The following is a 288,358-nucleotide window of genomic DNA, read 5'->3' as shown; positions in this document are numbered from 1 at the left end:
ACCTGTGTGAAATCATATTCTCATTTCAGATAAAATTGTAAAACCTTCCTTTTAAGGTGCGGTAATGGAGAACCAATTTGATCTCCTGCACAAAGGTAAACATACTCTCACAGACACGTGGGGCGTTATCAAAGGCTGGAAAAAGCTCATTTAGCATCACTTTAATTAGAATAAACGGTGCCAAATTTGAATTCTCAGACTGAATGTTTTTCCAGTGACTTTTTCGACAAAGATAAGAATTGCATCTAAATGAAAAACACCTGTGTTCCAGGCAAATTATCACTAAAGCGAGCAAAAATAAGCTAGAGAACAATTTGCTGGGATAAAACATTGAAAAGCTTTCATGTGTTGGCTTTAATGTGTTGCTGGGTCCGTGTGCGGTGGCTCTCATCATGCACGCCACAGATCATGACATGGGCAGTCTGTCTGACTGGTGTGCTCAAGGAGACCCAGCGGTGACTGTGGACTATCGGGTGAGAGATGGAGTAACCCCCCAGCCCAGTCTAGCACCCCCACAACCACCTCCTCATCCTCCCCCCAACTCCCCTGGGCTAGGCTCTGGGAGCAAGTCAACCCCAGACCAGCACTGCCAGCCGGGGGGCAATGAAAGGGCTGTTTCATCTTCCCTGTTCATTGCTATTGGAGATCTATGGGCTTGTTTTGCCTCTCTGTTTCTTTATGTTATGATTAAATATTGTCTATCTGCACAATTGATACCTAAGGCCAAAGGGAAGTCACTTTGCCCACACGTAATTTGTAAGCTGTCTCTTTCCCTGAGGACAGATTTGTTCACAGGCAGAGAATCTGTTCTGTATTATCCAGCTGTAACACTGCCTTGCCTTTCGTCTCTCTTTAACGTCATGCCTTCACATTCTTGCTGCTCTGTCTGAGGTTTAAATATTTCCGTCCTCAAGGGGGAGAAAAGGGGGATAAAAACATATTTGAGTGGTAATCATAACCTTCTCAGAGAGAAAAGCCTTTATTCACATGTTACAGGAAAGACTTGGGACGAAAAAAAAAGCAAAAGCTTTGAAGTCATCAAATTTAACACTGATCACTCTTTAACCCCAAATATTTTTAAAGAAGACTTTGATAGGAGGTGTAAAGCTACACTGCTTGATCTAACTGCATGATATCACATTCAAGTGACAGCAAGACCATAACAAGACTTTCAAATAAGCCACTTTAAATTAAAGCTGACAGCTTAAAACAAACATGGGTGACTGCTTAATTAGTAAATGAAAGGAGATATTTCATTTCCTCTGAGTTTCACACTCAGGGCTTAGGGAAGCTCATGGAAAACCTTTCAAAAAGCTTTAAAGAGGCAAAGGCTGAGTTCAGAAACATGTGCAATGCACTGAGAAAATCTCAGTCGTTTCTAAAGACACTGCCATTTCTTATACTAGAAAAAGTAAACATTCCTCTATTATATATTGAGGTTTCAAGGTAAAGACAAATGTAATAATAATTCTATGATATTAAATTCAGTGCATCAACATAATCCTGCCTGATTCAATATTCATAAATATTTATAAAAAACTGAATTTTCTGTATCACCGCTGTTTGTTTAAGCACCAATTTGCCTGTTTTCCTCGCAATGATAGCAAGTGCGGCTTGTGTGTGCAGACATATCATGCGAGTTTCATCTGTGAATTAGCCCATCCTTTCAGACAGGATTTGGTGGATGTGCCTGTGTTTTTAAAAGAATCTGGCTTTTTTCACAGCCTCAGGTCATCACAACAGAATATATTGAGCGCATTATGGATATGAATCCTGGGCCTAGACACGCAGCACAAGGGTCATCGCTTGGAGGCTTTGCGTTAGCTCCACACTTCATTGCCATAAAGCAATAATACACATCCCTGTTAACTCTTCCTTCTTTACAGAAAACAGTGGGATGAGCGTAATTGAATATTATGTGCTGTGGGGAAGTATAATTTTCAGGCTGCTTAAAGATTTCCTGTTGTTTTGTTTTCCAAGAGACACTAGAGAGATGTATTAATAAACATCATCATTTATGATTTCTCACAAACGAACAAGTGAAAATGACTGATAACCTTTGGGGCAGAGTCTAAGTTTACTGCTGTGTTATTGTACTTTGTTCATTTGTTCTGGTAGTAAAAGGTCATTCTCATCCTAACTATTACATTTAGACAATGATGATACACACAAAAAAATAATGCTATCCCCAGCAGCTGTGCAAAATCTAATTGACAATGCTGTTTAAATTTGATTTATAGATTTTCAAAGGGCTGCAGTATCTCAGTGGAGTACATTTGTAGAATGACACTGAATACCCAGAGGAACAGAATAAAGAGCTACATGCTACAACTGTTTCATAGATGTTGCCCTCATTTGGGATGCATGAAAATATTTCTATTCTTAGTTAGAAAGGAGCCTCTGAGAAGTATCTGTCATTGTGACTATGCTAAAATACCGACTAGAGCATGTGTGGCTCTTTGGTAAAATGTTTCTATTTTCTAAGAAGCAAGTGTTCATCTGTAGAATAATTACAGCTATTTGCTGAACCAGGAATTTGTACTGACCATAAGCAAGGCAGACACTGTTATGTGTTTGATTTAACCTTGGTTATTCAAAAAGAGATATTAGCGGGGCTCACACATCTGATATGTCCAAAAAGGATTTTTACACAAGCCGTTGAGTGAGGTCGTTGTGAAATGTTAAAAAAGTCAGTGTTCACGGCAACCCTTAAAAGATATCTTTATGTTTATAGTGAAAATTGAGAAGTGATAGCTTGCCTCCAAAACATATTATCCCTTAAAACGTTAGAAAGAGACAAGATAAAATACCTTCTCGTCTTCCTCTTCGTCGTCACCCATGCTCATGTTCACCTAAGAGAAAATAAAGGGTAGTGGGTGATTTCAAACGAACGCGACATGTGGGCACTGGAGCATTTTTAACAAACACCTAGTAATGAAATTTTCTTTGAGTACATTCACCCCTATTGGGAGAGGCTTGTTTCCATAGAGACTGCATCACAGGGGTGACCTCACACAAAAGGAGAGGTGAAAGAGGGCCTTCCTCACAAGAGCACTGTCACACCAAAGCAATCTCATTTCTCCACAACATAAGCACACAGAAAAACAGAAAGAGGGGAAAAAAACACATTTAATTTGGATGCTGTTGCCTAGATCACTTTATATCAAGTCATCCCTGACCCCAATGTGGTGCACACTGTGACATTGCCGGGGAACAGAGCTGTGTCATTGCCAGCCAGAGGGTCACAGAGGGGTGGCAGAGTCTCCACACTGGATATGAGGGTGAGCCTGGGCTTTAACATTGTCCAGGGACGGCATCTTTGCCAGCAGCCATAAACACAATCACCGGGCTGGGTATGCTGCTTCGGGGAGGGTGTGTAAGCAGGCCAGGCCACTGGCTGGCCGGTGAGAAGGCTTACAACACGGTGAAATTGGGGGGCAGTCAGAAGTGTGAAAGGCATTAACCTTCACAGACATGTGTAGGGCAAACATAATTTCCATAACAGCAGATAGAGATAGTGGTATGTTGTGGGGAGAACTATAGTCCTGCATTTACAGAAGTGGTGAGACTATATCAACAGACTGTAAGCTATACATACATTTACAGTGATTGAATTTTAGTGGCTTCTTACTGCTTCATGTTTTATTGGGCCTCTGGAGACAATGTAGAAACTAATTCAAATAGCTATAAAACATGTGGAATGTTGCTACAACTGACTGTACTGTGAGGTGCGTTTCATAGAACAGCTCCAGTATTATACAGTATAGTGTAAGAGTTGTTAATTGACATCACTGTAAAACAGCAATTTGTCCAATGTGTGCAAAAAGGATTTCATTCCATCAGGGTGTGGGTTAACATATAGATTGAATTTGCACTGCAAGAGCATGCATCTACAGATGTGCATGGATGAATACTGAAGAGTGCAGAGTACTCGTCACTCACCAGGTCCTGGTTGGAACTGGCCTTCTCTGCAGTGAGCTGGAAGTAGTGCCATCCGATGAGCAGAAGCAAGAAGAGGGGCAGCATGAAGAGCTCCCAGTGCCACACCGTCACAAGGAAAATCTGAGAAGACAGGACATGACAGCATAACGCAAAGCCCATCACACTATAGCAGGGACACAGCTTTCAAATCTCAGCAAGCCTGCTCCCAAAACAAAATATATAATGGGTTTAACCACATCCTAAATCTTATGAAAAGCACTACAGACTGTAAAGCCTTTGAGATTTACAGCCGATGGCAACAGATTTTACTCTTAGTGGTTTGAAAGTAACAGACATTCAGGGACAACTTTTAATATCTTGAAATCCTATTTATATACACCAAAAACACTGTGCTGGCAGAGTGCCTTACTGCAGAACAGAAAGTATGACATGGATAGGCATGGTATGCTGTCTTTTAACTAGCACATCAAATCCTCTTAGATTCGGAGACAGCGAGGCTCTCTGACGAGGCGCATATGGCAACTGGAGAAGCATTTGAAACATTTACCCCCTCCGTGGTGATGATACTGAGAAAAGCCAAGACCCCTGGTAGAAATAAGATGGATCACACTGAATGAGTAATCCCTTATAATTCTGTAAAGGAGTGGTGCTAAGCACGTTGCACAACACCCACTGCATTTCACAGTAGAGCGCTAATTGGACGGCTGCATTTAAACCCATTTAGTGACAGCCGAATGAGTCTGTCTCCAACCGAAATTATCAGGAATGTGTGAGGAGGATCACACCAGCAGGTTGACAGGGATGAAATAAAAATGCCCCCCACAGCAAGCTGAATCTTAAAATCTATTATAGTGTGATTATGCACCAATACACTCAACATATGGTCCACTTTTACTTACCACAGACATCTTTCACAATGTAAATTTCAAATCTTTCTCATACTTTATATGCAACAGTTTCGCTAATGAATGTGTCCTTTCCAACAGTTAGATTAATCCTACTTTCTTAAGAAGTTTTTCTTTTTTTTCTTTTTTTACAAGGTTCATTTGAAAACGTTGAGTGTTACTGCTAAACTGAACCCTGGTGATGGTAGCACTGTGCAGTCTAGGCTCAGAGAGCTGGAGGCTGCTTAGAGTATGAACAATATGTTCGAGTTAAGCCTGAGACAGGATGTGAAGCACTGGGGCCTTCAGGCCTCAATAGCAGGCCTGTAAACAGCAGACTGCTCCTGTCATAGCAACCATACAGAGTCCGTGCATGTTGCTCTGGGGGCCGGTCTACCTACTGCCACACCAGGCCTAGGTTCAAATGGCCACCAGGGAAACGTGAACCATGAGTAATGCAGACAACACTGTGATCCAACCGCCCTAGGCTTCACCACTGTACTGCTTATTATCCCTCAATATAACCTGGGAGAGAAGGGCTGAGCCAGAGCAGCAAGCAGAAGCACAGCGGGATGACCAAGAAATAAAGAAATGGACAATATGTTCTTTTTTTGTAAGAGCTCATTTGAATTACGTATACGGTAACAAACTAGAGCTGGTGGGGGATAAAAAAGGTAAACAATGAATATGCATGATGTGCAGAGGTAGCTGCAGTACATCTCTCCTCTGTTATGAATAACCTACGTCATGTGTTGTCACCTCAGTTCCCATGAGGCGATTCTAAAGCGACGCTCCCCTCACCCCAGAGGAATTCTGCTGGCTGGTGGACAGGTAGCTTGTCATATTCCCAGTATTCTCATAAAAAAGGAAAAAGAAAAGAGGGGAAAATGTGCCTGGAAACTGACATGAGCCCAGCAGGAATGTTGAACCTCCTTGCCCTCCCTGCAAAAGCTGCTACATTAACCACTAAAGTCTAATTGCTTGGTCTCTGTCTTCCTGTGCAAGTCAACAGAGGGAGCCAATTCATTTCCACCCGGGGAGCCAGCAGAGAGAATCTGTCACAGGTATTCATAATCGCCCACTAATGCAAATTTCTGCTCACCGCGTTCTGGCTCAGTGGACAAGATAAAAGCCTACAGAAATACAATGCCTTGTGTCTAAACTGAGTGCTTAAATGAGGGTATAAACCAAAACTGTCAGAAATATCTCCTCAATTCCTCCCTCATGGTATGTCAGCCCATGTGTTTGGGATTTACATGCTTTTTTAACACTAATAAAAAACGATGGAGAGAAACATCTGGGAAAACCTCTCAGATTCCTTCACTCAGGTGCACGGACTGAGACTTTGCCGTCAGATATCCCACGGTAATGAGCAGAGGCAGGACTATACCTTCCCCTTGTCTCCTCGCATTCTCCAGAGTTTCAGTGAAATGGAGACAGAACTAATTCCCCACTAAGTGGTTTATGTTTTATTAGCGAGCTGCTGAGTGATTAAAGGACATGTCGGACAAAGTGCAACCTTTCAGGCGTAAGTGTAAATTTGTATAGAAAATAATCCACATTTTAATTGCCCTCAAAGATGGGCTCCATTTCAGTCTTAAGGGCCTGACTGTGTATTTTTTCATCCGTCAACAAATTACACACGACAAGCAAAACTTTTTAAACACGGCAATGTTGCAAGAGCAGCAAAACAGGCACTGATTTAAAGAAAAGGGACATAGAGCAACAAACAAAAGCAAGGCAGGTGATAATTAATGACATACCTGAGCATTTAGGTGTACACAAGCAGAACTGGATAACGAACGACTTGTAATTGAACAAGTGTTAGTATGTATGTCTGGGAGGAGTGTCTCTAATGTAGGAAACCTCCCTTGACAAACACCATTTAGCTGAAAAATGCCTGTATGATTATGCACAGGGTGCCTCGGGAGGAAAAAAAGAATGAATTAATAAAACTATTAGCACACGGTGGAGTAGATGATGGAGATGCACTCTCCTTAGCCACCTGTAAGCGCTTGGAGAAGGGGGCAACCCTGGGCAGAGCATTTCTGCCAGCAGGGTTAAGAACAGCCTGACAGATTTGTTTTATAGTGCCATTAATATGATTCCACTAAATGCATTCTGCGCCTTCTCATGCAGATCCCCTGGCCAGCAGAATCCAGCACCTAATAATAAAGCACTCAGCGATTAAAAGTGTGAATAAAATAACTTAAAGCTGAGCAAGCATGGCAGCTCCCACCACCCACACTCTCCCAGGAGAGGGAGAAGGGATCGTAGCAGGAACAAAGGGACAAAGACACCCTCTATAAGAGTTTCTACCATCCTGTAAATTGATTAGCAGAGTAGGGGGTGGCCCAGTCCACCAACCCAAACTACTGACTGGCAGACGTACCACCAGACTGCAAGGCTGCCAAATGCTCTCTTTATACACTAAAGCAGACAACGGGCTATAAATACAGGCTTCACATCAGCCTAACACACATAATACAGTTGATGAGGCAAATTAATGTCATGTCACAGCTCATGGGGCCATACAATATCATTGTTGTTGCTGTAAAAAACAGCTAACTAAAAAAACCCTTTCCACTATTTTTTTAACGTGGTCGATTTCATAAATACCCTTATTTTTAAGACTATGTACCATCCAAAAACACGTAAGATTTAATCTTGGCCATATCTTCACTACTCTCTTCAGTTGCACTCCACTTGGAAAGCTAAACAAAGCGAGAAGAGCGCCAGCCAGCATTATGAGGGTCAGTCATGGGGGCTGTGGACGGATGCCAGATTACGTGAACATATACTGAAAGAGTTTAACAAGGCTGACTACAGGCTGCAGGGTTTGTGTATGTATGTGTGTGGCTGTCCGTGTGCATGCATGTTTTTTTGTGTGTGTGCGCGAGAGACAGAAAAAGGGCAGAAACCGTGCGTGTGACTGTGTGCAAGTATGGGATATACAAAACATTAAGAAAATAAATTTAAATTATTATCATTTTAAAAACACAAATGGGAACTGTCGACAAAACCTTGAATAGGCTTTATTCTGATGGAGATGTTCTTTTTCTGGGTGAAATCAAGGGCAGTAAAATTAATCTGCATTACTTCTTCAATTAAAATACAAAAAAAGAGATTAATAATGAATCACAGGCACAAGTAACAGCTCAGCTCACGCAGGTCTTTTTTTTTTTCCTTTTTTTCAGCCAGGCTGAAACAGAGTCTGGCTGAGGGCTTATGTTGGGGACAGGAGCGGCAGGCTTTAAAGTAGCTGTAAACGCAGAGCAATGAGACATGTAATTTGTGTTGAGCTTGGGCCAGTGTGGGGACAGGCTTTCAGGGGGTGTCGGAGGCAGAGGAAGCACAGATAAGATTTCTCTTCAGGGCAGGTAGAGTGTGTGGGCAGCTATGGTGCTCTGAGCTAACGCTGAATAAATATTTCACATATGCTCAGCTCAAGTCTTATTGACTGGGGAGAGAGAGAGAGAGAGAGACAGAGGAAGAGGGGGAGAAAGAGTGAGAGAGAGAGGCGATATTCGAGTGAGAGCGATAAAATGGGGAATCTCATGTCCCTCTTCAGTGAGGAGAAATCAGTTGCAACAGTTCTGGAGTGTGATGCAATTTACAATTCAATTTTAAAATCAAATACAGTTATAGCAACATTGATATTTGCTGTACTTGAGTTACTCAAGTTAAGTGGTTAGGTTTCCACTTTGTTTTCAGGTATTAATATTATTTTTGCTCTGTGATAGCTAAAACAAAAAACAACAAAAGTCCATTTTAGTAATAAATCCATATCCAAACATCAGCATTAAAACATGTGTATTTGTTGGTGAAATTTTTGTGCTTTATTAAGAAATAATAAAGCATTAAAATGCTGTCTTATTTTTACTTAATTCAACGTTCACCAATTTGTCTAATTTGTAAACAAAAAGGTTAGCCACAGCACAGTACAGTGCAACGCTGATAGCAGCTCTTTATCAAAGCACTGAGGAAGAGCAGCCGTGCAAGGCAAAGGCATTAGCATTTGCTCACGGGGCCAGCTCTGGCCGTTGTCTCCCCGACTGTCTGACACATGCCAGGGCCAGAGTAGCACCAGTATGAGGCTGGAGCGGGGCAGTCAGCGGGGGCCCCGTGGTGCCTGTCAGTGGTGGCTACACTGACCCCACACTCCGGCACTGGCCACTAGTGTTTAATCCGTGTCGGGAGCGTTAACACTGAGCGACCTCCTGGGTGACAGATCTGCCATGCGAGCCTTTTCCCCTGAGGAGGTGGGGAGGGAGTGGCGTGCACTTTCTCTCCCTGTCAGCTCCGCTCACACGCACGTTAACGCGCCGGGGCCAAAACTGGCCCCGGAACAGCCACGCACAAGGGCGGACAGGTCGCCACCTCAGCTGCCTGGGGAGAGGCGTCCTCTGTGACTAGGAAGGTGGCAAGTATGTTAAAGGCAGTCATTGTGATATTGCACACACAATGGGGTTAAATGCAGAGCATACTTCCTCTAGGCTGAAAACATGCATAATATAAAACATAAGTACAAGTACAATAAATGCAAAGATAAAACCTTGCCTTCTCAGGAGTCAACATGTCTGCTCAGTCATCTACACTTCACTTACTTTGTGTTGTTTAATAACACTAAATAATAATGATAATAATGGTTAGTTTAAATTGAATCAAATGTGGTCTCAAAACTGAAACCTATGTCCTACATCATATAAAAATAGAAACAATTTCATAGCTCTAATGAAGTGAATATTAGCAGAGAAAGCTTATTAATCCGACTAAGTAAGGGGACATGTCTCAAGGTTAGAGATCGCATTCAGCCAACCTCAAGAGCTGTCAAGTGACACATAGGCATTCAGGGCCGCTTAATAATAACACTGCGTTAAATCAGGAGCCACTGCTGAGCAGCTTGCAAGTAGTCATAGCCCATCATTTAATAATTAATAGATCTCAGACTCAGAACCATGAATACACACATCACCATCACTGCCATCATTTTTTTCCTCAGTAGACACATTCCCACTGCGCACTCTGTCAGGACTCCCGCAACCACGGAGATGGAGAGTGTAGCCCCCATGAGAATCCCACTCCTTTAAGGCCTCCAACTTTTTTTCCAACAGAGACAAAACAGATGCAAAGCAGAAACAAGGAGACAATTCACAGGCGTGCACAGTCCTCTCGCTGTTCACACAAAAGCTCGGCCACACTGCAATGCAGTAAACCACAAATCGGCAGATCCAAGACTCACAAAGCATCTCATTTTCAGGGACAGTGTTAACAAGAACAATTATGACAACTCTGATTATGGCTTTGATCTCGGCCGGGCTGGTGTTCTGGTTAATGGCCCCGACTGGTGTGGCTCTACACAGGTGGTCTCCCGGGACCTCTGGAGCCAGATCTGACCCTGTCCTGCCCTCATCTGGGGAGACGATGATTCTATCAGCCCCAAAGAAGTGCCCGTTGCAGCTGCCAAGTGTGTTTACAGCTGCACCGCATCAAACATTCATCAAATGCCATCTTTACAGTGTGTGATGTGAGGCAATCAGCATTTCACAGGCTGTCAAATGATGTCTAAAGCGGTTGCTACCTGGCAGTGTCAAAAAGAAAACGGTTCAAATACTCACATAAGGTATACAGGTTTCTTTCTAGTCTAACTCCTGACAGATGAGGTACCTCATATGTTAAAATATTAATTCTACTTAAATACTTAAAGCGGTCTAATGACAGCAAAGCTCAAAATCAGCTTTCAAGTGTAAATGATCCTTTTTCTTTTTTTTTTTTAACTTTCATCCATTTCATCTAAATCAAAATTGTTCTCAACTTTAAACTTCTGAAGCAGATTAATTTGGCTGGCTAATACATGCTCATTTAGCTTTCTTTTTTTTTCTTCACTTTTTTTTGTGGAGGAAACTTGTGTCTCTTGGTCTAATGCACAGAATGGAGGATTTCACTCCAAGTTGTTCCCACAAATGGCTCCTGTTGGGAAAAGTAACTGATCTCCTCAGCGCCTCCACTCACGCTTCCAGCAGTGCTGTAGCTCCATCTACAGGTCCAATTCTTGTGTGCAGCAAAGAACTCTGGGTGACCCCTACGCAGTCACTGCTGATGTATAGCACATTCATCTCGCTCAGTCTTAGTGAAAAGCACATCTAAAGGCCGTTATTTTATGAAGATTTTAGCTGTCACATTTTCTCTCTCTCAGAGAAAGGAACATGCTGTTGTCAAACTCTTGAAAAGCGCAGATCCTAGGCTCATTACTGTAGCATAAACAAGAAGAGGGGGGAAAAAAATTCCAAATTTCTTGTTTGTATTTCCATTCACTGATGAAAATGTTTATGAGGATTTGCCAGAACTTTGTTTAAATGCGTGAGAAAGATTTTTCTTGGTCTTGTTTTTTTTTTGTTACATTACCTAATTAGAGAGACTATTTTAAAACTGCTACACATTGGTGGAAAATCGAAGGCGACTTCAAACGGTATGGACTCTGCTGATGAGATTGCACAAATCAAGTGAACTCCTGCACTCGCAAGCAGTGACAATACTGCAAGTGTTTCCATTCCTTACAGAGTTTCCTCTCACACAACAACACTCAGCAGCAGGATAAAACCAAATAAACCATCAAATGTGTAAACGCAAAATTTATATGTTCCTGGATGCACAGCTTTCTGACTGCCACTCACGAGGGAAAAGTTATTTTGACGGGAACAATGAAAACTTCTCCAAAAACAAACAAACAAAAAAACAGAAGAAAAAACTCATCCTTTTTTTCATATTCATATTCACTTCCTTAACGTGAACCAAAGCAGTGATCCCTCATGCAAAATTTGAATACCTTGCACACCACACACCAACAACCACTTCATAATGCATACATGAATCTACATAAACAGGATACAAATGTAGACTGCATGCTGTGTGGAGGTCAGAAAATTGGCCTGTGGGACTGAGTGATATAATGGCTAAGTATTCCTGGTAAAGCACTACGCGAGCGTCCCGCAGTCCCAGTAGAAACCACAGCAGCGGTAATGCATTACAGGATGTATATGGTGTAAAAGGGTAGGACTGGTCTGCCTGCTTGATAAATAATGTATTGTAATGTATATTAAAGCTAGACCCACCACTGCAGAGTTTCCTACCGGCATACCCTGAGAAGCCCTGCGCTGCCTGCCACTGTGGAAAAGTGCAGACACTAGTGGTATAATTATGCACATCTGAGAGGCAAGCAGAGGCCATCTGTCAATGTCTGAATCAGTTACCTTATTACCACTGCCTAAAGATATAAAGATAGGAGTGGGAGCTGCTTTCATTAAGGCACATGGTGGCATGCTGCTTTAGACAGCTCCAAACACTAACTTAATTGCAAATGATGACTTGGAGGAGGAGGAGTGGCTGTACAGTGACTAGCCTTGGAGTGGGCAGGGGCACTAGTGTGGATAGTGGCATGGCACTAGGTTTGTAATGACAGTCAGTGAAGACCTCGTTGCTGCCCTCAGTGACCGCCAACAGTAGCGTGAGTTCAGAGTTTTTCCCTGTTACTATCAATTATATGCCATATTTACATGTGATTTGCATGTTTCACCTTGATTGTTACTTGTTGAGAATATAATGAATCATTGAAAAAAAGAACTTTTCACTTGTTGAACCCTCAGTCTGCTGATGAGTGGGTGATGAATGCACAGTGGCCGATTCACTCAGGTTGGGCAGTTCTCACCGTGCACCTTCGACACTTAGACTATTTGAAGCGCACCTCATCGCAGACAAAAGGCGTACTCTGACTACTCTGTTACTGTCTGCTTTTAAAAATATCGACCTGTGAGCTGGTGTTCGTGTCTGACAACAGAGCGCTTGCTTCAAATGAAAGGACAAAGCAGCTACAGTCAATGTTACAAGAATTACCATCTTCCCTGATCGGAAGCAGATGACACACCGCTGACAAAAATAAGATTGGGAAGCACTACACTAGTAACAATGATGTTCATGATGAAAACAGTGAGTGTGTGTCTTTTTCCTTCACTCTAAGATCTCTATTTGTGTGCCTGACTCCTAAACAGCAGGTGGAGTAGAAGTGGAAATGAAAGATTAGAGTGTGCCACCACACACTCCCATCGCCTGCGGTGGATCTAATTATAGGTGGAAGAAGATGGCCCCATCCCGCTGACCTGTCACCTGTCAGCCTGCCTATCCTCCTGCTCTCCTGCCCATATCCCTGCCTCCAAGTCTCGCTATCAGCCTTCTCAGACTGCGCTCTTACAGAACTGTCTTCCTCTTTCTGCGCTCCAACTTTCTTTCCCAGATAGTAGCCTGCCTCCCACTCTAATACAATCGCCTGCATTGTTCTCTGTCTTCCTGTCTGCGTGTCTGCCCGCCTGTCTGTGTGCCTTGCAGTTCTAAAGGCTGTGATACATTGAGCCTGGCCATTGCCTGGGGGGATTTGCACCTCAGGATCAGTGAGAAGGGCTTATAGAATACACCAGGTATGAATTGCATGTCATTCTGAGACAGAGCAGACAGAAGAAAGGCGGTGAAAGGAGAGTTCTTCACACACCCTGTCTGTGACCGCTTCCTCACCCTGACACGGCACTGGCAGGGCTTTCATGGCAAGTGTACACTCTTAATCATGACATTACATGTGCTGTACTGAGGGGGATTCACAGGGTGATTTAAGATTATTTAAGCTTAGGACCTTAGATCACATACCCTCATTAAAAACAGCTAAACAGAGACATTTAAACAAGGTTCAAATCTCGGAGGCAGACTGTCACTCCTCCACCCAAGGAAGCTGAGACTGTGATCCTCCTTACACCGTCCCCCGGGTTAGGAGGCTTTGCAAAGAAGTCAGATGTACAAACGCCCAAACCCCACCCCCTTCAAATACACTCTAATGTCATCAGAACTGAAGGAAAGCCAAGTGGGGTTTGATTTAAAGGATAAAGCACATCCATCATATACGCATGGGATAAGAACAGAAGGCAGCCATTGTTTTTCATGGGAAAAAGACTAGCGGAGAGAGAAAATGGCTAAACCAAAGATTCTCCTCAACATCTAATTCACATAAAATGAAAGAGTTAAAACCGGGCTGCAGTGAAATGGGACAAAACTTGTTCGCCCCAAGGCTTAAAGGGAGTTCATTAACGTGAGGCAATGACTTACCAGAAAGGCTATTAGACTCCGTTGCGTGCTCTCCCATTGAAAACAGCTTTTAATGTACTGTAACGTGTACAGAACTGCTGTGCTGATTTTTCGAACTCGATATATATTCCGGGCAAGAATCTAATGGGAAATAATTGGAACAAAACACTGGTTAGTATTATTTGATACTGGACGTAATGGTTATGACTTTGCAATGAGGTTGAATCAGCTTTAAAATCAGTACTTTCTACTTGTGAAGTTAGATGTTTAAGCCAATTAAACAAATTACTTTGACGATGTCCAGACTATGACTGTGTGTAGCTTTGCTGTGGCTACTTTATTTGTGGGATGTGAGGGGAACATACTGGGAAGCTTTTTTGTTCCATCTGCTAAATTCTGCTAAAAATGTCAATAGAGATGACCTTTTTGGAGAACTTCACGTTTTCCTCCGTTAATTTCGTCTCCTTTGGTTTAAAGGTTTTGACACCAGCTCTGACCTGGGACAAAAAAAAAAGATTAAAGATAGATTAAAGATATAAAAAAAAACATGACAGTTCAACTACTGTTTGACTTGTCAGTATACGATGCAGAACATTATCACCTTTCTAACGAACTTGAACATATTTAGCGAGATTCTTACTTTGTTATAGATAACCTCCGGCACCAGTGTGATGGTTCCTTTTGATACACTTCCCAAGTCTTCTTTCTTCAAGAACAGACATATCTGCTGCCCATTCTGAACCTTTTAGAATTTAAAAAAACAATAACATTTTTTATATATCAGATAATAATATTTAAGACCTTTACAAACTAAATCCTGTCACAATAGAAATGCAGTGGCTGATCATAAACAAACTTACAGTCAGTAATGGAATGGCCACTTTCCCCAAAAAGTTTGGGGCTTTGTCTCCATTTTCATCCAGGACAGTTAACTCTATCACATCATGAATGTCCTTAATCGGGCTGTAACACAAGAGTTAAGAAACATGTTATTCACATTCAAAAATACAACACAGTCTAAGACAGATGTTCTGTTTTTTCCCTTGAAGCTTAACTTACAGTGTAAAGGCTTTGCCCCACTCCGGATTGATGGTCTTGTAGACGGTGTGACTTTGAAGTTTGCTGTTACCGAGCTCAACAACACAGAAGGGGTTGCTTTTTCCTGGAAATGATGGAAGTGTTGATATTTAATGTAAAGAAAGGGCCATGACCATGAGAACAGAAAACAGAGGAGTGAATTGTTATTAAGGATTACCATTGAGGTCTGTTGCTGGAAGATCGTTTGCCTTTATAACCTTGACCTGAAGGAAGCCAACCTCCCCCATACACTTGTGTGAGTTCTTTAAGCTCTGACAAACAATGAAAATGATTTAAAACATGTTATTCCAAACACCTTTTTTTTGCACAATTAATAAATGTGCCAAATAAAATTAAATTATAAAGAGCTGGTGTATAACAGAATTACATTAATGTTATTGCAAATGTGTCATATGTGACATGTTTGTATTTCTTACTGAATCAGCTGTTATTAGAATCATGACTAAACTGCAAATACAAATATTTGCGGATTGTATTTTTGTGTAAAAATAAACAAAACTAAACCAAAAAAGAACTCACAAATTTCTCCACTACTGTGTCTCTCTCATCAGGCTTCTCCAAGGTAGCTGTTTCAATGTCAGAGATGGAGACTCCCCAGCAGGGTCTCAGGGTGACCAGAAACACCAGCCTGCCCTTTCCTGGGTCCAACACATGATTGTAGAGCTGCCTCTCATTAAGTGGAAGTCTCAATAGGTCAATCTCAAACCTGAGACACAAAAGGAAAATAGTTCCATTGAAACACACATAAGGCCAACTAGTTCTGTGGCGGAGCCGATGTGAGCAAAATTAACACTACCCACCAGGAAATACTCACATCCCCCATGATTCCTCACCCTTCCTCCCTCTCTTTGAGCACACCTCCACCTGCAGAGGTTCCTGGTTATCTTCAAACTGATTGAAGTCAAACTGCTCTCTCCACTGGGGATTGGCCTGAATGCAAAGGTTCTGAGGGGAATAAAGACACAGATTCAGCACATACAGTAACGTGGAAACATACACACACACACACACTTTGACGCAATGTCAGGTTTAATGCATTATCAGACTGAGCAGCTCCTGCATGACAGGTGGATTAAGTCTTCATTCCGTTCAACCAGAACGAGGCAGGAGAAGAGAAAGAGAGGTGTGTTGTGTGTATGTGCCTCTATTTGTGTGTGCTTGTATGTGTACACCTCAGTAGCCACTCTGGGATTGTAAACACTGACAGCTTCCAATTAGAATCAGCTTTGTCCAACAAACAAACAAGCAGAGAGGAAAGCAGAGAGGTTTACAAAGAAATAACACGACAGCACAAGACAAGTGCACCATAGAATCATCAGGGGGGAGGCCAACAAGTACAGGTAGATGAACAGGGCATGCTGGGTATGCAAATGAAGGCAATGAAGCCCACCACCCGAAGCACAGGGAGAAGTGAGTGGCAGCCTTGCCCAGTCTAATGAGCTACCTCTGCTATGGCCCAGTGAGCCAAGGTGGAGGTGAGTCACTGACAGGCACCTGCTGAGAGAGAGAAGCAGGGAAGTAAGAGATAGGGGCTGGGAAGAAAGATTTAAAGTATAAAGAGCAGACATTAAAAAGACAGAGGGGCATGAGAAAAAGAAGTGTTGGAGAAGTAGGAAAAGAGAAAGACTTTTAAAAAACAATTCCAACCTTGCTCTTGTACTTCTGATCACAGAGGCGAAAGCGGACATAGATGTCTCCAAGGCCATACTGCGGCAGGTCCTGTCCCTCCACCAAGGTGATACCAAGCACCCCAGTCCACTTCCGGTTCTTCAGCTGATTCTTCGACATTTCAGGAGGCCGCTGGGATGGTGCGGCCTGGTTCTGCTGCAGGGCAAAGATACACACAGATAGTACTTTTTTTTTTTAAGCACAATGTGTGGAAGCTCTGTGCGCTCCCTTCTGTTTACCTGCTCCTGCCTCTGCCTGGCACCTCATCATGTTCACAGAGTGCATGAAAGTAGGACAAAGGTTTACACTATACAGCACATCTCTGTTGAAGCACATTAGCACATCTCTACTGACAGGCAAGCCACACCATGGAGGCTCCTGGAGAGAGAGGAGGAGAGGGACGTCAGTGAGCAGCCAGATGTCCCTGGCTGTGACAGTCCCACTCATCACTGGCTCCCAGACTGAGTGTGGGGAGGCAGGACACTTGGCATACTGCACCAGAGACAGCAGGCAGCAGTGAGTAATGATGCAAACCACACAGCTCTCTCATCAGCAAATTACGCATACATGCAGTATGTATGGCCAGCATCAGAGTTTACTGCATGTTGGCACAGGCGTCCAATTTTAATTTAACCAGCAAAATAACAAATCTTTTCTACTAGAGTGAATCTACAAAACTAACAAAGATGTTGTACATTCAAGAGCTCTTTGGAATTCAAGCAAATAATCCACTTCTCCTGCCGTGTGTCACAGAGGGAGTGAGAGAGAGAGAGGCCTTGATATGTTTCCATGTTAGAGTTCCCGTGAGGCCAAGCGGTGATAGGCCAGGGCTGTAAAAACAAACAGCAGAGAGGTTGTGTAGGGCTGACTGTAATTAAAGAGCAGGACCGTAATCTGCTCTAGCCTCTTTGATTGCCCAGCTCCTTCGACTGCCCCGGCGACGCTGCTTCAAACAGCCCCACTACAACTCCCCTGCCACTCCGGCCCCTCCTCTTCACTACAGGGTCACAACCCACATTGCCACCCAATCCGGAGGGGATCAAAGCACATCTCAGGGACCTGAATTAACATGGAATACCACAGGCACAGCCCTATAAATATCAGCCCCTTCAAAAGAAGAGGAACAGAGGGAGTGGAGGAGCGATATAAAACAGGCCTCAGCCAAGTCATCCCAAGTGTTTATCTTGGACACATTTCTATCTCAGCGGCCAATAAAACAATTCCACTTAACTGTAAGTGGCCCCTAAAGAGAATCTATTCCTGGTCCTAAAAGGGCTGTGCGATTGCTTCCATATGGTGGGACAGCATGGGGACAAGCACGATGAGCTCAGACCCAGGTCCATTTGGCTGGTACCTCAGCACTGTCCATCCACAGCTGTGATATTACATCCTAACATCTGGGTTATTGCCCACTATGCCTGGGAATTATCAGCGTTGCCGATCTTAGGCATCGCACACTGGCAACATGCCTCGAACAGCAGAGCCCCCCTCCCGCTTCTCCCATACCCCCCACCCCCCCTTTCCTGTTTGAAACACTATCACACAGCAGAGTTTTACTTAGGCACTTGCCATTCCCTGTCTCTGTGGTGGTAACACGGAGGGAGAAAACGATGTTCTGAAAGAGGGGGAGTAGAGCTGTAAGAGCTGGGTATTCAGCACTTCCAGGATAGGTGTTAAATGCAATAAGATATTGTACGTTTGTCAAAAATGAAATGGGAAAAAAATGGCACTGTTACATTGTTAAATTAGCACTGTGATTTAGGCAGCAGAACATTGTGAAGAGTCCCATCACACATTTCTGTCTCCCTTTGAGTATCTTTAACCATCTGTAGTGGATAACCTACAATGTGTATGAAAATGGCTTCATTCCTTTGTCATCTAATTTCAAATTGAGATTGTCTACTGGACCATCAAGAGACTGAACAGTGGCAGATGCAGTGACTACATAGGTGCGAATATAAACCCACTCGCTGCAGTGCGAGTCCCAAACAGCAACCCTCCTATTTCACTCTGAATCTAATTACAGCTGCAATATATTGAAAGCCACTTGAGAAGAGATGGAACTTTGTTTACTACAAAACCAAATACTGCTCTATAATACTCATCTAGGGGCTCTTTCATGACAACATATTCGGACAACATCATTATTTTGGATTTGATCAGAATGTAATATTGTACCGTACTTTTTCCACAGCAAATGACACCAGTGAAAATAGCATGCATTGCAAAAAAGGGTTCAGAATAAAACCATAAAAGAATTAGGCTTTGCTGAATCCAAGGTTACACACAAAAGCTTGAGCCTGATCATACACCACATTCTTTGTTGCATCATAGTGCAGTGAGCTACTGCCCCCTAGTGTTTCAGATCAGGATAACTGTGAGGGCTACCATGGAAATGACAAAGTTGAATTTAGGAATAGTAAAGGCATTCTGGATACAATTCACGTTCAAAAGTAAGTATAATGATATAAAAATCCATACCTTGTTCTTCCTCTGTGGCCATCTCTTTGAAAAAAGGAAATTAACATGAATCAGTACAAAAAGGGAAGAGTAGGGACAGAGCACGGCATCAACAAACGCTTCTCATATTAGAAATACTCTTACAGGGCTTCTTTTGATGGTGGCATCTCTAAACATTAAGCAGACGTCAACCATTACAACTCCCATGTCATCTTCTTTACTTTTTGGATCATCAAGACGCAACTCTAATTCATAGGTTCTGTGAAGAGACAGAAAGGGCATACAGATTAAAAGTAATGGCCACATATTGATATCCTTATGATAATCCATTGCCTAAAACATGATAAAAAATCTCTATAAAGTATTCCTTACTTGTACAATTCCAGATTTTTCAGGGAAATGGTGCCAGAACCCATGAACTCATCAGCGGTACGGTTTTTATCATAAACCTACAACAATATTACAGATATCATTAAGATTAGAAACAGAAATTGTGCGCTCTGTTACGAGACCACTCTTATATACTAAGATAATGTGCTTCTATTCAAACAAACGATGCCTACCCGAACTTCCACGATATGCTCTCTGTCTCGAAGAGGATAGGAGAAGGATTCATTCCAACGTGGATTCAGGCTTTTATATACCACTTTGCTTTTATAGAGCTGTTTTCCTTCAAGTTTGAACTTCACATAAGGATCACTGGTACCTAAAATTGAATACAAAAAAAGAGAAAATCAGCAAGGTTATGTGTTGTGACACAAGTGGTAATTACATTAAACAATTTCATAGCAATCTATGGTGAAAGTGTATTATTTGGTGCAAACTATGTTGATTTCATGTGGAACATATTGCCACTATAAAAATGTACACTGTGTATGAAAACACACTCATACACTCCCTTCCCCCATGCTGGTTGTGTGAGAGACTGAAATATGTGAGGAGGAGGTGCACCCCACACATGGCAAAAACAGAGGGATGTAGCTGTTTTAATTGTGAAAGAGTAGAAACACTCGCCAGCATGAGGCAACCAGAAACCAAAATCTAGAAGCAACCAGTGTTAATCTCCCAAGCCTGTTAAGAAAGTCTGTCTGCAAGTGGGGTGGGGGTATGGGACTTCTTTGTTTCTGCAATTGCATGCAGATTGGCCAAAAAATGAAAGCCAGTCCCATGCCTTCATTTGTATAGGGGAATAAAGGGGTGCTTGAGAGAGCCTGCAGGGAGGCTTGAATCACATGACAAAGGCCCTGTGGGGATGGGCTGTCAGGCCTGTCAGCTCCCCACTCCAAATGAACATCTCGCAAAGGCAGGCAGGACCCACAGCAGCTCCACCCTGCCAGCCTGTGACAGGGAAACCTCTAGGCAACTTGACAGGAGGAGAATGTGGCAGCTAGCAAGGAGAAAAGCTCTGGCATGACTGAGAACGGTGACGATGGAAATTAATGGGAAAAAAGGGGAGAACAAAAACTAAGGAGTGGGGGCTGGTGGCGTGGGTCCTTTCAGAATATGTAATGACAATGTATGCCATTGGTGAGCCTTTGGCACGGTGTTTATTGTTGGGCAAACATAGGAGAGACAGGGGGCGTGTGGGGATTGCATCATCATGGTGCCATCTTGTCAGGGAAAGTAAGGTCTCAACTAGCAGGGAGTAGGGCACTGGGCTTGGAGGGTCCTCTGCCACTAGGCAGGAAAAAAATAGTTAAGCATCATTCCAAGAAAAAAGTCCTCTCGCCATTTCAGTGTAAGGTGATTTCCCAAAGCTGCTGGAGCTCCAGCAGCATGTAATACTGGTTAAAACCAAGGCATAGCCTAAAGGTATAAATTAAAAAAAAAATAAAAATAAGACTGACATAGTGTCGAAAACCCTTGAATTTTTTACTATGAAATGCATCTATCACTCTAAAATGGCCAGTTTATGATTTTCACTTTAAGCAAAACAAGTTATGTAAGTCAAATGAATTGCCAATAAAAGGCCACACGTTCTGAGACCCCACATGAATTTTCTCATATGTTGTAGTTCCATTTATGGCCACCTGATGTCACTGCTTTCCCAAAGCAGACTCTACTGAGCCTGGGCCTCAGGGAAGGGTCACAATGAGTGGAAATTTGTATTTCACACTTGTGTCTCTCACTCTCTTTCTCACAGATCAATACCACTGTCAAAACATCACTTAGTTATGAGAATCAGCTCATTTATATGTGTTGAAATCTAAACCATTTTTCAAGTCCATGCTTGATTGTATACCTGGACATGAGAATTTATGATTGCAAACACATTACAGACCCAAATGCACTGCTTGAGGATGATTACATTAATAAAATATCTCACAACTTCAACGCTCCTATACAGAAGACTTATTTTACACAACAAACCTAAAGGCATTAGCTGAAAATTTTAAGAGAAAATCTGATGGCTTTATCATAGTCTGTCTTCAGTCATACTGGTCTGACTGCATACTTGTCTGTGTTTTTTTCTTCTTTGTACATATGCCTCTTGACAAGAGACGTCATTCTCACAAGTAAACAGAAGCATTAAACGAACACAGCCCATCTTGCCTTTATACACAATGACACATTTCCCATTCCCAACGTTCCACCGTCTGATTGGCTCAAAAATACAGCAAGATTAACAAGATGTATATGAATTGTATGTATGTGCAGTGTTTCATCAAGGGCTCACCCTTTAGCTGTAGCCAAAAGCCAACACAGAGCGAACTGAACAAGAATTGCATTCTTTTCAGATGTACAAGATGTCTGAGATGGCATCTCTTGATCTGCTCTGATCCATGCAAGGGTGTTTCAAAAAAATGCCACAGTAAAGAGAACACTTTGGTGTTAGCATATAAAGAGTCAGTAATTATCCTCTCAAGATGTAAGCGAGACAGTGTCTTAGTCGTACAGGCAGTGAAAGGCCAGGATTTATGGATCACCTGCAGGTTATCGACCTACCTGAGCGCTTGTCTCTGATGACCAGGTTCTTTCCCTGCTTCAGGTTGATGTTCAGGAGGTACCTCTGGACCACTGCAGGTATTTGGACATCAGGCCCTGCTGTAATAACCTGCTGTGGAGAACCATTCACATTTATAGGCTGTCTCATACCAGATGTTTGGTTTACTTCAGTTGGCACAGCAGTCCCATGAGTACTCACAGAGTTTTCCAAAGGACCTATCATATTTTCTTCAAAGAATTCACACGGTTCACTGGACATCTACACAGAGAAAGGTTGCAATGACATTTTATGAAACATCAGAATGCAAACACTGAGTACAGTACAGTCAAGCTGAGATGTAGGTTTGTGTACTGCCCTGTGGTCCACATGATATTTATTCATTTTAAAAACGGGTTTTTATCCATTTCAACATAGTCAAAGTACAGGCTTGGCCCGCCATAAGGTTTGATTTGGCCTGTCAGATGGTTCTTGCGAAAAGAAATTAAAACTTACTTTTGACAAATTTCAATCAAAATTGCTGCTTAAGCAGTTTTATTTCTGTGAGATAAAAAAAAAATGCTGTTTAAATATGTAAGATATGTAAGATTTCTCTAATCTCAGCATGGTGGGCAGAGACATTTGTCAAATGAGGGAACTCAGAATCATCTTATCATTTTGCATCTTAACACAAAAAAATACAATACTTTTGGCCCCTGACCCACCATTATTTTTCAGGTTTGGCCCTCCAAGGGATAAAGTTTGGGCTCCCCTACTCAAAGTAGTCTGCATGACGATAGACAGTGTCTTTTAGGGACACAGCCAATTTGTCTACAATATGTTAATACTGCTGACAGTAAAGAGTGTCAAGAGCAAGGCAAAGTGAGATGTTATCAGTCTGTTTTTTATAGAGCTCTCCATGGTACATTGTGTATCTTACTAGTAACACAGGTTTTCGACTGGTTTCCCTGTCTAAGAGGCCTCTAGACAAAAGAGGATACAATAGTCTTAGTTTCAGCTATACCAAAGGGCTGTATAAAGCCAAATCCCAGGTTGTCACTTTACATTTAACACCAACCATGTGAGAGTGCTTTTGATATGTTGCACCAGCAGACCAAATAGTTACTGCCACAATGAGGATATATAAAATACACACTATGTCTATATGTAAGTGAGAAAATGTAGTAAAACCACAAGCCTAATCTCAGGCTTAGAAAAAGAACATTGATTTCACGCTATTCACCATATCAGAGGCTGCGGACAACTCTTAACATAACAGCTGAAGTGTGTGAAAAACCAAACCACACCATTTGAAAGTGAAATGAAAGCATGCAAATAAGGCCGATGAGAATATATTAGAACGTACTTCAGTTATTGTGGTGCTGCTTCATATCTCATCAGGAACAGGTAGCATGTTTTTATTTATAATACCTTTGTTTCTTTATCACACAGCCTGTTCTTGACCACTATATAGAGCTTGAATACTTTCATTTAATTCCTCAGACATTAATACTTTCATTTCAGTTTCTAGAACACCAGGGGGCTCTAAAAGGTACTGTATAAGCACAGAGGTGCATGCGTTTGGATTTCCATCTGTTTGATTTATCCCCATGAAAGGAAATCACTACTTTGATATCTGAACAAAAATTTCAAATAGCTTATTTGTAGTCCACAGTCCATGCAGACTCCAATTTAGAAAAGGATCTTCTGACAATTCATGTACTAGGTAAATACACAATACAATAATACCCTGCAATAAAACTGACCTCTGCTATGTCTTCCAGGGCCTCCACAGACTGGACTTCTTCTAGCAGACCCTCTTCCAAGGAGAAGTCTCTCATCAAAAGTTGAGAGCAGGGTTCTCGGTCCAGTTCCTCTGAGTCTGTCACCCAGGACATGTTGATCCGCTCCTCATTCGGAGTGCCACAGGCAGAGTCCAGAGAGGTACCATCTGCACTCTCCACAGGAGTACCTGCAGTATCCACTATCAGAGCCATTCTATCTGCAGGACCTTTTTTGATTGCTGGTGGAGTCCCTTTTTCAGACGATGGCTTTCTCTGCTCATATGATGTGGTCCTCTTTTCTGTGTAAAGGTTCACTTGGTCTCCAAGTGAGCTTGCTCTGGCCAGTGCTGAAGAAAGAGCACCTGAAAGCACTGCTGGGGGGTCTTCACCATTCAGACTCTCTCTCTCTACAAGGTCTGGCCTTGGTGAAAGAACATTGGTAAAAACAGATCTTGGTGCAGGAATAGGGTCAAAAGTAAACTTAGGTACATTGCGCTGGGCTTTTTTATCCACTTGTGCATACAAGCCTTCTTCAGTCAAGTTCACCTTGTTCTCAGAAGCTGGATATGTCGTGTCTTCACTATCCACATAAAACATCAGTGTCTCCACTGGTGCACTCATTCTATTCGAAGCAGCAGCTGTGTGATCTGTGAGAACTTTGAGTCTAGTTTCAGGGACGGAATCGCTCAGTTTGTCTGTGAAAAGTGGTCCATCAGTGATGGAGCTGCTTGCAATAGAATCAGTATCACTCTCGCCAGGGGAGATGCCAAAGAAGACGGCCTCAGAGGCAGTGGATACCAAAGCGCTCTCCGTAGAAAAAGGTTCACCTTGCACCAACCTGAGATCTGGTACAGAAATACTGCGCCGATGGGCCAGCTTCCTCCCCTGCTTGTCAAGCGCCTTCTTACGTGGCTTCTTCAGGTTGACCAACTTAGTTTTCAGACGCAGGTTCTCCAAAAAGTTCTTTTTCTTGACATCCATCTTGAGTGAAACCTTTCAGATAGAAAAAATGTGATAACAAAATGCTTTGTGTTATATAATGTTTATACAACAGTCAAATTCAAAATATACAAGAGGTGGCCACTGATTAAGGTCACAAAAACCTCTACAAAAAAAAGAAGTTGGTTATACTCACACTTAGGTTTGAGCAAAAAACATAAAGCTTCTGAACATATTTTCCTATTGTGATCGACATTTTCTGTCCGACACTTTCGTTTGAATAATTTTTGATTAAGGTACAATTTATACCACTGAGACTCTATTAATGATGTGGTGTCTTTACAGACGGTGATAATGTACAGTAGGACTGCAACTAATGATTATTTTCATTAGCGATTAATCTGCAATAAATCTGTCCACGATGAATCAATTGCTCATTTAGTTTATATGTCAAAAATTGTGAAGTGACATCTTCAAATTGCTTCTTTTGTGTCCAACCAACAGTCCAAAACCCAAAAACTTTTCATTTACGGTCAAAAATGACAAAGAAAAGCTGTAAATCCTTAGATTTAAGAAGCTGGAATGAGCATGTTTGACATTTCGGCTTGAAAAATGATTGAAACTATGAATTGATTATAAAAAATAGTTGGAAATGAATTTTCCTCTGATGATCTAATCAATTAACCAGCTAATTGTTGCAGTTCACATGTACAGTCGGTCATGATGAAGAAACACAGCGGCAGATTAAGGACTTCAAAAATTTCTAAACCATAATAAAATCTTACCATCAGTGCAAAGGCCCAATGACTGATTTCACAAACATTTCTGAATAAATCACTTACCTGAAGTTATTTTACATGGTATTGTAGTATAATTTAGACAAAGAAAAGATCATATTATACCTGCCCAGTCGACCTTTGTTGAAGTTTGCCAAACCCACACACTGAATCAGTCTCCACCGAGAGCAGCTATAAATCTCCAGATAGGCATCTCTACCATCCTAACTATGATGAAAAAGAGGAAGTGTTTGAAGCAACACAGGCAACAGAACATGTTGTTAGTGCACTTTCCTGCTTGAAGACAACTGTGAAGACAGGTGATTGGTGGAGAGGCCAAACTGGGCGAAACTAGCCATACCAGTCTCACAAGGTGAGTTTCAACGACTTTGAGAATGCCACAGTTAGGTGTAGAGTCCTACCCAAGTCTTCCACCTTGGGTGAAGTTACAGTATGACTTCAGGTATGTGGGATCAGAAAAAAAAAATCTATGAAACATTGAGGACATTAAGCCACTGTTGCAAAAGATTAAATACAAATTGAAGCATTGAGACTATGATGAAACAGTTGCTCACAGTACAGCAGGTTGAACAGCCTGTTTATTGCCTGCCTGTCAGTCTGTTCATTGTTGACTATATTTGCATTTGTGAGGCTATTTGTCTCTTTTAAGACCTGTATGCGTTACACTTGCTCTAATATGCGTTCTCTTATAGGTCCAAGTGTTTGAAAAGAAAAATACTTAATGCCATAATCTATCCTAATTCTACAATACAACTGTCCTTCTTATCTGTCCAAAACAGTCCCAAAATACTGCTGATGGATTCCACAACATGACTGAGGCATATGAAATGTTGGCTATCTGTTCATCTTATCTCATCCCTGATCTTCAGCACAGATCTGGCACTCGGTGTCTGCCTTGTCATACCAAACTCCATTTCCTTCACACAGCCCCATATTTGTTTACAGTGGAACATGGTTTAGCCTAAGCTCGTCAAAAGTGAGCATTTGTGTTTGCAAAGTATAAACTATAGCTTTCGATCCACACATACAAGCCAGTGCAACAGACCCGCTGGTGTTCGCTCTCGCTCCCCTTGCCTGTGCCGAACAGTGGAGACTATATGACAACAGATGTGTTTGAGTCTGGACTGAGTCTTGTTCAATATTTGCTGATGTCTTAAGGAGATCAGGCCCACATGAAAGAACCCAAACTTGGCTCCCAGTTGAAAGGCAGGGCTGGGGATCTGAACAGGGCAAGCCCCTATGGCAGGTGGCCTGTCGCCCTTCTTCTCACACAACTCAAACAGCCCAAAACCCTGCTTGGTTACTCTACACATGCACACTGGACATGTTCCAGCCTGCAGCACAGCTGGTCTGATGGACAGGACGCCAAGAACATGCACTTGGGGACAAATATACTGAGTGATGCGAATGCAAGCCTTCACACTAAAAACAGCCATGAAACATGGGAGGTTGTCAACTACACAGCAGACCTAAACCCCTGTTTGTCTCACAGTGTATTATGTGTTTCTATTCAATTTAATTTAGTTACATGCTTTTTATTTCATACATGAGAGTATCGACATGGAGAAAATGTAAATTAAGGCCAGCATTCGAAATGAAACTTAGGCAAAGAACTGTAAGTAGTAAAAATGTACTTTTAAGAACAAAACAACAAGACCTAACTTTAACTTACCATTGTTGCTGTTGGGGGAGTTCCTACTATGTCAATTCATCATATTTTAAGAGTATTTAATGTTTTAGACGTGAAACTTCACTGTGTAAAAAGAACTAAAGTCAGATAAATGGAGAGAAAAGTAAAATGATTTCCCATTAAAATGCAGCGAAGTCAGACTTTTCACAAACGGAAATACTTAAGTGGACGTAACCGCAACGTTACCTCACAAACGTGACTGTTAATTAAGCTAACTTATCGGTTTATGGAGTTAGCTTTCACATTACACACGCTCACGCTTAACATTAACGCTATTTCATTTCACTGTAGTATATTTATGTTATATTACCAATTGTGATTTTTTCAATGATTAAACTTACCCTATTTAAATTAAAAACGCACTTCTTTCATAATCACAACCAACGGTTAGCTAGGTACTAGCTGGGCTAGCTACATGTTGTTTTAGCTCATGCTATAGCGTTTCCAGTTGTTTTGACCTGTTAGCTTTAGTGTTTTACCAACTTACCTTCACCTCAGCTAACAAGCTGCATTATCAGACATGCTGCCTATAGCACTGTGTAATGTATTGTATCACAGTGCCTCCTGCTGGTGATACTGTGGAAATACATGAGGTCGAAAAATACGACAGGATCACCTGTAAAACACATGGGTCCATATCATCCATAGTATACCTAAGCAGTCCAAGCTCAAGCTCAAGAAATAGCTTCAGACAAGTGCTGCAAGTAAAATAAATTAATTTACTCAAACACTGTAGTTAAGTACAAATTTGATGTCCTTTACTAAAGTATTTTTAGTACACTACATTTTAGGGGGAAATATTGTTCTTTTACCTGAGTCTGAACATCTGATCACTTCATAAAATATGATTGTTATAATTTAAACTACCCAACCATACACTGTATAAAGCAGCCAAAATTATCTCCACCTCAGCCAATTACAACACTAAAAATGCTGCTTCCATGTTAATGTACCACTATAATAATTTAAAAATATATCCCGTATAATATCAGTCTCATAAAAATAACCGTTTTTGTTTTTGTTTGTTTGTTTGTTTTACATTTTGACAATACTTATTACTTTTAGACAGACTTTAAATGCAGGACTTTTTCTGGTAATTGCTTTTTTTACACTAAAAAGCTGCTTACATGTTAATGCTCTACTAGAATAGTTAAAAAAATACATCCTGTATAATAATAATCTACTCATAATAAAAAATAATTTGATAATACTTGCTACTTTTGCTTAAATAAGACTTAAGGACTTTTTCTTGTATTTTATTATTATTTTTTTTATAACTTTACGATTATTGCTTTTATTTAAGGAAAGGATCTGAGAACGTCTTTCACCACTGGACCCATTAATCCAGTATGTATCTTCAGAGTAAACTTTGTAGAGTAAAGTTTGTATCAGTGTGATCAGTGTGTGATCACAGCACTGCTCGAGCTGACGCATGCAAAAAACAACATTTCTAGGCAAAATTCAAAGATGAATAGACATGGAGTTCAGATTGAGCATACACTGAGGTGTTTAATAAAGTTGACAGTTTCTACTGTTTGGGACTTCACAGGAGAACAAATTCTATGTAAGAGTTGTTTACTTCATTTTATACAGAATAAGAGAGATAACCTAAATTACACATTAAAAGCCAATATTTGTACTTTTGTGAAGAATACAAATTTTGTACAACAATATCTAGCATAGTATCTTAATTGTTTAATAAAAAGTTCACTTGAATATTTATTGTATGATGAAAATAAAATAACACATTCAAGGGAAAAAAAGATTAACTTAAAATCTCTTTCGATTTTGAAACAAATAATTTCATTATTGGCAACAAAGTCCAGCTTGTGCCGCCAAACGGTCTGAGCGTTCAAACCGAAAACAGCTTCTTTAGTTAAGTGAACTATCAACTACAAACACTTACCAAACACAGTTCTGTTTATAAAAGCCATGAAGCAAAGCAGTGTACTCTTACACAGCAAAGTGAAGAAAGTCCTCTACAAAGGTTCATTGATTACTCTTTCCTTTCACATTCATCAGTTGTGCACAATTTGGACATAGACCAACAGAGCAAAGTGTATCACAGTGCATTCACCGTGCATTTTGTTGTGCGAGTCTTTTCTGAGAAGAGGCAGGTGTGGTCAAGTTTGAGTGATATTGTCTTTTTTTGTTTAACCAAGAGAAAACAGAAGAAAGATGGTATAATTTTTCTTTGGGATAAGGCATTTCCTAACTGTGCATATACTGTAGATAGAGAAACTACAAAATTCCCTGATATGTTATCAAGTGCTAAAGTATGTGCTCAACTACGAGGTGATGCTGCCGAGACTGGCAGACAGTTTTTTGTTGTAGTCATTTATTATTGCTATTTTCACCAGCTGTGATAAGACTGGATTACATCATAGATTACTATACAATATGTTAAGTATGTCTACCAATGTATATGAACATGAAGAGATTGCCCCGGGGGTGTCCAAATCAATCATTTATTAAAATGTATTCAATGGAACTTGACTTGTAGTCCAGCAACCTCCAGCTGTGGCACTTCAGGATAAGAGGCTAACAGTCTACGCTCTTCTTCCTAATGTTTTGCGGCCAAACCATGACCAGTGCTGACATCATATTCTGTGTATGTCGTGTGAACTGGGGCTGAGACTGCATAGATCATTGCGGGCGTATACTGAGAACCACCATGGGGCTGACGATGGGGCGGCGAGAACAGGAACCTCAGAAACACACACAAAGACGCGTCACGGCGAATGCAGAGTGATACCTTTCTCGTACAGCAAACTTCTCATACAAATGTGTGCAATCCAGCAGTGAGATTGAAGTCGATGACATTTCGTCGTTGGCGTTGTTATGAATTAGCTGCTGAATTATTTGCTTCTGTGATGATGGAGAAGAAAACAAGTCACAGCCCCCCTTTTTCCCCCTTCTGTCGTGATAACACGGGCGTCCGCCAACACCTTCCGCGTACATGACTTCAATGCCTTCAGATTTTCAGGTTCCTAAGGATTCTGGGCCTACAGTGCTCTGATTAATAATAGGGCATTGATGTAAGATACGATTTCTGGGGCCAATTAAGGAAACAAGAGTATTTTTGTACATAATTATGACTGACATTTCAAGTAGACTGCGATATTTACAACCACATTCGGGCACAGGCATGATCAGTTTTGTGTGAAGGTCAGCAGCCACTTTTACCACGTGTTTGTCTTCGGTCCTGAATTCTGTGAACTAATAACAGGATCGTGGAAAGGGCTTGAGAGATGGCATGTCTTTCAGTTGCGCTACATGCAATAACAATGGATTATTCTTCAGTGTGGGGCTGGGACCTTGGGTTTGAATGTTGGCAGTGTATTCAGCAGCTGCTGGCATACAATTAACACAAGCTGACAATAGGAGGGAAGAGACCCCATTTCCCCTAGCCTTGTGATCATCCTTCACAAATATGAAAATAGTGGAACTTCAACCTCACAGCATTGTTATTACAATGTATTCAGGACAAACAGTCACCACTAATAAAGAGAGAAAAAATAAATTGACCACTCTGAACTAAAAGACATGGGAGGTTATGTTGGTAATTCAATTTAGAAGAGATTACAGTAAAATGAACAAAATAGCAAATATTGACCAGTGAATGATCTACTTTTTCAGGGTCTACTCCTGTAAACTTGGCTGTAATCCACAAAAATATACTTTTCTTGAAAACGGTGATCGTACAGTGCTTTCAGCACGTACTCACACCCCGGTGATATATATTAAAGTCGTTATTTACACAACACAAGAAAATGTTTGGCTCAAATCTTCAATTATACAAACAGAACAGCAAATGTTCATGGCTTTAGATATCGATTCAAGATCTGGTTTACATGACTTTACACTGTTTGCAATAAAGCACGATAAAAAATAAAACTATGATGAAAGAAATGGTGCAGTTGAGTGAACTGTTAGGAAACCGTAGCAACTGTACAAAACAACACAAAAGAACAGCTTTGGCTTATATTACTGATGAACTGTTACACAAATGTGAACATGTTGATTTTCTCACCAGTTCAACTGGACAGGTTCGCATTCTATTGATTGCACATTTATATATCCTACTCTTTTAAATTATAAAATGAATAGTATGTCATTATTGCAATAAATTCTGTTGCTATTTTGTTTTTACCTCCAACAGTATTGTTTCATGTATTCACTAAAGTAGTCTCAACTGTTGCAATTATTTATTGTGTGATCAGAATTCTTGCGTAGTATTAATTAACTCCATGTTCTCGGTGTCTCCTGACGGACTGAATCAATAAATTAGAAGAGGCCACTTGAGATAAAGGTCTTGTATGGTTACAGCATGATTTTAAAAGGTCGTTCTTGCAGTGAACATCATATTTAAGGGTCCTCAGCCCGAAAGCAACACAACTTTCTCTGATTGTTTGCAACTTGCGAGCACAACAGCAATACAGCAACTACATGTGTCTGACTAGACCAGTGACTACAATAATCTACCACCTATTGTTTAACAATTTTCTCTGAAAATCTTTCTTCGGCAAACGTCATCTGAATTGCACCGAGTACCTGATACCACCTGCTTGTGCATATTAATTCAGTCCAGCTAACTGAGATTTTTTTTTTAATCTTACTGAATGAGTTTGAGAATTTGCTTTAGATATGTCCTGACATGTCTTATAACATTTGCCACTCAGTCTAACAAATTGAAATGGAGTTGAATAATAGTATCGTAATGATAGCTCTAAGGACCCTTGCTCTTTCTTTCATCTCCATGTCTAACCCCTCCCTCTCTCTGACTGGCTGGTGACTGGAGGCCTGATCGGGGCTCTTTATGTCACCCACGTGTCCATGCGCAAGCGCTTGACGGAGGGGCTCTCCCTGTCCTCAGAGCCAGCAGGGGGCCTACCCAGCCCCAGCGGGGAGTGGAAGTCTGGCCGGTGGTCCTCACGGTCGCTGCCGTCATAAGAGCTACAGGAGGAGCTGAGGCTGTCGGCAGGTGAACGTCCCAGAACTTCCTGTCGGCTGGACCCTTGCTGCGGCTGCTGAGGGGGGAAGCCGGAGGGGGTGACTCGCTCCCGTGGCGGCGAAATGGGCTCGGACTTGATGTTTATGCTCTGGCTGGTGTTGATTGAGAGGTTGGAGCCCTGAGGTAGGTGACCTCCACCACTGCAGAAAAGATAAGCATGACATTTTGTGTGCAGTCTAAAAATGAGACAACAAATGTGAGGTGGAGAAACAGCCAGGAATATGTAGATGTGTGATTCAGCATGATATCACAGAGCACAGTGGGTGTTGCTTTTATGTGAGGGCGTCTGGAGAGTGTGCCTTTGTTTGGAAGTGTGTTACTCACACCAAAGAATTAAGAGCTGCCTGGCCCAGTTGATGCTGTTGCCATGCCGACATGGAGCCCAGTGAGAGCCCAGGAGAGCTGAAGCCCTGTAGGGAAGAGATCTCTGCACTGCTCAGGGAGAACTCTGTAAAAACAAAAGCAGCCACACACAGTGAGAACTCACTCGCATTTCAGCTACAACACCGTGTGCCACTGAGAAAAGAGCAGGAACCAACGGCGTGTAGTACAAACAGCCACGGCTGAGGCGGTTGTTTTCAGTCTGAGGGGAGAGCAAGGCCAGACTCACCAGCAGGGTTGTAGGAGGTGGGCATGCCTGAGTAGACCAGGCCCTGTGGGGGTAAGCTGGGGGTGGTGACAGACACTACTGGAGTGGCCAGCGGCTGGGTGGACTGGGAGCTGCTTATCCTCTGGGTGTTCTGCAAAACACAAAAAGGGACATAGAAAATGCATAAGACACTCCAAAAACACCTCACTCTAATACTCAAATAGGTACACACACTCTTATTACTTAGAATCTTTAATTTAGAGACTACATTTTTGTGTTATTTTGACGTTGGTACTTGCTATAAATATTTTGGTTATCAGGTGTTTGAGTGTAATAATAAAGGCTGCCACCAGGTGGAGGTGTAGCTTCATGGTAGTCTGATCTTTCTGCTTCATTAGTGACTGTATGGTTTGACTTATATGTCAAAAAAAGGGGATAAAAATACAGGAAACAGTATTCATAAATGTGTTTTTACTGGGTCTTACTGATATTTATCCAGATATGCTTCACTAAATTTATGTGTATGTGTACACAACAAACTGCAAATATAATTGTGAATTTATCCCACATTAAAAATGGTTACATGGACTTAAAAACAGTTGGGTGGGTTTCAGTCATCACAATAAATAATGAATTTCTTCCATCATTTTTAAGTGGACTACTGACAGATCTGGTCAGTGCAGAAATCACAAGAACTGACATGCAGCTACAGGCACAACAAATTATTAATCAGATTTACTACAATCTGCTTTGATGAGTTTTACTTTGTTAGAGACGAAAAAGGAAGGCGTTATGAGGAGTGAGGGGTGAGGAACGCCTGTGATGGGCAAGCCCCCATTCAGCTGCATCTGTTGCCTACACATTCAGAGTGCGACAACTCAAAGCGAGGGTAGTGATTAGTTTTTATAATCAAATAAACAACCCTTGAGAGGGTGCATGAGGATAATATAAATGACAGAGTGACATACAGTAAAGCTCCAGTGGTTTTTATTGCAGTGACTGGCATGCAGTCCACACAAACACACCTACACAGCACGGTGTGGTCATGCAGCAAACTACGCTGTGAGCTACGAACGCACACACTCCGACTACACTAATCAAATGCAGACACATTTCAGAACAATACTATAACAAATCATCACAATATAATGTAAGAAACAGCTGCCAGCGTTTGAAGCAGCATTGCATCATGATCTAGTTGATGGCTTCCTTGTATTGTTCCAACACTCTCCAGCCAGATGACTTCACCAAACCCGAGTATCTCACAGAATGATGTCATTTAAAATGATGTAATGTCCTCTTCCTTAGAAAAAAATATCAATTATTTATAATTTTACCCACTAAACCCTTTTGTCATTCTAAAACTTTTCAGACTGTGACTAGAGAATAGGAGTTGAAAAAAAATTAACATTAATTTGGCTTTGTTTCTCTCTTTTTCTCTCTCTTGTACTCCTGGTGGTGTATGACTAACATTGACGTGTTGGAAATGGAGGAGCCAATTTAACAGGCTGAGGCAATTTTCACAGGCCAAACCCAAAAACATGCAGTGACAAAACTTTTTTTTTTTTAATGTATTATTGCTGGCAGTTCTGAGAGCCAATCTCCGGTTTGAGCACTGCCTTTAGTCTAGCATGTGTGATTACCGGAAGCATGTTCACATTTCAGCCATTTGCCCAGGCATTTGTCACAACTCACCAAATCCATTTCCTCCTCCTCCGTCTGCCCTCAACAGAAAAAAAGAAGAGAGGCAGAGTTACAGAGTTAAGAAGCAGAGCGTCTGTAAATCGCTCTGGAAAGTAGTGCCAGCTATCTAGAATTTACAGTAAAAGATAGATACTTTATTAATCTCCAAAGGGACAATAAGGGCTGTAGAGTCTTAGTACAATTGCACTATTTTTTATGTCTATAGCCTCTTCTAATACTCATGAAGCATTTTGTCCAAAGCACAGGCACCTGATTAATTTGTTATTATTTTATATTCGAGTATGTGGCCATAATCTTCCAGCAACGTGTGAATGTGAATTTGTGCAGCTATGAAGTTGTTTTCTCATAAACGATGAAGTTAAGTTAAGAGCAGAGAGTACAGCAGGGCTGCAGAATCGTTCTGGATGTTGACCAACACTTAAATGATTCTGAGTGTGACTGCAATCATCTCACAATCATCACATGAAGTTCCTTCGCCAGTACCGACAATGACCTCATAGTACTGTGTCCTCCCTGTGCTGAAAGAGGAACCAGAAGCCCATCTTCCATCTTTTCTGTGCTGTGGGACATACTGTGACCAGGCCAGGGCTGTCTTAATACCCACACTCAATCAATAGCGGCAGGAAGACACGACAAGGGCGACAAGATATTATCTGGCTCACACCCTGGGCCCCTGATTAAGTCTTCATCTACACTCTGTCACACTGAGATGTGATTAATTTAATACCATTATGGCCTAATGACAGGCTGTCTGCAGACCTGCCACAGCCGGCACCCTCCGCAGCCTCCATCTAAAATGCTCCGCTGGCTCAGACAGAACAGAACCTTCCTCCGGCCACTGCCTAACCTGTTTCAGACCTCTTACCACACAACCCGTCCGGCTCTACTGATTCCACATGCCGACATGGTAACACACGGCTGTTTAAACACTGCGCTCCAGGCTAGTTGTGGCTCGGCACAAGAAGGAGCACCCACAGTAACCCGAGGTATATTTACCAAACACAATCATTTTCCTGGAGTGGCTCCTGTTGATGACAACACCAGCGACACGCAAAGTTGGAAATAGCATATTGGCTGGCCGGCGTCTGAAAATCTCCCACTTATAGTTCTTTTTTGAATGTTGATTTATGACCAGGAGAGCGTAGTTTAGCCTCAGGTGTTCATTGTGGTCAGAGCGCTCTGCACCTTCATTATTATAATTAGAGAACGCCTCTCATTTAAACAGAAATAATTGCGGAAGAGTTATGACACCTGGGCTGCAGATTCTTGGCTCGGCCCGTATTTTAATGGAGGTGGTGTAAGAAGAACGCAACACAAGAGGAACGCTACTCAGATACACACTGCCAGTGAGTCCCAAATGGCAGACAGTCCTTGGTGAGGTGACAACCTCACTAGCACGGCATGCTACACTGATGTGATCACATCAAGAAACATTTGTGGGAGACAGCACATTCTGCTATGACTGTCTAGATTAAGACAGTGAACAAAGCTCGGGTCTGCCCTGCAGCAGATACTTAAAGGTCCTTTAGCTGGTGACACTTGTGTTCAGTGGAGTGCTCTGTACTCACCAGTGGGGGCATCATCCCCTTGGTAGATGGGGGGATAACAACCCTTAGGTCTGGCTTGCGGCTTCCCATTCCCATGTTCCCTCCAGGGGGTGGTGGAGACTTGGTGGGCATGACTTTACCCAGGCCATTGCCGCTGGGTGTGCTGAGGACGCCTGGAGAGCCCCTGGGGTTAACATAACCGTTCCCTGCAGAGGTACACAGCAACAGAAACACATCATCAAACCACGGACTGTGACTGACAACACTCCCAGTCATCAAGCAAATCTCTCGCACAGCGTTGTTTTCCTGCTGCGGCACGCAGCGTTAAGTGTTTCCAACCCTCTGGGAAGTTTTAATAGACTTGGATAATTATCCTGCACATTTACAAAAATAAAATGTCCATTTCAAAATTGATGAGCCTTTTATTTTTATTGTGAATGATTGGATCAAAGTCAGTTCTTTGCATCTTGGGATGAGGAGCAGTTCACTGACAAATGTACTGTGACTGCTTAAAAGAAATAGCTGAAGCCATTACAGTTGAATAAAAAACAATAAAAGATCTCTGGATGTTGTTTTTGCACTGTGCACACAAACAATAGCAAAGTGCTAGACTCTCCCTCCCTTCGACATTCACACCTTGATGTGCATGGTCATTAGTCATTTCCTTTTTCAAAAAGTGAGTCCCCACCAACTTATTACAGGAACTCCCATCCTCCTAACTCCCACTCTATTGCTGGACAACTAGCCCAGGCTGAATATTATCAGTGAGTGTGGACAAATTACTTAAATTGAATAAAATAAATACTTTGCACAGTCTGTAACACAAAGTCTGTGTGGATTCATTGTACATTTTTCAAGTACTGTACCTTATTGTATAATATACTGTGTTGTGTACCCTTGAAAAATACACAATTTATCTCAGAAACACCAGCACCAAGGAAAGTGCTTTGTGACTTACCTCACAACTATATGAATTAAATCAATGAAATCTTCATTTAGAAGCAAGATTATAGTGTCAGAAATGACCCCTCACGCATTGTCAGAGCACTGTAAGCTGACTTTACTATTGTGATAACTGCTGCATTTTAAAAACACGGGTTTCAGAAAGAGATTAATTCTTCCTGCTTTTGTCGACCCACAGTACCCTTTTTTCAGTTGCAAGATAGTGTGTGACTCATCTGTACAAGGTCTGCAGTGGGATTCTGCAGATTCCACACAAATCCACTCTAATAAAAACAGAGCAGTGAATTGCTACGAAAACAATAGCCAAACGAAAGCAATATTTCAAGTGTACTTGAATCTTAAATTGAACTTTCTTTATGTGAGTCTAAGTAAAAAAAAAATATGTATATATACCTTTACAATATATACATGCTGAAATCCTGAAAACAACGGGAAGAAAGAATGAATTGTATCTCACACTGCATCAACAGATCAGTAACACTTCAACAAGTTGCTGACTTCTCCATTGTGTTCAGTATATCCCACTGAAACACAAAGTGTGTGCACAATGAGTAGGCTCTTGCGTAGGAACATAATGGAACAATAGTCCCTCTGACTACAGATAAGGACAGCAACAATTCACGGTCAAATAAACAGTTATGATGCCGACAATAGTATCACACAGCTGAATCAACAGTATATACAAGCAGCTATTGCCATCAGCCCTGGCTTTGATCATACACGACTTGGCTGCTGCAAGAAAACAATGTTTACAGAATTAGCAGAGTAAATGTCCAAGGCCCTAAAAATAGCAAACCCTGATTAAAAGCAGTGAAGATGTCACTGAGTGGGAATGAGATGTTAGTGCAAACAGAAATTTATGTGAAGGAATGGGTTGCAGAGTTGCTAAATGGCATGTCAGGCGCTTTCTGATTGCAATCAGTGAGCTGTGAAAGCTGTTGTCAGGGAGGGAAAAAAAACAAGACAAAGGAGATGACAACATGACGGCCTTTTTCACGACAGACATTTTGACTTGTCTAACAGGGAAAACACAGGTGTAACTCATAGCATTAAAGATGGCTGTACTGCAACATGTATCTCACACTGCACCAGCCGCAGCAGTAAGCGCGCACATTAGCTTAGAACTGGTAAACCTCAGTGTTTGCTGCTGGGACATATCAAAACATCTGCTGTGAAGTTAGTTCATTGCTAGCTAGTTTGCATCAAATATGTATCAAGACACCTTCTGGTAGCGCATACAAAACTCAAAGAAAACATACGTTTTAATGCACTTCACAAATGGGCCGAAAACAAAGAAGCCTGAAGTTTATCCTGAAAAAGGGCTTTTCATCATCTTTTTAATCAAATATAACATAGCCAAGAATAAATAACACTTTTTAAATCATTCTTCAAACACTCCCAATTCTCCTGTGCCCCTCGACAGAACGTCTGATGTTTACGCAGCATTAATCCACCAAATTTCATTGTTCATAAAGCTGTCGCTGTTGTAATGTTAGAAAACAAATGTCGCTCATTTTGCATTATACAACATGACTGAAACAGGAATGTAGCCACACTGTATTCTCCTTGTTACCATTTCAGTATTTTTTTGTTCACTTCACTACTAACATATGCTGGCCTGATAACCGTATGACACAGTGGACACACTGCCAGGGCAAAGACAGACAGACAGACACACACTCAATGCTGTATTTAGCTAATTTATACTTGGATAAACCCATCTGACTTGCATATCTTTGGAATGCACCTCTGATTGCGACTTCAGATGTCTGAGGATGAGAAAATCCTTTCCTTCCATTCTTTCAAATAATTGCCAAGAAGGGAACACATGTCGGAACAAATACTCTGACCGCAAAGTTCATTTTGAGCCAAGGTAACAGCCACAAGTTAAGACCCAGCCTTTCTTTCAACGGGCTTTTCTGATGTCTGCCCTCATTCCGCATTCACATTTCTCAAACGGATTGGTCGTGCCAATAAAATCCTCTCTGGCTGAGACCTTTGCATGTTGAAAGCTGTTTGGTTTCAGTTCGTTGTCCTGAATTATTAACGCGGTGTGGGAAGGGGCATTACATAAGGCCTTGTGTTTACAACTGCAACATTCAGTTTTCATATTAAGTTCAGGGGAAGAAAACACTGTGACTTATTGTGCCCAACATCCCACGTGCGTCAGGTTCAGGCAAAATGTCTTGATGAATGAGAAGAGAGAGAAGATGAGAATCAAGGCATCCAAAAAAAAGTTTTCTAATAATAGATGCCATGCCCAGTCCTATTGTTGTGTCTCAACTGAGACCAGGCAGGATGTGCAGAGTGTGATTTGTTAAGACTAAAGGCAGGTGGCAACCAGGTAATTAAGTGTTCCTGCTCCCCACTCATTTCACATTGTTTTTTTTTTCTATACAACATGGTTATGATTTATCTTTATCCTCCACCTTTAAAGACATATTCCACATTCAGTTAACCCCACTATGAAAAAAAACACTACAATAAAAGAAAATAACTTTTGAAGATTAAAAACACACTCGGTGCAACTACAGTAAAACTTATTCCATTCCAAGTGCTTGTAATGCTTCAATATTAATTTAAGGATGTGTAGCTTGCAGACATATTGCCTAAGAGAGAGCATGCTCTTAAATCCTCCATGTTCACCACAGCTTTCATTCTTAACGCTCACCAGTCAAGGACCAGAGCTTGTAATTAGGTGTAATTGCATGAGTTGTTGAGAGAAAAGCTCTAATATAGAACAGCACACTGGAGTAACAGTATAAAGTGAGACTTAAGGAGATGGGGTTTTGAATGTGTAGTAGCTGTAGAGCCATTATCTGAACCAAAGGCTAAACAAGAACAACAACAGATGGCTTATTCTAGAAAAAAAACAACTGATCTTTATTTTTTTGCTTGCCAATCATGTTCGCTGTGACATCAACATATGTGTGCTTGCAAGTCAGGAAATTTTCATAATCAGCTAATAAGTAAATCCTCCAGATGCCACAAAAAACCTGCGCATCACCAACAGGGATCCAGAGATTGTGTGGCAAATAATTTCCTTCTTCTATTCGCCTGTAAAAAAAAAAGGTTGTAATCCTCTCTCTGTGGTGACACCATCGAACAGGAGAGAAGATATCACACGGTACATCTTCCATCTGGCCACTCTGAAAGGCCTCTGCTGTGGTCATAGCTGCTACTTGTGAAAAATCAGAGCTATGTCAGGAATGGTCATCTGACAGCAGGGCTGGAGAGGTTTCTCCTCTCTGTAGCCTCCGCTGTTCTACACACTTGGTACAAACAACAGCTGCAGCATGCTCACACTGTGCCAAAACGCTGACGCCCCCTGGCAGAGGATCCCAACTCTAACCCGACCCCGGTACCACACCCCAAACTTAAATCTCACCCAGCACTCCCTTCAAACTGCTGACTGCAAACTTATCCGAGCTGGTCTCCATACGTTTTAATCAATATCTAAACAAATATCCTTACAGTCTGCCACAAGCAACGAACATTAACTTTCAGAACTTTTGTCAGAAATACTATACAGAGTGACAAAGAAAGAGTTAAACTCCACCTGCCTCCGCCTCTCACACAGCACATTGCAGCCATGACAGGCTGTCCGGTCATTGTGTACTAAGGACTTAGTGGGATGTCATGGCCCGAATACCTACAGGGTTATGCTGGTCTAGGCATCTTACAGGCCCTCTCCAGCCTTATAAGGGCTGCCAGAGTGGCAGGGGAAAACAGATGCACCTGTCAATAGAGCGAAGGAAACAGGAGGAGGGAGGGCTACATAGAGGTGACAAGTTTAAAGGAAACGCTGCGTTTATTTACCTGCCAAAGTCAGTTGGACAGCTAATTGCGTCGCCTGGTTACCCAGGCTGGTTTCAAGCACAAACACCACACTGTGAGAACGCTGCTGAGCCATTTCCCATCTCTCAAACATGCATTTAACAAGCATATCATACATTCCCTCTGTTAAGAGGAGCAACACATGTATACCCTTTGCATGCAGTGAAAATATATAGGGGAAAGGCACTATCAGTCAATTATAGTGACAACTGTCTTGAACCAATCACAGATGGATACGCAACTATCCAGCTCGCGTGCTAAGCAGGAGGCCTATTGGGCAGAGCTACAGAGAGCTAATGAATCTCTCCGGGAGGACTTACCCGCTGGGCTGGAGCCCACACCACTTGGCACTGAAAGGTCTGTGGTATCCAGCATGCCACCTAATGAGATGCACAGAGTGATATGATTAACCATCTGCATCCTTCTGCAAGCTAGCAGACCATGTGATGGAGATGCCAGACCAGACATGAAAATGTCATGTAGATCTATCTTCACAGCACAGGAATGGGAGGCATGTGCTCCCACTGGTGTCCTCATGATGGGGAAATTTTCAGTATCTGATTAAAGACACCAACATCAAGCTGTGTTCAGCATGGTGTCTGTTATGTTTAGAAAGCTAGAGATTGTGAATGCACCATTCCACTATAAGGATGCACCTCCAACACGCAAATATTTATTTTCTCGGAAATCAGGTATCTATTGGAGCCTCTCTTAATAGTCGCATGAGCACTCTGCCAAGCAGACGCTTTCAGGAGATGCACTTAAATCAAAGCACACAATGCTAGTACACCACATGGGCCTGGACATTTTTTTCAGCTTTTGAAATATGTTGATCCGACATGAATCAGAAAAAGGAAAAAGAGACCTTGCAGTGAATAATCACGAAAAAGAGATATGCATTGTGATAAACAACCACTAAGCAAACCCCCTGCAAATGGGTAGGTGTCAACCAATTCTGATATGTGGTTAAATTTGAATGCGGCATTTCACACCTTGTTGCATGTACCTCTATTGCATGCAGTGAAGCTGAATCTTGCAAAAGCCATCTGGACTGACTGAGTCACACCGGTTGTACAAGTACTAGCGTAGACTCACTTTGTTTTTCCACAATGCTGATACAGTAAAAGGTGTGATAATGAGCATTTCAGAGGGTGTGAAAAAAATATATCCTGCAAACACAAGTTAAAGGGTGTTGAAAAAAAGGGGAAAAATCTTTCCGCATCAGAGACGACCAAAAACAAAAAAGTTGAAGTGACTTTAAAGCACTTTTAGCCTAGCTTAGCATTAAGAGTGGGAGCCAGGGGAAAGAGCTAGCCTGGCTCCTTTCAAAATATGCCTAGCAACACCTCTAAAGCATTGTTGTTTTACCAAAAAGTTAGTTAAAAGTAGCACTGTATGCAACTCTCTCAAAATCTAAGGATTCATTATATTATCAGTTTTCACCAGAATAGTCACATTTTTCTACAAAATAAAACCTGCTCTGAGTGGTTTGGATCATCCTCACCAAACTACTTTGACCAACTGACTAGGAGTGTTGTCCACTAACCTGCACTGCCTGCACTGGTGGGCCTCTGGGGGCCTCCATTTGAGCCCACATTCCTGTGAAGAGAGGTCTGTGGAGGGGACAGCATCCCGCTGTCACTCAGGGAGGCTGTGGCTGCTGCCAGGGTCTGGCTACCCAGAGTCCCTCCTGGCTGGTACATGGCATTAGGATTGGATACAGGCACTGCCACATGCATGGAGAAGTTCTGCTGAGGCAATGCTGTCGGCTACAAGAGGGAGACAAACACATGCAGATATTTACACACAAACACACTCCAAATCCAAGGTCTGATGGCTCAGTGGTTGTCATGGCATCATTAACAGAGACCGACCCGTGAGGGTTTTGCTTTCATAAACTAATAAATTCACAAAATATTCAGGCAGAGCACACTGAAGAACAGCAAAAAAGTACGACATACTGTGCATTTTAAACTCAGCAGTTGCTTTATAACAGAATATTTTAAGAAACACTTTTGGCCCGACGCCTGGGGGCTATTGAGTGACACCATATAACCATCAAAAACGTTTATTCTCATTAACATCATACGTACAGAATACAAACAAGTCTTCAGTGCTACCGCAACACACAGAAAACACAGAAAACACAAAATCCAAAAACATGCATTCAGGTGATCACTTTGGCATTGCGGCAGTCAGCACTCGAGAAGTACTTTTTTGCCTTTTGAAACGCCACTGTGCAGTTCGTTTCTCAGCACAGCAGAGAGGGGTTGGAGGGGATTCACAACTACAGGAGTCGTGACTCACTTGCATTTTACCTACAAAGTGCTGACTGTGCAAAGCGTAAGTGAGAATGACAGGTGGCAGTGAGAACGTTTCATCATAGCATTATCCAGTGAGCCAGTCGGGTGTTATCATTAGTTTGTTAATGGCAAAGTGATGCTCTTCATGTCAGGAACATAGAGAAAACGACTTGCTTAGTAAGCACTATGTTCTTGCATAATTCTAATATTGTCACGCATGATAAGATCACAAAAGATTTGTGGTGTTTTAGAGGGCGAGCCAGTGTGGTACTTGATGAAGGGGAGGGAAGATGCTAAATGATAGTGTAGCGTTAGTGTGCTCTGGGAACACTTTACTGCTGGAACTGTTCTGAACTGAGTATTGGATATTTTATACTAGACTGCACTGAGAGAGAGGAAAGATCTTTACATTATCAAGGAACCGTGAAAATAAGTCTGTTTATTGTTACATTATGAGATGAAAATCGTTCAATCTCAGAACGTACAGATCTTTATGATAAACGCTCGATAAATAAGTATTTACTGTACATACATTCCTGATGCGTCTAAATACTAACAGCATTTGATTTATGATAACACGACAATGATATTAGGGTGTAATCTTTCCAGCAGAAGCATGCAACATTTCACCTGTTCACATGAAATGTGATCTTATCAGGGTGTGCCAAAATATCAGTTGCCGAACAAATCAACATAAGAAACAAATGCACTCCCAGTGAGGGGGGGGCATCAATCTTAAGCTAGAGTAGTTCTGAAAGAAGTTGACAGAGGTTCTGGGGGAGGGGTAACAAAAAGAGGAAAAAGTTAAATGAAAAAAAGAGTGAAAATCCTTTGTGCCACAAAGCCAAGCAAAGACGTTGCATTTACAGTACTTACGATTTTATGATTTCTCATCATATTATCAAACTCCTCATTAATTTTTTTATACTTTTCTTCTGTATGAGGAGTGAGGACATATGAGGCATCGGGGTCCGGGCTATCACAACCTCTGTGTTCTTTCTTGTTTAGCGCCTGTAGTGAACATCAACATAAAGACAGGAATCAACACAAAACAGCAGGGGACAAAGGAAGTACTTACACCACAGCGCTTGTACATTAAATCACTCTCTTCGCTTAGTTTGCCGAAATGGTCGTCCATGAGGGGGCTGTGCCCAAAACAGTCATCGGGATCAGGACTAGCACAGTCATTATGGCCTTTGTTTCTCAATTTCTGAAATGAAATTGCAAAGTTGAAAAGAAACAGTATACAAGATGTGGCTCTGTGTTTTTGCTGCTTGTTAGCTCATATACATTTCTAGAAAACATGTAGAAAAATCAACATCTGCTTAATGTTTCTTCTTCAATTGTTTCTTTCGTTGCAGTGCAACATGAACAGCTGCTGCACCAATGCTAGGCTAAACTGTAGTTCAATATAAGGCTCTGTACCAAGGGGGGAAAGTGAAACGTCACTCTAAATCCTTTCACCCTTCACAACTGTTCAGAGAAACAAAATATTTTCCTCCTCCCTTTTCCTCTCCTTCTCGACCTCCCACCACCTCCCTCTCTGTTCTTCCCTCACTTGCTGCAAGTGTGTGTTTGCATTTTTCATTATATTTCAGTTATCATAAGCCACCCAGCTGGAAGAAACCCCTGCATAAGAAGATCCTACAGCAGAGCACTTTAAGACTGTCCCAGTCTGTAATTCAGTATGGTTGTCACTCTTGGGATCTTATCAAAGTTAATGCATGCAGGGAATGAAATGGATTATCAAATGTGGTCAAAAATGCTTATTTGAGCATGAAATTGAACAATTATTGTAAAAGCAAAGAGCTCTAAAGCACATAGGATGGCGTGTTGCGGTGTTGTAAAGAGCCTATTCTTACTTCAGGGGAAAAGAAACTAAACAAATAAATGCTACGCTGTGCTCCCATGCTCGCCTTCATACAGGCTGTTCTCTGCTCCTCATTACGGCTCTGAATAGCAGTGTTAACAAGACTTGCTGACAGCATGTGACAGCTTGTGATATCAAGGAAGTGTACATCAAAACATGATTTATGTGTGGCTCTCAAGGTTCCTCTATCAGGCTACTGCAGGTCCTCAGCAGCGCTCTACCCTGTCTGTGGGCTGCCTCAGAGGCCTCATGTCTACAGGAAGGTCGCTGACTCCTGTGGATGCAGGGGTCAGAGTGTGAGGGAGAGGAGAGGAACTTACACACGCTAATGAGACCTTGCTCTCTCTTCCTGGTCTTCATCATCCAACAATGTGGAAAATGTGTGTGTGTGTGTGTGTGTGTGTGTGTGTGTGTGCGAGAGAGAGAGAGAGAGAGAGAGAGAGAAACAGACTCATTGAGCAGGAGTGTATGTTGTGCATATGTGCAATGCTTGTGTGAGAGTGTGTGACTTTTGCGTGTGTGTGTGTGTGTGTGTGTGTGTGTGTGTGTGTGTGGCGAGGGGGGGCTGGGGTATTTCTACAGCTGCTACATCCTTTGACAGCAATGTGACAGTACGTTTAGGTCTGCGCAGACAATGCGGCTAACCCAGCGCTGCTCACCACAACCTCAGTGTAAGATACATTTCCTAAAACCTGTGCCATGGTTTTATGAAACTCCTGCGTACTACTACTGCTCATTAAAACCAGATGACGCCAAATCCCACGCCGCTCACTTCATCTCCATGCATTCACATTTATGCAAATTCTGAGAGATGCACATTTTTGGGACACGGCAACAAAGTTAATCTGCATTGTAGAGGCAGAAATGTGACACTGTGCACAGCTGAGACAGAAATGAGGAAGTTCAGAAAAGCACCCACATCTTTTCAAACATAAGTGTCCACAATGCCCAGAGGAGAGTGTGTGAGAGAGAGAGAAAGAAGTCTTCTGGATAATGAATGGCTAGCACTGTACCACAGATGCATTACTGTTTGGTGTGGTACAGAGCAGTGGCATTCTTCTCATTCTAAGAAAACGCCTTGCTGGTTCATTTCCTGTTTACTGAACGAACCCTCTTTAGTTAGGGTCCTGAAAGGCCTGTGTTTACTGGGGTTAAACTATGCACTTTCTCCACCAGTGAGCCAAAGATCTGATCTCAACCTGCAAATTTAAGCTCCAACCTGCTCATTATGGGAATATCTTGGTCGGACGGGTCGGGCACGGCTGTGCAAGATGGGCAGGGCTGCTCTACTTTCACAACAAGCCTGGCCAGCCTTTAGTACGCCGCACCCACTGGTCCAAGCCATTTAGGGAGGGGTTGCTGCAGCACAGTGGGTGAGTGGGAACCAGATAGCAGCAGACAAGGACAGGCAGCACTGAGATTTGTTCCATGATACATGACATGAATCGCTGCAGTACAAATTATCTTCAACCAGGTGCGCTGACGGTGCTGTGTACGCAAGAGTTAATCATCTCTGTGGCCTTTTTATGCACATAACACTGAAGGCCTGGGAGAGAATGGCCGTAATTCTTTGTTAAATGACTTGGCATGTTTTGGGTGTCCCACAGACGCTGCCCACAGCTCCCAGTAAATGGATCACTAAATCAGCACATGGCCAAACAGGTGTCCCTCTTCCAAACACCTGTCAAGACCTGGCTCCCCATGCTGGCCAATCAGACGCAGCAGCGCAGAGACAAGGCCGTAGAAGGGACCACATGGAGCCCTGAAGGCCACCCGACCCCAGATCAACTTTGCTCTTACATGTCAATGCTGCAGTCTGCTCCAGACACTACAGTGTTCTGACCTAGAAAAGGGAAAACTTGCCAGACAATCAGGGTGCAAAAAAGAAAAGAGAACTTCTTTTTGCATTATGAATACTTTGATAAAAGCAGTTTCAGGATGCCTCTCAAGCTGCATGCTGAATCAAGCTGTGGGGTTTGTAAAGTTGGCTGGACGTGAATACAGCTGAGGTTGGGATTTTCAGTAGCATTTCTGATGAAAGATAGGGGCTGTTTGTTGCGGGAGGGGGGGCTGCGCAGAGTATAGACAAGGGAACTTGTGTAATCTATTCACAAGGCCCTGAGAGGCTCACAAAGATGAGCGGGAACAAGGCCAGCAGCTATTTTCTCACAGGAGTCCAAACCTGTATTGATAGAAATTTGGCTCCTCAAATAAAAATGAGACTCCGAGTGGCGTGGCTGACGTCAAATCCTCAGCGCGCTATTGTCTCTGCCTGCATGTTTGTGTGTCCGTCAGTTTGTTTGTGTCATACTGTAACTTCTCTTAAAAAAAAAATGTTTTCCATTGCAGGAGTCCTTGAGGCTTCCTTATGCCGAAGAAAACATCCAGAATGTCTCCACCTGAGCCCTGACTACTAACCTAGCTGTAACCATGGGGAACACTGAGCACAGTAATTGCCTCTCCAGATTTGCAGTATATTTTCAGTACACAAGGCTGTGGTGCAGTGAAAGGCAACCTTGCATTCCACTTTGATTTGAAATCGATGTAAATTATCGTTTTTTTAATGGAATTCTGCCCAGTGAGTACCATTAAGAAGTCCAATTAAAATATGTAAACATTTTTTAGACAGGTCATCATTTTATATCATGCTGAGATTATGTTCAACTCTGGACCTTACATTTACTTTTAAGCATTATATTCACATTTTTTATTGCAAAATTGAAGCTAACACTATTGCACGGATTAAAAATAAAACTCAAACCATTGCATAAGCCACCTACATCACCTGTTTCTTGAGAAGTACTTTCAGTGAAATGGGCCCAAGCAATTTACTCTGCCGCTGTGAGTCTTGGAAAACAATTTCACTCTGATGTTCTCCCTCTCTTGTGTCAAGAGAGCTTTCTGCATTTAACTTATTCATGTACTGCACAGTACTGTACATGAATAGAAGGCAGGGTGAAAGGAGAAAGATAGTGGTTCGGTATAAAAGCTGAACTTCAAAATTGTGGGGGAGATGGCTGAAAGGAAGGCATGAAGAGGCTGTTTCTATAGTCTCTTCCATTGTGCTGAATCACACTAGCTTTCACTTAACAGTTGCTTTCACGATTGGCAGAGCACCACCTGACCTATGACTGATGTGCCACAGCTCTGATTACAGGGCCCTCAACAGAAAGACAGTTTGTAGCCTAATGGCAATACGGCTGGAAATTACACAAAACGTTCCAAAACTGGAGTACAACATGAATGTTCAATGCATGTGTTTATTCCAGCCTTCCCTAAAGTAAACAGGAGCTATGTTTTAAGCGGTTGTTGTGCAGCGGCCTCCCTTTCCCTCGTTCCAGCCGGGTCTCCCAGCCTCTCGCCCTGCAGTGCTGTGAATTAGCCCTTGTGCCCGCCACTACACTAAGCAAGGTAGCGTGCTAATCCTCATGACATCACCATTGTGTCCAGGCCGTTCCATCTAATGTGCTTATCAAAGGGCTTCTTTGAGTGTGAACGCACTAGGAAATCAGCATGGGGAGGCGGCTGATAGGAAGGCTTTTATCTGCTGAGGAATATTTCTGCTCTTATATAACATCTTAAGAGACTTTCACTACCATCATGTTCCCTTTCCCCCTGTGGTGCTGTAGTCTTCACTTGAGGGGAATAAAAGCCTCTTTTGGTTGGTCTTTAGGCACTGTATGCCATGGCCCAGCACTAGGTTACTGTTATGTAGGCAGCCTTCTTCTCTCTCCACTTCCCACCACATAATGTGAGATGGGAGTGAGGGGCTGTTAGATAAGGAGACCTCTGTAATTCCCAGACATATCTTGTTTAATCTCGTGACCATTTGCACATTACTGAGCGGACTGATATCAGGATATGAGGCTGGATTCATGTCCTTCCTTTGGCTCACTCCATTGTCTAGTTACACTGTGGACAGGAAGAGAAGCAGGAGGGGGCGAGCTCGCTCGTCTGCATTTTATTTTGATATTGTTGTCTTCTAGCTGTTAGAAAAACAATATATAGTGAGATTCAATCCCACCTGACACCACAACGACAATGGACAGACTACAATGAACTGTGAGCTCAAAGCCAGACTAGTAGTGACCTATTAATCCAAAGTGAGTCATACTCACTAAATCTAAAGCAGCTGTAGATACAGTGAGAACAAGCTCATCATATTCTATATTGTATACTGCAAATGATTACCTGTATTGGACTGGCTAGATTGCCAATTAAATATAGCCCCTCCATGTTACAAAATGAGAAGCAATTGCTGTGCAGTGAGCAGTCCCTTCAGAGCTTTCTGCTCTGAGACTGTGGTGAATGACTGATGTGACAAAGCTATTAGCCGCCACAGTCAGAGAGAACAGTCTCAATCAGCGGACTGCATATTTTCAGTATAGACAGGAGGGAATTAAACTACAAATTGAGGATAAAGGCAAACCAATGTCATCATTATCTACAGATTAAAAAGAATGAGAACACACACTCTGTTCCTACTCCACATAAAGAAAAGGTGGCGCACATTAAAAACTGACCAGAAGGATGCACAATGCAGAGAAAAACATTAACATACAGATTATTGAAAATCTTTCTCACCATTTTTACTCCCTCTCTCGCTCTCTCTCTCTCTCTGGTCATTGAGTGGATCATTAGCTGTCAGGGCCCTTGAAACCATACCCCCAACCCTGAACTCCCATTCCTGCTCGCCTCTAAAATATTCATAAGGACAATTAGGAGTTCCGATAAGGCGAGTACGGAGGGCTGGGGGGGCGTGCGGCAGAGAGGGCAGGATGTGCCAGCAGGACGTCTGTTCTGCAACACTCTATACCCAGACCACAGACCTGTCCTCATCAATCTGAGACACAGCAGCCTCCCTCTTTGCCCCCAGTCAGGCCATGCAGCCAGGGGAAGGTGGCATGGTGCCAGCTAACCCCCGGTCCCCCGCCTCCCCCTCCCATCCCAGCAGGCTTTGCTCTGTCCTCGCCCCTGGGCAGGAGGGGTTGGCCGCACAGCACGCACAGTGGGAGGAGGGGGGCACAAGGGCAAGCTGATTGTTGCACGAGCTAACTCGCAGAAGCTGCTGTGCACAAAAACCGAGGTCTCATTTCAGCCGCTCAGCCCGCAAGGTCATTGAAGAGCACAGAGGGTGGACGCATGGCTTGTGGTTTTAATGATCTTTAACATAACTAGTATCACTGCTGCTGTGTAACTAGATCAAACCAAATTAGGTCAGCTCAATGTCTGACCTAATTCATGTTTCACACCAGAGTTATGACAGGTATGTGGTTTGAGTTCAGAAAGAGCAGCTATACATACTGCATTGTTACTGCAGCGAAAACAAGTTATCATTAGTTTTCTAAATACAATGAGTTACTTCTGCGTTACACCCTGTGATTCTGCCAAGTTACTGGTTCATCAGTCCATAATATGAACACAGTCAACCGTAGCACACAGTACTTATAATTGAATAATGTAAAAAATGATAACTGAAAACTGAAAATTTTGAACTTTTATTCACCATTGTTGCCACATTTGTTTGCACTCTACAGGTAGTTGTGTATTACGGACAAGAGAGAACTTTTTATTAGTATTATAAGTGAAGAAGAATGTAATGTTACAACCCATGTTATACAGTGTGCTAGATACCAACGCTGATCAGCAACGATAACAACATGAAAAGCACACAAGAAGAAAACTATTGAAGCATTTTGATTAAGTGACAAAAAAAATAATCATATTGTGCAAAAGTCAATATAAAAAGCTATCAACAAAATGTTGAGCTACAATACCACAGAGCTTTAATTTCTGTTGGGGGGGTGTCAGTACAACCAACAGCAGACAGGCGGTGTGTCAGATGTTATGCATAAGTAAGAAAAAGTCCATTTACAATCAGCTCAAAAAGCAGAGTCTTTCTTAAACTGTCTGTTGGTTGTTTGTCAAACTTACAAACCGTCAACTAGGCAGTGGTTCAAAGAAACTCTGCAGAAGTTTGATATTTCACAATCAGCTTCAAATAAGAAATAAGAAATTTTAATAGGAATTGGGGAGGCAGTAACAGAAAAAGTTTTTACAATGATTCATAAAGCTTTTTTCTGTTTTGGTGAATAAACTGTTAAGTTCAGTATTTTGAGGAAGAGCATATCTAATTTTAGACCTTGGAGTATTAACTCATTAACGTCAGTGAAAACCAATGTTTAGAAGAAGGCTCCACGGCTTGTGGTCTTTTGTTGTCGTGTCTCCTTTCATTATATGCTCTCTAAGAGACCCTCGATTTGGAATGAGACATATGCAACACAGTTGAGAGGGTGGAAAAAAGCACTGACGTCAATGAGGTACGACATGCGCTAAAAGCAAAAATCTCTCAGCAGTAACCTGGTAACAAGCATCACACACCGGAGAGCAGAGACATAATAAAACAATGAGATGTAATACATGATGGTTTTAAAACCACTTCATAATGGAGTTAAGCCATTCAGAAATTCAAAGGAAAACTGTTGTACAGCCCTACAGGACAAAATCCCATATAAAGAGCAGGGATAGAGTTTATTATGGAAAGATTGATTCCAATAATCAAACCTATGCCATCAGGTAACAATTACAGTGTCTCTGCTCCTTCACAGAGAACACACATTACAGAATATTATGTGATATACTCACATGAACATTACCACAACCATTTCATTATACTGAGAAAACTACAAAAGAGGACTGGTGACCCTTTTTCACTAAAAGCCCAGAGGAAAAGGAGTCCTTGTCCTATAAAAAGGGGCACTTTGAAACCCAGCGTGTTGCTCGCAACAGAACCATTAATACTGCTTCACTCACAGTGGCAAGAGGAGACTTTTCAGACAATTCTCACCAGGTTGCTCCATAAGAGATGTTAATGTTAAGATGCAAAGCCGTCTATGCCGGGAGGAGAGTAATAACAAATGACATGATTTACACTGCCACGCTCCTAACTTCAGAGATTTATACATATAAAGATATAAATGCATTGTTGAAAACATTCATTAAACTCAGTGTGCTGTTGAAGGTTTTATCTGGTTATCTAGTATCTCTCTACTCACAGGGGCTTAATATACATCTAAACCCACTCTAATATAATTGTCAGTACCATCATCCAAATTCCTGCAGCTAACAAAGCCCGTCTCTCTGTTTTCACTACAACACTTGAGTTATTTATTTTTAACTTGTCCTACTGCACTAGTCTGAAAATAGACGCCGGTGCTGTACGAACAGCCGGCGTGTTTGTTTTGACCCAAAGGCCCAAAGGTTAAATGCCTCCTCTCAGGTATACAAAACACTCATGTGCACACAGGAAATAGGAAGTAGCTCATTTTCGCAACTCTGTGTGTTTATATGAGCCCCAAATGAAGAGGCGGTAATAGGATTTCATCAACACAAATTAATGGCTGCCTATGCTGCTACTTTACCGTCCTCTCCAGAGACAACGGATTGACTGACAGGCTTAGTATTTACGTGGCAACAAGCAGAGGATACTTAAAAAGAAACCACAAAGCAATATCATAGAGAATGTTAATGTCCATTATTTTTTTTTGAAGTTCCACAAAAGTAATCATACTTAAGCTAATGTCATCCAATTTACTATAATCTACTGTACTGCGTGTGACCTACAGTCCGAATGAAAATAAAGAAATTCATTTCAATATCACTCCAATAAATCACAGGAGACCAAAAGTGCACATACTTTATTTTCTGTAATATTAAAAATGGGCTGGCAGAAAATTTCACATATATTGAAAAGCCCTGAAAAATCAACATCAACCCAATAAGTCTGTGTCAATAGCAATGACATTTGATTTAGCTTAAAAGGGATTTCTCATCATTGCTGCTGCGAGGTCTATGGTGAAATACCAAAAAGGGGAAGAGTAATATGATGATCGTGGAGTGCGGGGAAAGACTGAGGGAGGAAGATAATGGCGAAGAATTGGAGGTGGATATTAAGCATGATTGAGACTCACTGAATCTATATATCTAATTAATGAAAGCTGAATTGATTCAAAGTCATTTAAAGTCCAAATTAAGTAAAAATCAAAGATTTTCAATCTGATATTTGATTGAAAAAAAATCTTTTTAAAAATTGCTCTGAATTCAGACTTTGCAGTTACATTTAACCTGCTGATCTCCCTCTCTGAGCCACTGTAAATAGACCAGAAAATGATAGATAATGGTGTAGATAATTACACATTAAGAATGAGCAATTTGACCAGTCAGACAATAAGAAATCATGGATATTTCCAACTAGAATAATGACTTGTCACAAGTGTAATCTGCCCCAGACACAAAATGTTTAACTAATTTGCAATTCTACGTTTCCAGAAATGGCAGCTCACTGGGCTGTAGAGCAAAAAAGGAAATAAAGAAATAAAGAGAAAGAGTCAGCTGGTTAACTCGGAAAAAAAGGTGATGTAATTGTCTAAACGTAGTAACACTTTAATATAACTGGCGTATTTGACTTTTTGTGAAATGCATGACTGCTGAATGGATATGAGCATCTTCTTCTGTGTTCACTGGACAATGGAGAGTGCAGACCAGGGCAGCGTATCAGATTTATAGCCATAGTTCAGAAGTTAAGGGAAGACGGAGGGGAAAACTTCAAGTCAAATATCGAACGTCTCTAAAATTTACAAATTACATCTTTAAATAACATATAGACAGTTAGAGTGGGCAGAAGCCTTGTTTAGGCAACAACAACAGGTACTGAGGTTGAAAAAACTCCATTGCAAGGGAACTGATGTCATTTATGTTTCTGCTAACAGCGACGTCAGTTTCTGTAGAATAAACAGACAAAGACATCTGAGAATATAATTAGAAGCACACAAGAGCCACAGAGACAAAAACTCTGAGTGTCTGCACACAAAAACCTTCAGAAATACATGAAACCACATTAAGACTACCAACTTTCCCTGCCCTCAAGTGTAATTATGCAAACTGCAGCTCAAACCCTACAATGATATTATGAGTGAATTCCCATATTTATCCAGCCAATATCATGGACTTCCACTCATTTGATACAAGAAATCTAGTGCACAGCTCAGCACAAACACTGGATCTGTGAAAATACAATAATGTATCAGCTCTCCACAACCATGAAAATGAAAGTTTATCCAGCTATTTACAGTAAAACTACACATAAATGGTCTCATACTGCACAGCTAATGTACTGTAACTGGTGTTATTAGCTGACTTGGGATAACCTTTCAAGTAATTTTTCACCAAAAAACTTTAAAGCTGCTTCACTTTGCTACATGAGTTTGAGCCCATTAACTACAAATTATGTACTGTTGACCTTACATTACAGCTTAGTTTAATGAACTTCCATTCATTTCTTACATTAATTACTTACATGGAGTGATAACACACAGAGAATTTAATATTGTTTAATGTATATAACATGACTGCACTCACTTCGATTGTTGCGTTGTTTTGTCGTAATGTGGTTGCAAGACCAGAAGAACAGAACAAACTAACAAATTACTTAACCCTATTTTCCTTTTTTTAGAACATACATTTAATTTTACTTCTTTTTTTTTTACTGATTTAAAACACTTATTTCTGTATTCCATAAGGCAGAGAATATAATTTTAGATTATTTAAATTTAATAATTTAAATGTAATAACATGCAGTGGGCTGTACATGTGTACCCCTCTGTTCTGGTGGTATTGTGGCGTTACCACAGTGTTGTCTGTTTGGTGCCCCTTGAAGGGGTCCTCTGAACTTTGTTTTAAATCTTAACTAAAACACTGAGTGAACTTATTTTGAAATAAATGAGTCAGTCACAGTATAAACATCCCTGATTTCAAAAAAGTTGGGATTTTTGTAAAACATAAATAAAAACAGAATGCAGTCATTTGCAAACAAACTTTGTTTACTGACAACAGTTCTACAAAGTGTTCCTGAGTCCATGTAGTGACATCCTTTATACAGTCATGTGTTCACAAAGTGGTGAACCTCACTCCTTCCTCGCTTGTGAACAACTGAGCCTTTCCAGGATGTTCCTTTCAAACCCAATCATGATACTATCACCTGTTACCAATCAACCTGTTTACCTGTGGAATGTTCCAAACAGGTGTTTTTGGAGCGTTCCACAACTTTCCCAGTCTTTTGTTGCTCCTGTCCCAACTGGTTTGAAACATGTTGCTGCATCAAATTCAGAATAAGCAGATATTTACAAAAATCAATGACATTGATGAGGTCAAACATTTAACACATTGTCTTGTACTGTTTTCAGTTTAGTATATGTCAAATAGGATTAGCAAATTATCACACTCTGTGTATTTATGTTTTACACAGTGTCCCGGCTTTACTGGAATCAGGGTTATAAGTTGCAGAATACATCAGACGTAGAACTGTGTCCTGTTTTGAATTAGAACTGGCAGGTCTTTTTTTTTTTTCAGTGATGGTTGGTTCCACTGAGCTACAGTCTACAAACTACTGAAAAATGGAAAGAAAACAGAAATCTGTTGCCCAGATGTGTTAAGGCAGAGAGACTTTTTTCTGTGAATCTTACCGTGTGTTTTCATTGGCAGAATGAAACTAGACACTAACTTCTAGTTTGCTGTTTGGAATTAACTGAATAATTTATTTTCTTTTGGGATTTAACCAGACATCTACTCTCTGTGTTTGGGTTAGTGACAGTAACAGAGAGATTAGTCTAGTGTGGTGATTTATATCATCATCTAAGAAAAATATGTAAACTCACAGTAGAGCAGCTACAAGTGAACAGATGTTATTATACAATATGGCATATTAGTACTCAGAAGTTGGGTATGCCACAAGGTTTAACCAAGCAAAACCACCAGTTACTGTATGAATATTTTAAGGTGATTCTGCAGTCCTGTATTTCCAGCTCATTTTAACTTATTAAACTGTACGACATACATATGTTCTAAGTCCGGTCAGATCTTATTTTTTATGATTCAGTAGGCAGAATTTGGCAACTTAGAATTCTAATTAAGCAATCAAGTCACGAAGTTAACATATTCTCACTAAAATGTTATGTTTATGATTTGCATTTCCATGATGTCATCCTCTTTTAACTTTTCTTACTTTGGATAATATATCTGACAGCAGTGGAGTGTTGCATAATACCACCAGCTATAACGTAAGATGTATTAGCATGTATTATTGGATTGTATCAGTTTGTGTTTTCCTCATTATTATATGATCAATGTGTTGGAAAGTTTTATACTAAATATCCAAATACTCTACTGCCTCCACAGCTATACTAGCTAATCATATTGCATTAGAGAAGATGGTAGTAGTGACAGTTTTCCTGTGTGCCAGCCAGAGCCTCATTTGACCATCCTGTTATGTTTTTGTGTCACAATTATAAATACACACCGAGGACAATCTGCCTCTGCTACTCTGAGCAGTCTCACCAGTGTGCTTTGATATTGGAGGATTTGTGCTTACTGTTAAAACAAACACAAACAAGCCGCACACCACAATATCCTCGACAGACTTCAGAGTTGAAAGTGTTCGGATCTACTAAATATTTGCATGGCTGAAGCTCATCTCACACGGGAATATTTGATCAGAAAATCTGCTGATGGAGAATCAGACGCAGATTTAAAATGCAAATTGTGTTTCTGTTCATGTGAAGCCGCTGTATCACAGTGGGAACGCCAAAAAAGCAAAAGAGGTGAAAAAAAGTCATGATTACACATTCAGAACCACACAACGTGTTCAAAACGTAATTTTCTCAACTAGTAAGTTGTAGTTTATAGGTTTTTGTAGTTCTAATCTGAGGAATATCACCTTCAGATTCTAATGTGCCCTTTTAGGTGCCAACTTGGAAGCACTTAGCTGTGTCAGAGAAAGGGAAAATTAAAAAAAAAACTGTTAAAAGATAAAATGACAACTTTTTCAATGATAATTCTGACTGTCTAAAGTGAGATCCTTCTTTGATTAAAATAAAATTCCATTATTCTTTTCCTCTAATCAAATAAAGAATCAGATTTGTTGAGTGAGGGTTTTGGACACTTTTCTGTTCCTTTTTTTTCCTCCCTCATGCTCTTTCATCTCTCTTCCTACCCCGACACCCTCTCCGCCGCCTCCCCCATCCGCTCCCCATTTCCAGTGAGCCACCAGCAGGAGGATAATTGATCAATCATGCTAATTGAAGAGTCTGGACAGCTAGCCCACCATAGCAGATGTGCCAATTTGCATTCATTAAGATAGAAATGAGTCTTAATCACTGCTCAGCCTTTGATTGACAACATAAACATCCCCTGTTTGAAGCTCCCAGTGCCCGTTCAGCCCAAAGCACTATATGGGATTCATTCCATATTATACTGGTAATAAAATTCATTTTTCTTTGAGCTGTAAGTCAATGGAAATGCACTCTTGGAGCACAGCAGCTTAATGCAGTGATTGCCTCATGGGTAAAAAAAAAGATATATGGGACATGATGACAAATTGAACTCTTAGTTGTGATTGAATAATTTGCTTTTGTTACCGTAAAATCTGCAAAGGCCAGTCGTGAAATTCACAAACAAAATAGTAAATCGGTGTGATTCTGATGAAAACACAGGGCCTGACATTCAGTAATGGTCAAAATTTACATATCTTATAATACGATTAATACAGCTCCATTTATAACAACAGCTGATAGAGATCATGAAATAAAACCTAATGGAAATGACTTGATAAATTTATGCTCATTTCCTCCCACTGTAGCGGTCTTGTGAGGGGGGGGCGTTCCTTCATAAATAGAGGGGAATTGTCTGTTTTTCCCAAGTCACATTAACAATGGCCATCCCTCTTTATTAGGAGCAAGATAAGCAGAATTTACTTATGAATGATCTCAGGTTGTTTACTCTCTCAAATCATCGGGGTAAAAGACCTTTGTAAAGAAAGAGCTGTGAAAAGTCAACACTTTGCATATGGTGCAGCCCAGTTATTCAAACAACTACAAAGCGCTGGTATTTGACTAAAATTACATTCTCCAATTGGGTTAAACCATATTCACAGCCCTGATTTTACAGGATTACCATTAAGCGTTGACTTAATGTTGCTTCCGTGCGAGTGCAAACCAGATTAATCCTAACGTATACTATATACCTAAATTGTAAAGAATTGATCAAAGAGAGGACAGATAAACGCTAAATGAAGCCTGTGAAGTTACAATCTGATTTCAAGGTTTCTTCTGGAGACACAGTGATCGTTGTGTGTGCTGGAGAACGGTGTGAGGTTATAGTGGAGCATGAGCAAAATCTCATTAGCTCCACCAGCGGAGAGGGGAGGAAGAGTAAATATTATTAGATTAATCTAATGACTAACTGCAGCATTTTCATTTGTGGCATAAAGAGAATTCAATACGAAGCACAATGGGGACAACACTATAAAACCTTCAGTCATGAATACTCTGCTTGGTTCACAATAACACAACCATATTAAATAGCACATTTATTATGCACGTTACTCTTCTGGATTAGAAAAGGATAAAGATGCAGCAAATTAAATCCTCAAGACATTTTTTACTGTAATCATGCTGTTTTTTTTCACACACCGGGGAAACAAGAGTGTTGTGGTTCTTTATTGCATATACGATTTTAAGAAAACAAATTGTTTTTTTCACTTTAAGTAAATAAGAACACCTTAAAAAGTCTAACAGTGCAAATCCACCTTCACACTGTTCAGAAATGTTTAAAAATGAGGGAGGCTTTGTGCGACACACACAGGTGAATGCATAAAAAGAGAGATTTCATACAACAGTTCACCTGTCGCCTGGAGCGTTGGTAAGGTTAAGACCATCAACACATGCGCACACACACACCAACACACACATAGAAGGAAAATCTGAGCCTACTGCTCTGCTTTGGATTACGAGCCAAGTTTGAGACAAAGTCCACAGCCCTCCACTGGGTTATCAAACTGTGGCCCAGGCATGCATCCATCTGTGGAAAACATGGAGACTGTTCTCCCACACTGCACAGCTCAGCCTTTATCTACAGATGGTACTACTGAGCAGGAATGTGACCTTTGATTTAGTTTCCCTCACGGAACGAGCATCTCAATGAACACTGGGAGTGGGTTTTTCTGCCCTCCCAAACCGGACAGATGAGCACATGATTGTTTGCATGGCAAAGATTGGTTTAACACAATTTAAAAACTTAGATAAGTGTCCAGTGTAAGTGTCCTCATGTGAGGCCCATTTCACTGGATACATGGAGGGAGGGGTGGATTCTTCCCATCAGTAAAAATGCATCAGCTTCTCCATGTAGAGTACAAAGATCTGTACGGCTGTAGAGAAGCAGGCAGTCGGGAAAACTGTTCAGATCCTAAATTCTAATCAAATCATATCTTCATCAAGATTATGAACCACCTCCGACACCAGCTCTCAGGCCAAGTGAATAGAGGGGTTGTGTGGTGATGCTCTGAAGTGGACTGGGTTGGTTACTTCTGCTCTGCTTCTTCATTTCTGAACCTTGACCACATAGCCAGCAGGCAGAGGGGGATTTGTGCATATCTGCAAAGATGCTGGCCCGAGTGAGCGGGGACAACAGTGGCTTGTTCTTGCCTTTTGTGCAGTGGGGCAGCTTCCTTGAGAGTAGCCAGAAGGGCTGAGTGGGAAAACTGCATGGCACCACTGCTGCTACATTATGCACAATGTACACTCCAATTACACCATGCTGTCAACATAAACACACATCGGCAGACCACAGATATATGTGATATAACAGCCTGAGGTGAATAACCTCATAATGATTCTGAGAACGGGGTGCTGTTGTGTTTGCTAGTTTAAAATAAGACGGCTTCCAGAGTCACGGCAAAAACAAATTTGTGGTGACCGTTACGTAAGTAAGGAATGTGTCCATGTATTTTTTATGCAGGTGAGCCCCTGCTCTGCTCTGAGGGCCCCTGATGGAGGAGTGACTGCACGAGTCTACTGGATGCAAGAGCACTCTTCTGCAGCTCTGCCAAGCAGGTAATTCACAAGCAGCAGCAGCATGAATAAAAGATAATGGGCCACAGCTGACTCCTTTATGCTGCATGTAATTTCGCTAATTCCTCCAAGTGAAAGTCTTTTCCAAAGCTGGGATTCTTGAAATTTTTCAATCTCGCCCATCTTAATGTTCCTTAATTGGGCTGCAGTAATAAAAAATGGTGTTTTAGTGGGCAGGTGGCAGTAAAAGTATTGCGATGCAGCAGTCTACGTTATCTAATAAACAAGTATCTCGGAGCAGAAGAAGCTAGTCTCAGTGCATTTCAGATAACAGCTATAAAAACAAGCCGGCAACTTTTCTACTAGCAGTGCCATGATTTTATCAATAGGCATTAGCATACATTGTATATGCTTTCATTTACTCACAACAAAGATACCAGCCTCTTAAAGCAGATCTTGAATAAGCTGAGAAACCACACGTGTGCCAGTGAAAGATGTTTGGAACAGGACGTGTTCCTAATCATTCTCATTTACTTTGGCTTTTCCACTTTTGGCTGACAGTTTTGTATACTGGCATAACAAGTGGCTTACTCTTCCGCTGGTCGCCGGGCACGCAGGAGCTGCCAGGAAACCAAGTGCTTGTTGAGTTTTATAGAGCAGTATGGAATGTACTAAACACTTTATTTTCACTGCAGCAATAGCCGAGCTGATGGCCTGTGATGAGGAGCAGCCAGAGAAATGAGCCCTACAGGTACAATATCTACGGGAAACAGAGTCAGCCTTGGTGGTCAGCAGCTACTGTGTGCAGAGATAGGTTTTCATGTCAGTTGATGGGCACAAGAGAACTGGACTTATCAGGGAGTGCAGACCTCCTGTGTCATATCTGAATGGTGACTACAAGGAAACTGTTACTTGTTCCTCACTCTGGTGTGTTAGCCTTAGAACATAAAGATGTCAAACAATAAATGTATTTTATAGCTTGAATCCACTAAATCTGATTAATCTGAACACGAGTTTTGCGCAACAAATCATAAAAAAGAGAAAATGTTTGATCGCAGTGAACCACAAAGAAGTTTTCCCTCACAAAGTAAGGAGGCGGCACTCACTCACCTCTACAATGTCCGAGTTGGTTCTGCTCTCATGGGGTTCGTTGTACTCTGTGTATTTCAGCAACACTTTGTCCATGTCTGTGCTGGCATACTGGAACAGTTTGTTAGAGCTGTTGAAAATGATGAGGGCTATCTCACAGTCGCATAGTACGCTCAGCTCGTAGGCCTTTTTCATCAGGCCAAACTTCCTCTTTGTGAAGGTAACCTGAGGAACACACAGAAAAATAAAAAAAAAACGTCCATTACCGAGGAGAAGTGTTTCGGCAAATTAAAAACAAATACTCATTAATTGGTATTCTTAGTTTTATGATTGGATTCATTCTGCTGCTGTAATAACATATGGGCAACATACAAATACTATAGTTGATGGAGTTGGATGTAATTTTAACTATGTTATATACTGTCAGCTAGAGCAAAACGTCATATTCTACAAAACAGTACAGGTACCCAAAAACTTATCTTAAGAACAGTAATGGAGTAAATGTTCTTCCACCACTGACAATTATGGTGGCAACCTGCAACCTGCTCTGGGTAACACTGCAGAGCTGCTTTATGCTGAAAATGTGCTTTTTAGCATGTGTATAAAATGCTTTACCCTAAACTAAAGAGTTCTGTTAAGTTCGAAAAGCCATGCAACTGAAAAAGAAACACTCTCATCTGGAGAGTGCAATGCAGGCTAAGCCAGGAAAATAACAGTATTAACAGTCTCATTACATCACAACAATGTTACCATAACCAAGGTGACAGATAACAAGATCAGTCCTCCTTTAGGAATGATTGCAATGACATAGTGCATGTCTGAAATGTCTAGTTATCAGGACAGAGGTCAGGGTTAGAGGCACAAGTCAGCGAGCTGAGTCAGAGCTTTGGCAACAACAGGGGTCCATACATTACTGTAGCCCCTGACTCCATATACGGAAAGCTATCTCTGTAGTGCAGCATAAGCCTTGTAACATGAGCCCTCAGATGGGACTTCGGGTCATACATCACTCCAATGGTAACGCAACCCTCTCTGCAAAGTGACTTTATGTCCTGTATCTCTGCAGCTCTGTCTCTGTGGTTGCCTCTGACCCACACACACATGTCATTATGTTACACCACCTCTTAACGGTATGCTACAGTCATTTCTCAAGCTGAAAACATCACTCACAAGGAGGGAGGACAGACATGCAGCTGTTTTCTGCTTCGGTTTTGTAATGGCTGTTTGCAGAAAATAGCTTAAAAAATTGTATATTTGAAATCACGGCATCAGAGTTGTGCTTTTCTTCACCGCTCGTGTCTTGTTAAATGTGCCTTGTACAACGTGGCTCGCGAATGTGCTAGTAAAAGCTGCGCTGAGAGCCACAGAGGAGTGCATGTGTCTGTATTCTCCATCAGTTTCACTGACCTACTAAGAGAGGAGTTGAGCAGATGAGCTGGCTTTGTTCAACTTTAATTGGTCACAGCTTGCGGCTATACCCTCATTTTAACTGGTATAATGCAGTATAATCCTATGTGTTGCATGGTGTCGATGTAACCGCTGAGGCAGTGGGGTCACTCCAACTGTGATAAATGAATTTCAAATCTCCCACACTACAGGTAATTACACGGGACCATTATTCCTGCTCCAGACATGGAGGAGCCTGTCCTCGTGTCATTTTCTATTCAGTGCGTCTATGTTAGTCGAGCTCATGTGACAAACCAAATTCTGAAATGACATTTCTTGAAATGACAAGGTTTAACCCTCCTGTTGTCTTCGGGTCAATTTTGACCCGTTTTCAAGTGTTTGCATATCATAACTATGGTTTTCTTTTATATAATTGCTTGAAAATGACATGGATGGTTCCATACTATGCTCTTTGCAAGTAAAATTAATTATGACTATATTCTTTGAATTATGTGTGTTTTATTAAAATTTATAGCATCTGTGGTCTTCCCGGGTCAAATTTGACCCGGCCACAATAAGTGGTATAATGGATCATACTATTGTGCTTTCCAGTACAATAACCACACACACATGCGCACACACACAGACACACACACACACACACACACACAACACACACACACACACAACACAACACACACACACACACACACACAAAGTTACTAATTTGTAAACTTGATTCCATGACAACTTTTGATGCACCACACACTTTGATGTGCCACACGCTTCAAAGCAACAGGTGTTACTACTTTGCATTATGCCTCCAAATAATGCAATCATCACACCTTTGATATGCCTCAGCTCCCTCAGAGCATTTCACATTTCATTTTGAGACAGCACCATGAAGAGGAGCTACAACTTAGCACAGGCTCTTGAGCTCATTTGGAGCCCTGTCGAGGAGGAGATAGATGAGGAAGAACCTGCAGAAGAAGAGGAAGAAGTGTCAGAGGAAGAGAACATCACTGAAAATGATGAAGATTATGCTCCAACTGACGAGGAGGAATCATCTGATGAAGAGGAACCTGCTGACACTGAAAATCATTTCCAATCCAAAAATGGAAATGTAGTCTGGTCCTCCATTCCTCCAACTGACCGAAGGCGTATGTTGGGTGCAGAGAGGGAGAGAAGTCCCAGAGGGCCAACAAGGTATGCTATTTCTCGTGCTGATAGCATAAAGTCTACATTTCACTTGTTTATGTCAGAAGAAATTGAAGAGGTGGTACTACAAATGACGAATAAGGAGGGGCGTCGTGTGTATGGTGACAAGTGGGACGAGATGGACAAAACTCAGCTAGAAGGATATTTGGGTCTTCTTATTCTTGCTGGCGTCTACAAGTCCAGTAAAGAGAGTACGTTTAGCCTATGGCATGCTCAATCTGGGAGGGCAATTTTTCGTGCCACCATGCCACTGAAGACATTTCACATCCTCTCAAGGGTAATTCGTTTTGATGATCGTGACACCAGACCAACACGCCGTGCAAGAGACAAACTTGCTGCCATCCGAGAGGTGTGGGATAAGTGGTTGTGTCGCCTGCCGCTCATGTACAATCCTGGTACTGATGTAACAGTGGATGAGCGCCTGGTCCCATTCAGAGGTCGCTGTGCTTTCAAGCAATACATGCCAAGTAAACCAGGAAAATACGGCATCAAAATCTGGGTAGCCTGCGATGCCCAGACCAGCTACGCCTGGAACATGCAAATGTACACAGGCAAACCTGTGGATGGCCAGCCGGAGAAAAATCAGGGCCAGCGGGTAGTTCTCGAGGTGACGGAGGGTCTTCGGGGACACACCATCACCTGCGATAACTTTTTCACCTCCTATGCCCTTGGCCAGGAGCTGCTGAAGAGGAAGATGGCCATGGTGGGAACAGTGAGGAAGAACAGACCAGAGCTTCCCCCTGTACTGCTGGCGACAAGAGAGAGGGAAAAGTTCTCTTCCCAGTTTGTGTTTACTGACACGCATGCTCTGGTCTCCTACTGCCCCAAAAAGAGAAGGAATGTGCTTCTCATGAGCACTCTGCATCGGGACACTGCAGTTAGCTCCATGGAGGACAAAAAGCCCCAGATCGTCCTTGACTACAACAAGAACAAGGGGGGAGTCGACAACCTCGACAAGGTATTGAACTTTTTTCATGTAATATTTATTGATATTCATACAAAGCTTGTGTAAATAAGCAAATAATAAATTTTGAATGATTTGTTGTTTATTACTTTTGCTGCAGGTCACCAGTGTATACAGCTGCAAACGGATGACAGCCCGTTGGCCCCTGGTGGTTTTCTATAATATGCTTGACGTGTCTGCATACAACTCCTTCATCCTGTGGAGAGAGATCAACCCAACCTGGAATCAGGGGAAGTGCCACAAGAGGAGGCTGTTCCTCGAGGAGCTTGGGAGAGAACTTGTGACACCACTCATTAATCGACGCCAGGTACTTCCCCGCACACCAGCCTCTGCCAGCTTGGTAATGGAAGTCCAGCAGGGTGCAATGACCACTGCAGCAGCTCCCCCTCACAAAGCTGCTCCTCCTCTTCCATCACCCGCAAGGAAGAGGTGCCGATTCTGCGTGGGTGACAAGAAAACGAGCACCACGTGCCACAAGTGCGGTGTATATATTTGCAAAAGACATTGCATCATGACCATACACTGCCATTCGTGCAAATAGGAACACACACACACACACACACACACACACACACACACACACAGACACACAGTTTTTCTCTGTTTATATGAAGTTCATAATAGTTTTAGAAATAAATGTTGTACTTGATTTCATGATTTTGATGTGCCCCTACCTACATGTTGACACACACACACTGACACACACATGCACACGCACGCACACACACACACACAGTTTCTGTGATTATATGAATTTCAAAATAATTTTGGAAATAAATGTTATACTTTTGAAATCACATTTGTTTGTTATTTGTATCAGTCAGTTTTGACCTGGGAATGTCCTGGCTAATGTTTGACATATACCAGTGAGTGATTATCCAAAATAACCTTTTTTTTTTTTACTTGAAAACATAATACAATAATATAATATAATTTCATGTACATGTGGTATATTGTCCATAATTAAAAGTATAGTGAAGTATAATAAAAGGAATAAGAAGTGTAAAAAAAAAGTTAAAAATTTGTGGTTATGAGTTAGACTGAAATTGGCTAAAAATATGGAACACAGAATTGTGTGATTATTTTATAATTTATGCTTCATAAACAGTCAAACCACACCGGGTCAATTTTGACCCGGGAGGACAACAGGTGTGACTATTTGCTGCAATTAAAAAAAATTACATTGTTTCAAAACACTATCCTGACTAAACTTTGACATATACCAGTCTGTGATAATACATCAACTTATGTGCCTCAGAACATAACTATATTCAAAATAGTTCAGTATTTCTGCTTTTTTTTAACTCAAAAATGACGTATAATTTTATGTAAATGAGGACTATTATACCATATAATACAAAAATGAATGTAAAATTTGTGGTAATTGGTTGGAAATAAGTTGACTAAAAAGGTGCAACACAGAAATGTGTGATCATTTTATGCTTCATGCTTTATAAACAGTCAAACCACACCGGGTCAATTTTGACCCGGGAGGACAACAGGTGTGACTATTTGCTGCCATTAAAATATTTTACATTATTTCAAAACAGTGTCCTGACTAAACTTTGACATATGCCAGTCTGTGATAATACATCAATTTATGTGCCTCAAATCATAACCATAGTCAAAATAATCAGAATTTCTGCTGTTTTTTTTTATCAAAAATGAAGCGTAATTTTTTATAAATTACATCTATTATATCAAACATTACAAAAATAAGTGTAAAATATATGTTGATGTGTTGGAAACAAGTTGACTAAAAAGGTTCAACACAGAATTTGATGATTATTTTATACTTCATGCTTTACAAGCAGTCAAACCAGACCGGGTCAATTTTGACCCGGGAAGACAAAAGGTGCATAGTAAATGGGAAGACAATACGAGGGTTAAATACAGGAGAAGCTGAATCAAATGACATGTTTCCTTTCAATTCACAGAAACATAAAGCCTTTGAGTGAGTTTGGTGGCGCAGAAAAAGCATTGTGTGGTTTTGTGCGTGTCATTCTGATGATTTTCTCAAGGTGGATCGCTGCATGGATGCATTCAAGGGGCCATGATTTGACCAGTCTCAGGTCCCCTTTCTACCCACTTGGGGCACCTGCAGTTCTAAGCAGACGACACTAGTCTCTGACTCAGCGCCAGGGCTGCCCACTCGCTACTTTGCCTGTGCGAATATTTGTTTGTTTGCCTAACCAACTGGAAAGCAGGGGCTGGGATGTGGGAAAATGATTAACAAATTGTATGCTCTTTAGCAGATGAATGTGGCTGTTAAGCCATGGAGATGTCACCTTTCAGCAGGAAGCCCAGGATGAGACGCTGAGCGAGGACTTTGTTCCACCTGGATGCATGGCAGAGTGCTGAGTGCAGGGCTGCTGACCCAGGCACCGCTTCATTTCAACCTCGGCAGCAGCACTGAGACTTGGTCCTTGCCCCAGCCCCAGACACAGTACCTCTACAAAAGCCAGCTGCTGCTCACACAGCCATTAAAGGTGACGGCCACATTACTCTTCTGTACTTACACAGTTACCTTTAATAGGGAGAGAAGGAGGCTGTTTTGTACAATTTTGCCCTATTTTCCTCCTTTTGCTAGAATATGTAAGACGTCTGGCTTAATTTGATAAGTCATGACAAAGAGCTGCTCCAAACAGCTACAAACATAACTTCCCTCCACCCCCATCTTCTCTGGGGTGACTGGTGAGACAGTGGAAAACCACAGACATCCTTGAGGTCAAGTGGGAGGTTCACTGGCAGAGCTTTCCTATGGTTCACCAAGTCAAAGACACCCACAGCGACACTCAATGTGGTTTTAAAAATGTGAGTCGCTCCTATAGTAAGATGTGGTACACATGTAGTCTACCTCCCTGACTAATTCATGTATTTCACAATGACAGGATTAGCCTCAGTATTGTAAAGCTGTGTTCTACAGCCGTACCGGTGCATCTTACAGCTGTCCTGAGAAATGAAATGCCAGGGCAAAAGAGACTGGAGGCCACATTTAAACTTCCAATAAACTGGAGTGATTCCAACTTTCTCTGCTTCTGATAAGGTCATTATAACAGCTCACACAATACCAGGCAGATCAGTGACTATACTAGCATTTCATTTAGACGGCGCCTGGCTGAAAACCCTGACCTTTTAAGAAGCTCTCACAATGTCGAGATGAGGTGGTAATTCGGATCTCAGTTCACACTTTCCAACTCCTTCCCAAGTGTCCCACCACCATTACCTGTTTTTGCTGAGCTTCAATTGAGCTTGGTAATTCAGATCTTTTTTATACTTTGGGTATGAGTTTTACATGCAACCTAACAAAAGGCTCTAAAAAGTGTATTGCAAGCTGCACATTGCAAGATGTTTGCAAGACGCGTGAGACAGTGTAGATTCACTGTATTTTCCAATTAAATTCTGAAGTGGTTACTGAAACTGAAACTAAAGGGAACATTACAAAAGTTTCAAATAAACAGCAAGAAGTAAATTGGCCTTCTGGTAAAACAGGACTTACTAGTTTCAGTAGCTAAAACATGCTGAGCAATGTGAACAGACGTCTTTTAAAATGATAACCTGTGCCAAGCCATTTCTGTAAAACTGTAAAATGGCATGAGACAAACGCATCTAAAATCAATATAATGAGCATATGTGCTTGTCAACTGTGCTTTTAATGCAAGTTGCAGTGCAGTGAAGTTAATACAGTTTTTGCTTTATTCTTTTCATTTGCCACAAGAGAGACCCTGCCACAGAAAATTGTATTGTATAGAACAACATATGCTCCAACAAACCCCAACACACACATCCACACAGAGTTGACGTGTCAATCATAGGGTCTATCAATGTCTGTCCTCAGGCAGAGGTGACAAGATGACAAACAAGACATCTGGGACTCAGAGTGCAGCTGTGACTGGGGCATGGCAGGAGATGCTTGAGTCACTAACACCTTCAGAGGGGTGAGGAGCTGGCGGACTTATTAGAACCTCATGTCACCTCTGACGGCGCCCGTGGCAGACATGAGAGTGGTTTTGAGAGTCACAGAGGTCTGGCACCAGCTGGCAGAGTGACCCAGGCCCTGTGGCTGCTGCCCTGGCTATGCAGCGCTAGAGTGTGCGGGCCTGGGAGACAGGCCAGGGCCACCGCGACTGTCTGCCTGTATCAGCTCTCGCTGGGAGAAAGGACAGCCCCAGGATCCCCATGTGGACAACTGAGGGCGCAAAGGCCTCGTCCACTGGGTGGGATTGACCTTGAAACCTACAGTAGCTGTGACTGATCCTGTTTAGTGAAGAGAGTGACATGCTAGTTAACGAAATGTAGGTAGGTTTCCTAGAAATATTTCTAATCAATAAGGAGAATGATCCAGTTTAGGGACAGTTGGCTTGCTCAATTTGTTGCAATTGTCAAAAGTGACAGTGCTGTAAATAATTCTTCATCATGTAGGAGTGTGAGCATTTTAGTGATGCATAACAAGGCACCCTGTCTGTGACACTTGACAGCAAAAATATGATCACCATCACCCATCTGCATGTTTTGCTGCTTCAGCGCAGTTTTATGGAAACTACATATCATCGCGAACAATGATAATATATGCACTGGCTGTCACATTTACCAGGGTTCCTCTGTTCTGTCCATGGTCTATCAACAAACTCTTTACCTGTCAAAAAAATAATGACGACCACTCAGAACTTCAGGAATGGGTGAAGGCTGAAAAGTGGGAAGTAGGCACTGTGTTGCTCCCTGGAGAGAACGTGTGTGAGAGAGAGAGAGCTGCACTGTGCCTACAGGCATCTGAAGTGCAAGAGCAAAATCCAAAATGAGCCACAGCAAGGGCAGGCAACCCTCCACCCAGCAGCAAAATCATCAAACTTTTAATGACTTGGGCAATTACCCCCAGTGAGCCCGCTTAATGGCATCCAGAGGACGTCACTGCTCACTAGGCTACACCAACCTCTTCCCTACACTAACTTGCAAGACTAATGTGTATCGTTGTTTCTACACCAACCCCCCCATCCGTAGATCCACACGCACCAAGAAAGACACCTGCTCTGAGAAGCAGGTGAAAGACCCTGAAAATGCTAATTGAGTGCCACTGGCTCTGCCGTTGTCATTCTGCACAGTTCACGAGTTCCGAACCTGTCGAGTCTAAACAGATACTCAAGGCCAAAGTTTGCTGGTCCATACGATTTCACTGTTAGGTGCTGCATGTTTGGGGATGCTAGACAGAGATGATGAAAATGTGAGCAATAGATAATACTGTATGTTAAACGTGTGTGACTATCTGCGACTCAAAGGCTAATAATTGCTGTGAATACTGTAAATGAGGAGACTCAAGCACGGAGGTGCGGTTGTCTGGCTGTTACATAGCATTCACTTGCAATCAGTGTGTCAGTCTGGCTGATGACTGTGTCCCTGTGCTATTGGACCATCACTTATGCGGGGCATGGCTCAGGAACGGGCTCTTTACCATCCTACAGGATGCATGACGGGACCTCTGATAACCTCATGTCTCAGTCTGTACACCTCCATAACACCACACAGCAGAAACAACACACTTTCGTGTGAACATAAAGCTGCACAAAAAGGTCTGACTTACACATGACGCATGAAACAACTGTACAATATTTTCATTTTTAGCTTATCTTGCTCATCACTTTTACACAATACACTTCATTACTCTGAATTAATATGAATTATTGTCATTATAGACTGTAGGTAATGACTTGAAGCAAAATGTAAAAAAAAATATCAGCAAAGTTCACTGCCTGTCTCAACTCTGCACTCACAATTCCTGATAGATTGTGCAATTACAGACCCTTTCAGCCTTTGCCACACTCTATATTATAAATCCTGAAAGGTTAACAGCCCTCCTAAAGCATTTGCAGTGATAATGCAAGGGAGCTCCCGTTGTCCCCACACAACATCCCGTACAGCAATACTATCTAATTAGCCCACTTAAGAACTTCTTTCATTTTAATGCTATGAGTATGGATAGCTAGCAGCAGAGCGGCGTAGATAAAGATTCAAATTGTCTCCCGACAATGGGGACCGTATGTTAATGGCTATTCCCCTGGTTAGGAGCACGCCCCAGGGAAATGGCACTGTGCGCTTCATGGCCCAGGAAAAAAAAAAAGGAGAGAAAGATACACGCGCATACATCACTTTATACCAAAGCTTTATTTCAGCATGGCGGTCTATTGTCATAGCAGATTCTCTGCTGAGCCAGCTAAAACCAACTAAATGCGAGCTGAAGTGTCTGCATTCTGCTGATAAACTTTCCCACAAATTACACAGTGAGACATTTAAAATCTGATGCAAACAGTCAACTCGGGGAGACACATTAATAATGAGCAACGTCTCTCTCCGCAGCTCCGCTTTTTTGTCGTCTGAAGGGTCAACTTGCTCACCTAGCGAACAGTTGACAACCTGTTTTCATGTAATTTTCTCTCTTTTTTCCCTGATGTCACAGGTCACTGCATACAGTGTAGATACCAGCAATGAGCAAGGGGTGATTTCTCTCCTGCCCTCCTGTTTGGATCCCACCCAGAGCCAGGTGTTATACCGATAATTGGCCCGCAGTGTGGATTTTAGTTTTGCACTTGGCTGAACTGCTAGCCTCACAGTAACACACAGACACAGTCAGAGTACCGATTGGCTAGTACCATATCATGTTAACACCCTCAGGAGTGGAGGCACTACTGCGCTTCCATTTTATTTCTGTGTGCACAGCAAAACGTTGCTCCACCTGTGAAGGCATGCAAATGATATTTTGAGGAGGTGTTAACGAGATGCGTTCTATTTTGCTATGGGAAACCTAGGCATCTTCTTTAATTGGTATAATTTGTCAAAAACTGTGCTCATGCTTGCTCGACTTAAAGCAAAGGAAGCATAGCTAAAAAAGAAATGGACCCAGCCTTCCTGCTATAGATATCCAAGGCTGTTATTCTTGTTTCAAACAGACCCAGGCTGTTTTGTACAGTGTTTTGCTGTTTAGGAGTTTATATTTAACATGAGCAGACAGACTGAATTCCAGCTCTCTCCCTCTCTGCGGCTAGCTGGGACCAGTGTAGCCAAGGCAGAGAAGGGTGCTGTGTGTCCTGCTGACCCACCCTGCAAATGAGAGGGTGCTGTGGTGCAGTGGCTGCTCCTAATTACTACCAAACAGCTGCAAACACATCGGGCTACAGCGAAAGGGGCCCAGCCGTACTGCCAGGCCAGGGGACAAGCCCTACAGTGTGGGGAGGCCACAGGCGGCCCGCTGTGTTCCTCGTTACCCTCAGCTCACTCCCACGCCATGAGGCCCCTGCTACAGCCCAGCGCTCCTGCTGCCTCATCAACTTCTCTGGCTGAAATTGCAGGGTGGCAGGGGAATCATGTCTGTAAATACGACCGCACTGACAAAGAAATGTCATGGTCCCTGTTCAGCTGGCTGGGACTTTGGGGAGGGAGGTATGTCTGTTTAGATCCATGCACACCATGACAGCTGCTGAACTCTGGTCCAAGGCAGGAAGGAAAAAAGAAGAAGACTGTAACCTTCAGACAGGTACAGAGCGGACTGTTTTCTCAGACACAAAAGAAGGATACAGTAGCATCTTACAAAATAAGATAAGAAATGACCTAATATGACAAGAATAAACTGTAAAATAAACAGTCCATAGATAGATAGATAGATAGATAGATAGATAGATAGATAGATAGATAGATAGATAGATAGATAGATAGATAGATAGATAGATAGATAGATAGATAGATAGATAGATAGATAGATAGATAGATAGATAGAAAATTCTGACACTCACCTGCCTGTTCCTCTCATCCATGATCCTGGTTATCTGTATCTTCTTCCGCCCCATGGCTGCGTCCTTTCCGGTCTCTCTGACACCTCAACAATATCAGAAAAACAACACAATTTCTTCCTGCACTCTCTTAGCACATCGTGCAACAGTCGCTCTTCTTGTAGATGCTCTTTCTTCTTTTTCTTCGCAGTACGCTCTTCGACAGACCACACCACAACCTGCAAGAGGACAAACAGAGAAAGACAGAAAAACAGAGAAGGGGAGGGGGACATAAAGTTAACTTGGCACTCAACAGTGTCTCCTCAGGCACTTCAAAGCACCGGAGGGCTCTGTTTTCTGTTCTCAAGCACATTCAGAAAGCCTGAGGCCCACATGGCGTAAACGTTATCTCCTCTGCTGCCGCACTTGAGCCACAGCTGAAGTCAGTGAGAGACAGCTTCACACTTCCGGGACAGCAGCTATACAAGAATCAGTGACTAGTTGAATTGAACTGTCCATGATTAGACATGGCAGACATGGCAATAAGAGCTGGCGGCACACATTCTGAAAACTAATCACAATGACCAAAATACAATGGAACTGGTTGGATCCATTAATAATGAGTTATTTAATCATTCTAAAGGCTGATGCTTAATTGAAATTAATTGTAGTTTTGGGGGAAATATGTTTATTTGCTTTCTCGAGCATTACACGACAAGACTCATACTACTCTCATATCTGTCAGTTAAGTACAAGGCTACAGGCTTCAGACAAGAAGTATTCTTTATTAACCCTATAAAAACGAAAATGGTTGCTTTTACAGTTTTTGTATGAATTTGATATATTTCTGTCTGGAAAAAGAAATGCAGAATCTGTAGGCAGGGGTCAAGATTTTTGTATTGAAAACCTTTGTAGTACTAATGCAATCACTTTTGAACATGCTTTGGTTGTATGAAGGTTGCAGCTTTTTTTGGTTTATCTGCATTGATATGCAGATATTTGTGTATAGAGATTACCAAAATGCCATCAGAAAGCATCTCAAGATGCTAATCAAGTTGCTTTGTGCTAAGTTTTAAAATTTTTACCATACAGACTGGTATAAAGATTTTTTTTCAAAGCAAATTAGTGTATTTCCCAAAATGTCAAAATGTTGCTGTAATTGCTGTCTCTGTTATGTTATGTGTTTTACAAAGCTGTGTTCACCTTAATAGAAGAAGTCTGTCTACCTCCCCCCTCCTGCAGAGACAGAACATTTACTTACTCTTCCTGAGCTGACCCACCCTGATGCCAGATTTGCTCTTAAGATGATTAAGTGAGCACCCAGTTTGGGGTTGACAAGAGTTGAAATCTCCTGGGCTGGAGGAGAAGCCATGGGGGCTAAGGAGGGTGTGGGTATATTCCCACATGAGACTGTAACCTGGCCAGTGGTTCAGACTGCACTGCTCCCCAGGGAACATCTAACTCTGTCCTGTCTCTGCTTCTCTACAAGAAGAGCTATAGCCCCCTCCCTGGAGGCGCATCCATCACTTACATCCAGCAAATAGAAAATGTCTAAACAACTCTATTTCCCCTATGAGTACAAATGTAGAAAGGTTAACAACTCAGGCCATTAGATGCAGTCAGCAGTTGTGAGGCGAGGAAGCCAGGGGCCGAATTGGCAGCGAAAACGAAAATGACCAGTTCCAGTGGCACACAGTCATTATGGGTTACAGATGGACTGGCATTATGGTGTCTGGCTGTCTGAATCGGGGCTCCACTGTAGGCAAACTTGACTGAGATCACCTCGCTAACTACCCACGCATGGCCGTCTGAGCCAGGAAAGTAACCGCCTGAACCCCCACAAAGAATTTCCCCAAACCACATCACAACAGGCCAGGAGAGATGATGCTCTTGTTCATTCACCATTTCACACACACACACATACACACACACACACACACTGAGTAGTGTTGAAATTAGAAGTCGTGGTGGTGAGCTCTCCCAAAAACAAACCTGAGCCATCAAAAAAGCAATCATAGTGCAATTTTTTAAAAATAAGTGAATTTCATAACCATTTACTGTGTTTTTATAATACTTGAATTGTGAGGTATGCTGGTAGTTCACAGTGTGTTTAAAATGTTAATATTATGACAGAAATTTTGATTTTTCCAGTGGTTTAGATTTTTCTTTCATTTGGGGTAGTGGGTCAGATTTCAGGATCTACATGTGAATGTGATGTTGGTTAGAGGAGTTTATCTCAGATGGATTTAGACCCAGATGATAGCGTTACACACCGGCGATAGACACTTCATCAACATCAATAAGAACAATATCCAACAGAATGCATTTCAATTAAATGCATTGAATGCAAACCACCACATAAGCACATAACAAATATGACCTGGCTCATAAACAGCCTATCATACCCCTTGCTACAATGGAGCATGTGACAAGCAATTAGCCAATCATTTAACAGGTGTGTGGTTTGGTTGCACCATCGACATTCCTACATGATCAGGCTTTTGGAGAAATGTTTCTGAGTGGTACGGCGGAAATAACGACCATGGAGGTTTTTTTTCAGTTACTGTCCTTGCGTCGATAAATGAACTGTCAACAGAGCGCCGATCCTGGACGAGCGTTGGGAATCGACTCAGTGCTGAGGCAACAAGTAGGCCCGTACACCTTACCTTTAGCCTGGCAGCCAAATGTCATCTCTCGAGATTCATATGTGCATGGGAGGCCCCAAACATGAAGGTTAGTAACCTAAGTAATAGCGTCAAGTTCCCAGGGTTGTGTTTGTTCTGACATATACGTCCACATAAAATTATCAATAATTATGGATATTGACTAAAATGAAATATTTTTTCCTGATGCATTTTAAAATATATGGCCCAGCCCTGGGTGGATATATGTGTAATCCTCGTCCGACGCTACTTTGAATAACAGATTATGTTATTTGACAGCATATGTGAATGTGCTCCTCCATGTAACATGAGTGCAAGTTGTGTGTCCCATCCAAAATAACACTCTGCTCCTCAGAAAGGCCGCAGTCTTGCTCGTCTTATAAAAGTCCAGTGAAACTGTACATCAGAGGGAGTCAAGACACTCTCACATAGACACGCATGCGCACATCTTTTCCTCTCTTTATACAGACGAGCTGTCACAACAGGACAGTTCAGGTCTAGGGGCATAATAGACTGTGTCATGACATTTCTCTTACACAGATATGAAATGACAAGCTGAGAGGGCCTTCAGACTGCAGGTGTGCCGCTCTCCCAACTTAGTGTCCACATTCATCAAAAGTTAGTCGATAGCTAAAACATCTTCAAAACAACTTCATCTTCAGGATTTGAATAATCACTCTAATCTAATGCTGCGGTTGATCATATCTCAACATACTTCACTGTAGATCAAACAACATAAGTTCAATCTCCAGAACTAAGTGGGAAATTTTCAGCTGGCAGAACTACTGAGATAGACATGTCAGAAGATGGTCAGATTATAAAGGAGAACAATGTCTGTACTCTAGCTCAGTACATGTTTGTGCCTGGCGCTGACTTTTGTTGAGTGTTAGAAGAACGACACAGAGTATCTGTTTATGGCCTAAATCATGTGCTCTTTGTGTGTGTGTGTGTGTGTGTGTGTGTGTGTGTGTAAGAAGCGGACACGAAGAGATAAACATAAAAAGAGAAAAGGAAAGGGGACAAACTGAGCCTGGAAGCAGGAGCAGGACAACGCCAGGCTATGAGGCCACCTCAATAAACATGTACAACCACATGGTTGATACGGGTGTACTCGATGTAAACAGGAAGCCTACAGCATAAGTCGCACATCAATAAGTTATATAGAGAATTCTGCAAATAATGACGGGTCATCAACCAGACGTCACACATTGAAAACAGCTTTCTGTTCTGCTTCATTCATTCACACTAACATGCTTCAAGACACCACTGATGCTTCCTGCATGTGCTGCACTGATATTTTCCAACACTAGATTTTTTTTGGGCCCTTTTTGTCAGGAGGTTGCATAGATAGGATACATTATATCACATGCTTCACAAGAACAAGGACTGATGTTACAGCTTATTAACAATGAACCCTCACTGGAGTTTAAAAAAACACTATTTGATGGGCTACATGGTCTAACAGGTCAGTTTTGGTCTGGGAAAACAGGCGGTGCACCATGTAATTATACTTAGGGAAGCGTTTTCCATGTGGACACACAGAGGACAGTGAGTGCAGCATCAGAACTGAACATCTCTGCTCACAGCAGCTTAGAGCTATTTGTAAGGTCTGTACCTGTTCTCAACTCCAGTAATCCTACAGCACAAACTGTGACCACTACATCTAAAATAATTGTAATGTTACAGTTTTATAAACATTTAAACAACATGAGCAAAATATGTACAAGCCTGAAAAGCGTGTTGATGGACAGTATAAACTTGATGAATTCTACACAGAGAAATTCGGCACATTGTACAAAGCAGCACATTGTACAAAAGCATCTCATCACACACTCTTTTAAAAGACCTTGATATGATACACCTGCTCCACTTTGATATAAACCAGTCCAGCACTTCTGAAAGTTGCTTACCAAACATTTGTAACACATAAATCAATGTGCAGAGAATATGTCGCCATAGGAACGACCACATCAGCTTGACATAAAGTCAATATGACATGTCTAACAGAACGAGTCTGTGCCTTACTGTACCTTCTGTTGAACAGACATGCAGTTTTGGCATATGCAGTATCTATAAAAGCAACTAAGCATTACAGTGGTTTCTGACCAGAGCCGCTTTGATCCTCTGTGACGAGGTGCAAGGCTGGTCAAGTGACAGGAGGGCCAGTGAGGACCATGGAGACACCAGGAGGCTTGGTGACAGGCCTGGCCCTTTCACAATCAATAAAACATGCTCAATTCCCAGTGTAATTACTGGATCCAGCACGGCCGCCTCCCTCTCCGCTTGCAAGCCTGTGTTCACTCCACACAAAGTTGAGGCATTACTCCCTCAACTGTTGTCCTATATAAGAAGCTAACTGAATTACATAGTAGATTTATGTTGCAGGGTTTACCTAACGAACAAATCGAGGCCAGTGCTATTCTGTGCGTTCGTGATATGATTAAACTAAATCTACTCCAATCTTTTTTGGTCTATGTCTCAAATGTTCAAATAAAATCTAACATATTAAAGGTTATTTCAAAATTCATCCTGTCTGGCTTGTTAAGAAACACCCACTATGTACCTCCACTTCTGTGAAGGTGATGGACAGCAGCCAAAGTCTTGAGCATAGCCGTGACAGTTGTGCTTCCTGTGCAAGCAGCGTTAGCCTCGGTATCCTACCACAGGCCGTGGGCAGACAAGACTCAACTTCCTGCCCCTCCACTTCCTGTTATTGAGGACCCTTCTACATGTTCTCTGCGGGGGAGTCAGACGGAGCTGGGGAGAGACGGGGAGGCGGAAGAAAGGGAGGGACCACCTCAGGGACACCCTTCCCCTCTGATCCTTCCCCTTATTACTGTCCTGACTGTAAGTCCGAGACTAAACAACAACAGAAGCTCATCTCTTGTGGCTTCACTCTGTGTGCTTATTATGTTTACTGGAAGGATCATTACACGGGCTGGACGACGTGCACACGCTGCTCTCAGCCACTCACTTTACAATTAGTAGGCAGAGACCTTTCCTTGTTATTCAAACACTCCACGGGTTACATAAGAATGAATCACAGCTCTCACAACACCAGTCAATATACATTGAAACAACACGATTATGACAGAACTACATTTCTGAGAGGATCAGGGCTGATGCCAATATGGCTCCGGTTTCTATACGTACGGTATCTACGTATGGTGCCTCGTTTCAGTGCCACTTAAATTTCTGACTTGTCTGATGAAATAGTTGCACTGTGGTGCTCAGACGCTGCAGCAGAAGCTACACCTGTCACTGCTAGTTAACAATACACTCTGATGGCAGCACTCGCTCTACACTGATCTAGCAGCAGGTAGCCTAACCAGCTAATAGCTATCCGAAAAATGGTTAAAATGCCTGAGACAATCTAATTGGTGCATGCGAGAAATGTTAAAAAAACAATGGGCTGAAGGGGGGACCACTGAAAATTTAATGAGGCATCTGGCGACACAAGGGATACACATCAGCCGACAGTGTGGACGTCACTGACCATGGGGACGGGGAGACCACTGATGATGGCAACCTTTCCTCAGGTCAGTAATGTATTACTGATTGCAAATATTGCATTTAAAAAGCACTAACGAATAGGGTTGGCCGACTGGACGGATATATTGGCTATCAGCGATTGGCTGAGTTGTGTTTTTTTGGGCAATTTTTGACTTCTTATTTCATGGTCTACCTCTGAAAAGGCCAACAGCACGGTTTGAATGAAGTGTGTTTTATGATGAGTTAACTTGGCAATTAAGCTGCGTTAGTCTTTAGTGAAAGACAGATTCAGAAGCATACAGCTGTATTTTTCTGTTTAATAAGGAAAATATGTGTAAGAGTATTTCAAAGTTTGAAGTTTGACATTGGAGTATTTTGCTGTTTAATATTGCAACTGTTACTTAGCTTTAAATTACTGTTGTTGGGTTAGGTTATATTTATTATGTGATTTTTTTATGTAGATTAGTTGTTTTGTATTTATTCATATTTATATATTTAAGTATACTATAAAGAGTTAACAGTTAATACATTGCTCAATTTCAAGTTCTAATTTGCCTTAGTAATGTTGTTTAATGCTTCTGCGTCTTTTTTTGTTGTTAAAAGTATCGTTTCAGGCACCATTCAGACACCAGTATCATTTTAAAAGTACCGTTTTAGCAACAGTACTGGAAAAAAACCCTCATGCGTGTAATCTGATGTGCATTGATATGGGGATTCAGTGAAATAATCCATGACGGCGTTCCAAAGTGTATCGAACTCAAAGTGTCAACACTGTGGCTCAGATGTGACTAGCTTCTGGCAGACTGAAGACATAAAGCGAAGCGCCTAAATCCTCAGTTTTACCGATTTGTTTCAATGGAGCCTTGACACCAGCACGGTAGGAAATGAACATCCACCTCTTTGTTCTTGCTTTCATCTGGAGGTGCTATACCTGTAAATGGGGCTGTTGGCCTGGGGGGAGTGGAGGCAAGCCAGCCCTCTCACGCTCTCTCCCTTTTCCCTTTTGTGAGAGTGCGCTTATCTCCCTCTCCAGCAGTGAAAGGCAGGATTGTGGCCCCAGCAGCATCACTAGTGTTAATGTCTCCTGATGCTAATCTGACACACGGCTGATCCCTCAACAACCACTTCCTCCATCCCCTCTTTTCAACCCCCCCCCCCCCTCTTTCTTTCTCTCTTTCTTGCTTGCTTTTTCTCATAATTTCTTTCTTTCTCTTTTTCTTTCCTACTTTCTTTGAACTCATGTTATACATTCCCTCACCTCAGTTTCCAAGGCAACTAATGAGATATAATTAATAAGAGCTATCGCAAGGGCATGCGAACAAAAAAGTGAAAAAGGAGGCTTTGAGAAATGTAGCGAGAGGTGGGGCAGTCTGCAAACCATGGACTTTGTGCAGCACTTCCCCTTCCTCTGTAAAGCATTGCTTGGGGTGACTTTTCTCTTACTGGAGAATGAGTTAAATAACATTTTAAGGAGAGGGTTAAATGATTTTGAAATGAATACCTTGAGGGTGTTAAAAGAAAACCAAATACACGCTGTATACGTACAAAAAGAGGCCTGTAAAATCTTGAAATTGTAAAATTAAGATTAAATAAATGTTAGATTTAAAGCTATGCAAGAAGGGTTGTCAAGCATCTTTCTTGTCTAATTTCATGTAGCATGTTGTCCTCTACATATTAAATCAGTCTGACTCAATTGAGTAAGACATAAAAATGCATTGTTCAAATGAGACAGTGACCTGCACAGTAGGGACAGCCACAAAGCCAGCAGTGAGAGCCTGAACTAAAATGGCAGCCAAGCAGACAGCAAGTGGTTAATCTGCCCTGATGACTGGTAGCTCAGTCCAACTCTCCGATGACCCAGCTGTAATCCCACATTGGATCAATGCAAGTTCAAACAATCCTCCGTGCTGCTAGCACCTTGCTTGGGCTGGGGGATGGTGCCGTAAGACGGGGACCAGGAGACGGAAAGCTACTTATCACCTCCAAAATGACATCAAAAGGAAGGAAAACCCCACAGGATGAACCTGCTCTCGCTGAGAAATGTTTCATTGTAGGACATGGTACACAGCCGACTGAACGGAAACGATGTCGCTCTTCAGATGAAAACCGGACATGTATCTCATCTGCAAAATCTGAATGACGATGAGTGGATATAACAACCAATAACCAAAGGACATCATATCCTGACAGTATTACCAGACAGGCATCCTCCATCTCACTCTCACAGTACTGTCAGGGGATGAGAGGACTATGCAAGGTGACTTTGACTAAGTGCCTTGGGGTTTCATGAGAAAATGCCATTGACATTACATTAATTTCATGTCTCTTTTTTAACTGACTTAGTGCCACAGAGCCCTGGATAGCAGGGGAAAAAATGAGACAGACGTTTTTGCCTTAGCTTCAAGGCGCAAGCAGCGGGGATCTGGAGGCCAGGAAGACAACAGTGACAAATAGGTGACATGATCAGCAAGCAACTTTTCCCTTACTTTAAGAGTCATTCGACACAGGGACGAGACATAACAGCGCAGCGGAGCAGGATGAATGTTAGTCAGAAACTTTCCACTGCACTTTGCGTGTGTTTGGGTCTGATAGCAGGTGTGCGCATGAAAAAGAGACAGAAAGAAAACAAGAGAGAGAGGTGGGGAAGCGGTGGGGTGGGAGGGTCAGACAGAGAGTGGGGGAGAGAGGACAGTATGACTGTGTTAACTATGTGGAAAGATGTAAGGGAAACAAGAGTAAAAGAAGCACCCCGCGCCCATCCCATCCCATCCCACCTCTGTGGTAGTGTGCGGCAGCGGCGTTGTAACATAATTACTGCTGGGACACTTCTATTCCCAATGATCCATTTGCGTCAGTCAGGTTTTCGAGCCCAGCCAATGAATGGATTCTCAGTTTCTCAAGGATAAAGAGATGACCCTCTCCTAACAGTTATATCCATTTCATGTAGAAAAGCTTCTCTCCTCCTCAAGGTAAATCCCTTGACGCATATTTGAGTAAAACTTTTATGAACAAAGAAAATGATGATCACTTCCTTGATGCAAGTGTAGGGTGATGAATTATGTCTCATTAAAAATGAATGCGCTTGACGACTGAGATACTGAGATATCATAGACGTACAGTGCAACTGCTATAGTGTCCTACCAGCCCTCGTTTGTGCCTCTAAAGTATTTCCGTTGCATTTGAGTCAAGGAGCTAAGTATCCCAGTTTTCAGAAAAATAATCACCCAGCCATAATCAGAAGGTTGTTTAACAACTCTTATTTACACAATTCAGAGAAAATCATACATCCGCCCCACGACAGAAGCTATTTTTAATTTTTAACACCTCTTTTTTCAAATTCAAACAAATGTGGCAGCTGGAAATGACATCAATCCTTGCGCAGTCATTTTTTAATCATACATATTGATGTTTCTTTCCAATATTCTATATTTTCATACAGAATATTTGGTTAAAATTTTGATAGTATTATACATAAATAGCAAATGCATAAGTCATTTAAACCTTCCCGGATTAGGAAACATAGCTGCAATTTGAGAAAACGGGTTAAAAAAAACAAACTGTTTTTATTGTGCAGCAGAGAGTTCGAGGATTGTGGAAATACCTTTAGAACAACTTTAAGTGCTGTTAAAAGACCTCCAGCATTCTTCAAAGATAGCCAGGTTATTTCTTTTCAAGAAACTCAGATGCTTAGCTCTGTGACTCAAACGTACTGGTGATACACGAGAGGTACAATCTGACGCCAGTATCCTGATAGCGTTTCAGACTGTTAATGCTACAGTAATTCTCATAGTAGCACCGAGCAAAGCGTCATTGTGACTTGAGAAACTTCTCTATTAGGTTAACCTCTTGACCCTTACAAATAATCTCTAATCAGCCAATCTACAGCATGTCATGCCATAGCTGTAAAATGCAACTGACAAGACTAATGGCTAACTACTCACTTCCTATTAACACTGCTGGTTTAACAAACTATGTCTCTGAGCAAAAGCCCTCCATCACCAATATTCCTCATGACAGTATGTCACTTTAACAAGTCAATGTCTTGACATGGCACAACATCGGTATTCAGCACTCTCTGTGGATGAACACTTCCTGTGTCACACTTTGCTCCTGCTGATACTGTCACACATCTGAGTGAGTTTAATTTTCATTATTTCATTATTTTGTGTACGTGTGTGAGTGAGGGAGAGAGATAAATTGCTCTAAGCTGGTGGAGCAAATATTTGTAAGAAAACCTTATATCTCTTTCTGTTGTCTCTCACACTTGCACACAGACACACAAACAAAAATACAGTAGAGTTAATTCATGCATGGTCCTAGAGGTTTATATATTTGCATAGCATTACAGTGTGAGACTGTGGTCGGATGTGGCGCGATGGCATGCGTCCATTTGCATGGTTGTCTATCATCAGATGGACTTCTCGCCAGGGAACAATAATAATGCCAACACCATAGGGAGTAACAGTCCCCCACCCTCCCAGGAACCCTACGAGCTGTGTTAAGTGCCATGGAAGCCTTTTGATGTTGCACAGACCGCAACTCAGAAATGGTAAACAGCAAAGATGAACCAAGATCTTCCTCCAGGGGGAATCCACAGTGTAAGGATATTAGGGACGTCATGCATAATGTGTCTCAGCAGCGGCACATTTACCCGATCTCAACACATCTCTGGAAACACTGTGGATCCAGATTAGACACTGAGATTCCAGACATTCAATTCTCCCCTGGTGTTTGACGATCAGCAGGCAGATTTAACTAAATAAATAGCGAGCGCTGCAGAAAGACAACAGTTTTCCGTACACATACATGTGGTCCATATTGTTTAGGATTATAGTTACTGTCCGACTTCAGAGAATGTCTTCCTTTAATGGAAAAAAAAATTAAAAAGCTCAGAATAAATATTTGATTTTCTCTTCCCATTTTTATCTTCCACTCGATGCCTCTTTCCCACAGTGTTCCATTACATAAAAGGTTTATGCAATCTGAGCAGTGAGGATGGCCATGAGTCATAACAACAGTGGAAGGGGCTAGCTAAAGTAGCATTGATTTTTTTTTTTCCCCTTTCCTTTTCTTACAATTTTATGTTCCACAATTAGTCTTTTAATGATCTCACAGGGGGCTGTCTTTCAAACATTTCATTTCATGTAAAACATTTCAAATAAAACAACTGCTCATCCATTTCTGAAAACATAGCATGACACATACTGGCTAGAAGTGGCAGGAAAATGTATACAATCTGGTTTTGTGAATGTCTGCCGTGGGGTTTTGTGTTATTCGGTTTCTGTATTGTCCCACTGAGAGACAGATCTCGATTTGAATAATCTGACTCTGCTTTGTGAATGATGTGTCTTAACAGTAAACAGGAGTTTACTTGACTTGAACCTGAAAGATTTCCTCTCATGTCTATCTCAATTTGAAAACCTCCTGACATCACTGAACAGGATTCACTGAGCAAACAATCTAAAGGGTATTTCTGCAGCTACAACCCACAGTTTCTCCCAAATCAGATGATGTGTGCTAGCTGTCACTTGAACACTGTGTGCAAACTGTGTGATAGAGAGAGAGGGAGACAGACAGAGAAAGGGAAAGAGAGAGAGAGAGAGAGAGAGAGAGAGAGAGACCCCCACAGGCCCGCTGCTGCTCGCCTCTCCAGGAATCTTTTAAAACTGTTCGCTGATAGCCTCTGGTCCAGAGTCCCAGGGCCAGCGGCTGATGATGGATGCCACCCCCCCCCCCCCCACCCCCCCCAACCCCCATATACGTTCTGCACACCCCTGGCAGTTGGACCAGCGACAGAGGTTGAGGGGAAGAGGAAAACAAAATCAAGAACAACATAGTCTGACATGAATACAGGCTGGCAACCACTCACTGGTGGAAACACTACACCATTTTCAACTAGATTTGCAGCCCACAGCACACAGATGGAAAGTGGACTGGGAGAAAGGGAGAGGACAGACGGGCAGACGCACAAACAGCGGGCAGACTCAACACCTCACTCACAATCACAGTCACACTATACAGAGCTGGGATCTAGAGACTGGAGATGCAATGACAACACATTCTGAATGCCCTTGATTTTAAAAGACTTTCAATGTTTTAATTCAAAATTGTACAATGACAAATATGGTCTGCCACAGTGAGTTTAGGACGCCGTCTGTGACTGTAAAAGCCTACAGATGATATGTGACCCTAAAGACATTCTTATCATGCTGAATCTGCACACGCAACATAAATGCAGCACACTGAATCTCGATCCAACGTTTAACAGTTTGGAAACTCGTGCTCTGGCCAAAAAGAACGCGCGCGAGGCGTTGCAGTGCTCACGCTGCCAGAGCTCGGCCCCGACAGCAGAGAGGAAGACAACTTTGAACTACAAGTCAGAGCCCTGCGGTGGACTGGAGCAGCTTCCAGGGGGGAGAGGGGGCTGGGTCACTTCCCTTCCCCGTTCATATGGCTGGTGTGCGCTGCAGAATAATGGGAGGAATCGCATCCTCCCCAGCTGTCCTGGTTCACAGGGCTTCTCAGACAAACATGAAAAACAACGATATCGCAGGCCAGGCCTCCTTCCTGCAGCTCAGGAGGCCACTGGGCCGGTCCAGCTGCAGGAGATCCAAGCCTTCCTTCCAGCAGCTACTGGACTTTTAGTTAATGTGCTTGCCGCCGGAGCGGTGACACCAGGTCTCACAGCTGTATTTACTATGTCAGCCATTGATAAACACTTCTCCATGGCTTCTACATCTTGCTGTCTTGGGTAACATAATGGCAGGCTGGATTAAATGGTGATATAAAGGCTGTAACTGATGTTTTAAATTGCCAATTTTAGCGCACAGTAAAAACACAGAATAAACAGCTTCATCACACACGGCTTGCCAGACTTTGAAGAAAGTTTACTTTGCACATAATTCAATTGTTTGACTGCGTGCGATGCTTCTACTTAATCGACTCCACACAAAGCTAGAGAAGTTAAATCTCCAGTGAGAGATGCTTTTTAAGATCTACAGTAGAACATCAGGAATTCAATACAGTGGGGTATATTAGCAATCATGGGGGATCTTTTGATCTAGTAAATTAGATTATAATATATTCCTTTGATTTATGTTTTTTTCATTTCACCAGTCTCATTAAAATTCAGTTAAAATGCAACTCAGCAAAGAGATGTCTTTCTTAACTTCCTTTTCAACTATCAGTTTTGCTCTATACATGATTCAACTTAATAATATCGCCACAGTGTTGTGCGGCAACACAGCCACCATCTACATGCAGGCAAATGTCTTCTTCATGCTAACAAAAGGAAAACAAGCTAAAAAAATAATGACTAACCAAACCACAAGACACACACGTTTGGGTTATGTGTCCTCTGAGTGTGAGCCCACTCACTTTTGAGATGATGCAGTGTGATACTGTGGTTTTTCTTGCACTCCAGAAAGCCAAAGAAGGTGGAGGAGGCATCTCAGAAAGGTGCTAAATGACTTGACTTCTCAAAGTCATCACCCTTGCTCCACCACATGCTTCCACAGCCTTCACCCTCCCAAACCACATCATGTGTGCATGTACTACTCTTGCTGCTCATTAGATAATGTGGCTTGAACACAGTGCATAAAGCAAGAAAAGATGTATGGTGAAGATGAAAATAAGGTTAAAACACAATTACTGGCTATATGCTAGATAGAAAGTAACTATGGTGTTATTTTATGATACTACAGCAGCTACATAACACCATGTGTCTGTTTGTTTGTATTCAGAGTCACAGTCGGCGAACGGTATGGATGTGAAGTGAGAGACAGACTAGGATCATAGTGGCGGAAAGCAGATTAACAGCAGATTTAGAGTGCGGCTCTGCTTGAGGATCTTCCTGCTGCTTCTCCTGTGTGGTCCAGCTTGAAGAGGTGAGGAGACCTCCGGTCAGGCCTCGTTTGGTAGCGCACGGGAGACAGGAAAAGACGGCGCGGCCTTAAGCTGCTCTGCCCTGCTCAGCAGCACATGTGCTGAGTGTGCCAAACGAGGTGGCTTACCACCAGAGGTCTCAGTCAAGGGCAGGACAGTTGAAAGGTCACTGTGAGCTGTCTTGCTATACAAACAGTGCCTCAGCGAGTAATACATTCCCCCTCTGAGCTTACATGAAGCTATTAGAGAGCCTAAACAACACTGGAGATTCTCAGCAGGGCAGCTGTGTCTTTTTCTAGCAGTCAATGGTATTTTTTACTATTATTTATTACTTAAATGTATGCACTGTATTTTAATGATGAAATATAACTTCCTTGGACTCAACCACTCCATGTAAATATCAAGTAGTATTTAGCAAGTTGATGTCTGACACCCAGTGCCAGTTCACATCCGGACCAATGCCTCATGATCACAGCACATGAACCTCCTGTCCAATACAAGCAGCACACGCAAACACCACACAAAGAGAGGGCACAGGAACTGAACCCACCAGCATAGCGGTGTTAATCAAAGGTCCGACTGTGACCTAGTTAGCATTAACCACACTCAGAAAGACAAAAATCAATTAAAAAAGCATGTTTCTTGACTTGAAATTCAACTATAGATTTTTGCCACTTGAAATGTATAGTCTTATTGGTAGTTTGGCATAAAACAATGACCAGCTATTTGTTTTCAAAAAACAAAGCAGTACAAGTCTTTTCTCTTTAGTCGACAGCAGGCGGTCTACAGTTAACTGGGGTCTAAAACATTATCTGCCAGGCTCAAAATTCTGCATCCAACCTCCAGGTCTCACAGGAAAACGCTGGAATCTCCATATTGATGATAGATCTCCAATAAACAATGAATCATGTTACTAAGATATGTTTGTTAGTCGAAATGAACACATAGAATAGTTACAGTAAAGCAAAGACAAAAAGAAAATAAAATTATTAATTTGAGAGAAAAAGAACTTTTCCCAATTACCTCAATGCATTTGTCTGTGAACTTAGGGAAACCTCCTTTTGTTTCTGTGCCTTGTTATAGCCAGTTTCAACAACCAACCCAACCAAGAAACTGTATTTAATGTTCAATACTCTTTGCCAGAAAACTCAACTTTACTTAAAGCTCAACCAGCTTTGTATGGATGCCAATGCAATGTTACAAATAATAATATTCACATAAAGCAAAAAATATATATTCACAACACGTCAAAAAATTATTAAAAAAATAATAAAACAATGGTGATATCCATAATTGCTGTAATGTTCTAGCTAAATTTGCAGTACAAAAGAACATCTTGGCTTACCAAACAATCAAAGAAACACTATCCTCTTTATTGGACCGAGAATGTTCAGCCTCTATCTCATATTTTTCATTCAGCACATCCTTGGCTTTCAGCTTTCTGGTGTTTTTGTCCTCCTTGGAAAAATGTCCTGGGAGGAGGAGAGTGGAGGAGAAAGACTTTCACTCAGTGATTCAGAGGCGTCGTGTAAACGCCAGCATTCTCTTTCTGACAACCAGCATTAATTGCAGATCCGACTCGCCCACACACTCCACATTTCTCCTGGAAGGAGAAGCTGAGACACTGAGATTGAAGTGGGATGAGGAGTGCAGCAAAAGATGCTGCAGCTGCCCGTTCCTCACACCGTCACCACCTCTCATTCCTCCCTTTCCACCGAGAACTCGTGCTGAGACTAACACGCACTCGCGCACATTTACAGAGACATGCAGGGGCACACAAACATAGCATGTAACAAGGCGAAAACATTTAATAAACAGTGGTAGTCACAGTGGAATAGCATCCACCCGTCATCAGATCGTTGACTGAATGATATGGAGTGGAATCTAACAGATATATGATCAAACATCTGAGTGTGTGTTAGTAAAGGTAGGACGTTTGTGGGTCTCTGAGGTTAGAGCAACAGTTCACCACATGCACGAAAGAAAAGACATTCACGATGGCTTTATCTGGGCCTTCACTGACATCATATTCATTCCGTTGACTAATATGCAACATGAATTGTTAAAATGATATTCATTTCAGCGGCGTTGAAAAGAATCCCTCATCCACACATTAGACATAAGAGCTCACGTGATGTGGATCATGAGCAACAAGGCCCATTACTGGCGAGGCCTGGGGCAGCACAGAAGCTAATGACTACAGATTGGAGGGTGCTTTACTGCTTTGCTTTGGAAATCGCTGGCAACCAGCTGGTATGGTAATGTACATGCCGTTCGAACGGCTATAACAGTGAAAAGTACAAGTATGCTCTAACACTGCTGCAACAACTCAAGCCCCTGAAGAATTCCTTAAACAATTAAATCTATCACTGGTTTGACCTGAAGAATGAGGGATAAACTGAAAGTAGTAAAATATTTACTATTGGACTGAAGGCAAAGTAGTCACACTTAAATGGAAGTAAAAAAACAATACAGTCACAGAATTTGCTGATCTAAAACATATATACTGGATTTTATCCATCAAATAACACAAAACACACTTTGCAAGCTGCAACCGAAACTTTTCCAAAGACTACATTTCCACCAATATTAACTAGTGGAAAAAGCTGTGGACTATGATAACAGTATTTTCTGTTATGAACAAATAAAAAACTACCCTTTTTGAACAATATTAATGAGACATGTTTGACGTAGACATACACCAGAAACATTTGAGAAGGTCAGGCTACTGTTGGCCATTGCCCAATCTGGCGAGAGGTTAAGGTCATAAGAGTAACGGAGATTCAAAAAACCACCAGACAGCAGAGATCCCCTCTCACCTCACCTCTCCGTTACCAAACTGCCAATACAGCGTATCTGAAAATTACTGTGCGCAATCCCACAGCCTGTCACTTTAAATCCCCCCTAAAAGAGTGGGATTTTCTTATGTAGTGAGAAGTCTACCAGGACAACTATTATCTCCAAAACGTGTCACATTGATTCACCTGATTGGGTCATTTCACCTGAGCTGATTTCAGCTTTAACCCCAGTCATCGCTCTCCAATAAAGTAACGACTAAGTGGGTGAAAGTGAGGAAATATTCTATCAGATATAAGAACCTGAATCACTCTATATGGCAAATGTGGCAAACAAAGTTTGCTTGTGCTTGATGTCATGCAACTAGTAGTTTCCTCATGTTAAATAGCTAAAAGTGTGTTGTAGGTACACGGACAACACTGTTGACAACATCTATGGAAATAAGCAAGTGCAGTGATGTCATCGTGCACGAGCTGACCAGCACCATCTACATTTCAGTGCCACTAACGTCAAGCAGTGATCAAACCTGGCAACCCATGTCCAAAACTCAAAATATACCACATAATGATTGACTCCATATTTCAAAGTAGGTTGGGAAACGTTTCTTGTAGAAGTTGCATAATGTGCAAACATATACTTTGCTGTAAAGTCAATATCAGAGCTCAACTTCTATCACCGGGATATTTGCTGTGTGAATTGTAGCTTGTTGCGACGGCTCAACGGCGTTGTTATTGTACACACACTAATTGCTATTTTGGCCAAACGACGCTCCTGTTTTACAAAGTGCAGTTTAACGCGCGACACTTTGGATCCCACGGTGGACTGCGAGGGAGTTTGAAGAGTCATACTTCGGGAAAAGGAGCGTCTTGGAGGACGCACGGTGACGCTTATTCCCGGCGTTCGCGATGAATCCTGTAAAAGTTTCTCGCGATTGACTGGTATCAACAGCGCGCGCGTCTAGCTGCACCCTTTAAAAACAGACACTGAGGCGTTTTTATGGCGTCAAAACCTCACTGACAGCGTGACACGACTGATGCGAAGCGACACGGCGCGGCTTTTACACCCCGCGCCTCCTGTTCGGCGCGTACCCCGGAGAAGATAGACGGAGAGATAGAAAGATATAAGCTAACAGTTAATGTCTCCCAAACCCACTCTACGTCTCCCTCTTGCGCCGCTCCGCTCTCACTCACTGCCGCTGCAGCTCCGCCGCCACACTCCACAACATTGTTTCTATTTCCGTTACTCACCTTTACTCCCAAGTCAGTCGCCGTGTATAGACACTCTATATCGGTGGCTCCAGTGGATAAACGTAATTTCAGTTCACATTTACGCGCTGACTGCTATTTTAGGGGGAGCTGACAAACTCCGAAAAGCCAGTCTCCCTCTTGTCAGTGAGAGACTCCTCCCCTTATCTGACGAGCTGCCTCTCTCTCTCTCTGTCTCTCTCTCTCTCTCTCTGTCTCTCTCTCTCGCTCTCTCTCTCTCTTTCTCACACACGCACACACACACACACACACCAGCACAAGTAGTAAAAGTAAATTAATTCCGCAAATGTAAAAGTAACGCTTTACTTTATCGATTACTACTAGATTTATTTATTTATTTATTGTTTGTGTGTCTATACGTGTGTTGTGTGTTTTTGAACACATTTCTTTTGTTTGATTCCTGTCATAATCATTACAATAGCTCCAAACAGCCCTGAAGAAGAGTCACTAGCAGGCTAAACTTAGGGAAACTTTAGCATTCCTGACAACGAGCAAGAACAACGAACAAAACGTACAACTCTCAGAAACTGAAGTACAGCCTGTTTTCGCCTTAAATTTGGACAAACATTTTCCCCAAATTACTCAGCCTCATCACATTAGGCACATTTGACGTCATATCGCTAAGACAACAGCAATGGAATTTAGTGGAAAGGACACCGCCCGCAGCCAATGAGAATCTGCAGCGTCTGTTGAGCAGCCAATCACAGGAGGGGGGCGGGACGTGTTTTGACTCGCATCTGAGCTTGTCACGTGTATGTGCAGGATCAGAGGAGGTGTGGTGTGTGGCCCACCGTTCTGCTTTTTAAAATCCTTTTTCACTGGCTTTTGGAAGCAGGTGCGATAGCAAATTCAGCACAACTATCATCTACTGTTTCAATTATGTGTTTAATGTGAATGGGGTAGACGTTCGGCCAGGTTGATACAGGGTAACTGCACATGCGCGCCTGTTATGAAGAAATGTAGTACAAGTTCACAAAGGTAGCTGTCTCACACAGGGCTTGATTAAAGTGTTGGAAAGTACTCAAGTATAAAATTTACTCGAGTTTTATTCTTTTTCTGCTACTTCATACTCTGTATTACACTTTTACATGACAGCTATAGTTACTACAGATTAAGAGTTTGTATGCATATATAAGACCATAATTTTTGTTTTTGTACAAAATAAACCAATTACAATATCAAAACGATGCATACACACTAAAAATGACACTAACAGGTGTCATTCTGTCTCCTTGATGACTACTTTTACTTTTAATAACTTTTAATAACTTTTTCTAATAATTCTAATGGCTACTTAAATACAATTCTAAATGCAGGACTTTTACTTGTAATTAACTATTTTTTAACTTTTAACTATTGTGATTTTCCTACTTGTGCTTAAATAAAGGATCTGATTCCTTTGCTTCTGCCACTGGTTGAGTTTAAGAGAAATCACATGAAGTTATACAAGCTGCACAAGTTTCACACATTAGGCCTCTGCTAGTAAAGGCGCAGCGTGTTGCTTTTGAATGACCGCTTCGATATCATATGACTTTATCTTTTAGGTCACAGGACTTCATAGACACATTACTGATTACTTCAAGTGTCATTTGGAAATGTCAGCGACATAGAGTCACCACACTAATTCACTTTAAGTCTGAATATGCCACAACTCTTTCTGTGTTTTAGAAACAGCAGTCAAAGCAATCTGGTGCATCACAATCGATGATTTGACGGCAGCATTAAACCCTGGCTGAAAAGTAAAACATTGTGTAATTATTTACACAGCCTCCTCTAATTGCATCCTGTTTTATTGTTCCATACTGCATGCTCACTAATGAAGGAAATGGGTTTTCACAAAGTATGGCTGCTGCTGTATGTAGCTCATTTGTATCAGTCTAGTATAGCCTGGTCCCAAGTGTATTGTGCTGCTTTTTCACCAGTTAGTCCCAGTCCCAAAGGAAAAGGCCATGTCTCGTCCTCCTCATCCCTCCTGTTTCGTTAGGGCTCAAGGCCAAGGAGTCACAACTTGTCCTTAATGGCCTTTAACACAGTTCATGCACTACTTAGTTTATATTTATTATTTTATATATTACTTAGTCGTAGTTTGTAACAACAAACTTCAATTTACTGATTGCTTGATGTTCAGATAATGCAGACTAAAACTGCATTATCCTGCTCTTGGTCTTGGCCATGCACCAGTTCAGGTTAAATGAGGGCGTTCTTTATGGCCACATGAGGCGACTTGGGCTGGCTCTTCCTGCAGTTTGCTTGAGCCTCAGTCCACTTTTGCTTTATGCTGCAATCTCCATGCAAACCTGCCAGGTTTTAACAGACCAGTAGAGATGTAGATTAAATGTTAAACCAACAGGAAACCATTTTTGTAGTTTACATTCTTACAGTCTTACAGTAATGCTTCATTTACACAATGGTACTCCCTTCTGCTTATCACACATACACCAGTCCTTTATATTTGTGCCATAACATTGCAGCTACATGTAAAGAATGTTATTTCTTAGATAGATAGATAGATAGATAGATAGATAGATAGATAGATAGATAGATAGATAGATAGATAGATAGATAGATAGATAGATATGGTATATTCCTCACCACCAAGTAAGAGTTTTGGAATCAAGTCAGAATATACAGGCACATTTTTTATCCGAACTGTACTCCATATGATAATTATACTGTAATACAATTGTGCCAGATTAATTTCCTTTATTATGTGGGTGGTTAAAATTCTCATCTCACGGTAAAACAAAGCATGTGGAACCCTCAGACGATTATATGGTACAAAATGAACCAACGCAGAATGTACCGCTAAAGCACTGATTTCTAAATGCAACCTAGAGAGATGCTAGCTTGTCTTTACACCTATGCCCCTGTCCCAGACCTCCATGCATGTACAACCCTGATTCCGAAAATACTGAGACACTGTGTAAAACATAAATACAACAGGAAGTGATCATTTGCTAATCTTTTTTTTTGGCATATACTCAATTGAAAACAGTACAAAGACAATATGTTTTATGTTTTACGTCATCAACTTCATTGGTTTTTATAAATATCTGCTTATTCTGAATTCGATGCAGCAACACATTGCAAACAAATTGGGACAGGAGCAACAAAAGACTGGGAAAGTTGTGGTACGCTTCAAAACTCCTCTTTAGATCTTTCCACAGGTTAACAGGTTGATTGGTAACAGGTGATAGTATCATGATTGGGTACGAAAGGAGCATCCTGGAAAGGCTCAGTCGTTCACAAGTGAGGATGGAGCGAGTTCACCTCTTTGTGAACACATGATTGTATAAAGGATGTTAGTACATGGGCTCTGTAACACATTTTGTCAAATCATTGTCAGTAAATTCAGTTGCAAATAATTGCATTCTGTTTTTACAGCCTCCCACCTTATTTGGAATCAGGGTTCATCTTAATGTCCAAAAATCTGCTCTTTCTCAACTTGGCACTCACTCACATTTTCATATTAGAACTGCTCCAAAATCACGTGAGTGTAGTATGTTAATAAGTCAGCACAATTTGTTTCTGAGAGTATTTGGTCCACAAGTGAAAGCCCTGTAGCAAAACTGCATGACATAAAAGTGGTAAAACCTGACGAATCTACTGACTGCAGTTGTTCACTTTTTACTGTCTTGCACGTGCGTGTTTCTCTCCTCTTTCCTCTGCATTAGAGAGTAACAACTGTCGTGACACAAAGACTCAGACAGAAACAGTCCCCAGCTGTTTTTTCGGAGTGTTTTCAGTCAGTAAAGTTTCTGCTGTGTAGTGGTTCTTAGTGAATTCAGGCTGATGCCAACTGACAACAGTGTGGATCCAAATTGCTCTCAGCATCTCCTTTAGCAGCACTTTTGTGTCGACGTACACCCCCACCCGCCCCGTCTTCCCAAAGTGATGCCAGCAACAAAAAACAGTGATGTTAGCACAAATGCAGCCAACACTAAGGTAGAGATTTACATCAGCTCGTTATGGCTCCCCTGAATATGAGGCTACAGATCACATAAGAATAGATAGAACTTTATTTATCCTGATGGAAATTGTTGACATACAGTATATAAGTAGCAAGATAATTTCTCAAATCCACATAATCACACAAAAGATGCACTCGATTCCCTGTAGAAACCTGAGATCTTGAAATGACAATAGTGTTAATTGGCATCACATTTCCATCATATCCAAGGAGTCAAGACCTGTCCTGACAGCTGTGTCTCACCTGCTTGTTGTTGTTGCACACACGCCTTCACAGAACCTGCTGTTCCAATCTCCACCTTTCCCCCTATAAATCTTGACTTTCTTTATCACTTCTTTTCGTTCTGTCTACAACTCTTTGTCTTCTTTCTGCTGCCTCTGTTTCACTCTGCCCATTGATTTACCGCAAAGCCAGACCAGCTGGCTTTGGATGCTTCCCTCCGAGCCCTAAGAGGCCCGTCTTCACACCCTGTTCCTCCTCTTGTCCCTTTGTCTCTCTGCCGGCAGAGAGCGAGGGGTGCAGTAGTTTGAAGGGTAGGACCCCAGATGGACATAGACATGTCGGGCATGCGTTATGTGATGGGGCTTGGCTCAGGGCTCCCTGCACCAGCCACAGCTGTCAGTCATAACTCTAGAAGGTGTTGAGGATTTTCCTGTCTCTCAGAGACGACTAGAAAGAAGGTAAAAATGTGGCTTTCTACAACACTGAACAGTTTTACAGAAAATACTTACAAGTTTATATGTGTGTCCTCATTGTAGTCTGATTTATAATAACACAAGTCTCCATAGTGCAGTATTTTTTTTATGAAGATTAACTAACAAAGCTTAATCAGATGGCCATGTGAGGTTTTAAATTAAGGGTCAAAACATATTTTGTATGGCATAGTAATAGATATATATTTCAACAAGTTGCAGGGACATGCCAAATAACGGCTTGTTCCAGCAAGGCTTTGATGCGCGACAGCTGGCATTTCCAACATTGCACCAGACCACAAATAGACCCAGACACTCTTTCTCTCCAATTAAAAAAGAGACTAAAACACGCGTCTCATGCAGAGAGCTTTATTAGGCTATATAAGTCAAGTTTGATCTACAGTACGATAGCAGGGGAAGAAATAGATGTTTATTTTGTAAATGAGAAAAGCACAAACAGATCACTGAGTCACACAATTTTCTGAGACAATCTGACCACAGAGCTCTGAAATAACATTTAATTATCTGAGGTTCATTAAAACAGCCTGTCTGAGAAGCCCTCAACACCCCTCACCAATCCCTGGTCCTCCACTCGCTGCACACTGCACATCCAGTCATTGGACAGTCGCTGCCAACAAAAGCCTCACTGTGGTTTCAGTGACTTTTGAGTGAATGATTCTGAAATAAAAAGTTACCTATTACCTACTCTGCAGTGTGAGTTCCAACATAACCACCGATTTGGGTTGTTAAACAAATGTGAAAGCAGTTGTTGTAGTGAATTCAGTTTAATGTACAAAAGTAGTCAAATTTAGGAGGGTTATTACACCTAAGTACCTAAAAATGTGTCAATTGACAAAATTCATGGGTTCAAAGTGCTGAAGCTCTCCATCAACGGTGATTTTAATCATATCGATAGCACAAAACTCTCCCAACAAACTCGTATCTGAGGAGACCGCAGCAATGTGTTAGATAATCAAGATCAAGATCTAAAAATACTCCAATGTCTCACAGTCTGGATCTCTTCTCTCATTACCCACTGTAATTAAAAGTAGCCACGGCCTGCCGGCTCCAAATAGCATAGAATAGCACACGACTGTTAATATGAAGGAATGACACTTGAAATGAAAACCCTCATGGTATCAGGTCACTGAGGAAAGTGGAGCAGATAACGCGGCGCTATGAGAACTCCAGTGAATGTGGGTCAGTAGAGAGGTGTCCAGTTAGGCTTACAGGCCAACTGCAGTCAAATATTCATTTGCAAATCAAGAGGAAAGCAGTTTTCTGTGTGTTTGTTACAGAGGTTTAATGATAGGAACAATTTCTAAAGTGTTCTGTGATGTTTTTTCCCATGTTTATATCTCACTTCTGTACAACTTTGACATTCTGAAGTAGGTTTTGTGGAGCGTCTGTGCTCTTCCTGCGGCAGAGAACGACAGCATACAAAGGTCTTTATGATGAGCTGATGATCCCTCTTGAGATTGCCGGTCTCTTGGGTTTCTGAAAGTATTCTTCTCTGTTTATCATGCTGCTGAATGCTTATCAGCTGCAAGGTGGAGTAGCCTGAACATTCATGCTGTCTTGTTTTCCTTGATGGGCCCTCTTTTTTTCCTGCAGATGTACAGAGATCCAGATAATAACGCAAGCTCTTTAATTATGTGTAACATTCACATGAGCCTATGGAGGAGCTTCATTTATAAAATGTAGTCTCCGTCGTACTGAGCTCATTAAAAATTGAACAAGGTCAGGAATGAAACTGCTCTTACCATTATTCATTTTGTCCCTAATTTCAAGTATTATTTAATTAATCACCTACAATGACTCAAATAATTCACAATGCCATAAGTTGCTGGGTGATATTAGCAAATTTCATGCATGCAAATGTACATTTTTTGTTTTTTTGCCCCTAACTTCTGCCTTTTTTTTTTTTCAAAATGAGAGTCTGTTGTAAATTTCTGTGGTTACATTTATTAAAAAGAGAAAAACAACAATCATCATGGCTTCATCATGTCTTTTCTGGCTTTTAGGGGATAAAACTTTGATGTTCTCCGAGGCATAACAATCAATTTGTAGGTCTTGCATTTTACTGTTCACAGATTTTCTGACTTGATGATTGCATCATAAGCAAAAACCCTGTGTGTGTGTGTGTGTGCGCGCGCGTGCATGTGTGTGTGTGCGTGTGTGTGCATGCACGTGTGTATGTGTGAGTTTCTGACATCGCCAAAGCCAGTCAGCAGGTGCCATCACTTCTCATTCCCACCATTTACAGTGTAAAGACATGTTGAGGACGAGCAGGATCAAGAGAGTCTGCCAAAGGAAATGTGTGGGAGAGACCACTCTTAATTTCTGCCTTTCAGCCAGTTCTTCTTTGCATTTTAGCTACAATTCCACATCAAGCTAATGCTGCTGTAATTCAGTTTGTCAGACTGTATAACGAGAATGCTAAAGATATCTGAATATGCTGGGACTGTTTACCTGTAGGCAACATTTAGAGAAGACGAAATGTTCTCCACTCTGCTCCAAAAGCTGTGTTTTTTTAAACATTAGACTTTTTAACTGATAGGTGGCACGCTAATGAGGCCTGACATTTTTTCGCGGCACATTACAACTAAAGTTTTTTGCTATCGTGTTTTCTGAATTGCTGCTACGCCGCTGCCTTTGAACACTGAGCACAATATCACAATATCACATGCATATTCCCTCACAATGCTCTATTACTGCACGGTTGATTTCTAAAAACCTACCCTATCTCACAATTGTAGGTAGTAGGTGCCCATTTCTCACTAAGCATTATGACTCATACCAGGCATAGAGCAGCTATCCAACTCTAATCCACAAGAGATAATTTGGTATTCATGTTTTACAAATGTGCTTGAGAAAAATCCCTAAATCTTTTTGGCAAGTGCAGTCGAGAAAGTCGTGCAAGCATGTCATCCACCATGAAAAGGCAGCGGGATGGTTGAGTAAAGCGGGGCTTTGTCTCCCGAATTCAGCCTGAAAGGCACTGCAATCATCAGCTTTCTTTGTTGCAGACTTTGTCTTTCCAGTATTTTACTGGTTTCTCAGAGGTAAATAGAGGCTTGACTCAGTGGGGCACATGCAGTTTTCCTACAACAGGTAATAAATTTGCGTGTCAGGCCTGCGCGTCACAGATTAAACATGCTTTGTTTGGGATGATTTATGAGTGCGATGTCGTGCTGGGTGCACTTGGCTGTGAGGAGCTGAGGGTTTGATGGTGGTGAGGGGGTAGCAGGTGGGGCGGTGGGTTGGTGAGTGTCAGATTTGTCTTACAGGAAGACTGATCTGTAGCTGCTCCGAGGGTGCCCACTGCAACACACACCTCTGTCATTAATCACACACAGCCTCGGAGTACAGAGTGCTTTGTCTTCTCCTCCTCTCACACCGGCGCTGCAAGCTGTCACCATCCTGAGAAAGGCTTACTTCAGAACAGCTATCAAGAAGTAAGAGAAACTGCTGGAGCCTTTCTGAAACTGCAGGGCATGTATGTATTCCCACAGAGAAACATATAAAGTTGCAACACTAAAACAGGACCCCTTACTTCTTTCCCTCTTCACAGTATGTCAGCTGTTGCATGCATCTCTAACAGCCATAGAAAAAATAAGTACATTGCAAAACGAAGCGATCCTTTGTATTAATATGCGCTTGTCTTTGTCGAGACATCGCCTGGCTTTATTGCCTGCACTATTCTTGTACTACTCCTCCTTCAGAGAAGGTTACCTAGATATACAGGATTAAGATCATTCACCATCCTCATGGAGAAACAGCTGATTCAGCGAGCAGCACAGCTAAAAGCATGTTGACTTATAATCCAAATACAGCTGACCGCCGATGCCCCACTTTCTACTGATCTCACACACTCACTCCTTCCATTCTGAGCTTGAATGTGAGGTAATTAATCCCAGCAGTGGTATTAAATTAGAGGTATTGTTTTTTTGTTTTGTTTTGTTTTTGCTTGTGTCTGAATAATCAATAAAAAAACATTCTTGGCATCACACTACATTGCACTGCATACAGTATGTGCATTCAACCCAATCGGAACAAGAGCTACATGCCAAACAAACTAAATGTGTGTTAGCTGCCAGTGAGGAACATGCATGTTCTCCAAGATAGTTTCCCAACTCACAGTTTGACGTCTTGTAGCGAAAGTCTACTAAACCCTCGCCTGACAAAAACCCTGACTTTTAATTTATTGAGTATTTTCATGGACATAATAGGAATAACAGACGATACTGTGGCAGGAAGAAAGCATTTTTTATGAGACCCAGAGAGGTGAAAAAAGCCAAAGGAGATAAAACTTGTTATGGTGTACAGTAATGGTGAGGGCATTAAAAGGGCACAAATAGTTGAATAGCACAGGCAAAGGACAGAAGGTAGGGAGGAGTCAGTTCTTGAGTCTGTGTCTTAAAAGTCCTAAAAAAGCAAATAATCAGAAAAGCGGCAAAGCAGAAAGCAAATCATAAAACAAACAACCTACTAGTTATACAGGACATACTATGATCTATGGTGTCTAAAATCTGCATGAAACTGATTCCTCTCAGTGTAGTTTCTCCTGCCTGAAACTGGGAAATTTCCCCATCGAAATCTATATTTTCTTCACACTGAGATATGGGCTGAAATTTGCAATCCACCCTAGGCATCTCATAAACAGTTAATTTCTGAATGTAACCCAAGGTGGTCAGGAAGGGGAATAACGATCTGTCAAAATAGAGCTCAGGTCCACAAAGCATGCTTTCAGTGTGGAGGGGCAGATATGTGAAGTATATAATTGCATGCACTGTTTAACATTTATTACATTCAGTACACCATTGCGGTTTGTTTATCATAACATACCAGGCAAACAGAGTTGATGTGTGCCTATGCAAATATTTGCAGCACTATATCAAATTCAGCTACCAAATTAAGGATATCAGAGAGGCCAAATAGGGTCGTGTGTGAAATAACAGAGATGTTAGGCCATCCGCTGTTCCACACACAGATTGCCCTATCACACGAGTTGTTGAAGTGTTTGCACACAGAGCTTTGCCGCCTGCGGGCTTATATATCACACTGTGCCTTATTAAGAGCTTTAACAAAATCTGGCTTTCACTAGGCCCCCCTTAGTCACCACTCTGAGGGCAGCAGTCTTCAGGACCTCAGTTTGCACACAGCCCCGTCTAAACGCCTCGTCCCCCTAAACAGATCGGGGCAGTGTGCGTGTGCTGGATAGATAAAAGGGGAACAGTGGAGATATTACGGCTGGGCTGTATAAACTCATGGCAGAATGGGTCTGAAGCGATATGCCTCTTCTTGTAAGTGGTGTAGGAGATCAGACGCATTCAGCTTCATTGGATTTCACGGCTTGATGTGATTCAAATGTACTTTTCAACATATTGAACTGCCTATATGCATCACAGAATCCTTTAGATTATTCAAGTTGTTTTTTTTTCCCGTCAGCGTGTCATATCTAAGCAGATTTTACAGTAGCATGTTCTGGTAACCATGAAGAGAGCGTGGTAATGGTCTTATGCTACAAGTTCAGCCCTGTCAGACAGGACAAGCCATTCACTTTTATGCAAAAGTAATGAGCAGAGGTCCCAGAGAGTGAACCACTGACCCATAAATTGATTATCTCCAGCTGCACGCTGACCCACTGAAATGACTTCACTGTAATCGCTGAAAGTTATGATGTGTTCTGGGTGTAGCCTTACTGTATCCTACTGCTTCAGTCGAAAAAATAGGACTCAATTTTATTATAGCATGCTGGGAATTCCCCTCCATTTCCTCGTGCTCTTGACCTCCCACTCTCCATTGTATGTGCGAGGAGAGGGTCTGGGGCCGGAGCAGCTCTGCCAGGCTGACAGATCGGCTCGTCGTGCCCTCTGCTGCTCCGTCTGCACTGCGGCTCCATTGTTCTGCCCTCTCAGGCCGAGCCGCGGGGCAACTCCTCACCATTGTGTCTGACAGACCTGCAACCTGATACCGAGGCAGCAGGCGCCTGCCTCCGTCCCTGTGGAACACTGATGCGGCATGTATATGTGCATGTGGGTGTGTGTGTGTGCACACTTTAAGTTTTGATCAAATTTACAAAAAGCAGGGTGTCTTTTTCATCATATTTCTGTTTTTCTGACACGCTTTTTTTAAAATAAAACTGTGGGTCTTCGGAAACAGAACCACGCAAGCTCTCTATCACACAGGAAAGATGAACATGATCCAGGCACCGCAGGCACAGGAACAAACCTGGGACTGTACTGTAGTAGGATGTGTGTCTACAAAGGCCCTATGCTCCTATTTAGTAGCAAACTATACACTCGCAGACACATCTTTACTGCAACAAGAGGAAGACTGACATCTTATCTCACCTCCACAGAGAAATGGAAAAACTGAGCCTGAAGAAGCCTATAGTGCAGACACAACACAACAGCCTATACACATCAAAGCAAGCCCCAACCAAGCTGAGCATGCCGTTGTGTGTCACTGAGGAATAGTCCTCTTTTTATGTAACACACAGATGATTAAAGAGTTCAACACAGCAAGCAGACTAATGACTCCACTGGGTTGCAGGGGAACTCAGGAGAGAAGAAGGCAGGGCCTCTGGAGAATACTTGCTGAAACAGGGATAGGTTCTAAAATATACAAATTTATTCATCAGAAAGCAGTCTTTTTATGTCATCGACGTGTGCGTATGTGAGCGTGTGCAGGTGGCAGAGAGTGAATGTGAGCGAGCATGGTGGAGGGGGAGAGCGGGAGATGAGAGAGAGGAAGAGGTAGCAAGTCTGATAGTATCAGCCTTCTGTGAGCTAAAAAACATCAAGCAGCCGGCAACAACCTCAGTGAAAAAATAAACTGCAACTCTGCCATAATGTTGGCTTCACTTTCTGCATCTTCGTTTTTTTCTCTAATATCATAATGGATATTATAAATATCATTAATAAGTTATCTTTTAGCATGTCTAAATTAACATGTTTCTTCCTCTGTGAAGTTTTCATTTGCTCTTCCCTGCGTGTCATACATGGTTATGGAGGCTATACACGCAGTATAGTCAGTTTTTTTTTCTATTTTTCCAGTGGATAAATAGACACCAGTGAGTCTCTGGTGAGTGGTGACAAAGTGATGAATGGTTGTGGTGTCTCTGGGAGAAAGTTATATCATATGAGATTAAGACAATGAACAATTTTCAGGCATAGAAGGTGCCAAGTTTGTTCTTGTAATCAGGTGCACGAGGATAAAACACATATCAGCAGCTGTTCTGGTAGAGCTTATATCTCAATAAAACAAGAGTTTTATAACACTACATATTCATTTTGCAGAGATTGTGTAAAGAGCCCTTAAAAATTATTCAAAATGCACACACTCGCTTTGAAAGTCTTAAAATCTAGTTTTTCATTATGTCTGGTAAAAATAAAAAAGACTAATTGTATAAAATTCTCCATATACACTATATTCATATTTGCATACAATGTCATATATGTGCATGAATCACCAATATTTTATGCTTTTGTATGCTATTTCTTACAAAATATTTTTTCAAACTGTACTAAAATTCAATGTCATTCACAATGATGGAGCACCATTACTCACTTAATGACTGAAATCTCCAGAGTTTTTTGTGTTACTGTCAATGGACCAAATACATGAGTCAGTGCTGATGCTACTTGGAAAAATGAGCCAAACATTCTGTGAAATATATACTTATATACTTAAAATGCTATGAAAGTGAGTTCAAATCATTTTTGACAATGATTATGTATTGTTTGTCTGAGGTCACAAACTGGCACAAGTGCTGCCGGTCCTTGTGTTGATTCTTAACCCTGGCCTTTTCTGTTTAGAGTTCCTGTGTTCATCTGGGTCCTCCCACTCTCCAGAGATCTGTCGGTCCAGGTCACAGTCAGTGTTGCCAAATCCTAGCAACACATTGTTTAAAGTGGTAAATAGTGTTGTGTTGATCATCCAGTTATGACACAGTGGTACAGCTGAATGCAGATAGTTCTCTGAGAACACCACAGAGTTAAATGTAAATCTGTTTAATGGAACTCCACATTGCACTGACAGCACTGTTTATTTACGTCACTGCTCTGCTTTCATCGTGGATTGGTGTTGATTTTCATCCCTGACGCATACGCCGAACTGGAGCGAACATAACTCAAAGAAATTGTAGGTTGAATCCACATATGAATTCAATGATGTCGTGATTGTCTCTGTTTGTCTCGCCACCATCCGTCCATTTTCTATACCTGCTTATCTTGTTCATGGTCGTGGGAGGTTGGAGCCCGTCCCAGCACATATTGGACGTAAGGGAGAATATATGCTGGACAAGCTGACAGACACGGCTGTTTTTTTCATTACCTCCCTGCAGTCAACACATTTTTGTCTTGTGTTTTCAATCATGTAGTCACTTGACCAAAAAAACTGTTTTTTGAACGATGACAAAGCCGTGCGCCTTGAATTTTGGGGGGATTCCACTCCTTCTCTTGTTGACATAACTCTGTGCTGCTGCAAACCATTGTGCTCTGAGAGGAAACATATTCCGTCCTGAGATTGAGGTGCTATTTTTACAGGTAACAGACTTGTAGAGGGACTCTGAGTTCAAGTAAATAATCCTTAACACATGTAAAACTCATACTATTTAGAAAAATGGCACCAAAATACATGAAGTTATAAAGGAAAAATGGCAATTTATACAACAAGCATCTGATATGGTTATAATTGTTACATGAGTAGAATTCAAACTTTGTACAAACCATTGCACCAGTATAAAACTGCTTTAAAATTTAGTACATTCAAACATGTAGGGCTGCGCAATATGATCAAAATCTCATATCAGAATATAGATGGTTTCATATCCAGAGAGCGATACACATCACAATATATAGCATTTTCTTAAAATTCAGTGAATAGTTTATATAAAATGACCACATGGAAAGGCTTGTTTATTATTACATTTTTAATTATACACTCAACAAATCAAATACCTTCTTATATTTGATTATTTTCCTTCTTTCATGTAGAGCTTTTGAGCTAATTTTCACTCAACTGTTCGTCTGTGGCCCTCATCCACAGACTCTGTCCGAACTGTTTGACATGATTCTTGCAGGTGGTGGTAAAAGAGGTTAGTGGTGTTTTTCTTGTCCGTCTAAGACTTGTCAAACCTTATCCATGTCCAGAAGCAGCCTCTCTATCTATTCTTAACAGTTACACTGTTCTGTCTCACGTTCGCTGTCCTCCATGTTTCTTGCCTGCATCAGTGTTGTGCAGAATAATGTAAAACGCTGTCCAAATGACAAGAAATACTGCCATAAAAAGAGTGATTTGTGACAAAACAAAATAAACAATAGCACGTAATGTGAAACTACAGACGTTTTCTGACGTCATATGATGTATATCATAAAAAAGTATTAAACAAGTAGTCAGTTTTCTATTTAACATAACCAAAAAATCAAAGAGAGAATTAGGCAGAGAATTTGAGATAAAGCAAATCTTTTCATCCCATCTGATTCCATTTCAGTCTTTTTCAATTCAATCTAGGGATTGTTTAATTTCAGTTCCATGTCCACATGAGCTTTAGTTCAAGGCTTCTTTTAGAAATAGAATATAATACCTAGAACATACATCGTTTGGAGGAGGAGCTCTTTATCCCTGGATGTGGCATTGAAACAGTAAATACAAATCCACTAAAATGGTTACTCCTCATGAGCGCGATCCAACAGGGATGACAACATAAACAATGGTGCAGATAGTTGTTCAAACCAGCTGCACATTGCTATTGTTAGGATTAGCGTGGTAATCTCAGGGCTGGAAAAGCTCACTGTTGAGACACCTGATCAGCCAGGGTGCATAAGTATTTGTTCCTTTTTCATTTCAGACAATCAGTACAACCAGCGTACCTCCACATTATGGTGGACATTTAGGTTGATACGACGTGAAGCTGAAAATAGGGAACAAAATATTTCAGAGAAGTGCTGGCAGGATAGAAATTATGAGAGAGACAATGCAGAGGAGGATGATGCAGGCAAAGAAAAGGAGAAAGGGAAATATAAAGGAAGAGAAAAGAGAGCAAAATGAGAGCTTGTGTTTGTCTGGATGGGCAGAAGGCCTGCAGAGCTTGGCAGGAGTCCTGCCTCTGACAGCAGCTGCGGCCTCAGTTTTATATCTTCAGGTGGTGCCTTGACGCGGCACCAGCCTTTCTATCTCCAGCTCTCATGTTTTCAATCAGAGGGGACCATAAATTATTGTCAGCAGTAATCACAGCTGTCCACTGTGGGCCTGCTGAGGGGTCCCGGCCTGTCCTGGTGCATCAAGTCACTCTGGATCATGGCACCCCTGATGTGGGCATGGGGAAGGACCTGCAAGTGGGCTAAAACACAACACAGAAGTTTAAAAGGGGTGCTGTTTATCCAAGAACCTGAAGCAAATGAAAAGGATCTGTGCGATGAGGGGAATGAACTCTGACTTAAAGGGATAGTTCACCTGAAAATTCAGTCATGATATGTTGAAATCAGATTCTGTGGGATCACAGTTCTGGCTTCATCTTCAAAATACAGGCACATATAACAGATATACTGGACTTTTTTATCCCTATTATCCTCCATCTTTAATAGGCTCAGATGATGCTTCCTGTGTGTGTGTTTATTTTTTGCAATAACTTCAGTGGAGTCTTGATGACAAGGGGGCGAGCTGTTAACTACTGAATATTAAATTTCGGGTGAACAATTCCTCTTATTCTCTAACGTTGGAAAGCAACATAAAATGACAGACTGTACATCTGTGATCAAACATGATCATTAATTGTTGCATTCTTTAAAAAAGATGCGGTTTCATTTCGTTCTAACCCTGGATGAAATGGGAGTCTGCCTGTTAGATTTCCACTAAATGCTGGCACGGCTCTCCTCCCTAAAGTCGTAAAGCAGACAAAGTGGGTTTCCCCTCTTTCTTCTGTCCGCAAAATTCATCTGGCTCCTTTGGCAGGCTGCCCGGGTAATCGTGGCACGGTCTGTGTTTTTCACGACAGCACTGTTATTTTGCTGTGAAAACTCTCAGCATGGGGTGGCACACCCACCTCTGGCAAGACACTGCTGTCAGAGCTGATCAGCAGAGAGCAGCCTTCCCTTTCAATTAGCCCTGTCTGTCTAAGAACAAGGCCAGGAGCACCAACACACAGCCACACAGGCACCCAGCGAAGGAACAGCAAGGAGAGCAGGTGGGAGGAGAGGGGAGAGCTGGAGAAGTAAGCCCCAAAACTCCAAACGGGGACTGAAATACCCTCCACTGCTGTGTGCTAAGTCCCTCTGTACCAGAAAGGGCTCTGCCATGGCACGTCACAGTAAACACAGGCAGGCTCCATGGAAACACGGCCATTTGGCAGGAAAGCACGGGATGAGATATGGCACCAATGAGGCAGATAATTCCCTGAATAACTATATCTTCCCCCTCATGTGCTATCAGTAATGAAGAGTGGGTGTGCATGTGTGTGAAACAGAGGGGAGAGGAGAACAAGCAGCGAAACAGTCGTGTCAAATGTTACCCATGGAGTCACTTAAGAAACAACACACCGCAATTTAGGTGGCACCAATCAAAACACAAATTAGAGGTTGTTTGGGGAGCTTATGAACAGCGTTGAAGCGCTGGAGGAGGAGCGCTGGGAGTAAAAAGAGAAAGGGTGGCAGCCATGCCCCTAGGTTGTTTATTACAAATGCCACATCCAGGTGGGATTTGCAGAGTTGCACCCTAGCCAGCATCTTTCTCTCAGTGGAAAGAGCCTGAGGTGGAGGATGGTAAACATGGGCAGCTGTAGCACAATCACAAATGTCCCCGCGGGCTCAGCTGGGCTTTTCAATACAGAAACTAGGCAAGGAGAAAGTACTGTATCGATAACCTTATCAAGTCTGTGGACATTCTTAGCCTTCAGAATGCTGCTTGAAGAGTCACTTCTGCACATTTCAAACAGCCTACTACCAACACAGTGCAGTCAAAGCAGATCCAAGCCTGCTCAGTAAGTCTGACTGGAGGAAGAACTTCCCTCAAAGGTCTGTCTCAGGTTAAAACAGAGCACAGTCTTAACACCGTGAGCCTTTTCTTCCTCTTTCAGCGCTCAGTTCACCACGGCCAGGCACGCAGAATAAAAGCAGGCAATGAGGAGTCACAGAGAAGAGGCTGTGCGGCACGCTGCTCCAATTTTCCAAGCTTCATTTTTCCCTAATAGTCGAAGAGATGCTCTACTGTAATGAGTATCATGTGTTTAAAGCTGCTGTGGAGGGCCTTTGTACCTATAAAACCAGCAGCTCTGACACCAGCAGACTGGAACCTGGAAAAGCCATCACTGACTAGAACTTGTAAAACTTGAGTGTGAGAGCAGTGAAGTATTTGTCGCACGTCTGCCATTATCTTTATGCCCCCTTTCATTACAGAACACTAATTAGAGCAAATATCTTGTCGTTGAATAAATGCTCTTACTACAAAGTTGTCTTAGAATTGCAGATAGTCAAATTTCCATTTTTTCAGTCAGTCTTTTAAGGCAACATAAAGAAGAAGCGCTCAGAAAAAATGGAAATTTGAGCGTCTATGTAAAACTGGTAAAAATAAAAACAAAACTCAATCTGCTGATGAAGATCATGTGATATGATCAAAAGCTCCAGACTGACTATTTTGCCAACCTCTGTTTCCAGGCATTTTAGCTTAGCTTTTTATCAAACATCTTGGTTGAATGAGGAATAGCTGTAGAGTAAGTGATGGCTCTAAATAAGCAATTTGCAACAAGTCCAGGCTAAAGCCATTAGTTTCAGTGTAAACAAATTGCTCCGGAAGCTTGTGCATTTTTGTGTTGCGTGTCAGAGCTACTGCAGGGAACAAGACCCAACATTGTGTTGTACATTGATGACGATGTGAGATACTTGAGTGGATGTAATGCTATTAACAGTGCAAAAGTAATTCTGTTAGTTGTGCAATGTAATACCACAGAGCAAATCTAATAAGGCAGTTATTAACAATGTCACAGCTCAAACAGTGTTGTGATTGTTAAGTGGCATGGATGACTCTGTGCGTGCTTTTTTCTTTCATTATGGGCCGGACTCAGCATCTCAGCACACTTTCAAGCAATGCCAAACCCCAAGATCCAGCTGCTGTCTCATATCTCTGGTTCCACATGCATCCTCTTCAATCCATATGTAACTGAGGATGTGCCTCCATCGCTTTGTTCTTTTGCCATTCAGAAAATATCAGTCGGACATTCGGGGGATGTTTCTTTCATCCTTGTTGGACCAAACTTGACGATGACGATGATGTGGTTTGACTTCTACAGCTGGAGAAGAACAGCAACTGTATTTCAGATGTCGATGACTGAGAATACAGAACAAGCATCTAATCTACTGTGTGTATCCTGGTGTGAATACAGCAGTTTGTGGACATCATCCATCTGAGTGTCATGTGTTGGTTTAGTTAGTCTAGTTATTGTCCTTTTTCTTATGTCTGTGGCGACTGTCAGACAGATACAACCATGACAGAAAAGGCATTACACTTAAAGACAAACATTTAACATCAAATTCTTCCGCTTGTAAACAATAATGAATTAAGTAGAATTCAAGTGGCACTCACCTCACATCACCAGGATTTGTTAAACAGAGGTGCATGACCTTAGGTTTTGACCTTAGCACCTAGGATAGATCATTTTTACCTCATAAAGCATCCATAAACATGCAGCATGTTATATGCATTTACGTTTAAGCACTTTGCAGCTGCTACTTTACATTCTTGAAGAGAATTAAAGGATATCAAGAGAAGACGCACATTTAAAAGAAAATATAAGAATTTGGAAGAGGAGGAGCTGCAGGACTCTAAGTACAGAGGGAAGGACAACATCTTCTCTCACCTTTCCAGCTGATGTGTGGGACGGGGGCCCCTTTGGTGAGCGCTGTTGTCAGCCGAGACAAACTGCAGCTCCTGGGAGTGCCCCAGTTCTGACAGAAACCTCCCCCTCCATCAGTCACGTCATCTGAGTCAGTGAAGGAGTCTGCGCCCTGCTCGCGGTCACACTAACCAGGAGACACAAGCTGTTCCTCTCCAGGTGCTCATTAATGCACTTGTCCTTGATACCTCCACCATACAACAACACAAAGACAAACACATGCCTGCCGTGTTCTAATTACACTTGCGCGCACACACTCACAAGGATGTGCATCACGCGCTTCACTAAGAGACTTGTAAATGTCAAACAACGGCAGACGCCCCTTTATTTCCCCCTCCTGCTGTTGCTGCTGTTGCTGTTCTTGTCTCTTTTTTTATTTTTGGAGGGGGGGTTACGCACTGATAGCGACTGTTGTTGTGAAGCTGAAAGAGACAGAGTGAATGTAATGCTATGTAAAGATGGTTTGAGCCTTTGAAGTGGGGGGACGTTGGGGACAGCTGATAGGAGAGGCAGCACTGGAGTGGAGAGCTGGGCTGGAGGAATTCATCAAGCTTCCTCTGCAATTAGCATATGGGCCTAATTATCATATGAAACCAATCCTCCATAACCAGCCTGTGCCTGCAATATGACTTCCTGTCCCTCCACATTATCACCCATCCCACTGAAAAATGGCGAGCATGGATGACCTCAGTATTGTCTTATACTTCTCCTCTCCAAGACCTGCTTGAATAACTACCATACCTCCAATGTTCCTCTTTCCATTATGCAGTTAAGCCAGACAGTTAATTATCCAGGAGCAGGGAGGCCGGGTCTCTTTGCTGGCTGCGATAACGATATGCTTTGCTGGGCAGAGAATGAAGAGGGCCAGCCCACAGGGAGCCGTGCTGATGTCAGGCAATCTTTCAAAAAAAGGCCCAGGCAATTAGATGCACCAGTGCTACCAGGGATGACTAGTGTTATTGAGGATACTGGCTAGCTTCTCTAATGGGGGTATTTAGGGCAATTATGATAAAGATGTCAGGGCGACCTCCCCGCGACGGCTGCTTTTACAAGGGGTGCCTCTAAGTGCAAGATCACAGAGCAGAAATAAGGAGTGACTAAAGATGTGACCAGTCCCGTGTGGAAGCCTCGCCACCAGCAGAACTGCACTTAAGACTCGTCTCCTGTGGAAAATACTGTCTTGAGGTGCTAAATGGGCTAATCTGTGCTCACAGTTGAGTTTTTATGGGAATTTTGGGGTCTATTATGACAGTCTCAAGAAAATAAACACTCCAGTGCTCAATTAAAGAGCAAAGCCTGGCTGATTTGTTTCCATTTAGCATCAGAGATTCAGCACATCTGGCCCGCGGAGAGATCGGAGCACTGTTATTATTTAATGGATGAGGGAAGCTGACCATCTGTAAGGTAGCAGAGCCCCACAAAGGGGGCCTTTCATGTGGCTACTGTTGTACACTGCTTGCGTCTGAATTGTTTCCATACACGCGCTTACCTCAGACCTCACCTCTCCACCACACCTCACATCAAAGTTACGGCTCAGGGCCCTAACCAAGAGCTACTGGTCACCGCACACACCTATAACCAGCAAGCCCAATTGCAATGTTAGCATATGCCATCCACATGGCTGGCATGACACTAAACACACACTGACTAATGTTTGAAGTAACTTCAAAGAGCCAAAAGCAGAGGGAAAGTGCAACGTGGAAGCAGCATGTATCCTCTTTCCTCCTTTAAAACGGCCAAACAGCTGGTCGTGTTCTTACAAAATGCTCAGTACATTTCCATGATTGTTTTTAGACCATGTCTGTGGATAATGCACCATGATATCCCTCTCTCTGTAATAACCTCTCTGGATAGATATTAGACAGCCAGGAAGCAGCAACCTCTCTATCCAGATGGAGAAAAGCTCTTCAGTGAAGCACATTCCAAACGTAAGTGTTTCTTTCTGTTGTAGTTCATGGAACAGAGCCATACACTATTCAGGAGAGACTGGGGAGATTAGATATGAAGTTTAATGCAATAAAACCCTCGAAGTACATGAGCCTCTCATTACAGTACTGTAATGAAGGAGTGCTGCTGGAGAAAATTAAGCATACAAGAGAAACGTAAAGCTTAACATGCCAGAAATTGTGCTATTTAGCCACGCTAGCAGCAATGTCAGTCTGTCTCTCTATTGGCTGGTCGGACCTCTTTGGTTCAGATTGCAATATCTCACCAACTATCACATGGACTGCCACGTGCAGACATGGCATGATTCAGTGGGATAAATCTCTCTGACTTCGGTGGTTCTGAATTTACTTCTGGTGCCAGTGGACATTTCTGGTTTAAGTGAAATATCTCAACAACTATTGGGTGGATTGTCGTGACATGACGTTCATGTCCCCCTCAGGAAAAACTGCAATAACTTCTGATCCCTTTACTCTCCGTCTATTGCAAGCCTCACCTGCACTACGTGTTTAGCGCTAATGATCAAATTAGCTAAATTAAGATTGTGAATACGGTAAACATTCAACAGCAGCATGTTGTGCGAGTTTAACCTTCATTCTATTAACCATAATGAGTTAGTGCCGAAAACTACCAAAACAACTTACAAAACGCCTGCACAGTTTTCCTGCGAAATGTACGACTTTTATCATAATCATATCATTATAAGGCACCATTAAGGACTTAAACAGCTCCCTTTCAGCTTTAATAATATCAGTGCCATCGTGGTCTCCTCCCATGACCTGGTTCTCCTTTTTTTTGTAATTCAACCTCGCTAATTTTTCCTTGCCTTTCATCATTTGTCTTTACTCCTTCTTCAAATGCTACCAAAGCATTCCGGCATCATAAGCAAATAGGCATGAGGGGGGGCCTCTCTGAAATACTAGCCAATCAATCAGGCCAGGTTTGCCCTTCTGGAGCAACAAGCCCCCATACCCGGCCATCAGTCATGCCCCACCTCTGGCTGTCCTCTTGCCTATTTTCACACCATCTCTTTCACTCCACAGCTTACGTGATAACTTATTATGTTTTCCAACTTGATTCCCCTTGATGTTTGCTCTCTAACTCTCTCGCCTGTGAGTTACAATCCCGCCTGTCGATTTTCCATCACGATAGCTGGAGAATTAGCTCCAAATGTTTGGCAGACAAAAGCAAGCAGAGGGAACCTGGGGAGAAAAGAGGCTGCTTTGAATTTTGATCCTAATTTTCTGGCTATCTACCTTTATCAATGATATTTATCATGTAAAGGAGTATGTGTTCTTTTTGAATACCCCCAGAGGGATTTCTGATTTTTGTGCAGACAATATTTCATCTTCACGCGGTGAGTTAAAAGTTTCCATGCACTATTCTGCACAAGGTCAGTTTTTAAAAAAGGAAAGGATGTTAAAAACCTTTCCATGACAAATTGCCACTTGTGCATATAAAATTTATAATGCCAGCACTGTGTGGAGGCGTATTGTCTTCTTGGGGGTAAGGATTCACCCCAGTGTGATAAAAAGGAAACAAAAGTCACAGCTTTTCCCAAAAGGGTGCAACATATGCCTGTACTGTACTGTATAAGGTCACCTTTAAGGCTGCTATGCTACACTGTGCACACAGCTAAGAGGAACAGTTAAAACATCAGCTAATTATCAGCCAACAGTTTCACAGCCTGAGTGATTACACAAGTGTTTGTTTCTATCATTTGCTAAAGATTGTGGCTGATTGGTGAGGTGAGTTTTCGAGTCGCTTCTTCGCCCCTCCACATTTTGCCGCAGGTGCCGAGAGACGAGATCAGGGAATATGTCTTACCATAATAAACCCAAATTGTGAGCAAATCATGCTGAAAATTGCTGAAAAGGTATGTGAATTAAAGCCATTCAGATGGACCATTCCATTAAAAGCAGAGCATAAACTTGCAAACTGCAGCTGTCTGAGTCATTTAGTTCCATTAGAGAGGGGTGTTTCTCTTAATGCAAATGGATAATCAAGAGCTCTGCATCAGGTCTGGACAGAGTACCAGCATGACCTGCTGTGTGTACATAAACCACATCTGTAGTGATGGATGGCTGGCTTGACAGAGTGTTGTTCTGTGATGTAGTGGAAGAAGGATCCCACTGTGGCTCCCATCCACCATCAACACCACATGTATCATCATCTGCACATTCTGACATGAGGGTGTGTGACAATGGGATTTGTTTGAAAGAGAAGGTGTAATGAAAGGGTAAAAAGTTTGTGTGTGTGTGTGTGTGTGTGTGTGTGTAATTGCATAATCAGGGACACATAACAGCTCACTTGTCTGATTACATCAGCGACACAACAGGAGTGAAAATCAGTCACCTTTGCTGCACAAGCTCCACTCCTCTGTTGTTTTCGACTCCATCTGTGGTCAACAGGAGGATAACAAAAGAAAAGGCAGAGAAGGAGAGTGAGAACAAGACCCACCATCCTTCCAGGAAGGACCCTGAAGGGTTTGGGGCCCTGAAAAATAAGGCTAATTTGAAGGTCATTTAAAGAGCGCCAGGCGCTGCAGCTCGGGAGGGGGGCCTCAGAACAAGTGCAGGGGGAACGGCTCGGGTTGCACCGCTGTGAGGTAGGCGCTCCGACGCTCTCCCTGGTGCTCTTCATCAATCTCTCCCATCCACTGAGAGCCTCCTCTGACCCACATAGCAGCCAGAGGGAGGGGGTTGCCTTTCTTCCATTATTGATACCACTGCATCACACAACCTGCACTTACCTGAACCAAGTCAGCAGAGGAGGCACAAAGGTCAGAGAACCACAGGCAGACATTTAGCCTCTCATTCACAGTCATAGTCAAAGGTAAAGGAAGAACCCCCCTTTTAGATATTCCATTCATTTTGGATGCATACTCTCGGGGGTGCAGGGGTTTTGTCTTAATTTTGAACCATTCATTTAAACTTTAAGCAGAAGGCACACATTTCTTTTACCGTCAGCATCAAAGTGCAAAAGTGCCACAAAGTTTTTTCATTGTTGCATCAGAAAAAAGAACTGAAACATTGCTGCCTGACTATTTGGACATTAAATGTGCATCTCGGATTCTATGTTGCTTAAAGAGAAGTAAGTCAGTTGTATTCATATAGGGCAGAATCACAAATCACAATGTGTCTCAAGAGGCTTTACAATCTGTGTGTAAATTTAGATGGAAAAAAAATCTTACGTTCAAATAACTGCAAAACAACATTCTTTTGAACAGAGAGGTTCTCTGTTCTCTTCTTTTTCTTGGCTAGATGAAGAGAAGCAGGTGAAACATGTGTTTATGCTGGATCCCTCTGTGGCATAAGCACAATTAACTGTGAACTGCAGGGCTCTGAACGAGCAACCTGCAGATTTTCCCCTAGTTAGCACCAAGGTGAGGTGTGCAAGGCTGGACCACAGTGCACCAAGGACAAGGAGCTGCACCATCCTCTCATCGTTTGGTGGGATGTCCTTGGCAGTGCTTTCTTTGTGTGTGTGCATCTCTGACTGTTTTGGTTTTGAGGGTGCAGAGACACAGACAACCCCCTCTACATCGTTTTGGAGATGTCTGTCGAACAGTTGCAGATCCATGTTCTAGCAGCTTGATCGCAGGACCATTGGAAGGAGATGAAACTCCCCCATACACATATCTCCCTGTCACAGTGCTGCTAAAACTGCAATTATGAGGGAATGTACACGCTGTCAGCACACAAAACACAGTTATTGGTTTAGTGCGCTATTGTCTAAGCAAAGAATGGCAATATCACCTCCAAAGCGCTCCGTAATCTTTGATTTTGACATTGAATAGAAAGGGGAGAAGAAGCTTTAGCGGGGAAACAATAGTAGATTTGTTTTCTGCATATGCTTCAAATTAGGCCAAGGTTTGGGTAAGGATAAACACAAGTTTAAGCCATTCTAAGTCTTTGCCATAGCAGGGAACAATTCACATTTGAATACAAAACTATTGTTAAACAAAGCACTGGCATGGAGCGATGCTGCTGGATGGAAAGGCAGCTTATCTTATCACATTGTGACTATCATGTCTTTGCTGTGGACAGCTTCAGTCAGCTGAAAGGAAGGGGTGCCTGGCTTAAGTGCCTGGCTTTGTTTCTACTTCTTAACAGCGGTGTTACTTGCACAAATACTTTGATTACGGTACAGAAACACATTGCTTATTCTATGTGCAAATAACATGCTTTATCTGAAGTCTAGAAGCTGTGAAGACATGGTTATATTTGCTGTGAGTCAGAGTAGGATAACTTTGTTAACGTGGTAAACCTCTCATGCAATTTAACAGCTATAGAAATGTGCCAGCTTTTCCCAAATTTGGAGTTTCAGTTGAAAATAAATGTGCAATGTTGTTCTCAAAGATAAAAGAGGAATTTCAGACAGTCTCATACAGGTATGATGCTTTACTTTATTAACTCTAGAACTGCTCCACTAGCTGGGACAGGACGCTATTTAACACTAAATAAAAATGTCACATTAAATACCATCTATTCTATCAGTTTCTCCTCTGAAAACTATTTGCTATGAAAAGGGTGCACTGCTGAGGGATGGGTGTCTGTGGGTTGACTAACACAGGAAGTGGGGACAGCTGTAGAAATGTTAGGTGCTAGTTTGTGGTTTTAAGAAATAACTGCGACATACCATGAGCATAGTATGACTGATGATTCTTGCTGATTGAAAATGAGTTTATAGGCATTCACGTGTCTGAGAACTGCACCCATAAATTGCTTTCTTGTTATGCAAGACTGGCACGTTCCTGTGTTGGCAGGTAAAGCACTCAGCTGGGTAGAGCTGTGCATTATAACATAATAATATCTGGTCTCAGTTGCCTTGTTAGCCCACCGCTAAATGTGAACAATCAAACAACAAATGATCTCTTTATGAACCTTCATGCTATAATAGTTCCAAAGAGAGTTTTTACAAATGTAGGATTGTTTTCATTGAGAAAAAAACACTCCTATCAAACAAAAACTATATAAAAAGACACATAATATGGCTTTAAACTGATAACGATGCTGCCAATTATACCTAAGAATTAAAATGTTAATTGTGTTGTGCAGTTTTTCTCACTGTGATTCAGCTCAGTGACGATAATCATGCCACCAGTCATGTGAATCATGCTGCATGTCGATAACTGTGTTCCTGCACAAGCTGGGGACAGTGTGGTCTGTTACCCAGCCTGTCTGTGACCGCACAGCTGTGTAGCGAAAGTTCAGCACACGCCTTTGAGGAAATTCACCCAAACTCTCTGTGCTGCTAGATGCAAAGCATAAGGTTTTTTTTTGTTTTTTTTGTTTTTTTAAGAATCGATGAAAATCTCCAGTAACAGTTGTGTCGAGCAGCTGTTATCCTGCTGGGAAAATTAGAGTTTCTGCTGTTGCCACCTTCAGACAGACTAGGAAGTTTTCTGTTTTCATCTAAAGCTTTGAGTTTACAAGTGAAGCTGACAAGGTTGCCATGAGCCTCTTAAACTGTGAACAGGAAGGGCAAGTGCTAAAGTGCTTGAGGGCAGATTCCCATGGTCGAGTGTCTTGACAGATGAAAATGGAGTAATTGCAAGCACAGGGCTCAGCTCCAGCAGTGGACACTCTGAGACACAAAACAGTGAATTAAAAGCTCTTATTAGCATCAAGCTGCATTGTTTTTTAAGGGCTAACACTTTGGTGTCATTTCAAAGCAGCCCAGGCCGAGAATCAAATATTTCGAGCCATTGTATGATCGCAAGAAAGTTGACTGCCACCACTCCTGCTCGGTCTTTGGCTGAAATGGCTTCAATAAAGTTATTCACCGTTAATGTTTGCTGGAATGGGTCCATGGAAAATGGGGGACTTTGAAAGTCTGAGGTGTATAGGGTAAACATACATTAAAACATGTTTTTCTTCCGCTGCCTGCATGGTTTGTAGCTAAAGCTACAGTATGCAAAGAGTTGAACCAGGAAGCTCTGTGGCTCACATGTGGAAAGATGACCCCACAGTAAGCCAAACAGACCTAAACCATATGAATACAACGCAAGATGTTCAGTGAGGGTTCATCAGTTTATAGGTGTCATAATGTTAATGTAATGTCTGGATTGTGGTTTTACCGAAATAAGAGATAAAAAGGAGGATGTCCTGCAGCCAGAAATTGCTCTAAAATTAAAGACTGGCATTCAAGTACTCACACAGTGTTGCTCTGTTACATAATGTTAAAATGTCCAAAGATGTTTTGGCATATTGCTGATCTATTACTTATTAACCACCAAGCATTTATAATCCATGCCTTATTAGAAAACTGTACTGAACGCTACAGATGTGACAGCAGGATATCTGAAAAACTGTATATGCTACAGTAGCTCGCATGACCAACTCCTGCTGCTCTTTCAGTTTAATGTTTCATTGAGAGAATTTAGCAGTTGGGCTTTGAATAACCAAAAATGCTACCTTACATGATGCACGATGGTGCCTGAAATTCACTTAAAAGTACGTCGCTTACAGGAGCTTGCCTCCATTAGCCAGACTCTGAAAACTGCAGACAGCGAGAAAAACACCATTAGATAGTAACTTAAGATGAAAACACAGCGTTTTCAATAATTCACTGTATACCATAGGCTTAGTCTGGCTGTGCACCGTGGTTGGAATAAAACAGAAGAATGATTAGAAGTGTTTGAATGGAGTTTGGCAAGGGTGAGAAATTTTAAGTGCTCGCCTTCCACCTCTCGTCGTCCGCCCCCTCGCACTGAACGTCCACACACACACACACAAACACACAGATGTCAGAGAGGTCTGAGTGACTCTACCCCTGTCACAGGGTGCCTGCTGTGAAAACAGCCCCCCTCCTCTCGTCAGCGCCCCCCTCCCCTCTCTCCCTCTTCTCTGGACGCCAGCCTGACATACCAGACCTTGTTCGTTAGCACATATTTTTACCCACCGTTACTAAATTAGGAAGCCAGAGGGAGCAAATGGAGTGTGGCTGCCAAGGCAGAAGAAGAAGGGTCTGATCAGGCCTGGGTTTGCTGAGGGCCCATGCCAACCCTACCAGCTTCATTAAGAGCCACTTGGGTTTCAGAAATAGAAGCCCAACAGGGACCCGGGCCAAACAGAGCCCTGAACGGCCAGCCAGAAACTCACGGGACAAACAAACAAATAAACGGGTTGTCTCATGGCCTGCCAGAATCAGCCGGCAGCAGCCATCCCAAGGAGCCATAAGAAGTTATCTTAGGCAGTCTTGCACACAAAATGTGCCCTGCCCTGAGTTTAAAAGTGGTGACAGTACACATGCTGCCAGCCCGATACAGAATAAATTAACCTAGAAAGCTGTCTCCAGAGACCAATTTCTCAAAGCAGCCACAGAGACGTTACTTCTTGTTTATTTGGCATGGATTTTGGGCACTGATGTAAGAAAGGATATTTTCACAAGGAAATGTACATTTCCCCTATTGGCATATAGCATTAGTGTCTATGAAACGACAGAATAATGTGGAACACAGGTATTCCTTATCTGTATTTCTAAAAACATTACTTTATTTGAATTCCGACAAGCCTTACAGTTCCTCACCCGCATCTACACTTACAGTACAGATCTATACTTGCATGCACGTTATAAAACGGATGCACACTGCACAGCACTGAAATGAACGGTGAACTCCTTGCTATATAATAAATAACTAAATAGAAGGGAAAGCATGTTGCTTTGTCGAAGATTTAATCTGTTTTATTTGCAAGAGATTTGGACACAAGACAGAGCCTGTGAGCAAATAACATTTTATTTTTATCTCTGGAAGTGTATTTTCAGAGAACCATAAACCATTAGAAAAACACTGTCGAAAAATGTGCTCCTTTACAGAATGTGACAACCATAGAAGAACATGTTTGAGGTTCATTGTTTACCATTTCATCTGAGTGGCACCTCTCAACCTGTGCACTGCCGTGACTTCAGTCCATTTAGCACTCACCCATTATAACTAATGAGCTATTAGCAGCTGACTTTGAACAACTTTAAGGTCAGTGTTGCCACTCCCACACAGTATACTAACCAATAAGGATGCAGGCAGTGAATGTATGGCACTAGTTTCTATATAAGATGGCTTTCATTAACTGACAGGGCTGCATCTTTCTCCTTTTCATGACGATGCTTTTGATTATATGGCCCTTGCAAATACCTGTCATCGTAAGATACTTGACAGGAAAAATGATTTTCACATTTCACCATTCTTCAGATGGTTGGCATGTGTAGGCGAGAGAATTATGGTTAACTTGAAACAAGTATCATCTTCAAAGATCAGAGAAAGCATGAAATAAATGGTCTGATAAGTGTTGAGGACATAGTTTGGATAATACTGAAAAAGAAGGATGAGCTTCGGGGTTTATATACTGCCAGTTTCACACTTTAAAGCGTGCATGCCCTTAGGAGAGGACAAAATCACAGTCATCGCTTCTTAAAAGAGCAAAACAATATTGTAATACTCCCTTGAGAACAACTGTAAAATCTGCAGTATAATCTGAAATCATTAATCTTGTATTACTATACTGACATCTTGTGGACAAATTAGAATACTACAATTCATGTGTTACAAACATGCTAACAGGTCTAGCATAAATTGTACAATACTCTTTAGGAGGCGAGGAAAATCCCTTAATTGTATGATATTTCTTTAAATTGCATGGCATTTCAGTAAAGCCGTGCTTTGATAGAAAAATAATAAAAAGAAAATATATAACATTCACAGTGTTGACAAGGCAGATTTAAAAACAACAACTGGAAGTAATTTCCTGCTAAGATACCAAACACACATTTTCTGCAATCCTGCTGGATCTATATGGACCAAAAAAATCACACAAAAAAAAAGCAATTTAAAAGGATTTTGTCAGCTGATATTGCTCTATATATCTATATCCTTATAAAATCCATATCCATATAAAATCCAAAGGTTTCGTTTTATTGCAAACAGCAGTTACTACTATTTTTATTACTACTACTACTAATAATAATAATAGAAATAATAATAATTTTTCAATTTCTCATTTTAGTCTTAACAGTAGTTAGTACCATGTTGTGCTGTGTCCATTGCCTGGCTTGGCATGGTGTAAGAACATCATCATCTGCAATGGAAAATCATTTTGACATGTAAATCGGGAACTCCAGATTTCCCCTATGAAGCTGCCTTTTTTTCGCTGAAACAGAATCCAGTAAATTAGATTAGATTAGATTAGATTAGATTAGATAAGACTTTATTAATATCACACTGGAGAAATTTACTACTTTACAGTACCCCATGACCAACATGGCCAGACCACCTGCTCAGGGGCCCTGGGGGAATATTGAGATGATGGGCCCCTGTTTATTGTTTTTGTTTTGTTACTGTTTATGTCTGTGCATTATGAACATATTTTTTTCTATGTTAGAATACTATATGACCCCAAGTATGTTGTATAGTAATTTGATTAGCAAAAATGAACTAAGGAATTTGCAGCATGTAATAAAAAACTCAAGACAGGCAATAATCGCCTGCATCACAACCCTAGTCTTGTCATTTGTTGTGCTTTGTTGTGTGTGTGTGTGTGTGTGTGTGTGTGAAACGTCCCTGTCCGATATGGAGCTGTCAGTCAACATTAGTGACATGAGGCAACATTAGTGAAAACACGTGTGGGTGGAGTCGGGGCTTTAAATTAAACCAGTTACTGCACCAGTGGTCGACAGTTGCCGCTGGTTTTGTGTCTTATGGGACTAAAGCAGCTACCCGGTTACATTTAAAACAGTAACGTTATATACTATTGTACTTACTTAAAACACCAGGCATATTTTCAGCTTTTGTCGATCTGCTTCTGGTTTTTCTTAGAAAATCAAACTGTGAAATTAACGATGTCTAAATTTAATTTAATTTAAGAACAGCGTGGTTCTTGAATGCACCCCACTTCCTTTATACCATGTGCCTGAGTCTCTTCAGGAAACGCTCCTCCAATGATGGATGCCTGGTTCAGTCCCACAACGACAGCCCACAACAGAGTCTCCTGTTAGTGACATGCTTTTAAAGTTGAATTTAAGGTACCGTCGCGTATCACGTCAGGGAGTGTTTTCGGTTATATAAGCCCGACAATTAAGTCATTGATACAAGACACTGGACTGAAAGAGCGGCAGCAGCGGTTCGCTCGAGCGACTATAGCACGCGGAGTGTAACCACGGCAACACGTATGAACAGAACACCAACTGGCGTTAGCGTGGTTAACGTTAGCTAGCTAGCGTTACATCCATAGACTGTATAAGACGCTAAAATTCCACGCCTCTCACACAAATATGGCTGATGATCACGCAGTGACCAAAACACGACTCAATTCCACGGGGTCTTCAGCTGAGTAAGTGATTTATTCTCAACAACATTTCTGTTTAACCCGTGGATCAGTCAAAGTAGATGAGAAGAGAAGGGGGAAAAAGTAGGCTATTAGCTGTATTAACTCTGGTATTAGTTAGCTAACTGTGTCCTGAGTATATCTGTATCTGCAACTTTATAGGTTTTCAGGAGCCACTGGCATTTCTGACGCAAATCAGTCGCAAAAAGTGTTCTCAAATGTGTTAAAAGATGTATTGACACACCTTGTATGGCAGCATGGAAAGCACCACCGGGGGCGTGAATGCATCTTCTCCCTGTGACTCAGATGTGCTGAGTCCCTCACAATCAGGCTATACTAAGAAAGAGTTTATCACGATGCCGCCAGAAGAAAAGCTGAAGCACTTTGAGAGCCGAGCACAGGCCCGTGGTGACAACCAAGAGGTGGGTACCATATGTACATGGTACTACACGTGTCACTGTGACAAATTCATATTATTGTAATTTTTAGGATTTTGCTGTTGGTTGTGCTCAGAAGATGTGTTTTCACAGGCTTTCTGCACGCTGATGCATATTCATGGTGCTGCAACTAGTAATTATTGACTACATTTACATTGAGGAGAGGGTGTTTACATGCCATTGTATCCCGGTTTTGATCAGAGTACTCCAGGTACATCAAAGTTTCCAAAATCTGGGACGAGGCCTTATCCTGGTTTTTTGAAGCCAGGATAAGATGTGGGCCAAATGTAACCAAGATTCTCCAAAAACCCAATCATAACCAGGATACTCATGTGCATGTAAAGGCACTCATTGTTGATTAGTCTCAGATGAAATAAAAATATTCAGTTTACAATGATATAACAGAAAAAGCAGCAAATCCTCAAGAAGCTTCAACCAGCAAATGCTTGCTGTTTTTGCTTGACAGATGATTTAAACAATCAAGTTTTTAATCAAATTTGTGGCTGCTTCTTTCTTTGTATTATGACAAAGTGATGCTGACAGTCATTTCCTGTATCTGCGCAGTTTGATGCTTGCATCCAGGACCTGGTGCGATGTGTGGCTCTGACTAGGCTGGTTTATGGGGAGGGGCATCTGAAACTAGCCCAGGCTCATGCCAGACTGGCTAAAGCATATTTCCAGTTGAAAGGTAATTTTAAAAATGATGAGTACATGGTAAATGTTCACTTCAGATTAGGAAAAAGAAATTGACAGAATCACACCTCTTTATGTTCACCCATGACAGATGCCCCACCTTGTGTTAAAAAAATAAAAGATAAAAGTTTGTTAAATTTAAGGCAAGTTCAAAACAGACACACACTTCAGCTCAAGATCAGCTTCCTGTCCTTCAAGTGATTTATCTCTTGCATTAGTAACTTTTCATGTGGTGTTGTGTTACTCTAATAACGGCCAGCTGATGAAAGGATTGTTAATTGGGGATGATGTTCAGATTTAGAGTTAACGTGCTGTTTAATTTACACTCTGTGGTGGCTCTTTGTTCCCTCAGGCTGGGGACTGCAGGCCCAGGAGCACTGCACCCTGGCCAGAGAACTGCTGCCTTTCTGCTCCACCATCGCCTCCTGCAGGGAAGAAAAGCTTGAGATTCTCATGTGTCTCCTGGCCATACACCTCACACAGGGAGCTGCCTCACTGCTTACGGCCAAATATCCTTGTTGTTTCCCGTTCATTCATGTTTTGCCTGCACAAATATCAAACGATGTATGTCCTTGACTCATTAAACTCTTGAGGAGGCAGAATCCTCTTTTCTGGAGGCAGAACAAGTTGTTGAGGAGCTTCATCAACGCGGTGGCATCAACCAGGAAGAGAAGATAAAGACTAGGCTGGAAATCTCCACTGGTCTATCCAGGTGCAGTGATAAAAACACTGTGTAATATTTTTGCTTTTTTTTCGCAGCAACACAGAGCAGATATGTAGTCAAAATAGAAAAGAGATAAATATACAGTAGATTAGAGTTTTTGCAGCATTATAGCATGTAACGGCAGCTGCTACTATGTTTTTTTTAGCTTTGCTGACTGGTAATCAGGTGATTTGCTCTATTTATTTCCTTTGACTTTTTATAGCATCGTGTTCAAGCTGGGCCAAATAACTTGGTGCTATTCCCAGCTAGTTAGCAGGTCACATCTTCAAGGTCTAGCCTGGATAAGTTGACATTTTTACTAGTTATTATATCTAAATGATATTTGTTTTTCTCAATCTTACCCAATTCCAAGCACAGTGGCCTATGTTTAAGTTTGGCCACAAGATGGCAGTAGATTCCTGCACATGTGCATAAAACCAACCTTACATATGGCTTTTGGAGAGAAGCGTTTTTTTTGCTGACTAAGTTACGCTGGTGAAAACACCATTTCGTTCATGTTCTTTTATGAACAACAACAACATAACAAATCAGGGTTTTTTCCCTGCTGTTGTCCAGCCCACTCAGCAGTCTGCATGGATGTTTTGTAATGATGCTTACAGACCTGCTGGGTGGGGTTTCTGCTTGTCCACTCACCCAGTCACTGCTCGAGCAGAGGCACAGATGGGAGCGAGGCATTTCTCCTCCTTTTAAAAGCATTTGCCCCTTTTCTCCACTCCACTTTCAGCCTTTTTCCATTTTCCTTCTCTCTAGCTTTGACTACCTTCTTCATTAACTCCCCTCCGCTCATACCACACTTACTTATTGCTTTTACAGTCTGGTTGACTCCTTGAGAGATTGTAAAGCCCTTTATTTCTCTCTTAAATGTCAGCTGCTTTGTTTACTTAACACCAAGTACCTTTTCTGTATTATTGATTTGTGTCTACCAATTTACAATGTGCATTTGTAACCTGATGGTGGTATTGGCAACAGAGGTCCCTAGGCTCAGGGAAAGATTAAAGACTTAGTGGATCATGGTGGAGAGGCCAAGCACAGATATCAAGTGTAGGAGAGACTGATAGTCTGGGAATTTTCTGGCCTTGCAACATAAAAAATAGCAGCCACTTGTCATAGCTTAGATCACTGTGGGCCAAATTAGAAGCACAACCAGGAAATGAGGTATAGTCTTACCTGTGTTGAGATCATCCGACTAATGTCTTTGTTAATTTTGATCCTATTAATTCTTGTATGTGAAAGGAGTGTCTGGTTCTGAATGCATGCATTTTGACTCAGTAAATGGCTCATGTTCTTACTTAAAATGTGGGTATTGTATGCATGTGGCTATACTTTCTGTGCTATATGCTCAAAATACTATATACAGATTAAGTTCTTTAAAATAATTTTTTCTTAGTTTCAGTGAGAACAACATTTTCCGTCGTATAATTGACTATGTAAGCAAAGACAGCAGTAGGGTGGGGACTCAATCTTACAGGTAGGCTTTATAAATAATCTTCGACTTCATAATCCTGCAGCATTTACAGTAAACAAGCCCTATCAGCATCTGAGGTGAGCTACACTCATAGGAATTTGTAAATTTTGCCATCTTGGTCTGTTTCAGTGAGTCAGTTTGTTGACATGATGTGTGTAATTGAAAAAATGTGCAGACTCTGGCTGGTGTGTAAGCTTGCTAAATCTCTTTTGTTAGGTGATGACTAAGAATTTGGCATGCTTCTAAAAGCTCTGTCAGTCAACACTGTTGTGATGGAGGGGAATGTTCCCACCCAAGCCTGGAACAATAACCTAAGCTCAGCTCTCTTATAGATCCTGGTCCAAACATTCTGCTCAGTTTCAGATTTGCACTCAAGGTGTGCACTTATGATCAGCCAGATGGGATCTTTTATTCAAAGAAGCTTTATTGTTGGGTTTAGGTTAGATTTTTGTTGTGCGTGTCTTGGCCATGGCTGCCAAGATGACTTATTTTCTTCGCTTCTTCAGAGCTGCTATCATAAATGTACATTTTGGTTGACAGATTTAATCTAATTTATTAATTTGAGAACATTTGTACATTTTTTCTTGTTGAATAATAAATTAACAAATATTCTTCCGCATTTCCCCACCCTTAACTTAATTATCATGCATCATATTAACTGAAATACACACTGTGTTCACCAGCTCTGTGCTGTTCAGTGGCCCTGTGTTCCCCTATCCTTATTGACTTGATTCAGACTGGATATAGTGTAAATACATATTATAGCTCCTGTACACCAAATAGCAGTGTTATTCTTATACTTGGGGTCCAGAGTCTGCTTGTTTTCCTCCCAAAAAGGTAGCTCTCATTCCACATGTAAAATTATCTCTGATTAGTTGGCTGAAATAAAACCAGCAGGGATTTTGTTGTAAATAGCCATGATTGAGAGTCATTACTCATGACTAAACAGGTAGTTTAGTATTCTTTCCCATACTTATATACCTGAGGCACACAATAAAAAGCCTCATCCGTCAGAATGTCACCAGTTTAAAGCACCATACAGATTTGCTGGCGCAAGCTGTTATGTTTTTGTCCCTCTGTTTTCACTTTGGCTTGGCCTTACTGTATCATTTTCCGAGTGAAAGCCCAGAGCAAACTTGCGTCAATTATGTTCTGGAAATGTTTACAAAAGAGACTTGTGTGGCTTGCTTGGCAACACATCTACATATCCTTAATTATATTAATTCCCTGCCCTGTGGAGTCTTGGTAGATTTCAGTGGGATGTGGCATATTACCGTTCCTGCCAGGAAGTGCGTAAGGATGCAGAGTGAATGAGAGGATAGAGGGGTATTGTCTCTGTCCGTCCATGCAGGCAGAATGGCAGGACTCAAGCCATGCAGGAATGCAGCTCTGCTTCACCCATTGCTGCTGCCCTAAAAGGACCTGAAGTGCCTGCCCCATGAACACTTATGAGGGAGGGGCACGCCTAGTATCCATCATGGCGTGTTAGGATAACGTTTGATTCATGGGAAAATTCAAGGAAACGAGCCATCACAATATTTTTGTAACCTATGCTGCTGGTGTTTAGCCACTGCGCCATGAATACCCAAATTTATGTGGTCCTGGAATTTGAGTATGACCTAATACTGGCAAACTTAGACTTCTGGTTCACACACAGGCTAAAACATACTGTGATGTACTTATGACACTTGAATGGCATTTACAGTTTGACCACAGTTTGCAATCTGTAGGTAAATGAACTGTAACCACAGACAACTATAATCTCTACAGTATGGATGTGGGAGGACTGATTTGTGAAAAGAGGTTTCCTGCACCACTGTGTGACAGCAATATAGCTGGAGATTGAACAGTAGTGAGTGTTGTGTCCTCTGAGAAAGGCAGCCCCCTTGGCTGGAGAGCTGAATTCAATTTAGAGTCCATTAGGTGGTTTGATGCTGAAAAGGGAAGTAGCTTGATGGATCCAGGGTCCTTGAAGCTGTTAATGCAGCCTTCATCTCATCCTCACTCTCCACTCTCCCATCGTATTGCTCTCTCGTCTTTTGCAGGAGGAAACACAGTGTTGCGATCATCAGCGAAACATGTGTCTAAGAACTTAGTAGCAACAGCTCAGAACTCTGAGCTAGACCATCTCCAGCTTTGCCAATTTAGACACCTCAGAATGAGAGTTTAAACACACTGCAGCGGTTATTTGTTAGAGTCTGAGAGGCTGTACTTTAAGTGAGGGGGTTAGGAGCAGCGTAGCCTTCAGTCCCACAGGAGATGGTTTGAGACTCATGAAAGGATGCAACCAAGAACAGTTAAAAGGGCAATGTGCAAGCTTTTCCCTATTATAGTCTGCACTACACCAGACTTCAACTGCAGCCTTCACCACTCTGCTGGGTCGGGGTTTGGCTGGAGACCAAGCTGTTACTTCAGTGATGTACAACAGGCACATAGTAATGAAGTAACAGGCTTAAAGGTCTATACTGTACTCTGATAATACAGTAAATAATGAGTGTTAATATATGGCATTTTTGATTTTAAAATTCTGCAACAGCTTTAGAGTATTAAGTACACTTAGGTTGAACAAATGTTTTAAACACAGGGATGCATACAAGCTATTTGAAGGACTATTCTCTTCTCCTTACTCGGCCCTGCTGCCTTATATAGTAGGCAGAACTGATCACTGTCTTAATGTTTGCCTTTTCTGCTATGTAGGGTCTATCAGAGACAGAACAAACCAGAGGAGGCATTGAGCCAATGTGAGAAGTCTCTGCAACTGCTGACAGACTGCAGTCAGCCAGAGAAGATGTGCTCTGTCTATAGGGACATGGCTGCCGTTGAACAGGACAAAGGTCATTTGGGCCGAGCAGTAGAGCATCTCTCCAAGGTAAGGGGCATATCACTTGCACGTCATACATATCTCTTATCTAACATACATACAAACACATGAGGCTTCTTGAGACGGTTCCGGCCGTTTGTTGTTCAGTAATGTTCCCACACCTCTTATTTGGTGATATGTGATCTGTCTTATTTCACGTGGGTGTTTCTGCTAGGCTCATGCCATTGCTATGAGTCACAGCCCAGAGGAGCTGGAGGGGGCTCAGATCTCCCACAGCCTGGCCCTCATCCTCTCTGCTGCAGCAGAGCCCCATCACAATGGTGAGTTTATTCCCAGACACAGGACAAGCCTGAGCAATGTGCACAAGGGGTTAATTAGGATTTCAATCTCCCATTGTCTTCCTACATTTGAAATTCTTTAAGATGGTGTTATGGAAACCAGACTTATAATAGCGAGTTCAGTCATGTTAGTTGGATTCACCCCTGTTGACTGTCTGGAGGCAAATGTATGCGCCATCATACAGTAGTTATGTACAGCATAACATCTGGAAACCAAGAAAATCTGATTTTATGTAGAAAAATCTAGAAAAATTATGCATTGATTCTGTAGCAGTATATGGTTATTCTGTCAGTTATTATTACTTTAAGTTAACATGCATCATTTGTGTGTTTTTCCCCATGCTGGTGTAGACTCTGCGGGTCATTACTTTGAGCAGAGTCTAAGTGCATACAAAAACTCTGCAGGTCCACACGATCCAGCCTTCCTAGCTGCACAGGATGATTTCTGTCGTTTTCTTCTCTTCACTGGCCAGCAAGAGGTTATGCACACAGACACACACTCACACATATACAAGCATACACATCTGTAAGAACAGTGAGACAGTTTCACTACAGTGATTTCCTCTTTTCCTTTGAAATGTAATTTCTACACATTTTCTGCTCCAAGAGCAACACCATGGAAACACCCTCAGAGGTTGTGATCATCAGGGGATATACTCCACCTGCTAAACGGGGTGTGGCGCTCACCACTGATGGCAAGATTTGACTGTTTTCAATGTGCCATTGCAGAGATGTGTGGAGATCCAGAGAGCTTCTCTTGCTACAAAGAGATTGACATTCGGTGAACTGAGTGCTGAGGTAGCAGACACCCTTCAGCTCATAGGAAGTGTGGAGATGACTGAGGGCAGGATGAAGCAGGCCCACAGGACCATGACAAAGGTAATCACAGAACACAAACAGCACAACTACTGTCTGTTTTGGTTACAATCTGTAAATGCATACTAGAGATGCTGGACAGAGTGGAAGTTACTGTCATCGGACATGACGTTGTCCCTGCCAAAGTATTTGGGAGGGTTTAATAAAAGGCCAGGAGTCAGCGGGTGTGTCCATCTCCACCAGTGAAAGGCCTGTTCAAAATATACACACAAAGAGTCCCTGTCATTTTGAGATGAGCTATTTCCACCATCCTCCCTAAAGCTCAGTGCTATCAGAGTCGCATGCTAATCTTGGAAGGGAGCAGTGTGCAGAGCCGTCCTCCCTGGTGTAAAATATCACACACGGTGACTTTGTGTTTCCTCACTCTGGATGGAGCCACACAGATGGGCTACACAACTTTGGAAAGAGAATGGCAGTTTGCTAACTGCTGTCAATTAAAGGGACACTGACCCCAATTAGTGTGGCATGCCATTATGTCCTTTGAAACAAAAGTGACATTCATGTGTCTTTCAGTACACATGCGTTGAATAAATGGCAGCCATTTAGTTAATCATGCTCATTGGGTGTTACTGCTTTATTCATTCCTTATGTAATGAGTGTTTTTGTGTTTACATTCAGTATGACTGCACATGCTTGCCGAATGAGCTCAGTTCTGCCGCCTGTCAAAAACAGTAAATGGGGGTTTCTTCATACTAGTGACATGACATGCCTGTAAGTAAAGGAGCCCAGTTGCTATGTTACTTTGTTTTGGTAGTGGGTGTCCAAGTCCCCCTCTGCACTGACAGGGTATATCAGGGCTCACTCTCTCTACACCACGTCCCACTTATAACCTTTCCGAAGCACACTGACACAGAGCAGATATGTCAGGACATTTGCTTCCTGTCATCATGACACCATCTGCACTCCGATTGAGTAACTTTTGTTTTTCCAAAGGAAATCTGGCTCATACAACAGATACAATACATTAGATCTACTAAAGAAACACAGTGAACAATGGTGCACATACAAACATAAACTTGATATTTTCCCTTTCCTCTGTAGTGCTGCCTTCCATTACATCAACCTTAGCAACAGTGAAAACATCCAAGAGGCCAAATGGATCTGTTCCAGATTACCCAGTGTTTTACTTTTCCTGGTGAAGAGGGAAACTTTTCGCTCCCTCCCTCCCTCCCTCCCAACTTTAACAAAGTTCTCTTCACATGTTGTTTTTTAAGATGATTGCCGAAATGGCAGGCAGGCATTCATTCTGTCTTTTGCGTCACTGTTTGTGCGCACACTGTGTAATCATATCACATCTGCTTGTGGTTAAAAGTTTAGACTTTTCTGGATTTTGTTATATCAGTCAGTGTTTTCTGATGTCGTAGACCTAAGCCGTCGTTGCTTGTTCCTCTCATTTGATTGGAACAAACTAAATGTGGAGTGGAAAATGACTCAGGTTGCTTCATAAATGTGTTGAGTTGACTACCTCAGATTCCTGGGTTGTTGGTTTGGAGTCCTCGTTATAAATCAAGGGAATCCCCCTTGTTGACCTGACACGCCGAGTGGTCAGCACAGGTGTTATCTAAACCTTGGACAGCTACAGTGGTTATTTTGGGATGTTTAGTGCATTCACATGTTGCTAGGAAGTGTTTATTCCCCTCTTGAGTGTGCCTTGCACCTCTCATCTTCCACTGGCCACTCACTCCCTCGCTTCATTCATTTTTAATTTATTTTTTATTTCAGTGCCTGGAGATCCAGAGTTTGTTGTATGGTCCTCAACACAAGAAGACAAAAGCTACACTAAAAGCTGTGGACATGTTGGCCCGGTAAATCTCCATGACAATAGTTTATTTTATTAAATAGTATGATTAAAGTATTAGAAAATATGAGTTGAAATAACAGACAAGTGTGAGAATGCAGCCCATGTATAAGTAATGTAACTATGTACCGTATGTTTTGCAGGGCACCAGAGGTGGCTGAGAGACAACAGAGGCAAGGTAGAAGGAAAACAAAACCTCACACATTTTCAATTGTACCATCCAGTGGCAATGATGGAAACTCTGTCTGACTCTTGAAGTGTTCTGTCTTATTTTGTCACAATAACCTTGCCAGTTTGGACCAAGCACTACTGACACACTTGTTTTTAAAGGTGCAGTGTGTAAGGTAGAATTTTAGTAAAAAATGTTCACAATGAACTAATTATCAACGGAATGTGAAGGACAGTTCAGACATTATGTCAAACGATGTATTGTGTTGCAGAGATATCTACCGAAGCTAGCATGCTAGCCAGCTAGCCACAGCCCTTCCTGTCTCATAGTACCACTTTGTACCTCACAAGGTGATACTCAAATAGTATAGCTCAGAGATATGTGATGAGCTCACTATGTTTCACAAACTCTCAGCTTTTTTTGTCTTATAGATAAATAGATTCATTTTTATTACTATTCATAAATTAGACAGAAACATACAACCGCACGCCTTCTGAATTCAAGTTTCTCAAGTCATCTTAAAACGAACTTCATTCAAACTCACCAAAACCGTCTTGGTTTTTCTTTCCACTGTTCCAACTATCACCACCTCTGGTTTGGTCGAAACAAACCCTTAATGTGTCAGCTAGTAGGGCCACGAGCTGCATGGCTACATGAGCTAGCAGCTACATCCATAGATAGCTACAGCAAAGAGTACAGTGAGAAACAGATAGCCATTACTCTGGTGATATGCTGCCCCCTATTTTTTTGGCGTGACTGTCGACAGGTGGCCAGTTTTTACACATTACACCTTTTAAAAGAAATGTATATATCTGTTAGACAATGCAGACAGGTACCACTGCTGAAAATTACCTTCAGTTGCTCTGGTCACGTCCACTGACACTACAAGAGTTTGTGTCATTTTGTGCATGATGTAAAATGTGTTCGCTTTGAAGAAATACTCGCACTCAGAAAACATACTCACAATTAGTTTTAATTATGGTAAGATATTAATCAGTTTCCAAACAAGGGCTGGAACCATCCAAACCAAAAATGCAAGTTGTTCAATCACTATGTCAATAAAAGCAATGATTCTGGGATATCCATGGTGACAAACACTTGTTGAACAGTTTACTTATTAAACATTCTTTATATATCAATAGATTTTCAGTTTGCGGATGTACATGTTTTTTTATGATGTGAAATGGCACATGGTATTCAGATTACACTGTGTACATACATATACAGTAACCTAACAAAGATTCCATATTAAACCACATTTTAAGTGCAATGGTGTTGTAGTGTTTTTGTTTAAATATGCTGTATCTCGGCACTTACATGCTTAAAAGTGTTTTTTAATTGATTAATTAACAAATTTCATAAGAGCATGGCATTCACCCTAAACATTAATATAATCTGAGAAGAAATTGCTCAATAGTTATAGAGTGTAAATTTTTGCAGCCACTTAGAGAAAATGTGCAAAACCTGTAACCAGACTAATTCTAGTGGACCATTTCTGCCTCTGTGACTCAACACAACTCGACACAACACAACAAACCCTAATGAACAGTCAACGCCACTAAGCTGATGATCCAAAAATAGGTATGGTCATGACTACACTCTTACGGTAGAGCAAAGGTGAATCCTTGAAACCACCACTGTGATAACAAAATACAAGCAAAAGGTGACCAAACAGACATACTAAGCATCAAAAGCAGCTGTGATTATATTTTCTTTCACATCACAATCACTGAATCCTCTTAATGTGTATAGATTCTACTACTATTTTTCATTCTTTCATCTTGCTATTTGCTTTGACAACCCTTTTTTGAGTTCTAAATGATATTTTTTGAATTCCTAGCTCCCCTTGTTCAGATCAAATGTTGGGAAATTAGAAATATATGGTATTGACACACACCATGTAAGGATGCACATTTTACAAACACGTTTCACATTGATTACATTGAACCATGTAACCAGGCTTTGGTTATGTAACGGGCAATTATTTTTCCTAAATAATCAATGTGTCTTGTAGCATTTCTTGTCAGTATAGTAAATAATCTGCAAATACCCAACACTGTTAATTAACCACTCAGAAGAGCCACGTTTACTTCCACTACACCTTGATTTCAGCATTTAAAACTTCTTTTTTTTAAGACTAATTATGATCTTTATCTCCACTCCCACTATACCACCCTCAGCTACAAGCTTAACTGTACAATTCACTGACTACTGCTAAAACAATCTACTGTGTTCCAGGATGCAGTATATACTAAAACCATTTAATTTGGCAGCAGTGCCCAAGTCAGATGAAAAATTAAAGTCCAAATCAGCAAACACCTCACAACTGTTAAGTGTCATATGCTGGCTTGCATATAATGTTGACCAAGTAGATTCAACAACATGGCAGACACAGCCATAATGTGATGGGATGCTGTAAATGGCAGAATGGGATGTTTAACCAGTACAGCAAAGGTTAGTACAAAAATAGAGAAATCTAGAGAATAAACAAACCTCTTTGAAGATAAACTGCAAGCTATAAAAAGGTTATAACATAAAAATTTGCTACAATATGAGTACAATCCTGTCTTAAGCTAGCCAATATTATTTAGCACTCAGTATTTTTAATAGTACTGCCACAATTAATACCAGAAATGTATGTATCAATCTGGTCATTTTAACTGAATTTTGCATGAATTGTGTTGCAGTTGGGTACACCAAGTTACACACTCTTAAGTAGGTACATACAGCAAAAGAGCGCACTACAATCAAATTGGATATACAATATGTTTTACTGCAAAATCTAAAACATTACTACGTTATCTGCAAACAGCATTAATGCCGTGTGTGTGTGGACTGCTGCATCAGAAAAACCTCTGTATGTGCACCTCAATAAGCAACATGGGCAAGCACTGAGTTTAAAAATATTTCTGACTGAATTCTTAGTCATCTTTCGGGCTTTCAAGGTAAACTGTTGCAATTCTTTTCTCTTGAGAAATCGTCACCGGGGTCTCCAAGATTTGAGATTGCGGCTCTTGCTTTGAGGCTGCCTCAGCGTGACTGCCCTGTATGTCCATCTGGAAGGTGAAGGGCTTTTGTGATGGCCCCAATTTGATATGTTTCTCAGTGATTTCAGACACCGACTCTCCTTCATTAGTGTAGCCTTCCGACTCTTCACCATATGAAACATCTTCTTCCTTGGAGACTCTGAAGCTGTATTCTCCTCCTGCCCCACCCTGGAACACTTTCTCAAGGCCAAGGTTAGAAGATCTGAGAGTTGCCATGATCTGCTCTTCAGACAGATCATCTCCTGTCTCCAGCAGCCCAGACTCTTCCAGGGTTTGAGAGACATTCAGCTCTGCAACTATAGTCATGGTGCCATTGTCACTTGACTGTTGCACTTTTTTGACATCGACAGCCACATTCTCTGGACTTTCACTGCTCATTTTTGTGAGGAAGGCCAACTCCTCCCTCAGTGGACCCGACACTGACCTTTGCAGCTTCTCTAGAGCTCCCTTTAGTTGCTCCTTGGGCTCCAAAGAGTCCTCTCTTAGGAACTCAAGCATCGACTCCTGCACTACAGGGGAGACACGAACCTCTTCTTCAATTATGGACTCTGGCAAACTCTCTTTAACAAGCAAGCGATCACCTGCCATGAACTTGTATTCATCACTTTCCTCTACAATCACTCTTCTCTGGGGAAGACCTTCATCTTGATAATACCTCTCATCCGACAGGTCGTCTAAGATACCATAATGGCCATATGAGGTAATGCCACCACCTTCCTCGGGTTCAGAAAGATTATCATCTGGTGTGGAGACAAAATACTCGTGAGGCTCTTGGTCATGGGACGAATACGGAGATTCGCTCTCTCTAGAAACCTCTTGAACTTGCACAGTTCCACCCTTGCTCTGCTCTGTTACTGTCAAAGAGCTTTTCATGGCATCACCATCACTCCTCTGAAATTGAGTGTCATGAGGGACATTTTCTAGCTCCTCAATTTGGAAATACATTGAGGAGGGCTCATAAAAACTAGATCTGGACTTCTGTTCAACCTCAAGCTCCTCGTCACTGTGAGACTCCACTGGTTCCTCAATGATTTCCACATTGACAAACTTATTTTCCAGGTCCTCATGTCCCTGCAGACCACTTAGCAGGTTCTTGATCATGCTTCCTGTTGCTGTGTCCTTGATGTTCTCCAGTGACACCTTCTTGACCCCTTGGCTCAGTAGTTCATCCAGTGCTGTGTCCTCAGAAATATCCACCTCTTCCTCAACTTTGGACTCCAGCACAATCTGTGTCTTAGTCGTGCCATCCTCCTGCTCAGTTTTCTCCACATGATACCTTACCTTCGAGTCTCCCGTGGAGCAAACCTTAGCTTCCAACCCGGCTGGCTTTATCACTTGCTCGATGAGCTTCTCCACAGACACAGAATCCAGTATCTTTTTCTCACCAGGGCCTGTTGTAGATGCTGTTTTCCTTTCGTCTTTGAACTCTCCTCCAAAAACATTATGTTTCTCTTTTTCATCTGACACTTGCTTTTCACTTTCTGTCTCAGTTTTCCTGCTCAGACTCATCATTGGTGCTGACACAACTCTCACTGCTTTGGTCTCTGTAGTGGAGGACTTGATGGGACTGACTTGGTTCTCTACTGGAGAGACCTGTTTGATTTTCACAGTTTGCTCCACTCCTGTTGTTTTCTGCACATTTTGACGAATTTGGTTTTCACTCTGGCCTATTGGTTTATCTTTGGCTGTAGTAGCAGTGGTGGTGGCAGAGGCAGAAGTGGCAGCCCGAGCTTTGGTGAATGAGATCATGTCCCTTCTGGATGCAGGACTCTGATGCCGACTTCTGCCTACAACTGAAATAGGAATGACCCTAGAGGGACTTATAGACCCAGAAGGAGGCAAAGGGGATCTTCTCAGGTTTGAAGTTGGCGGTGTGTACCTGGTATCCATATGTTGTCTGGTGATTAAGGTAGAAGCTCTTGGAGTGTAGGGCTGGGCAGGCATCCTGATATCTGTAGCAGAGGATTGGGAAGCATGAATTATCAGATACTTAAAGGATTAGTTTTGGGGAAATGTGCTTATTTGCTTTCTTGAAAAGAGTTAGATGAAAAGCTTGATACCACTCTCATATCTGTTTGTAACATATGAAGCTGGAGCCAGTAGCTTAGCTTCACATATATACTGTAAACAGGGAGAAACAGCTAGCCACCTACCAGCACCTGTAAGGGTGCATTCACACCTAACCTATTTGGTTTGGTTAAAATGAACTTAGGTCCATTTTCCTGGTTAGTACTGTTCATTTTGAGCTGGTGTGAAAGCTGTCAATCAAGATAACCTGGACTTCTTTAAAACGTGAGTCTTGGTCCGCTGTCAAGCAGACTCTGGTGCAGCTTGTTTGTGATTTGAAAGTAAATGGACTAACCACCAGTATTTTGTGATGGTACATGGGTGATTTAGCGCAATTTCAAAAGCTAAACTACTAAAAGATCTAAGCCCTGAAGCCTGTTCAGGAAGCGATCTTATAAATTAACTGTATATGCCATTTATGTTTTTATGCAAATCATTTGAAAACCTTGGTCACATGTGTGCACATGTGTGTACACGTGTGTAATAGGTCAAAAGCTGTTAACACTATGCTTGTGTCTTACTTTAGCTACTTTGAAAGTCCATTAAAAAGTGTGCAACAGCGATCCCACAGTAACAAGTCTGAATCATTACTGTACAAGACTCCTCCTTTTCATCCTGTCTCTACCTGTCATTATTCATAACATGGTGGATTTACAGTCTATTAAAACTAGTAAAGCTACAAGCATCAGTGATTTCTTCGTAAGCTCTTTCTGACACCAAAGAACATAAATATACACATCAGACGCAGGATAATCGCCCAAACAGTCCAATCAACAAGTTCCCTGTCAGTCTGTATAACTTCATGTTCACTCCTTGTTTGTAAAAAGTCAGTGTGAGTCAGTTTTGATGGTGTAATATGTTCAAAGGACTAAGTGTAAAAATGACAAGTTGTGGTTATACAGGGGCTTATGGTAGACTGTTTCTTGGCAGGGAGCAGTGACTTTCTGGAACCTTGTCAACGCCGTGAGTTTGCCAGGCAACCAGTGAAGACTCCAGGAAGTCACTGCTTCTGGCCAAGACATAGTCCGGCACATAACCCCCCATAAAACCACAAAATGCTGTTTTTACACACTTCTCATCTAACTCTCTGCAACAAGACAAATGAGCATGTTTCACACAGCATCCCATTTTTTTTTTAAATCAGGGTTATAACAACAATAAATACTTTTAAATACAGTACCTATTACTCTTTCTCTCTGATGTTGAGTCACCCTTCTGTGAGCATCTTGCAGATTCACTCTCTCACCTTCCAGAAGAGCCCTGAACAAACGAGAGACAAGACAAAACATTTGAAGACGAGAGCAAATAAGTCATTAAAAATCACTGGTCATCCTCCTATTTCAACATAATTATTTGTTCCCATATATAGAAAGAAAGATCAAAGACAAATACCTCACAAGACGGTGTACATCATTCAGCTCTGCCATGTCAACCCTCTCAAACTTAACATAACAGGCTTACAAGATGGTAGGAACCAGGACCTGACCATATAGGGTGGTAATCATCAAAAACATAACAAGCCGCTGTCGTGCAATTACGACCTTTTCATAATTAGCTCTAACAGCGCTCCTTTTCTTTGGCTACGCTTCAACAAGCCTACAACTGACTGAACAAACCAAAGTCTCAAAAAACAACCTCTCTGGAGAGTGCCTTCCGAAGACTGACCTAAAAATAACAGCTACAATGCAGGGCGGTCCACACTTCCCTGTGAATCCCAAAGCAAAAGCTGACTCGTGACACATACAGAAACGCATGCCACTGCTGCGTCTCCGAGCAAACATTCTGTCTATTCCAAACATTCAAAACAAACCAGATGCGCCAGAGGAGAATCTGCCATATAGAGACACACTGGAGTAGAAAGTCTTCTCAAGAACTTCCTCTATATGGCTTAATACTAATAACATTTTGTATCCCTGAATGACTTCATCAGTGGTTGAAGACTGTATAGATGTCCTGGGATATGAGGTAAGAGGTAATGATATTACAAGGATAACTGAAAAAAATGAAACTAGATATTATATCTTCAAACATAAAAATACACTATGTTTATTAACTGTTTCATAAATAACTATTCAGTAAAAATAGTCTCTTAGTATGCGGCTAAGTCAGGAGCATGAAGACTAGACATGCCATGCTATTACGGGATATAAAATGCCAGATATAATTTGTCTTGCTCCCTAAACACTTAAAATAAACCACAGAGAAAGTTTAAACAACTCCATTAAAAATGTATATGCAGTATGTATAGCACTTACAAGATTTTCAGTTTATCTGAGCGTTCAGATGAGAGCACTTAATGCCGAGACCAGCAGGAAGCAAGCAGCTGATTTCCTCTGATGTGTTTGATGAGCTCACTAATTGAGCTTAGCGTAACCTCAGGCAGTGGGGGGGCAGCTTTGACCATTTATCTGTTCTTGAAAGCACGGAAAGATTCGCCTTTTACATTTTACATGACTTTCTGAATTCACAAAAATGTTTTGTGCTTACAGGAGGAGAATTTCCTGGAGTGTACTGGCTGTGCTTTCACGTGTGCTCATTCTTCAAAAATACATTCTCATTAACAGCTGACAAAAATATATCATAGTCCCAGTTCTTAGCACTTCAGGGTTCAACTCAAGTTTGGCCAAGTTTTGAGAAGCTCATAGCTCTTAAACCAGAGCAATCACTGAATGACCTTTACAAGAAGTGAAGGGCTGCTGTGTTTCTGCTCCTAAACGCACAGTAACGCTCTCCATGGGCCTTTTTCACTGAAGACATTTTCACATGTCACAGCATGAAAAGCACACATGTAAATAATGAAAAATTAATGATGGCTGAATTCCATTTAGCTGCTTCAGTTTCCCTGGTACTGTGTGGCTGGGTCACTGTCTTATGGGGACGCTTGAAGAGGTGCCCTGATCCTTTTCCTACTGTGGCAAGTCAAAATGTCTGCTGTGAGAAAGCTCTACTCTACTCAAACTGATCATGTAAAAATCAGTTTTGTCTGGAGGACACCAAAACAAATAAGCTCATCACCTGTAAGCAGCCACCTCCATGCCCAGATCCATCTTAACCTGGAGAAGGTGCTGATGCTCTCGCATCTTTTCCGCAATAGTGTCAGCCATCATGTTCCTCTCGTGCTCCAGCTGCTCAATAATCGTCTGGAAGAATAAAAGCAAAAACAAAAAAAAAAGCACGTTTTCACTTTGCACATAGTTTAATTTTACAAGTCTGTGGTCTGTCCATTGGGTATTATTATTTTTTTGTTTATGCCTGCAATTTAACTGAAAATACTGTAATCATTCTGCTCCCTTGTGAGCCATAAAGTTTCTAACCACATTTTATTTTACTGCAGCCTACAGTGTTGTTAACTTGGTAAATCTGTGTTGCTTCTGTTTCGAGTCCCCACCGCTTATTCTTGCTGACTCCTAATGCAGGAACATGGCGAACCGGCCGAACACTTCTTGTCCAAATCAAGTGGGATCACCTGGACCACTTAATCTGGCCTCTGTCAATTGTGCATTAGCGTTTTCCAGTGGCATCTCCTGCAACAAGGCTCCATGTGAGACGTGTGCTTTTGTTACAATATTGAAAACATCCCTGCAGTGTATGTCCAGTGTAGTCATTTGTAGCTGACTGACCTGCTTAGGGCTCCGTCTTTAGGAGGCTAATAAGGATTTGTCAGTCTGACAGCTAATTGGTTTAAGTGGCTGGTGTAATCTAGCAGCCATAAAGTACAGTGGAGGTAGAATGTCATCCAGCTCCTCAAGCTATTCAATCCTTTTATACTGAGGTCGAATGTTGCACGCTAGATCCTGTGCTTTTGACAGTTGAGGGAACACAAACTTGTCAGTGAGCACTTCGTAGTGTGATGCCTTTATGCAGTGGAGGGGGGAGAGTTGCATTCATTTCAGAGACAACATCTACTGCGTGTGTGTGCTTTTAGGACAGGCCGAAGACAGAACAGCTCCAGGATGCCACCGGATGTCATCACAGTAATTCCTGTTAGAGATGTCAGCCCAGACTGTGATGATGTAATCATTATTTAGATAATCTTTAGGCTTTAAAATCACTTTGTAGCAGGTGCATCGGTGGCTGTAAGAATGGTGGGTGTGGCTGGTACAACAGGGAGTAGCCTCGCCCCTCTCTTGGGCTCAGTGTGATTAAAGGGAGATTATTCTGTCTGCATTGTTTTAAATTTGCAGCAAATGTGTAACATGTTTAGAGATTTCTTAAAAAGGAAATAAATCCAATAACATCTGGTTCCACTTCAGGCTCTGACATATAAATCTGGCCTTTCTCTGTCCTGCTCTGACTCGGACTTGTCTCTCACCTGATACTCATTGTAGTCCACCCGGAATTTCTCCTGCATGTGCATCAGTTGTTCTTCAAGGCGCAACTGAATCTGCCCTTGTTTTTCCGCATCCGTGCGTAATTTGTCCAACTCCGACGCGTACAGCATCTTTTCCCTCTGCAGGTCACCCAGCCTCGCCTGGTCCGCTTTAATCGACTGCTCCATCTCCTCCACCTTCTGCTGGTACATTTCAAGGGTCTCCATCCAGCCTTCGGACAGACCGCGGGCGTACTCCTGCACCTCTTCCATGGAGGCCGCCGGAGGCCCGCGGTAAGTTTGCGTGATGATGGGCACCACCCGGGACTCCACCTGGCACCGGAGACGGTTCATTTCTTGGCTGTGCGCGTCCTCTAATCGTTTATACTCTTTCTCCAGCTGGAATAGCCGCTGCTGGAGTTCACAGTTGGTCTTGTTAGCGTGGTGAAGCTCCTTCTCGCAGCCTTTCAGCTCGCCACTGATGTCCCGGCACACCCCCGTCTGCTCGCTGCACAGAGACTGGACCATCTGTAACTCCCGCCATAGCTTCTCCCTCTCCATCTCAGCCTGGGACTTCTCAAACGACAGCTGCTCCACCATTCTCCTCAGGTCCCGCATCTCGCTCTTGTACCTCGGCTCCCGGTCCACCGCCTTCGCTTGTCTGAGTTTATTGATTTCAGCAATCAGACCCGCATTTTCCTGCTCCAGCTGCTTTGTTCTGGAAAGATACTGGACCAGTCTGCCGTTGAGCTCCTGCAGCTGGTGTTTTTCGCTCTCAAAAGTTCTCTTGAAAGGCAACATTGTGACTCCTAATGATAAGAAGTGACTTTAAAAATAGTTAATTTAGGAGGGAGGATATCCCGGTGTCATCTGCGTGTGCGTCTTTAGGCACAACTGTGATGTAATTTGCCACCAGTGGCCTTTGACAAGTGCAGGAGGAGGAGGAGGAGGAGGGCGGGACCTGCCTGCCTCACAGGATCGTCCCAAACGCGTCCGCGTCCCTGGCAGATGTTATGCTGCATTTAAGTGCTGTTTGAAATATTTAATTCTGATCTCACGATTATAACCAAAGACGGGTAAATACAACTGGAACACTGCAAACTTAAAATATCTGCTGAAAATGTGTCCTGCAGTAAAATAAAATTAAAAGATGTGGAAAAAAATGCTTAATCGGGTGTACATATAACATTAAAAGGAACAAACAATTGTCCTGCGTAGTTGCTACTTTCATTGAAATTTCATATAAATACGTTTATATCTATATTTACCTTTTTATATTCATGTTTTGTCTTGCCTTTCTTCCCTTTTTAACAAGACTAACAGGATTAACAAATTAGCAACATGTCCAATTTACATTAATCTTACCCCTCCCAATAATTAGTACATTTGGCCTGTAAACGCATTTTCTACGTGATTACTTTTATTTTGTACTTCACTAAATGTAACTACATTTACCTATTATAAATATATATATATATATATATATATATATATATATACATACACTGCATGCTTAAAGCTACTCTGCCAGAACAGAGAATAGTAAATAATTCTTAAGACAATGCAATGAAAATTAAAGAACGCTTTAGTTTAATTGCCAAGCTAGTTAAATGTGTAACTTGTAAGAGACCTGTAAAAGGTTAGATTGTGGAACTTACCGGCGGCACCTGAATGCATCACTTCCACGCTAGCTTCTAATCATTTATTTGCCGGGGAACAGCTCCCCCGAGCGGACAAAAGGGGAGTTGCGGGAGCTATAATAAACCTTTTTGTTTTTCAGTGTCCTGACATGAAGTGCGTAACAAACTGTCCTCCCTCACTGTGAAAACTTGACTGCGCCATGAATGGGAGCGAAACTGTGGTCGTTACAGGTAAATAAGTAAACGTCTGCTCATGAATACACCAACAAGTTCCGGTCATTTTTAAGTTTTTGATTTCGTTTTTAAGGCTTCGGACCTTACAGGCAGTTCTTAGTGAACCCCAGCTGGACGGCAGCCCAGGTAATGCTTGAAAAAACTGCCAGTCAGTGTTGAATGTCGTCTGAGAAATGAGAAAGACTTAAAATGTCAAATATTTCATTATTTAAAGGGGCTGAAGGTGGTCGGACTGGGAGAGCGGATTGATGTTTACATCAAGGAGGTCCCAGTGAGTTATGTGAAGACTCAGCAAATCATTGCTGACATTTGGCAAACTCTTCACCCAAAGGTAAAAACATAAAGTGAAGACCAGAAACTTTAAAAAAAAAAAAAAAAAAAACTTAAGTCCTTTTTAACCAGGTAATTGGGAGCGGATACCAAATAAAGTGTCAGTTATTTTGATTTTTTTAATGTTATTTCGTTTAACCTATTTCTTGTATTGATATGATGAATTGACATAAAGGTCATAAAGATCTAAATGCTGTTTTAAAGATCAGTCCACACAACCAGGAATAAATTAATGATTCCTTTGTTCATCAATTTTTCAACAACCTAAAACAAGTCTAATTTAAACATTATGTCCAAAAACACTGGAATCAAACCATAAATATCCTCCACCTTGATCTCGGTGTCCTAACTGGTAGCGGTAGAGTGTTGTTGAAATGCATAAATACACTGTGGTTGTGATATGACAAGGTAAATGCCTCACTCTAGCTTTGGTGTTTGTGTGTGTCTCAGTTTGCTGTACACCTGGGCCTGGCCAGAGGCTCCAGCGTCGTCATCGTGGAGCAGACGGGGAAGAACAGCGGATACAGAGACAGAGATGTGTGCGGTTTCTGTCCTGAGAGCCACTGCTGTCTGGAAGGAGGACCAGAGAAACTGGACTCGGTCATTAACATGAAGGCCGTCTCCAAAGAGTTCAGACGAGCAGGGATGGATGTCATTTATTCAAGAGACGCTGGCAGGTAGATGTCTGTTCCTGAGCTGCTTTCACAGACACTCAAGAATATGAGATGACACTTCCTCCTCCTCCTCAGGTACCTGTGTGATTTCGCGTATTACTGCTCCCTGTATCACGGTGGGAGGAGAGCGGCCCTCATACACATACCCTCATCTGGCAGCCTGAGCTCAGCAGTCAGACTGGTACCCCTGCTGCAGACCCTCATTCGGACCATGCTCGACCAGCTGGAAGACCCCTCAGCCAGCCAGTCACAGTGAGGTAGGTCCTCTAATGACAACACACAATCAGTATCACTGAATGATCCGGCCTCAGAGGGAATTAAATAGAACAGTCAAAGTTCTCATTCATTTATTTATTCAAAATTTCAGAAAAAAAAGAAAAATACAAGAAATTCTCAGATACACATTTGGAGACGGCATGTCAAAAATACTCCATCTCAGCTATAGGTGTGAAAAACTTTGAGGCCTCAGATACAGAGCTCGAAAAGAGACAGTCTAGTGAAGGTTTTTTTTTTTTTTTTTTTTGATTATTTCTTTCCCCAATCAGGTAATGAACACAGAGATTTTTTTTTGTGAAAGTATTATCATAAAATCATAGCAGTAGACCAAGGCCCCCTCAGAAGGTATAGGAATGCAAATCATAAAAACAGAGGCATGACAATGATAAACCTCAAACTTATTATTGCAGTTTGAATGCACTGACGCATCCTCCATAAACCTGAGGTTTGCATGAAGAACATTCTGTAGAATTGAAATGATAAAGATGACTAAGTTGCATGTTTTTTTTTTAGTTACTGTATATTTATGCTGAAAATCTGCAAAAAAAAGCAACTAGTGTGAAGCTGTAAACTTAGGCCTATCATCTTTTTCTATTCATGTTTACTCTTTACCATGACTACCCGTAATCTACGCAACATCCCTGTCCTATATATGTCCACGTGTTTGTTTAAATGCTGCAGTTATGACAGGTTTGTGATCTAATGGTAACTAGTAATTCAACAGTAATTCACCTCACAACAGGTCAATGTATTGTCTACTAATCCCAGAACTGAAAATATATCATTAATGTTTGCTTGCCATCATTACATACATCCAAACGGGAAAAAAAAAAGCACAGATATGTTGAGTAACTACACAAGCTGCTTGCTTGTCAGTGGTGATCTCTGTACCAATGTGATATTCAGCAGCAGTCAACCAAAAGATTGTTCACTCTTTGATTGGTATTCTCATAAATCATGCACAGATAAAATGCTTAAGAAGAACCTCGATCGAGCACCCAGATTTCACATTAGAGGCGACCCAGTGGCCTATTCATAATCCCATTTTCTTTCTCTTTTTATTGCTTTTGGGTTTAAACTTCAACAGGATTTTTTTTTTTCAAATGATTTTATGCCTCCAGCTCAGGAGCCCTTGCAGTGAGACAGTACTCTCCGAGAGGTTTCATGAGAAGCTTTGGGATGTAAAAGCCCCTTTGCACTCAACATTTCTGCTGATAATATGAGATCCACTGTGGCGACCGTTTGAACCAGCAGCATTCGTGTTAAGTAGCAGTGCAACAGGCCAGAGAAGGCGTGTTGGGTTTACTAGCAAATGATCACAAAGCCGGAAAATGCTCACGAAGAGGTTCACCTTGATGGTGGTGGAAACTGGCTATCGCTAGAGCTAGAGACAGGGGAGCTGATGGCGCTCGCATAAACACAAAGAGTTCACATGGAAAACGAACCCCATCCAGCGCTGACTTAAAAGAACGAATGAAACTGTCCACTCAGGACTGAAGGTAGAGACACGTAGGAGGTGGGGCTGCTGCCATCTCTCTAAATGTGCAGAAAGTGAACAAATGTCCTGCTGATCCGTATAACCAAATGTTTTTTTGTTTTTATTTCCTGGAGAGCTCGAATGACATCTGGATGTTTTGAATAAGCTGAAAGATGCGAAATGTTCTTGGAGGTCAATAAAACATCTTCCCTTTTTAAAAATGTTCCCCGTGATAACTGCGTAGACATCTATATAAATGCATTTTAGATGAGGAAAATGAAGGCTTCTGTTTTTTGAGGATTTGAGGTTGTGACTATGTGTCGGGAGTCAAGTGGAGATGGAATGTCTGATGTCGACGTTGTGCCCTGGCCTCTTGTCTTACGAAGCCATCCTGCACCTGCTGTAAACCTCGAAACGCTGTAATCTAGCAGGTCAAATCAAAGAGTAGGCTGACATAATTATCTAATAAATGTCCAACCATTTAAAGTGATTCTGCAGAGAACGAAACACGCTCCTTTTCTTTGTATTCTCAGAGAAACAGACTTACTTTCTGTGAAATCAATGGGCCAGATATCTGTGGGCTTAACTTGCAACACTTAAACCTCCACACAGATATTCCATCTCCTGTCCTATTCCGCTTTGTGAGGTTTCTCTAGATCCCTGTGGTGTTTTATCCAGATGATGAGGTTCCTATACAAACTGATGAGAAAGAGTGAGATGTCCTTGTTTTCCATACGCATACATATATTTTAAAAAGAGTGAGGTAGATATATACTTGAAGGGAAAAAAAAAAAGGTTTTTAAGTCCCCCAGGCATGACACCAAAGAAAATACATACAAAAAAAAATCCAACTTTATACTGAATCATGGGGCATTTATACAGTGATTTAAACTGATATCACAAAAGGAAAATAAAAAAATAAATAAATAACACTCCTACAGAAAAAAAACTTCAAAGAACGGGGAAAAAAAAAATCACCAGGCAACATTTCCAAAAGATGAGGAGAAATCCTTCAAAACACTTTTACCGTTTCAGTCTCCGTTTTAAGACCTTTTCCATTCATGACATTGAAATGTGTTCCCTTCCCTGGACTTTAACCCATCCTGTATTTGGTTTTCAGAAGCAGTGATTATGAAGACGAACAATAAGACCTGTACTCGCTTTGAAGAAGCAATATTAGCAGAAGTGACGTTGTATTGCGCTCGAGTGTTTTAATTACAAAAAAAATGTAAAAAAAGAAAAAAAAAAGGGGGGGGGGGGGGGGGGTCTGATTTTGAATGGTTGAGAGATGGTTGGCATAATTAAGGCAAACAAACAACCCAATTAGCCCTATTGAGTCAAGAAGAGGCAGGAAATGGATGGGTTAAAATACCAGATCTGGTATAAAGTAAATATCTCATACTGGAACTGATCCTGACTTCAAAAGGAGGCACGGGGGGGAGGGGGGAGACAGGTACAGTATGCTGTAGAGGTCAGTGAGGGGCCAGTGGGAAGGAGAGAGGGCACTACTGGACTCAACAAAGCATGAGGGGGGGAGACAAGTAGAGGACGATCATGAGAATGTGTGGAGAAAGCAAAGCCTTTACTTTGACCTGAGATTGAGTCGCACCTAGAGGGCAATGCTAGGCGCAGTGCTAGACAACAAGTACAAAAAGGGTGCAGAAAGTACACACTCACACATCGAGCTAAGGTGTCCATTCCAAATAATAATAATAATAATAATAATAATAATAATAATAATATAGACATCCACAAAACAAATACAGGAGGAAAGATTTCATAAAAATAAAAGGCAATGAGCAAAATATAGTGTTACAGAAAACCTTTTGGGGTAACAGAAAAAAATGGTTCTATATCTAAAATCTTTGTTTTTTTTCCTTTTTTTTTTAACAGAGTCTGAAGATATAAGAAACGGACTGTAGTGGAGACCATAAAATACCAAACCTGAAGGATTTCTTAATATATAACATCCAAAAGAGAAAAAGAATAAAATAGCAGCTTTTGTTCTGTACAGACATAGAGGCAAACATTTTGAACCATAAAAAGGTGTTTTTTCTAAAAAAGTGACAAAACCAATGATGTGTATAAAAACAGTCCTGCAGTCTAAAATACAACTGTAAGACCTTTATATGTGTTTGAAATGTCGAGAAACTAATGACTATTCCAAAAGAGACCTGCCGTGATTTAAAAGTTGTCTCCAGGCTACTAAAACCTGACCCAGCGCCTTCTCGTTTTCTGTCTCGGACTCGGTTGGTTTGTGTGTTTGGTGCCATTTCATTTGAACAGCAGTATCAGCGAACGACGCTCGCCTCCCACAAGAAACGCACACTTACAAAACTGTCGGATAAGGTTTGAATGAAAGCGGAGGCAGAGACGTATCCCTTGATTGTGAAGTTCAGTGATTTGCAGTGTGAGACTCATAGTACTTTGTTTGGATTTCTTTCTTTTTGAAAACAAAGACGAGACTGAGGCTGTGATTCAGAGCTGGCTGATTCCAGTCACACAAAGTTGGAGTTAAGCTTCGATCTGAATGGATTCTTGAGACACAGGGACAAAACAAATGATTATTTTCATTGTTAATCAATCTGCCCATTCTTTCTCTCAATCAACATACGTTGATTATATGAAAAGTCGAACATTGTGAAGAATGCCCAAGGTGATGTTGTAAAATTGCTTGTTGAAAACCCAACACATCCAGTTTATTATCACGTGAGACAAAAAAGCAGCAAATCTTCATGTGTGAGGAGCTCCAGCCAATGAAATTTGAACATTTTGGTTTCAAAAGAAGACATTAACTGATTACTAAATGAGCTGCAGATTTTCTGTAGGTTGACAAATCGTTTCAACTTCATTAAAAATAATGACATTTGAAAATAGGTCTTGTGAGAAACCCTGTTTGGATTTAAGTAAAGAGTCCTGTGTACAACCCCCGTTCCAAAAGAGTTGGGACGCTGTGTAAAACAAAAATAAACAGAAAGTCAATAAATTTAATGCTTGACCTTCTCAGCTTCATTGATTTTTGTAAATATCTGCTTATTCTGAATTAAATGCAGCGACATGTTTAAAATAGGTTGGGACAGGAGAAACAAAAGACTGGGAAAGTTGTGGAACGCTCCAAAAACACCTGTTTGGATCGTTCCACAGGTGAACAGGTTGATTGGTAACAGGTGATAGTAACATGATTACATGATTGGATACAGGATGGGCTCAGGAACACTTTGTAAACCTGTTGTCGGTAAACACAGTTCGTTTGCAAATGACTGTGTTCTGTTTTACAAAGCGTCAAGACTTTTATGGAATCAGGGTTGTACACAGTTGATCACAATTCCCAGAAAACGTATGCTTTACGCCACAAATATAGATTTTAACTTGGTAGATTTGATCTTGTCATCCTTTATTGCATCTGTTTAATAACTACTGGTTCTTCTTATTAAGAACCCAGTTGTTCATACAAATCTATGTACTGATATTGTGTCAGTTGATTTGAAAGAAACATTAACTATGAATGTGATTAATTTCCTGAATAACCTAACTCGGCCCTGCTTGTATACTGGCCTCTGAATGCAAATCACTTCTCAGAAATATAGTGTTGTGTCTCTCCTCCATGAGCCACAAGGCTTGCTAGATTTATTCCGCCCCCAGTGCAGACGCTGCATATTCTGAGAAAACCTTGACTGCAGGTGTGGATGCAGCCCATCTCAACAGAAACACTGTATTCTGTCCTCTTATAACCTCTCACACACACAGCTGCTCCAGGAGCTGTTGCTACTAAAGATAAGCATGAAGTCTAAATACCGCCAAACAATTTCAGTGTGACTTCCCAGACAGACTTATCTCTGAATCACAGCCTCAAACAAGAAGGGAGACCTGTATGAAACTGAAGAAAAAGCTTGAATTTGGCAATAGTTTGGCAGATACACAATAGGCCCTCCTCTTCCATCTCGACCCGCCTCTGACGGGATCTACACCCACAGACACACCGACGGGAAAATGAAACCACGATCTTAGTCCACGCTTTCTAATGGAGTCATCCTCACGTGACATGAGCCAGCCCGCTCATGCGAAGTCAGTCTGATGGAAAGTCATTTAGAAATGGAGCTATACCATATCATAGAGAGAATCACGTGTTTGTATAAATACACACTCAGATATCCACAACATCCTCTCTGAAATCATCAGGAAAAAAGTGCTCTTCTGTTGGATTTGCTGGCAGATATGCTAAAAAAAAAAAAAAAAAAAAAGATTTTCTTTAAGTTCATGTCTATATCTGTAAGTCAGGATACAAGCCTGTATTGTTGTCCTCCTCGAAGGACCGATGCAACAAAGACCGAAGTACAGGCTGCACAGGAAGGAGTTCCCCAGTGTCGAGTCTGCGCCACCAAACTCCAAATGCTTTAGCAGGTTTCTGTGCTATTTTTCAGTTTTTAGAGTTCATGTTTGACCTTAAAGGAGTGGAGAGGCCATCTACTGGCACACAGTAGAAAAAGTCGTTTCCTACCTCATCCATCCCTCCGTAAGAGATGGAGGAGAGGTTTGTGTTACCCTGTGTAAGAGGAGGAGGAGGAGGGGCTGGTCTGATATCAGCAGGCCGACGACTGGGGCAGTGGTAACGCCCGTTCGTTCTTTCTGCCCCCGTTCATGTGTGCATAGGGTTGCATCTCGTCAAAGTTGGGCCGCAACACCACCACGGGCCCGTTGGCCGAAACATGTCCTGAGTGCTTGTCCAAGGCCTGGCCTGGAGACGCCAAGGCTGAGGCGACCGGGCCCGGGGAGGAGGGAGACACAGGTCCCAGTAATGGAGTACTCGGGCCTTGCATGGGGGATAACTGCTGGGTAGAGGGAGGCGGCGTCCCTCCTGTACAGCCCGACAAGGGGGCGGCGGCAGCTGCAGACGGCTGCCTGGTGGATGCAGGGTCCAGTGGAATGTTCTCCATGTTTTCTACCTCCATGTCCAGCTCCTCGGTGTCTGGCGGCTTGTTCTCCTCGCTGTAGAAGAAGCTCATTTCCCTGAAGGGAGGATCCAGTTCATCTTTGATGCTGCTGATGATCTCCAGGAAGGACGGACGCATCTTGGGGTTATACTGCCAGCACATCCTCATCAGCTCAAACCTGGAAGTGACGTACAAAACATGAAGGATTTAGTAACGTATAGTAGATTCTAATACAGCACTCACATACATTTTGTGCTATGAGCTTTAGGAAGTTTGCAGTAAAACGACCACCAATTCTAATTCATTTGAATAACTTCGTCTGCTGGAGCCTTATATGAGCTTTGGCCGAAGCAAACAAAAACTGTGGATTTTGTCCCAATCTCAGAGTGTAACTGTAGTGAGAGGAGAATCCCTCACAGCCAGTGCCAACATGTAGAACGATTATAGCAGCCAACAACTCTTTCAGTTTGCACATGAGCCTGCGAGCTCTGTGCTACATCAGACTGGAAAAAGAAGTGGAAAAGACTTCTTGTTTCTCACCAGCAGGTGGCAGGAGACACTGAAGTTTAAGCCCACTTCAACACTGGCATTAGAACTCAGTTCACTGCATTGAGCTGTAGCTCTGCTAGATTACTGCTGTCAACTACAGTACAAGTTTGACAGATGATCTGATTCATTTTCCTGTTGTTTTTTTAATCCATTCTGTGCCTTATAATAGTATAATGAAAACAAGATGTATAAAACTCAAATAACAACAGAATGCAGTCATTTGCAAACAAACTGTTTTTACAAAGTGTACTAACGTCCTTTATACAATCATGTGTTCACAAAGTGGTGAACCTCGCTCCATCCTCGCTTGTGAACGACGGAGCCTTTCCAGGATGCTCCTTTCATACCCAATCATGATGCTATCACCTGTTACCAATCAACCTGTTTACCTGTGGAATGATCCAAACAGGTGTTTTTGGAGCGTTCCACAACTTTCCCAACTTGTTTGAAACGTGTTGCTGCATCAAATTCAGAATAAGCAGATATTTACAAAAATCAATGAAGCTGATGAGATCAGACGTTAAATATAGCATATGTTAAAATTTTTAGCAAATGACCCATTCTGGTTTATTTAGCTTTTACACAGCATCCCAACATGTTTGGAATTGAGGTTGAAAAAAGCGACGTGTGAAATCATTCAGGTTTGTTGTTGACAGATAATTAAACTGTTCAGTGAAATGCTACATTAACTACAGCTCACTGAAACAGAAGCTACAGCAAGACTTTTAATTACACGAATCAAGTCAATTCAAGAGCTGTTTTTAACAGCAGTTCAAAGGAGACGTTTTAGAATTTGATGTTTTATTTATTGCTACATTACAGCGAGATCAGTAATGTAGCATGTAGTCAGCAGCACAGTAAATCATACTGTACGTAAGGTTACTGTGCCAGGCCAGCAGCCGAGCTTTGGGAATGTCAAAACAACATCATAAAAGGGAGAATTATTACAGTTTTGTGTGGCGCTGCACCACACACCACAACTTCAATTATACACAAACAAGCTAAGAATACTCTCTAAGGCCCGCTGACATAAACACCTCAGTCATCTCTCCTCCACACTTGCTGTTCCCTCTCTCTTGTTTTCGTTCTCTCCCTCTCTCCCAGTGGTCTCTTTGCAGTCTACACCAGCCTCTGCAGCTGGGTGCCAGCTCCTCTCTGCACAGAGGAATTATGGGTAGAGCTTTCCTAAGCACGCGGCTCGCTTCATGCTCTGAAGCAGCAGGGGGGCGGCTCTGGCTTGTTTTTCAGCAGCGCAGTGAGTGTCTTAAAGTTGCCGTTCAGATGTCCAAACCCAGGCAGCGAGGACCTCCCATGAAAAGAGGCGCGATGGTTGGAGCCGGGCTCCGGGGCAACCTGTCTGCTGAAAAACTCTTGCCCCACCATCTGTTGCCGCGCACGAGGCTCGTTGATGCACATTTAGAAAACAAACACTGCAGTAAATCCTGACTTCTTGTCAGCGTCCTGCCAATCATGGCACACATGGACACATGCTATTGCCATTAAGCTAAATTGACTTATATTTGAGCTGTCAGCGCTGACGTTAGCAACATGCCTCGTTCTGCAGCTGGCATGAAAAGAGCTCCTCAAGGTCAAACAACAACTTCTGGCTCACTTTTTGTTTGTGTGTTGCCACCATCAATTTTTTTATTTTCACAGCAAACTTTTTCCTTTTTTTATGTGCCTGTTAATGCACATCTGAACATTTAAATCCATTTTAACAAACCAAACGCGCTGCATAAATAAAGCTTAACTGACCGAGCTTTACCTTTGGATGACAAAGCCGCGGATAGCCTCCTCAGTTCTGTGCTCTCTGATACTTGTTCTGTTTTTGTTCCGTTTAGCTTGATTATCTTTGCTTAGCTGTGCGCCTGTATCTGTATCGTCTCACGCAGTGTAGCGAGAGCTCATGTCAAATCCCTTGTATGTGTCAACATACTTGGCCTATCTTATTCTGAACTTTTGTGTCACATCAATAAACTGAGTTACAAATTGAGTGTTACAAGCTGGTGCGATGGTGTTAAAATGGTGCTTTCGAAATGAAATTTGGAGGCAGTCAGGCTTTTATTTAAAAAAAAAAAAAAAAAAAAAACTAAAATCATGCACTTGTCTAGATGCAGCCAAAATGTCACCAGATTAAGAGATGGACGAAAAGACCCTGAGACACTCAGATAAAATAGGAAACGTACGACGTACGGCCAAGTGTGAGTGCAGAGCAGTCTCCAAACATCTATGCTAAATGTTTAATAAACCTGAGCAGGGATCTCTTGCAACACGACTATGAAACTTCACACATGCAACGTCCCCGGCGTGATGAAACCTTGATGTATAACAGCGCTGTAAGTGATACAGCACACTCGGCAGTAAATCGTGATGTTTAATATCAGAGTCTGCCTTTCATTTTCGCCCAGCCCCTGCGAGAGAGAGAGGGAGATAATGCACTTTTGTCTATAAGAAACTTGAGACAGAAACATGGGAAATCCAATCAGTGACCCACAGCTACCTGACCATGAGAAAGACAGTACAAGGCGTTCAAAGCTCTCCAAATATGACTCATCCCTCTGTCTTTTATCCTTCCTCTTCCTCCTTTCGTATCTTTCTATTCAGTCTTTGTATGGATGTCTGGCTTCACTACGCTTTAGCAGTCTTCTGGAAATCTCCATTAAGTCACAACAGCAGAGGGGACCAGCGGCCTGACTTCCCCGTGTGTTGCTCACAGACCGGGAGGCTACCCCCACCACCACCACCTCTGTAACACAATCCACACACTCCTGTAATCAGGACAAAACAGTCAGGCTGCCATAGAAACCAGAGGTCTGTGTCTGCACAACACTTGGCCCTCTTTTTTTTTCTGCTCGCACTCTCTTTCTAAGGTGAGGTCAGCCATGGAGAGTGGGAGGGGAGAGAGCAGAATGCCTTCTTATTGAGGTCAGGGAGGGAAAGGAGAAATGCATATATGCAGCTCCGCACACTGACGAGCAGGCCGTCCTGTGTTTTCTCTTCTCATTCACTAATGAATTATAAATGAATGAAGGAATCTTGTCTCTCCCTTTGCTGACGGACAGACACCACTGCCCTCCTCACACCCGTTCCCGGCGGCAGGAATGAGGGGCATCTTTCACACACGGGTCGTGGCATCCCTTCTATGGGCCGAGGCTGACGGGTGAGGAGGCTTCTCGCTGCCAGCTGACCACTGGGGCCGTGTCGTCAACGGGCCACATTTAACCTGTGACGCTAATGTCAGGCCTCATCTTGGCTGTACCTTAGCATACACATCACATGATATCCTACACACTTAGAACCACAACTTAAAATAGACGGCGGGCAAACTATTAACGGGACGGAAGGCGTGCGAGGCTGTGGCAGTGGAGGATAAAACAATACATCCTTCAAGGGTGTTGTAACATAAACCTGGGAGGTCTGGAATGGGAGATATTGCACCATTACTGATCACAGATACGAGGGAGACTCACAGCATGTCAGGGCAGTTGTCAGGTTTGTCCAAGAGTCCTCCCTCCATGACAAAGCGCAGCACTTGTTCGTTGGACATGCCCTGGTAAGGCTGTTCTGCTAGGGTGGCGATCTCCCACAGCACGACACCAAATGACCTGCGGTAGGAAATGAAACAACAATTTTAGAAAATATATTTACATTTTCCCCATTGAGTCCACTGTGCACAGCAGTTTGTTTTTTACTTCTAAATAAATCTTACATTTAAAAAGGACCAAACTAGTGTTTTTGTTTAGTCTATTCCAACATATTTACGGCACAAAACAGGATTATTGACAGGTGCTCTTTAATTTAATTGATTCATTTCATTCATCCATTTATTTATTTTGTACCTCATGAGGATCTGAGGACAAAAACATCATTAATGAAGTGAGTAGAAGTAGTCGTTTGTGTGCAACTACTGTCTTCATGTTTACTCTCATCACAAATCATATGCAGTAAACCTTCCAATAACATTAATCTTATCTCAAAGCATTCTGTAGTATTTTTCACTTCTGTATTGTGTTTTTTCCACCTCTCAGGCATCCAGTATGTTTTTTTTCCACTAAAACTCTGCTTACATGTTTAAACTCCATTACAGTGAATCTAATGTATGCATTTATTCACTGTACATAATATAAAACTTACAGTATTCTCAATTTTTGTGAAATTGACATCAGTCATCATTAAAATGTATGTCAAATGTTCAGCTTGTTGTAGATTTCTGACCCAAAGTGGCCAAAACAACTGATTAATTCTGCTTTAAATACTGCAACTTTACATTATCTAGAGTAGAAGTAACAAGGTAACGTTTTCTATGAAGGTTCACATGCATTTCAGCAGCATATTGTGTCTTTATTAGTCATTGTAAAGCACTTACTAATGCTTTATTCTGAATGACCATATTCTACAACGACCCTGTAATGCTGAAGAGTTTCCCCTCAATAACGTCCTAATTACTGCTTATTGATAGTAAGAAAGGAAGTTCTTTTACATGAATTATGATCTTTATAACCTAGCCATTAATAACCCTAACCCTTAACATTCAGAATAAAGCATAAATAAGTAAAACTTGATGGTCAGAGCAAGAGTAACCTGACAACCTTGTTGACATTGTGTTAAACCTAAAACCTGGCAGCCTACGTATTATGAAAACGGTCAGCTGTGTATCAGAGTACCAGCTATTTCATTACTGCAGGACAAGCCTCAGTATAGTAAACATCACCTCAGTTTAACCTCAAGCTAGATTACTATGAAACTATTCATGAGCAAAATTCTTAACTTGACTAACAAAGACCATAATATTTGTTCACTCTTGCTAGTCATATTTTCACCACTGGCACAAGTTCTGAGAGTAAACTCCGCCGCCTTGTTACACCGCTGCACAGAACTGGCTCAAACAGCCCTGTGCTGACAGACAAAGCCACATTCAGACAGCTATTCTTGATCAACAAAATACGAGTCACCTACTTGTGGAGCCCAGAGCGGGTTCGCCTTCCACTAAAGTTCATCTGCACAACATCAAAGAGGAAGATGTAGTACGCAAATGTGGAGGTGGGTTTGTGCTGGCACTGCAACCTATCATTTGGAAACATCTGGAGCAGTTTAAGCCCACTCTTAGGGACTGACCCGTGGGACATTTTGAGTTGGGAAACAAAAACTTGCAAGGCAGCTAGTAAACACTTGTATTTCTCTCTACAGCAGTATCGCTCCAGATAGAAAAATGCGGCAGAACTGGTGAGCTGAGATTTCACCGCAAGCTGGCATAAAAAGACGAGCCCGTAAGAAAAAAAAAATTATCTTGTTCTGGACTCTTCTGTCATGGAGAGAATGGAATTTCCAGAGGGCCAGCTGGAAACCAGAAGATTTTTGATGGTTTTGGAAGGACTGGCTGTCATAGCATACATAGAGAGGATGGAGGGCAGGAAATGCATGTTCACACTGTAAAGTACAGAATGTTTTAAGAATGTAGTCAGAGTAGTGATCTGTGTGTTTTTATAGTTTTGACTCGACATCATGAACTGTTTTAGTGTATCCACACGCACAAAGACACACAATATGTAGACATTTCTGGAATACTTTGCGAGCCCTCCAGATTAGGGAAGGTTTGCACATGTATAATGCAGGGTTGTGAGCGTGTGTAACAGACTGATGTGTTCTCATACCAGACATCAGACATTGTAGTGAACACGCCATCTTTCAGCGACTCTGGAGACATCCAGCGGACAGGCAGCAGGCCCTTCCCTCCTTTTCGATAGTAATCCGTCTCATAAATATCTCTGGTCATGCCAAAATCTGTAAAGAAAAATGAAAACAGAGGTCGGGGAAGCCGCAAAACATCGCTCACTCTGTGTGGGAGAGGAAGCTCCTGAGAGCTCATCCGTTCCCTCGCCTCCTCCCTCCCTCCCTCTGTCCATCTACATTAAGACACCACTGCCTCAGGCACTCGCTGAAATCCAAACACTTGTTTTTCGTGGCCGGCAGAGAGGGCTCAGCATTGAGCAACCGATGGAGGCTGGTGGCATCGCATTAACTTGACTTACCTCCAATCTTCACAGTGAAGTCCTCAGCTACCATGCAGTTCCTGGCAGCCAGATCTCTGTGGACAAATTTGTTGGCATTTAGGTATGACATGCCATCGGCGATTTCCCCTGCCATCTGGATCATCTTTTTGAGGGGGGGCAGGACCTGGCTGGTGGAGTTCTGCGGCAGAGGGAGACGGGATGAGGTGAGAGGGTGTGGAGCACGAAAAAAAACACTGTTCAGTCAGTCAGGTTACAGGTCGGCACTACAAAGTGAGGGATGGGCACTGTGTGTGGAAATGTGTGTGCGAGAAAGACAGAAAAAAGGGGGACAGGGTGTGTAAGTGTTCACAGGTTAGCATGTATGTTTATGACATTCACACAATCACCTGTTTCTGTAAGAGAGAGGCAGAATCTGTTATATAGCTGAAGTGTGTATGTGTGTGTGAGTGGATGTGTATTACTCATGTTGTGGGGAGATAAATCTGCTTAATGTGAATCATTCAATGTTAGGGTGAAGGTTCAGGGTAAGGTCAGGGTTAGGCAAATAGTGGTTAGGGTTAGTCTCCAAGAAATTAATGTAAGACTATGTAGTGTCCCCGAGAAGTGATGGAAACATGACTCTGTGTGTGTGTGTGTGTGTGTGTGTGTGTGTGTGTGTGTGTGTGTGTGTGTGTGTCAAGAAAAGCTTCTTACTTCTTTGCGCAGAGAGCGCAGGTGGCTCTTCAGATCTCCACGAGTCATTAGCTCCATAATCACCAAGGTTGGCTGTCCCTGGGAGACCACGCCCAGCAGCCGCACCTACACCAATCAGAATGCAGCAGTGGTCAAGAGGGACGAGTCAAAAGACGAGTCCCAAATCCAAACTACATATTAAATCTAAGATGGTTTTTAATGTGTAGTGTGTTCGTGCATGAAAAGTGACAAACTCAAAACAGTCAGCAAGCGAACTAAAAACCCTTCATTTTTGAGTGTGCTGTTGATAGACATAATTCTCCCACAATGCAATGCACAAAGGAAATGTAGAAGATGCTCACAGCTGGAGAAAAAATCAAGCTAACAACAGATGTTGGTGAAACAGCTCCAGGAACAGATCAGACAACAAAAAATAAGTATTACATGTTTGGAGAAACATTTGACTTTTTCTCTGTGAGGCTGCGCAAAGTCACAGTTTGATTGATGTCCGCTGGTGTAAAACTATATTGATTTCTTGTACATCATCTGCAAAAACAGCAAAGTATATAGTATAATGTATAAAATTAGTGGGTAGGCAGCTGTTCATATTTCACATCTTATATTCATACTAGAAAAACAGTTCTTCTTTAATTTGCTTTGAAGACTGTAAAAAAAAAATTCTTTAAATTATTCAAATGGAATTTAATAGTGTTCAGCTTTTTAGCAACCAGACTTGATAAAAAGGGCGTAACAGCGGCTTTCCAAAAGGAAAAGCTTTAACACATCTGTGCAACGTAGTTAATGAGGCTGTGATCGCGCTGATGAGAGAATATACACAATCTCCAAGAGGCTGAATCCTGCCTCGGGCTGGAGCTGCCTGAGTGAAGACACTCACACTGTACTCGCAGCCTCTGACCTGCTCACACCTGTCTCTCTGCATCTATGCAGATTAATCAGAATAAAACGATAATCCAGAGCACTGTCTTTGCACTTCACGATGTTTTGGTTTATTTTTAGCCATACTGTGATGATTTATCTGCATTTGTTTCAGGCTTTTCTCACTCAGGTGCCTGATGGTAACCATTTCCTGCCGCGTCCCTCTTACCACATGGTGACAGTTGAACTCCTTCATGACAGAGGCTTCGTTCAAAAACTCGATGCGCTCCCTCATGCTGGCCGACTCGTTGACCGTCTTGATGGCCACTCGTGTCTCAGGTTCGTCCTTGACCACTCCCTTGGCGATGCCTTCGTACACCATGCCGAACGAGCCCTGGCCCAGCTCCCTGTGCATGGTGATCTTCTCCCTGGCCACCTCCCACTCGTCTGGGACGTACACTGGCACGACACGATGGACAGCAGGTCAACACCACGCGCACACACCAGAATAGGACCGAAATATTGAGAGGATACTCAAAGTTCTTACTCTCTGCAGCACTGAAGTACTCTGGGTTGACGGACGCATAAAGGACTCCGTTCCCCAATCTGTCGCTATTCCTGCCGACAGAAAGGCACCGGAGTTAGTCAGCAGGTAGCTCTGACTGTGGAGGGCATGCGTAATTCTCTACAGGAAGTCTACTCTTTATCACAGGGGAATGTTAATGAAAACAACACCTATTAACTCTAATTAACATTACACCGGTCATTAAGTTTCATGAGCATAGCGAGGTAGAACAACATTATCAAGAGACTGTCTGATAATGTGGAAAACATGTTCATAAAGACACTTGCCTCTTTTTGTTCACAAAGAAGAGAATGGTGGTGAGGCTGGCAATGAAGACTGTGACGATGATGGGAATGATGATGACCAAGTAGAACGTAACACCATCGTCTCCTGTCAGACGGAGCAGAAAAATGAAAGTTATCAGGACGGACTCAAGATCTCATTTCTTATTTACTTTAAATAAGTCACGAGAACAAAGCATTTATTCAGACGTGTTGCATTACGTTTGGGTGGAGGCACGTAGAAGGACACGCTCTCCGTCCAGGAGCCGTTCCCGGCTAGTGAAGTGGCACGCACACGAGCAGAGTAATTCCCTGAGCCCAGGTTGGTCAGCCGAGCGCCTCTGTGCTCGCGGTAGTGCTGCCGCGACACACACTCGTGTTTCTCAGGCTGAAAGGGAACAAACACTCTGTGGTTACTGTTTGAGAGACAGTTACTGTCAGGTCAGGGTCAGGCATGGAGTGTAAAACTGCGTCACTGTGTTCACCTTAATCTGAGATTAAAATGTGTACATGCGAGCAGTTTGTGACATTTTAGCTAGTTTGGAGGCCAATCGCGGGCCAATAAACAGCGTACACATGTGCACGGTGGAAACATGAAGCCTCCAGTGCACTGAGAGAATTTTAATAACTTTAACAGCTTGATTGAGCTTTTTTGTGGAAAAGCTAATTGAGACACAAATTCACAAACATGTCTGACGGATCTCACCTCAGTCCCCAGACGGAACTTGATCTCGTACATCAGGATGAGGCCGTTGGGCATGATTGGCTCTGGCCAGTGCAGCACCACACAACCCTCAACCTTGTCACTCCTCTCGTAGACCACCTTCCCAGGGATGTCATCTGCTCTGACTGGGAAACGCACACACACAACGTTATTACAGGACTCTGTCTACAAAGTTGTATAAGAGAAGCACTGCGCCACATCATATCCAGGTCAGTTTCTTACCTGCAGGTTTGGTCCTGGAGAAGACGAAGGCTCCAGCACTGCAGCGCCCCACCTCCTCGTTGCAGGCATGGAGGTCGATGCGGTAGACGGTGAAGGGCCGCAGGTTGGGGATCTCTAAATTTTCTGCTGTGCTCTTGTCCTCTGAGAAAGGGTACTCCTTGATAGGAGGAATGCCATCTGTGCTGTTATCCCCGGGGCCAAGGGTGGTGTTCCCCCTACCAACGCCCTCATGAAACCTTGTGTTATTCGCCACACCAAAAACATCTCTGCGTCGACGATCCGGAGGTCTGAAATGCAGAGGGGCAAACAGATGCAATCAGAAAGCTGATTAAACTATAGCGAGAGCTTTATGATGATAAAAGACACAAAAAGATATCAAGTATGTCCTGGAAATCCTATTGTACCAAATAATTGTAGGTTTATAACTCCCAAAAGTATTTTACACAAAGCTGAAGCATCTCACTGAACCGGGTGGAGTGGATGTGTGTTTTGCATCTCTGTGTGTGAGAGAGTGGGTGTGTGTTTGTGTGTTTCATGTGTCCAGATGCTGCAAACTACTCCCAGTGGAGCTGTGTGGAAGGATGAGGTCAGACAGATCACAGCGAGGTGGACAGACAGACAGAAAAAGACAGACACATAGAGACATTTTTCCACAGTTAAAAAACTTTCTGTCCACCATATCCCAGTCAACACAAAGAGCCCAAAAGAAAGCTGAAAAATAAGCCAGAGAGAACATACGGCTTATAGCTTTATGACACCAACATTATGAACTAAACTGTTCGACCATAATGACCAATTTTCAGCAGCCAAACTGAGGGCACTGCGGTGAACGGACACGTGGTCTCGCAGCGCAGATGATAAGCTGCGGCGCCGCCTGGAGCTGGACATCGTCATTATTGAGGGCGAGCAGGCGTTGACAGCTGTGACTGCAGCGGCGGCAGAGGCACAGCAGACGCCACAGGGCACTGTGCCTTCACTGTTACCTGTGAAACCCGCAGGACGGTCGGCCGAGTGGGACGGACAAAGACGCGAGTCCTGAGCTCTGACTGAGTTGGACAATGAAAGCTGGATTGACAGCAGGTGACGACAGGTGATATACAGTATATGGAGAATATTAGAGCTCTTGCAAGGTGATAAATGTCTAGTGGTTGTTTGGAAATATAATGAGGAGAGCAAACAACAGGTGGCTGGGTTTTTTATTACAGCATATGAACCAGCTCATGATTCAGACTGTAAACAGGGAACTAAGGCTGCAACTGATCAGCTGATTTTGTCCTCAATAATTTGTCCTCAAGATAAATCGATTTTCAAAAAAGCCACCGAACGATTGACTAATTGTTCCGGCTCTTTCAGGAGGCATGAAATGCTGAACCGAGAGCCCTAACTGAGCAGACCTACAGTCGCGCATCTGTTGTGTCTGAGCGGACATACACCTACAGGAGGAGTGAACAGAAACAGACAGATCCGTGGGAAAGACCAGTCGCACTGACATGTCAACATTCCTCGCTGACAGTTATAACTGGTGCGGTGCAATCTGAAGTCCAGCGCTCAAAAACTGCTTCTATTACTACTGACAGTACGTTGAAAATATCTAAAAACTGACGGGAGAGTAAAGTGTGAAGACACAGATGTGGGAGAAGAGTAACTCTCCAGCTATCCTGGATTAAAGGACCCACTGAGAGGCCGGATGAAAGAAAACTCGACGTATCTAATTTCTGTATGTGCGAAACAAGTGTTAAGGGTTAAGCGGGGCATTTCTAACACTGTCAGAAGGCTCATCAGCTGACTGAAGCATGACCTTATAACAAGTGAGTAACTACAGCTAGTGTCCTGACCTCGCCGGCTAAAAAAAGATCTACCTTTTACGCAATGGAATCCAGAGAGGAAAGCCGTGACTACCCATTCAGTCTGCGGCGAGTAGGAACCATTATTAGCGCTTGGCCTTAAGTGCAGCAACACGTACTGCAGGCTCAAGGAGAAGAGCGAAAGATCTCTGGATCTGAAGGAAGAAGAGGTATGTACTCATCAGGAGTTTCAACAGCAGGTGACTACAGTAAATACACGCTCCAGTCAGCTGATAACAGGTTTTGGATCAGACCTAAACAGACGCTGCCTGGCAGCCTTCCTCTTTTTGTGCAGCCACCCTCCTCTCCTCCACTAAATCAGTCTGCCTTCTCTGCTTTGTTTGTCTTCTAGCGCTGATGGGGCTCTTCCCTCATTCATTTAAATTCCAGATGGATTCACTGTACATTTCCTGGCAGCTGTCTCGCTCCAGAAAAAACAAAAAAAAACAGAAAAAGAAAGAGAGAAGAAGAAAAAAAACGAGTCCCGCACAAAGAGAGCGTGCAAGGAGAGGAGGAGAGTGGAGTGCTGAGTGGAGGGGGACAGAATGGAAAACATTTCCTCTTCTTTCTGTTTCTGTTTTCACCCGCCCTCTTTCCCCTCACCCTGGGTCTAAACCCTGAACTTTTGAAAAAACCTCCCCGGTTTTTGAGGCCTTTGCCTGGAGTGGTTTGTAATAATGCTGGCTCTGTTACAGTGGAGAGTCTGTGCATACACAGGCTGAGCCCTTCGCTGCGGGCCCGGGACCTGCCACCCGCCTGTTTCCTAGACAGCTATAGTATAACAAATCAACACAGCCAGAGAGAGGAGGAGGAGGAGGAGGAGGAGGAGGCAGGGCAGATATGAGTTCAATTACAATAGAACGCTATGTTTTATTATTCTTCCTCTGGAAACATATCGATCCAATTCCACAAGAGCATTGCAAAGGGAATTAGAAGGGCACTATAATGCTGTTTGAATGAAAGAACTTAAGTTTGGAGGCTCGGAGGCATCGTTTAAAGCTACGGATTCATAAGATACCTGCTGAGCGTTCTCAGTGAGGAGCAACAAGTATATCAAAGTCTCTATATTTCACGGTGATGGATGGTGGAGATGGAGTGGTACGCCCCCCTTTCGCAAATGCATAGATTGTGTGTGACCGTCTGTATGAGAATAAAGGAGGGTGGGAGAAGACCGGAGCGGGAGACTTCCAAACAGTGAAACATCCTTTGCCACGAGCAAGTTAAATGATAACACAACACAGATGTCAGTCCCTATTGTGGGGAACAAAAGCCTAAGCAGCTACGAGTGTGCAGCCAAACTGGGCCCTTCAGACTCCTTAATCACATCTCTCTCCTGGGTTTGTTTGTGTTGCCTAAATTGCTGCCTGCTAGGTCCTAACATCCCCCGTGCCACGGCAACAGAAAGCCACAAGCGCGCTAAGAAGGCTTTGGATCCAGCTCAGCGTGTCTCCTCATCTGCACCGCCCGACAAAAAGGGCCGAGCCCAGCGGGCCGGCTCGGCCCCCATCCGGTCCATCTACAATACGCGGGCTCGGGTCCCGTCAGCTACACTGAGGAGCCGTTACACCCGGGCCGCCACCTCATTCCTCATTTTGACCCGTCGAGGCAAACAAGTTCAGCTCTCGGCAAAATGAAAGGAGGCACAGGGCAGGAGCTGTAAACAGTTTAAAGGGATAACTGGGTGGCTGATATTATACCGCCACTCCATCTGTGACTCACTATACCTTGGCAGAAAGATGGCGTTGTGGAGGAAGTTCTCAAAAACTTTAAAAAAGACGCGGTCGTCCTTCTCCCGGTCCTTCTCCTCGGGGGTCTTCTGGCAAGCGCAGCACGGGCCCTTCTCTGCCCCCGCCAGGTCAGACTTGGTGGGCTTGGTGTTCTCTTCCATGTCTGTGAGCCCCGTGGCTGGGATACGGATTGGGATCTTCAGCTCTGTTTTAGGACAGACCAAGTGTTTAGGGACGGGCAGCATTCTGCATCACCAGAGCAGCCACTTATAATACGCTTAGACACATTTCAAAACAAGAGTGGTTTTTGAAGAGTAATGCAATAGTTCAACATTCTTGGAAGCACACTTATGTCAGATGATCTCGTGTCTGTGTGTAAATATGAGCTCAGGCAATAAAAGATGGTTACTGTTTTGCAGAATGAGTGATGCAGACCTTTGGAGCAGTAGTTATGTTGGTAGAGCTCTCTGTCTTCAGGCTGCTGCTGCCAGCGGACCAGGTAGTAGGTCAGGTTGCCGTTGGGAAAAGCTGGTGGGGACCATTTCACCACAAGCTTGGTTGAGGAGTTGGCAAATGCACGGGCCTCTTTGGGCATCGACGGCACTGCAATGAAGCCAAAGTCATGGTATATTACATTTAAATTATTCCATTAAGAACTGAAAAGGTTGCATTACCATCACAGATCATTTAAAAACAGCTTTAGAAATACTCAACATCTAGTAGTGGTCAGACTTACGCGACGGGCGTGTGCGAATGTAGATTATATCACTCTTTGCACCAGTGATGTGTTTGTCCTCCACCTGCAGGGTAATGGCCTTCACAAAAATAGCATACTGGGTCCAGGGCTTGAGGTGCAGAAGACTGACTTTTGGGTCAGTGTTTTCATCCTGAGGGAGATCCACATCCACCATGTGCCAGCTGTTTGAGCCACAGCCGTCCTGGCCGTCAAACTCTGTGATGTTCTGGAAAGGGCTGTTAAAGGCACAAAGCATGGCAGCGTGTTTACAAAAAAATGACATCTACTTATATCAAAACTGACCGCTGGTACACAAGTAAAACACTCCGTCACGTTTGAAGATGTGATTAATCTTAAAAGACTTTGCCAATGGTTTTGCATATTTTAGCCCATTATTTACAAATCTTGTGTATTTTACAATTTTTGAGTGACTACTTACCTTCAAGGCAGCAGAGGCATTTGCTTTGCTTTGAACCATTTCAATAAGAAAGTCTGACAGGTAATCAAACCCAGATCTCAAACAATAAGCAGACATGGATGCTGTAAATATGATGTTGTGAGTTTGGTTGTTTTCCATTAGAGGAGTTTTTCTATTGGTCATCTGAAATCAGACTGCCTCAAAGGCAGGAAATGAATCCAAAAGCTCAAAGCTGGAAAATGGTTGGCAGCAATGTGAATTGCTCACGGTTAGTATTGGGATAAAATATGCAAAACCAGACAGATATGATGATCTAAGATTTTGTTTTTCCACAAAATAGCTCTGATTTTGAGAAGTTCTGACTTTAAAGAAACAGGCTCAAAAGAGAAGTGGTTTGTGTACAAAAAAATCATTTACACATGGTGGTGTGTTATAGAGGGGGAAAAACGAGTTAGTTAATGAGTACTCACGACTCTTTGTAGTAGACTATGAAGCTGATAAGGTCCCTGTAGCCCGGTGGCTGGTAGCGCTCCCATGTCATCCTGATCGTGTGGCTTGATGTGATGTTCGACTTGATCTTCAAGATATGACTTTCACCTGTTGTGACAGAGCAGGACTCTCAATGAGACACACATGCAAACACAAAATGACATAACGCGTCTTTTGTTCAAGTCCCCACGCGCTAGATGACTTAAATAACTTGCATGTGTTTCATTCGCAACAAAAATGTAGATCAACCCGCCAAAGTTCATGTGAAAAAAAACTCACAGCTGGCTCTTTCGCCGTTGTTACGGAAATCACCCTCCTCTGGCTTCACGGTTATGCCTGTCTTATCCCACATTTTGTGGATCTCAGACATGCAGAGTTTAGGGTTCAGGCGAAAGAAGAGACGTCCATTCAGGATCGTCAGGTTGTGCTGATTCCAGTCCCACAGGTACTGCAGATGCTGGTTGTTGATGGCGGAGAACGAATACATGCTGACAATGGAAGGAGATCAAGAGAAGGTTACAACCACCTCACAGAAAGGAACAAAACATTTATTTCGTTTTTATTGAACATGTGTCATTGGAGCTGAAGGTGTCAGAAATGTGGTTAAAAAGTTTTGCCACCTGGTGGCAGCGTTATGTGCTAACAGAGGAGGACATGGCGTGGCGCTCAGGTTTGTGTGTCTCTCTGACAATGAGCCTGGGTTTGCTCATGAAACAGAAACAGTGCTAACACCCTGAGCTAAAGCAGTCCAAGTAACAGCAGCAGAACACCTCCAGAGCGAAGGGAATGTCTGCCATCCTGGACAGCATTCCTCTGAGTGAAACTTTACCCTGGGAGAAACGACAACAAGAAGGGCGACAGGATTTCCCATGACCCCGTTGGCCATTACCAAAAAAACTTTCCCTCATATCTAAGACTGCTGCTGATAGCACAGTAAAGGCGATGCTGATGGACCTGAGTCTTTTCATCAGCTTTGTAGCCACACTCCCTCATCTAGCCTGTCTGAATCATTTTTAAAATGATACTGCAATATCTGTAAACAGCGTTCCAAGACACCGTTATTTTAAGATTTGTCAATTTACTTCAATGTACACCTCCACCATCCAGGGCAGACGCCCGCTCACCAAGAAGTCACTCTGACATCAATGTAACTTCAATGACACGTTGGTGGCAACCTCCCTGCTGAGCTGCGGTTTGCTCGTGTCCTCTAATTCACTCAGTCATCGCACACAAGCATGCACACATTCACAGGCACAATGTGCAGACAAACAGCGCAGACGAGCCATACTTGTCGATGAGTTCCTGCCCATTGATGTAACGCAGGCTCTTGAGGAAGGACAGCGAGCCAAGTGCGTGGGAGTGTCGAATCTTCACATAGCCCGTCACTCGCTGGATCAATCCCATGAAGCTCTCCAGCTCAGACGCAATGTTATCTGGGGACAGGGGATAAACATAAACACAGCGTATAAAAGCCACGTTAAAAAAATCCACAGGGACCTCGACTGCTACTATGACACCCAGGCTAGCTCTTAACGCAAATATCCCGATGAGCACGACATTGTATAAGCTTCATCATATGTGGAGATTAGCTTGCGAGCCGCCCTGTCAACTGAGCAAATAAACGGCATTATAGCATAATGTGATAATTGGGTTACAGTGCAGGAAGCAGATGTAATGTTGTTTTGGTGGTCCGCACCGTGCATCCCAGCAGCTTAGACCACCAGGCTCTTTATCTGTCTCAGTAATCATAATATTTGCAGGGCAGTCAAGTACAACACAGCATACTGGCTCTCTATCAGTCATTATAAAGCACTTATACTGCCTTATCCTGGGTGTTAGCGTTAGATTTTTAAGATCATGAATTCATGTACACAAACATCCTTACTTATTATCCTTACTTATTATCAACAAGCAGTAATTACAAGGTTATTGGCCTAGTAGTTGTAGAATGTGGTCAAGCAGAATAAGGCATGAATAATTGTTTTATAATGCCTAATTTAGAGCCAATATGCTACAAATATGCATGCTAATAAGCAGCTATTTAATGGTGAATATGTCAGCTAAATACCTCAATACGTCTAACGTATAGCGTATAATCCAAGTGGTTGCAGCTGAGGTTGTACTGTACTATAGCCTGGAGTGTAGTAAGCAGTAGCATGGTCTACTAAGCTAAGATGCACTGTGAAAATTACAGTTCATGTGGTGCTAATAGCACTCACTTCCACGGCGGATGTTGATGTCCAGATTTCCTTCGATGACGGTGCAGTCCTTCAGGGACTGAGCAGCATCCACAGAGTCAATGACTGGGGATGTGCAGGGCTTGTCGCACGGGCCATTGCAGGCACTGCATAACATGCTGTGTCCAGCAGAGGCAGAGGGAGGGAGTGAATGAGAGGAAAGAGACATGAGTAAATACTGTGAAAAGAACGAGCAAAATCTTATGTGAACTTTCCTACCTCATCCAGAAATCATTTGTCCACTCCTTAACTCCCAAGCATTCCAAAGGATTCAGGCAAATAAATTCAGCGCATGTGATACAAGGTCATCTCTCACGCAGAGAGTTTAATCTTTTATGGGCCCTGATCTGAACTCGTGAGAGAGTGACTCACTGTATTGACCTCAGAGACAAAACAGCAGTGGTATGGCCAAAAACCGTGCAGCAGCAGCAGAGAGCCGGCATGGAAAGTTTGGGAATTGACGAGGCAAAGCAGGGAGGAAAGTCGCACACAAAGAAGCTTTCTTATTCTAGGTTAATGTCAAACAAAGGAAATGTCAGGTGAGTCTCTTGAATCATTAATAGTCCAACATGCTCTTAACCTCCAGCACTTCCAGCCTTGAGACCTACTTTAAGAGCAGGAGCTGTGAAGGGCCAGGTCAGGTGAAGTTCAGCTCAAGGATACTTTATGCAAATAAATTCTTTATGCAGAAGTACGCAGAGAACACAAGTGCCTTTAGTGTCTGTGAATACTGAGGAGAAACCACTCTGCTATCCCCAGAAAGAAAACAGCCAGGAAATAATACTAAGACCTCTGGCTTGCTCTGTGAAAAAGGTTGTTGTCTCGTTCAAATACAGAACATTAAAAAAAGACCACTTAAGCACTGACAAATCTAAGACATGACGTATAATGATTACCTTTAATATTTTGTACATTCAGTGTCACCTGGCATGGCACTTCTAAATCATCAGGACCTAAACTAGAAGTGAAGGGTACGTCTTTACCGATTAGTCTCGTTGCGTGTGAAGCCAGAGGGGCAGTCGGGCATGCATTCTCCCCCGTGGATGACAAAGTGAGTGTCACCGGGCAGGTGCACTTGAGAGCACAGGTCCATGGTGATGCAGCGCCAGCCCTCAAACTTGTAAGTGTCGGGGGGACAGTCTGGCACACAGCGACCCTCGTGGTGGTAGTGGAGGCAGGCGGAGCAGGCCATGTCGTTGTTGGGTTCAGAGCAGCTGCCCAGACACTGGCTGTGGCAACACTCCCCCTTGTCTGTGCAGGCGAGCTTGCAGTGTTCTGGGCATACTGGAGGAAACAGAGAAAGATGGGGAAGAGGTCAGTTTTGGGAGGGTGTAAACAGTCTGCACTGCGGGAAGCTATTACAACAAAGTCAAGGATGATAAAGGTCAAAAAGATACAAAACTAATACTTATGCAGCACAGATTGTGATTTAAATATCATGCACAAAATGTAGAAATGAGATTAAAGAGGAGTACAGAGTCAGTGTGCATACATAGTACGTGTGTACAGTATGTATCACACAGAGAGGTCTCTTATTTGTCTTACCCTCATTGGTATAAACAGGGGGACAAAATAATGGCACACCTGTCAGCATAGGTCATTCAATTCAATAGCACCACAAACTGCAGCCTCCAAAATGACTATAAAGTTGAATCAACACTTCTGTAAAGTAGTTCCAACAAAAAACTGAACAGTATAAAAGATGGGATTTATTGCAGGGCTGTTGCGTTAGCTTTAGCTATTATAATATATTTTCCTAATTCATTAATATTCTTCTCTAATGGAAGAAAAGATCTTTGCAGCTAGAACAAAACTCTCACTCCTGCTATCACTGCAGCTTCTAAGAAAGAACTACTGTACATCGTTCCAGGCTGCGAGGGGAAAAAAATGACAGTAAAACGATTGTGTGGGGTGTTTCAAATTAAGCTTGAGTAACATGAATAATAGAAGCTCCTCTGTTTACTGAGCATCACTGAGAAACCAAAGCCCATAACAATATGTTATCAATAACGCACAGCATTTTCCCGTAGCTTTGGACAGACAAATAGTACGTTTGACAAATTGTGCATCCTGACAGTTTGTCAGATTTATCTAACTGCACTTACAAAATGACCATTAATGTATCAGCCTCCAACCCCCGAGAATAAGTCTTTCCAAATCCCAACTTTGGCTCAGAAAAGACAAAAGCGCTCATTCAGGTAATAAGACAGAAGAAAATGAGATCACCAGCTACTTCTAACTAATCTCATCGGCCCCGCGCTTAAATTAACAGTGACACGGATGAAAATGGCAAATGGAAAGTGTCTGTTTTTAATGTTCAAAAGCATTTTTACTGTAGCCTATTTATAGACAGGCACTTCTGAAAAAGCAGATGTAGAGTGAAGAAAGCAGATGATTCCCACTGTTAACTAATCTTGAGACACTGCAGGCAGGAGTGTCCTAGTTTCAAATGAGACCACTCCATAGAAAAAGCACCTGGTATGCGCGTTTGTGTGCCTGTGTGTGTGTGCGTGTGTGTGCGTGTGAACTTTTATGAATGATTGTGAAAGGCCTGGTGACAAGGTGCTCTTGCTAATGATTGTTGCCTGTTTGAGGAGTCTGTCAACATGAAGGGCTGCTCTGGGAAAGACTGAGTCAAGGGTTCAGGTTTCTTTGGGGAAATGAGTAACAGATAAGAAATCTGTCTGCAAGTCTGATTACAAAAAAAAACCCCTGCCTGTTTTACATACTAGAAATTGTGCAGGCAGCCCCCCCCCCCCCCCAGTCCGGCACTCCCGTGTTGTTTGTGTATTCGGGCCTTAAGTGTTTACTATTTATTGTTATGCTCTTTGTTATTGCTGCAAAGCAAATTTCCCCACAGGGGCAATAAAGCTGAACTGAACTACACTGAACTGAACTGAAATAAGAGGCACAGCACTCCTGGTTCCTTAGCAACCGCCTCCTGGTGCAAAGCCAGAGCTGGAAGGAAATGTGCACACACACACACACTCATACACACTCAGACAAAAGTACACTAAAACACACATTTCACCACTCTCTTTCATGTGGGCTATTATCATTTGCAAGACTGCAAATTTAACTTCATTGTCACCGGTGTCATTATTTCAGCCGTCCTCATAACAGCCACTTTAACAGGAGTACACGTGATGAAGGCCGCGAAGGCATGTGCGTGCGACGTGTGTGCACATGCATGTTGGTATGTGAATATTTGCGTGTGCCAGAGAGAAAGAGGAAAAGGAGCTCTGCTTGTTTATTTGCTTTTAAATTAAACGCGGGTGTCGGAGCATTGTCGGTTCGCTTTGTGAATCAGTCACGAGAATGAAGCCGGCTGCCGAGCTAATCTCTTTATGAATATTTCATGTTGCTTTACAAAACATCTGTGTAGGTTAAGAACGTGACGGTGCACTACGGCAACGCTGCAGAGCAAACACACACTCCCCCACAGTGCCAACTCCAGTTCGCTTCACAAGGGAAGGGGAATGAACTCTTCCCACTCCTGACAGCGTCTCAAATACTTGCCATTCTTTCTCACATTCAGTCAAATCTAATAGTGCAGAAGAGGTGAAATGGTCCATTTGGAAAATTCCTTCAGGATTCTATGACAAAAGAAAAAACAAAACTCCTCTGGCTATTTCCTCAACAACAACAAAAAAAAAAACTTCTCATTCACTAGAGCAGATAAAATATCGTTATCATTCAATCAATACACTGCAGAACCTCAGGAATTTCCAATAACTCTTTCCTGACAAGACAAATCTTGAAATTACACAGCAGTCACTGCATGTAAGAGTACTTTCATGATGTCATGAGTAAGACTGAGAGTATTTAGTTATATGGCCTTTGCTGTGCTATGTATAGCTTCACACTATGTTCTGCACACCAGCAGTTGACTGGCTCTGTGGTGCCTCATGAATAGTGTATCTAACTAGTCTGGATCTGGTCCAAAGAAAATGGCAAAGGTCTTTTTTAAAACTACAGCATCAAATGCCAACACACACAGGTTCTCACATGGCAGCTGTGATTTGATTGGAAATACGATGCTGACATTAGCGTGGTTAAAGCAGGCAGATCAGTTTTGCACATTTGCAAAAAGGGAGAAACATCAGCGAGGATTAATTTTCTTGGAATCCTACCAAAAGGGGGCAGCCAAGGCAAACTCTAATGAGCCTTATTGGAGGAGGTCCCTTCCTTCCGCATCATTTTAACAGATTCCTCAATGAAGAGAAATTCCAAACATGCATACCTTCCGCCAGAAGAAAGCGGAGGGAGGGGGAGCTACTGCCTTAAATCCATATAAGTCGACCCGGTTTCACTGTGTGACCAAACAACCCGTGGTATCAAGGATACAATCCACTATTTATAGATGCTCCTAATGCGGCCCTATTTCCACGCTGCTGCTCTCTACACATAGCTATGCAGGCCATTGTGGGTTTCCACTACTTCAAAGGAAAGGGACTACCTAACAAGGGGCTCCTCTTAAGATACGTCGTCATCATCTTCGTAGTCCCCTGAGTGGATGTTTAATATGAGCAGGAATAAATTAGAAGCATCAGCAGGCTGAGATTTGACACTGTTTAAGCGTATATGGTGTTACATTAAGGAACTGTTGAAAGACAAGCCTGCAGAGAACAAGCTGCAGAAACAAAAACTTTGACAATGATGTGAGGCTGCAGAGTCAAATAAGTCAAACTGTCGGCAGTGGGGGCAGGGAGGCTTATGATGTTGCTCCTCTCATACAGTAGTTACACAACCCCCCTCCCTCCTGCTCTTTCCCTGAGCAAACACAGTCAGGTCAGACACCATAGCCAACCACCAGCCTGCCCCTGCTGTTCACCAGAGCACTGCGACACGTGGAGCGACCGGGTCCATTTCATCAATAGTAAACGAGACAACAGTCAGCACTGAGGTGTCTCCTTCTGAGCAGCTGGTGCATCCCTACAACCGCCATTAAATACAGCAGCAGGGGAAGGAAGACGCCTCGCTAATAGGCCTGAGAGACAGACAAGTGCCGTGCACTGTTTGGTTTTTGTTCTAAAGGTATCCTCCAGTCGCTGGACTATGTGAAGAATCTGCAGAATGTTTCAGGCCGCAGAGGATTCAAGGGGGAGAATGTTAATCCCTTGTTCCGCTGCAACAACACAATAACAACTTCGGGAATTGCTACAGAAACCTATTTCAGCTACAAACATGATAATGCAGGTTTAATGTGAGATAAGAAAACAGGAACAGAGAATTAAAAAATTTAAAAATAACGTGCAAGTTCTGTTTTCAGTTCAAAAACAAAACCAAAAAAAAAAAGAAGATTTGAGCCTGCAGCAGAGCACAAGAGATTGCAAGCATCAAATGTATTCCTCCATCAGGCTGGCCTTGCCTTCTTAAAGCGCAGCACGCAAGAAGGTGCAAGGTCATGTGACCCAGAGCCCTTCAACCATGCCTTACCCCTCCGTTTCCACACAGCCTGTATTGACAAAAAAAGCAGCTTCAATCTGATAACAAGATGGCTAGATTTCAACACTGTCTGCCTGGAGAAGGGTCTGTGTGTGTGTGTGTGTGTGTGTGTGTGTGTGTGTGAGGATGGGTGAGAGGGTTCAAAGTTGGATTCTCCAACAAATGGCATTACTTTATTGAATAAAATCGCCGGTGCTTGAGAGGAAGAGGATTGCAGTGAACCAGTGCTCCTCATCTGAATGCGAGTCGTGTCCTGTTTGCTCGAGAGCACGCTGTGTAAGTAGACTACTACACTGTTTACATTGGGAGGCTGGTGACACGTTTACTGCCAGCAGGCCACCGCCACCTCTGAAGATTAAGTACGGTGTGAAAATGTAAGAAGTTTGGTAAGCTGATGTGATTTTTCCTTAACCAATCATAGGTGTCAGCCATAGTGAAACACAAAAATTACCTAATGAAAGATGAAATGTTGCATTCTCCATAACATATCAAAGCACGGTATGCTTTCCCTGTGTCACTGAAGATAAGTAGGAAGCGTGACAGACAGTTGGGAAATCATTCATTATTCACAGTGGGGCTCGAGGGGAGGGACGGCAGGGAGGAGGGTGTCGGGAAAGAGGAGGGTGGGGGTTAAACTAGAAGCTATCCGCTGGACCAATAGCAGGTGGGCAGGGGCGGTTCTAATCCTGATGATTGACATGTTATTGAGTCTGGAGCAGAGATGGTAAACAAGTCCTCTCTTGAGCAGGCATTGGGAGGGGGAGTCGTAACCATAGTGATTAAGCATGGCTTTTCCACAGATTCTGAGAAACCATAAGTTAAGGGGAAAACCTGAACAGACGTAGTTTACTCAACAACAAGCTTTAGTGACATTATTCCTGTAAATGGAGCTGACCCTTAGCTGGAACATTAGCTAAATATCAAAACATGACTGGGCTAAATGGAGGTTAAGATGAAAGTCAAAATAAGGTTTTTCTGCAGGAAGTAATACATTTCGACTGACTGTGACTGTGTGTTTAAGACAGTTTAATTCAACGCAAGAGTATAAATATAGTTAAGATAAAATTGCATTTTTTTAATTTTGCATGGTGGGTGCATGATGACTGGATGATTTTGTAGGAGGTTGCTGTAGGAGCTGTGCATTAATTGTCAATCACAACGCCTGCCCCTGCTCCACAACATAAACGGGGCCATAGCTCCATTAGGACATGATTAAATTTATCTCTACATCACCTCCATTTACCGCAGTATTCACTCTACTGCAAACTACAGTAATCCACTGCACTGTGGGGATGTGAAGCCTCCCACTCTGTGCAGACTCAGAGCCGGTGAGCTCAGGTTACCGGAGATGAGAGCAGTAGCAGACAGTAAGGTAGCTGAACAGGAGTACAGTAGCAGACGGCAGGCCTATCAGGGGCTGCTGCTGCTGCAGCCCAGATCGCGGGCCGACCCCCCCCAGCTCCCTGAGCTCCATCAGGCCACATCCTCATCCGGCAACCCGATCCTCCCTGGGAGCCCCCAGCGGATCACTCCAGACACTTGTTTAAACCACATCAGCCCAGACGGCCAGAGAGAGGATGCTTCCTCCACTCACAGCCAAAGACAAACCGCATCAGAGATTCCAGTGCTGTCTTACTGCTGCAGCGATAGAGTCTCAAGCGCCAGAATGGACTGATCTAATCTAAAGTGGTGTTTTTCACCTTTTCAGACAGAGTGTGTCTGGCCGTGCATGTTCGGCAAGATCGCCTGTTCTGCTGATCAGAGGGATTTTTTTTTCCAGGAGGGAACACTGCACAGTGTCATGATGTGATTTTCTCATGCAGACAGCTGGCTCAGAAAAGCTTGGCTAAATCTCTGTTCAGTCCTGCGCACAAAGGTGTGTGTGAGCCCATTCCTCTCTGTCCCAGCGTTTCTGGGTCGGTTCCACTCCCATGCCCACTAAAGACCAGCAATGTGTTTTTCACACAACTATGTGCTGGTCTGTGTGTTCAGGCATGCGTGGCATTTCCCCTCACTCATTCAGTCACAACACACACACACACACGCACACACACCTTCCTTCTACCCTCAGGCCTCCACTCACTCTGCAGCAGCTGCTGTTGTTGTTGTTGCTTTGTTGTTGATTGCACCTACTAACAGGACACAGGTATGCAGCACCGTCACATGTGAAAACACTTTGTGTTTTTATCACTGAAGAGGAACAGGATGGTCTGAAAGCTATTAAAGACGCATTAAAACAGTGGAAAAAGTGAGTAAGAAGATCCATGATAACTGGTATTTACCAAAACTATGGCAAACACAATGCACACAAATATTCTGATATTAGCACAATTGATTGTCATTATTAAGTATTAGCCACCATAAGGGTTAGAGTTAGAGAAACTGTAATATGATAATAGGTAGGGATACATTAATATTAACCATGCTACTGAGGTATATAAACACCATATGCTATTGACACATCGTAGTTATTCTTCAGGCAATTCAAGTATAGCTGGAGGAGCAGTTGAATGTTTGATTAGATGACTGACAGAAAATTCATCAGCAGCTATTATAATACTGCGTCATTTTTCAGGCATAGCTGTCAAATATTTGCTCACTCCAACGTCACATTTCTGAGAATTTGATGCTTTTCTTTATCATATATCATGGTAGTGTAAATATCTTTGGGTTTTGGATAAAACATGCAACCTATATTGGGAAATCGATCATTTGATTAATTGAAAAAATCTGCAGACTAATCAATAGCAAAAATAAAAGCTCTTAATTTGTATAGAAATGTATATGAAGCATTTTGGCATGAAGGTTAATAACAGACTGCAAATTCTCTTTCAAAAGAGCTTCTTCACAGGGAATCCAGATGTTCGTGTGTGGAACTGACCAGTGGGGTCAAACCCCAGAACTGAGCCTGGGCCCAAGCTGAACTTCTGAATCCCTGTAGGCAAGACTTCTAATAGGCCTGAAGTCCCAGAGTCCCAGTTCTTCCCTCGACAGAAGCACCCCTGGAGTCACATATTTGTAGCATAAAGACAGGCCTCTGCGGCAATCTTCCACATTAAATCAGGCAACTCTCCAACTAACTCAGAGGACTCACTCACAGTTGCTGTCATGACTCAGAGGGTCTTCAAAAAACGGACCCATGAAGCTATCATACGAATGCATGGCACAGAATCATTTTAGCTCCACTAGAACAACACATCTAAATCAAGTATTATTTGAGAGATGGCTGCTCTGTGACTACACAATGGATGGCAAGTAGGTACATCACCTGCTGCATTCCTGATGCTGACTTACTCATTTGAAGAAACTAAATCAGTGGGACAGTCAATGCATTCAGCAGGGGCAAATCAAAGTACTGCAGCTGAATGTTTCTGTTGTTTTCAGCCGTATGGTTAAGCTCAATAATGGTACTCACAGAAGTCATCATGTCAGTCACAGGCACCGAATGTGACAGACTGCATAGCTAAGTAAGATGCTAAGGTAGGCATTAGTATGAGAAAAACAACTTTGGGGAGAACTCAGGCAACATTTTTTTTTTCCCTCTCTCCTCACAGATTTGGAGGTGTTTCCTCTCACTAAATGTGGCTTCTAAAAATACCTGACTTCCCAGATCTGCTTCATCAAATACACTGTGTTTCCTGGCAGTGCTGTGCTGGCTGCCTGGCGAGCTGTGCTGGCTGGCTGTTTTGCTAGCTGGGTGACTGGTTGGGGTTAGTGAGAGCATGTCAAGCCCTCACACCCCTTCAGCCTCCTACGCACTGCACTCTAATCCCTCTTGTGAATGTAGGGAAGACAATTAGTCAAGACTAATGCTTGGTTACTACAAAAACACAAGATGTATCACGCAACACCGGAGGGAAACATAACAAAGGGTACACAGAAAATGAAGAACTTACTGCTTCACTTGGCTCAGGTGCTGGATGTTTGCAGGCACAGTCTAACACCTGGCTGTGTACCCACCTGTCCCCAGACAGGCGGCTACCCAGAGAGAACCTGCAGCCATATGGACCAGTGTTGATTCTCAACACATTCAAACTGATTGCACAGCACTTCAACAAACACCTTGGCATTTTCTTTTTTTTTTAAATCTGACTCTTGACTTAAAGTACCTGCAAAATGATGCAAGCAACCAAGCGCAGTACTTTTGTGTAACATTTTTACTCCATACCCAAACTTGGTTCAAGCCTATCATCATCAGAGCATCGGAATAGTAGTGGCTCTGGTGCCAAGGCCTATTTCTGTAGATGACCATCTGCAGCTTTGCAGCACACGGTGCCCAGACTTCATCCTGGCACGTCGTCCAGCATACATTCTCCCTGCTGGCACGACGTCTGGATTCAAAATGACACATCTTCATTTCACATTGACTTCAAGGAGGCCCTAATCCTGATTAAGCAGCAACATTTGCCTTGAGCTAAAAAGCTGATGGGGATAAGTTTGCATTCATTGCAAGCCTTCACACCAGGTTAAAATGGAGCGCTTTGCAAACACTGAGAAGGCTATTAGTCGATTACTGAGCAGATAGCCAGCGGACTGTAAATCCTGAAATTATGGTTAAGTTTGGTTACATTTTATATGTGTGTGAGTGTGTGTACACAGTAGCTTACATTGCAGGCTCTGTCTGTATGTCTGACTGCAGCTTCCTTGTCTCTCAGATGACAGTGGCTGGTTGCTGGCACACGCAGACAGACTGCGGTGAAATGCCGTTGCTCAGCCCATTTCTCCAGTGCATCTCCCTCTTCTCTTTGGGATATACGCCTCAGTGTCTGCCACCTCAGTGGAGCCTGACGTTCTGTGCAGTCCTATTAGCCACTTCAAATATGACATCTGGATTTAGGGTTTCCTTGTTCCTCCACTTAATTTCATTTTCACAGTGAGTTTCTTGAGGGTACACACAGTATCCTTTTTGTGAGGCTGCACTCGTTCCTTAAAAAGGACAAGCTGCGGGTTCAGCAGGGACAGTTGTGCCCAGAGTTAACATCTGTTACAACGCAACACTGAGACTATTCTCTCCAACTGGAGAGCCTGCATTGAGACTTTAGGCTAGTCCTTTCAAGTGTAATGGTCTGATAAGATGCCACAGTTCCAGATGTTATCACAGTAAAGCAGTACAGCATTGATCCAGTATCTGTTGTAAACAAAGTTTCATTTTGCATGAAAGAGACCTGTCAGGGATTTACCTTTTTTTCATAAATAAGCAAACCTCTTGCTTGCTTTGCCAATTTCCTATCTAGTCAGGAAGTTACTGGACCAGTGTGTAGGATTTAGGGGGCCTATTGGCAGAAATGGAATATAATATTCTTAAGTATGCTTTAATTAGTGTATAATCACCTAAAAACAAGAACCACGTTTTTGTTACCTTACAATGAGCTCTTTAAATCTACAGAGGGAGTGGGTCCACTGTGTCACCAAGTTTCTACAGTGGCCCAGACCAGACAATCCAAACACTGGCTCTAGAGAGCTCCTTTGGCCTTTTGAGTTTCGCAGCCACCACAAGTTCTTCTACACACTTCAAAAGGAAGAGGTGAGGCGAGGTGTTTTCTGTCACTGCTAGATGTAGCTAAATCCTACACACTAGTCCTTTAAATGCTCGCAGCTTGCAGGTTCTTCACTGACAGCTGAACAACACAGAAGAATAAAGGCACTTACTGCCGGCTTTGTGTCATGTTTGCACACTGATAAGGCCAAAGAGGACCAATCACGGGGAATGTTTGGCAGCATTTAACAATGAGCTGATTTTTCTCTTGATCCTTTTATTTAAAAGTGCGTTCCTGCAATAGGAGAAAAAACTCCTTTGTTCACTATGCAACAACCCTGCTTAATCTGCACATGCTATTTAGAATTTCAGATTGTTTTGTTGTATTACTACTGTGTTCTTTATATATTGTATATACAGGAAACATTTTTGTACTTTTTGTGTCTTTTGTTGTTGTACTTGCTTTTCATCTTGTGCCCCTGGCTGTAAGTCTCATTTATTCCAAGTACTTGGAAGTGAGAAACAGCTGGTGTGGGTTACCAAGTAAATGTAAAGGCACCAATTACACTAAAAAGCCATCGCAGTGCAGTAAACAGTGAACTCATAATAGCATGTCCTCATTAGTAATTGGGTAACAACAGCACCAAATATGGCAGTTGCACAAAGACTGTGCAGTGAAGTGTAAAAAACGTCACTGTTTACAAGTCCCAAATTGGTGGTTATGTCACCTTCAGTAAGTTTCACTCACAGGCTCAGTACAGACACAGCACCTTAGGTTCAACCTAAGTTTTGGTGTTAATCAGATTTCACCATGACGCAAGTCTCCCATTCACTTCTGGTCTCAAACACAAGCAGTACAGTCATGATACAGAGAGCATGGAAACTATAGGAGTGACGGACTGCAGTCTCATATCTAATCTCCCCTATATTTAGTTAAGGAACAGGGTTGCGATGGGAAATCAGCCACAGTATCAACTACAGAGAGCTGGGCACAACGGAGGAAGGAGACTGGGGGTGATTAAGTACATGAGACCAGGATGGGCACATGGGTCAAAGGTCAGAGGCTACAGGCCAAAGGCCAGAGATGGGGCAGACTATGGATAAAGCTGTGCCTGCCCTTACTGTACCAACAGCAGAAGAGGGCAGCCGATGTGGATGGAGCAGGACAGCTGACGGGCCTTAAACAGTCCCCAGCCCACACTTCCCATTGGCTACCAGTGACATCATGGTTCTATCCCCATATTTCACCTCCTCTTTTCAGGGTGGGCGGAGAGTTCAGTTATTCCTCCTCCTCCTCTCTTTCTCTACATTCAACCAGACTGTTTCTCTCTCTCCATCACACACACACACACACACACACACACACACACACGCACACACACGCACACACACACACACACACAGAGCTTCATTTGCCCCTTTTAGGGACCTCAGCAGCTTACATGGCCACTCTTGTTCAGGAGGAGGGAAGAGAGAGGGAAGGAAGGAGCAAGAAAACAGGAGAACGAAAGAACTATTACACAGCCATGCGCTCGCTCGCTCACACACACACACACACACACACACACACACACACACACACACACACACACACACACATATACACACACACACACACACACACACACACACACAAATATAAACACACTGCACATATGCTATGATTTTCATTTTCAGGCTCTAAAAGTCAAACAAGCCATTCTTAATCAACACAAGCCAAGTGAGGAGTTTTGGTTGGTGCTTCATAACATGTTATTGTGAAAGTCTAGTTTTGACATTTTCACTAGCAGACAGCTCACTAAATTACCAGCTGGGCTGCACTGTGATATGTCTCCAGTAATGAAACAAAAGGATGCTCACGGGGAAAGAGAGAAAGACACACAGAGAGAAAGAGACCCTAGGAAGGGCATTGAGAAATAATTGCTTAATATAGAAAAGATGTGCTGGAAGAACAAGAGAAATCAGACCCTCTATTTATCCAGGGCATTTAAACAGATATGTAGCAGAGGGATGCGGCTGTTTGGGGAGGCCGTATTCACAGAGATGGATCCCTGTGCCAGACAGGTGTTCCATGTCTGATGAGGGTGGAGGTGAAGGATGGAGAGAAGGTGACAGGGGAAGTGTGTGTCAATCAGCCAGTCAGCTGACCTTCCCCTGCTCTGCCACATTCAGCAGCAGTGTTCAGCCCAGGATCATCACGTCCCTCTATGAGATTTTAGCTCTTAGTCGGATTACGGAGGAGTCAGTGTGTGTAGGAGAGGTGAAATGTCATCATAGCCCCGCAGGAGGAATCAAGGGGGCTGCAGTGGGGAGTACAGATGGGGCAGATGGAGAAGGAGCAGATCAGCTCTGTGTGGACTCCACAAAGACCAGACCATCACCCCCCGCCAGCATGACAGAGCTAAATAGCTCTAAACTCCCTCCCATGTAGTTTGTCCGACTATGTAGATAATCCAAAAAGTTGCAGTCTCATCACTGAAGAACTCCACCGCTGTGAACGTACAGTAAATTAGAGCATTCAAAGGACGACACAGAGGGCAGAGAGGACAGATGCCAGCAGAGAGGCAGGGAAATGGGCACAGAGAACAAGTCTGCCTCCAACCACAGGAAGTGCTAAGCCCCCACCGTGTCAAACATAAGACTTCAAGAAATGATTGAAACAAAATACCCACGCTTTCTCCCCCAAACAAACAATGGCCTCCATTGTGAAACGCTGTGGCACACTCACAGTCAGGGGAGACATAAAGACACAGTTTGAAAACAGTGGGCCACATCCCCCCTCCTCTCTTTCTCTTCTCTCAAGGCCACAGACAACCTTCTCCTTCATTTGGGACATAGATTTGGGGGGGGGGGGTACACAACACTACCACCCACTTTGGTGCCCCCTGCTCAGAAAAATATGCCTTTGTCTTCCTGTCGTTACAGACCTCACACAACTCAACGGACCAGGCTGCAACAGTATTAGAGCACCAACAGGGGGCCTGAGCCTTGAGAGGAAGGCACGCTGCACTGCAGACATGTTACACACATCCACTGGGAATGTAAACACAAGTCTGTTCGCCTCGTTGTTACCCAAAATCTATGATATCTCATAAATGGTTGATGAATAATCAATGTGAGCAAGTTTAGCTTTAAATGGAAAGGATTCTCTGAACACAAAGATTCTTCCTTTACATTTATTCAACCGGTAGTGCGTGCACACACACACACACACACACACACACACACACACACACACACAACCAAAAACACTCATCTAAAATACAGCATTTGCTCCACAAAGTGCTACAAACAATCTTCATCTGTTCTCAGAGTCAAATCCTTTGCTCACAATAATATTTCACACTTACTATCATTCCTCCAGCTCGGTTTCATTCAGCTGGAGGGTTTCCCCAAAACAGATCACTTTACGTCAGTTTTATGCCGTTCTTAAGCGATCACTCTGCTCCTCTGACATACGTGTGGGAACCTGTGGAAAGAGGACACTGCAGCAACTGCACACGCTGCAATCGCAGGAGGAGCCGGTTCTATATTTACTTGAGAACCGGCCCGTATCCCTGCTGTCCCCAGATGCAGTCATTTGTTGCAGTTATTTCATAAATGTCTTGTTAACTATTATTGGTCTGAAAGCCGCCAAATTGCACATCATAAACTGTAACAAATGGAGGGCCTCAGGCTATATTTACTGTTCCACGGTAGCACTGCAGCAGCTCTGGAACTGGTTCAGAAAAAAAATACTACGCCTAGTAACAGAGGATACTTGTGATTCAAGTATTTGACTGCACCAAAAGCCATGCAGATGATGACACAAAGACCCCTCTGTAACATTTAAATTCTTAATATAGTCTTATCTTCACTCAGTGTCATGATCTCATGACATATTGCCTGAGCCTGAATATGCTCTGAGTTTTACACATTATCTAGTCCTTACGCTTGAACAATGAGACCATGACAAGTGGCCAGAGTGAGAGGATGATCCACACCTGCTCGATCGCTGATTTCCTGCAGAATGCACTTAGACAAACGTGAATGTGCGCACACTCGCATACTTTCAAACAGCTGGTGCTGGGCCGGCTGGCTACAGACAGCCAGGGGAATAGATAGCTGGCTGAGAGAGGGAATGGGAGCACGCTGCTCAATCAATGAGCCATCAATCACACACACACAGCGAGACGGAGCAAACACAGGAAACAGGAGACCATATCCTTTAGCTACCACTTAAAAGAAAGCCATCAAAGTGCTGGCTCTGGCTCCAGGCCTTTTTCCATGGCCAAATTTCTAAGTACGGCTTTGTCTTGTGGTGGTTTGATTAGAGCTACTATTACTCTGCCCTGACCCCTCTCAGAGGAGTTGTGTGCGTGTGTATGTGTGTGTGTATCGTATACAGTCTGCTGCACCACAACTGCTATCTGCTATCCTAACTAGCCCACTGCTGCGGGGCCTCACTGTACTCTGCTGAGCTCTCAGACAGTACGGGGTTGTGAAAAGCCTGCCAAGGAGGCGGCAGCATTCACATAGTTGCACGCTTTCTATTTAGTACCTAAAGGAAGGATGCGGACAGTGAGCTAGTGAGCACAATACATCAGGCTAGGAATACAACTTATGATTATCATCATTATTGAGTAGTCTGTTAATTCTTTGGTAACACTTTATTTTACGGGTCCATAATTTCACAATAATTTTCAATATGTTTTGCAGAGAGCACTCTATAATACTACACTACACTATAATTTGCACTAATTATAGGGAAAATAGAGACAATGTTCAGTTGGTACACTTACACATAACCAAGAGTCTATTAGTCAGAGCGCAAAAGTTCAGCTGAAAATGAAAAATGAAATCTCTCTCCAGGCAAGCCTAAACATATATGAAGAAGTTTCCAATAATAAATTAAAAACCACCGAATGCTGTTTCAAGAAAATTCTTAATTTCCTGGACTGAATTGCACAGTTCTTTCCAGAACACTTTCAAGGAAATTAAAAAATTACAAACCCAAAAGAGTAATGCAGGTAATTGATTAGTACTGTCTATAAAATGTCAAGGAATGAAATATGCTTCAAATTGCTTGTTTTGTTTGACCAAAGTCCAAAAGCCAAACGCATTTCAAATAATATCAAAGCAGCAACTCCTCACATTTGAGACGCGAGAACTGGTGTTTGACAATGTTTTGTCACAAATTACTTATCAAAATTGATGACGATTAACTTTGTTGTCTAGTCTACATAAACAAATGTTTGACAAATTGTCTGAAGGCTACATCAGCGAGGCAGAGGCAGAACCAGACGGCCCGCCTGATCAAAGGAACATTCTGCCATTTCTTCACAGCCCCATTCCGCCTGCAGGAGCACATTCCTGCTACATGTAGGCAACGCCAGGCACACCTGAAGCATGTTATTACTGCATCGTCTGTCCTCGAGGGGGGAAAAACACAAGTTCACCGAGTTGCCCTGCGAGCAAGTGAGCTCACCCAGCTCTTACACCGTGTTCCCAGTGTGTCTTGGACGCAGAGCACGTCCAACGCATAAACAGAGTTTTGAGTCGTCTCCAAGCCGAGCTGCTCCTTTTCTGTAGCCTCGGTGGAGGGGGATAAGGCAGCCAGCGTTGCAGGCAGGATCAGCAGAATTAATGTACACAGTGAGGAGTAAACAACACCAGAGGACGTCCCCATGTCCCTGAGCCGCAGTGGCAGCATGTCCTCCTGTCTGCACTGTCACTCTGTGTCAGCTCTCATTACCTACAGCGCTACACGACCAGCACCGGCTGACTGAGTGACTGAATGGCTAATGGCACCTGCTACCTACTACTGTATGGATGAGAGTAGGGGGGCTGCCATCACCATGACAATGCACTATCCCTGACCTCGCTCCCGTAGGCTGACTGGCTCTTGCAAGCCATCAGCCATCGATTATTAATTGATAATACATAAGAAACCAATTTCAGTCTTGGTTCTTGGCTCAAAGGAGAAAAAAGGACATGCTTTAAATAGACAACAAACAAAAAAAATGAACAACAATTATCACCGACACAGGGACAAGCTAAACCAACCCTTCATCCCGTCACACAGCCGGTCTCCCTGTGCCGATTCTTGTCCGCCTCGCTGCCTTCACAAAGGTCCTGTCGGCTTATTCACCAACAGCCATAAGTTATTTGGATAGCACTATTGCACTAGGGGAAATGCAAATGAAAGGGCTGGGCAGGCCTGAACGTTCAACCCCTCTCCCTTGACACAAGACCCCCCTTGGTCCCATCATGCATCAAACAGAGCAGCACGCCCCTAACTCCCCGCAGAGACCCGAGGACGGCCGTGCCAGCATTGTGTCGGCAGTTTAAGGGTAGACGCAAGTTGGCTAGCGATGGGAGCGAGGGATCAATACATCTTGGCAGAGCAACGCCTCATGTCACGAGCTTCCGTGTAATATACTGCCGCAGAAAAGGAGAACACTCTCTGTGACCCCGAAGACGACAAAGAAGAACGTGACAGATTCTCAACAAAAGTATCCGTGCTGGCTCGGATGCACTTCTCCTGACGATTTTGAAAACTAATTTAACTTCTGTGGATGCATCCTGAAACACAGAGTGAGAAACTGGGGAGAAAAAGATCAAGATTGCTTCATTACACAGTTAAACCTAATACAGTCTCTGCTACCAATAGAGCCAACACCTTTCCTGCAACTACAGGAAACAACCTGGATATTTCAGTTGGGATGAGAAAAAATGTTGCGTGTATACAAACAATAGTGCAAATAAAGTACTGTGCACTTGTCTGGTGAGCCCCTGGGACTGCACTTTAAAATAACAGCGGAGTAGATTTCATGGTGCCACTGCAGCAACAGGGCGCACAAAAATGATGCTGACAAAAAATTCACATCTCACACATAAACAAACGCAGCTGAGAAGCTGGAAGTCCCTCTTCACTGAGGCCGATGAAGACTTCATGAAAGTGTTGAGGTGTGCCTGTTAGTCCTCATACTGAGGACTGATCTGCTGTGGCTGCTAAGCGAGCAGCCTCAGGCGGAAGCACAGCCCAAATTGGGCCTTTGTTCCAGACTGCACAGTGCCTCAGCAGAGGCATGAACAAAACACAAACACACAAAGCCTGTGAAGAGGCAAGAGTGTATGTGTGTGGGCCTACCCCAGGCTCCTCCTCAGCCTGAACAGTCACACACACACACACACACACACACACACACACACACATAACCAACTCCACCACAAGCGCCTCTGAGCCGCGTCTCACCCACCCACACACATACACAACACACAACCTGACCCGCCTCCCCTCTTGCTCTCTCTCCTTCCTTATTCCTCTCCGTCTCTTGCTCTCTCCTTCCCACTCTCATTCATAAAATGGCCGCTTCACAACTCCAGCTGCTGGCACGGAATTTAAAGATGAGGGGTCAGGGGCAGCAACGGGCCAGGAGGGACTTGTTTGTTCTATTTTTCCCCTCCCTTCCATCTCTTCGTGCCCCCTTCTCTGGACGTCTAACCGTTTCCATCCCGCACCAGCGCTAGGATTTGTCCGCCTAATTCTCCTCCTCGCATATGCCAGCCTTCCTCATCCCTGCCCCCCACCCCCACCCCCCACCCCCCACCTTCTCCCCCCTCCCCTCCAAAACAAACCTGATACCCTCATGGCCTGGGAGGGAAACTGAAGCTATGCGTCTGGCAAGGGAAGGCAGGCGCAGAGCAGAGCGGGGGCAGGAGCAAGCGCTGGTGGCTCCTCCTCAGAGGCCAGCGAGAGGGGAACGGGGACATTCTCAAGTTCCATCCCTGGAACACATCCTCCATGTTTCTGCAGTTTTACCACATCACACGCACACACATGCAGACTATCGAGGCGTGCGTTCAAAGCAACATGAGATTCATTGCTATAACATTTGCTTTTTATCCCCGCTCTTTGTAGTCCAGAAATAGGAGGAGGAGATTTTTTTTTTTTGTCTTTTCATACCCAAACATTTTGTAAGGTGGCATTTGTGCAGGATGGACGATCTACGTTAAAGGAGCGTCAAAATGAGGCAGAGCAAATAGATTGTGTCCCTGAGCAGCTCATTCCAGCCTGCCACAGAGTTTTATAAACTGATCAATCAGATGGTGACTGCACACCAGGTTGAGAAGAGAAAACAAAGACTACAGTGCCTGAACCATTCAGAGAACACCACAGGGTGCAATGATAAGTGTCACTGTGTGTGTGTTTGTATGTGCGGAGGAGGTGTGTCTATCTAGTCGGAGGTGAATGAGTGCATGAGCGCTAATGCATCTGTTTCCCCCCACTATGCCACTCTGCAGCGTCTTCTGCTGTAAGCACACAAATTAAAACTCACTCAAGCAAGAGCCTTGGCTAACCCCCCCACCCCACCCCTCCATCCATCCATCCCTCCCCTCTCCTCTCCTGCTGCTGCAGCCTCAAGCAGACAAGGGGGCAAGGAAGGAAGGAAGGACCGAGGGGCCGCAGCGAAGCCGAACAGACCCACCTCTTGCTGGAATTAGTTTTAATTTGGGAGGGTGGGGCTGGGCCTGGGCTTCTGTGGTAGGACATGCACATGTGCCACACAAAAGGGGCATGTGTTTAGTCAATGGCATACGCGCACACACACATATGGCAGACACGGTGACAAGGGTCAGTCTTGGGATAAGAAAGAAAGAGTCGACCACATAGTTGACTCTTCGCTTCATACAGCTCCTCACAAATGACACGTCTCTTGCTTCTACATCATACATCTAAATGAGGACTCTGGACTTAACTATACATCTGTAAAAGAAAAGGTATGATCTGGTTGCATAATCTGTGTGCTAGCAATGGAACTGTTACTGCGCATCTCATAAAAGCAGCACATTCAGTTGTTCAGCCATAACCAGGATACTGCATTTCCCCTCCTCAGCCCACAGGCTTCAGCCCACGCAGGCCACGTTCAGCCCACCCACCACCCACCCTCTGCCTGCCTGTGTTTCAATCCTGGCCCCACTCCACTCAAACTTTCCACAGATGGGCACAGAGCTGTGTGGACGTGCATTCAGTGTCCATGCGTCAGTCACACCACAAGCCCAGGGATCGGAGGATCAGAGGTGGAGTGCAGGGACGCGGGGGTCGGGTATGTGCCGGGGGGGTGATGGCAACATCATACACCATATCTGAGCTGGCAGCGCAAAAGAGGGACAGCAGCAAACGAATGAACCAACATCCAGGCTGTGCTGCATAGTGTGGTTACGGCTGCCTGGCTATTTATATGTGTCCCTCCTTCAGAGAAGGAAGCCGCTCCTATTGGATCCAGATGTGAGAGGAAGGACAGACAGCAGCCCGACTGAAAGGTGGCAGCCTGGACCCAGTGGAGGTTCTGCTGCTGCAGAGCTACTGTGCTGTCATTCAGGAGACAGCTACTTTAGTCCACTTTGACAAGGACAAAGATGAGATTACAGCTACCTTTGAAGCGGAACAGGAGGACGAATATTTGCAGCGTAACTGGTTGTCATGGTAGTGGGTGAAACGTCAAAGTCAGGTTAATTATCATTTTGTTCCGTTGATTGTAAAAAGCAAAACAAAAAAAAAAAACATGTAAATAAATGTTCATTCACATACAATGGAAGGCAAATCTAGGTCAAATAAAAGAACTGTGGTGGCTGAATCTGTTTCTAGAACTATCTTTGGACATGAATATTTTATTGACTCGGGTCAAGCTGCGTGGGTGAGAAATGGAATGAAGTGGTTAAGGTAGAAAGCATTCTTCTGACAAGCTGAGGTCGCAGCCCCATCAGAGGCTTCAAAGATTAAATCACGCAGCTCTCAGCCAGCCAACTAACATAACTTAACACTGCTCTCCGCCTCCCTCTGCTTGACCATGGCACTTGAATGACAATGAGCGCTTGTGAGGCAGGGCTAAATGTGTTGTGACCCCTGATGATGGATTGCCAGTAGCCGGCCCCCAAGTGGGCTGCGAGCCCACAGATCCACTCGAGGATCCAATGACACATCATCAATCCCTCGCCTGAGCTCCCACAGATGTATAGGTGGAGACTAGGTGAGATAAGACAGAGAAGAAGGCCCTCAATATTTTTCTCCAGCTTAAGTTCCCATAACGGAGGCACTTGTGTGTCTGTCCATCAGTTTACAGCTCCTTTCCTTCTCTCACTACGACTGCTTGTTGTCCTGTCTAAGTCGGGCTCTTACAGCCACTGGACATGACGCAGCAGACAATAGAGGCTGTGGACAGCTGCTAATCTAGTCACATCTGGCTCCATCATCCCACACTTATGCCTCTTCCACAGTGAATTGATACGGATAGGAGAAAGCATTCTCAGAAATGGCATACTGATCCCTTGATCCGCTGTTGCATCAGATATGTCTGGCATGAGAAAGTTGATGCAAGCGCAGACACGTGCGCACACACACACACACACACACACACACACACACACACACACACACACACACACACAAGCACGCACGAGTCCTGTTTGTGGTTGTGGGACGTGAGGTCTGAACAGGAGCCATTGTGGACTGCGCTACCAGGCAGCCACACTGACTAGGGCCCATTTGCCCCTCTGATATGGCTCGAGTCTGAACACCGACGTCAGCCCACAAGCAGCCCGCGTGACGTCAGCACATGTGTGCTTTGACCGGGCGCCTGAATGAGTCGGTTTCTCACAGATGGAGGAGGGGAGGACGGGAAGGAAGGAGGGCACGGTCCGGATGTCACAGCCATTTGCGGCCCCCCCAAAAACAGAAATTGAGATGAGCTTTGATTAGAGCAAGCAAAATAAAACACCAGTATTTCACAGCGAGCATCACTGTCAGTGTAATGGTATAATTATGTGTCTGCTCTCAAATAACTCTGAGGCATTCCTGGTGCCCACAGTAGGGCCAGTGTTCAAATAAAATAGCACTGTCTGGTTGACCAGCGGCCGCTGGCTTGTATTTAAAGAGAAGTGATACAGATGGCAAAGAAGGCGGCAATACAAGTAAATAATTTCTCCAGTCAGAGGTGCATCAGTGTCATGTCAGATTGGATAAACAGGTTTCTTGGAATAAAATCAGACCTTTGCAAAAGTCAATATTCTCTGCTCATGTAATACAATGTTCTGTTCTGTTTTCTCTGTCCAGTGCAGGGTAACAAAGACAGTCATGGCTGGTGTTGTATTACATTAGCTAATAAATGACATCCTGATGCTGAGCTAACTGCGCTGACTGTTTGGCCAGACTAAAAGCTAAGAGGAATGTCTCAAAGGTTAAAAAAAAAAAAAAAGAAAGAAAGAAAAGTAGGTCTGCCGTGAAATTAAATCTCACAAACACCGACACACAAATATGGACTCCAGAACACACTGATCCCTGCGCTGCCCCTGCACCCTCCTGGTCCCCTTTCTGCTGGCTCCACCCGCCCAGGCCACCCGCCACGAGGGAAGCGGGAGAACGGTCCGGCATTCCACAAGACTACGTGCTACACAACACAACCAGACACACACACACACACACACACAGGGGCAGTGCGAGGGGGCCCCTACCCTCACAGCGCACCCCGTCACACTCAATCACAACAACACACAGACTTAAACACCTCAGCACCAGGCAGACACGAATGCTCTCTGATTTCTTTGGAGTATCTGTTGCCTTCACGTGTCACACAAAGATTTCAGAGCCCCATTTGGACAAATCAACGTGGAGCTCCACCTGGCACCCCAGCCACAACACTATCAAGATAGTTTTGAAAATGTGGCTGCTGACCAGTGAGGAGTGCAGAGGGCCTAATGGGCTTAAGTCAGAGCCCAGACTGCCCACTGCTCTCCTAAGCCTGTTTGACCAGCTGTCTGTCTGCCTAAAGACAGACTAGAGAGCACCTCATGCGCACACACACACACACACACACCCACTTCAGGGAGGGAGCACCAAATACACTCCAACCTCCGGTCACCCCTCCCATCTGCCGCACCAACCGCCAAAATCAAATCACAACAACAGCGAATAACCTGCGCTTGGCTTCCCTCGTTAAAACCTCCGGGGATCAGAACACACACATTTATCCACATCACACATCGACGGTGCAAGATTACCTGAGCTAGAGAGGTTGCTGAGTCATTAGCTAGATGCTTGTTATTGCTGTTATTTTCACATGGATTTGTATTTTTGTGTAAGTTTCGACTGATGTCATTTTAGCTTTGAGGGTTACTGTTCAATTTGATGTTACATGTTTTTGGTCTGCCGTGATTCTAACATCTTGGGAGTGTTTTATGTTAACATGTTATCCTTTGGATGCAGTGTCCTGCTGGACATCAACGAATCAAACCCAAAAAGCATGCACGCTTTAAAAACTGCATCCACTAAACATCAACACAGGGTCCCAGTATTAGAGGATGTTGCAAAGCTGCAGCACTGAGGTGTGGCAGAGTGAGAGTGTGTGTGTGTGTGTGTGTGTGTGTGTGTGTGTGTGTGTGTGTGTGTGTGCGTGCCTCAGCATCAGGGCTGAACAATATGCGAAAAACATCATATTGCAATTATTTTGACAGATATTGCAATTGTGAGATGAGCCACGATTCTAGTGGGAACAGCAATATTTGCATTTCATTTTCACTGAATAAATATAAGAATGATGGTGATGTGATAAGCATGTTCCCTTACGTCTGGAGAATATGATTTGTAGGCATCTCTGCAGCACCACAAAGCTTCATTTGTAATGAACGTTGTGGCACATTTTTACCTCTATCGAAAAATATTTCAATTAATAGTTCAGCACTACTCAGCCCTGCTTTTTCCTCCACACTCTTGTCATTCGACACACAGTTTGTTAGACCTCCCTCATCAGTGCACTATCTGCACCCCTGCTCTCCCTCCTCCCCCGGCCTACATGTCCTCTGGTGTTAACCAGATAGTGCTGCAAGATGAACGACTACATTAATTGTCTTTGATAGCGCAGGGAACTGCCTCGTCCACAGGAGGGAACGGTGTGTGCTGGACAGGGTCATAGTGTACAGCTATCTAAGTGTGTGAATGTGCTCGCATACACGTTTACAGAAACAACTAAAAACTGCTAAGTTTGGACCACACTTGATGGGCGATGCGTGCCTGTGCTCCCACTGTCTCCTGCTCTAAATGAAGCTCATAATGGAACGTGGCAGTGGGCTCTTAACCCCACTTTGTCAGATATACACATGGCTGAGTCTGGTCTCTTGTCCTCCCCTCTCTTCAGAGGTGAGCCCCCTGTTAGGCAACCACAGCTCTACCTCAGGCTCTCAGATTGCTGCAGCTGTCAGGGAAGGCCCAAAGGACTCTGGCCTGTTTCCTCTGCTCAATGAAGAGACACTCCTCTCTGTCTTTCTCACTCTCCCTCTCTGTCACACACTAATTTTTCCCTCTGTCTCCTCTCCATGGGGGGTCGGCTGTGAAGTGGCCATACTGTGAGATACATACACACAGCAGGGGAGCGCTGCAATGAACACCTGTGTCAAAGCAGCCACAGGTGTCCAGCAGTGATACATGGCGTTACCTGGAGATCTCAGGATTCTCTGTCGCCCAAAACATCAGCATGCAGACTGTGTGGGAGAGCGATGCAGGCAGGGTTTGCCTGCATGTGTTGTTGTGCAGCAGTGCTGTATCATTATGGCACCTTTCTCCAGAGGGTACCTCTAATCCAATTACAGATTTAAACAAGGGAAATGGTTCCAAGGCATCCATCCCACTTATCCTCAGATCACAAGGAGAACAGAAAAGCTGCTTGTCAACCCCTCAGGGACTTCTATGGGTTCAACGGTCTCAATATTTGTAGAAATTTGTGGAATTCAACAAACTTAATTGCGCCTGACCTGCAAGCAGACCTGAATTCCATCCCATTGATCAAATCACAAACACTTAAACCTGGAGTGTGAGGCATGTGAGAGATAGAGAAATCTACATCTCTTAATTCTTATTTACACTACAGGAAATAGTGGAAAGGCATGCAACCTGGCACTGACTGCAAGAGACAGTGAGCAGCCTAGTAGTAGACACCGTAGTGGCATGACATCCAAAGAACATGATCGTATATCTCAAGGGTTAGGGAAGAATGTAGGTGACCAAGCCAAGAGCAACAACAGCAATACAGCTGGGCCATTCCTACTGCACGGCTTCATATAGAAACCATCCGCAGTCCGTACAGCTCTAAGCCAAGCCCACATACACTATGCCTGATGTGTTGACCTGGAATCAGTCCAAACTTGGGGCAATGCGACGTCAGCGGTGAATATGAGAAAAGACAACATTTCATTTACAGGAAAAGCGACACCACTGAACGGCGTGCCCATGGAGACTGTGCAGCGCTTGTGTGGCAACCTAACATGGCCTTTTACACACAGCTCAGTAATACTACCAGAGAAGAGGAAAAATAATAGTTGTGTCGTCACTGGCTAATCACTGTTAAGAGGAATAAGACAGACAGAGTGGAATTTTCTAAAAATACCCAGATTTGTTGGGGTCTTAGAGGCTAAACACTGCATTCTGGAGAAGCTGAGCTGAGTGCAAGTGACGCTTCAGCGGATCACTTACCGTCATGCATTCTTTATCTGAGCTGTGTCCCTCTTGATTGCCTTAGGTAACCTCACAAACGCATGCTGAGGAATATGGGGGGTTAAAGCGGAAAGAGGTCTGGGTGGTGCTTTACTATAGAACCTCTTGCTGGTCTGGAGTTTGGTGCCAAATGCCAAACATCCGCTGGTACAAAGCCTCACAAAGCTCTAGTGTCTACAAAGAAAACGCAACATGATAGCCTTCAAGGGCTCATCCATGTTTTCCACTTGATAGTATACTGGAGAAAAATGACCCGAGGAAAAAGTAATGAGTCACCCTGAATGCGTGCTGGCTTTCATTGTTTAACCATACCGATCCAGTGAATGGGGGTTACAGGGAAAGCTTGGCAGTTGAGCCACCACAGGCCCGAACAAGCTGAGAGGTAGTGTATTGAGAAATGAAGTTTTTAGAGGACAGGGGTTGTGTCCTCTTTCTGTCTGTGACATTATATAAAGGCACCGGTGTTATCCTTTTGTAACAGTGGAAATGAACTGTACTGACAGCAAAGACAGTAGTCTTTTATGTAATCCCTGTCCAGACCGAGGCATTTTTTTTTTCATCCTGGGTAAGCAGGCCAACAGTGCCCACAGGCTGAGAGGAGGTCTTCCAGCTCAGCAGCTGTTCGGGTGAAGATCAGCAGGAGGATGAGGATGAAGAAGAGGCCAGGAAGGAGGAGCACGAATGAGGAAAAGAGTGTATGGGATGGGAGTTGGGTGAGAACACGTGGAGGAGAGTCTGTGATGGAGTGTCGACAGGTTTCAGCATAGAGTCGGTCTAGAGTTTATCAGACAAAGCGAGTGATGAGGAAACAATAGGCATTCTTCCAGTTCTCCCTGCGAGGGTCAGACAGTGAAAAGGACAACCCCCCACATGCTGTGCCCTACAAAAGCATTTAAAGCAAAGCACAGTCTGCGAGTTGCACAAGCTTTAACTAAGGCGTATACCGGGCATTACGAACAACAGACAATTTCATGAGGCAGACATGACATCACCAAGGGAATAATGCCAACACTGTGACAATATGTAAGACGCAGTAAGCCTGAGTCAATACCAGTTGCTCATTCAACAGAATCCGCACACACTGACTGCCCTCTTTGGCGTCCCCAATTCCTCATTACCGTCATTTGTCCTCGCCTTATCTGTCTCATAGACAGAGGAATCTTCAGTATGCAACAAGAATGCCAGCAAGGAGTCAAGCCACAAGGCTGAACTTAAGTAACCCCGGCTGAGGAGGTAAAATGTTACAGGGCGGAAAAATATTGATATGGCGATGCTTACGCGTCCTCCTGCAAAATGTCGTCATAGAAAATAAGTTCCTGTTGCTGGCAGTTCATATCTGCTTGATGAAGATTCTGATTCTGTAAAGGATTATGAAGGTAATCAGAGATACCGTAGCAGGTTAGGGTTAGCAGCCACTAGCGACCAGTCAAGGCTTTCTGGGCAGAAAGAAATTAGCCCAGTGAAATCAAGGGAGAGGCTTTTTCTTCAACATCCACATGCTCTTGTTTATTCCTGGTAGAGATATTTTCTTCCATGGATTTAATGGAGCGGCACACTTTAGAAAACTCAATTAGCAGATTTATGGTCCTTCAGCCAGTGGTCACAGGCGCACACACATACAGCAAGAGAAGAGCCGTTAACAGCGAGTAAAGGCTGCCCAGATGAGCAATGAAAAGCACTGGATCCAATAACACAGGGGCCACGCACCTATTACCTCAGAGGGATCAATTCAGAAGTGATAGCGGCAATGATAACCGATACGCAGATTAAATAAAACACTGCTGTGCCAATATTCTAACACAGAAATCTAATTACTTTCTCGATGTAACCCCAATTCCACTGTCAATTTAGAAAACAAGGAGGAGCTGTCTTGGCTTTAGTGTTAATCCCAGCAGCCCTGTGTTGGAAGCTGAGTGTCCAATATTAACGGCAAGTACAATGACTCTAGAATCACTGCATTGCCTAATAGAGTCGTGATTTAACTGACTTAGATAAAGAGTCCAAACCAAACTAACAGACCATAAATGGCCATTTGTAAGAAGCCACTGGCACGAAAAGGCTAATTCATGTCTGCTGTGTGGCGCAGCTTAGTTAGAACAATGACACTGGGCACCCATGAGGGTATGAGGCCACACTTGAACTAACATATGATCTTCACAGCTCACACTGGGGGCAGGGGGATGGAGAGATGAGGAGGGGAGAAAACCGTGCGTTAGAGAGACTTGAAACAATAAAGCACATGTGTTTCTGTTGTCTGAGATCAGAGATGCCCTCGTCCATGTGAAGAGAAGACAACGCCAGCCTCTGCATTGTAATCAGAAAGCCTTTAGTCTCTGAGGATGCCCATGACAGACCTAAGAAGATGGGGAAGGATGCCAAGCAATTAACTGGAAAACTCACTGGTTCAACAGTCACGGTCTGGAAGCATTTTAATAAGCTGGAAACTATTTCCAAAATGGTTGACGGTTCCGATGCCGACCAGAGACAAAGGCCTGCATTGTAAAGGCAGAGCGTGTATTTTTCTTCGCTGATCAAGTTTACTGCCAAGAGGCAGGGAACAGGCGACAGACCCAAGAGCAGTCCCCGTTGTTTCTTTAGGCCCCACCTCCCTCCACCCCCTACTCCACCTCCTAACACACACACAAACACAGCCTTCTCCACCACAAAGGCACACATGCGAGACCTCCTCCATTGAGCTATGTCAGAAAAATGCCACGCTGCAGACCATCCCCACAGTGGGCTGTCGCCAATATCCTGAATCAATCTGCAGCACGATAACCCTAATTTGGGCCATTCACAGGGTATGCGTTTACATGAGAACGTTAAAGTCAGTAAAACCACCAGAGATTCCTGGAATGGGTGTGTCGGTTAGTTGACAGAAAAAAAAAAATGAAAGGAGAGCGAAAAGAAATAATGTCACAGACGAACACAATTCCCAGCACAATGCCTCTGTTGCAATTACAGACACACGACAGAGACAGAGATGCTTTTCATTGCCGTCTCTGTGTGTCAGCCTCACACAACAGCCCTATTCCACAGTTCAGCCAGTCAAACACAAACACATACACACAAACACAACCCACACATATGTATATAAGAATGAATACAGCCAACTGAAGGACAGATTTCCCCATTTTCTGGCTGGTTATTAAATTTTTTTTATATATATATTTCCGTTTCTGTTCCTTCTCCACTCACTGTTTCATCAGTCTACGCTGGTGGTGATTAGTTGGGGGGAAGCTTTACTACTTGGCTTGGTCATAGATCAGAGCTGTGGGGGTATTTCTGGGACCTCGGGGGTGACAGACTTGTTTGATCTTGACTTTCTTTTAGACACAGATGCCAATGTGGATGTGACGCCACTGCTGGGTGGGAATATGGGAACCTCCGCCTTTCTCTTTTCGTCTCAATCCTTTTTCACTCTTGACTGTTTCCCTCCCCTTCTCTTCCTCCAGTAGCCGGCCTCTCTGGCAGGCCATGACCCGCCCAGCTCATACTCACTCCATAAATCAGGAGCTGCGTCTCCGTCGTTGCACTTAAAAAGAGTCCACTGCGCTTCCTTTCTTTGCTGTGCCCCGAGAGGCCGCTTCCTCCCACTGCACTGGAGCCAAGAGTTTAAACACATGCTTGTGTGCAGCATTTTCTGACACCCGCAGGCACAAAGTGACATGCCGAATGCAGAGGTGTCTGTCTCCATGGCAGCACCAAAGAGCACGTTGGGCAGAGCACGTACTTACATGTTTGGAAACAGCAGCCCTCTGCACACACTCCAGTGACTAGCAGATCACTTAGCTGATTTTAATATAGAGTGTATAGATTTGTCAAGAGTGGCCACAGATTGAGACTTTGCCAAGTGTTGCGTCACAACAGAGGCTTCAGAGGCGATTCTCCACAAAATACCCAAAAAAGACAACACAGAAAAGAAATTCCAAAAAATTCCCCAATTAAAAGAAAAATGGTTAAACACAAGCTTAATAACTGTTATTAATCCTTAAACTCAAGTAGCAGTGAAGGCAGGGACTGGAAAAGGTCACAGTCTCAAAAGCATCCCTGGTGGTCTGAAATATTTCCTTTGCTTAGGCCATCATGCTTGTGTAATTACGCCAGCCACTTTAGGCTTTCACTTAATTAAAACACTGGCCAGCGTACCGCAAGGTGTAAAAACTTCAAGAGCATTCCAGGGTTGGATCCTATATGGTACCTCGGCCCCCTCGCCAGGCCGAGGGGGGCAGCTGGGTTGTTTTTATGACCAGGAGGCCTCCAGAGTTACAGAATGCTAATAATACCATGGCTGCAGAGAGTAGGCAGGAATCCAGCATATCTAACTGTTCCTCTATGTGCTAGTCATGCCACTGGTGCCTGCCCAGTGACTCATCCACAGCGCCCGTACACCCAGGACTGTCCTTAAGCACATGTAGAGGAGTCCTGCTTCTGACATCGCATGAATCTGTCGGGCAGAGTTCACTTTTTCAGACATAATCCATAATAATCCGAAGAAGTGCTCCCATTGAACCTGGCGCTCTCATCACCGTACTTCAAGATGAGTTATGGATTCTCCGGTGCTAATGCCGCAATTCACAGACCTTTCCACACCTCAGTGATAAAATGAAGTCTGTCTCACGCTCTCTGCACTCCCCACACTCTCTCTTTCTGTTGCTCTCATGCACATACAAAGTCATAGTGTGTTTGAGGAGCAAGCTACGGCCAGCTGAGGGTCAGTTGATAGAGTAAACCTGGCAGCATGCTCCAAATGAGAGCAAATTTGGCGTGTTGTCACAGACAAAATGGTGGAATTGAGACCAAAAAGAGACATTTGGCTTCAGCTGCTACAGTGTACACAGGATGTCAGACTTGTCCAATTTTTTGCACTGCTACAGCATTACCTAAAACTGGTCAACAATGTCAAGTGAATAGTTATGGCATATTAGTTATATTAGGGTTGATTTTATATTAGTTTACTTAGTGCCTGCACCCAGCATGACTGCAGGTGAATGCATGGGTGCCACTGAATAAACACATCAGGAGACATGAGTTTCTGGAAAGTAGTAGATAGTACACACTGTAATATGCAGTCACTTCCAACAATCCAGTAGAAAAAAGAATCTGCAGAGCAGATATGAACAGGTTAAAGGATATAAAATATGTTAGGTTAGCACAATTTGGAAAAATGAGCATAAATGATTCGTCCCTCCAATTTTCCAACCACCAGACGCTTTTTTTTTTTTCAAGCACTTGAAAACTCAAATTCACACACATCACAAATGCACAACTCTCAAAGACTATTATGTGGACAGGTCAGTCTCTTATACATGTCTATGTCAATGCACGCAGGCATGCATGACGACGTGTGTTTTCGCTTACGACAGGGCTGGGCAGTTCGTTTCGCAATGATGCTCTCATTTCGTTTTGTGTTGTAAATCCAGCGCACACCTTTCTATTATAGTGATGCACTTTCACCCCTCCCTAAAAAGCCCAAACTCACTCTCAGCCAGGCTGTGACATGTTTAGTTCAGCTCCCTGCTGTCCAGTGAGCCATCGTTTGTGAAACGCTGGCTGCCACTTGGATTCTGATGCGTGTCTTTCTAGGCTGTTGCAGTGCTGACATTTGGTTTCAGCAATCCTTTCTCACATTTTATATACAGTACCAAATGCAAATGGCATTCTAAAATGCAAGAGTTTTTATATTATTACTATTGTAATGCATGATGTTTCCAACGTCAGTATTGAGCAAAATAACCATGAGTATGATTTTTGCCATCATTGAACAGCCCACAGCTTAAGATGAATGTCAACATACATTCAAGGTATGTTCACTGTCCGTTGGAAAAAGCTCTTCTTTAAGTACAGACAGTAACTGAAGAAAGAAGCTCAAAATTAGTGAACATGGGTGAAACAAAAAGTAATGAAATGGGTGAAATTTGGGGTTATGATTCATGTTTAATCTAATGATAACCATTTGTTACAAAATGTCCATTTGTGTGGCTCAATGCAGATGGTCTTTTGGGCTCGGACCACTGGCTTGCTGGCAAGCTAATCACACTCCTTAATGACTCTGATGTAAACAAAATTAGCCACTCATTTGGAAAATACCATGGAGCAGAAGAAAGGGGGGGAAAAAACCCTACATGCATAAATCTGAGCCTGAGGAAACTGTATTCTGCAGTGCGGATGAATGACTTGCACACGCAGAGCAAAAAAATTAGCGTCACAATACTACAGTTCCTTGAACAAAGCTACGCTACAGACATGCAGACACATACATACAGCACATACTAGAGTGCATGCCTCACACATGCAGAGAGGCAGTGGCACAGATCCCTCACCGGCCCTGACTCATTTTCAGGATGACACACATCCGGGGTCGGGCATTACGTGCATATCATCTAAACATGTTCGCTCGGTTTATTCAATTAATCTCAGACCCTTAAAAAGTTGCAATGTCATCATGGGGAAAACTGGTCTTTTGTGTTTGAGCTCTCAAAATGAGTTGTGACCTCCAATCCGATTTGGATAAAGCTTATAAACACAAGAATGTTAAAAGCATGTCTGGAATGTAAATGTTTCAAAACAACCCTTCAGCTATTGTATTATTCTTAAACAGGAATTTATATTGCTGCGTTGAAAAGGAGACAAAGACAAAAAAAACAGCACTAAACCCTGCAAGTCAGTAAATAAAACATACATCAGGGATCAAAAGAGAAGGAACAAAAGACTTTTTTTGGGGTTTCCACAGATGTAGCATTTCAGTATGTGAAAAGCAAAAGTGGTTCTCCTCCTTATATGAAGCCATTTTCATGTACAGAAAGTTAAATTGGACTGTGCATCTTTTTTTCTGGCATAATTCCTGGCCACTGAAAGCTGACTTTTTTTGATGTGTGTCCATCCTGTAGCTACGAGCGTAAACAGCGGATAAACAAAAAGTTTGTGCTCCTTCTATTACTGGCTGAGAAAACAACAGAGAAAGTCAAAGCAGGATGAAGTGCCAGGGGTTTTCCTAAATAGGAGCATCGGTGTCATTACCCCACACAGAGGCGGAGGAAGGGAGGAGGAAAGAAAAGGGTTGGAAGATAATGCCATATATTATGCAGGGAGGTAGGTGGAATGCAAAAACAAGCGTTTTACAAGCAAGCACATGTCTGGCCTGGGAAAGCACTACAATACTACATATAGCACAGAGCGGTGTCTCACTGCTGGGAAGGGCTGAGACACAGACCACAATGCAGCAAATACACGAGTGTTGACCCCCGTATTTTTCACCGGATCACGTGGGGACGGTGGATCTCGACTTACTCATCAACAGCAAGTCATGCCATTTTCAAACCACATCACAGTTAAGCAGAGAGGTGTCACAGAACAAAAGCTACAGACAGTTGGAGTTCGTAGCGTGGGTCCAGCGAGGAGAGGCTTCGCTGAGTAAATGTGTGTGAGTAATAAAATATGAATGAGAATGGGCGGTGTTTACATGCAAGCTGTGGGCTAGTGTCTGTCATGTTTATCAGACCAGAGAGAGAGACAAGCGATTCCTGACGCACACTCAAGTGCAAACAAGCCCCGCAAGCCTCGTCTCTGTAATTGATGCACTGATGGGAGTGGGTGGTGGGGGACGGCGCTGGACTGAAGGGCGACAAGTCCAGACTGGGACTTCAAAGGCCTGCTGGACGCTTATCAACAAATGTGCTCTCATCAGAGACAAGAGGTTGGAACAGATGAAAGGAGTGCTAATGCACCTCCACCTCCACACCCCCATCAAGCATGCTTTCTGCTCTATCAGCAGCAGACCTGAGGAGCCAGGCTACCACAGGAGGATGCAAAGTATCGAAACAGTGGGGGTCAATGAGTCCTTAAAGTCGGTAAGCGAGCTCATCATTGAATAGCAGGTCCCTAACCAAGGAAGGTCACACACGCATCAGCAGGTATAAATGAAGGCTGAGCAGTTATTCACTATTATTTATCACCCTTAATTGCAACTGCATTATGATGATATGATTATGTGGTGATTTTACAAAATTCGTAGAAAAGTGTAGTTGAAGGGTTGCTTCACCCAAAAATTATGGGTCAGCACTGTGTTGTCATGCAGGTGTCCTGTGGGGTTACAGGAAACAAAATTGTCCTGTCACACTATGTGCCACCACAGAGTCACAATAATCTTTAATGTCCTGTGAGTCTAAAGCCAATTTAGCGAGGATGAATGAGGATAGTGGCAGCTCCCAGGTGATGCGGCCTTTCCCTCCCTCCAAGCAGCGGGCGGAGATAGAGCTGCAGCGGGGAGCTCCAGAGACCTCTATATTTATCTGACACAGTAACAAGCTGCTGTCTGACTGCTGCATGGTGCAGTACAGCTGTACGGTTTCTCTACAACCGAACCCCCTGCCCTCCCCATCCTTTCTCGGACTCTGCTCCACTGTGGCCAGTCATGAGGGAACCAGGGATGACCCAGCGGCATGTCATCACTTTGAGAGTCATCGTGAAAAAAAACACACACACATCATGTCTATGGGAGGAAGAAATACACAGAATTCTGTCACTCCGTAGCTCATCGGCGGTGCTTCACACGCTGCTGTATTTCTCTACAGGAGGAGCCATATTTCAAAGTTGAGAGCCATATTTCATCCCGGGCCACCCCGATGCTGACAAAGCACCAACTGGTGATTGCTGTGTTGGAGTGGCCCATTGAGGCGGCCAGCCAAGGAGCTGCCGCTCTGCCAAGAGAGCCATGCCAAGAGGGCTGGAGAAGGCAGAGGAGCCCCAGCCACCTGTGCCCATTAGGCTGCGTGCTGACAACTGCACTAGGCCCTGGGGATCCCACCCAAACAAGCCGAGGAGAGAGGGGAAAGGGAGGCACCAGACGGGGTCAAGGTCATTTTTCAGTCATTGACAGAAAGCAGACTAATGACATTAGACAAGGCAGGCTGCTTTATGGATTGCTGACACTGGAAGTTATATGGAGGAAGATTTGCAAAGAGCTGACATGATCAAAACTTTGTTTGGAGCTTATGTATAACGTCAATCCTCAGGCTGGCTAACCGAGACCTTGAAGAAAGTGTTTGAGGGGAAGTGTGTGGTTGTCACACGCATTTCATTCAGTTGTGTAATTCATGAGATTTCCTTTGTAATTTTATGATGTCCTTTCATCTCCTCGTTGTGCACATGCTCCGAAAAAGAACAGACGGCAAAACACCGCTGGCACGCTGAGGCCTGTTTGATATATCTTTTATAGATAGACACACACAGAATCCACAAACACACACACACTCACACAGCACACCCATTAGATCCATGACTCATCCGGAGCTAAGCTGCTCCAGGATACAGTAACTGTTCTTTAGTTGTTGTACTTTAACTTTTCTATGTTAGATATGACTTGCCTGTATTGTACCTGCCAGCTTATTTAGTACCAAGCCCACTTGGTTGCAAAGCTTTAAAACAAGTCACATCGGCATGCCCGGGGGAAGTGGATCTGTTGTCAAAGATACACACACATTTCAGCCATGTGTGGAGAGAAAGGTGGAGGGAGTAGATCACATCTCTTGCCCCTTACCACACACACGACAGGGGAAGAAAATAGAGGAGCAGTGTTTCTGTGACCTCAGCGAACTCGAGTAACTATTCTGGCAGGGCAGGATACTCTCCTCTCTCTGCGGTATGCCAGCGTACATCCTCACCTCTGCAGGAGAGATTTGTCAGCAGGAGGTTTCTTTTTTTCCGCTGTGGAATTAACCCATGCTCTCAGAGCTTACTTGCAGGCATGGCACATTATCTCCCAGGAAGCACTGCCAAGCCAGCCCAGCAGTGAGTAAATGGCTGGTCTGGCCTGCGCTATATGGAGGGATAGAGCCGGGGCAGGCATGAAGGCAGACAGAGGCACGGCTCAGGCGCCGAGGGCAGGCACAGGCAGCAGGCGTGAGCACTCATCTCTCTCACCTCTCTGAGAGGCGTCACTAAGAGGCGGCGATAGCCCTCATCCTTCCTGCCATTTAGAGCAGAACTGAGGGGAGCCTACCACAGCCGGGGGGCCCCACGGCTCTGTGAGAGGAAGTTATAGTATTCACGCAGATTTATGAATGAGTGGTGAGAGCAAAGGATGACTCACAGCTTCCGAGCTGCACAGCCAGAAGGCAGCAGGCGGCCTATCACCAGAGGCACTGTGTGGCTCAAACAGGCATCAAGCAGGCTGGAAACACGCTACACACAGGGCCGACACTTACACATTCGCAAACACACACACACAGGTGAACACAGCAGGCACAGTCACAGTGGGCACACGCAACCTGGGCACAAGTTGAGGAAAATGTGTAAACGAAGAGGGATGGCACGTGAGAGATGGAGTGTATGAGTGTGTGCATGAGTACCCGTGTGTTTGGATGTGAGCGCAAGTGTGTCAGTCAGTCTCTTTGGAGGCTAGCAGCATGACACACAGGTCCTATTTTGGTCAATCAAGTCTAGGAGCGGAAACCTAGGAAAAGAGGCCAATCTGTCGGTGCTTTGAGAGGAGTCCTTTGTAGGCCACAGAGGACAGGAGTCGGATAAACTCACAGCTCCAGTCATCAATGGACAATAAGCCCTGCTGTTCGTACGTGAACAATAACACACTATATAACCATGTCATCATGAATGGACTTCGCTAACTTGCAATCAAACTGAAATTATGCCGAGAAAGACACTGCTGTTGACATTAAATGTTAGCAAAAGCAGTCGACACGTGTCTGTGGCTTCTCATGAGTTTCACCACACTCCGCTCAAGCAGTGAGGCAAATATAATATGTTACAATTTTGCATTTGGGAGGAACTCAAAACAAATTAAAGCGTGATGCAAAAAGAATTCCATTCTGACCAATCACACTCGCCACTCGTGCTCCAGGCCTCTCAAAAGTCCAAAGGCAACCAATAAAACCAATTGAGCAGAAAAACTATTTGTAACCAAACAGAGTTTTTCCCCTTGCTTTAAGAGGGCTCAGGTTCTGGGTACTCAGCGAAGAAGGTCTCTGTTTTGGGTGAATGTACTAACATTGGCTGCTAACAGCCCAAGAATGACATTTATGAATGTGACCTAGATGGGAGAAAATGTGGCAAAGGCCAGGAGAGGGAGGGAGGGTGTAAGGATGTAGATGTACAAGAAGATGTAATGGTACAAAAAAATCAAGCACTTTGACCATATGCTTAAAGTCTGCATTCTCTACATGTAAGTATGGCTGCATTTCCACAGCGATAAACACTCCTGTAGCATTAGTTATTGCTTTGGCACGGTCCAAACCTGCAGCGAGGGGCTGCCTGAACGCTGCGGGGAGAAAGACTTGCCTTCCAGTCTGCTTTTGTGCCGTTACGCTAACACCACATTTGGGTGATGCCATCGTAAATGACTTGAAGTGTCTCCACAGACATACCTGACTTGAGCTGGACAACATCTGCATTAAGTTTGACGCTACTCTTGTCCAGGTTGGCTGTAAATAACTGCATATGAATAACAGCAATGCTCCCATACACTAGATCTAAACGTCATGGGAGGATACAGCTGACAGACAACAACTGATGCGCTGCCAAAACTTTCCGTGCAAAACTCAAGCTCTAGCATATCTGTTCCACAAATAGTAGACATTAATAGAATATTTTGTCAGTAATTGTTTGGGTCATATTGAGTACCAAACTGAGGAAGTTGCATACCAGACCAAATGGGTCTGGATGAATGCACGTACCGTTACACCCGTTAATAAGCATGTGAGAACACAAACAGAATGAAGGGCTGCCGTGAAGGGAGCTTTGTCTGCTTTCTCTAATGTATTTATTTCAGTGACACCATGGAGTTGTAACACTGTGAATCAATAGTCCCCCTGTCCTCCAGGGAAATAATAGAGACAAGGACGTGAACACACACACACACACATACATACACAGTGTCAGCAGGGCTAGAGTTAACTGAACAGGACGACTGTGTCTCGCATGTTGAATGCATCCTCCTGAAGTTACCTACAAGGTCTATGCCACACAGGAGCCGTCTACAGTAACGTGTCTTGATGCTGGGCAGCTACCCAGCACAGGCCTACTTTCTCCTTTTCCAGGAGTCTGTGGTGACCCATGAACAGAAAGAAAATGTGAGCATGGTAGTGGAGAACATGATGGATCCAATAACTTTGTCTTTAGTGTGGTGGTTGTGGGCGGGCAGGAATGAATGAGTCTGATCGACAAGAGTGCCATCTCTTTGGCACTAACACTGGCACGCTGCCTAAGCTTTGTACAAAATGGAGCAGAGCGCAGGCGAGTAGTTCATGCCGGTGGAAACATCGGATGTATGGGCACTGAGTCATGGTGGTGAGTGTGCCCCCAGGAGCACCGGACCGTCACGTCTGAAAGTCCTTTTCAGCTTCCAGTCCCTAAAACCACAGGACTTTGATAAGAAAATCCATGAAATATTTAAAAGGATCGTCGTATCTGCTGATGGATGTTGTTTAATCAAAACAACCTGACTGATGATCATAAGAACTCGTCACACCTTGGCGTGCAACACCCTCAGACAAACCCAAAAATAGACCTCACCTACATCATTATCATCATGGCCATCAGTTCCGCTCCTGATTGCCAACAAATAGGCTCTGTATGGCCCCTGCACATGCAGTCTGCACATACTGTACAGGCGGTGCTATGCATTTCCCCCTTTTTATCCCCTCACAACTGCAATGACTAAGCCAGAAGGAATTTCTACCTTATATACTTAAAGGGGCAGACTCATTCCACCCAACTTAACATACATGCCTTGCTCCTAAAGTATCAATAAATCGAGCTCTTAGCTAGCAAAAACAGAACATAAATAGTCCCCAATAAATTCACGATTTCCTTCTGTTTGAGTTTGCAAAAAAAAAAACCTACAGTGGCCAGATTTTAAAGAAAATTGTAATAAAAATAAATATTTATTTGTGACCTGTTTTTTTTTGTGTCAGAATCATGTTTTTAGTAGGAACAAATGGGCCTGGGTTGATGCCACAGACAGTGTAGAGAAGCACTGAGAGACGGATTAACACATGTTGGTTTTGGTTCTTTCATAGGATGAATCAAGACAATCAAGATAAAATGATAGTGTGCGTCTATCTGTGCTGTTACTGTATCGGTGCCTGAAGCAGCCAAAAAGGATGAGGGAGTTGCATTTCAACAATCCTTTCAACATTAAAATACACATCGTATATCAAATAGGTCTTTACATTTCTCATATTATTACCATATATTATTATTATTGTAAGACATTCATTTTTATATTTGTTTGTCAGTTGAAGTATAATTAAAGTTTACATTTGACAACTGCCTGATGATTCCAAAGTCATTGAGTAATCATATTAAATAACTGTCAGCTCAATATTGACTGAAATAATCATGATTATGATTTTTGGTAGAATGGAGCAGCCCTTGTAGAAGCCTGTGAACAGCTGCAGTATAAAATGTTGTCTGGGGCATCTCGATGGCTCACCTGGTAGAGCATGTGATCCATGGACTAAGGTTGTGTCCTTACTGCAGCTGCACTGTCAAATAAGGGTAAAAAGCTAAAAAAAAATCTTAAAAAAAAAAAAACGTCTGCCCGTCTGAACCTGCTTACCCTACAGTTGCATCCTCTAAAAGAAACTGTTTTCCCCTGCTGTGCTGTGGGCTTAGGTCAGAGCACTCAGACCAGAGATATCAAGTGGGGCTCTGGCAAGGAGGGAGTAAACATATTATCAAATGCAAAAGTCTCCCGGGCCAGTGGAGAGCTCTCCCAACTGCCAGGGCTCCAAAATGCTTTCGCTCTGCTGCGTTTTCTTCTGGGTTCAATACAAGGACACACAGAACACAGACTGTCTGTGGCAGGACAGCAGGTCTCCTTCACGTCAAACTTCACCATACACCACTATAGCTCAGACCCTAAAAATGCAAACTGACACCGCACCACTTAGTACACCTCAGTTTAGCTTTCTTAAAAGGCAAAGGCACTTTCAGTATGTGTGCATTAAACATTCACAGATAGACCTGACTTCTGACATTTGTCTATCAATATTGACATGCGACATTCAGGACACGATGTTCCTTAAAATCAGACAGTAAAAGGAGGGAAGGGTTGAGAAACCAGACCAGTGTGCCTGCCAGGCTGCGCATACTGTAAGTTAATATTCTATCACATAAAGCAGATATGTGAGCTATGCAAGGACCAGCAAGTGTGAGAGTGTGTGCCTCCCTGTGGAGCTATGGAGACTAACCTGCCTTGAGACTGGGCATGGACACAGCAGCATGCTTTCCTGCTTGTCTGCCTAATTTTAAAAGCCTCTTGTCTATCTGGCTTTGGCTCAGGTCCAGGGGCAAAAAGCAGGCCTGTCTGCAGCAAACATAGAGACCCGAGGAGGCTGTTTGAAGCAGGCCAGACACTTTTTAGTCACGGGAACCCCCAAAACTCAAAGCAAACAGCGGGTGATGTCAAAGGATCCAGGACCTGGCCAAACAAGCCGGTTGGCTGTGACCACTGCAGTGATGAGAGAATGTCTCCAACAAGTAAACAATGGAGAGATATCTGACAGTCAGAGTTGTTAACAGCGCCTGATAAGCCCTGCAGAAAAGAGTAAGGTGAAAATAGAGGCGGAAACACCAGCCGACCAGCTGACAAGGAAAATCAGAGATGAGATCCAGGCTGGGGCAAAGCGGAGTGGAGGACGATAGGGAGGAAGAAGCCGACTGACAGCGTGTAGGAAGAGGGGAAAGCAGCAGAAGGGAGGGAAGGGAGGATTTACAAGGAAACACAGGGGGTTGAAGAAGGAGGAGGCGAGGGGATGAAAAACAAGGGGAGTGACGGGCATTTTTCCAACCCTCCGAGCGCCGCGCTTTAGTGAGAGCTTGCCGCTCAAGCTTGTATATTTGACATTTGTCTGACATTTCCCCTCAGCGCCCCTCCTCCTGCTTACGGCTCCTCAGTCAGGGCCTCTCCACGCATCGCTGCCTGCCACTAAAAAGCACCCGGAACCTCTGCTCCAATCTGCGCTTCCCTACACGGTCGCTCCCACTCACTTCCATCTAGCCACAAGCCCAGCATGAACCTGGCTTATTCTGTCCAGCATCATATTTACATTCACCTCTGAGTGACTATAATCTAAAACACCCCAAACTGTTGTGGAAACGGTATCTGGTAGGGGGACGAACATGTGGAAAAGAGGAGTTCTGTTATTCGCATGAAGCACCAGAAGGCCCAGAGGCTAAAGTAGTGTGCTAGGCAGACAGCACTCCCTCCTCATGTAGTGTAATTAAAGAGGAGACCAGGCCGTATTGACTAGAAAACCACTGAATGCCCTTGAAGGAACATCTGTACTGGAGAAAAACAAGGCAATTATGCAGAGGGGTGGAGGGAGGAGAGAGAAATCTTAAGCAAGAAGGAGAGAGGTAGACGCATCAAGCCTTTAAAAAAAAACAAAAGACAGGGTGAGAAATGCTACCTGTGCATGAAGCCTGGAATATAAACCTAATATAGCTTCGTTCTGCTCTATTATTGCTTCGGTAACTCCTCCTTTTTTTCCACTGTGTAGCCCCCCCGGAGCCTTTATCTGCAGCCTTGAGACCTCAAGGCCCTCTCGATGAATGCATTTACCCTGACCTCTGCCTGGGCCTCAGAGAGAAGTGAACTGGTTCAAACAATGCTGCTGCTCTGCCTCTCAAGTCCGACATGTGAGAACAACAGAGGGTTTCACAATAAATCACTACACAACGTAGCATCTACTGCATCGCAGGCCATCGCACCTTTCACAGTGTTGCATTTAGTAAAAAAAAAAAAGAAGCAAAATTAGGATTTGTTTCTTTATTTTTTTATATTCCCATAAAAGCTCTTTTTTAATTTACAGCTAACTGTATATGGATCAAGCAATCAAGCTCTGGCATCTCAGTGCATCCAAGAATAAACAGAGGCACAACAATAAACACCATAGCTTTTCTATAGAAACAGACGTGGTCACTAGGGAAAAGACGCAAGCTTGATTTCCACTATTTGTTCTGAGGGTCCCCGGGGGTGAAGGAGGGTGGTGTTTGAGACTCCCAACTGACCATGGGAGCTGTACACAGGTCCTCAATAGAGAAGGGCTGGAGGAACATTTTCCCACCATTATTTCACAACTGATGAGAGGACAGAGAAAATGGCACAGAGCTGGAGCCTGAACAGCAAGTTCTCTATGTCGAATAGACAAGTTTGACATGATCCTTTTCACACAGAAAAACTTTATCTGTGTATCTTTTATTTACTCCACCAAGTTATGGGACAGTGTGGATATTTAGACTCCAGAGGGAAGCAAAAACAAGAGACCTGTGTGTTAATAGTCTATGCAAAAAAAACAACAAATAAAGGGAAATAGCGCACAACGGCAAAGCTGCGGCATTGATATCACCCTCTCAACCGCGCATAAACAACATCTGTGTCTTCTATCTATCAAAGCAAAGCAGCACAAAGATGGAAGGCCATAACTTGTCTGATTATATCTTCTTATCAGTGTCTAATAGGCCTTTCAGTGACAACACACACCAATAACATGTAGAATGTGAGTTTTAGTGCTTTTTGTTATGTTTCTGATGCAGGCACATAATAAAATTAAAGCACCATTATTGTACTTTAAACTTAATTGAGCTCAAGTGTTTTTGTACTCATGAATTTTTGTGATTACCGTTTCAACTGTTGAGATAGGGCACTGTGTGTTATTTATAAGTGCAGTCTGTGAAGGAATTTGAAATTCTGATAAAATCATCAATGGCCCTTTTGTATTTGAAGAATAATATATGTGACCCTGCCTGCAATCTTGAAAAATTATTCATAACACTGGCCTCTGCACCCTTGGAGAAAAGTTAAAAACGGAGCGTGGGTAGCCTAAGGGAACAAGGAGCTTGATATCTTCAAAGTAGCTGCATGAAAAGCGATAGAAAGAAAGCAAGAGAAATGCAATAGACAAAGAAGAATATTTGGATTTTACGTCAGAAAGCTACAAAACATTTCTACCAGGAGCCTCATCAACAGTTCGGCTTTATCTGCATGTGTCAAACAGGCTGCGGGAGCATGTTACAAAGGCTTGAACTGCCCTCTACAGCAGTTTTTAAGAGCCGTATGAGACAGCTGATCTGCTCGTCCCAATTCCTGATCAAAAAGCACAAGCTGTCCCTCGCTCTGAAATCTCAGAGAAAAAGAGCGGTGACGATAAGTAACGTTGCTACAAGCTGCTACACTCGAGATAAACCGAAGACAGGCGACAAATACACATCACTGACTTGATTCAAACCTGCAGATGGAATGGAATTTCAATTTCAATTTATATATAAATAATATGACCCTCTTCTGAACTGTTTTTAAAAAATGCATGACCCTACCGCTGGGCCAAAGTTAAACAAGGATGACCCTCCCCCAGATTCTTCAATATACCCCTTTTCATAAATTGCAAAAAGTCCCTAAGGCAAATATTTAACTGACATGGTCCAGACAGGTAGACTAGCTCATTTCTTGGCAGAGCAACTTTAACCTCAACTGAGTATGCCTTTCTAATACCTGGTGCTCTATATTGCAGCCATCCTTCACTCCACAAATAGCCTGAACTAAAGACAAGGTCTCTATAATGAACAGAGAGGAAATGTTTGCACTGGCCCGTGGACAATCCTGCAGCCTGACGGAAATGAAGGAAAAACACTGCATAGATTCATGGGATTTGTTCGCCGGCGAAAAAAACGCACAATCTCAGAATGTTTACGAGTCTGGAAACCACCTACCTAGATCAAAGTCGGATCTGCATTTGCTGTACTTGTATCGCAAAATATCGCACAAACACTGCTGCTATTAAAATGTATTTGGAACACAGTGCATTTAAAGCGTTCTCTGCTTTATTCTTTCTCGACGCTGTCTGTCGGGTGATAGAGTGAAGTAAAACACAGCAGGATTCAGGTTACCTTTCTGGCACTGGTTGGAGGTCCAACAGCGGTAGTCATAGTTGTCCTTGAACGACGTCCTCTGACAAAGAGGGTTATCCTCCATGATGCCTGGGCAGACATTGTCGCACTCCTTTGCCTTCTTATTCCCATTGATAACGTTGTTGAACTCAGCATTCATAATAAGTGACCAGTCCACAGAGTCCAGGTAGCAGAGCTCTGGGTTCTTTTCAATCCGCATGGCTCCCCGGGTGATGTTCCTCAGGTTGTACAGGCCGATGTCCTTCAGGCTGGTCATCTCGTAGATCACCAGGGCGTAGTTGTAGAAGAGATTGCGCCCACGGATGACACTCAGGTTAGGGAAGAGCATGCTGAGGCTGTCCAGGCCCGAGACGCGAAACAGCAGCAGGTAGTCGGTGATGACGGTCAGCTTTGGGAAGCTGAGGGAGCGGAAGACTTCCTGGTGGATGTTGTTGGTCTTGTCGTTGATGAGGAGGATCTGTAGGTAGCCCTCCACCACCGTGCAGTTCTCCAGCCGCTTGAACTCACTGATCTCATTCCGGATGTCGATACTCGGACCACAGACTAGAAGACACGAAAAGATAGGCAACACATGAGGATGCACCTTTCTTCTCTTAATCAAGAAACATGGCATCAAAGAAAGAGAGCATTACAGATTTCCTTTTGTATCAGAAATGAATGTGTTTGGTGGGGAATACAGCAATGCTACGTATAGATTAGCATGTAGATTACTTTTGCCAAAAGATTTTAATTATAATCTTCTTGAAGCTTGTAATCCTGTTAGTCAAGATGGTAAGGCTGATACTCCGCTGGGAACATGTCATACATACCAAATAATACAGAGCTCTGAAAAAGAGTGTGTGCACTGCTAGGACACCATGTTTCTACATTGGATGAAAGAAGTTAACATTTGTTCTGAGTGTTCTCCATGAATGTATTATAAGAGCTGGATACAGCATCGCCGCTCAGCCTCCAATTTTTCCCAATGGCCACTCACAGTAAAATGGTGAATGGGCTGCATTTATATAGCGCTTTGCTAGTGTACTGACCACTCAAAGCGCTTTACAACACATACTACACTCACATTCGGGGTTCAGTATCTTGCCCAAGGATACTCGTTTGACATGGGAGCTGGGGGTCAAACAACCAATCCGCGGACCAACCAATGATCCACAGGCCTGCACAGTATTGCAAAAAACAAAAAACAAAACCTGGTGGCCCAAAAAGCATGTTCCCCATAGACCACCACAGTAAAAGGGACGTCTGTCTGTAAAGCTGGTGAAGGTGGGGTGAGTCATTCTGAAGAAAGTGCTGAGAAAATTTGAAATTGAGCAAATATCTCCTCACGGTGTGACAGCTGTCCATTCTATGTGTGCACAGAATAAAACCCTGTAAATTAGAAACAAACCGAGTTCCTCAAACCGAGCCACACAGCACTATTCCATCCAATAAGCAACAGGTCGCGTTCGTGCTCATGCACATGGGGTTGAGGAGGGGAGATGGGCAGAGCGAGAGGGATTACATGCTAACGTGTAGTTGCATTGTGAAAGAGAAATGGCAATATCAATAATCTTTGTCCAGAGTGACTCACCCCACCTTTAACAGGACACCTCCAGCTACAAACATGCCTAATTATTACTCTTTATATTGTGTTGTTTTGAGTCGTGGGGGTTTCATCTTTGCATGACGTGTCCGCTGTTTAGGAGCATGCTAGGCACGTTTGTGTTGTGTCTCAGGATTGGTTCAAAAGGCTTGATGGGATTAACATTACTGCGCATATTCAGTGGGCCACATGCCAACGAAAGTAACCCCGAAGCTAGGACCTTTTTTTGCCATATGTGGCAGAGGAGCAATTCTTATTGGACTGAACGGGCACCATCTTTGCGTCCGGTATCCAGCTCTTACAATAAATCCATGGTGTTCTCTCCAGCAGGCACTATCGTTTTAACAAGGGACAGATATTGTTATCAGGGTCATCTGAAGTGAAGACATTATAATATAGAGGTGACTAGGGAAATTGTTTTTTACTTTGTTTGATACACTTTTTGTGTCCATCATATCAGACACAAAGCCCGCATTTCTCTTGTGAAGTGTTGTGTCTGTCACCTCAGATAACCCCAGCCTTTGAATAAGCCATTCCTCTGTGCTCGGAAAACAACACTTGAAACCACAGTTCTGGAGCGTTCTCCAGCAACACACACACACACACGCACACACACATGCACGCACACACACCATCAACAACAAAGACATCATTTATTATTAATGACAATCAACTCTCCCTCTAATCGCGACTATCAATTACCTCACCTGGGAATTAACGGTAGATGATATTCTCATAATGTTATTGTGCTCTAATGCAGTGGTTCCATAACCTTTTTGTCTGATGTACGTTCACAGGCCTGTCAAATATGAGCTCAACTCTCCTTTATCTACACCAACCATCATGTTCCAAATGTGTTTATACGAACTGATTTTTAACTGTATGTTCCTTTACACTATTCCTGACATTAAAGTGGAAATTGTCACAGCCTTTTTGTTTCATGCAATTGAACTGTAAATGTTAAAGTCAGTTTTGTCACGTAAGCATTTGTACCAGAGACAGACAGTTAAATAAGACTACTTCAACCATTTATCCATTGTTTTTAGTCAAGTATTTCAATAATTAATTAATTAAAATTATTATTTTAACAATTAAATCATTACTTTTAGCTAACTATCTTAACTATTTAACTGTTACTTTCCGTTATCTATTTGAACCATTTATCAATTACTTTTAGCTAAATATTTGAACCATTTATCAATTACTTTTAGCTAAATATTTGAACCATTCACCAATTACTTTTAGCTAATTATTTTAACCATTTATCAATCACTTTTAGCTTACTATTATTATCATTTTAACCATTTAGCCATTACTTTTGGCTAACTATTTTAACTATTGCTTTTAGCGAACTATTTCAACATTTATCAAATCGCTTTTAGCTCATATTATTATTTAAACCATTTATCAAATCGCCTTTAGCTAACTATTTCAACCATTTATCAATCACTTTTAGCTTATTATATTATTATTTTAACCATTTAGCCATTACTTTTAGCTAACTATTTATCAATTGCTTTTAGCTAATTCTTGTAACCATTTAGTCATTACTTTCAGCTAACTACTTTAACTATGTAACTATTGTTTTTAGCTAACGATTTTAACATTACATTTAGCTAACTTTTTAAATAATTTATGCATTACTTTTAGCTAACTGTTTATACTGTCCTTGCTTGCTCACTAGCTTTCATGCACTCCCAATTGCAATACACTGCGTTCAGGTGTTACAGGTGACTGAACACCTTCTTGTTTTTCATTTGTTGAGTTACTCCACAATCTTTTCACGTACCTCCAAGCAACTGCAGAACTACAACCTGTATAGTGCTCCTGTTTGGGAATCACTGCTCTAATCTAACAACCAATAAACTGAACAGAAAACAGATAAAAACCTCTAATCTCCCTTACAATGCCCTGTGTTAAAAATGTATAAAACGACAGATGATTTATATAATTTCAGAACTGGCGCGTACTGCAGCTAACAGGTTCCATATTATTTTGAACTGTCTAAAAAAAGGTTCAACGTTCAGCACAGGAAATGCCTTGACATATGAGCCCCTTGGTTAAACCTGTTATGTTCTTACAGAGGCTTAGGACGCCGTCGCAGTGAGCAGCACTGACACAGCGCCTGTCCAATGAGACAGACAGGCATGTTTTCAACAGGAGTCCATGATCCTTGCCAAAACACCAACCATGGATAAGAGATAGAGCAAAGAGCTAAACTGTTTCTAGCCGCAAAAAAAAAAACAAAAAAAAAAAAACACAGTGCCACCAGATTGTCTTTTAAAATGGGGAAAATGGCTGTAGGAATCATTCAGAAACGACATATGGGACCTCTCTTTGGCACATACTCAACCATATAATGTGTGTGTGCTGTCAAACTGTCCCTGTGAGTAAATTAACTCCACTTCAGTAGAGCAATGTTTGATGTTCTTTGTTCAAACTATTCTGCCGAAAATAGAAGCCACATTGTTTATGAGGATGAATGGGCTATATTTGCTCCTGTCAGGGTGTCTCACTTCTCCAAATTTAGAAGGGAAACGATTACTCTGGTAGAAAATAGTATTTGCTTTCTCCAATCAACACCAATGCCCCTGGGCTCCACTTGTGAGCCATCGAGCTGCATGTCTTCTTTGTTTCATTGAGAATTTTCTTCCAGCTTCTCCAGCAGCCGGAGAGAGAGGGAGGAGGGGTGGAGCCACTCAAATACAAAGACTAATTTGTTTGTTGGTAAAGAGAAACTCTAGGCCCCACTTCCTGATGAGGGCATTAATAAAATCAGGGGGCGTCTGGCCAGAGATGGGAAGGGGGGGGGCAAAGAGATATTGTGACGAGGGAGAGATAAGGTTTCTGCCAAGCGTAGCTATCTGAGGCTATCCTACGGGTGTAAAACCATGACAAACGCAGAGCGCTAAATGCGTTAAACTGGAAACGGCAATCAGATATTCCTGCATCTCATCATCGCCTGCATTTAGATGCAAAAAAAAAAATGTCGAAAAGAAAGAAAGAAGAATGGAGAGAAAGGAACGAAGAATGAAAGAAAAACCCTCCTCTTTGTCATTCCCTTGTTCTACTCATTAGGCATGTTAAGTACCAGGAATTCCAATCATTTCCTTGGAAAAGGGCTGAGTAGGATGTTGCCTCAAACTAAGCCCCCGGGGTTCTCTGATTCTTCCAGTCAATCCATTTGTTGTGAGGACAACAATACTTAAATAAGATTTGAATACCAAACCCTTTTTTTCTTTGTTACATAAACAGGAAGAAGTGGGGTTGGGGGGGGGGGGAATTAAAGTGCTGACAATAATGACCTAGGAGTGATGTGGATATTCTAGCGGCAGCGTCCACAGAGAGGGATAAGCTTGCATGCGTCTGTCTCTCCCTCCTGTCTCTCTTTGCTCTTCACACTGCTGAGTAAACACACATATCTCCACAGCGTAATGGGATCCATCGGCTCATGTTTATGATTGATAAACCTTGCCCTGGCCCTCCGCGGAAATGTCATCACACAAACACATACGTGCGCACACCTGCGCGTGCGCGCACGCACTCAAACATGACCCTGCGTACGTCCGTCAAATGAATCCAAGGCTAATGGTCCCTGTTTATCTTTACTCCGCATAAACTCTGATTCGGATTCAGCAAAACGTGTCCCATATGTAAATAAACTAAATCTCACTGTTGGCGGAGGCAAACACAAGATTGAAATCTGCACTTTCAGACCACATGTCGCGCTGTTTATCAAAGGGCCACAGGCTGAGCATTGTGGGAAAGCACATAATTGTATCCTTTTCCCGACATCCAGCTGTAAACTCCAGGAAGGTTATTAGGAAGATTCCTCTGCAGAGCTGAAGAGACGTCATGTGAATCTACAATAAGCAGGGCTGCAACTGTACTCATTTTCAATTACTCTTTGATTATGATATGACATGCACAAACACAATAAATGAGCACACTGGAGCCTGCAAATGATGAGTATTTCTACTGGAGAAACAGTTAAAACCATTGTTCTTTAAAAATATCATTAGCACTAAATTTTTGTATATTTATATTCTGTAGCAATGAGAGGGCTTCACCCATTTCTTTGCTTTTTATTTAAAAGATGCTTCATCTTAAACGCTTTTCTGTGATCACACGTGACTGAAAACTAACACTTTCTGGTTTATGTTTAAGTATTTTAAATATATGTATCTACTGTGAAAGTATGTATCTTATTCAAGAAGTTGTTATTATGTAATATCTTGGTTTGGCGTCATCCTCCTTAAACAATACTATACATCAAAGTCAGTGCCAGGTATTGAGAAATCACAGTTATCACAAGCACGATAAATGCGCCAACATATATATACATTGTTTTAATTAGTCCTAATTTGATTGGATCTCCTAGCTTAACATTTAGCTCAGGCGTACAGGCAATCAGAAAACATCTGCATCTATTCATGAGAGGTGCAACGCAGCACGAAGACAAGCATCGTGCCTGCAATTGGTCTTAAATTTGAACCATAATAACCAGCATTAGCATCTAAAATTTTCCACTAAAATCCAGCTCCAGCTGAAGCCGCGAGGGAGCTGGTCACTGTGCGGTCATATCCCCTCATACCTGCCACATCAACTGGCCCTAATCCCCGGCATACTGGAAGTCATCTGACCAGCGGTCTGGTGGGCCACTTCCCCTCAGTGGACCTTACTTCAAACACTGTGGCTCAGATATCACCAAAACCCCAAACAGTAACACTACACTCCCCATCATAACAACTCTCGCACAAAGACTCCCCCCTCTCCCAAGACGAGGGATGAGGGCAGGCGGTAACACGCTCTGTGTTCACATTTTATCAAAGGATTTGTTTGATAAAGGGTTAATGTCTGTGTGGAAGCCTACAGCAAAACTTACAACCTGAGAGAGGAAAAATTGCGGGACTTTATTAGTGTTTAAATTGAAACGGTGATGAATTTATTACTCTCGTTCGTACGCTGTACCATAAAATCCTTTTTGGAGTCACCCCAGAACTATGTTTTCCTACCACTGCTTGTGATTCAGCTGCCTGTGTATAGAAGGTTTCTATCAGGTTCACTCCATGAAATCCGTACAAGAAAACAAACTAAAGTGAATAATCAAGCACAAATTTGGATGTTATACGACACGGATTGCAAGCTTAATGTCAGACTTAATCCAGAACTGTAGACAAATTGGCCGTCTCAGATCACATGCACACACAACTCGCCCCAACTGTTTACAGCAGCCTTCAGAAACCTTAATCCCCCATTACAACAGTCACAAATATCCAAGTGATGACTGAACGATTAACGCGAAACAATGAAAAGGTTTTTCTTGCTGGCATTCTGGAAACACCTGTGAGAATAATCCGACCAATTCTCCGACCAAAAACCCAGGACGGATCCGCAGTCAGCTCTTGATGACCGGCTTTCAAGCGATACAGCGAGTGCCATCCGTTAGAAGCGCTAACATTTGCAATCATCTCACAAATTGTACAATACTCCACGGGCCATTAAACCGGCAGCCCATGATGATGTATGTGCGGTTGGCCAGAGACTGCATTTGAGCAAATCCAATGACGGGCCACTTGAAATAAAGTGTTTAATTAAGCATTGTAAACCTCAGCTGGCAGCCTGGAGGAGCTGTAGGACAGCGTTTGACTGCACTCTCGCAAACTAGCCCAGTGACACACTTTCACATCCTTACACAGGGGCACGCCACTGACTCAGGCTGTCACGCTGAGCCCTGCCGCAGTACACACATAGAGCTGCACAATAAACTCTCCCACACACACGCACACATGCATGCGCAAACACACACACACACCGCAGGGCTGTGAACGCTCACGACACTTTCTCGCTGGGGGTGAGACGAGGCATTCCTGCATCCAGCCGAGCCGGTAGTGGGGGAAGGGAACGCGTGGTGGAGGGAGGGGAGGGGAGGGGAGGGGAGGGGAGGGTTGGGTGTATGTAACCATGTAGCCCCAGTCACAAGACAGAGTGGGGCACCTTGGACTAGAGTGACAGCGCTCATATCTGAGCCACTTGCACCATCATGACAAGTAGAGCTGTACTGCAACATGCCATACCCCAAAGGGAAAGGCAGGAGGGGTGCCTGTCAAACACAATGCTCGCTGGCATTTGATTATTTAAGCCGCCATTCAAGTTTTCCGGAGCAACATGTCCCTTCATAAATAACTGAACAGGAACGCCGGTGTGGCCTCATGGAATGGGACAGAGGGTGCCTGTACTCGCACAACCCCTGCGCCAATGTTGTTGGTGACATATCTATTTATAACTCCAATAGTAGCGGTGCCAAGTGATGAAGTGAAGCGCATGGGTCTCTACTTGTGAGCGGCAAAAGCCAATAAAGCAGTACACAAACTCTCCACTCTTCCAATCAACAAAACCAAGTCTGTTTCTCTTGCAAGTGTATTTTTGCACATTCTATTTCCAAACACCAAGTCTCTATCTCCCTCACGCTCTCGCTCCCTTTTAGAGACTTGTTTGCTGCATACTTGGAGGCCATGGCATGGAAAGTTTACTGTGGTGGGAGTTAAAAGGGAGCTTAATTATATTTTATTGGTGTGGACAGATTATCAAAATGAACAGGGCAAAAAAAAATAAAAAATAAAAATAAAGAAGAAAAAATTAAAGAGTTTTCAGCCCCTTATGGAGCTCTTGGATATCTGTGATTTTTCCACTATGTGATGATAGATGCTGGAAATTCTGACCCTCAACAGCAAAGTGAAGTAAATGCCATCACCGGGCGACGAACTGGAGAGAGACTCATCTCTGTCTTGATATTCTCCACAGTCTTTGTCTCTGAACTCTTTGTTCTGGAAGGCCTGATGTATAATACGCCACAGAGCGTCAAGATCTGAGAGCAAGCACTTGTCTCCCAGCCCCCAGCTGCGTTCATGGGTGCCTGACCGGCTCAGGAGGGTGCAAAGAAGCGCTCCCCCACACGGCCACTGCTCACCAGGACTAAAATAAAGTTTTTTCTTCTATTTGAATGCTAATAGAGGTCAGTCTACATGTCTCCTTCCCATGCTGGGAAGTTGCCTCCACCATCCCACATATCATCTCAGGAAAATTAATAGAACGGAAGTGACGCAAAAAAAAAAAAAAAGGCCAAACACTCATAAACACATCATGCCGTGCCACCCAAGTTAAGCAGACACAATCGCAACCTCTGTGCTCAAGGTGGGAAGATGCATCCAGAGAGGTTCACTGACCGGCTGGCAAATGATAAACACCTGGTGTGTGATTTGTCAAAGGATCATGACTTTGACATAGTTTTAGAGTGGAGTTCAGCTAATAATGTCAATTATTGTCAGAAACGCAGACGGAAAAACAAAGAACAATGTTGTTTGGTTACAAGAACCAGATTCTTGTCCCTGTTTCAAGTGAGGAAACTTAATATAACTTATCACATTAGCTTTTTTTATTGTGTGCTATATATTAAGTTCCCAGACAAACTGTAGGAATTGGCTAAATCATCTGTATTATATAGTTAGCACTGACCTAAAGATTTTTTTCTCTCGACAGATTAGGTTTTTATCTTTGCCCAGTGTGGTATTTAGAGAGATTCTACTGAAAAGCCTGATGCTGCAAATCATCACCAAGCGGTTGGAGAAAATAAATATAACAGCTGCGTGTACTGACCAAAGAAAAAAGAAGCAGCCCTTACTGACGCTCATTAATTCCCAGTTGTTCTAGTTCACCATTGGGGAAAAAGCAGCCTTGATTCTAGCTGCTATATACAGACATTAGATAAGATCATTTTAGATGATAAAATGTCCACTGAAGCACTTATGAGCAGATTTTACATTTGAAAACACAAAACTAAGCCCTGAAATCACTGTAAACGCAATAAAACTGAAAGAAGCTTTAGTCATTTTACATGTCCACACAGTAAGTCTAACAACGTTTTGAAAAGTGCCTAAATTTTAGGAAATTACATCACAAACTATTAATCCAAGCCTGTCTTTTCAGTTGCTAAAGTTTAACAGAGAAAATCAAACTTTTCAAAGCTGAAAACAATAAATAACCTCCCCTTCTCCCCTGTGCTTTTCCAACAGGTTTCCCTGTTCTACAATGTTAATCTAAGGTTTCCTGCATGAGGTGCCAGCTATCATGTGAAGTGCTCCATCAGTGTGTGAGAGAGAGGGTGGTGTTCAGCCTGGACTGGAAACACGTCGAAACTCAGGTGCTGCTGTGTTTTAAGCTTTGCATTAATTAACGCCACATAGCTGGAGACAGAGGACGCACTTATGGGTCCACTGACGCGGCCTGTGCGGATAAACCCAGACAGTTAAAGTCCCCCCCCCCCCCCCCCCCCCCCATCACGGTGGCTGTTTATTGTGATAGCCGGCTCATGTGTGTCCTTTCACCCCCGCCGTCTGAGCGTCTCACGGCTGTGTGGCCTTTTAAGAAGCGATGGTTTGTCTGATTTCGGCTGTTCATGCGCAGCGGCGCCACACCACCAAATGCAAAATGGCCACATGGTCGTAGTAACCTTCAGCTCTGCTCCCGGGATTCATCCTCGGCTTTTCCGGGCGTCTGACGTGAAGATTAGGGCGACATAAGTCGAGCATCTCTCCCCGTTTGTACATAAACACAAGCGCTCCATCAAACGAGGCCATACTGCGCACTTTAAGCCTGATTTTTCTTAATAGTGTTCAGCCCCTGACGGGCAGCTGTACCACATGGTCTTCAGCTAATGTTTAAGTAAAAGCCACACGTCGGTATGCTCATTAGGTTTGTCCTATTGAGTCACAAAGTCCTTCTTCAGAAAGGTATTCTCCTGATTTTTATTTTATGAATAGATTTTCACACATTATTCATCCCACCAGTCAGCAAAATACTGTTTTACAAGAGGTTAAACGTGGCTTGCAGAAAGCACATTATGTATCATTCCCTGTATGAGCAGCAAACTTTACACTAAAAAATATTATTAAAAATAAATGAAAATACTTACTTTCTCCATATGTGGACCAGATGCAGATAGTGAAGACAGACAGCATCAGACCCCAAAACAAGGTCGGGCTACCCATCGGTGTGTCAGATCTCATGTTCCTTAACATTATTCGCCTCTCAAAAACGTCGCGTAAAAATAAAATAAAGTTAAAAAAAACGAGGCAGGGATAAAACCGAAATTAAATAATATGATCGGGCACGGCGGCTCCTAAAAAAACAACCTTAATATGAAAAAAAGGGAGAATAAATGTGTAGCCCAAAAAGGCTACTCAGTGGTAGCATTCAAATGCGTGGTGTGCTCGCCTGCCAGGATTTCTGCTAAGAAAAATATAAATAAATGCGTAGAAATCGTTATAACAGGGAATTCCTTATGAAGGAAAAATAATCCTAAAACAGTCTGTTATTTTTGCCAATCACAGGATACTTTGACGTCGGCTGGTATGGCACACAAGCCAGTGATTTTACTGGATAAATGATGGTAATCCCCATCTTCAGTCTCCATCTCTTGAAAACAGCAGTGCGCGTACAGTGCGACCAGGCCCGGCAATAACAAGCCAAATATGACAGTGAACGGCACGATCAGCAGCCTACACCACCATCGTAAATGAACGCCAGGGTCGCTCGCAAGAATCCCCCCCGTGTGAATGGCTGCGAGCGAGGGGAGGAGTGGGGCAGAAAACGCGTCCAGATCCACAGGGGTGGTGGCTGGGAGGCTGAAAAATGAATGAAAAACCTGTTTTTGCTTATGCCATTCAGCCAGCACAGGCTCTGGATGCCCAGCACCGGCCCCGCAGTGACAAGTCGCTTTTTTTAAATTAAAAGAAATAAAAATAAAAAATCCAGCTCCTCGGGGTCGGACTTATCTCCGCCGTCGGTCGGGATTTGCAGCTGAAAGCAAACACCAGACTTGTGCCACGCAGGAGAATGGGTCTCCAGCTAGACGACCTCGGCCAGGGTGGGAGGGAGAATATGTCCAAGGAGTTGCCCTTTTACGAGTGTTTCTTGTTTTGCCTTTTATCCTCGTAAAAAAAAAAGAGAGAGAAGCGGTGTGGGGGGGGAAAAAGCTCCCGTTGCGTGTATATCCCAGAGGCTGGAATCGTACGGCTCGCCCTCGGTGAACGCAGGCTGTGGGTCTCCGCTCCTCCGTGGAATCTCTGCTGTAAACAAGAGTCGGCTTCTCTCACTCAGAATCACACAGTGCTACGGATAAGGTGGCCGGGGGCGGGCCGGAAAACCAGGAGCGGATCGGTCCCGGGGATTCCGAAATCCTGCAAACGAGCACCATGCGCTGGGGTGAGGAGTACTCATAGATTAAGCACAGCAAAAGTGGCGATACAGATCTGTGAAAGTACCCCTTTGCGAGAAAAAGCCCCGCAGTGAAGATTAGTACAAAAGTACAAGCAAACATGTTTCATTATTGGAGCATCATTGCTGATGCTTTCACACATGAGCTGTGTTTTAATGCTACAGCAGGTGCAGGTGCAGCACATTTTAGCTACTTTACATGCTGTTGCATGGTTTAATCCATTGCAAAATATCATATTTTATCGAGTAGTCGTATGTTTTGTTTGTAAATTCTTTCATTTGTAAAGTAGTGCCAACTGTCAGTCAAATGTAGTGCAGTAAAAAGTGCAATATTTACCTTTGAAATGTTTAATTGTAAAGTAGCATAGAATTGAAAAACTCAAGTGAAAGTACCATAAAATTGTACAGTATACTTTCCACCTCTGATATCATGGGGCCTGTAGGGGCTCCTTTTATAGCATATATCAGTGGATCCAATTATTAGACAACAGGACATTTCTAAATATTTAGTGGGAGAGACTAGAGATGGCTGTAAAGTTCATCAGAATTTTGTCTGAGTTCAGCGGTTCCCCAGCCTGAGAGCCGGGACCCTCGCTACATTGAGAATAATAACCTGGGGGCCCATTTCGCCAAATTTGTAGCACGTTTCGCTAATCAAAACAGATGCCATACCTGTAAACCCATGGCAAAAACTTTCAAAAAATAAATGAAAAACTCTTGTTTTTGCTTTTTTTCTAATGTGTGAAATACATTTTACATCCTCGTATTTCAGTAACAGTCTGAGAGGGGAAATAACTCCTACAAGAACTGTCTTGCATGATGTTGGTTTCTGGATTCCCAACTTTGTAACTACCCTCGGGCCATGAAAGCGCCATGTTGTGTTTGAGGAATAACCGAAATTTACCTCTCCTCGTGTCAAAATGTAGTTTTAGCATCATAAATATTTGAGTTTATATTACATGTTGCATATTCTTAAAAAGGTTTCTGTGAAAGTGTCAAAGTATCTGTCACTATCTGGCATAAAGAAAACCTGCACATTATTAATATCCAAACATAGGAATGCTGTTTGTTCTCTGTGACTCTGGGCTCAAAGTGTGTGGTAACATGTTCGTGGATAGTAGGGTCCCCTGGCCAATTTATCTGCTCTCAATTTTACAGAACTGTCTCATCCTTTTAAACTGAGAGGTGTCGCTTGATGTTATTTGCGTCAGTTAAAGATGTTACACCCTATCCTGCTGTAGCCAAGTTCATTGAGGTAAAACTGTTGGGAAATGCATCAGCTTTGTCCAGACCACCCTATCTGACATCAGTTCCTTCCAAGACTGAATAACTTTGTATGTGAGAGAACAAATACAACAATGTACAAGGTCACCACTGGCCAGGAACCAAGATAAAGGTGAAGAGGCATCAAATACATACTTTGAATGAACAAACATTATTGTAGCATGTCATATCTTTTCTTTATGGTTTGAGGCTGTTAAACTACTGAGCACCTCTGGTGGTTCCTGGTGAAACAGAGTGCATATCAAACTCTGAGAGTAAGCCATAACTCCATAATCATCACTGACCGTAAACTTCTTTTGTAAAGGCAGTTGGTTGCAGGTGATGAAGACAAGTTTCAGTTCAGCCCTTTAGTTTATACTGTATATATCTATACATATAATATGTATGTTTCTGGGGCAACACTGAGAGCAGCACCTATGCATCTATTTTGGGATTCTTCACTGTCTTTAATGTTGAATTTCAACACTGTAGATTTGCCTTTTTACAAATCTGTGCAAGCTTTGCCTTTGATTCTGACATTTTTTGACACAATCTAACATAAGGACTTTTTCAGTAGACTGTGCATCAATGCAAAGCGTAAAATACTCTTCTCCCGGTTGACCAGAGGTATGGTTTACATTATTCTGTTAACTTAATGGTGTTTAAACAGCAAGTGGAAATATATCATTACTCTAATCAAAATAATTACACCCACTATCAGTTTTTTTTTTTTTTTTTTTTTTTTTTTTTTTTACAACCACAAAGAAGAGTTGTATGAACTGTTCCCTTCTTATGGCTTGCTCTCTATAGTGGGTGTTGTTTTTACTCCAAAGAGGAATAAAAACAACACAATAAAATTAAAAAGTCGCCCTTAGAATTATTTTTTTTTCTCCCTTTCTCTCTCTATCTATCCTTTTTAAGATTTTAGAACTTCTTGCCATCTGGAGTGAACGGGACAACGCTCAAAGCTTCAGTATCATGAAGTCTGTTCCGTGCATTGGAGCTGTACCATAGGTTACACTGCGCACCGTCGTCACAGGCGCGCGGTAAAACATGACACGGAGCCCCGATGGAGGAGCGGACTGTCGGCGCTGCCCTCAGCGCTCATTCATCCCACATGCGTGCAGCAGCGACAGCGCAGTGTGCGATGGGCGTCGCTGTTCATTGACGCCTGTGTGATCCTGGATGCGGCTTTATAATGTCGCTGTCAGACATCAAGCGTGCAGGTGCGCCGTGCGTCGCGGTGAATTGTGGGCCGTTTCTGGGACGTGAGACAATGAGGAATTCAATGCTTAAACCTTTTTATTATTATTTCAGATTAAACATTAACTAACCCAAGCCTGCAAAAATGATAGACTGAATGATTGACTGTGAAAGTAAAAAAGTGAATATTAATTGTGTGGCGTTTCCTCGAACCAGTTTATTATAGAAACGATTAAAAAAACCTGTAATTGTAATTCGTAACCGGGAATTAAAGGGGTGATCGTGATATATTATGAATATTCCAGCATTTGAAGTGAATAGGACCTTATCTACATCGGTGAATTTAATGACTTTTAAATAAATATTATGTTCATTCTTCATCTTACTTTCAACTTATACAGGCCCACCACCCGACATAAACCAGAAAAGCATTATATTACCGTTCATTTAGATTTTGAATCTTAATTTGAATCTTAATTGCTAAATCTAATTAAGACTGTGTGCAACTACAGACGCAGTACGTGGAAGGAGCGAATACGTGTTATTTGAGACATCATTTATGTGGCGAAAAATAAAAATAACTTCAGTTTACATTGGGGTGGCTTCAGTAGTGCATTAGTTTAACGAAGCCATCAATCTGCGAGCCTGTGCTGGAAGGTCCTCTGATATGCTGCCGAAGGGAAATGAGTGGAAACGAAACAGCATTCCGCTTCGATGTGAAAAAACGGCTTTGTCTTCCTTCAAACTGCAGTTTCGCGGATTTTTTGTTTGTTTGTTTGTTTGTTGGGGGGGAAACACAATCTCGTGAGATTCTGGCCGGTTCACACTATTCAGGTCCTTTCGTTGTTCAGGTGTCGCCCTCTGCTGCTAAACAGGTGTCATTGCAGTTGCATTGTGGTCAGCGCGCTTGTCAGATACAATTTAAACATGAAGTCAAATCATCAAAGGAAAATACTTGAATGTATGAAATACTCTCGGTGATAAAAGGTGTGTTGTTTTTTTAAGGTTTTTTTAAGCAACATAACGGACCCCTATGTGCAGTGATTTCTATAACATTCACATTGTGCAGCTTGTGTTTAGGTACCATTTTTAGTCTTTTTCTCCCCGTCATAGACACACACACATACATACACACTGAAAAGACACAGACTCCATCAGATACAAAGATTAGAGACATATTATTGTTTCGTTTTTTTATGAACACTTGCAATCACAAAACATCAAAAAATAGCAATTCTAATTCTATATCTCGATGGTCCGTCAACAATGATCCCTTTGAAACATAAAATAATGGTAAACACTTCTACAACGGACACCTCCTGCTAGACTTCTTGTTTCCGGGGAACACTCAACCTAAGGGTTTTAAGAATCACAATTGCATTTCTTTGTCCCTTCAGTGCTTAATATATATGAAAAGAGGCAAAACTGCTTCTCAGAAAGTAATGCAATGGCTAATGATTACACAATTAAATAACACTGACTGGGTTGATCTTAATTTACTGAAAAGGCTTGAGTGGAAAGGACTAGATTAATAAACTATGAACATGTCTGGGTTAACTGCGATTAACAATTGAGGAAAGAGGTTCATTTTAAGAGGATCAGGACTATGTAAATTCCGACATTAAAATCAGAATCTTGAGGTCTTCAAATGTGGCCTTAATCCTCCTGTTCTGTTTGAAAGAGACACCAACCGTGTCTTAACTGCCTCCCTGAATCACTCTCAACATACTGCTGGTCGGTGTTTGGTGCATATAACGCATATACTTCAGTATTAAACATGTGTAGTATACAGTACATGTAAGAATGTGCAGAAATAGCCTGTGCAGAGAATAAGGTTGGCAGGAATTTGCATAAAAAGAAGTTTGTGTATACTTTGGCTGAGGTTGTAATAAATGTAAGTCTAGAATTTTGTATGAAGAATACTGTTCTTTTCCACCTGAGGAACAGGTACCTCCTCCCCCTCTTCCTCTTTTATCTCTTCAAACACCCCTAGTAAATCCCAGGACTGAGGAATTAGTTGGTGACAGAAGCCGAGCTCCATCAACTTAGACACCGTAACAATACATATCACAGAGCAAAGCATGGCCAGAGTCCTGTAGGGGAAATACTGTGTGATAACTCCGTCCTCCTCCCTCCAGCCAGGGTACAGGAGGACAGCAGGGATCCCCAGCACCGGCTCCCCGCTCAACCCACGCATCAGCAGTCCCACTATGAAGCCGCTAATAGCGCCGTAGCTATTAGCAGAGCTGAAGTGCAGCACGCAGACAAGCTGCGGGAGGATTATGCAGTAGAGGAGGTCCCCACTCAGCAGCCAGAGGGCGAACACACTGTCATCACCAAAGGCCAGGCCCGTTCCTGCCAGGCCCACCAGCAGCACGCTAACACGGATCACCCGCTGAAGCTCTCGCTCTGAAGCCTGCAGGGAGAGAGAGAGAGAGAGGAAAGAGGCAATAAAAATTGAGTTACTTTGCTTAATGCTGAACCAAACACGCACACACACTCACTCACACACACACCTGCTTCCTCAAAGTCGTCTTGTATATGTTTTGTGTAAACATGGATGCAGAGGACAGCAGTACAGAGTCCATGGAGGACATTACTGCTGCAGCCACAGAACCAATGCCTAACACTGACAACCAGGTGGGTGTGAGGTAGTGCAGAGCCAGTGGCAGGATCTTCCCTGCCTCCCCTCGTTCAAAAGGAGGAGGTAGACCATATGCAGTCTGGTTCCAGTCTTAGAGGAAAGGAGAGGAAGAGGAAGGAGGAGACATAGAAGTAGAGAAAGAGACAGCAAGGGTTGAGAGGAAAAGAAATAATGGGAGGGGAAGAAGCTTTCATGATTACTGTGATGGCAACAAAGCAAATAAATAAATAAAAGCACAGGGGAGAAGGAAGCTAAATATCTGAAAACAGGCTACGTGTCCCACCATACTGATTATAATACGCAACCATCACCAGTGACGCAAATGCTCCCACACATGCAAATGCAAAGAAAAAGAAAGCCATTTACCATGGGAGTGGGAGCTAATTGTTCAAACATGTTGTCTAACTGAAAATATATGCATGTACTGTATGTGCACAGTGATGAGTACCTGCAGAGGCAGCCACCACTCCGATGACAACTGAAGGGATTCCCATAATAAAAACAGTCCCGGCAGCAGCAAAACAGGTGACCTGAGCCTGAGCAGAGGACGCTGCAGAAAGGATCCTCTGGTATAGAGCTTGATAGGCCAGTCCCCCCAAAGCCTACAACATACACATGCAAACATAAGAAACACACACTTTGTCAGTGAGCAACTTGGCAATTTATGCAGTTTAAAAAAAAAAAGAAAGATCTTTCAGTTTATACTGGTCAAACACAAATTTATCTAACGAGACAAATAACGGCCACATTACATTTAGATGTGACAGTTCCAGGGCCCTGGTATTCTGCATTGTGGTGTGCTAATATGACTTCCTGGTACAGGGTGTTTAGAGGATGACACTTGTTGGAGTTTGTCTTAAAGCAAAAAACACACACCTATATGTAGACTGTAGGAGTTGTTGGTCACTGCAAATGTTGCCTCCTGTCCATACAGGCCCTAAAAAGACCCTCCGCTGTTGCAATTCCAATGTAAGATATGGAGGACAAAGTCTACAGTCCTTGTTCTGTTCTAATGTGACGCTTCTGGAGTATGAGTTAATAAATCAGGAGAGCATATTCCAAACTTTGTTAGCCTTTGTATTTCTATCCCTTTACAGCATCTCAGCAAAGAAAACGCTGCCCAAGAAAATAAGAGAATTTTGCACTAAAAAGACTGGATTTCACTTACATTCAAATTCCACTAGGAGGAGATCTTTTCACTGCCAGCATGGGCAGGAGGAATTATCACAGCATCAAAAACGATTTCAGTGAATATTTGGGCATGTAAGCATTAAGATTGAAGTGGCAAATTGTATTGCATCATCAATGCTACTGGTTGCTCCTGTGCATGTTCTGTCCAAGTCCAAATGTCCACAATGTTACCAGAGCAACAACTGCAAATGAAGAGGGGTTATCTTCTGTTGGACTACACATGCACATGCACAAACATGCGCACAAAACAATCCCTTTTTTCGATCATTGAAGTCTATTCCAACTGTAGCATTTGAAAGAGTAACAGCTAGGCTATCAGCTAAAATACCACAAGATATCCTGAACTTAAATCTGAGGTGAAATTTCCACAGACCTTTAGAGGAAAAGCACAGGTGCAAAAAAAAAGAAAAGAAAAATGCCTAAATTCCATTTAGCTGTTTCACCTTTGAATGCAACACTCCAATGATGAATTACAAGTTCTCAAAGATGTATGGGATGCCAATACTAGAGAAACACGATGTACTGTGGTTCCATGTGTGCAAAGCTGCAGCTTGAAATGTAGTATTTCAACTCCCTTAAACACAGAGTGACACAAAATAAATTTTAAAATCTAACCAATAAAAGCATTTCATCAGCCCATTTTCCTGCATCTGCCAGCTCCAACTCTCCTATCCAGGCGTTGACATTGGATTGGTTGAGGTGGACTGCTTGTGAGATGTCAGTAACTGCAGGACTGAGTACCAAAAAAGGAATACAGAGAAACTGAAATAGAGGAAAAAAAATGGCTGTTAAAGCAAAAGGATAAATCATCAATTGCATTACTTATATTCCTTATCATTTTGTGGCGATCCCTCCATCCTCCTCCCTCCCTTGTCAGTCATTTCTGTCACTCACACCCTCTGTTACCCCCCCCCCCCGAGCTTCCTCTGTTTCTCACCAGGCTGACAAAGATGAAGGAAAGCTGGATGATATCAGTATACGCAACGGAGTAGAGACCCCCTAAAAATGTGTAGACGATGGAGACAGCTGCCGAGATAATGATGGAGAGGGCAGATGACAGTCCAAGAATTACGCTCATTGTTCCTCCTGGAAAACACAAAGAACATTAAATCAGAGATGAGAGAATCAGAGATTACGTATATATATATATATATACATACATATACATATAATGTTACAGTTGATGTGGTGGGAGTTCCATATTTACAGCTTATATTACTGTTTATATAACCCCCGTGTTTACTTTTTATACTTAATATATTAACTGTGTATATTAAGTGTGTCTCATGTAGGTGTGCAGGCCAGCTCACCGGCCCGTTTGCCCAGAGCTGTGAGAAGCCCTTATCTTTCCACTCTCACACACACAAACTAGAAAGCCTTGTCTCTGGAGGAAGGGGGGAAAGATAAGACTCAAGGCGCATCTTCGTTACAAGTGCTTGTATTGTTTAAGCAGACAGAATGAAAGGATAACTGTTCAAACAGCTTTCACTTGTCTGTGACTGCTGATGAGAGACAGATCTAAATATAAAGTCTGAGTGTAACTGCATTCTTTGGTCTCTGCCTGAAAAAGGTGTAGGCCTTGTACATATACGAACAGCTGTAATAAACTCTGAAAGGACTGCATGACGTGTTACTTACCGAGAGCAGCGAGGATGCAGGCCACCCACAAAATATCACTGACCAAAGCAGGAAGCAATAGTGTTGCAGTGAAGAGGTTGCCATAGCGATGCTGAAATGGGTCTAACATGGTCACATAGCGCTTTGACCTCATTGGTTTTGCAAAAAACAATCCTCCTTGAGAAACACAGAGCATAGAAAGACAAAAATGGTTGAAGAGATACATTATTAAATATATTGTAATGATTTAAAGTAGAGCTGAAGTCATTTCTATCTGCTAACAATAACAACTGAGAGACAGCAGCAGCAATTTTGATAATCGATATATCATTTCAGTCATTTTTTCAGCAAAAATTAATTGGTTCCAGCTCAAATGTGAATCTATTCTTTTTTTTTAGTCTTCTGTAATAATAAGAGGGCTTTTGACTACTGGTCAGAGAAAACAAGACATTTTAAGATGTCACCATGGACTCAGGTAATATGGACATATTTCAGTATTTGACATTTTTGTCCAAATTTTTAAAGGGAATAATCAGTAGAGTAAGCAATATTGAAAGTAATCATTAGTTTCATCCCTAGTTTCACGAATGCTACAAAATCCTATAAAATATCCTATAAAAAATGAAGACAAAATTCCCATTTGCTTTTGCCAACTAGGTATGGGCTGAAATGCTGTCAAATCTGTTTTCCTCACACAGTAGCTCTGTTGTTAGTGTTGTCACCTCACAGCAAAGAGTTTGTGGGTTTGAGGTCTGACTGGAAAATGCCTGCATACAAATCCTCCCTTTGTTGGGGTTGCCTTCCTCCCACAGTCCATGAAGAAGCAGGTTAGATGAGGTGGAAAATTTTTAAATTGTCTGTAGGTGTAAAAATGTAGGTCTGAATGTCTGTCTGTAGGCCCAGATAGGACCACAATCTGCTGATGGTGTGTGAAAGAACATTGATGGGAAAAATAATGCAGTTGCACAATATGATCTGGCTGCTTGGCATGTGCATTTGGACTTAAAAATCAGTGTTTTCTTTCTTAAGCAATTAAAGTATTGTAATGGGTTATCAATTATTTCAGTAAGGTATCGCTGTCTGACAAGGTGTCCATTAACAGAAATCAGTGAATGACGGAGAGGCCAGAATTGTCCGACATGCATAATTCCTAATTATGACTAACACCTTGAAGGGAATTACCCCTCTTAAACATGGTCACTTGCCAAAGAAAAGAAAGAAAGAAAAAGATTATTCATTTATATTTTCATGCACTCTGCAAATAAAATCTTAGTTTCTCTGGTAACACCTGAGGGTTTGACTAATACATGGACCAATCAATATATCCAATTTAGTTCCTATGCAAAGGAAATGTTGCAGTGAATAGAACGAACCTAAGAAACAGCTTGACAATGGGAGATATTCTAGTACACTCAACTTATAGAATCCTTTGGCTCACCTATAAGTCAGAAAGCTAACGTTATGCTAGGAAGGTTCAAAGTCAATTACATTTTGTAGAGCTGACAAGGTAAATGTAAGTTACTCGTATCTCTACCAACAAGACTAGCTAGCTATCCATTCATGTCACTGACCCCAAATCAATATCAAGATTTAGATCAGGCATCTCAAACCGGTTCCATAAAGGGCCGCGTGGCTGCAGGTTTTCATTCCAACCCAGGAGGAGCACATCAGGCCAACCAATCAACATCAAGGGATCACTTAGTTATCAGCTGAAGACTGAGATCAGCTGATTAATTGATTCCAGCCTGGTGTGTTCCTCCTTGGTTGGAATGAAAACTTGCAGCCACATGGCCCTTTATGGAAGCGGTTTGAGATGCCTGATTTAGATGAACAAAAGAGAGTTCATGTGTACTGAATACAGCCTAAAGTAGGAAGTTGAATAGCGAATGACATGTGAGATCGTCGCTAATGTGATGCAAAGTATCAGAAATTTCAGAGGGAAAGCACACTTCTTGCAACTTGTGTGGTACAGTCGCCATCCTGTGGGGTCCAGAGGATGAGGCACTGAAGGATTGCACTCATTGTGTTGAAGTCACTCATTTTTGCAATTAGATGCTAGCTTGTTAATGTGTTGCAAGAAACTGTAAATGGAGACTTTGACTGCCTCCCTGTTGCTATGGTTACTCATTTTAGTTACAAGCTGATACTATGTAGCCAGGCCAATAATTTAGATGGTGAACAGTCAGTTTCACTGGAAATTCTTAGAAGGTATCCATTATCAGAAATTAATGGATAACCTGCAGCCAATCAGATTCGAGTATTCACTCAGATCATGGTATAATTTGTGGGAATGTGTAGGTTTCCACGTCTTAAAAAACAAAATTCTTTATTGCTTGACAGACATCTACTTCTAATTGGATTTTGCCAGAGTCTCATCAAAGTACCTCTACCCTTCTTCTCATCCAGTGCATGTTGGGATAGGTAAAAGCCCACAACAACGTTACTAGTTACTACTACTACTAGTTATGAGTTACTAAGGCTGCTGTATGGTTTATAAGTATAATTGCCCTTTTATCGTTTTTGTATTTTCAGATCTATTATTATTTTTATTCTATATAAATGTAATTATTTATTTTTTTTAATTTTCTCTAGTTATCTGTACTTATTTCTGTACCTATGCTGCTGCAACACCTGAATGTCCTGTCTGGGGATCAAAACAGGCTTTACTAAAAGATGACTCAATGTATCACCAGTGCCAACTCAGCTGATGTGCCTCATCAGACCATTTTTTTGAGTGCTGTTAATGTCATCAGAGGACTATGATCTGATAAGTATTGAAATCAGATGTGGCATTAGCCTCCAAATATGTTTCATGGTAAACTTAATTCTAAATGCAATTTCTAGTGATATGCACAGGCGTCTCTCCCTGCCAAGGAGGTTTACTTTCATTCATACAGCTTGCCAACATGATGCATTTCATTTCGGTGTGTGTGTGTGGCACCTTGGTCCTAAAACAGGTCAGTGCAGCCTATGTTGAGACCCTATCAGATAGGTATGTGCAAATCATATTCATTTATAGCAATCTATGCCCTTTTAATAGTTTCTGCATTACTTTTTGCATCTTCTTGACTATTAACTATTGTTGAAGAATGAAAAGCACACGTGACACATCACACCCTGCAACACTTGAGTATGTGAGACTGAAAACACAACCACACAGTGCTACTACTTCCCCAAAACAAGAAAAAGCCTTTAAAATGTCAAAATGTTAGATATACTTTTGCAGCGGTGCGATAATCTTTTTTAGGTTTGTACCATAACCATCACCTCCTCAGCTAGTGTGTGTTACCGTACAGAAACTTAAGCTGTTTCAGCCACTTACCCAAAAGAAAATTGATAAGATATGCAGGAGGACCCATAGCCCAGATGAGACCTTGACTGGGAGAATAAACAGCCTCAGCAGTTCCCATAATGTAACCTCCACCAACCCATGTTGCTATAAGAAAACCAAAAAAATAATCAAGTGAAAAGGGAGACACAAAACACAGTGAATGGAGCATAGATTGCACACAAGAAGGGACACACATGAAGTACTACTACATGACAGACATAACAAGTAAAAATTCTACCTGTCATGGTGAAAACCCCGACCAGGACATTAATGTTGCGGCCACCGACAATGGTAACTTCGCTCTTGTTGCCAGCACATGTCTTCTCCACTTTCTTGGATTTTCGAGATGCCCAGATCCCAATTACCAGGATGACAATATAAAAAACCACGACAGCCACCAGTCCAGGAACATTCACTGCCATGATTGTCTGGGCACACAATACACATTCCATCAAGTACACTAACATATAACATATTAAACACAACAAGTACACTTGAATATACAATAAACAGCTGTTGCCATTTGTTTAGTCAAAGAGAGATAGAGGTATTGTCTTTGGGCATGTCCAGGAAGCACCACTGTTTAAAGCAATAAGGCCCAGTCAACCAACTGAGTCTCAACTTTACCTTGACAGGCAGTGGATGAGCACTTAAGAAAGACTCTTCTTCTCCACTTAGCAAGCCCATCATGACTTGGCAGTCATGGCATTGCCAGACTTGAAAGAATAATGTGATCAATCTTCACAACACATGTATAGTACCACCTACTTGAGACTGATACAGAGCCAGGGTATGCCTGAAATAACACTTAACTTCAGCAAAGCTGATTGAACGAGTCATATCATAGCATGAGGGGCTCACAAGTGTGAGTGGGGTGGCCCAAGACAAAGTTGCACGCACATACTCAGTCATGAGACCCACAACAAACAAATAGCTGAAGAAAGGGGGGTAAGACGCAGGGATGCTCAACATGGATAAAAAGCGTGTAGCCAGGGTCAGGCTACGATTGAGGATCCTGATGTCAAGCAACCTTTGGGAAGTTTGGATTCGTCAGTTAAAAATACATTTCAAAATGGTTCCAATATTTTAAGATCCAATATTTTTCCACCAGGCTTTAGTCTTGCCCTAGCAAGGTTTTGAAACCTTCATATTGGGAAAAATATTCATTTTATACGCTTTACTTTAAATTATGGGTCCATAATTACCTAGTAAGTTCATTGGCAGTTTCCTGGAAAGAGCTATGTAATCTAGTACTAATTGTAGGGAAGAAAGTTAGAGAAGGACAGTTGTTTTAGTTAGAGCTGACCAGAAGAATTTCCTCCAATGAACTACTCCAATAAAATGAACTTGCAGAAACTATAGTTGAGAAGTTAACAATGGAAAATCAAAAGTTTTCACTGAGGTTATCTGGCTGTGTATTTTACTTGCTAAGTTCTTTCACTCACATCCCTCACTGTTCAAATTCAATTAGTGGAGTTACTCAGTTGTGTAATCTATGATTTATAGTTTGGTGGTGATAGGCTACTTGTTTACAGACAATGTACTTCCTGGTTATCAAGAGTACTGCAGGTCAATCTGACACTGACCATAAACTATAACGTATGCAGATTGCCTGGTGTGTTATTGTTGAGTCCTAGTCTGTGTCTGTCTATGTCTGATTTCATTTGAAGGAGTGTTTGTATAAACGCCATAATAGTTTGCCATTGTGCTTCAAATGCTTGTTAGATTTTAGAGATCTTCTGCAGTAGCAAAATCAGTACCATTCTTCGTAAAATCCTCATTAAATCTGTGATAATTTATTAGTCTAAATCCCTCCCTTTGATGTATCACTAAGTGTATTTATTATCTATTCTTGACCAAAGTAAATAGCACGGTGTGAAAACACCAGTAAAAGTCTTGCATTTTTACTTAAGTGCTAGTACTGGATTACTACCAACAAGAGGATATTATGCGGGCAGAACTTCTTCCATAGTGTCACAATATTGTTTTACTGTTCATCAATGTGCAAGCAGAATTTAGCTGCTGAAACTGGAGCAGATGGAGCTGTTGTATCTATTCGAGGTGATTTAATCTAAAACAATATATTGTATTTGGAAAGCTAAAGTTGTTTTTGTATATAACATGGGCCATGTAACTATAAAATAGCCGTTAAAAATGTGAAAGGTAAAAGATTCCCTTCAATGTGGAGGGACAGTGTCGCTGGTAATACGGCGTTTTGAATGGTGATTGCTCAATAGCCAACAAATTAACGTTTGAATGTCTTCAAAATCATCCTAAAACCTAAAACAACAGCAGTCCTCCACTAGATCACCGCAAATGATGGCTCTGTCATCTAGATTTCCAAGAGCCGCCGTACAAAAACAGGATATTTTATAGAACGGTTTATGTGCGCAAGGTTTAATAATCATGTTCTCTCATAAATGCCGTTTACCGACGAGAAGACAGGCCACACGCCAAAGCGACGTATAATCCTTCAGGACGGACATCATCACCAGCTACAGAGGGTTAAATTGATATCTACAGGGCTATCAATACGTGGAATATTGGTTTTATCTCCTGTTAGCAGGTTCAGATATCTGCACTTGTTCTCTCCGTCAGGTCCCACCGTTCGCGTTACACCAGCTTCCATTTAAGCTAGCTTAAAAGTTAAATGCAACCGTTAACGTTAGCCGCAAATTAAAAAATCCAAATATTAGGCAAATGAGCTGAATTATTTTAATTCTACAATGACCATGGTGTGTGTTGTTTTTAAAACCTTTAGCAGTAAGATTAAACGTGAGCTTGTATATTGTCTTCCCATGTGGTAGCTAACGTAACGTACCTTTCTGTAGAGTCCTGTCTCCCACACATCTGCTGCCTCCAGTTAGACACTGAAAAGCCGCGGCTGGTCAGTTCATCTCTATTGTTGTCCCTTTGAAACGTGACACCTGGGGTCGCGTTCAGCGCTGTCAAAACGTTTTGAAACAGAGATGGCGGTGTGATAAATGTGAGTTTTGCGAACGGATGTAATTGCTGTGTCGCTTCGTTTAAATCATATTTGGAGATAAATCAGGAGTGTTAAGGTGGCAAGATATTTTTAGCGCTGCTGTGAAACGCACTTGCGCACAATCGAAATGAAACGAAAAGGTTGCGAAAACCCGTGCAGTTTATCGGTCTTTCACTTGAACGCACCCTCGACCGTAGGTCATCGTAATAGTGTTATCTATAGTAAAAGATACACGGATCCTGGGTATCATATATTGTATCTTCTGTCATTGATACTATACTGTATCTTCAGCCATACATAACGCTAGTGCTATACTGAAGGTAAGTATATTTTTACCGTGACAGGCCACACGTATTCCGCAAAGAAACACAGAAACGCGGATGTAGCATCATGCGCACTTAAAAACCTAAACGCAAATACGTTTTTCAGCGTGTTATCGAGGATACAGGAACAAGATGCCCGAAAGGATGCCCGAAAGGTGACACTACCTGCACAGTACAGTGTTGTGCAACCACGCAGGCTGTGTGGAGTAAATCTTACATGTTTTCCGCTAAAAAGGGAATAAGACAAGTGCAAAAACAGCAAACGCGTATGAATACTCAGTTTTACCATACTGCATAATGCAAATGCATAAGTGACTCATATAAAAGACCATAATAAAATTACAGAAGAATATAAGAACATAATAGATAATAGAAAAACAAGTTTTTAGTTAATTAATTAATTAATTTGCCCTTGTTGACCTAGTTACTAACACACTATCAATAGGGACCTAAGTGGGAACGCCAGCAAACAGGAAAAACAACATGCATCCAGGTGATGTGCAATGTGTTGAGCCTACTTCCTGTTTTACTTTCGCGATCAAACCGTGTAATTGGGTACGCGTGATACGGTAATGCAACAGTAGCACAAGCTTAGCCACACAGTCACAAGTTTGCTATCTTAGTGAAAACTAAACTGAGAAGTCATGCCAGCAAACCTCCCGAGTGTGTTGAATTGTGCAAGGGTGTGTTTTATTGCCCATGAGTTCAACTTTTAATCTTAAAGACGAAGGATGTATTATTTCTTGTCGAAAGTTACATAGCCTCACCTAAAACAGTTACTGTGTCATATTATTTGTCTGAGGAATCTTGTCTGATTAACCCAAATTCCACCTGCAGCACCATGTCTGACTCTGAGCGTGATATGCACAGATGATTGATCCATTGTATATGAGTGACAGAGGATGTAGCCTAAATTTTCAGGACCACAGCTGGCAAAGATAAAATCCACACCTGTCCATAAATCCATAGGGCTGTACCTGTGAAAGATCACACTTTTGACATTCAGTGATTCATAGCTTTCAATTTATTCCAAATGAGCTGGATACCTTACACAAGATCATGTGCCCTGTCATTTTACCTAAATTGTCATGAATGGTATAAGAAGCATGCAGCTGAAATGTCATAAATGATCCGACCTCTTTCCTCATTAGAAGACAATAAAACGAGCCTTAAACTTTTCATCATTTTCAGTGTTTCAGTGTTCAGTGGTGCGCACTGCTTAGATCAATTTTTCTTAAATTCAATGACCCTTTCATGACAAAGGCTATTCTTCATTCCCTGATCTCATCAATATCTCATTTAAAATTTCTTTCAGAGGAAATTCCAAATGCATGGGAAATTGTTCAAATCTTGCAAAGTAAAACAGTGAACCCCAAGTTTACCCCTCCTTTGTTTGAAGAAAGATATCAAATGCTTCTTTCCACAGAACCTCCTGGTGGCTTGGCTAGTTAATGTGTATCATATAACCTTAACATTCCAGGTTGGAGGCCAGCCTAGACTCTCTTTGCACAAGGAGAAAAACTCAGTGACCCAAACAGAATAAAACACAAACTTAATTTAATAAAAGTTTAGGTGTTGTTAATGCTGTGTTATCAACATGTACTATTTGAACACATTACAGAGTTATGATGATGGATTGTGTTAGATTTAGATGCCAGGGTTTGCCTGCGTGAGCTCCTTGTCGTTAGCTGCTGACTGTGGGTGGTTGAGAAGTACAAGCCCACTTCCTGCAGGGTCAGAGGTGCACAGTATCCAATGGTTCTTGTCTTGTTCAGCTTTATGGGAGTCCAAGAAGGTATGTGATGTCACCTCATACTCTTTGCCATATGTGGTCCTGCAGGGACACAACTACTGTTACCTATGGAATGACAGCAGGCATGCAGGCATTTGCAACATCCTCACTTTTCGACGACAAGTGGCTGTCAAGAGCTGACTTAAACTAAATACTCTATGACTGATTTTTTATTTTATTTTATTTTATTTGGGCTAAGAAAGCAGATTCTTGCCCTACAGCTACAACTCATAGTTGCCTTGGAGTTGACCAGGAGTAGAGACCTCATTTTGAAAAATAAAGAAAACACATCAGGCTGTTGGCTTTTACATACGGTAAGCTGACCTGCATTCACAATGCAATTTTCTTCCTCTGATATCTCTCTTCTCAGACATGAGTGCAACACAATTCAAAAAACTTTGTATTGTGTTTAACACAGCATGATATTGCTCTTAGTCTGGAGCTATGTGTAAAGGGTGATTGGAAATACCAAAGGACGTGATCACCAAGAGCAGCGAGAGCCTGGTTTGTCTTGCAGTGTATGATCAGCACCTTCACATTGGCCTAGACAGAAGCATACAAATAATTGCATGGAAGTTCTCAATGCACTGGAGGTGAGGGGAAGCACAAGAAACACATTCTGCATTCCATCTACTGTGTTAAGTTAAAGATTTACAGTAAATATCAGAAAATGCTGTGACAGGTGGAATAATTAACCTTGAAGGAACAGTAAAAACTCACAGGGACTGGCTGATCCTCATATTCAAGCCTCTCCTGGGGGTCAAAGTGCACTATCTTCCACCATGACAGAAAAGAACTGTCACCATCCAAGTTCACTTCTTGTAGGCGGGACTTTTTTGCACACTTTAAAGGAAGTCACAATAATATGACATTGAAAACAGCAGAAACTCTGGTGTAATGGGCAAACATAACCACTGACAATCTGCATTTAACTTAAGTGTGCATGTAAGTGTTCTGCATTGTTTAATGTCTCATCAAAGTTGGTGGTTGTTCAGTCTAATGTATTCTCCTTGATGGTCTTCAATATGTTATTAAGGTTAAAAATCTACCTTTTGAAAACTTTGCAGGTCACTCGTCAAGTAAAGCTGAGGAAAGAATGGAAAAGAGAATACTGTGTGTAAACACACAAAGTGATATGCACAATGCAAAGTGAACTGGGTTTGCTATTTTAAAATCCCTATATAACAGAATCATGTTAACTTGCTGTGTTAGATGTGTGAAGATAAAATACCACTAATAAAAAGGAGAGCACATCTGTTCAATAAATGAAATGATTCAAACATTCAAACAATTCATGCATCTCGACAACGAAGAACTGATGGTAAAGGGGGTCTCTTATTTTTATCAAATATTACAACAGTCTGGTATTGTGCTTCCATAAAGTTTGGGGACTTTCTGGGAAACAGATAAAAAAAAGACTGCTCAAAATCAAAGCAGCTGAGGCAAAGATGTCCTGAGTTAGAGATTTAGAAGACCCTACTATTACACCTCCCACACTGCAATTCAACTGCATCTATCATTGGACCCGCCCTGCCGAGTAAATACCCTCTTCTTTCAAACTCCACACCCCCAGTTTGTAACACAAGCATCCTGTCAAAACGTTAAAGTCTCCAAGACCCACTGAGATAATCTCAATCCATAATAACCAATCTTTAGAGTTATTTTCTTATTCTCCCTTCAGAGCCAAAGCGGATGTTTCACAACTCTTTTCATGGGGTGTGGAGTACAACACAATATCACACTGAACTCTGTGTGTGTGCCCCCTTCTACATTCATACAGTTTCTGTGTACTTAAATCTGCAGTTTGGAGCTTTTGTGAGCTCTGGAACACTTCGTTAAACTGTTGCCAGGAAGCACAGTTCTTTGCAAATGATTGCATTCTGTTTTCATTTACATTTTACACAACATCCCGACTTTTAGGAATTGGGGTTTTATGTGTGCATGTGCATGTGTTTGTGTGTTCACTTACTCCCCTGGCAAAGCCACTGGTTGTTTTCAGGGCAAAACTTTGTTCAAAATGCAGAGTTGATCCTTCAGGACTGCCATCTACACTGCAATCACACAATCAGTATTAAAGGGTGTACATCTGGGTTTTTTGCCATGTCGGCTGAAGTCGTTTTAAGACTGTTTGTGTGAGTACCTGGTAATGATGAAGGCAGTGCGTGTGCAGGGCTGAATAACTCTCCCTGCACTGATCCCGCATGGGGCTGGAATGCCGGGCGAAGGAGTCTTCGTCAAACTGTTAATGTCAGCGTTAATGCTGACTGCACTGCACTCCCTGTTTTCTCCTCCCATGTTCACTAACATCACAACATCCCCAAAATGCAATTTTCCATCGTTTGACACCGTGAGATTCACCTACACGCATGGAGAAACATCATCATTACCATCCCAATCGTCATTGTGACATCATTGTTGCTGTTAATGGTGCTCTTAAATAGCTTTAACTCAGTTTACCGGTCTCAAAATGTTCTGTTTGAGGAAGTCTACTTTTTGGGCAGTAAGCTCGCCACTCTCTTTTTTCTCCAGGTACTCTTTCATTGCATCCTGGAAAAACACAAATATACTCGATGTGAATTTTTCAATATGTCTCCACTACTGCTACGTGTATACTGTAAGTTAAAAGAAAACTTTCACAACATAATTGACGGCTACGGACGGCTTTAAATTATCTTAACCATGAGAACTTGAAACAAACCTCTTCTAAGCGCAGGTCTTCAATCCAGTTTCCGATTCTAACGTTTGCGCGATGAGTTCTCATATGAGTCATTTTGGCTATAATACTGACGACTATGTGTACCGATAAGAATAGAAATGTTAAGCTACTACAGGTGTTTTCGCCGTTAAACGCTGCGTAGTGGTGCTTGTGTAGTGGTTTCTATGGCAATTGATGGTGAGGGGCTGTCTGACGTTCCAGCTTGTCAATTCTCGCCGATTGTCGCGAGAGGGCGTGCTGGCACAGACACAGATGCACACTGCTTACGAGCCAATGAAATCTCTTGATATATTTGCTCATATTCTGCTTCCCACACCAGCAGGACGAGATAGTGGAAAAATACTGACACGTGAACAGTTTCAAAAACATAAACACACATACAGGAAGTCACAGTCTTTCAAACATAAATTTCCCTTTGATGCTTTAGTTTTACATAAATGTGCTCCAACAAACACATGTGCACACGTGTGAATGTCATCATTGTCATTATCATCATAATTATTCTCAGAGACCATGAGGCTTCATCTCTGTTAATGTGTCAGCCTTCACAGTTCCTTTACAAATTATATGCTGCTCATGCATTTTTACTCTATATGCAAATAGATTCTAACAGCTGCAATTCAAACTGAATCTCTCCATGTGTCTGCTGTCCATTTTCCTTTTCCTCTGTTCCCGTCTGTCTGTATGTGTCAGTGGCCACTGGCCCGGCCTCTGGCTCCAGAGCCATTTGTGTGACTCAATTTCTGATTTGTTTCCTTCAATGAGTCACTGTCATCCTCTTCTTCATCGCTCCTGTCATCGCCATCCAGCTGATGAGCCACAGAGAAGAGGAAGAAAATGAGGGTGAACCGAAAAGAAGCAACAAGACATGTAGAATTAGAATTTTCATACATTTCTTTCTTTAACATATATCACTATACACATCGAAACACCTATAAACACACCTTGCTGAAGATAAACTTGTAAACCATTCGTAATATAAGAACAGCCCAGTAGAGGTGGAGCATCTGTAGAATCAGCAACATCACATTGAAGAAGTAGTAGCCAAAAAAGGGAGCAAAATCCTCCAGTGGGTACACCCATGTACAGTGGATCACCCTGTAAAAGATATGCACACTTAATACAACATGCCAAGATCATGCCAAGATGCATCATGCTGCATGCTTCCATGTCACGCACTTACCAGAACGGAAAAATGACAAGTCTTGTCACCATAAAGACAGCTGTAAACACCACAAACATGCCGTCAGAAGTCTTCTGCCACTTAGCGTAGTTAAATAGCTTTCCACACTGTGAGACAAAAACAACTCAATTCAGTTCAAATTTAGCACTTTTATAGCACTATCTCTTAAATCAGTTGGGAGTGTTCTACATCAAAAGATCAAAATAAAACAGCAAACCATTGTTGATAAGCACATCCATGTATACATACACATGAATATACACAAGCACACAGACATAGCAACATACATATTGTTCAAGGCATTTCCAAGTGCTTTACATAGAGATGAAACAGACACAGCAAAAAGTGCTTATAAGCTAAGACATCCTTGCATACCCACACATAAATGCACATAAAGATACATACAAACCATCACACATACTGTACAAATACAGGGCATTCATTTCAGAAAATGCGCAACTGAATAAGAGGGTCTTCAATTTGGTTTTAAAAGAATACAGTGTTGGAGATCAGCAGGCAGACTGTTCCATTCATTAGGTGCATAAACATAATCTTGCCAGACGTTGAAAATGCCCAAGGCAAAAAGGCAACCTCAGATTTCTGCTTTGTGACAAAAGAGATCTGCTGGGATTGTAAAATGATGGCATGTCGAAAAGAGCAGGATTTTGAATTGTAGTCTGAAAACAATTATCAGTGCAGGTTTCAGAGGACTGGAGTCAGGGGAGGACCCAGGATGGAGCCCTGTGGGACCCCAAACACAAATTTCTGTCTGTTGGAGTGGATTTCTCCAAGTGTGACAATAAAGTGTCAATTAGGCAGGTAGAATTTAAACCAATGGAGGACCATACCAGCTAAACCCATCCAGTTTCTTAACCTTTCCAGCAGGATCCCATGATCCACTCAGTCAAATGCAGAGTTAGGTCTAAGGGTGTTAGGGCTAAAGGTTTTTTGTTGTCACTGTTGATCTTCAAGTCATTAACAACTTTTAAAAAAGTGGTTTCTGTGCAGTGAGACGTGCGTAAGCCAGACTGGAATTTATCATGAATGTTATCATCTGTTAGGTAGCTGTTCAGTTGCTGATATATAGCCTTCTCGATAATCTTACTGAAGCAGGTTGGAGATTAGCCTGTAGTTGCAGAGTACCTTTGGGTCCAGGTTATCGCTTGTAGCTGGTAGCAGCAGTTTTCATGCAAAGATGCCGGTCTGACCTGTTTGTGTCCTGCCTACAGCAATTTTAGCAATCAGTCAGTCATCTTGAGGCTTTGCATCAAACTCCTGACACAACCACTAAGCCACATTTTTAGCCTTATTGTGTTGTGATTGTTTTTCTTTGAAGATGTAAAAAGACAGCTTTGCAATCTTGAATTACTTTTCTAAGTCTCTCTGTTTGCGTGACGGTGCAAAATCACAGTTATCCTCTAATACCGCACCAGCCGACAGTACACTGATGCAAAAACAGCGCTGACCTCTAGCACGACGTCAGACGAGTCGTGAAGTACCATCACAATGGTTCCAATACGGATGTAGTTTGAAATCCAGGAGAAACTCAGAAGGATCAGCGTGGCGGTATGATGAATCACCTGCTCTTTGAAGTCCTGCACACATACAAATGACAGGTAAAGTTGAATGTGTATGACACATCCAGTTTATTGCAATTTTTTTAACATAAAAGAGGCAGATTTTGTTTTAAGAACTGATACGGCTGCACACATCTGCACACTCACCTTCCGTTTCACATCAAAAGTGAGCCTGAGGACAAGTGAAAGGTAGAAGCCCATTTCCAAGATGTAATACCAATACTGAGATGGCAGCATGGACTGCATGGACACATAACACACACATGTAGTTGATGTTTATTAAACTGCATACTGTAATGTTGTATAATGATAATAATAATAGCAATGGCAAAAACACTTTGTTAACCATTTAACTTTGTTTTACACTTACTTGTTTAGGGAAGCCTGCCCAAACCTCCTTCAGATTATAAAACCAAGGTTTCTACAGCCAACAGAAACAGAGAGGGAGAGGAGTGTGACGTAGGATGGAGACTAGCCTTGAAAAAAAAGCAACAAGTAATCGTTGGCCGTGAGCTCATGCATGATAGTCTCCCATGTCAATTGCCAGAGTGTGAGAAAAACCCTGAACTCACAGAGAGGCATGAGATAGGGAGCGAGACGACGAGGTTCACATGCTGCACACAGTGAAATCAAAGTGGTACATACAAATAGACAGACGGAGAGAAGTAGGGAGACAGAAATGTCCCACAGCGGCAAAAGCAAACAATTTGTGCAATGGAAAAAAATGACTTACACAAGAGACAAACCCTGTAATAGAACAGTCGCTGTGATAAAACATGGGAAAAGGCCAAAACTACTTACATCATAGAGAGCTAGGACTCCACAGACAAAAGCAAATGAATAAAACACACATCTCCAACTGTTGACAGACAAGAACAATAATGTCACATTTTTACACATACACGCTTGTTTCTCACGTTGGCGTATAATCACGCACACAAGCAGACACACACCTGGCCTCGCGGAACCTCTTGCGAAGCCCTGGACGCTCCATGTTCCTCCTCCGCCTGAACCAGACTTGAACTCTCCTTTCTTGCCAGCTGGTCTTCTTGCACAGAGACCTCACATCAGCCTGAGACACGAGGGAAACAATCCAGCCCTTACACTCACTCTCTGAAGTTATACACCAGTATGACATTTTAATCTCTGATGCAAAAAGAACGTTTGATTTACTGCGCATCTAATTTCAGCAAAAATGACCAAACATTTGTATTGATAAAAAAGTTAGTGTGGCTGACTTAGTGTAGCTGTAAAATACCTACCTACACTACTATATACCATATGAGTGACTGTTGAGATTACGGCGTGTGATTAACAAACCACTTCTGTTTTTCAGTGAAATGACCCTTTTAATATACCTGTGAAGGTACTCGTGCTTGGCTGCAGAAGTAGTTTTCTAGGACAGGGTTTGGTTCTGCTGTGAGACGCCCCCTGTCCTTGATTCCGCAAACATCAGCCAGTGGTGTAGCTACATACCTGCAACAGCACACGAGCAACAGAACAGTAAATGTGTGTCAGAATTTCATACTGAATAACAAAGTATCTGGCACAGTACAGCAGTGAGAGTCCCCTGTATATCATTGCTCCATGCATCTTGCGCAACATAATCACAGTATTTTGATGCCGGATGACCGCATTGCTAACTAACTCGCTGCCACACCAGCACATTTTACTCACATACTATATTCTCACCTCTCAAACAGGTATCTGACAAGAAGCACGCAGAGGGCACAGGGCAGGGCAGCGGAAAGATGAGAGGCTTTAGCATAAACACGATCTTCACTGTCCTCCAGATCGGACCAGGAGACGTTTGCTGGCAGCCACAGCTGCTCCCAAAACAGCCACTCACTGACTGTCTGCAACATGCTGCTGGGACACAGAATACACCAATGAAAAAAAACGTTAAATTTTCCACTCATAATGCAAAACATTTCAAATCACATTTAAAGTGTATTGAATTTCTTAAATGTACAATTCTTAAAAAAAAAAAAAAAAGTGGAGATAAGTCTACTTTTCCAAGACAGAACTGATATCAGAGGAAGACTCTTTAAGACTGGATTAAACATTTGTTAAAGTGGATTCATTTAATATTCCAAATATAGCAGGAAAAGATGTCAGCTGGCCAAAGTAGCTGCACATTTACAGCCAAACCAGTTTTAAAAAAACATAGACTGAACACTGGACACAGGCTGGCATGCTGAAGCAGCTACAGCTCTGGTCCACAAGGCAGCGCAGCCAAAAATGCACCACACTTTTTTTTTTTTTTGTCTTAAATCTACTGAGCCAGATTTCTAGTTGTGGCCACTATGATTTGCCAGTACCTCCCACTGGTACAGCTGCTTTGTGGACATGCAGTCATGAAGGAAGTGCTAATGTGGTGATGGACAACAACATTGGATATCAAAGGGCAAGGAAGATAAAGAAGGGTGAGGAGCAATTCAAGGTTGTAAAGTCCTTTTTCTTGTGGACTCTGCCCATAACGTGTTGAAAACTACCTTTAAAATGTGCAATCAAAGCTGCCTAAACAAACAGAAATAATTATAAATATCTGCTGTGATGCCCTGAATTATCCACTGAGATAAAGTATAACTCGTGCGTCCCCGGACACCAATGTAGGTTAATAAGTCATCATGGGAAAACGACCACACATACCTGTGGGCGCTGTTGTCTTGACAAGTTCCAACAGATGAGAGCGAAGCTGAGGCACAGGGTGGATACAGAGACGGTCTGTGTGACAAAGTCCAGTGAAACTAAAGTCTTCACTTTAAAAAATCTCCAGTTTGTATATTCAGTCCTTTGCCAGTTACAGATTAAGTCTATTAACATATGGACATGCACACACACACACACACACAGACTCACCGTCAGTATGCCCACTGAGAGACGCACAGTGTTTTTCCAGGGACCTGTGTGTGCGAAAAAAGTGTGTTACTCATGCAGTTCATGTACTGAACTTATCCACGTCAGATAACAGCCCTGTTAGATCATGTGTGTTCACACTTGCAGCTATTGTGGAGCCATTCTTCAAAGACTGCGTAAAACGCCGAAAAAAGAAGGCAAATATTTACTCATGAGCTAATGCCTTCCTTAATCTGTACGATGTACCTCTTAGTGTGTGAGACAGGCTCCAGTGAGCATGTTGGTTTTTTGTGTGTGGTCGCTCACCTGGTTAGAAACAATGGGATCCTTCCCTCCCACTCAGTCTGCTGTTGTGATCACACCCTCTGTATCTGCAGCAAATCCTTCAAGGTAAGGTTAGCTCAGCACTGGACACTCAGCGTTTTGTGTTTTCAGTTAGAAATGGCATAAAATGCAGCAGTCATCTGAGTGTGCGATTATTTGCGTACCCTCACCTGCAAGAATTCCCTTGGAATGCTGGGAAGCCCCCACAAAGGCCCCATTCACTGGTGGGGCAGGGAAGGAGGAGCCAGCGCAGGTAATGGACAGAGGAAGAAACAGGAACTTTCACACACAAAGAGGGACAGAGTGAGGCATCGCTCTGGATTAATAGCTGCCTGGGTTAATAATAAATCATGCCAATAAAATTCAAGCGTCCGTGCTTACAATTAACGGTCTTCCTTGCTCAGTTTCCATTGGGAAATTTTGAATTTCTGGTTATTAATTACAGGTCCGTGGTGTTAATGTTTTATACTATGGTAGGACAGCTTTGAAAGTGGAAGGTTTCAGGGGGATACAAAAACAAAGCAGCACATTCCTGAGCACCCATATTAAAATACAGGACATGGAAAAACCTCTTGGTTTTTCACCGTACACCAGAGGGGGGCAGCAGAGACAACACAATAGGCCTATCAGTGTCAATACTGTCTCCATCTCCCAATGAGGATTTACTACTGACATGTTGCGAATGTTGTTTAGTTGTTAGTATCTATTAGTTAGTTTTTATATTTGTTCAGCCTGCATATGTCTGGATATGTGGTGTTATTTGTCACTTTTTATTTACACTGAATTATGGGTGATTTCTTAATATATACAATATAAACTGCAATAAATATATATTTTCTCTCTAATCAAAGCCCTTGTGCCAAAGGTAAAAGACTGAAACTCATCATGAAACAACCCACAACCCAGAGAAGGAAAAACAGAAATCAAAAATATGTCCTTCTTTTATTATATTTTTACATTTTTATATATCAAAACCTCTAAAAACAAACACTAGATCTACAAGCATAACTGTTGATACTAGCTGTGCTGTATATATTTCCATCTTCCTCTACAAGGCAGCACTGCTGCATGTGTGGGACTGAAAATAACAGAGTGGCAGTGGCTACAGAGCTGTGTCCATGGGTGAAAACAAACCAAGAACAACAACAAAAAATTCCAAAAAACAAACAAACAAAAAAGGAATAGAAAGAGTTCAGTCCAGTGATATTTTCCTTGGCCATGCAGGGAGGGTTTCAGAGCAGTCACTCTCTGGATTGTCCAGCACTCCCCTTGTCTAGTTCAGCCTTAACCCACTGGGTAGTATAAACATCTCTGTGAAGATTAAGAGGATAAAAAGGAAATTCTGTTGATCTGTATGGTCTCTCTTTAGACCCCAGGTATTATGTATGCGGATAGGAAGGACAGACGGAGGGGTGAGGCTCCAGGCCCAGACAGGAGAGGCTAATCTGGATAGTCCTCCTCCTCCCTCTGCCACCCTCTGTCCCTTTCCCTTGCCTTCCAGCTCTCCTCATACTGGTGTGTTACGCTTCAGTTCACTGGGGGATGGGGGAATGCGGCCCCCCAGCTTTGTAAAGCTGGTGGAATGGCTAGGCTTGGTGGAGGGCTCCTCAGGGCCGGGGGCTCTCTGTCGTGGAGGCAGGGTGGAGCACCGGGCTTTGCCCCTGGAGCGAGGCTGTTGAGGCGGAGGGCCTTTCAGCACAAATAGTTCACCGGGGGCTTTGGCCTGTTGGGCTGATGGGGACTGTGCGGGATGCGGAGATGACGGCGATGCCGGCGTGCGTGGCGGAGAGAATGGGTTGGATGAGGCTGATAATGAAGAGCCCAGAGGAGCCAGGGGAGTAAGCGTGGCCGTCTGCTGGAACCTCGTGAGGCTGGTGGAGTGGCTGGGCCGCGGCAGGCTGTAACAAGCCTCAGCCCCTCTGTGGCGGGAAGGCAGGGTGGAGCAACGGGCTTTTGCCCTTAAGCCTGGCTCCTTGGGAGGAGGAGCAATTAGGGAGAAGAGCCTAGTGTCAGTATCTGATGATGTAATGTCTGCCCTGGAGCTCTTCAGACTCTGAGATGAGCCTCTTTTTGATGATGGAAGTGACGGAGGCTCCTGGTCTGATTGATATTCCTGTTTGGAGCCTGAGCGGGGCAGCTCTGTCGCTGTAGCTGTGCCCGTTGACGGTTCTTCATCTGCATGACAAGAGACAAAAAAATTAATCACAAGAGACAAATGCTTCACTAAATAGAAAGCGGACATTAAGTTTTCTTTTCTCACCTAACAGGCCCAGCTCGCTCATGAAGGAGTCCAGATCCACAGTACAAATTTCATCTGCCTCCACTTGCTCACTTTCTTCTTCCTCTCTTTGTGCTCCTTCCTCTTTCTCTTCTCCTCCCTCTTGCTCATTATCCCCCTTTCCATCTTCTTCATTCACTTCTTCATCTTTTTCCCTTTCTCCTCCATCTACCTCTCCACCCCTGTCTACATCATCTCCTTGCTCTTCCTGTGCATTTCCTTTAATTTCTTCAAATGGCCTCCCGACCTCCGGATCACTGTCACTGGTCCCTCTGGCTTCATCCAGATTGATCTCTACCCCTTCTGCTTCCCCCTCCTCCACCTGCTGCTCCTCGTGTTCCTCCAGTGGTGCCTCCACCACAATGTCTATGTTGGCGGGGAAGCAGGGCATGGAGCGTGCTGGTGAGTGAGATTTGACACGTGCTTCTTGGTCTTGGTTCAGCAGAAACTCCATCAGCATCATGTTTTCTTTCTTCAGCTGTTCGCGCAGAGATCGTGGAACGTCCGGGATCATCCAGGCGACCAACATGCTGAGGAACATGGCGAGGTTCTGCAGGGAAAAAGACAAGGAAATGATTGTTTGCATCCCTACTTATCTATAATATGACATTAATGTGCCAGCTGTGAAGAAAGACAATGGTGAAGAATGATACGAAGATATGCCTTTGCTATGTGGTTTGTTGACTGAGACATATGGGTGCAAAAATAACTGTGCACACCTGCAATCAAAGAAAGCCACATCTCTAATTGGCACAACAGTGTTCGTATATTACAGAAAGAAAGACTTAGAGATCAAACACTACTTTTTACACTGACCTGACATAACATAGTCATAACTTAACATAATATCATTTTAATACCTGGAAGAATATTACAAAGGCCAATTTTGCAGCCAGGATGGACCAGTACTGTTTAGAGAAGGTGTAGGCATCTGGGTCCCACGGTGGGTCTCTGTAGTCCTTATACCTGGAAAACACAGACAACATGAGAATTAGCAAGGAGGAATCTGGAGCAACATGAATGAGCATGGTTTACAACCAGAAAAAAATCTGCTAATTCTCAGAAAGATTTGCATTAGTAAAATCCCTGCTATAAATGCCAGATTTCACAGTTTCTCAAAACTCTAGTAAGGGTTAAGCTGTGGGGCTCAAGGATTTAAAGGGAAATCCAGGAGGGTCAAGGTTAAGAGAGTCAATCTGACCTGCACATGGTGACTCCGGTGATGAGAGTGGTGGTGGGCGCAGTGCCCGATGGGAAGTTGCTGACATTAAAGTAGGACAGTGAGTGCTCTGTGTAGCCATTCATGGTGCCATTTACACTGTACATGTACTGGTAAACCATTCGTGGAACAAACTCCGACGTGAAGGAGATGACAAATGCCTGAGAAGACAAAACAGAAGTGTAAATGTCAACATTGCAATACATCATCAAGTACTAATTTTTGCTACTTGATGTTGAAGTTGTTGTTGCTCTTCAAAATAGCTCTCTGTAATGGTCTTTACCACTAATTTCACTGGTTTTACACAACAGGAAACAGCTCACTATCTTAGTCTGGCAACGCTGTACCCAGAATCACTGAGGCAGACTCGGACCTATGATGCGTTCCAGTACAACCATACAATTTAATGTATACAATTATAACGTGCCATGAAAAGATTAATGCCAAAAATGGGAGAATGTTCTACTGCATCTGGTCCTGTTTTACAGGGTCTAAGTTCAAGGTGCCAATTGAATGCATGCAACAGTACATACTTTGTAAGGGCAGCTGCAGTACATACTAATAGTAAACAGAAAAGGTGTGTGATTTGGAACGGAGCCCCAGACTTAAAGATACCCTGCAAGATTTTTGACCACTAGTAGTGCTATTGAGCAACGTTTTCCAGAGTAGTCCCTGTTTCACGACACTATACATAGATTCCTGCCACCAGTTGTCTACTATTCCACTGACTGACAGTTGGTGGTGGTAATACGCAAAGAAATTCAGCAATGCACCAACAAAGGCAAAGAAGAAGATGAATTTAAATGAATCCATGCAAATTCTTTTAAAAAGTGCTTTGCAAAAGCTTCAGGAGGTCGGACATGCCTTCAACACGTTTGTCAGACCTTGGCGTTACACACCATGGTGTGAAGCACTGAATGTAAACGTAATTTTGTGTGTTCACACTAAAACTCCAGAGCTTTAAAGCATGATGAAGGTCCACTAGCCCTTTAAAACTAACTGCTGCAATGAAAATGACAACATGAAACCTTCATTCCAAAGACTTGATGTAACATCAAACTCACAGAGATGACTTTAAGTACATTTTTGTGCACATCACTTAAGTAAGACACTCTCTGCCTGAGGTCAAAGGTTGTGTGCACAGTAGACACACACACTCACACACTTACATTGGTAATGACAGAGAACTTGCTGATTCCACAGAGAATGTTGTGCCAAATCCCTGGAGATAGCACGTGCATGGAAAGAGACAAAGAGGGAAAGGGAAGTGTGTCCATCCATGTGTGTGTGTGTGTGTGTAAAGGAGAGCGACAGACAGACAAACATGGAGACAAAGAGACAAAAAGTGGAAGGGCAGAGTGGAGTAACGGAAAAGTGAGTGATTAAAAGTTCCAGGATAGCTTATTTCACATTCACACAGAGACTGACGCAGTGGACATGCTCTCACGTGTCATCTGTACCTATGTCTTTACACCTCACAGCGTCAGGCCGTCGGATCTCGGTGACAAATTTTGCAGCATCAAGGCGAATCTCAATGACGTTGTTAAGCAGAGCGAATGCTGGCGCCAGCGGGAAGGAGGCCACGAACAGAGACACGAAGCCGTACTGGATTACTGCAAATATTAGTACACGCATGCACACATGGTTAAAAAAAATACCATGTGTTATTGCAGCAGTGTGTGACTCAGTGAATAAAAGGGGATAGACTCACTCATTTCCATGTACTCTGGACTCACGCCCTCAAAGGGCTCGAGGGTGAAATCTTTGTCAAATTGTTGCTTTGGTCTCTTCTCCTCTTCATTCTCCTCATTATTTTCTGCTGCTCTCTTCTTTCCTTTTTCTTCCTGTATTGTTCTGTACATCTTTTTCAGCTTACTGCAAAAAACACGGCACATGGAGTCAGAGCAAAGATAGCATAGACTGGGAATTTGGCAAATGGGGCAGTTTTGTGACAAATATGTGTGTGTGTATAGAAGTAAAAAATATATCTACATACGGTATGAGAACCTCAAACACATTGTTTTGGATGAGCTGCTTTCCAAGCATGATCATGCTGAGCTGAATGCACAGCTCGATGAGGCAGCCTGGTGGAGCGCACTGTGGAGAAAAAAAACACACATTTACTCAAGACACAGATGCACATTCACATAAACAAACACATAAACAGTGGCCACTAATGTGTGTAACTGAACCTATACCTCCTCCATGCGATAGTCTCCAAACACGTAAACATAATCGCCTGGCCGCCCAGAAAACCTGTATGAAGGGAGGACACAGTCACATGATGCGGAACAAAGATGATTGCTGGCGAGAAGCTAGCAATTTTACAAGAGACACCCCACACACCTGCCCTTGAAGAAGGCCACATAGAAAATAGGTGCAAAGGCGTTCATGGATTTGAGAAAGAAAGACTTGAAGATCAGCCGCTCTTCAAACTCTTCCTTTGTCTTAGGGAGTTCTATTGGAAAAGAGAGAACAGCTGTTAGACGACTTGCTCATAATGTATGTTTGAATCACAATGAATGACTTTCATCCAAACTTCCTGAAATAAGTAACACTGCTATGAAATAATCCGTGTTGAGCTCAGTACTCAGCCAGATCAAGACTCGGTATAGTGAGTTTGCCATCATACAGTCTGTATCTATGAAAGCTCAAGAACAATAGCAAAAGAGTTTTTCTTGAAAAGGCAATGTCTGTGACACAAATATAAACTACAAGTTTCTTGAAAGATAGAATGGACAACAGCAAAGTTATGTACGTTAAAGACTTTCTGCAATTTCTTATTCTTTTTAGACCAGCAGACTTAAAATACAGCAATACTGTAGTCATTCTGAGTCATAAAGTCCCTGTTTAATGCTTTACTTTGTAACAGCGTTCGATACAATACCCAGTTCAGTCAGCCAGACAGCGATGGCTCCGTAGACCTCCTCCAGCACCAGGACGACCAGCATGTTCAGGATGATGCCGGTGGTTGTCACGGTCATCCTCACGCTGGCCTTGGCCTCAGGATCAGGGTTCATGGACCACACACTTAACATGCAGATGCGATAAACCGCCACCCCAAACACCGCCGAGAAGGTTACGAAGACCTGACAGAAAGACATTACAAAGTTAAATGACTAGAATATTTTGCTTTGATGACTGAGAGTGCTGTTAACATTTGGTACATGTAAATATCTGTTTTCATATATTTTTTAGCATCATCACTGTTTTGTATTTCAGTTATTTTCCAGGGTCACTAATGTTTATAAATTAATGGATATAATATAGGAGCCAATGAGTAAAATATATGTATTTATACAGTTTATGTAAATAAATTGACAAACATCATGAAGACAGAAAGGAAAAACTACATTTTGTTTAATGCCTGATGTCTTCATAAAACATGAACATTGTTCTGTGATGCTTAAACAGAGTATAGAGTGTATGCAGTACCAGTAGTAGCAAGGTGGAGACATTGATGAGATAACCTGACAGGTGATCCTCAATGTCCAGGGATTCTGGCTCTCGCTGTCAGGAAAAACATGTAGATTATTTGAGAAACAGACAGAAACACTCACACACACTCGTATATGTGTTAACGCACGCAACAGTCTGTGAACGCTGCGCACACGTTCTGCACACATCATGTTTTCTGTCTGGCAGGTGCATGTTTGCCATCTGAAAGGACAGAAATCCCCTCCCCTTCTTCCTCTCCCTCCTCCTTTTTCTCTGTCCATCAGTAATCTGAGCTAATCTCAGGCAGGTAAGCAGCTTTGGACTCAACCACCCGCTGCGGGTGAAGGGGGGGTTCTTCTTTATTCACTGGCATAAACTCATACAGACAGAGTTAGTCTATAATGGTGTTGTTGCAGAAGAAAAACAGGCTGCAGCGTTTGCTTCTATACGGTTGTCTGCCTTCACTGAGTGCAGTGTAATGGAAGTAGCGAGGTCCGCGTTAGCATTCGCGATGAAGCAAATTTAAATCACCTCAGCGTAACGGGCCCCGCCCCCGAGCGTCTCAGTCTGCAAAATGACCTATCACACAGAGCAGCGCAGCGTTACCTGGGAGGCCAGCATCCGGTCTGTTTCTCCGTCAACACCATCGCCAGCTTGAGTCAACTGCAACAGAGTGAAAACACAGTGAGAAGACGTTTAACTTTGTGTGCAGCTTCTGCTACGAGTCAATAAAATTGGATGTGAGGCACACACACACACACACACACACACACACACTCAGGTACAATACCGTCTTCTTAGACTGTGCTTTCATCTTAGCTTTTTTCTCCTGTAGAGCCTCTTCATACTCAGGCCTCATCTCCTCCTGCAGCACACACATGCACATGTTAAAACACATAGGACAACAGCACAAAGTAAGGAGTCACTAGCTGTTTACACCTTTACAGCACCGTGGCTTCAGTCACCAGTTGCACAGAAATGACTATCCCAAATGAAGCTAAAGCTACATATGCACACACCACACCGATCATTCTCTTCCATGTTTGATGGATGTTGTCACTGAGGTACTTGTACTTCACTTTTATTGCAGTAAGATTATAAATTCGGCTACTAGTTACATTGAAGGCTAAAGTTTTATACAAAAAACATCTGCTCAGTTCATAAAATGTGACGTGTTGTAGATCAATTATAGATAAGTAACTACATATATATATACATATAATTCTCAGAATAAGAATACATATATGGATTTTCACCAACAGTGAAAAAGTTAAAATTATTTTAAAAAATGCTGCTTACACTGTAACGCATATATAATAATCAGGGGTCATTCTGCTGCCTAACAAGTACTTTTACTTTGATTCTTTAAATACATTTTGCCACAAATACTTTTGTACTGCTGGCTCAGTGAGATTTTGAATGCAAGCCTTTTACTTGTAATTTTGTTTCTGTTGCTATTTTTACTACTTCCACCACTGTTTGTAGTCTTCAGTCCTCGCAACAAAGGTTCAGTGACCTCATATCTGGGGTCATAGCCTACAGTGGAAGCACAGCATGATGTGGCTTGGAGATTAACTCAAAAATATGGGCATTTTCAAAGAGATCTAATTTTGATTGCATTTTCTGTCCAAGCACACGAAAAGTTGTTGTTTACTGTTTCTTTGTTAGAAGACACTATTCAGCACAGGAACACGGTCTTCTCAGGGAAAGCTCAGGATGTGCTTCTCAAATACAACGTGAAGAGACAAATGTAGATAATGTGGGAGCATTTAATGGGGGCAAAACGTTGGACTCACCTGGACTCGCTCCTTCAGGCAGCACAGACAGAAGTAAATGACAGAGAGACACAGAAAGTGACAGAGAGAGAGAGAGTGTTAATGTTGCGACCCCGCTGCGTCATCTTTATACAGCAAATGCAACGCATTAGGACCCGGCAAATCCCATTACAGCCCTTTACAGGGCAAAGGGTAATGTTAATTCATGTATACAACTGACCACAAGTGTATGCATACAGCATGTGTGTGCGTGTTCAAGGCTGCGCTAATGATAATCTACACAGCGAACAACAACAGATCTCTGCCGTCATGGTTGACCTGGGCTGTGAGGTTAACACACCCTGACTGACCAGGCACTTTAACACATGGGAGTTATGAAAACAGAGAGGGAGGGCGATAAACACATGGATTCAAACTCATACGGCTCTGACTGGGTCCATTTTAAAATTATGTGTTTATTGCACAGTTCGTGCACATACAGTATTCTTGATTCTATTTCTGTACCTCCTCATCCTCCAAGCTGGTCAGGTCCCAGGCATGTTTCAGACACATCTGTCGCCTTTTCCAGTGCTCAAGGAAACAGGCAGCTGAAAGAGGACACACAGAGCGAATATGTACAACAAAGTCTTCTAGTGTGCAATCATGTTGAGGTGTTTAGTGTTCAGCAGCTTTACATGGCAGGTAGCAGTTTGATATTGATATCAGTCACTCCAATCAAGTCACCTGACTCCACCCATGCATCTTTACTGAAGAGCAGGAACTCGTTTCTGCTCAAATAAGAGCAAGTTGCCTATATTCATGTCTATATCCTGGTTAAGTAAATAACAATTCAATCAAACCAACTGTCACACTGTAATATGCCTGCTGTCCTGCACTGTGCATGATCAGGGAAGTGTGACTGAATGTGTAGTTACCCCACAGAGACATGAAAATAGCGAACAGGACAGTGGCTCCATTGTCGAACAGATACGATGCTCGGGCCAGTGAGCACACCGTACTCAGACGCCAGTAGTCGCACACTCCATCACACAGTGGACACATGGTGATGTTCAGGTTGTCATCACACGTCTCCTGGCTGAAAGACACACACGGAAAACAACGTAAACGCATGCATGGTGATTATGTGATGTGCTTTTGAGAAGCATGCTTACCTCTGAAGAGTTTGCATCTGCTTACCTTGGCACATTGGCATCCACGGTGAATATGCCGTACAGGAAGACAATGATGCCCAGTACAGAGGGAGGGATGAGGAGCTGAGTATAAACACCCAGCCAGGCAAAATACAACCCAATCTGCTCTCCAAAGTACTTCCTGTTAGAATAAAGGCAATTTATCAACGAGCTGTGTGGATTTGCAAGTTTAAAGATTTTTGCATTGTCAGACAGTCAGTTGATTGGCTGGTCTGTCTCTGGTCCAGAGTAAACAATAGCTTACTGTCCAGTGCCACCATCATCTCAGAGCTTTGCCTTAAACTACACTTTAGCCCATGATAAGGTCTTGCCAAATTACTTCTTAGTTTGCTGTAGGAATTCATAGTTCTCAGAGAATAAATCCTTATGTTTTTGCAAACCCCTTCACCTTTCTTCTTGTATCACTTTCAGGTCAAATGCTCCACTTTTATGTAGGAAATTTCAAAATGTAACAGGCAGAATACACTAAAATTTGCTGACCACTTTCATGCTCCTCAGAGTATAGATCCTTTCATTTCTAACCATCTTCAAACCAAAATCTCTTCATATGCAAGAAATTATTAATCTAATATGAAGCAGTTGCACGAGTGCATACTTTTGATTTAAATAACCCATCAATCAATCAGTGGACAGCAAAATCTTCAGTATATTTTTTTCAGTTCAGAACTTCACTAGTGGCTGTAATGAACAGTCCAGTGTAAAGATACAGCTACACAGAGACTTTCATTTGTGTTTACTCTGACTGCTCTGTACCTGATCAGGTCCACAGGCTGGTATTTATGCATGACTCCATAGTTAGCCCATTCTTCATGAAGGAGCTGCAGGACATCCAAGAGCAAAACACATTTTAATAATGGTTAATGATTAAATATATACAGAATAAAAACATGTGGTGCCTGTGCAATGCTTCCCGAGAGAACAACATAGCTTTGGATTGTTTATATACTGAATATACAAAAGAGTGCTTCACCAATTTAGTATCACATTTTATATGATATAACATGGACCAGAGTTACTGTATTGTTGTTTTTCCTTGTCAAACATGGTGCCTGCATTACACCCACAATGCCAGTTGACTGCATGCAGCTCAGTCAGATATTCAGGTGTGTTATGCTAGCAGCCGTTAATGCAGCGTTAAGCCGGTAGCTTCAAGAAGATAAGGAGCAGACTACAGAGGTACATGCAGGTGAACAGTCCACGTGGAGCAAAAGAAGCGGGATGCATTGGTGGAAATGCGAGCTTGGAACCTGTCAGCTTTCCTTAGGTGACGATTTAGCTTTTTATTGGCTTTTTTAAATTGACCTGCATTCATAAGAGATTAGCTGAAATGTCATTGGAAAGCGTCTCAAGTTGCTAATCAGAGTGTTAACAATGACTGGTGCAGGGAATAGGAGGTCCTGGCCCAGACATCCTGATATATGGATATCTGCTGACTACACATGGCCTGAAACTGAAAAACCCTGAGACATTAGTCTTTGCCCTCAGAGGCTAAATCAGATACTAGTTGATGGGTTCCGTGATTTCCATTCTTCCACTTTCTGGCTGTCAAAAAATTAAACATGTCTCATGTATTTGTGACCAAACCACAAGATGATGTGCACTGACTGATGATGGTGACCTGTCCTATTTTGCGAGTTCAGTACAAGCTCATCATCAGTTGTAATGGCCACATCAGGACAATAATCAGGCTTTTAATAGTGTTATCTCTTCCTATCTTAAGAAGAATGATTGATATCTTCTCCAGTGAGTCTACTAATGGTAGTGGAAGGGTCATTTGAAAACACTTGAGGCCTCTCAACTCACCTGTCTGTCATTTCTTTGATCTTTCCCTCCTCTTCTTGTGAACGACCCCTAAAGAAAAAAGTTACCAGCTCTTTATATGAGATACACTGCCTCACAGTCAGCCACATGTTGCAGAATCAATATTGTAGGGTTTGGAACAACCCTTTTCAATAAAAAGTGTTTGGATTCTCTCCTTTTTCCCCATTTCTCTCCATAAATGTACATGCAGCAAATGTATCGACTAACCTTCCTGTATGATACCTTTAAAAAGTCCTTTATGTACAGTAGCTGCAGCAAGATGCATTTTACTAGATGCATTTTCAAATGTCTTTCATACAAATACATATACAGATATGATACATGCAGGAATCATTTTTGAGCATCTATACTTTCAAATTGTCCAGTGAAGTTGCTATTTCTGTTGTACTCACATCATGCAGAGGGAAGGCAGAGTCATAGACACCCCGAGCCAATAATGAGTTGATGCCTTATGACACAAAGAGGAAGTGTAACACAGTGTCATGGACACGTTCAGTTTTGTGACTGTGAGCATACGGACACAGGCAGCATGAAATTTGACTGACAGCATGCACGTGACAATAAAAACCACAGTAAAAGTGAGACCTCACCAGCGGTTTGGCAAGTATGTCTGCAGGTAGTGCGGGAAATGATCTCAGCCACCTAGACACAAACATAGCATAGAGTCCAAATGGTAAATGAGACAAACACACACGCAAAACAGATAGAAAAACATTCCTAATCATGTAAAATTAGAAGATTTGTTTCTGGACTCACTATTCTGCTGCGTGTTGCTGTGTCAAATACGGTTTCTGTTGACTTGATGTCATACCTGCAGGCACAAGCAGACATTCGGCAGAGTTATGGATTAATGAGTGGTGGGGTCACACATATTTAGTCAACCTTAGAAAGTAACTGTGGAGCTTGCCAGTAGCACACAGATTGTAGAATTCACATTTCAGTAGTTTAAACAGTAAAAAGAGCTTGTGATGAAGATGATAAAAGCACACAGCCTGCAGGTTTAGATATTAGGGTGTTATCTAAATCACTAACCACACTGAACTAAAAGACATACATGTCCCCAGCCAGGATAGGACTAATATTTACATACTAGTCCACTACGTGTGTGCGTGGCGGTCCGGGTACTCACAGGTGGAGCTTGTCTCTGATAAATGGGTGTTTCAGAGTTTTGATTTGGACGCGAGTCTGTGGGTCTCTGTGGATGTCAAACTCGGGGACGTCTGGCTGAAATGGCGTGTTGACTTTGGTCACAATGGAATCCCATATCCCAGCGATGCCCATCCGTTTCCGCAATTCACACTTCTGCTCAATGAAAACACACGTGGACAACAGTTTGATGAAATCACACCGTGCTGTTTTTACCACACTACACATATCTGACATGCAACCCCTTCATCTTAAAACCCTAATTAATCTTCTGCAAAATGTTAAAAACATGTTACATAAAACCAGGATATTAAAGACCAGGGTGTGTAATGACTGAGTCAAACTGCCGACCTTTTTCACGGCCACTTTGATCTTCTGAAGCTCCGCCTCTCGACTGAGTATTGGCCATGGGATGTGCAGTCGAATAAACCCTATGCCGTTTGACCTCTGCACATGAACACACACATCAGCACACAAATTTACATGACATTTTGAACATAAAAAACACTATATGCATATTGCTGTAACGTAGATGTTCACAACTGGAAAACTTAGCTAGTTATTACTGCGTGCCCAAATGGATAGATTAACTGTGTAACTGCCTTCCTCGCTCTCTTTATCTGTGCATTTAATTGCTCCTGCTCAGCCAGATGAGCCTTCTTAAAACCTGTAAGTATGCTACTTTGTGTTATAATGATGCTGTTTTGGAGGAAATCCCATTATTTCAAGCCCAAAAGCTCCCAATCCTTAGAATTATAGGAAATGAGTCCCGACAATTACTACTTGTCGGGGTAGGTACCTGAAAGCCCTAATAATGTAGCCAATTACCAATTTTTGATCATGTGAAAGGTGATAAGCTATTACCGTTCTTCGGGACTACTGAATTACAAGCTGTCCATGCAATTACTGTAATGGGTTCAAACAACACCTGCTACACCTCTGATGTTCTGTTTTACCAGAAATTTTCTGGTGGTAGCACTTAAATCTATTACAAAATCTTCACAGTCAACAGACTCTGTACTACTTTCAAGCTACAAAATATGAAAATACTGAGGTCAAAATGAAGGAAAATGTAAGTAAAGGAGTAGGAGATGGATTTTGATTAAGTTTTACAACTATGGGGAAGATTATTGTGCAGCATACATTGCATAACCAAGGAGGAAAGCTAGCTAGTTCATTCCTCTATCCACCACCGGGCTAAATGTACAATGGATCCCTCACTGTTCAGTTCCCAAAACGTTAACCTAATCCTATTTGAGCACAGACAGACAGATGCAGATACACGCTCTGATACATTACACATTGATACCTATTCAGGCAACATTAAGCCCATCAATCGCTCTCCATACAGTTCATGTGCCAGCACGCATACTTCCGAGTAGTGGATCACTCTCTAATAAGGCCATATAATCTGGCCTTTGGCTTCACACTTACGGTCAGCGCTCTTAATCCTCAACCAAAACAGCAGCTGATTTAACAGAAGCCTCACATACACACAGACGCAAACACACACACACACACACAGATAGACACACACATGCACGCACACACACACGCGCACACAAAGAATGCAAAAACAACCCCCAAACACACACACTTACATGCGCTGTACAGTACACAACAAAAGAAAAGCAACATGCTTCTCGTTATCATTGTGGCTGTTATTAGAATATTAATCCGGTATGCCGCTGATTTTAACAAGTTCTCCCTTTAATTAGAGTGGAGGCATGTCCTCCAGCTTCAAGGGACAGTCTGAGTCTTAACCTGTTTGGCAGCCGTCCAATCACAGGATTTGTGTTCACATCACTTAAGGACGGCTCTGACCCATAAACATATATTGGAGTGTACAGCAGATGAAAAAATAATCACGGTGAAAGCACCGTTAAAGCAGATTCACACCTCTTTGTCACGCTCGATCTGCAATCCAGCTTCCAGCAGACCCGCTTCGAACTCCTCCCTCATTAGAGCCTTTTCCTCCTCAGACAGCTTTGACTCCTCCACATCTCCCACAGGTGCACCTGCCTCCCCAGACTCTGCCTCTGTGTCCCATCGGCCCTGTATCTGTATTGGTATACTCCCATTGGACGCAATGGAAAGGCGTGCCTTGGATGCCCGCCTTTTTTTGTATTTGTAGCAAAGTATGTAGTCCACTTTTCTCTTGCCATCGCTGAAAAAAAGCCCAGGACCTAGATCGATGCCGGACTCCTGCACGAACACACAAAAGTACACACAGGTCATTAATGAAGGAATTTAGGGAGTAATATAGTGTAAGAGCCAGCCAATCAGGCAAAGCTCCAGGTGTGTCAGCTCAGGGAAGAAAACCTAGGCTGACAGACAGCCGCAGGATGATCAAGCTACAGGATGTGAATGTCTGCATCCAGAGGAGACCATACCGGAGGAAGGGGCTCATCACTGTCAGGGGGGTTGACAGGGCCTCCGTTGGCGGCATCAAGCCCGAGCCCAGATAGCGATCGGGCCAAGGAAACAAGCTTCGCCGAGTGAATGGACGACGACTCACTCATTTCTGTGGTGACAGGCATACGTTCTTTTCCGTTTCATCCCTCTGTTGGAGCACGGAAAAAACACAAGAGTTCAGTATTCAGACGTTTGGATGCTTCCGTCCTCAATTTTATTGGCCTAAAATGATGCAATAATTCACAAGGAAAAGTCTAAAAAATGAGCATCAAACACTGAACAAGAACATTCTTGTTAATATGGAAGCCCATTAATGCCACTTGGGAATTCCCTGTTCTTTTTATTAAGTGTTTGTGTTTGCTATAGTAAAGATATACTACCACATGAAGTAATTTTGCATAATTATTTTTGCACATTGCATAAATATGCAATAATATACAAATAAATATATTTTTCTATTTCCTTTATCTCATAAGATATCCTAATTTTGACATGTTTATTAAAAATTCCGTTATAACAATGAAAAAACTCTGTGCCTCCATATTTCAACATCTGACGAGCCATCAGAACTATCATAGGTTAATATTTCTGTTGCCTTACAAAGACGCTTTGCATTGAATGAAGAGGTCTCCTTTCATTTTAAAGAGCTGATGTTGTCCTGTGGCTGTTATTAATTGTTTAGATATGTCAAGACAGTGATATACATTTTGGATAAAGTTTAGGCTGATTTTATCCTGTTTGAAAAATCACACAGTAGTAGCTGTTTTTGACTGACAGATCTACTGTGAGCCAAAGTTAAGCTGTCTCATCTCTTTTTTTTTTTACCCAAATGAAGCTGTAGGCTCAGATTAAGCTCACATTGCAATCCACGCGGCACAGTTTACAATCTGTTGGGGCAATTTGGTCACTGGGTTCATTCTTTGGAGATAAAGAATGAAGTGTTAAGATACCACAGAGTACTTAAGTCTCACACTACTAAAAACACATGTGCATCCCCCAGGCTGGAATCCACAGACATAAAATATGAAACAGTGCACCACATGTCACAGCTGATCTTCCAAAAACCTGGTTCGGTCTCTCAACTGTTCCTCGAGCTCAGAAATTACAGGTCAGACGACAATACTGGAACCTGTGTGCAGTTTTTTTTTTTAATGTGTGAAATCTGCTTCCTTGCAAAAGCTCTTAAACGTGGACAGAAGCACATCCGTAACATTTTGTGGTCGTCTCATCTTTGTTGTCCAGGACTCTATCGCTGAGACTGGCGTTGTCTGTCATGCGTGACTGATTGCTGATGCTATTAGAAATTAATTTTTTTCACATATAACAAATAGAGGAAAATTAATACAATTTCAAAGAGATTTTACGTGGAGTGACGCAAGTCTTTTCTAATGCCTCTCTGTTATGAGCTGATTGAATAGAGAAAATATTAGAGTATATAGTGATGTCAGTCTTAGAAATCATACATCTTGGACTGAGTCACCTAAATGAAGAAGTGAAAACTACATTTACTACATGACTCTTTCAATTTTCTTTAGACACGTGTATTATTCTCTAAGCATCGGTGCCATCCAGACTCCTCCATCATTTTGTGTCCTAGCAGGTGAAAGAGAGAGGACTGCATGCAGGGACGGTCATAGTCAATGTCATGATCATACCATGAGACATACAAATACACAAACAAACAGCATACACACAGCACATAGAGAGGGCTTCGTCAGTCAATCCCCTTACACATACTGTAAGTACACACCCCCATGATAATCCCAGTTTACCATGTGTTAGCAAACACTGAGCCGAGATGGAAATGGAGAATGTTGCTCGGAGTTCAGGAGGTCAAAAAATACTGAATGTAAATGATTTACCCTTCAGGACACAGTGAGAGTTAAACGTTTCGGCTTGTGACCCTCTTAAAACAAACTTCTGCTTCCTGTGATCCATCGTCTCATTGTGGACATACATTGTGAGCAGTTCAACCAAAGAATATTTCCTTTCCAGACTGTTTGATCTGAATGTTTTTTTTCCTGAAGAGGCAAAAGCATTAAGTATTTCACACACAAAAAATGCTGCATCATTTTGTGAAACAGAATATATTTTGTGTTTCTGATCTTTTTAGCCCTCTTCTAATGGCTCAGATTTATCTTGCATCCCAGTTTTATAGATGTGTTTTAAAATTACATCTATACCAGCATCACATACTCTAAGTGCTATGTGGTACTGTGGTAGAAACATAAAGCAGTCTGACTTTGTTTATCTCAAATGCTGTCAGCCACATGCTCCATGTGTACTGCCTTAGTCATTTGGATCATTAGTCACAACACATTTTCCTTGATGGCTGATATTCCTGCAGCTCCCAAGAATGTTTACACTGCTCATGCTAATCAATTTGCATGCACACTTTGCGCACACTTTAATTAAACATCTACCAGAATTGCAGTGACAGACCAATGCTTTGCAATTTTTTTTGTCTAATGCTTGCTACTCATTCTCCACAGCCAAATGCAACTGTGTATAGAATGAGCTGAAGACACGAATCCTACATTTTCTGCATCAATTTTAAAGAATCTCAAAAATAGCACTTTGATGAATGAGGTTTGGTATGAAATTTGAATCTATTGTGTTAAACTGCTGGCAATGGAACTGCATCATCTGTCGGCCCTCTTGACCAGGTCTGTCTTGAAAAAAAAAAAAGTTTAATCTCAACAAGACTTTTTTCTGGTTAAATACAGGAAAAATGAAAAAAATCAAACCAGCAGCTGACTTTTCCAGTGTTTTCTGCTAGTTTCACCAGAAACATTTTCATTGAGAAAAGAGAAAGTGGTGGTTAAAGTGCACAGAAAGCCTGTTAATAATAGAGTCTGCATTGTGCTTTTGATATGGAAGGAAAGACAACATCTATTTTACTGTATTAGGGGCTGAAGTTTGCATTTCAAAACTTGTTTTCATTTAATTCTGCCAAAATTGCTCATTTACACACAGCAGTTTACCAGCATGAGCAAAAATCACAACATCCGTCTGTGGCAACATAGATCACATTGTGTTTCATTTTATTAGATTTTCTTTGATTGCGTTTAGTTTCCTACATAGACATTAGTTCATCTTGCATTTATTTTAGGGCCTAAATCATGTTTGTGTATTTGTATGTCCTTCCTGCCCGTTCACTGTGGAGTAGGCACAGGAGGAGCGCGCGAGTGTGCGTCTCAGCGCGGGGCTTAAAGGCCTGTAAGCTTGCTGACAGCTCAACAGCAGAGGCGAGAGGGTCAGCCGCACCCTCACATTACAATTAACGGGGCAGAGGGCACCAGGGGAGCGGTCTAATACTGTCTCTCCTGAAATACAGCAGATTACACATCGCTAATTTTAACAGCTGCTTGCTCCTGTCTAATGCCATAACCGCAAGCATGCAACTCAAACCAACAAACACTGCAGTTTGAAATTCTGTGATGAATCAAAATGGACTTGCAGCAAACTTTTACTTCAACCAGTGCACCTGTCTGTAAGCTTTCATTTTTACAGAGCAAAAACATCAACAGACTACATCAAACTAATTGATTTATCTCCATTTGGACTAATTAATCCTCGGGCAGTTGTCAGGAGCTGCTTATTCGACAAATATGTGTTAAATTAAACGATCATGGGCGCAACAGTTGTGCGCACCCAGATGGCCGGATGGAAAAATCTGCCTCAGCACCCTGCCAAGCGCCACTGCGCCACGGTAGCCGCCGGGGGATTTAAATAATAAAAGCAGTGGTTCAGGTCGAGCTTTGTTTATGGAGTACCGTTCACACAAGCAGCTCTTGTTCAAAGAAATGAGCGCAAAAGTGCAGAAAGACGCAGTCAAAGCCAGCAGGAGGGAGCAGGAATGAGACAGCAAAGCGCTAAAGGTAGACTGCGCACTTTTTCACCACACTTCAGAGGAAAAAAGAGTGAAGAAGTGGACTCACCGGTGCTCGTGGAGGATCAGTTCTTCGCTATGGAGATGGATGACAAAGACGCGCGAGGAGCATAGCCTGGCGAGGGGCTGAGATGGTGGACAATCCGCGCGCGCTCCCGGAACCCCTGGCTTAACACGCGCGCGCACTGGGCGGCTAATTCCCTGACCGTTTCATACGGGAGGGAAGGAAGGTGTGATGCATATTAACCGATGCAAGAGGTGTGTGTGTGTGTGTGTGTGTGTGTGTGTATGCGTGTAAGCCACAGAGGGAAGAAAGAGCTTACAGGTGACCAGACATGAAAACCTCGCCTACCCTCTGCAGGCAACGGATCTCAGATGACGGGAGAAACAAATCAGTACAAGAATAAGATTATTATTTCACACATGCATTATTATTGATTGATAAATATATTATTTCTATCAATGCTAAGTAGGCTAAAATCCCAAATCACTCACTTATAATAATTATTATTTAATTATGACATTTTATATGCAATTTATAATTATACTAGCAACACATTGCTTCTGTGCATCTGCAACTACCAAATGTTAAGCATTTTTCTGTGGTGGAAGTATTCAAATTATTTCCTTAAGTAACTTACAAAATTGCAATATTAAAATACTCTGTTATAAGAAAATTTAACTTCAGTAAAAGTATGTATGATTGGCAAAATGTACTTAAAGCCTCAAAAGTACAACTACTCATACTGCAGAAAAATGGCTCTGGTGAGCATTATGCTTGTGTATATTACTATTTATATATTCCTAGATTATTGTTAGTGATGCATTTAGGTGTACGTTTTGTAGCTTGTAAAAGTCTGTTTTGTATGTAAATTCTTAACCAGTAAAGTAATTAGTAACTAATACTATCAAATAAATCTAAATAAGTAAAAACTACAATACTTCCCTTTTTGAGTCAACATTTTAGGTTTCATCATGATAGCTAATCTCAGAAACTCTCATGAAAAAGAAAATCAGAAAACCTGAAATTACTTTTAAAGTATTCCCACATCTGAAAACAAATCAATCTCTACAAACCCCACACATTCCAAAAGGATTATTCAGATTAAAATAAAACACAGAGAAAAGTAGTGCTCACAGAAACTGACAGGTTTGTTTTATTGCTATTTGTGTTGATATTTAACTGTAAATGCATTTAAATGCAGCCATTTATGCTCTGATTTATATGGGTATATTTTATTTGGATACACACATACCATCTGCATCTCTCTCTCTCTCTATCTATCTATCTATCTAGGTGCACTGTTTAGACAGACAGTCGCATGAAGTGACAGACAGGACAGTGTGGTGGCTACGAGTGCCATTGGCACACAGGACAGGAACGCTGAGCGGCTCCGTTTCCACAGCAGCACAACACACACACTCCTGCTCCACAGCGGCCCTCTCCAGGGAGTACATGGACTTACTGCGACATTTGCCCTGACAGACAGGCAGACAGATTGACAGATGGACAGCACCACAGGGGGAGACAGAAAGGTTGGGACGGTGAGGGACAGTGTTATGATTTCAGTGAACTTTGTAGGCTAATCCTGAAGCGGAAAGAGTATTAATCATCCTTAAATATGTGTGTGTGCGTGTGTGTGTGTGTGTGTGTAGTCTCTTACCTCACAGTAGCGCAGTTCTATCTGGTGCTCTGATTGGCAATCATCCACTTTGATGTAGTTAAGCGTTCCCACTGTCCTCCGACACTCTGGCTCCGTACCTTCACACATGTCCACGCTGTTATTAAAATCAGAGCGTCCAGAGTTTTCAAAATAGTGTACCAGTCTTGCAGAGGACACAGTTCTACTTACACAGCTCGCAGCAGGTTGTTCCGATCTGGCTGACTTTACCCTGAAACAAACGGGAGAGATGACGTTAATACAAGTGCGTGACAGACACAGAGGTGGATGTGTGGGAACACAGTGAGATGGATGGAGGGCAGTTTGCGTTGTGCTCCTACCCCCTGGTCCAGGCAAGCTTGGCGGTTAAAAGGAGGGCAGGATGTGACTTTGGTTTGCAGGACAAGATCTCCTTTACTGTTTACACCACAGGTATACAGGTTGCAACCGTCCTCGCTAGTGGTGTTCACCTGCAGGGAGAGAGGCAGACGTGTACATACGGTTTTTATGTTCATAAAAAAGCTGTTAAAGCTGCTAAAAAGCTGTTCTCTCCACTCTAAAATGTAGTAAACAAGAAAATTAAAATATTACATTTCTGATATGGCAAACTTTATTAGGCCATGTTTTTTCTATGTGGGAACAGCACTCTATTGACCCATTAGGTAAAGAATAATATAGCATGGCATAGCATAGAATAGTGTAGTGTAGTACAGCATAGCATAGCACATAGTACAGTATAGTATAGTAAAATTTAGTATATCATAGTGTATATGCACTATATGATATAGTATGTTACAATATTTTAGTGTAGTAAAGTACAGCATAGTAAGTTTTCTATTGTATTGTAGAGTTCACTATGTACACTGTATATATTAATATATATTATAATACAGTATAATATAGTATTGTAAAGCATAGTGTAGTGTAGTACTGTAAAGTTTTGTATAGTAGAATTCACTGTAGTATAGTATAGTATAGTGTGGTAAAGCATAGTAGAGTTTAGTTTGGTGTAGTATAGCATAGCACTTTATTCCATAGAGCAGTATTTTATAGAATAATTTACTATGGTATAGCATAGCAGAGAATAGAATATAATAGTATAGTACAATGCTAAAACCATCAGAAAAAGTCTGTATGAAAATATCTGAATATCATTCTGAAGTTTTCTTGCAGCAGTAAATGAGCGCTACAGTGTGTGCATTCTCTGTGTGGGAGAGGTTTCATGAGCAAGGCATCATCATTTCTGTAAAGCACCTACCTGCAAACTGATCAGTTTTCCATCTGGCCTTTGCATGAAGCAGGCAGTGGCAACACATCGACCACAGCAAGCGCCTTCCTCCTTCTGCAGAGTGTATCCCTGAAACCATTGTGGTTATTACTGCGTGTTAGTTTGTATACTCAGAAAACATCAGGAGGACATTACTGTAAATGCAAAGATATAAATTTGGCTGGATAAATCATTCGCTATTTACCTCTGTGGCTAGAGTGAATCACGGAAAACGACGTGATGACCAGGGAGAAAATGTGGTTAGTGGGTTAGAAAACCTTTGATGAAAATGACTGACGTTTGAATTTATTGGTTAGTCGTGATGATGATGATGACAAATGATAATTGTGATAATGAAAAAAAATGATGGGATGATGTTTACCATGGGGCAAGTGGGACAGCTGATTCTCCTGCAGGACAGTCTGTATTTCTTCAGGACACCGTCCTCCACCATACACTCACAGTGTGTACACACATCCATCATCAGCCTCTCCCCTGCCTGCACAAACACACACACAGATCGGAGAGTCGGAGCGCTGAAAGCAGTATTCACAGTGTTCTCATGTGACAGAAGAGTGCTGCTTGTCTGCATGACTTACTCCTATCACAGTGTGGTTGAGGACACAGGCGTCCATTGGAGCTGCAGGGAGAAAACAAGTTTACTGCCATTCATTAAACAGCATATTGGGCCTCAAAAGGTCAGGTCAGGATAACTGTCTCTGGGATGACACCAATATACGAGAGCCACCTGCTGGGCAGACACTGCAACTGCAGCGTGGTATATAAACAGAGTGCGTACATATAATGTGAATACAGCTAAAGTTTGTTTGTTTTGTTTTCTCTTGTGTGATTTCCTATGCGAGTGTTTACCGCAGTGGCAGCGGGGGCAGCAGTCCAGCGTGTCGCAACGTAACTCGGTTCCCAGCGGGCAGGATGGAGCGTCCATAGCAGAGCAGCTTACATTTGTTGCGGAGATGAACACCTCGTCTTTCACTTTCACACACTGTTGTAATATGCATTTATCATGTGGAGACTGCCATACCTCTCCCACCTATAAACAGACAGAGATTGAAGTCAACTGAGAGAGAAGAGAAACAGCTGCATCATTTAAAAAGGCATTACGATGTACATAAAGGTACACACATTTAACTGAGAGGTTATTTATGTTTGTCATAACTTTGACAATCAGCTATTGACAATTACACGAAACAAATAGTAATAAAGTATTGGTTGCTGTAATGTCAATTTATCATATAACTGTATTTCACTCTATGTGTGACCTGAAATGACTGTTGAACCTTGTGTGCTATCTATTGTGCATTCATTCCTGTTTAATCTGACCAAATGTTTCTCATTGGAGGAAGCAACTGCCTTGTGTGCCTTCATATCATTTAACCTTGGATGAAGTTTCTTCCCAGCGCTTGGTGTTGCGGCAAACTGAAAGCAACATTCATACAAGACAGGATAGAATGCCAGTCTTGAACCTTGTTCAGGGTGAGACAGATCTCATACTGGTGTATGAGCCCTGTCCTTGCAGCTGAAACTTGATTAGCGCTGTAAACCTCTTTTCATCATTATTAAATAATATAAAGGCAAATTCGTCTGATTATTTTTTATAGAAAGGTTTCTCAAAGGAAATAAGATCATTTCCACCACAGTTGCCTATTTCATTCAGGCATTTATAATTTCTCTACACACATACACGTCTCAGCTTTCCCCCAATCAGTGTGTCCCCTCGCATCTCTCCCTCTGACTCCACACAGCTGGTTGGTGTGCACTTCCCACAGCACTCTCCTTTTGATGGAGCGTATGTGGAGCCCTGAAATGCACAATAAACATTTACAATAAAAATTTAAATAATTATACAGTAGAAGGATATTGCAAATGTCTGTGTTTGATGTGTGTGTCTCACCTGAGGGCAGGTCCGATCACACACAGGCGGGGCACACTGAGCAATGTGCAGCAATGTGTCTTTGTCCTGTAGCTGGGTGCAACTGCACTTCTCGCACCTGTCCTCCCATTCACTTCCCACTGGGTGAACCATGCCACCAACCACACACACCTGGAGAGACAAACAAGAATAAAAACAGGATTGTTTGAAGAAAAAGAGCACAAAAAAAGAGATGGATGCATCCAGTAGAGACTCACTTTGTCTGGCAGGCAGTTGGTTTCTGTGCAGCCACAGTCGTTGGTAGAGGAGGATGTGATGAACCCAGCGGGACAGGTGTGGGTGGAGTTCTGGCAGTTGCACACACATTGAAACACATCACAGCACTTTGTCTTTTTCACTGATAGTTGGCGGTGTGTGGGACAGTCGGGGGGAGCTTGAAGGACACACTCTTCCTTTTTGCAGACTGAGAGGGAAAAGATATGAAGAAACACGTGAAAGCGACCATGTGGACGTTTGTGTTCTGTTTTGTGTGTGTGTTTGTGCGTGCCAGAGCAAAGCAGAGCTCCAACATCACAGCGAATGTGTACATGTCGTACCACACTCGTGTACAGGCTGACATTCCCCGGGGTTTTTCAGGACCACGGTCTGACCGTCCTCACAGCGGGGCACTTCGGGCAGGTCGCAGCTCACCAGATCACACACTGAAAAGTCACAGAGAGACAGTATGCTGCAGTTCATACACACACACAGACACACAGCTCTTATATTGAATACTGACAGAGCTGTTCTTCCTGCTCTCATTTGATGAGGAGACTGCGATATTGGGTCTGGAAATAGAAATGTTGTAATAATGCCACATACCACACTCATACTCTGGGCAGCACTTAGACTCTCTCTTCTCCTGCAGGATCTCACACGGTCCACACACTGGAGCTACACACACAAACAGATGGTGTATTACAAAGTGCCTGCTCTACACCCACAATGCAACTTTGGTAATATTTTTGCTTGCCTTTGACGTCATTGCAGGGCCGGGCGGTGCAGTTGATGTGTTGTTGGTCCAAACACATGCAAATCAAACATGGGTTCTCAGCCGGAACCCAACTTTGCATGTACTGTACAAACAAATCATACTACGTTCAGTGCAGTTTGGTTATATTATAGCTAAACACTAGAGGGCGCTCACAGCCCAGTTTAATGGTGAACACTTTTATAGTTGCCCCATCCAATTCTATTAGCATGTGTCTCTGCGATTAAGAAGTTGGTTCAGAATTGGCGTCACTCTCTCACACATTCAGTCACTCGTCTTCTCGTGTGCCTCACCGTATATGTGCGTCCATGATGGTCAACACACTGGCTGCATGCTTCAGGTGACACGCACTGTCCATGATGCAAAACCGTCCCTCCAGTGCAGAAACAGCCCTCAGTAGGTGTGTCCATACAGGATGACTCGTTACCCCTGGCAACCGACCAGTCGCCTGGCAACGTCTGTATGCTACCACAGTCCTCTACGCAACCTGTCCGACATGCATCATACTCCATGGAGCTGGGGCACTGTAACGCTGTAACACACAGATCAGGCTAAAGTTTAAGTTTAGGCCCAGACAGTGCATTCAAATATGTCCACCGCAGCGAGCAGGGCAAAAACATACACACATCAAACAGGGACTTACGGCAGAGGTGGGGGCTCCTCCAGTCCACGCACACACCTCTCTGCCTACAGAGGCGTGCGTAGGCAGAAATGAGCTCGCACACATCTGACTCCTCACACGCCTGCTCCTCACATTTGGCAAGGAACACCTGGACGGGAATGTGCGCGTGGCACGGCTCAAACACCTCAGAGCGCAGGGCCTGACATCCCATCGCTGCTCCGGACACACACACTGCCGTCCGCTTCGGCAGACACACTCCTCCATCTACAGCCACGGTCCAGTCTGAGATGAAGGCTGGCTGGTCAGTGGTCGAGTTGCCGTTACGTAAAGAAAGAACGTTCAATTTCTCCTCACCACAGGCACCTGGAAGAAAGATACAGAGAGAGAACAGTGGTCTGAGGAAGGAGACAGTGTTGAGATAGAAGCAAATAAAAAGAGATAAACCTTTTGAATAAATGGGTCTGTATTTATGTTACCGCAGAGTCCAGCAGTGTGGCCAGTGGAGGTGGAGCTGGGCAGTGTGATGGTAAACTCATTGCTCTGAGGAGTGAAAGTCAGGACGTAGCCGTGGTCTGACTTCAGCTGCAGCATCACTCCTCCATAACGCACCAGCTCTAAGCCAGCGTGCTGCCACGGCAGTGCGAGTTCTTCCCGATCAATCACTGCCTGCTCAAACAAATGCACGCATTTGGCAAATAACCTTTTATAGACTCACATACAATCATCAGTTCCAGTGTCAGTGCAGGTATCCTGACTGGCAACACACACTGCTTACCGTCATATCATCCTTCAGCAGCAGTTTATGCGGTCCGTGGATCACCTCCATGGCTTTCATGCAGACCTGGTTGTAATTTGCTGAGTCATGGCAAGGTCCGCTATGGAGTTTGACCTCTGACCCCTCACTGATGCCTCTGCTGACAGTGAGAAGCGTGTAGGTGCACAAACCCTCCCCATCCAGCCTAAGAGCCAAGCCGTCAAACCTGACCACATGATTAGTGGAGCTGCCCATACACATGCCTATGAACACACACCAGGCAGGAGGAAGAGAGTGTTTATACAGGAGGCAGAAACATGTGATCTGTTAACAGTCAGTATAAATAGACTGGAATGCAAACCTCGCATTCATTAACAGCTCGAGTGGGAAATGATGCGCTTAATATAGACGAGATTAAATGCGATGCAAGAAACTTCAGCAGCTATTTGATCTTTTTGATGTACGTACAAGGGCATTCCCAGTGGCAGCCACAGGTCTCCTGAACTCTGACAGGTGGCATGTTGTTGCTGCAGGCTGGCGGCTCCAGTCTGTCACAGCTGACTTTGTGGTTCAGCACGGTCACTGCCCCACTGGGGTGGCACATGAGAGAGTGGCAGCCGTCGTCCAGAAGCCATGACTCACCAGGCTGAAACACGTTGCAACAGAGAGACAAACAGTTCATTACAAGTAAGACTGTGATGGCTGTTAGAGGTCGCTGTATTGCTGTAACTTGTATTCAAAGTCAGGAGATACTACTCGCCTTTCTCTCATTTCCATTATCATCAACACACACTCCTGGTGGACCAGCTGAGAACCAACACAGATATTTATTTATTACAATTAATCTCTTTTACCTAGAAAAATAACACTGTGTGTGTGTGTGTGTGTGTCTGTATGCACCTCTGCATATTCTCTCTGTGTAACCATGGTCCAGGGTCAGCAACATCAGTAACTGATCCATGCTGTTCAAGTGCAGAGTGTTGTCTTGGTTGCCATGGCGACCAAGGATGCTAAGCTCATTCCTGTCATAGCCTGATCCCACCCCGATGGGGAACACCGACACACCTGAGGGAGGAGACTCTTGTCAGCGAAACTACACCAGGTGTAGTGATCTACAAAAACAAACTTGATTGGACAGTGTGCACACCTGCGTGTAAAGTCTGACACATGCATACAAACATTTTTACCACAGGGTAAACTGGCAGATTGCAAGGTGATGAACTGAAGCCACAGTGAGTTTTGATGACTCTCACAAGTTTAATTTCACTTGATATCAAATGTTAATTATAGATCTATGTTGGTATAAACATTCAGACTTGCAGTGTTATTTGCACTTGCGCTTGTAGTGAGCCATAACTGTTCCATAAGCACATTTTCAGTTTGAAAAGATGTGGAATCTTAAATCAAAGCCTACTCAATATTTCATCAGCGCTTTCTCACCATTACACTCTCAACCCCCGCAAAGCAGAGGAGAGGGCTGGACTGTGTGCTAACTAACTGATGAAATCACCATCATTGGCTGCAGAAATGGGAAGTGGAATAGGAGGGTCATGCACATTTCCTGGACTGTAGTTTATAAAAGGAACATTGCCTGCAGGTGTTTATATGCATGGTTTTATAAGTCTTATTTTTTGTTTTGCCACATTCCATTTTTGGCTTTTATGCACCTGTACACATTTAGTATCGTAGTTGAACTGGCATACTCAACATTAATCGTGTCAGTGGTGACTTAATTACCTGCTGCCAGCGCCTCGTTTGTTGCTTCTTTGACATCATCAGCTGATTTGTCAGTCACCAGCATCACCACAGCCTTTGCCACACCGACTCTTCCACCACTGACTGGCGAGATGGCCGTCTGCACAGCAAATCGCAGCGCAGAGCCTGCAGACATTCAGAGCAGGTGTGAGCGAGTGTGAGTGTTTGCTTTAATGTGTGTGCACCCATTAGTGTGAGTATCCACCACCTAGTGCGGGTGCAGCGGTGGTCCTCCTTGGTATGCGCTCCACCAGGCTCAGGAGGTGGGATTTGCTCTGCTCGTCCTTCCAGGTGAGTTCTGCTCTGTTGGTGTCTCCATACTGAACCACACTCACCTGAGTGCCATTCAGCCCTGCACACATAAGCAAAGAACTAAATCACTGCAACTAAGTAGAACTATCAACAATACTACACATTAGTGCATTTAGGGGTTACATCAGACCTACCTATGTCAGCATTATTGATGAAAGCTTTGACGAATGTCTTCATGTCCTCAATCTGCTCTCCAGCTTTCAACAGGAACAGCACATCCACAGGCTTCTTACAGGGCACTGTGCAGACATATTCTCACACATTAATACAGGCTAACGACTCCTCGTAGACTGAATGACTGAAATGAGGGTGTCTTCTATACCTGAGGGTGGCAGACTGGAGAGTGTTGGGAGGACCAGGGGTGGCAGTGTAGGAGAGCGGGGCCTGACTGTGGTGTGCGTGATATTGACGATGCGGTGGACCAAGGTTGTCAGACGGTTGTAGTCATCAACCATCATCGGGCGTTGAGGGTAGCTGAAAGGTAGCAAGTCAGTCTCACGTACTTTTGGTCCAACACCAATGGGATACACGTGAGTGTGGGTGCTAGTAGACGGTGGGCGTGTCACCGTGTCAGTGGGTGGGTTTTCTGTCACGAGGAAGACCAGCTGAGGAGGGGTGGGACCGCGTGAAGGCTGGACTGTGGTCATTTCTTGAAACGTTGTGACAGCTGTGCCTGTGTTGGTCTTACTTCCACCCCTCCAACGAATCCCCCTCAGTCGCTCCAGCAGCTGGGACCTCTGCCACCTCAGCTCCCACCGCCTGATCTCCACAGTCACTGTGACTGAGTACTGGATCACGGTGATACGTATGAGCTCTTCCTCCTCTGTCAGCTTTGTAATAACCTCCTCCAGGAAAAGGAGCGACTTGTTAAAGTTGACCTCGCCGACTGAATCGGAGCCTTCAAGGATGAACGTCACATCTCTGGCTGGAGAGACAGAAGATGACGGTGTGGTGATGGGAGACAGGCCAGAGGGTGAGGTGGACATAGGGGCGTTTGGGAGTCGTTGTGTGGGGTTGGGCACCAGACGAGGAGCCAAGGTCGTGGTAGTCGTGCCTTGGCGAGCTTTACCCAGAGTGGACTTTGGTGTTGGAGGTTTCACCACCTCAGGCTCCATCCCCAAGGTGCAGAGGTAATCTGTCAGCTCTAACAGACGATCAGGCAGCTCACCTGTGCTGCTAAGCACATAGGCCCTGTTTTCTGGGTTGGCCTTGGTGATGTCATTAATCTGCCCCATGTTCACCCCAGGACCCAGTGCCACTGTCAGGGTGGTGATGGCTTTCTTGCGGAGCATCTTGGTGAGGGCACGGACAGGGCGAGGGTTTGCACTAGCAGCCAAGATGATGGCAACGCGGCCGGCATGCTCACGCTTGTTCTTGTCATAGATGTTGATGACCAGGTACTTGACAGCCTCGTCCAAGAAGGCTGCATCGCCTCCTGTGTAATGCAGCTCACGCACAGTCTTCTTAAACAGCCACTTCTGAACCTACAGGCATTCATGAGAGAGAGAACTAGAATTACCACCTCACGGTTGTTTGCCCCTGTAACTTTTGCTGTAATTTTGGCAAAATGGAAGTTACCACTGTATTGACATTTATGATTCTAGTGAATAATTTCCAGTAAGAAACATGCTGTCTTCACATGGGATGGACAGATGGATGATCAAGTAACCAGGACCTTTACTATGACACTCAGTTTCCTTAAGTCACCAAGGCAGTTTATTTCTGAGTTATATTTGATCAATGAAGTATTATTCCACAGATGCTCAATGCAGCGCTGTGTATCTGTGCAAGACCACATCCTTGGCTGAGTCACACATGTACAGTATATGTTTATGTACCTGCAGGTCATATGTTTTGACTCCAGAGTGGTAAAGCAGCACTGTGGCTCGAGTGTGAGCCGAGCCCATGCGGAATCGTTCAACCACTCCCAGTATAAACTCTTTGGTTGCCTGAAATTCATCTTCGCTTAGGGCTTCCGAACCATCCAATAGGAACGCCAGATCCATGGCGCGGTCACACGTGCCCTCGGGCATCAAAGTGGTGAAGGGCAGGGTCGAGAAGGTGGCATAGGTAGGCGTTGGTGTGGGAGTGGTGAACGCGGTAAAGGAGGTACAGACTTCACAGCTCAGGGTGTTGTTGTCACAGTGACTTTGGAAAAGAAGAGAAAAACATCTGAAGCTGTGCAAAAAATCATATTACGACAAGCAATCGTTTCAAATCCACATTATCCAGACCTGTTTCTGAGTGTTTGAAGCAGTATTACCATATTTTGCAGTGGTCGGGGTCATCGTGATTCAGGATGACCTTGTTGCCGTGGGAGATTCTCTGACCCTCATGGATGCACACCTGACACTGAGCGGGATCTACACAACGCATGGCCACTTCATCCAGTAGTTGGCCTAAGAAAAATAAGGCTATAGTTAAACTCACCCTCACTTTTTGCTATTTAGTGTTGTTGGACCAGTGAGTATGTTTGGCACCTGGGGGGCAGTAGGCATGGCAACCTTCTACACATGTGAGCGGACAGTGGAGAGGATCTGGGTGCTGGCAGGTAATCGGACAGGCTGGGCCACAAGTATTATACCTCCACTGGCATAACTCCTCCCCAGCATGTGGGCTCTTGGGGTTCAGCTCCTCACAGCTCACGGCTGAGGGAACAAAAGTTATTATTTTATTAACCATTTGACAAAAGTTCTCTTTCTTCAAAATAAAAATGGTCTGTGACCTTTTGCAGAAAGACAAGTGAAGATTTTTAGAACATCAAATCTGATATCAGAGTTTAGAAAGTCCTTATCTGAGTGAAAAACAAGAAACTAATGCCAGAACTAAAAGCTCTAAAGAAAGACAACGGAAATTCAGGGTAAATTTTCCCTCAGAAAGCAGAACTACAAAAGTGTCGCTAAAAGTGATAGCACAAAAACTATCATGTGGGAGAACAATAGCAGAACTGAAAGTGGTGGTCTTGTGATAGTGGTACCTAAAAAAGGAGCAGGAGCAGAGCAGTGCATCGTGGAGAAATTTTTCACACTCACGGCAAAGATCGTTGGATCTCCAGCTGACGGACACACCCCTCTCTGAACAGACCTGAGCATAAGCTGCAATCACATCACAGAAACACGCACAGTCGGCCACTGATGGACAAGAGCATGCTGCCTCCACGCACATCTCTACATATGGCTCTGCATCCACCTAGAGACGCACAGGAAACAGGTTAGGAGAGGACCAAGTGCACGAGGCTAACGATGCATGCAGTGTCATGGGATATGCAGTGTGTCTGTAATTACACTCACCTGGCTGTTGCATTGCCTGAAGAGAGGACCAGTGATCACACGGCACGACTGCTCCACTGTTACCAACTTGACAATGTTGTCACTGCAAGGAGCGGGTATCTTGACACACAAGAACACACACAGATTAAATGTTTTTAAATTTTCCGAACTTGAACTACAAATCAGGCATACCTTAAACAATGGCTAACCATTTCCAGAGTATATTTTACCTTGTGAGGTGGATTCAAAACCTTCCAGGCAGCCATTGGTTTTTATTCATGTCCGTATGGTACAAAACTCAACTTCCACAGACTTGCCTGAGGTAGGTGATCCATCACAGTAAATATGTAGGCCTTGGTCCTAAGTGTTCCAGATCGGGACAATGAATGGAGCCTTACTGTGCACAGCCACATCTAAGCCTTATTAGCAGAGCTGGCCTTAAATTGTCCTTCAAGATTTAGCACTGGCACCAGAGGTCAACCATAATCCCCATACTTGTCTCTGACTTGACCATTGGTGAGACAATGGTAATGTTCTGCACAATGGTTAATTTATCTTCTTCATCCTGTTTAACTTAATTGTATTGTTTTAAAACTACAGAACAGACAGGTTACTAAAACAAAAACAATTTTGCCTCAGAAACTAACTGTAATAACATTAAAATGAATATGAATGGTATCTGTTTTAGACATCTTTGCTAGTGTGTCTATGGGATACAATTTGTGGTTAATATTCTAAAACACATACAGCTTCCATGGACAATTTCTTGGTGAGAACGCAGCTCCAATGTTCTGTTGACACTGATCTTAGTTTTTTTTACTGAGAAAAAAACCCCAAATAAATAAATTATGAAGAAAATTCATTTTTAAATGCTTTGTAATTTGAGTGAACCAAACCTTTAACCTAAAACCAGACTCTACCTGTGCTACATCGGCACAGCTGGGAATAACCTTCCAGGAGTTCCCAAAGTGCGAGGAGTCCACCTCCAGCTGGTTGTTACTGCTCATCAAGTCGTTGTTGACGTTCCCGTCAAAGTTACCACACAGACCGCACACCCGGCCCTGCACACAGTAAAATGCGTACAAGGATATGTTTAGCATAATGTAAATAAAACAATATGTGAAAAGCAGTATGATAATATGTTAGTACCCTGTATGTGGCTGAGATGTGAACCAGGAGGCGAGTTCCCTTGTCCCAGCTGAGGGAAATGTGCTTCCCCAGCAGCAGGGTGTAAAACTGACCAGAGCGCACAATCTCCACCTGTGAGCCCTGTGGCACCGGCCTCTTCATCTTCACCTGCGAGAGAGACAGATGGCAAGCATGAATGCATATGCAAACGCAATTCTTTTACGGTTTATTTCCAAATGTTATGCAAAAGGCACCATGCCGTTTGTGCACTATTTTTATCTGATAGTTAAAAATATTCAAATAAAGAACTGTATTCACTGCTGGGTTCAGGTACATCACCACTAGCTACAGAAACAAGCAGCTTTAATGCTTTCCCTGGAAAAAAAGAGATTGAAGACCTTTTAATGTTTTACTGTTGATTATAAGACGATATAAAGGCTACACTTGTAAGCACTGTTTCCTTCTGGTTATATGATTCTAAAAAAACTTGAGCTGCATTTCAGGAAGGGAACTTCTATTGTGACAGATGTTCTTTGTTTGTAATGTAGTGTTATGTTCATGTCTGACAGTTCTGTGCTGACTACACGTGTGTATGTTGGTATGGAAATGTGTGTTACCTCTCCACCTTGCATTACAATCAACCCTCCCTGGTAGAAGATGGTGATAGCTTTTGCACAGCGATGTCCCACAATTCCACAGGCCTCATTCTCCACCAGCACTCTGAATGAGCCCTCTTCTCCGTTACACATATCCTATTGATATGTGAAAGTTAAAAAAAGACAAATGCAGGAAGAGGACAGAAAGATGAAATGAACCGGATGCATATAATACGTTTTTATTCTGACACCAGTGCACTGTGTGATCTAGTCTTTTCGGATCTCTCTGTCTCTTACCTGGACTAGGACATATTGGCAGAGGCCAGGAAAGGAATATTTGAGGCCATCAAAACTGATGTAATGCCCCTCCCCCACAGTGCGGCACACACCATTGCACACCTTCTCCGTGCAGCGCCACTTCCTGTTCTCACACACACTGTAAACGAGAGAGACAGTTGAGAAAGCAGAGTACAGGTATTTCCTGTCATGACCATGTATGCAAACAATCATTTTACCAGGTGTTGCAGTCCACGGCGATGGTCTGTCCTGATGCATATGGTCTGTTGTTATGGTAACAGGGACACTGTTCCGGTGCAATGCAGTCTCTGCGGTGACGTACCTGAAATCAATCAGCTAATCAATCAGTGTGCTCTATTTTAGATATATGGGTGCTTTATCAACAAGCACACACACACAGACAACACATCACCTACTGTGCCAGGTGGACAGAGGCAGCCTGGGATGCAGGCGAGGCTCACACAGGGCAGATCCAGATTCTGGCAGGTTCTGGCACACTCGAGGCCTTTTTCTCCTGCATCACAGTCTGTACGGGTGAGTGGAGGAGGGCACTGGGCTGACCGGCGGTCTGCAGACACCAATACATACAGTTGGGTTACACGAAGTCAGTGATCAGTTCCCAAAATGCAAAACAAATTAGGCACTCACAAAAGATAATAAAACAGATTAACTTATAGGGTGATCAGACCAGAGACATACTGCTCTGACCCAGTTGTTCACTGCATAAAGAGGCAGAGGCAAAGTCTCATGTTAAATACAAATGGTCATATCAAAGATACCATATAGATACTGAATTATACAAGTCATTAAACACACTGACATTCAATAGAGGTCTTGCAAAATACTGAAATTGTACCTCTGGATGGTGCTAGGTCATCATCATAGAAGAGGTCAGACAGTAATGTGCTCATTTCAGGTGAGCTACAGCGCATGGAGCCATTCTCACAGTAGCTGCACACACAAGAAAAACACACAAAATGTGACACAAGTTTATTATACGTATCGTAGTTTCAGACTATGAATATGTAACTGACCAGATGCTGTTGTGATCCGCATAGACGTCATTAGGCTGGTAGAGCTGTCCATCATGCAGGCAGGTGCACAGATCAGCTGTCACGCATTCTCCAGAGTCGCTCAGGTACTTTCCAGCAGGACAAAAACAGCCCTCCTCGCACACCCTCTCCCCGTCACAGCCCACCTCAGCGCCAGACAGAGCGCGGCATGTCCGGTCACATGCACTACCACAGGCCTCGTACACCTGGCCTCCAGTGCACTCCAGCTCTGACAAAATCAAATCAGGGGAGGGTTAGGGATCTATGCTCAGTTAAACCATGCTTTCATCTGTAACAAATAGGAATTATAATGAACTTGTCTTGCTTGGAATGATGTTGTTGTTCTCTTGATGATAGAAATATTCTGAGAGAGATGTTTATGTGGTGCTGAAGATCTGATCTGCACCTACGTTAAAACTATGACTTACTCAGATTATTATAGACCCTACAATACTGCTTCCTGTCCAACAATGTTGAATAAAATGTTTGCATGTTCACTTGTGTGTGTGTGTGTGTGTATGAATGATCAGCTGTAAATGAGCTGACTGTGAGAGTTACCGCAGAGTGAGGGGGACCTCCAGTTGAGCAGCACTCCTCTGGCAGCGCAGGCAGCTGAGTAGGCAGACAGAGCGGAGCAGAGGCACTCCTCACCGTCCACACACGCACACACATCATAACGACAGAACCGCTGGAATGGACCCGGGTTCACCAGGAAGTGGCACGGACTGAACACATCTGACATCATCACCGCACATGCCTCCTCTGCAAATCGAACTAAAAGATGCAGGAGGATTGCAGGTTACTACCAACATTTTGTGGTGATGTGTGTATGTGAGCTAGCTACGTGAATATGTATACCTCTTTTGGGGTTAATGGCACACGGATCAGTGTCATGTTTGTGGCTGGTTTCACAGTCTCCGTTGATCCTCCATGACTGGCTGAATGCCTGAGGACCCGCCTCAACCAGACCAGATCCAGACAAGAAGTCATCACCTTGGTTACCATTGTAGTTGCCACAGAGACCGCAAGTCTGCCCCGCCCATCGTGGTCCCAGCTGGGGAGGTGTACAGCATTCAGGACGGTTGTTTGCTAATCTTTTCACATATATTCCATTTTAACCATTCAATTTGTTAATACCTTTAAAAGCACGCGACCCCGCCCATCCCAGTCCAGACGCAGGTCGTCTCCAAACTTTACACGCACAGAAGACTGAACAGATCTCTGGATATGCAGGCGGCCTGTAAAATTGCAGACACAGTAAGTTGACTAGTTGAATTCAATATAAACCTGTCAATAAATGAAACAATAAATCCTTTTTTCAATAAAAAAATAATTTAAAAAGAATATAGAAGATCAAAGTACAATATTTTCAGTACTTCTTTTCAGGACTTATTATCAGTATCAAACCACATACAGTACAATATACACAGAGGGACTATAAAATGCAGATTTGATTCACTGCCAAAGTGACATACCATGGTGCATTGGGGTCTGGATGTCCATGCTGTTGACAGAGACAACTCCTCCATGCTTCAGCTTCACTGTCATATCCTCCAGAGAGGGCAGGCTGAGCGTCACTGAGCGTGTGCACACAGCATCCTGATCATCTGCGCACTGAAACACCAACCAATACCAACAGCCAAAATACTGGAGATGACAAGCAGCTAGTGGCAGGAAAGTGACAGAAATAAACTCCCATTTAATTTTATGTAAAAGGAGAGCACATTTCAAAAAATGTTTGGCAGTTTCAAAATAAACATGCATTACCTGTACATTCTCAATAATGACAGAAAACGCGTTATCGGTGCAGTCCCTTGCCAGCAGATACTGACAGCGACCGGTGAAGGTGAAGAACTTGTTGTCAAAGGTCTTGAAGTGAGACTGGCCCACCACCAAGCACTCACCTGCACACAGACAACAAGGCCATAACATAAGAAATTAGCAACGCAGGACTTTCCATATCAGTAGAATATGTAAGTCAGTGCATTGACCACTACTGTACATCTCTCTCACCAGGGCAGCCTTCATTGGTGCATTCCCAGGAGCCATGACGGCACACGCTGCAGGAAAAAAGGCAATTGAGTGAGGTGGTGTTGTATTTCTCTCTATCTGTGTATTTATACATTGTCCTGCATGCATGTTGCTCTCTCACCAGGTGTTGCAGTCCTGAGAGATAGTGGATCCTGGAGGGAAATGCCGCCCCATGTGCACGCAGGAACACTGAGACACCTCCACACAGCGATTACCGTCCAAAACCTTACCCACTGAAAAACAAATGCACACCATGTTACCACTACTAGTCACTGAGCAACAGAGAGAGGGAAAGACAGGGAGATAACGTGAGTGGTAGGTCACCAGGGCATGTACAGCCATCCACACACTCTTCCTTGCAAACCTCCTGGATGTTGAGACTATGGCATGTCGTAGAGCAGGACTTGGTGCATTCGCTGTACTGCATCCCAATTGGGCACTTGGGGTCTGAACACACAAACACACACATTATTTCATAATTTCATAGCTTGCAGCTACCTTCTCACTGACTGACTGACTAACTCACAGCACTGGCTCTCCTCCATCCAGCCTCTAAGAAGTATCCCGTGCGCGTGGCACGTGCGAGCATACTCCATCAGGATTGGACAGTAACAGTCTTCCCCGTCCTTCTGGACACAGCGACACGCCTCCGCCTGACACAGCAACAGGAACGCCTCAGGAGAGACCAGGTGGGCACAGTGCAGGAACACACTGGACGTCTGCAACACGCTGCAGCTGGACAAAATCTACATCAACACACACACACACAATCAGTTTTTTTAACTAAAACAAAAAAGAAGCAGTTTGTGACTGAAGACGCTAGTAGTCTTGTCTTGTCATGAGCTGTCATGTCTCATCAGCTCATGTAAAATAAAGCATAATGAATTCTAAAAATGACATTTGGTGGGTAGGTTTTAAGATGTAAAAAAATCTGTTCCTATGACGATAATAGCTACTTGTGTCATCATGATTGAAAAAGGATTTCAATGATTTGAGGACCATAAAATCAGATTAAGAGAGATTAAAAGTCTCTAAGTAATAGTAATCTAATGTATTTTACTCAGTCAGACTTTGGGAATTATTGCATGAGGCCAATGAAGCACTTTGTTCCACCTCTATAGGGAACTGACAAAGACACATGAAATAGATCAGACTTGCAGTTGGTAAAGGAGATGCTGATGGCATTCACACTAACATGTAGTCGTTCCTGTTTTCTCACATGTGGGTATTCCTGTGCTTCAGAATGTTCTTGCTAAAACTGTTTTTTTTTTCATATCAGCCCACCCACAACGCCTACAGTGTCAACATTACAGAACAGCACCCACAAAAATAACATTTCTCATTTCAAATTCAAAACCAGAGGACACAAGTTAAAAGTCTGACACAATGAGATATCTGCAAGAATAGAGACGACGGGAAATGAGGGGGGAGCGAGACATGCAACAGAGGTAATCAGCTGAACAAAAACCACTGTGGTCCATGGTTGGCACCTTAACTATTAGGCCACCAGGGCCCACCATGAGATTTTGATGGTAGGTCAATGTTCACCTTTAAGTCAAACTTAGGAGGTGAAGATTCTGATACACTAGACAGAGTGAAATACTGTTTGCAGTGAGAGGCAGAGATGCTTGGTTAGTAAGTGAAAGTGAGCTGCCGATGCAGTTTGCGGAGGTCTTTGGCACAGGAAAAATAATGCCTTTTGGATGCCCAATGCTTTTACATCAAAGGTTCAGATCTTGTCACGCCTTAATGTGTGTCAATCTTAATTTATTGCTGCTTTTCTCGATGAAAGGTTTTATATAACGAGAGAGAAATTCTTCTGCATGTTCAGATTGTTTGCCAACATGTAAAATGCAATGGCGTGTGTGTGTGTGTGTGTGTGTGTGTGTGTGTGTGTTTGAGTGTGTGTGTGTGTCCTCTCACCGCTGAAGTCTCTCTGGTGCTGTTGCAGGACTGGGTGGGATTCGAGATACGTCGACATGACTGACCGGCCCCCTTCACTGCCCATGAATTTGCAAAGTCATAACTATCCTCTGTTATGAATCCTGAAAACACACACGCGCACAGACAGACGATGACAGATTTCTCCTTAATCTCATCCTACCACGACTGTTTCTCTTGCTTTCTTTCACCTCGTTATCTTTTCCTGTACTGAATTGCTACCCTTCCTGTTGCTGAGTGCTGGTGACTCAAATCATTTCCTTGTTTCCAGCAATAATGAACTCTCCCTAGTTTCACTCCTGCGCATTCACATATCCCAGACTTTTAACTCTACTCACTTCCCTGCATGATCTTACCTTCTTGAGCAGTATATTCATCAGATGATAATGCGTTGAAGTTGCCACAGAGGCCACAGGTGCGGTTGGCATGGTGTTTGGTCAGTGTCAAAGCGATGTTGGCTGCATTATCAATCGTAACAGTGAAGCCAAACTCCTCGCTCCAGAGCTTATAAAAGCCGAGCTCTGAGCCCACAAACACAGCATGTGATGCATAGGGCAGAGACAGTCTACAAAAAAGAGAAACTCATTATAATCCATTTTTTCTGCAGTAACAAACATATAATTGATGATTTTTGCATGACTACTTAAGTTGCTCAACCTTTTTTCTCCTTGTGTGAGCCGTCCGACTACAGACAGGTGCAGTTCAAAGGCGTCCCCCAGAAACAGAGTGACTCCAGTTCTTTTGCCATTGACAAAATCACCTGCAGATTGGACACATATTTATTTTTCATTCATATTTTACATCAAAAGCAGTCTGAAATGACAATGATGCTCTTTGAAGACTAAGCAGTTTCAAATGTCTCATATTAAGTATTCCTACAGTATATGTACATACACCAATTTAGTATACACATCTGAGAATGAGAAACAAACCCATAGTAGTGGCTATGCATAAGCCAAGGAGCTACGCTTGATGAGATTCTGATGCCATTAGAATTCAAACCTGTTTGCTTCTTTATTGAACTGTCTGAGCATGACTCACCCAGCAGTGTGAAGGAGCGGTGCTGGCAGTCTCCAGCCAGTAGGTAGCTGCACTCTCCGGGGAATTCATATAAAACCCCATCAAACGTGTGAACATGGTGTCGTCCGAACAGACTGCATCTCCCCGTCATACCTGCCACACAAGCTGGACACACATAGAACACACCTATGTGCCGCTGATTGTAGAAGTAGGACTAGAGGAGATCTTCATGCAATAATAGTATAAGACAGTGTCACTTTTGAGTGTGAAGACCAAATGACCTGATGTCACACTCACCTGTCAGATGCAGGAGAACCCAAATTTCACGTAAGTACCTCCTCATACACACCTGAAACACATAAATATCACATAAAACATCACCATCATCTATACCACCATCACCACCCTCTGATGTCTGACAATGTGTGATGTGCATGGCCTGCTTCAAAACCCCCTTTCTTCAGTTCTCCAAACTCCAGTTAGTCCTACCTCCATGGCCCCAGACTCAGTAAATCCACAGAGTTGCAATGAAAAGGCAAACGCAGTCCGAAATCAGAGAATCCAAATGCTGCTTTTAGACCCCATGCAATCAAGGCATAGTGGTACAGTGTGATGGTCTGTGTCAAAAAGCAATCTGTGGCTGAACTGAGAGGTGGGTCAAACGCTTGCTATTTTATAGCAAAGTATGTACCCCCAACTGGCTGTCATTGGCTTTTCCTAAAGACCCCTCCCCTTGCCAGGTTATGTCAAAAAGAGCAGAATATGATTCTGTCCACAACTCAGTGCCTGCAGACTGACACCATCAAACACACTCAGCAGGACAATGCCAGGATATGCCCACTGATCGCCTGGCTGAGTGATTAGTCTACACGTACGTAGCTGTATCGGCGCCAACCCAAACAATTCTTGTGGAAAACACACTCACTGGAGATATCTCACGCAATAGCACTGCTTTGATGGTGCCAAACGCACAAACACATGACTAAGCCGTGCCAAAATTACACACACACACACACACACACACACACTGGGAATGTGAACAGATCAACACTCTCAGGTGCAAATTTCACCTATCATCTGGCAAGAAGACAGAGACACACTCTCAAACATAACTTCGCAACAGTGTGGTCAGTTTTAAAAAGCTTTCAAGGCCCTGCATCCTCTCACATGTGTTTTCATTTAAAACCTGTCCTCGGGTTGATGTTGGGTTAAGCTGTGCTGGATTTGACATGTCTCGATATGCTGATGATCATGATGCAGCAAAACGACAAGTTCTCAGCAGACAATGAGAGTG

At 42.8% G+C, this 288,358-nt stretch overlaps 12 protein-coding genes across 21 annotated transcripts in view; 3 read left to right on the top strand and 9 right to left on the bottom strand.

The window, feature by feature from the left end:
• Positions 1 to 25,853, bottom strand: part of mctp2a (multiple C2 domains, transmembrane 2a) — a 32,383-nt gene extending 6,530 nt beyond the window's left edge. Inside the window, exons 1-19 of one of the 3 annotated variants that reach the window (XM_041939651.1) lie at positions 25,724 to 25,853; positions 23,865 to 24,875; positions 22,321 to 22,380; positions 22,122 to 22,233; positions 19,739 to 19,881; positions 19,548 to 19,624; positions 19,320 to 19,434; positions 19,197 to 19,220; positions 16,695 to 16,871; positions 15,862 to 15,992; positions 15,567 to 15,753; positions 15,205 to 15,298; positions 15,009 to 15,111; positions 14,810 to 14,912; positions 14,590 to 14,691; positions 14,372 to 14,446; positions 13,971 to 14,090; positions 3,943 to 4,062; positions 2,811 to 2,852 (exon numbers count right to left, since the gene is read on the bottom strand). In XM_041939651.1, coding sequence (XP_041795585.1) covers positions 2,811 to 2,852; positions 3,943 to 4,062; positions 13,971 to 14,090; positions 14,372 to 14,446; positions 14,590 to 14,691; positions 14,810 to 14,912; positions 15,009 to 15,111; positions 15,205 to 15,298; positions 15,567 to 15,753; positions 15,862 to 15,992; positions 16,695 to 16,871; positions 19,197 to 19,220; positions 19,320 to 19,434; positions 19,548 to 19,624; positions 19,739 to 19,881; positions 22,122 to 22,233; positions 22,321 to 22,380; positions 23,865 to 24,863 — 2,784 coding nt within the window. In that variant the 5' untranslated portion in view covers positions 24,864 to 24,875; positions 25,724 to 25,853. The remainder of the gene's footprint in view (positions 1 to 2,810; positions 2,853 to 3,942; positions 4,063 to 13,970; positions 14,091 to 14,371; positions 14,447 to 14,589; positions 14,692 to 14,809; positions 14,913 to 15,008; positions 15,112 to 15,204; positions 15,299 to 15,566; positions 15,754 to 15,861; positions 15,993 to 16,694; positions 16,872 to 19,196; positions 19,221 to 19,319; positions 19,435 to 19,547; positions 19,625 to 19,738; positions 19,882 to 22,121; positions 22,234 to 22,320; positions 22,381 to 23,864; positions 24,876 to 25,723) is intronic. The other 2 variants (XM_041939654.1, XM_041939652.1) reach the window with 2 other exon arrangements.
• A 2,948-nt stretch (positions 25,854 to 28,801) lies between these two features.
• On the bottom strand, positions 28,802 to 94,813 carry mef2aa (myocyte enhancer factor 2aa). 6 transcript variants are annotated; one of them, XM_041938170.1, is made up of 10 exons: positions 94,760 to 94,813; positions 72,471 to 72,685; positions 61,146 to 61,349; positions 44,142 to 44,276; positions 42,509 to 42,731; positions 41,283 to 41,342; positions 36,184 to 36,368; positions 32,933 to 33,062; positions 32,647 to 32,770; positions 28,802 to 32,462 (listed from the first exon to the last, which is right to left on the bottom strand). In XM_041938170.1, exons 2-10 carry the CDS (start codon positions 72,522 to 72,524, stop codon positions 32,126 to 32,128), a joined length of 1,452 nt encoding a protein of 483 aa, XP_041794104.1. In that variant the 5' UTR covers positions 72,525 to 72,685; positions 94,760 to 94,813; the 3' UTR covers positions 28,802 to 32,125. The 6 variants fall into 6 exon arrangements, with proteins under 6 accessions (XP_041794104.1, XP_041794106.1, XP_041794103.1 ...); XM_041938172.1 differs by lacking the exons at positions 44,142 to 44,276; positions 94,760 to 94,813 and adding exons at positions 44,344 to 44,475; positions 90,529 to 90,670; XM_041938169.1 differs by lacking the exon at positions 94,760 to 94,813 and adding an exon at positions 90,529 to 90,670.
• Positions 63,294 to 65,428, top strand: LOC121607407 (piggyBac transposable element-derived protein 4-like). The gene is made up of 2 exons (XM_041938168.1): positions 63,294 to 64,686; positions 64,793 to 65,428. The coding sequence occupies exons 1-2, from the start codon at positions 63,412 to 63,414 to the stop codon at positions 65,231 to 65,233; spliced, it is 1,716 nt and encodes a 571-aa protein (XP_041794102.1). The 5' UTR covers positions 63,294 to 63,411; the 3' UTR covers positions 65,234 to 65,428.
• A 26,809-nt stretch (positions 94,814 to 121,622) lies between the features above and the next one.
• ttc23 (tetratricopeptide repeat domain 23) lies at positions 121,623 to 131,948 on the top strand. Its single transcript, XM_041938652.1, has 10 exons — positions 121,623 to 121,787; positions 122,367 to 122,490; positions 122,848 to 123,004; positions 123,082 to 123,207; positions 127,382 to 127,553; positions 127,720 to 127,825; positions 128,195 to 128,322; positions 128,573 to 128,722; positions 130,442 to 130,524; positions 130,661 to 131,948. The coding sequence occupies exons 1-10, from the start codon at positions 121,623 to 121,625 to the stop codon at positions 130,764 to 130,766; spliced, it is 1,317 nt and encodes a 438-aa protein (XP_041794586.1). The 3' UTR covers positions 130,767 to 131,948.
• On the bottom strand, positions 131,648 to 140,991 carry synm (synemin, intermediate filament protein). Its single transcript, XM_041939740.1, has 4 exons — positions 140,113 to 140,991; positions 138,816 to 138,940; positions 136,981 to 137,060; positions 131,648 to 135,685 (listed from the first exon to the last, which is right to left on the bottom strand). The coding sequence occupies exons 1-4, from the start codon at positions 140,908 to 140,910 to the stop codon at positions 133,608 to 133,610; spliced, it is 3,081 nt and encodes a 1,026-aa protein (XP_041795674.1). The 5' UTR covers positions 140,911 to 140,991; the 3' UTR covers positions 131,648 to 133,607.
• A 958-nt stretch (positions 140,992 to 141,949) lies between these two features.
• pgpep1l (pyroglutamyl-peptidase I like) lies at positions 141,950 to 153,468 on the top strand. The gene is made up of 6 exons (XM_041938651.1): positions 141,950 to 141,980; positions 142,057 to 142,109; positions 142,198 to 142,314; positions 142,764 to 142,990; positions 143,063 to 143,244; positions 153,283 to 153,468. Exons 1-5 carry the CDS (start codon positions 141,950 to 141,952, stop codon positions 143,241 to 143,243), a joined length of 609 nt encoding a protein of 202 aa, XP_041794585.1. The 3' UTR covers position 143,244; positions 153,283 to 153,468.
• igf1ra (insulin-like growth factor 1a receptor) lies at positions 149,005 to 221,068 on the bottom strand. The gene is made up of 21 exons (XM_041939594.1): positions 220,952 to 221,068; positions 210,378 to 210,941; positions 168,006 to 168,306; positions 167,005 to 167,141; positions 166,074 to 166,218; positions 165,065 to 165,273; positions 164,767 to 164,893; positions 163,879 to 164,114; positions 163,578 to 163,745; positions 163,140 to 163,347; positions 159,572 to 159,858; positions 159,332 to 159,474; positions 158,848 to 159,013; positions 158,632 to 158,734; positions 158,327 to 158,397; positions 158,009 to 158,238; positions 156,925 to 157,029; positions 156,250 to 156,409; positions 155,872 to 156,001; positions 153,691 to 153,825; positions 149,005 to 149,849 (listed from the first exon to the last, which is right to left on the bottom strand). The coding sequence occupies exons 1-21, from the start codon at positions 221,055 to 221,057 to the stop codon at positions 149,321 to 149,323; spliced, it is 4,260 nt and encodes a 1,419-aa protein (XP_041795528.1). The 5' UTR covers positions 221,058 to 221,068; the 3' UTR covers positions 149,005 to 149,320.
• Positions 221,069 to 226,621: 5,553 nt separating this feature from the next.
• LOC121608326 (high affinity choline transporter 1-like) lies at positions 226,622 to 233,926 on the bottom strand. The gene is made up of 8 exons (XM_041939569.1): positions 233,743 to 233,926; positions 233,496 to 233,609; positions 230,195 to 230,350; positions 229,494 to 229,642; positions 229,172 to 229,318; positions 227,814 to 227,967; positions 227,238 to 227,455; positions 226,622 to 227,137 (listed from the first exon to the last, which is right to left on the bottom strand). Exons 1-8 carry the CDS (start codon positions 233,924 to 233,926, stop codon positions 226,622 to 226,624), a joined length of 1,638 nt encoding a protein of 545 aa, XP_041795503.1.
• A 3,930-nt stretch (positions 233,927 to 237,856) lies between these two features.
• Positions 237,857 to 241,375, bottom strand: cfap161 (cilia and flagella associated protein 161). The gene is made up of 8 exons (XM_041938239.1): positions 241,304 to 241,375; positions 241,063 to 241,152; positions 240,746 to 240,963; positions 240,575 to 240,656; positions 239,655 to 239,690; positions 239,326 to 239,448; positions 239,075 to 239,148; positions 237,857 to 238,647 (listed from the first exon to the last, which is right to left on the bottom strand). The coding sequence occupies exons 1-8, from the start codon at positions 241,373 to 241,375 to the stop codon at positions 238,461 to 238,463; spliced, it is 882 nt and encodes a 293-aa protein (XP_041794173.1). The 3' UTR covers positions 237,857 to 238,460.
• On the bottom strand, positions 240,878 to 247,661 carry cers3b (ceramide synthase 3b). Of its 3 annotated transcripts, none has more exons than XM_041938233.1 (13): positions 247,247 to 247,661; positions 246,944 to 246,987; positions 246,734 to 246,808; positions 245,774 to 245,947; positions 245,440 to 245,557; positions 245,035 to 245,153; positions 244,883 to 244,940; positions 244,452 to 244,502; positions 244,229 to 244,321; positions 243,971 to 244,099; positions 242,505 to 242,611; positions 242,266 to 242,419; positions 240,878 to 242,130 (listed from the first exon to the last, which is right to left on the bottom strand). In XM_041938233.1, exons 4-13 carry the CDS (start codon positions 245,944 to 245,946, stop codon positions 242,011 to 242,013), a joined length of 1,122 nt encoding a protein of 373 aa, XP_041794167.1. In that variant the 5' UTR covers position 245,947; positions 246,734 to 246,808; positions 246,944 to 246,987; positions 247,247 to 247,661; the 3' UTR covers positions 240,878 to 242,010. The 3 variants fall into 3 exon arrangements, with proteins under 3 accessions (XP_041794167.1, XP_041794168.1, XP_041794169.1); XM_041938234.1 differs by having other exon boundaries at positions 246,734 to 246,779; XM_041938235.1 differs by having other exon boundaries at positions 245,774 to 245,950; positions 246,734 to 246,779; positions 247,247 to 247,291.
• Positions 247,662 to 248,187: 526 nt separating this feature from the next.
• LOC121607444 (anoctamin-1) lies at positions 248,188 to 267,401 on the bottom strand. The gene is made up of 27 exons (XM_041938238.1): positions 262,525 to 267,401; positions 262,031 to 262,336; positions 260,483 to 260,578; positions 260,115 to 260,287; positions 259,742 to 259,796; positions 259,576 to 259,627; positions 259,378 to 259,433; positions 258,968 to 259,015; positions 257,918 to 257,982; positions 257,151 to 257,285; positions 256,889 to 257,049; positions 256,479 to 256,561; positions 255,996 to 256,007; positions 254,990 to 255,064; positions 254,806 to 254,862; positions 254,197 to 254,271; positions 253,649 to 253,850; positions 253,108 to 253,219; positions 252,960 to 253,017; positions 252,758 to 252,858; positions 252,473 to 252,636; positions 252,222 to 252,374; positions 251,931 to 251,983; positions 250,744 to 250,922; positions 250,403 to 250,508; positions 249,525 to 250,092; positions 248,188 to 249,439 (listed from the first exon to the last, which is right to left on the bottom strand). Exons 1-27 carry the CDS (start codon positions 262,669 to 262,671, stop codon positions 248,772 to 248,774), a joined length of 3,960 nt encoding a protein of 1,319 aa, XP_041794172.1. The 5' UTR covers positions 262,672 to 267,401; the 3' UTR covers positions 248,188 to 248,771.
• A 179-nt stretch (positions 267,402 to 267,580) lies between these two features.
• Positions 267,581 to 287,713, bottom strand: vwf (von Willebrand factor). Its single transcript, XM_041938231.1, has 53 exons — positions 287,554 to 287,713; positions 287,362 to 287,413; positions 287,086 to 287,229; positions 286,702 to 286,804; positions 286,401 to 286,609; positions 286,027 to 286,148; positions 284,630 to 284,849; positions 284,428 to 284,550; positions 284,225 to 284,336; positions 284,086 to 284,132; positions 283,840 to 283,976; positions 283,548 to 283,686; positions 283,210 to 283,310; positions 282,931 to 283,126; positions 282,631 to 282,846; positions 282,055 to 282,301; positions 281,877 to 281,971; positions 281,437 to 281,588; positions 281,239 to 281,342; positions 281,021 to 281,159; positions 280,745 to 280,879; positions 280,149 to 280,295; positions 279,920 to 280,060; positions 279,021 to 279,119; positions 278,763 to 278,919; positions 278,211 to 278,378; positions 277,994 to 278,129; positions 277,569 to 277,878; positions 276,053 to 277,214; positions 275,865 to 275,969; positions 275,627 to 275,770; positions 275,401 to 275,544; positions 274,564 to 274,728; positions 274,424 to 274,470; positions 274,132 to 274,309; positions 273,685 to 273,926; positions 273,386 to 273,575; positions 272,931 to 273,272; positions 272,581 to 272,819; positions 272,270 to 272,372; positions 272,119 to 272,190; positions 271,854 to 271,958; positions 271,515 to 271,720; positions 271,279 to 271,428; positions 271,069 to 271,185; positions 270,237 to 270,417; positions 269,966 to 270,006; positions 269,749 to 269,865; positions 269,358 to 269,456; positions 268,441 to 268,569; positions 268,292 to 268,331; positions 268,103 to 268,200; positions 267,581 to 267,917 (listed from the first exon to the last, which is right to left on the bottom strand). Exons 1-53 carry the CDS (start codon positions 287,557 to 287,559, stop codon positions 267,732 to 267,734), a joined length of 8,559 nt encoding a protein of 2,852 aa, XP_041794165.1. The 5' UTR covers positions 287,560 to 287,713; the 3' UTR covers positions 267,581 to 267,731.
• Positions 287,714 to 288,358: the final 645 nt, after the last annotated feature.

This window comes from Chelmon rostratus, chromosome 6, assembly GCF_017976325.1.
Source record: "Chelmon rostratus isolate fCheRos1 chromosome 6, fCheRos1.pri, whole genome shotgun sequence".
Lineage (NCBI taxonomy): Eukaryota > Metazoa > Chordata > Actinopteri > Chaetodontiformes > Chaetodontidae > Chelmon > Chelmon rostratus.
The sequence above is the reverse complement of the archived record's forward strand: the minus strand, read 5'-3'. Positions and strand labels throughout refer to the sequence as shown.

Excerpts from the sequence above, each read along its gene's own strand:
- LOC121607407 (XM_041938168.1), top strand. The coding sequence starts at position 63,412 with ATGAAGAGGAGCTACAACTTAGCACAGGCTCTTGAGCTCATTTGGAGC. Across the intron at positions 64,687-64,792 it reads GAGTCGACAACCTCGACAAG|GTCACCAGTGTATACAGCTG; the intron begins GTATTGAACTTT and ends CTTTTGCTGCAG.
- mef2aa (XM_041938170.1), bottom strand. The coding sequence starts at position 72,524 with ATGGGGCGGAAGAAGATACAGATAACCAGGATCATGGATGAGAGGAAC. Across the intron at positions 61,350-72,470 it reads TGGATGAGAGGAACAGGCAG|GTTACCTTCACAAAGAGGAA; the intron begins GTGAGTGTCAGA and ends TGTGTTCCTCAG. Across the intron at positions 42,732-44,141 it reads TGATGAGAAATCATAAAATC|CCGACAGCATTGCCTCAGCA; the intron begins GTAAGTACTGTA and ends TCCCTCTTGTAG.
- ttc23 (XM_041938652.1), top strand. The coding sequence starts at position 121,623 with ATGGAAAGCACCACCGGGGGCGTGAATGCATCTTCTCCCTGTGACTCA. Across the intron at positions 127,554-127,719 it reads CAGTAGAGCATCTCTCCAAG|GCTCATGCCATTGCTATGAG; the intron begins GTAAGGGGCATA and ends TGTTTCTGCTAG. Across the intron at positions 128,723-130,441 it reads CCCACAGGACCATGACAAAG|TGCCTGGAGATCCAGAGTTT; the intron begins GTAATCACAGAA and ends TTTTTATTTCAG.
- synm (XM_041939740.1), bottom strand. The coding sequence starts at position 140,910 with ATGTTGCCTTTCAAGAGAACTTTTGAGAGCGAAAAACACCAGCTGCAG. Across the intron at positions 138,941-140,112 it reads TGGACTACAATGAGTATCAG|ACGATTATTGAGCAGCTGGA; the intron begins GTGAGAGACAAG and ends TTATTCTTCCAG. Across the intron at positions 137,061-138,815 it reads ATGGAGGTGGCTGCTTACAG|GGCTCTTCTGGAAGGTGAGA; the intron begins GTGATGAGCTTA and ends TCGTTTGTTCAG.
- pgpep1l (XM_041938651.1), top strand. The coding sequence starts at position 141,950 with ATGAATGGGAGCGAAACTGTGGTCGTTACAG. Across the intron at positions 141,981-142,056 it reads CGAAACTGTGGTCGTTACAG|GCTTCGGACCTTACAGGCAG; the intron begins GTAAATAAGTAA and ends TTCGTTTTTAAG. Across the intron at positions 142,110-142,197 it reads CCAGCTGGACGGCAGCCCAG|GGGCTGAAGGTGGTCGGACT; the intron begins GTAATGCTTGAA and ends CATTATTTAAAG.
- igf1ra (XM_041939594.1), bottom strand. The coding sequence starts at position 221,057 with ATGTTAAGGAACATGAGATCTGACACACCGATGGGTAGCCCGACCTTG. Across the intron at positions 163,746-163,878 it reads CATTCGCACACGCCCGTCGC|TGCCGTCGATGCCCAAAGAG; the intron begins GTAAGTCTGACC and ends GCTTCATTGCAG. Across the intron at positions 149,850-153,690 it reads GACAACTGCCCTGACATGCT|GTTTGAGCTGATGAGGATGT; the intron begins GTGAGTCTCCCT and ends CGTCACTTCCAG.
- LOC121608326 (XM_041939569.1), bottom strand. The coding sequence starts at position 233,926 with ATGGCAGTGAATGTTCCTGGACTGGTGGCTGTCGTGGTTTTTTATATT. Across the intron at positions 227,968-229,171 it reads CTGATGAAATGCTTTTATTG|GCTTTGGGGGGACTGGCCTA; the intron begins GTTAGATTTTAA and ends TGTATGTTGTAG. Across the intron at positions 227,456-227,813 it reads AGTGGTGGCTGCCTCTGCAG|ACTGGAACCAGACTGCATAT; the intron begins GTACTCATCACT and ends CTTTCCTCTAAG.
- cfap161 (XM_041938239.1), bottom strand. The coding sequence starts at position 241,375 with ATGACTCATATGAGAACTCATCGCGCAAACGTTAGAATCGGAAACTGG. Across the intron at positions 241,153-241,303 it reads AAGACCTGCGCTTAGAAGAG|GATGCAATGAAAGAGTACCT; the intron begins GTTTGTTTCAAG and ends GTGTTTTTCCAG. Across the intron at positions 239,691-240,574 it reads CCAGTGGCTTTGCCAGGGGA|CTTTACTTGACGAGTGACCT; the intron begins GTAAGTGAACAC and ends TTCTTTCCTCAG.
- cers3b (XM_041938233.1), bottom strand. The coding sequence starts at position 245,946 with ATGTTGCAGACAGTCAGTGAGTGGCTGTTTTGGGAGCAGCTGTGGCTG. Across the intron at positions 245,154-245,439 it reads AAGCACGAGTACCTTCACAG|GCTGATGTGAGGTCTCTGTG; the intron begins GTATATTAAAAG and ends CTCGTGTCTCAG. Across the intron at positions 244,322-244,451 it reads GGGCAGGCTTCCCTAAACAA|TCCATGCTGCCATCTCAGTA; the intron begins GTAAGTGTAAAA and ends GTGTCCATGCAG.
- LOC121607444 (XM_041938238.1), bottom strand. The coding sequence starts at position 262,671 with ATGCCTGTCACCACAGAAATGAGTGAGTCGTCGTCCATTCACTCGGCG. Across the intron at positions 262,337-262,524 it reads GTGATGAGCCCCTTCCTCCG|GAGTCCGGCATCGATCTAGG; the intron begins GTATGGTCTCCT and ends GTGTTCGTGCAG. Across the intron at positions 254,272-254,805 it reads ACCGGATGCTGGCCTCCCAG|CGAGAGCCAGAATCCCTGGA; the intron begins GTAACGCTGCGC and ends TTTTCCTGACAG.
- vwf (XM_041938231.1), bottom strand. Across the intron at positions 272,191-272,269 it reads GCCCTGCAATGACGTCAAAG|CTCCAGTGTGTGGACCGTGT; the intron begins GCAAGCAAAAAT and ends TTGTGTGTGTAG. Across the intron at positions 268,201-268,291 it reads AACAACCTGCTGCGAGCTGT|GTACGGAGCCAGAGTGTCGG; the intron begins GTAAGTAGAACT and ends ACATGTGTGAAG.